Genomic DNA, 232031 nt, shown 5'->3' on the forward strand with positions numbered 1-232031 from the left:
TGTCAATCATACCTCAATAAATCTGTTAAACATTTTTAGATGGCTAGAATAAAATATATTCAAATGGTTATTTTTGGGTGGTAAATTTTGAAAGTTTTATTTTTTTTCTATATTCTTTTCTCTACTTTTAAAGTTTCCTCCAGTGAGCTTGTATGGTAGAAAATGAACATATATATATATTTTTTTTAAAAAAAGCAAACATTATACAGGGCTAAGACAACATGATTAACTTTACAGGAACACTGCAAGTTAAGTAGTCCTTTGTGGGCTCAAGTTAAGTAGTGGAACCCAATCACCATTTATAACGAGGCTGCTGTGAAAAAATGTACACTCCATTCCAAACATTGATTTTAAATTGAACTTCCAGAAGAGTTGTTTTTTTCTTTTTAGCTTTCTCAGCCACAGAATCTTTTGTTTCTAGTTTTGATCACAAGAGTTTCTTTTACTTTCTTGGGGTATTTTTTTCACAGCAGAGTAAAATGGTTCCTTAAAGACTGAAGCAATATTTGGTGGAGGAAATGTAGATGAGGACTGAGGCCAGAGAAGTTTTCTGTTTTCTCCACAATGAAAGGCTTTCCATATGATTATGGTCAGAAATAATGACTGTAAATGTTGCACCTTGTTACGGCACATGCCTGCCTCCTAGTTTATGTGGCCTGGCGACATAAGTGTTTGATGAACTGCCTTCTCTTCCCTAACATAGTCTCCATAAATCCCTAGGCCCCTCTAATGGCAAGGCTTGAGTCAGGCTCCTGTTACAGGGCACCTTCTGTCCCATCAGTAGTAGGCTCTATGGAGTCTGTCCTACTGCTCTCATCAGACCTGAACGAACACTCGTTTTTCAGCTAAGTTCTCACCCTGGGCTCTGTTTGGAGGCAATGATACACAAAACAAAAAGCAGGCTGAAAATTTCTAAATTGGTGGGACTCATGCCGATTCCTAGGGAGGGGGACAACAAACAAATCCAGCTGGACTTAGACTTACTAGAGCTTAAACAAAATTCTTCAGTTCCTTCAGAATAGGAAAGCTAAGAACACTAAGAAAGGTTTGCATGAGAGTTACAGTGGCTTTTCAGAATCACGAAGGTAAAACTACATTTCCCACTATTTATTGCCTTGGAAACACCTTAGTCTATTGAAAAAAGCTCAATCCAAATGACTTAACACTTTTTCTTTTACTACCCAAAATAGGCTCAGCTTTGTTTCCTTCCTGTAACACTCTTATGGCACTTGTAAAGTTGTGTTGACATTTCCTGCTTATCTCAAAGGCAAAACCTATTTCTTTATTCTGCGAATCTGTCCCAGCATCTAGCAGAATTCCTGACACATAGTAGGCATTCAAGAATGTATGTGACGTATGCATACTGTTTTATCAACAAATTCAATATCTACTGAAGTTTACATAAATACATTATTTGAAGATAATTGAGAGAACATTGTAGGAATAATCCAAGAGTTTTCTCATTATTTAATTTCACCCATGTTGTGGCTACTTTTTGACAAGTTGCTGAGTGTGCTAAAGGGAAGTACAGTACCACAGTTGCATCGAGTTGTGCAATTTCATCCTTCTGTTACCTTCTCTCCCCATGATACTTGATTCTCCCAGAAGTCTCCTGTCAGAAAATAATTTCTAAGTTATTGTACTCACTCAAGAAGGTTAAGGTTGTGTCACTCAGCATTTTAGTTCCAAGCAACAGAAACAAACGGTAACTAATTTAATTCAAAAAAAGGGACTTATTAAAGATATCAGTAGCTCATAGAATCTGGGGTCAGGCCCAGGAATCATCCAAGTGCAATGCCTCAAACGCCACAGTGAACACGCCGTGTGAAGACACCCCTGTCTCTGGCACTGGCCTAGAGGCTGCGGACTGCACAGCCGGCGTCTCTGAGGCAGACCTCGGCTCTGCCACCGATGCAGCTGCCACTGCTGCCTCAGAGACGGAGGGGAGCTACTGCCACTGAGGCCACCCTCACCGGAATGGTTCGTGAGTGGTCCTGCTCCTTCGTGTCACCGATTCCCAATTCTAAATCTAGGGCAGAAGCAAAACAGGTCCAGAGCCTTGCTGTGAAGGTGTTGAGACAGTGACTGTCTGGCATGTTTACTGTGGCAGTGGATGGTCTCGTCTCTGTCTCAGACGCCAGTCCTCTGTGAGGCTGTTTTATCATTACTCGCTCAAGGAATAGGAGATAGTAAAATACCTTTAATACACAGATGCTATGCACCACCATTGTCTTTGTGACAATGGCACAAAAGAAAATCAGCGAAACTTAAAATGTGTATAAAGGCAAGAAATCAATGGATGGATATTGGGGAGCCTGTGAATGCTCTCCAATTTTATTCAAAATTAAGTGTATTTCAAGGACACATATTGTGTGAATAAGCTCAAGAACTTAGATCTAGATTACAGTCTAAACCCATTACTTTGTAGACTAGACTAATTAACAGAGGCCCAGAGAGTAAGTGGCTTATTCAAGGATACACGGGGTGTCCTAACAGAGTAAAGATTAGAACCCATGCCTCAAAAATTTGTCCAAGAAACATCTTCCAAGTGCAAGGTATAGTTTAAAGTCACATATGTATCTATCTGTCTTAGAACAACAATATCAATTTGTACCAAATTATTATGTGTTTCATGTAAACATACAAGCCTGTTCCCAGGCTTCAATTTCAGTTTTGCTCGTTATTAGTTTGCTTGTATTGACATAAATCTTCCTTGCTTTTCTTACATCCCCTACCAGTGTCCTAGAAACTTCACCTGCAAGAAAGAGGGATGTGAATCAAGCCGCAGGGCAGAAGCCCCTCGATCAGGCACCCCTATCTACTCTAGCTAAGAGTGGGCTCCCGAAGGGCTCTTTCTAGTTGAGCCTGCATACACAGCTACATGAGTCTTTTTCACAGGGCTTTGCTGCCTGTGCTGAAATCACCCCATCCCTGCCAGCAAATGCACTGCCGCCAGTGAGATTGCTAATTACACTGTTCAGCCATTTGTCCAATAATCCAGGTGTTGAGAACTCAAATGTCTATAGAGATCAAACAAGTAACATGAACGAAGTTGTCCAAGATAAGACAAAGGAAGTAGTGGGAACTATATTAACTAGAGATAGCAGCTGGAGAAAAATAAAGTGAGATTTCTACCTCACTTTTTATACCAAAATAAACTGGGGGAACAGCCTCAATCAATTATATGTATAATTTGATCTCAATAACTCAAAGCAATGACTAAGCCTTTTAAAAGACCTAAGAAATGAAGATGTCCAAAAGTAGATAAAACCATGTTACATTTTCATATCCAGCTACATGTAAATGGATCGCCTGCCATATTTCAAGTAATGCAATAGAAGGGCAGGAAAAACTTTTCAGTACTTTGAAGCAGATAAAATAAATTTTAAAGCAATAAGGGGCTGACTTGATTGATTTATGAATTCGGCAGAACCATCATTAAGGTGTGGTGTCATGACTTCATTGAAATTTTATCTTAGTGAACACACAATAACGGTGGATCTTGCCATCGATGATATCTTAGAAATACAGCACATATATTTGCTTGTGCCTGTGCATAATATCTCTGGAAGGATACACAAGACCCTATAGGAGTGGTTGCCTCTGGGTTAGTAGAGTAGCACTGGGTGCTGGGGAGGGGTGGGTAGTCAATGTATTTAAACCACTTGGTATCTTTTGAATTTTGTATTAGATATGAGTATTAGCTCTTCAAAAACTTAATACAAAGAAAAAATTTTTTTAAAAGAAAATGGTATCTCTGTGCTAAAGTGAAATAAAACCCAAGATACAATGTTAAAAAATAAAATAAGTAAATATATAAAGTAGGCAGTACAACTTAGCTCTACAATTTTGCTCTGCAGGAATGCAGACCCAGTATTCTCAGATCTTCTAATTGTCTAAGGAAAGCTTGAAATTGCAATTTTGTGTGAAATTACCTAATTTTTAAGGTTGACAAGCAATACAAATTCTTCCAAACGTGATTAGGACAATAAAACTCATCTGCGAGTGGTGTAAGATCCATGGGCTGTCCCTTTGGGACATCCATGTTGTTCCTGATGGTGGCTCTGCTGCACACAGTGATGCAGGTTGTTCTGAGGCACCTTCCCAGAGTGGGGGTTGAAATCCAGCTCGATTCCCTTCTCACTGGGCTTGGCATGGGGCCTGGCACAGAGCTGCATGCTCCTGGAGAAAGGGCACAAAGGCGCCCTCTGTTCACCAAGCACTGCACCTAAGCCACCAAGTTTGCCCAAGTTTGAGGGCTCCTTTTTCCAATTCGAGCCAAGGTGATGGACAGATTAGTAGTGGTGGCTCTGTCTAATGGAGAAGAGAAAATCAATGATTAGTTTTTTTAGGATGAAAATTAAACTCAGGTCTGTTTTTTTTTTTTTTTTTTTCCTTGTTATAAATAGTCTTTCTTGCCCTCTTGGCTTATGAACTGTTTGAGGTGAAGAATTTGCTAGCTCAGATGGCTGCACATGACTCTGAAGTCCTATGACTGTCTTGGCTCTTTTGGAGTTGACCAAGACAGACATGGCAGATTGTCAAGGAGATAATTCTTTTTGTCTCGTTTAGTAAAAAAAAAAAAATATCTGACAAAGTTTTTGCATTTATTCCTCCTTTCTGTAGATGAATGCACAGCCCTTGGCTGTCACTAGTACCTGCTCACCTACCCACGATCCAATAGATTACACTGAAGCAAAAGAAAACGATTTAAATCAGTAAGGTTGTTTGTTGCCCTGAGAATTAATTGAGATAATGTACTTAAGGGGCTTAGCCTGGTCTCCAGCACATAGTAAACCCTTAGTAAATGGTCACATTAAAAAAATTAATTGAGACATAGGATTCTTATATGCAGTCCTAAAAGTATTCACACCTTATTGAGTTAGAAGTGAAACTTTTTTGCAGTAGGCTATCAAAGCCCTAGGCTGCCATCCTAGTTGCCCCCAAAACACTGGTCATTACAAGTTATGGATTCACTTAATTTTTGAGGCTTCAGTCTAAATGGCCCTTGTCAGTACTGGAAAGCAGGAGAAGAAATCAAGGAAAAATGAGAGACAGAAAAGTCACTCCTGCCCACTGGCTTTTTTCTCTCTATTTGAAATGTCAAGTCTACCTGAGGATTGCCCAGATTTCTAAGCAGCTAGCTGTTATGTGAATTGGAACCTTAGCTCTGATTTGGCACAAAGCAGCCCATAGATTTTTCTCACTCTGCCTGCCTCTGTTCCCTTTAGCATCGATAAGGTTAAAACCAATCCACAACATAGCACAATGGTTTCAAGTGTAGGTCTGTTTCTTCATATGAAAATAGCGATGATTAAAACGGTGATGATAATAGTAGTACCTACCTCAAAAGGTCATTTTAAGGATTAAATGAAGAATATCTCTAATGTGTTTAGCACAGTGCCTTGCACACAGAAGTGTTCAGTTAGTATTAGCTATTAGTAAGTATTGGGAAATAAGAACGTGAAACTTCATTTATTCATCATACACTTATTAAGCGCCTTCTCTCTCTCTCTCTCTCCCTCCCTCCCTCCCTCCCTCCCTCCCTCCCTCCCTCTCTCTCTCTCTCTCTCTCTCTCTCTCTCTCTCTCTCTCTCTCTCTCTCTCTCTCTGCCAGACACTGTACTAGAAGCACACTCAAAGACAAGGAAACTGGGCAGTTGAGTAGTTTATGGTCTCATAGGACAAAAATTTAGGATAGGACGAAAGACAGAGAACACAGTTGTAGCATGATGAACAGGCATCCAGAGATGATGGGAGTATGTGTGTCTGGCCTGTGGGAATTTTATGTTTTGCACAGTGCACTCGAATCTTGTTGTTACCTGTGCTGTAGCCTGAACTTTGCTTCCATATGGGGCCAAGTGGGATCAGTAGTTGAGTAATTTGGATGAAGCCATGACTCATAGAATGAAAAGAATCTTGAGCTTTCTTGATTTATTCCTTGCACCAGTCTTTAAGAAGGTCAGTGCTCAAATAACCCAAGTTACCCATGTTTTCTTTTATCGAAACTGGGCCTTTAGTAGAAGAGACTTACTGGTCTCCCTGGAGAGGCATCTGTTTTAAACAAGGCTACTTTTCTCTCTTTCCTCTTTCTACTTCTTTCTCTTATACCACAACTTTATTTTCCCACAGTAAATCAAACACATTTTCTCTTAATGAATGGAAATGAGTTGGGCAGAATTTCTGGATCACAGGTAACTCACTGCTCTTTCCATTCCTGCTGATATCTATCCTTGAGAGCAGTTTTTGGCGATATTCTGGTTTCTCATTGAAGGCAGCATTAGAATACCATTCTGCTGCATTCCTCAGGGAGAATCCTCAGTAAATCCCTTCATGAGAATTTATGGTTAAAGTTTAGTAGAACTGAAGGCACTTATCATTGTCTAAGAAGTTTTAGTAACTTGCATTACCTGGACTGGGATCTGGAGTATGACTCTCTTGCTTTTTACTATGAGTTCTATGACATAAGTAGGGCAGCATCTGCAAGAGTTGAGGGCCACAAGGTTAAGGGGGCCCAGACTCACCTGTCTTTACCTCAGTCAAGGAGCTCATTTTATTTCAGCAATTGGGTACTTCTCATGTGCCCAGTACTGGGCCAGGGCATGACTATTTGAAAGACCATACAGTTCCATAGGTCTGCAGATACCATTAACAGATGTATTCATTTGCTACACATAAATTATTGAGAATAAACTAGCTTGGAGCTGGAAGAGGCCTTAGGAATTCTCTAGTATTCAAGCAAAGGATTCCTTTTTACTAATCTCTAATATCTGAATATCTGACTATTCTACTTGAGCTTATATACCTTTTGGGAGGGGGAAATCACTCCTTCCAATGAACATTCTTCCACCTGCTAACCAGAGGTATTTTTTTTATATGAATTAAACAAAATATTAAAAATAAGGAAGCTAGAACATAGTATGCCCTCAACTAAATATTAATTTTTTTCTACTAGGTTGGAAAGTTCTTTCTTAAATTGATCTTAATACAACTCTGTCTTTCAGTCATATTGATTCACCCTTCACCTTCTGAGACAACAATGAGAAAAGAATACTTCCTCCTCTGCATGACCACCCTTTAAGGATTTGAAAATAGTTGACTTCAATTACACCTTCTCTAGCCTCAGTTTATCCTTCTCAGTGTCACTACCTCAGAGCAGCCCATGCTAATGAGTTCTGCTACAATAGACCTTCCTTTTCAGTTACTCTGTCAATCACCTTGTTCATTTTCTTTCCACAGTCTAAAATTGTCTTGCTCATTAATTTGCTTGTTTCTTTATTGTTCACTTTAATATAAGCTCTTCAGGGTCAGGGATCTTGTCTATCCTATTCGTTATGGAATCTCGTGTGCCTAGAACCATGACTAGCAAGCACTCAACAAATATGTGTTGGTTATTAGTTGAATGAGTCAGCGAACCAGCCTGAAACCATTTATTTCAACCATTCCTTGTAAGATTTTATTTTATTCAACTTATTTGGCCTAGGTAACCAAGTAGCTCTATACTAAAGGTGAAAATGAAAAATAAAGAACCTTAATTAGAGCAAGAAATGTCTACTAGCCATTTCCTTTTCCTACTCCTTTGAATACAGTGCAATACTGAGAGAAAAGAAAAGGCTGTTAGGACCTGGATTCTTACATGGCATCTGCTGGTATTTTTACCATGTGGCCTTGAAAAAGTCTCTCAATCTTTCTGAGCTTCAGTTGTCTCACCTAGAAAATCCAGAAGGCAGACTAATTGATCTCAAAGTTGCTTGGGCTCAGAAATTCTCTCAATGGAAGCATAAATGTCAAAAAAGAAGCCTCAGCATGGACCAAGAGCACTTAAGATCCAATAGCAAAGGGCCAGTGGCTCCTGAATTTGGATGTACATTTGAATCACCTAGGAAGCATTTAATTAAATCAATTTTATTGAGATATAATTTATATGTAATTAAATTGACATAATTTAAAGTGTACAGTTAGATATGTTTTGACAACTCCATGTACCTGTATAACTATCGCACTATTAAAAATATAAAACATTACCCTGGAAAGTTCTCTCATGAGCCTTTGCAGTTAATCCACATAATCCTTATGCAACCATCAACCTGATTTCTATCAACTAGATTTGTTGTGTTCATTCTAGAACTTCGTACGTGTATGTCCATATAGTGTTATGTCCATACATATATAAAATCATGCAATGTGTACTCTTTTGTGCCTGGCTTCTTTTGCTTAGAATATTATTGAGCTTTCGTCCATGTTGTTGATTATATCAGTAATTTGTTCTATTTACATAGTTGAATAATTGTCCACTTTAGAAATTTTAAATGTGGACTCTTGGACTTCACTGATGCTCTTGACATTAGGATCTCCGAAGCTAAAGTCCAGAAGTATGTGTGTTTAACTCATGTTAGAAGGAATTTGTTTGCAGAAGCTGGGTTTAGAAACTTTTTAATTAGGAGATTTCCCCCTCAAGTTCAAATAGTTCCCACAATGCAACTGTTTGTGGCTGAGAATAAATTGGTCACAGATTCCGCACAAATCTGAGACCTCTCATTTTTATAGGACTATCTCGTGGCCTTCCACAGCTCATGAAGTTCCTGGTGCCTGGAATAAATCCCAAAGAGTTGGCCCTGCAAATATTCTTCAGCTCAAAGGCACCTGTAAATTGAGTTATGAGTCTCAGTGTTCACAGGAAAGTCTATAATCTTAATCTATAAAAGCTCACTCCTGTTGCAGAGAACCAGAGGTACTTTGAGCAGCCTTCCATTTCAGCCCAGCTGCTGAAATTACTCATGACAGTTTTATGAGTTGTTTTACTATCGGGCAAAGTCTTTTTTTTTTCTTTTTTCTTTTTTCTTTTTCTATTTTCTTAGCAAATTAGGGAAGAATTCTTTGACCATAGTACACAAACGCCACCTTCAGGAAGGAACTATAACATTCTTGTTAAGCTACAGGGAACAGTTTCTTTTTCTTTATGAGAACTTTCAAAAGTCTTGGGATCAACATACAGTTTATGTTTTTATAAAACTTTATTCCAGATTTTTAAGAAATATATATTTTTAGAACAGTTTTAGAGCCACATAAAAATTGAGCAGAAAGTACAGATTTCCCATACATACCCCCTGCCCTCATATTTGCGCAGCATCCTGCATCAGAGTGAAAAGTTTGTTACAGTAGGTGAACCTACATCATAATCTCCCAAACTCCATAGTTTTCATTAGGTTTCACTCTTGGTGTTGCACATTCTATGGGTTTAAACAATTGTATAATGACATATTCACCATTATAGTATCACATGGAGTAGTGCTCCCCCCATTCATCCCTCTCTGCCTTCTAACCCCCTCCCATTATTAATTCTCTTACTCTATATAGTTTATAAAAAGTCACATAGTTAAATTATTACGTGGCCTTTTCAGGTTGACTTTTTTTGCTTAGTAATATGTAGTTAAGATTTCTTCGTGTCTTTTCATGGCTTGATAGCTCATTTTTGTTTTTTAGCACTAAATGATATTCCATTTTCTGAATGTACTACAGTTTATTCATCCATTTACCAACTGAAGGACGTCTTGGTCACTTTCAAGTTTTAGCAATTATGAATAATGCTATAATGCTACAAACATCAACTCCTTTGGGTAAATATCAAGAAGCATGATTGTTAGATCATATTATTAGAGTATGTTTAGTTTTGTGAGAAACCATCAAACTGTTTTTCAAAGAAGCCACACCATTTTGGATTCCCATTAACAATGAATGAGAGTTCCCGTTGCTCCACATTCTTGTCAGCATTTGGTATTGTCATTGTTTGGGATTTTGGCCATTTTAATAGGCACTTAGTGGTGTCTCTTTGTTATTTTAATTTTCAGTTCCCTAATGACATATAATGTAGAGCATCTTTTCATGTGCTTATTTGCCATCTGTGGATCTTCTTTGGTGAGGTGTCTGTTCAGGTCTTTGCTATTTTTTAAATGGGTCTTTCATTTCTTATTGTTGAGTTTTAAGAGTTGTGTATATTTTAATGAAGTCCAGCTTATCAATTATTTCTTTTGTGAACTGACTTTTGGTGTTGTATCTAAGAAGTCATCTAGATTTTTTCCTTTGTTATCTTCTAGGAGTTTTACAGTTTTGTATTTTACACTTAGATTTATGATTCATTATAAATTAATTTTTGTGAAGAATATAAGATCTAAGTCTACCTCCATTATTTTTTCTTTTTTGCATGTGGATTTCCACATGTCCCAGCCCTGTTTGTTGTGAAGATTATCTTTTTCTCATTATATTGTCTTTGCTGTTTTATAAAAGATCAGTTGATTATATTTATGTGGGTCTGTATTTGGGTTCTCTATTCTGTTCAATTGATCTCTCTCTCGCTCTCTCTCTCTCTCTCTCTCTCTCTCTCTCTCTCTCTCTTCCAATATCTCACTGTCTTGATTTCTGTAGCTTTGTAAGTCTTGAAGTTGAGTAGTGGTAATCTTCTGACTTTGTTATACAACATTCTGCATCTTTTACCTCTCCCCATACACTTTAAAATCAGTTTGCCAATATTGACATGATAACATACTGGGATTTTGATCAAATTGCTTCAAAATTACATTGGAAAGTACTGATGTCTTGACAATAGTGAGTCTTTCTATCTATAAACATGAAACATCTCTTTATTTATTTGGTTCTTCTTTGATTTCCTTTATTAGAGTTGTGGTTTTCTCATGTAGATCTTGTACATATTTTGTTACCTTTATATTTAAGTATTTTATTTCTTTGAGTGCTAATGTAAATAGTATTATATTTTAAAATTCAAATTCCACTTGTTAATTACTGGCAAATAGGAAAGCAATTGATTTTTGTATATTAACTTTGTATCTTACAATTATTCTATAATTGTCTATTAGTTCTAGAGTGTTTTTCTTGATTCTTTCAGATTTTCTGCATAGAAGATTATATTATCCATGAACAAAGATAGTTTTCTTTCCCAATTTTTATACATTTTATTACCTTTTCTTGTCTCATTGCATTAGCTAGGACTGCAAGAACAATGTGGCAAAGGAATGATGAGAGGGAACATCCTTGCCTTATTCCTGATCTTAATGGGAAAGCTTCTAGTTTCGCCATTAAGTATGATGTTACTGGTAGGTTTTTGTAGATGTTCATATAATTCTCACTTAAATCTATTAGATGTATCTTAAATATTTTGAAATATTACTAAAAAATGGAAGCACTGGGCACTCAGGAAACATTAAACTGTGAAAGCAGGTTCACCAAACATTAAAATCCAGAAAACCTGTGTTCCACTTCTGGTCATCTCATTTCTAATTTGGTCTCTTGGGTTGCAAAGGCATCTATCTGAAAATTAAAATTAATATGTTGACTTTTCTTTGGTTTGTCTTTTGTTAAATGAATTCTTTCATAACTGGCCATAATTAAATATTATGGATTCTACCACTATGGTCTACATTTTATTCACTCTTAGTTTCATCATCTTTTGTGTGGCAAATACTGTGACAACAACAACAACAATAATAGTAATGATGGTGATGATGATGATGATGATGATGATGATGATGATAATAATAATAATGGAGTGTAAGTCACAGTTTTCCCCTTCCAGGGACTTAGAGATCAACTAGGGAGTTTGACTCTTGAGAAGCATTAGAAACAACCAAGAGACAATGCAGCAGAATGCCATTAGTCATCAAAATGAGTAATGTTGGCTGTAGGTGCAAGAAGAGTCCAAGGTATGGCAGACCATGTGGATTTGAGGTATTGTGAAAGATCTTAGGGAGAAGGCCATAAGAAGTTGGTCCTCATTTCTTCTAGGTATCTCATCAGCGTGAACAATCGCTTGGAGGTAGGAATAAACATGACACAAGTAAGAACAGTGTAAGCAGAGTACAAAAAGAATTGTCGGGGCGGGGGCAGGGGCGGGGGCGGGGGTGGAGATGGGGGGGGGCGCGGCGGGTCATGGATGTGGAAGGAACAAACAGCACCAGGATTTAGTTTCACAGTTTATGTTGCTCATTATAAAGACTTGCAACTATCAGAAATAGGATAGAATGATTAAATGGTCCTCCTATCCCTCTTAGAGATGTTGTGATACAGCATGTCCTTTCTCTTCCCCTCTAAATTTTTAGAAGTCAGTGCGGAAACTAGCCTGGCTGGAACAGTGGGCTGCAGCATCGTAGGTAGGATGAAGGCATATGGAGGCGCTCATTAATAATGGATTATTATTTCTCAAGTCTCTCTTCTAAAAGTAAGGGGATGTTCTTCCAAAATATGAGAACCCTTTATTATCACTGTAAAGAATTGGTGCCACATTCGTAGACAAATGTCTAGTATGGCAAATATGAGCAACTCTGGATTTCCTGCTACTTTCCTTTGGGCCTCAGTTCTCCACTTCTCTGATAATTGGAAATTTCCTGCATGTATGGCTTATCATTATCAGGTTTTAGTGCTAGTGAGGAGCCTACATTGTGGGGCCGTGGGATATTAATGCTAGAGGTTGCCTCTACTAACACTTTGAGGAGTAAGATATATAATGCAAATGTTAATGGCCTTCCCTGGGGTCACAGGACACAGGAATATTGATCAACTCCCTAGTTCCTATTCTACTCTGGAGAAGTTTAAGAATTATAGTAGCAATCACAAAAGCTATATAAAGGTTTCAATGTCAACTTTCCAAAGGCAAGTATTGTGAGTTTCAAAAGAAAGGAGTATTTCTTTTTTTCTTCATAGGGCCGAACATTTATATAATTTCCCACTCTAAAAAATAATAGCATATGTATATGTTCTCTTGAAGACTTTTCTTGATTAATGTGTATTAAGGCTGCCATTCATTACTACATTTAACAAGTGTTTATTGAATACTCTGCAAGAAGCCCATGCTTGCGGATAGGGACACAGTGGTGAGCAAAACAGTTACTCGTTGCTTTCAAGGTACTTAGAATCTAGTAGGAAAGGCAAAAAATAAGCCATAGTAATGAAATGCAATGAGTGCTCACATAGGAAGAATACAAAGGGAACATATAGCAAAAGGACCTAAGCAAGTCAAATGAATAAATCAGAAATTAGCCAGGCAATGGGAAGAGGAAGAGAGCTTCAGGAATAGGGACAGCCTGGGCAGAAGACAGGTAATGCAAGAGCAGAGAGTGTGAGGGAGAGTGGTATATACCAAGACCAGCGGGAGAGGCAGAGGTCTAAGAATGATGGTCCCTGGAAGTCCTCTTGAGGAGTGTAGGTTTTATTAAAAGTTCAATGGGAAGCCCTTGAAGAATTTAAAGCAGAGGAGCAAAAAGTGCATATTAGAAAAAAGTGCCTAGTTCCCTGTACTGAAACAGAAATACAGACAAAGACTTGTTTATAAACGCTAAGCAGTGGTAACCCTCAAAATGTACCCCAAGTTCTGACACATATTCAAATAGTCACTTGTTAGCATTATGTCCCTTTTGGGTAAGGGTGAAATCAGGAAAGAAAACCCAAAGTAGGGCTGGTACTTTGGATTCTCTGGGATTCAGAGATTTTCATAAGCTAGGATGACTTAGGATAAGACTAGTACTTCAAAATAGTGGAGGAAACTGTTTTCATAGTTTCCAGATCAGAAAAGTTACAAGGAAATAGTCAAAATCTTGAGAGTAGCTATCTCTGATTGATTTGATTTTATAATTTATATTTTTCAATACTCTCCAAATTTCTTTATCATCTGAAGAAACATTATTTTTAACTTAGAGTATAATGATAAAGTTATTCTTTCTAAAGCCTTTCTCTTTTCCTTATCCTTTTATCATCCTTCCATCTTTACATATTCTGAAGATCATGGAGAGCATGTTCAGATTCATTATTCATTATTCAGGATCCTGGGACCCTGGAGAAAAAGTCCTGGGACTTCCAACTCACAGAGAAGTGATAAATTCCACGTCAGCATTGATTTTTTTAGCTGCTGCATTTCTTTTACTCTTTTCTTGCCTCAAGCAACATTAATAATGGATTTCATGTCTTCTTACAAATTTAATATTTGACCCCAACTGTCACTAAAGCAGGCTCATGTAACAAACACAACCTTCTTGCAGAAATCCTGTGTCCTTATATATCTTAGAAAACATACTTAGAGGTGGGGGGAGAGGTGGTGTCTGTCGTCCGATGTACAGTTTAATGGGACAACTTCGATGACTTAGAAAAGGACTCATGTGAGACTAGTGATGGACCAGAGAGGTTACACAACTTGACCAAGGTCATGTAGCTAGTTAGTTAATGAAAAATTTCCTCTTCCCAGAATATTGTTCTCACTCTGTCCCATTGCCTGCCCATTAATGGTGTCGGCCTGGGGAGAAGGTGATGGGAGGCGCGGTGACATGGCTGCGTAGTGAGCTCATAGCGGGGGCAAAGAGGATTAGGGAAGAGGAAGGGGAAAGGATGGAAATCAACAGGGGTGGAAAACAAGGGGTATGCTAACCTCAGGGCAAGGCTCAAAAAGCCCAGGCTAATCCAAATCAGGCAGGCAAGCCGTCTTTGATTGGTCCATCCGGTTGAGTTCTTCAAGCTGTGCTCCCTGAACTGTACCCAGCTGGCAGGATGAAAATCATTCAAAAAATATCCGGAAATTGGTACTCACCAGGGAGCATCTGTGAAAAATACTGGCCGCAAATGAGCTGGCAGGGGCCCAGTGACTGCCGGTCATCCTGCCACAGTGAGTTTGTCTGAAAGGGTTCCGGAGTTATTTCCCAGATGGGCTGCTCAGCTGCTGTTAAGTGGTCGAGACTTGTGTACTTTTTTGCAGTGTTTGTTGTAATGCAGATGTGTTCTTGAAAAACTGTGGGTAAATTAGTTTTATACCTGGAATCATAATTTCCAAATACACTCATGAATATTCCTGTGATAACTCTGTAAATTGAAGGATTTTTCATAAATAATTTTCCTCTTCGTAAATCTGGATTTCTTAATGCAGGATCCACCCAAGGTCAACATGGTGAAGAAATTCTAGGACACTAAGACATAATTCATGTTTTTGCATATTGTTTCTGGAAATGAGAGGCAGAGTTAGACCCTCTTCCCAGTAGCCTGAGATCCTGAGAATTGGCCTACCCTGTAGGAAATTTGTCCAGCTTCTGATACCAATGGCTCCTTAAGAAATCAAAGCTGGAAAAACCTAAGCCAACATTTTAGCTCCTCCTTTCCTGTCAGGTTATTCCCAACATCATTTAGTAATTTTTCATCTCCTAGATCCAAATGCCCTTCTCCCAAATGCTGATGTTCTCAGCAAGATATAGTGTAAATATTTTGGTTTGAGCTCAGAGTCCAGGTTCTTTGATCTCTTTTGAGAATGAGGCCACTTGCTGACACCTAGTGACTGTTTGCTATTTCCTCTGGTCTTTTTATCCACTGGGTAGGATCAAGCAGCTCACCAGAAAAGGGTGCTCTGAGTTTTAATGAAACAGTTGAAAGTAAGAGAATAAAATGTTTGCTTACCAGTGTATTAGTCAAGGTTCTCTAGACAGACAGAAACAATAAGGGTGTGTGTGGGTGTGTGGGTGTGTGTAGATAAATTGACTCATGTGATTGTGGAAGCTGAGAAGTCTCACAATCTACCACCTGCAGCTGGATAACCAAGAAACCCAATGGGATGGTGTAACTCAGTCCAAGTTCAAAGGCCTGAGAACCAGGGCAGCCAATGGTGTAAGTTTGGCTTGGATTTCAAAGGCCCAAGAACCAGGGCTGCTAATTTCCAAGGGCAGAAGACAAATCTTTCAGCTTAAGCAAAGACAGCAAATTCTCTCTTCCTCAGCCTTTTTGTTCTACTCAGGCCCTCAGCGTGTTGGATGGTGCCAACCTCATTGGACAGGGACATCTTTTTTACTCAGTGTACTAATTCAAATACCAATATCTTCCAGAAACACCCTCACACACCCAGAAATAATGTTTTATCAGCCTTATGGGCATCCCTAAGCCCAGACACATAAAATTAACCATTACATTGTCTAAGTCAAATACCTAAACTGTTCTGTTCATGAACTTCTACCCTCTTGGTGGCCTATCTGGTGGCTTCTATCTATTTTAAACACAGGAAAGACCCTATCTTGAAAAGGAAGAAAACATAATGCAATGTGTGTGTGTGTGTGTATACACATATATATGTATGTATGTATATGTATATATATATGTATTTATGTGTGTGTGTGTGTGTGTGTGTGTGTGTGTATGCCTTATTGTTGAATTGTACACCTGAAACTTACTGGATTTCATTGTCCAATGTCACCATAATAAAAATAAAATAAAAATAAAAAAAGAAAAAGAAGAAAACACAGTGATGGAAATGACTTCACAAAACCCCATTCTAGAGAAGCTGAAAATGCCCCAGATAGAACACACAATGCCTCTCAGAGCAGAATTCCTAAGAATTCAGAATAATATATTCCTTCAAAGACTTTTGTCTTGGGAGTTCCCGTGCCCTACACTTGACCTTTCAGTCCCACTAAGTAGAGGCTCTTGGGAGAAAGAATTGAGAGTCATGGTGAGGAGCCACTGGGCAGCTAAGAGGTGTGAAAGAGAAGGAACAATGGGAGAGGGGGTTTTAAATTTTGCTCAGTGATAGGATTTGAATCTCTTAATTTCTTTTAAAAATACAGGTAAAAAGTGGAATTTCATTTCATGGCTTTGGTTCCTGGACTGTGTTTTTAAAATTTATCTAATTATCATTTGATCTGTAAAGGATTTCAGGGTTTATTCAATTTAGATAAAAATATTCTTTCTTTTGGCAAAGAAGGTTGAGAATGGGGATGGAAGGTTATTTTGTACTTCAGAAATCCTTTAGAGACAAAATCAATCCACAAAGTTTTAGTGAAAACTCCATGTGAAATATGAGGTTTGGTGGAAGCCACTTTGTCCTTTGTCAACCCAGTCCTGAAATGGGTCCAGGCTAGGGATCCATTTTCCATTTGACCCATCAGCTGGTGCAGGGGCCCACTTACATTGTAGGCCAGCCCTGCCGACTACAGGATCCCATCTTTTTATTATGATTTTATATGTGATTACTGCTCAACTCACTTGGCAGATACCTTTGCTTTCCTTATATTATATAAATATTGACGATCCCACTTAACAGACATTTTTTATATACATGAACAGACTCCAGCTGCTATCCACCAACATAGATTGTAATAAAAGGGAACCACCATGTCACTGAGACATGGCCTTGCTTAGTCCGAGGCTCCCAAACTTAGCTATGTATTAGAATCATTGAGGAAGCGAGTACCCTTTAAGAAATAAGAATTCCAGGTATCATCCTAGGAATTCTGATCTAAGAACTCGGGTTGGCCCAGGAATTTGCCTTTTAATACAGACTTTCACTGGTTCTGATGCAAAGTACAGTTCCTGACTGTACTTTGAGAGAAACTGATAAAGGTACTTTCCACATAGTCCATCCAGGGGCATCTTGTGAGTCACCAGCCTCCCCTAGGCTTGCACCTGGTGATTACTAGCATAAGTGAACATTCACTGGGGAAGAAGCAAGGACCAAGGGATTTCACTGCCTTGCTTTGATGCCTGAAAGAGTGACATGAAAGCACCTATTTGGGTCTATTTTATTAGAAGACCAAGGGGTTTCTGGCTAGATAAAGCTATATACTCTTCATGGCACAAGATTCACATTGAAAGATTGCACACAAGTCTATGGCCATGCCACCCTGAACAAGCCTGATCCCATCTGATCTTGGAAGCTAAGCAGGGTCAGGCCTGGTTAGTACTTGGATGGGAGACCACCTAGGAAGAACAGGTGCAATAGGCGTAAAAAATAAAAAATAAGGGATTGTAAACTGACAAGGTCCTTGAAATCTGTGAGGTCAACCAAGGGTTGCCTTGCCAAAAAAGAAAAAGAAAAAAAGAAAAAAGAAAGATCACAAGTAGGTTTCCTTTCTTCTTCCTGCGGTTACTTGGGCATTATGGAAAAAGAACTTCTTGGTGACGGGGAGTTGTCTTCATAAGCAAAAGTCTGATCTTGTGGAAGGGGGATTACACTTTTCTCATGGGGCTCCAGAAAAGAACCAGGAAGAATAGAAGAAACCATAGGGAAGTAGAGTTTAGTTCAATAAAAGGACTTAACAATTAGGAATTTCAAAAATGAAGTGGGCTCCATTGCATATATATAGATTGTATACAGTTATGACCATTTTAAACTAATTTCTCAAGTCACAATCTACACTATGGGCAATGCCATTATTAATAACAATGTTTACAAATCTATATATTAAATAATCTTGATAATTTTAATTTTGGAGGGTCCAAGTAATTATCACATGTGTTGAATTTTTTCCTTGCGTTGTTGCCGAAGGGATCATGTTAGGAGTAACTGGATCTCTGCCACTGTGTTTCCATAGGTTTATGATTTTGCTTCATCCAGAGCTCATGTGAAACTCCATGCCGTGAGGGCAAGCTTAGTTAGAACTAGGTGATGTCATTCATGAAGTCACCTAACTGGGCACACGAAAACTGAAAATCCATCAGTAGCCCAAAAGCAGAAGGAGAAGAAGCGGCGGCCGTCAACCCACTGCTCCACGGAACTTCCTCCCCTCCCAGAGGACACCTCACATCCCCTGTGCGAACCCAGCCTCTGACTGACAGGCAGAATGAAGGCATCTGTGAAATACTGGTAACGTTTACCTTTTTTCAACGTTTGCTTTCCGTTAGATCTTCACATTGGAGCCCGCTCAGGCTTGGCAGCCAGTTCTCTAGTCCATTCTGTTCAAATGACTCACCCCACCCAGCTGACTCTGTTGAACAGTAGGAGGTCCTTTTCTTGATCAAAAACACAGTGGAGCTCAGGCATGTTGCTTCATTCCCGATGTAGCAGTGTTTCAATGAATAATTGAAAATGTGCTCTTCTTACTCCTTTTTTGATGGCAATTCAGTGTTCAGAAAATATCATAGTATAGAAATTAAAAAAAAAATCATGGTTTTGAAAATACATATTTTAGAGAACTATACACACACCTTACTTGTGTGTGTGTGCATGTGTGCATGCATGCACGCTTGTGCATGTGAGTAGTTGGATGGAGAGGAATGAGTTATTTCTCCACAATTTTAGGGTCTGGTTTATGAGAAAGAAAAAGAAAAGACAAGTTTTGTGTATTGATGAATGTATGATATTAAAACATTCTTTTGTAAAAAGAGAAACTCTTACCATTTAATTCTATACACAGAACTAAAAATCATCATTTTAGTAAAAGAAAGAAGTAGTTCTATATTTCTTTTATCCTCCTCTATCCCTTTGAGAATGCATCTAGGACAGGCATTCTTAGTATCTTCTGTGCCATAAATCCTTAGCTGTCTGGTGAAAGTATAAACATGTTCTCAAAATAACCTATAAAGGTATAAAATAAAATACACAATTTTGAAGGAAACCAATCATATTGAAATATTCAAAAATAAAAATATAAAAGGCAAATTATGAAATATTAATATATGTGCTTATTTACTAACACAAATAACAAGATCTGATAGCCTACTGTGATTTCAAAGTAATGATAAGTACAAAAAATACTTTGAGATATCTGCAATAACTAGAATATGATTAGAAAATATAATTTCTGCTGTCAACATCTCCATAATACTGTGTTAATTGCCTACATAATTGAAGAAAGTGCTAAATTTGAAATAGCAACTAATGGAAATAGAGATGTGAGATTTTTTCCTACCCAGTTTCACGTAGCTGAATCCTACGCAAGTTAGGAACTCCTAAATGAGGTTCCTAGGATCCATCTTGCTGTCCCTGAGGAGTATCCAGGCCTCTGAACACTGGACAAAGGGAACAACTTGTGAGTGTAATAGTCACATGCTTTCCAGGAGGTGTCAGACTTGCATTTCTGAAGATTGAAATCTGGTTGCTACTATAATCTCAGACTCGCACATCTCTCGACTCAACTTTTAAGGCAGGTAATCCACCAGACTGAGTCATTGAAACTTAGGCAAAAAATGCCGATTTCAAAGAGAAACAGAGTGCTTCAAGAAAGTAAATTCTACAAGGACTAAGAAAGTAGTCTGAATGAAAATTTTCTATGGCAAAAAAAAAAAAAAAAAAAAAAAATCTGAAGATGCAAGGAGTTATTTTCCTGTCTTTTCAACATGAAGACAGGATTCATGTTGTTAGCAAGGATTGGACATTGTGAAATTTCTGAAAATACATCACAGTTGGCTTTTGTTTGAAGATGAAGAATTTCTATCTGCACAGAGGCATCCATAAAGAGGAGGATTACAGAACAGAAGAGTTAGTGAAAACCCAACCTATAAACCAAGCTTTCTGGGTACAAAGCAGGGATTAGGCTACAGCTCTTTCTTTCATCTCAGTCATACGTACCGATAGAATTCTTCAGACTCTCCAAGCAAACAAAGAATTTGTTGGAAATCTAGTGCATTGAGTAAAAGGTGTTTCCTAGAAAAGTCATTGTCTATATAGGGACTTGTGGGCTTCTAACATAGCTAACACATATATGTTTAATTATTCAGTGGATTTTCTTATATGAATGATCCTTTACAAATAGATTCTGACTATTTATTGAATTTTGGGGAATTACTTCTCTTTCTCCCTGATTTTCATATTATAATTTGTTACTGATCTTCATTAGAAAATGATCTCTATAATAGTTTGCATTATTTTTCCAAATTATTTGCCCTCCCTAGAAGGGGCTATTATCAAGATTGGCCAAGTAACTTGCTTTTGTTAATAAAATATAAACAGAAATGACATATGTCAGGTCCAAGCAGAAGTTTTAATTGCCACCTAGTGGTTTTGCCATCTCTTTTTCTTTTTTTTTCTGCCTTAAGAATGATATGTTCCAGATCAGAATAGCATCTTCAGCTTGTTTTGCAGAAGAAAAAGACACGTGAAAAACAGTGGCAGCCTGCTGCAGCTGAAGTAATATAAGTAAGGAAAAAGGCTTTATTGTTTTAAGCTATTAATATTTGGAGATGGGTTGTTACACAGCAAAACAGTGTAATATAAACTCTAACTTTAATTTTCAGTTTTCTTCCTCTCTCTTCTGGCTCAAGTAGTTATCGATTTATAAGCAAATCAAAAATACAAATTTACTATGGGTGCTTCTGGTTAACAACCACTCCTAAAACAAGAAAGAAGGCAAAACCTTATCTTTATCGCCAATCCCTCTTCTTCTTCCCACCTCCTCCCTCTCCTCCCCTTACCCTTTTCCCCTTCCCATCTCCTTCGCCTTCTCTTTCTTCTCCTAAGTTCCATCTGTCAATGCCTGATTGGCTGTGGAATTTTTCTGGATTTTTGTCAAAGAAACTATTGTATTTGGGGATAAGTTGTTGGTTCCCAAACAGAACTTCTGAGGCTCTTGGACTGGTTCATCATAGCCTTATTCTTTTTTTTTTTTTTTTTTTTTTCTGGTGGAATAAGCATAGAATCTAGAGATAAACTCTTTTTTTTTTCCATAAAGAAACACATTTACATGGGCCATATGTTGTGGGTATTGAGGCAGCCTCTATTTCATATATTTCATCTCATTGGCCCCATGGTATACACATAAGTATAAAGTTTTTGCTTCCAAAAATGGTTGCCTTAAGAAAATGTGTGATTCTACTTACTTAAAGTTCAAAACAGGCAAAAGAAAACTACACTGTAAGTTGGGACAGCATTTGCCTTTTGGAGAAGAAATGGAGTGGTGGCTGGGAAGGGGCATGAGTGAGACTTTGAGTGGTAGTGTTCCGTTTCTTGTTCTGAGTGGGCAGATGAGTGTTCACTTTGTGATCATTCATTTATGTTTTGTGTATTTTTCTATATGATGCTTCACAATAAAAATGTTTTAAAATGCAATGACTGTAGCCATAGCCTACTCAAAACATATATGAAAATAAGAGCGACAAATTAATAAATTCTAACTTAGAAGGCCCATTTTGTACTGTAACAGGAAAAACACTTCCTCATTCATCCTGGCTTTCTTGAGCCAGGAACTAAGTGTAGTTCAATTTAGCACTTTTTTTAACCCAAAATTAAGTGTTCTTTCTTTTTTAAAAAAAAAAAAAATAGCTGATCGGGGAAAATTATATTAATTAGGTAATTTTACAAATAGGTAGTTATATATTACAATAAGTATGTATTATCTAATTAGGTAATTATGTAAATAATTAACTAAACTGCAATATGTACTAGGAAGAAGTACAAAGTACTAATGATATTATGCCTTATCTCTGCTATGCTGTTTTCAGCGAACAGAGGGGAAACACTCTATCATATACAACTCTCCAAAATGGAAGAGAAAAGCCAGCAATAATAAATTAGGTTAGTAGGTAGCATTCCAGAGACAAAGCCAGTAATGCCACATAAAGAGTATGCAAAAGGGAGAGATTCCCCACTTGCCTCTAGCTACTTCCTCCTCTGCTATCAGAAGTCATTTACTTCTGGGCAAAATCTCTGACACTTCAGGGCTCACTTTGATCTTCTTTGATCTTCTTACATCTTTCCTTTAACACAAGCCTATTTTAGCACAGCTTCAGACACATTCCCAGTGCCTTGGACAGTGACACACTTTTCTCTACAATTACTAAGAAACTGAGTATGAATTCCTCAGTATGAATTCAACCACCTCTGAGCTTTATGGCCAGATCTGCCAGGACCCTGGAATTCTCTGACTCAGACAGCTGGTCCTGGGGTCTCTGATTGTTGGAGGAGAGAAATGAAAGAGCATAGAGGGAGCTAGATTCTGCTTCTCACCTATCCACGTCAGCCAAGGGCATATTTCACAAATTCTCTATTCATAACCAAAGATTTTAAAAAATAAGAAAAGAACAGTTACGTAATTGATTTTGAATGAATTCATCTGGGCCTGTGCCAGACCATACAAAAAATTATATTTACCAGTCTCCCTTGCAATTATATATGGTCATGTGACTAAATTCTGGCCAATAGGATGAGGGTGGTTACAATTCTAACTTACAGGCCATACCCTTAAAGGGAAGGGACTCAGCCTTCCTCATCTCTCCTCTTTTTTCCATCCTGATGATTGGAATGTGGATGTGACAGCAGATCAACCTGAACCAGACATGGGAAACACCTTATGAATCGCAAAACAAGATAAAACGTGTCAGGGTTCTCGGTAACCTGGCAGAGCAGAGCTGCCCTACCAGCTCTGACTTTGCTATAAGAGAAAAATATTCTTTTTCTTCTTTTGGCCCTCATTTTTAGTCTCAGAAACATAAAGCCAAGCCTATTTCTCAACTACTGCAGAGGCCACCTAGTCCATTGGTTCTCAAAAAGACAGGTGAAATTTTGTCCCCTAGGAAACATTTGGCAATGTCTGGAGACATTTTTGATTGTCACATTTGGGGTGCAGAGGTTGCTGCTAACATCTAGGGAGTAGAGGCCAGGAATATTGCTAAACACCCTACAATACACAGGAGAGGGCCCTCCCCCAATAAGAAAGAATTATGCCACCAAAACTATCAGTGGTGCTGAGGTTGATAAGCCACAAATCACTTCAATTAGTAGTGAAAAAATCTAAGACACAGAGAGATTGAGCGACAGGCCTCGTTTCCACACAGGTTGTTGGGCTGGGCAGCTGCCTAGGTCTCCTGCTGCTAAGATTACTACTTTTTAATTTTTAACTATACCACTTTACCACACCCCAAACAAGACTCATTTTATTCTTTATTTTCCTTTATTTAATGAGACGATGAAAAGGGAGATTTAATGCTTAGCGGACTAAGGAAAAAGTCACACCTTTTTTTTTTTTTTTTTTTTTTTTTTTTTACCTAGAGTCAACTATATTTTCTCACCAAACTTTTATTAAACATCCATTTGGTGTAAGTTTCTAGGCTGGATGCCAGTTTTAAATCTAGTTGGGGAATTAAGGCATATACAAAAAGAAAGGACAAGCAATGCCATTGAGCACATAGCAGTGCCCAGAGAGGGGCCCCTGCAAACTGTGGGTAGAAAACGAGAGGAGAGAGATCATGGCGGGCTCTGGTGGGCAGACAGTTAGTGACAGAACCAGGTCTTCTGGACCTATGGGCTTCTGCCTGGTTGCAATGGGTTTTGGACATCAGAGTCTTGGCCCAGGTTGCAAAATTAGCTCTGCACAGCCCGTGGGCACAGGCTCCTCCCTTAAGAGTTTGTAATGGACATTTGTTATGTTGGACTGCTGAGCACCCCATCTCTCCCCTCTTATGGTAGCAGCAATCTATCTTTCCTTTGCAAAGCTTCTCTCCCCACCCACCTCTATATGATTCTGGTGGGGATGCCAATAAGAGTACTCTATTATATACATTCTAGCTGTCCCTCCAGATCCTCTCTCCACCCTACTCTGTGTCCTGGAAGCCTGACTGTAACTTGGGCTGAATAATGGTTCTACTGTCCCTGTCCCTAAGACAAAAAGTTTCCCTGCCCTGCCTATCTGCCTCCACCTCCAACACAAGAGCTGACCTGATAAACTCTTTCTCACTGAAGTAATAAGAGCTGCTCTGGTGAGAAGAAAAAAACAGAACAAAACAGCAACAAAAACCACTAATATCCTGAATGAATATCCACGTTCAAATCCCAGTTCTTCCACTGAGTCACTTAACCTCTCTGAGCTTTGGTTTTTTCCTCTGGAAATTTGAGACAAACAAAACCCCAGAAAATCCCTCCCTCAAAGGAAGGATTTCTAGTTCCTGGGTACTGCTGGTGGTGGGTTAATCCCCCCTCCCCCTTTTAGGGGAAGTCTAGGAAGGTCTTGAAAAGGTTGATATGCAGGTCCACTTACAATTCCAGACCACAGGTATTTCCTGTCATACAGATGATGAGCCTGATATGGTTTCAAGGAAAGCATGGAAGCTGATGGTGACAGAATCCGGAGCACTCACCCGGGGCCATTCTCCCTTTCTTGTGCAGAGCCAGCCTGCTCCGGCTATGTGTTGCTCACCCAGGGAAGGGCTCTCCTGAATGTGCTTCCAGAGAGGCCCCCATTGCTGTGCCCATGGAAGTTGGCCATGGGAAGCTCCCCTCCTCTGCCCCCACCAGGGAACAGGAAATCTTCCCTGCCAGGGAGCTCCAACTGCAGGGAGCCACGTTACACAGCAAAGATGCCTTTAGAGGCTGGGGGAGCACCGTGGCTGACGGATATAATCACCATTTGTGTTGTTGTAAATAAAAAGACTGAAAAGGTCCAGAAGATGTTTCGTGTAGTAATCGCCCAGAGAGAAAAGCAGAAACTCTTCACATACTTAAAGAAATCCCCCAAAGATCAAGACGGTGACACCGGCAGGACAAGCAGCTGTCTTCCAGCCTCTTCCTTTGTCGGTCTTTCCTCCTATGGCCAAATGTCTCCCACAGTTCTACCTCAGGTTGGCCTGTGGGTTAGCCTTAGACAGACCAGTCCCTCGCAGTTCCAGGTTGTTATTTTTTCCATTCCCAGCCACACTCGCGCCCCTGTGATTTAGCTGTCATCCTTCTCTGGGTCTGCATGCTTCTACAAGAAAGGTAGATACTCAGGCAGGCATGTCGATTCTTTTCATCTGCACTTATTTTGATATTTAAGATTTGCAATGTTTGTTTTACTGGTTCCACTTCACAAATAGGATTTAAATGTGCCATATTAGTATTTCTATTTCCCAAACATGATTTCCTAAGGGGTCATGCTGTTTCTCAATTTGCAGGTCATGACTACAGTGGGTAGCCATTCTATTTCTATCCTTTATGTGGTCGACGATACATTGTGAGTCCTAAAGCCAAACTTTGTAACTAGCTTCGTGACTTTGGGAATGTTACTTCTTTCCTCTGTGCTTCAATTTCATCATCTATAGTAAAAGAAAGGAGTTGGCTCAACTGCCGTCTTAGGTCCTCTTCTGTTTTAAAAAGTTGGACTTCTACCATTCTTTATAAACTCAAATGACCTGAATTACTATTTCTTTTGTTTATGTAAGTTGATATATATTTTATCACATTTTTCTAAATAACTGTTCACTAACTAGTATCACTAGTAATATCTTTCCAGTGGGAATATTAATAGGTCAGATAGTGGGAATAAGGCCATGTATAACAGGACATTGGCTATATAATAAATAAGCCAGGAGAGGGCCCTCTGGTGACTCCAAAGAATGCTGGAAGGAAACAAACATGACAGAGTATTGCAAAGGGTTTACAAAGAGGCCACACACACACACACACACACACACACACACACAGCTCTTCTCCATGTATAACCCCTTTGACATCCAAAATACAAGCAGTGGAAATTTCCAGCACAACTGACAGGCAGTTTCCAGGCATTAAGTCTCTGCTTCCTGAACTTTTGCAATGTTTTATGGTATTTGCAGTCTACCTATAAACTTGGCATTAGAAGTTGTAAATTTTCCACATCGTTTTGAAACCAAGTGCTCTATTTGCTTCATGTTGGAAAACTTTCTAATATTTAAGTTCTGTCGTCCATTTGTATTGAAACTATAATAAGTAGTAATTGGACAGATTTTTTAAAAATAACATTTTAAGAACCCAAATAAATAGTACCAAATAGCAAGTAAAAAAACAAAAAAGTGCCCTGTAGCTCTCACTATTGATATTAATTTAGAAATGAGAATGTTTATTTTTGAACCAATGAGCAGACTTGGACAAAACATTCCCGATTATTACTCATCCTGCTTCTACTCAGCCTGCTTCTCCAGTGGGAAATGAAGGCTCACTGAAGTTTCATTATGGCTTTTTTATTTCCCTCCTTCCAAGCAAATAGCATCTTGGGAGAGGAAGTGGTCTGAGCCTTGGTTCACAGAACTCTTAACTTCAATGGTTTAATAAGTATTTATTGAGAGCCTACTATTTGCTAGGCACCATCCTTAGCTATGCCAAGGTCATAAGATATATAGTTTTATGGTGGGGAAAAACATTTATAATTAGAGCAGGAATTACAGCTATGAACAGAATGTGATTGTATGGTAGAAATAGCAATAAGTGGTCAAGGTGAGGAAGAAACACATTTAAATGGGAGATCTCGATTGTTTTCAGGGGATATGTAAACTGGATTTTCAAGGATGAGAGGGACCTTAAAAATTAGGGTTGCATAGAGAACGTATTGCAAGTAGAAGAAACAGCATGAACAAATGCAGATGGATCATAGCTAGATTCCTGAGCCTACAATTGGGACATTCTTCTATGGGTTAGCCTCCTAAGTAGGTAAACAAGGCAGTAACATACAAAGCTATTAATATAGGTGCTGACATAGCCCTACCACAAGAGAAATTGCAGTGATTAGACAGTTCAATTCCAGGCTGCTGGATTCAGAGAGGATTTGTGAACTTCCCAAATAAAGGTGTTCACAGAATGGTGGGGCTAAGGGTAGAAGTTCCCTATTCCCATCAAAAGGCACAGTGATTACGGACACCACTCCTGTGTGTGGCAGGCAAAACCACAGAGCCATCCTAGATGATGAAATACCTTGGACTTCAGCATTGCACAGGCTGACCCAGGGGCAAACAGGTTGATAGTCCGCTTGATGTACCTGTATAGTAGACCAGGTATACCGGGTGTGGTATATTGTACTGCTGACAGCTATCCTGATTGATTAGGCCCAGGAAATATTAATTTTTAAATACTTTTAAAAAGGAAAGATCCCTTTTAAGGGGTCACGATACCTGGTGAAAAGGAATCCATACAATTAAATTTGTAGTTTGTTACTTGCAGTTAAAGAATTCCTTGGGAGTAAGAATAGGAATTGTCTTTGCTTACACGTGCCTTTAAGAAGTCTGGAATAATTTATAAGAACATAACAAAAGTCGTTACCCGATGGGGTGTAGGGAGGTGATGGTGTAGAGAGCGAAAACCAGGGAGATGGCAGGAAACAGGGTTGGGTGCATGCCTTTTCACGGATTATCTTTTACATTTTTATTCTTTTTTACCTGAATGAATGTGATATCTCTAAAAAAATAAAATAAAAAATAAAAATAAGTAAATAGACCAATACGAGAACTTTGAATAACTTTAACTCCATTTTGGAAAATGCCTAGATTATCTCTAGAAGGAAGACATTTAAGAAACTGATCATAGGGTCGCCTCTAGGGAGGACAGAGTGGCCAGGAGGCAGGAAAAGAAAGGCTTTCTCTTCACCTGATCACCTGTTCAATATTTTGAATTCTGTGCCACATGCATGTATTACCTGCTCGTGAATAAATAAATTGAAAAATGACAGTAACCCTAAACTAGAATGGCCATTCTACTCAAGTGAAGGGTTCGGAGCAGAAGGACCAAGCAAGGAGTACTCTGGACCTTGGCAAGCCTGTTCCTCATTATACTGGAAAGGCCTCAACTGGCCTGAAGAAATAGTGCCTCCTTCGAATGGCTGATGCCCAATCTTTGTAATTTGAGCTTGACTTATTTTAGAAATACTTCCCTTCCTGTTTCTCTAGAAAGGATAACATTTTGAGGTTTGATGACCATAGCCACCCAAGCACACATGTAAATGTCACAGTGGAAAAATTCCAAGGCAAACAGAAGTAACAACAAGAAATCCCCACTCCCCTACCTCAGGTTTATTTGTTTGTTTGTTTGTTTGTTTATTGAAGAAGAAAAAGTCTTAAAAAAGGATTGTATTGTATTCTTTTGTCTCTCAGTTTTCCAGATCTCCCTGACCCCCACATGAACATCTCGAAGCATTCCTGTGAAACAGTTTGTCAGTATGTCAGATCCTTTTCTGGATAGGATTTAAAAGCAGGATGAAAGAAACGGAAGTCAGGAGGCCCTGGGGATGGGGTGAGGAAGGGGCCATCCTGAGAGACAAAATACAAAAAGGGGAGGGATTTACCTTGGGCCAGATAAATTGTACTGTTCTGAGAACAGTATAATTAGGGGACAAGGTACATACAATCCTTTGGTTAATCAATAATGCAGGAAAAGCCTGTGCATGTTGCAGGGGGTGAGTGGGTAAGTTTGAGGGGGGTGTATTTGGGTGAAGGGGGTACTGTGTTTATTGGCAGGGAGGGAATGGTGTGGAGGAATGCTTCATACACCCAGAATGTCTCCTGTAAATAAGCCCCTGGCCTAGCAGGAAGGAAGTGGCTATCGCAGAATGAGCAGCGATCAAAGTTACCCCGGAACATCCTTGTGCCTGAGTTGAAGTTGACACTAACTTAAATATCTAAGAATCTTCTACGTGGTTTTCTCAAATGCTAGATGGTCTTATTCTTTAGTCCAAGAACTAAAGAATTTAGCTAAAAATAGTGAATGCTTCTAAAGACTGAGACTTTCTAGCTGGCAGAGAAGTGTATACTTTCAACAGAATATGCTGGGTTTCTCTTTAAATGACTTAATTTTACACCTGGGAATGAGAGGAAATGTGAAAATAAGCTTAAGTTAAGTGATATGCAATATTTATTTTGGACGACAAAGCTAGATAGCTCTAAAACAGTTTTTATCTTGAGTTTTGTGCATATGTATGGTTTTGTAATTTCTTTCTGTAGTACTGAATCAATCAGCAAATATGAAACCACAGCTTTCACCTGTCATGCATCCTAATGAGAAAGATCTAAAGGTTCTCTAGCTTCTGTTAAGTCAAGCATACTGCCCTTTCTTGCTTGCAGCATCTTCCATACCCTGGCCATGAATTTACTCAACCTCGTTTCCCATGATTCCACAGCAGCAACTCCTGCTTCAGTCTTGGTCTTCTCATAGTCTCCTAAAAACACACTTCTTTCCATCTCCCACTCACATCCTCTTCTTGCCTTCTGGCCTGTTCAGTTCCTTCCTTCAAGAACTAAGGCAAATCCTAATTTCCATGAAGACTACCTTAAGCAGTGAAGTCTTTATTCATCTCTCCTCTAAATAGCACACAATTTCTGTGGCACTTATGAGACTAAGCTGTCTCTTCTTCTAGGATTCTGACAGGTCTGTGTAGACAGGTGGGTTGGTCTATTTGTATCAAATAAAAAGATGTTGACCAAAAGAATGGGGCTGGAGCTTCCTCATAAAGATACGTACAGGTTAGAGTCAAGGTAAACAGACAAGCTTGGTGAAACCTTAGGCCTCAGAGGGAAGGAACAATGCTGGGTACCTCATAGTGCCTGCCATTCCCATTTGTCTTCTGGCCCAGCTCTACCTCCAGAACTCAGGGTTGAGTCTTAGGGAGGAGTGGCTATAAGTAAAGAGATGGTTTGTAGAAAATGTATTAAGACAATGGGGCACAAGTGACTTTTCTTTGGGATTCTATTTATACAAAAGGTAAAGAGAGGCATTCAAACCAAGCTTCTCATTTAGCATTCCAGTGCCGTGGTATTTTGAAGACAGCAGGCCACCTATGGGGGCACTTCCTTAGAGAGATAGTAGTACCTGCTGGCAGTTGTGTCAGTGCCCATAATGAAAGGTTGCCAGAGAAATGCAGGGTGCCCAGTTAAATGCGAATTTTAAGTAAAAAACATAACTTTTTAGTATATGTCATGCAACAATTGAGGCATAGTTACACAAAAAAATATCTGTTTAATAAGTTCAGATTTAACTAGGTGCCATATATTTTTATTTAGTGAATCTAGCAACCTGACTATACGGGACAATGATGCCTGAAAGAGGTAGAATGTCTGGTGGAATTCGACAGTACTTGGAGGAGGGAGTCCTGATGTGATAGGCAGTTGGCAGGCTTCCCTTTCTGAATGAAAAGACAAAGCATTGAGAAGAGAAAACCTTTCCACCCTTCCACTTGCTTCCTCTCTCTGCATCACTCACGATGTCTGTGATGACAGCCATTTAGAGGCCATGGGCTATAAGCAGGAGGATGAAAAGCCAAGACACTAAGAATGATGAAGCGAAAGGTTGGAAAGAGCCTGGGTCCTTTAGGACATGGTTGCACTCTACACCCAGAAGTTTAACCTCCCCTGAGGCACACATCTACACAGGGTTGGGTTGGTTCAATACCTGAATAACACTCAAGTTCTATTAGGAGGGCATGCCTGCTGACTAGTGTAACAACAGTGTTACTAACAATGTAAGTGGCGGCCACACAGATAAATAGTCCACCTATGAAAATTGTTTCTTTGAAGCCTCCATTATTGACCACAGAACCTGTTTTTAAATACACTCACAGAAATTAGAAGTCTAGGAAGAAAAAAAAGATAGGAAAGTATAGTGCCATATATGTGCCAGTGTTCCCCTGTCCTTTTGTTTGTTTAAACAGATTACCAATGTGTTTAGATGCCAAGCATAACAGACATGTTAAAAAAAAAAAAAAGGATTAAATGGGTTACCTAATTCCTATGAGATCCCCACCCAAATAGCCTGTCTTCATCCACATAGGGCCACTTGATCCCCTACTACTCCCCATCTCCTACTATGTGTATATCCCTGCCTCAGCCACCAGAATGTGTCCTTTTAGTAGTCAGAGAGAATTTAAGAATCTATAGCTTAATAGCCTAAGTGTCGTCAACCTTACCATTTATCAGTCATTCTCTGCACTCGCACTAAGCGTCAACATCTGACTGCCTACCTCGAGAGTTCTCATGCTGTGAGACATTTAATGCTTTGGTTGCTTGAGACACCGTTGGGTGCTCTCTACCCCTGCAGACGAAAGCATCGCTAACCGCGCTCATTGGGCGGGGCTCCCTGCGCCTGCGGCCGCGCGCTCCGGACCGCCGCGGGGACGCCGCCAGGACGCGTGCACACGCCCGCGCTGCGCGTCCCGACGCGATACGTCGCCGGCACCGCCCCCGCCTTGCGTCATGACTTCTGGGCGCCACAGCCGCCATCTTTCTCTCGCTGAAGTGCGGCGGCTGGGTGAAAGTCGCCGAGTGAGAGAGTGCGGAGAGTGTAGAGAGTGCCGCCGTTGCCATGCCGACCCCACCGCTGCGGGTGGCTGTGGTGTGCTCCAGCAACCAGAACCGGAGCATGGAGGCACACAATATCCTCAGCAAACGGGGGTTCAGTGTCCGGTCCTTTGGAACGGGAACTCACGTGAAGCTTCCAGGACCAGCACCCGACAAGCCAAATGTTTATGATTTCAAGACCACATATGAACAGATGTACAATGATCTCCTTAGGAAAGACAAAGAACTGTACACGCAGAATGGCATTTTGCATATGTTGGACAGAAATAAGCGAATCAAGCCTGGACCAGAAAGGTTCCAAGACTGCAAGGACCTGTTCGACCTGATTCTCACCTGCGAGGAGAGAGTGTATGACCAGGTGGTGGAAGATCTGAATTCCAGAGAGCAGGAGACCTGCCAGCCAGTGCACGTGATCAACGTGGACATCCAAGACAACCACGAAGAGGCCACCTTGGGGGCGTTCCTCATTTGTGAGCTCTGCCAGTGCATTCAGCACACGGAGGACATGGAGAATGAGATCGATGAGCTGCTGCAGGAATTCGAGGAGAAGAGCGGCAGGGCCTTCCTGCACACTGTCTGCTTCTACTGACCCAGCCTGGGCCTGGCGCGCCAGCTCCTCTGAGGGACATCTTTTTGAGCTAATTTTTGTTAATACTTTTCCTTCTTGATACTTGTTTTAAAGCTTCTGCTCGTGGACGATAGCAGTACCCAAATGAACTGTACATATGAAATGAGAAGATATACATAAATGCGAGATTAACAACAATCGCTTGTTTTTTTAATCTCACTTTTGCTTATGAGTGGGATATTTATTGTGAAGTTTTTTTTTTAACCAAAAAAGAAAAAAAAGGTTTATAGTACATTTTCCCCAATATTTCTGTGTCTTTCATTGTGCGTTCCTCTCCCCTGCCTGGCTGGAATGTACAAATTCCTGAATAAAACAATAGGCCGTATCTTTAAAAAAAAAAAAAAAAAAAAAAAGCATTCCTAACAGAGAGAGGCTGCCAGGACTTGTTCATGAGCACACTTCAGGCGCTCTTTATTGACCTTTAGAAATGTTTTGGGGCACCTTTACAGGAAAGTGGAGTCCTAAAATATGAGGCCATGAAGAAAGCGGACCAGACATGGGTTACACTTAGCATCTTTACTGAGAAGTTAATGATACTAAATGTGAGTGAGCAACAAGCCTCCATGTGGACTTCAGCTCCTGAGAACAATGAGACTTTCCTTTTAATTTTCCTCCCACTGCATGACTCAAGTCACATTTATTAATTGACTTCATTTAATTGATTTATGGAGACTACCCGACTTAAGCTAAACCAGGTAGGGAGGAGTTGGAAGGTGGTGTGGAGAAAAGAGAACACTGGGTTAGGAGAAGATGTAAGAACAGGGGTCCTGGAACAAGTCATTGGCACAGTATATTTCATGTATAGGGATACTATCACCTGAAAAGGATTAGTAAGAGTTTCATGACTAGGAGGAACAAATTGTACTGCTGGATGTATTGCTAGGCAGTTGGGGCTGGTGCAATCTTTGAATAGTTGAGGAACACAAGGACAGGCATGTCTTAGAGAAATGCATTAGTCAGCAGCCTGTTGGGCAGGTTAAAGTAAAGACATTGGAGGCAGTTAGAAAGCTCCTAAATAGAGGAATGTGTTAGGGTGGTGGTAGGGAAGCAGGAGAGAAAGAAGTGAATCGCAGAATTGACAGAAGGCACGATAAGAGAAATGCTAACATTTGCTTGGTGCCTACTCTGCCAGGCGCTTCACATACACTGACCCATTTAGTTCTTGTGGGGGAGACCGACCTATAACCATGTAACGATATTTAGAATGACAATAGTTCTAATGGAGGTGTATGAGAAAGCTATTGCCATATCCAGGAAAGAGGCACAGGTCCAACAAATGTCTTGAAAGATGAGTGGAAATTTAGCAGAAAGGGGGGAACGTTCCAGACAGGTGGATGGCATGTGTATAATAGGCACTTTTTGGCAGAATCTTTGCATGTGCTGCTTTCTGGAGAAGCCATCAGTACAAAAGAGTTATTCTAACAGTGAAATATTTGCAGGCCAGTGTAAGGAGGACTTGTTGGTGCCCTTAGATAGTACCATATAGTTAACTGCCAATTTGGCATTTTAGAAAAACTCCAGCTAGAGCCAGAAGTGAAAACAACTCCAGAGGTTCCAGCTGGAAGAAATGTGCTGTGAAGCAGTGATGTGAGAAGGTGATGTATTGAAGGTCTTTCCATGTCCTTCATCTCTCCATCCTTCCCAGGATCCTCCAGGGCCACCTGCCTCTCCCTCTGTCCTCATGCTTAACTGTTCTCCAGTCCATGCTGGGTCTATGTATATTCTGAAAACAAAGAGCTAAACAGCATCCTCTGTGTCCCTGCTCTATTTACTCTCAAGGTTGACCTTGCAGCCTCCTCCTCCTAAGTCTCCTTTCTGAATTTCACAGATTGCCCTTCTCATAACTACCTGTGGCTTTCTGACATTTGGTCTGGGACCCCTGGGGATGACCAGCAGAGACATCCTGCCCAAACCTGCCATCATTCAGGATGCTGTTTGCTTTCTTGTTTTTTCCACTGTCTTTGAAGATAAGCAGGAGACTTCAGATAACCCTAATATCAGGAGGGATCATCTCAGTATCAGAAAACAATGCTCCAGATGCAGGAGGGGTGAGCTGGCTACAGATAAACTCCCTCTCAGGTTCCTTTGCTTGACTGGTCAGAACCCTGCTCTGTAATACTTGGGGTGGTTGATGAGGCTCTTACGTCCACTTCTAAAATTTGTTCAAATAGTTAGCACGGGTTTCCATGTTAATACTCTGATTCTGCTGCCAATTCAAACCCATTCTCAGAGCATCACAAATGTTAACATTCTTTTCATATTGCCCTTACTTCAAATAATTCCTAAGGAATGTTCTCAAATGGCACGGGACTTGGGAGTCAGGACAGTCAGGAGTCTGCAAATCTGACGTTTGATTTGGATTCTGCTTCTCTCCATCATTCTGTACCCTTGAACAAGACACAAGATACCACTTTTCTGAGCCTGTTAAAGAGATGCAACAGAGTTCGCTCCCTCTTCTTAGTATTTCTATGAGAATCGGATGACATTACGTACACTATAAGTATAAAATATGACAGATGTACATTATATCACCAGGCAACACAGAGCAGCTAACAGCACAGACTGGAGTCAGATTGCCAGTTTTCACCCCTGGAAAATGAGGATACCGTTGTAGTCTGAAAGCTCGGAAATCCCCAAGCTCGGAACCCTAACGTTCTTTCATAAATGGGGCACCCACATGTATTTAGGGGCAAGGTTGACATGAGCGTTCAATGGTTTTTGTCTAGCCCACTTGCTGTAGAAATGTCAATGTGCTTGTTTACTGGGTACTGACCCAGTCCCTCTGGGAATCATTATGTAATATGCAATCTGTGCATCTTACCGTTTTTCTAAAATATAAAAAATTCTGAATGGGAAACACCTTTAGACTCAAAGACTTTAGATATAGGATTGTGGGCCTTTGGAACCAAATTCACAGGGCCTCCGTGAGAATTAAGTAGATTGATTCAGGTAAAGCTCTAAGCACATTCCCTGGCTCATAGTAGATGCACAATGAATGTTAGCTGCCATTTCTATTCCCTGTCACTGCAATCCTAAGTACCCTTGAACAATTTCCACCATTGCTCAAGACCCATTTCCCTATTTGTGCCTGTAACTATTAATGTCTAAAGTTCTGTGCATTCAACTACTCAGCACTTGACTCCCCTGAAGCTCTCTACCAAAATGCTTTCCCAGTTTGGAGTAGAGAAATGTTCCCTGGAGCCACCTCCTCTCTCCTCCCTCTGTCTTCTCAGCAATTAGTTGGTTTGCTGTAGGTGAAAGAGGCTGGAAGAGATATCCAGGACGTATCCCACCAGCTGGTTTCAGACTCCTAGCTCATCCTGACAAATTGCCTATGGGCTATGCACCTGGGATCCCAGGTGAGCTGTGGGCGCAGCTCTGTCCTCTTTAGAAAAGTTACTTCCACCTTCCTGGACCTCAATTTCTCATGGATAAAGCAGGACAGTCAGCCTAAATGATAGCTACCTGCCTCCTAGCTCCTTTAAATCCTATCTCCTGCAATGTTACCCTAGAGCTGTTATGTTTGCATGCTGGAGGATTACACCCTGATGCCCTTTCAGTAAGGTGACATGAGAGGGAAAATAAGGCTGCCTCTCTTCAGCTCTGAATATGGTCCATCCAACCTCAAGAGGTACCAAAAGCAGGGCACTGAAATTTTGTTACCACAGGAAGTTAAATCCTTTTTCCCTAACTCTTTGGGCACTGAAACTATCCTGGCTATAGGAACAAGCTCTGGGTCACCCTGTGGACAAGCTTAGAGATGAATTGGACAGTCTTAAGTACAAAGAGGTTCAGTCCGATAGTGAGAGATCTGGGCAAGGATGTCGTCCATTGATTAAAGTCAGAGGCTGAGCAGCACAGTGACCAGCACTGGAAATCCAGTCCACAGACAGAAGGACCCTGCTAGTGGTGAGGGGGAATGGGCGAGAAACAGGAAAAGGACTGCGAGGAGTGGCTAGGGCTCCGGGCAGAGCTCTAGTTCAGAGGTAGACTGAAATATGAAAGAGAGTGAGTGAAGAGAGAGAAAGGAAGACAGAAGCCTAGTACTGTGGACTGGATCACCCAAAGGTGGGGAGGAACCACCATGACCCTCAAAACTATGGCCCCCTGGCTCCAAGCAACGAATGCTGCCATGCTGTAGCAAGACACTGCTATGTGCCAGTCTTGTCTCTCCCCTATCCTTATGAAGAAGACACCGATTTTGTTTCAGAAACAATGTAATCGATTAAAAACACCAGTATCCCCGGAGTCCCAGGAATGTTTGGTAAGACATAAACAGAAATCCCTGGAAGGGTTGTAGGAAAACTCATTAAAGGGCTCGATTCAGCTGGCACATGCTTTTGCCCTTCAGCTTTCCCACCTCCCTTTTTTTTCTTGCCTGAAATAGACAGGATGTTGAAAGAGAAACAGCCATCTAGTGAGTGTGAAGCCCAAAACCACAAGCAAAGCTTAGAAAAACTGAAAAACCCCTAAGACCCTGATGGTACTGGGGGCCACAGGACTAGCCCTAGGCAGTACTGCAGCTTCCTGTCATGTGAGAAAAATAAAGTTTTGTTTGGTTAATTGACTGTGGCTGGTGTTCTGTTTTAGGCAAATCCATTTGTAACAGGTACACATATCTATGTTGCTGGATTGTTGTGAAGATTAGATGAAATACTTTAGGAGACTGAGGTAAAGCTAGCAGTCATAGCTGAGCACCCAGACCCTGCTTTGGGAAGTTGTCCTAATCTTAAGCCCCTGTAGGCAGTAGAGACTTAAGCCACTGATATGTACTTTTTGTCCCCAACTTGATTAACTCAGGACTTATGAGGTGAGGGTAATCCTGGGATCACACGGGGGATGTGTTGTTAAATTCAGTTGCAGGGAAGCAGTTTAGAAAAACCATGGGAAGCAAGGCAGAGAAAGACACGTGTGGTGGCCAATTGAAAATTCATGTGCAAATCTAGAAAAATTTTCTCTGCTTATGTCCTATGAATGGTGATTCTGTATCACCTTTTTCATATTCAGGAGGCATACTTCATTTATTCATTCATCAAACACTTCCTGGGTGCCCGTATTGCATTGGGAACTGTCTTAGGTTCTGGAGAGACAAAGGTGAATAAAATGCAGCCCTTGGCCTCAAGTATCTTCTCTGGATCCCAAATTATTTTAGGAAATGGGGCCAAAAGATAAAGGGTATATTTGGGTTAAATATGAGGAAAGAAACAGCTCTGTGTACTGAAATTTCTGTCATTTTGCATCTTCTTACTGATGCTGCAAAAATAATAAACACCAAGTTTTGGGAGGTGGGGAATATTTTTAATCTAGACAGAAGTGGAAAGTTACTGGTATGCTCAGAAGTAAGCTCAATAATTATGGGTTGAGGTTAGACAAACTAGGGAGAGTTCTTAATTTCTAGCATTTTCTTGGGCTATGAGTAAACACATAAATGGAAAATACCGAGATAGTGGAAATTTTATGTTATTTACCATTAGAAAGCCATTGGGTCTTCAGGTCTTCAGTGATACCAACTGCACCACACTCTGGCCAGCTGACTAAAAACATTGGACCAGCCTGCCATTTTCCAAATAGCTTCTCCTAACTAGAGAGATATTAAGGTATGCAGTACAGATCATGCTTCCGAGTGCATGAATCCTGACTCTGCTCCTTACCAGCTTGTGAGAAGCCAGGTTATTACTTGACATCGCCATGTCTCAGATACTTCATCAATAGAGGATTTAATAAGTTTTGCCAAATAAAGTTTTTATGAATATTAAAAATACTATGTTGTACAAAGTCTTGACACAGAATTAGAGCTCAGAGCACTTTAACTATGGGGAAAGCGAGGTCAGAAAGAGGTGAAAGTGAATGGGAATCTTTTCTCATAGGGCTCATCTGGGCTGGAGTGACTTTACCCTCAAACAGACTTCCTCATGTCATCTACGTCCAGACATGTCTCAAAAGACCCCAGAGCCAGTTCAACCTTTGTTCTCCCAAATTCTGTCCCAATTACCTTCAAGCTACTGGAGAATGTGGTGCTCTCCAATTATTGAAATAAATAGCTACATATAGTGGTGCCGAAATGTTCGTTGCTGAGGATGGACATGGGGGGCAATTCTGGACGGTCTGTGAAATAAGTCCAATGTCTCATGAATTTGCTCTGTGAGGCTAGCTTAGGGTTTTGACAGAAGTCCTCCCTATCTAAAGACATTAGTTTCTTCATCTCTAATGGAAGTGACTGTCCTGACCTCATGTGATAATGGGGGGAATTCAATCAAATGACAAGCATCTAGCATGATGACTGGGAGTAAGTAGGAAATCAATATTTCTCCGCCCTTCCCCCACGACCTTGCCCTAGTCTCATACTGCTCTCAACAGAAGAGTACTACTGTCAAAGTGCTAACACGTGCAGGAGAAATATGGAAATCCACCCTTACCAACTCACATTGTAATTGCAATTGGTTTATCAGTTCCTAGCTCAGTTCTTCTCAGCCCTAGTGCACATTAGAATTATGGCAGAATTTTAGAAATTATTAATATCTAGCTTCTACTCCCTCCCCTAAGAGAATCTGACTTAATTCATAGCTCCATAAAAGAATGAGCACCCCCTGGGTTTTAATTAGTTCCTCTGTAATTGAAAGCAGAAAGGTGGAGTAACTTACCACATGTTGCACAGCTTGAGAAGGCCCCAGGTCTACTGAAACTCAGCCAAGGGCTTTTATCCAAATAGATACTATCTTTAGTTAAAATATGATATTTTGTCCAGCATTGACTTTTTTGCATTAATTTTGAGTTTTAAAATATTGCATTGAATGTTATTTATTTTGATTACTGAGGGTTTTTACGTCCTTGAATTTTGCACTTGAGGCCAGAGCCAAACGAGAGCTTAAGAGCAAACCTCACTTCATTTTGCCTGTCTAGAAATTGCATCTAGAAAGGGAGATGAACTAGACATTCTGTCTTTTTCTTGGAAGATCATTCTAAGTCTCAATATGTTTTTGTGCTGTGTTTCCAGGAGTGTTGATGGCCAGTCACAAGGGTGAGGATGAGCTGCTGGTCTGTGGCAGAGCTGGACGTAAGCCCAGTAAATTTCTGAGGTTTCTTTACAAGAATCAGGTGAGACTAAATTTAAGACTGGTTTGATTTTCTCTGTGTCTCTTGCAGCTTAAGCAGCAGGTGAAATTCCTCCAGGAAGAAGTTTTTATTATTTAATTGCCACTAACTTAGAGTTAAGCTTTTGATTTTGGTTTAAATTTTCAGCCCATACTAATCTGAATTAGCAAATAAATGGGTGAAAATACAAGAACCATGCTCTCAGATATGGTTAGACCAAAAGATAATTGATTTGCCTGGAAGGAACTCCATGTTTCTCAGCTCAGGAAACAAGTGACAGTTTTGCTGAGGAAACGTTCATACAAGGTGGAGCTGGAAATCCAGGTGAAAAGTCTATTCCTGAGATGGTAAGACATACTGGTGCTTGAAGGCAGACTTATACTTGTCCAACTTCAACTGACTCAGGGAGTGTCTCCACTCGTCTCAAAGGATGTCACTGAACTTTCAATTTCTCTAAAATCTATTTAGTGTCTGCATGTGTCTATTTAAAGTTTTTCCTCATCGACAATATGTTGTTTTCATATGTTTAGAATACCTAAAATATGCTTTTTATGTGTTCTGCTTTGTGTTCATGTGTCTTTCAATTTAATAGAGCCGCGCTGTCCAATGGAGTAGCTATTAACATCATACAAATACTTAAATTTAAATTAATCAAAATTCAGTTCAAAACTTCAGTTCCCAAGTCACACTAGCCATATTTCAAGTGCCCAGTAGTCACATGTAGTGAATGGCAATCATTTTGGACAGCACAAATATAGAACTTTTCTGTTACTGCAAAAAGTTTTGTAGGAAAACTTTGGTGTATTGTGTGTATATTTTATTTTATTTATTTTTAATAAACTATTTATTATTATTTATGCCTGCAGGGCCTGGTCTTCCTAGGCCTCCCATCCAAGTACTAACCAGGCCTGGCCCTGCTTAGCTTCCAAGATCATACATGAGGCTTGTTCAGGGTGACATAGCCATAGACCTTGAACTGTGGCTCTACTGAGATATGAACCCAGGACTTTCTGCATGTAAAGCAGACATGCTAACCGCCACACTATGGAAACACATCCTAGAGTGTGTATATTTTAAACATTTGAATATAAAAAGAGACTTACAGGTGTTGAAGAGTAGTGTTGATGCAAACAAAGGTTTGAAAAGTGACACTGCTTAGGTTCTTTGTGATCCAAATGCAGTGTCACTGACTCCTCTCAGAGAAGAGAACGTGGTTTTTCCACCAGGGTTCTTGGGAGAGAGACCGATGGGGTAAATGTTTCCTTGATATTTTACAGCTGTGGAAGGCAATCGCTGAGTTTAGCTATCTGAGAATTTTCACAAAACAATCTGAAAAGACTAGACAAGGTGCCTGCCCTGAGGTATCAATCTCGGGGGCCACTCCTGGGACCTACCTTCCTGTGGGAAATTTCAATAGGGTTATTTGAGATCAGATTCCTCATTTCCATTAAAAGTCCTTTTGGATCTGTTCTCGAACCACTCCCCTTTGATGAACTACAGGATAACTTAATGCTAAAGTAACCAGCCAAGAAGTTTGTGCTCAGCAACCAGACTAGGCTTTTTTTTGAAAGACTCGGAGACTAAGTGATTTTGACATAATAGCACAAGATATGAGAGTGAAACTTGTTTTGTGATTATCAAAATGTTTCTGGTGTCAAGATGAAATTTCAAACACATATACTTGGTGGCCTAAGGAATGTGTAACATCTGCTTTAGCCATCATGAGCAAGAGGGACCTAGGTTCTTAGCTGAGAGGTATAAGGATATAGTCGTTCATAGATTTAAAAAAATCTCTATGTGCTAGATACTGGGAATAGAGCAGTAAACAAAATAAGCTTGATACTGCCTTACAGAGTACCACCTCAAATTATAACAACAACTTTATCAAGGTCAAGGATAATTTTAAACAACCAGAAATTAATTGACACCCAAGGGTCTCTTACAGGTAATGTCAGGAGTGTCTCCAACATATGGTAAAGATAAACTCTAGCTACATGTCTAAAGCAGGAAAGATATAGAACATATGAGTGTGTTTTATGTCAATTCGAGATTACCAAGAGAGCCCATAAATATCACTTAGGTCTATGCAAAAAGAAAGAGACAAAATGTTTCTGTATTCACATCCTGTAGGGGATAGTAATCACCATATGAAACTGTTATGTAGTAAACCACCAAGACTTGTATTTTGCTGCCTTTTCTTCAAGACCCTAAGTTAATATAGAACAGGGAAGATCTATCAACAACTGATTAAAGACCATGATGAAAGATCAAGTTTCCTCACATAACTAAGTATAATTTGATTTCCCATTTTTTATATGCAAAAGCATGCTTTAAGAAGACATTTTTTTTTTTTTTGTCCTGTCCTTCTGTTTTCATATATGGACAGAGCACTACCCCTTCCCACCCCCGCTGCCAAAAATGATGTCTTCTTAAAGCATTCTTTTGCATATAAAAAATGGGAAATGAAAATTTGCACATTAATTCTAAGAAGCATACCACACATTGCAAGAGATTGAAGAGTGACAGGGAGGAGAGGAACTGTGGATGGGACCAGGCATTGCTTTACAGGATCCTAAAATAAAGATCCTTATGGACATTGTTAATAAGCTTTTTCCAAAGAATCTGGCTTGCTAAATTGTAGAGGTTTATCTTCAGACCTGACCTGCATGGGCTACCAGGATGAGAAATAATCAACATCTGACCCTTTGATTTGAGAAAGTATACAAATAACAGAGCATTCTAACCTTGGTTCTTCTTTGATTATTAAAAATATTATTTAGTCCTTAAAGAAGTAATACTTTTGAAAATTTTTTCCATAGCAATTCTTGCCATTCTCTATAGTGTAAAATTTCCCCACAAGAATTACATCCACCGAGTTCAAGGAAAATGAATTGGCATCTCTTCCTCTGAAAAACAAGCTTTGGAGGCTAGTCAGTAATTGAGTTCAGCAAAATACCCACCATAGAGGCAAGAAAGGATCTCTCGATCTGCTATATACAGACACTAGGTCCTATGTAACCTTTGGGTAAACAGAGGACATGACCAATGAGCTTCAGCTCTGCAATGTGGTCAAAATGCTTTGCACAAACAGAAAAACACACTGGAGGTGTCGGAAGTCAGATCCTGCCTCTAATTAAACAAGCACAACTTCAAAGTTGTTCATGTAGATCAGCCATAAAAATGCCAAGAAAAATATTTCAGTGTTATTGTTCCATTTCACAAAGCCAAGAGTCCTAGGCTATCATAACATCCTAATGTTTTCAAACGTTAGCTGAGTATCAAATCCTTTTTGTGAACTACAATATATAAATGAAAAATGAAAAAATCAGGACTACTGTGGTTGAAGCTGGGTAAGAATGGGCCAAAATTACCTCCTTAGAATGCAAGATAGTTTAAAAAACTTCACTCTGGAAAAGTGGCCCACGACTCTGGCTGCGTAGTAGGATCACCTACTGACAAATTCTAATGTATTTAGGGATCCTGATTTAATTAGTCTAGGGAGAAGAGCTCTGGTATGGGATTTTAAAAAGTACTCCAGATGATTCTATTATGCAGTGAGGGTTAGGAACCACTACCTTAGAGAAAGACTATTTAAGGGAGGCTCTATTTTACTAAAGAAGATCCTACTTACAGTAAGACTGCCAAACCACAAGTTAGGGGATACTTGGCAGATGGTTAATCAAATATCTTAGTTAATGAGAGTTGACAAATTTACCAATGCAAATCTATTCTATATGGAATTAGAGTAAAATAATATACACGTTATAAAAGTCAGACCAAATATCTCATTCAGCCAACATTTATCTAGAAATCATTTCTGAAGTGTCTATTATTTGGCAGACTTGGAGGGATATATAAATTATTCTTGTCATCTTTGTTCCAAAAAACTGTATGTAAGTCTTCTGTGAAAGGCAGAATGTGTAATATAAAGCAAAATATAACAACCAGGAAGCACTGGAGGATATTAAACTATCTTGAGGTAATTGTCATTATAGTGGGTTAAAGATGGCCACAAATTCTAGCCACTCCTCCATCAAAAAGTAGCATCTATTTTCCTCTCCCTTTGCATCTGGGCTGGCCTTAAAACCATCTCTGAACAATAAATACAGCAGAAGTGATACTGTGCTAGTTGTAGGCCTAGGCTTTACGGCGTAGATTTTAAGAAACTTGGCAGCCTCTGTCTTTGCTCTCTTGTTGCCTTTATCCACCATGTAAAGTGGTCCAGCTACCTCGTTAGAAAGAACACATGGAGAGAGAGAGAGAGAGATGCCTGGCTGTTCGGCCATGTGAATAAAGTCCCGGTTGTGTGAAAAAAGTCATATAGAAATTTAGCCTTGAAACCATCATGTGAGGAAACCCAAGTTATCCATGTGGAGAAGCCATAGAGAACTAAGGCATGCTAGCCCATAGCCCCATCTCAGTTACCAGATGAATATAGTCACATGAGTAACAGGTGAGGCCAGAGGAAAAATCATTCAGTCAACCCAGAGAATCATGAGATAAAAATGTAAAGTTTTTAAGACACTAAGATTTAGGGTTGTTTGTTACATGGAAATATATAACTGACACAGAAATTGGGAACCAGAAGTGGGGTATGGCCAGGAAGAAAACCTAAAACATGTAGAATTGGTTTTGTACCAGGTAGCAGGTAGACGTCAAAAGGATGGCAAGAAGACTAGTAGTGGAGGTTGGAACAGCAGTGAAGTACTTGCTATTGGAAGCTGGAGAAAATAACATGCATATTGTTGGTAATGAATCGTTTGAAAGAAAATACATCAATGAATTTATGGAACTGGCTAAGGATATTATCAGGAAAAATGCTGAAAATGAAAGTTGGCTTCTTATAGCCAACTATGATAAAGTATAGGATGACAGAAATGAGTCAAAGAAAAGTCTATTCCTTTTTAAAACAAGTTAGAGGAAATATTTTCTGCCCTGGACTTGCTAGGTTGGAAAATTCCTAGCCTCTCCATGTGTCAAAAGATTCTCAAAGTAAGAAATGGCCTCATGGTAAAGATCATATCCACGAGCTGACAGTAAATCAGGGACCTGAGTAAAGATCAAATCAAGGTTGTATGACTTTGATTTGTGGTTGTGCAATACTTTGTTAAGACCTCAGAAAGATGTAAAAATCTTAGGAGGATTGCTCCATAGTATCCCACAGTCTACAGGAAAAAAGTGCCAGTCTTGAAGAAGTTTATGGTTGCGGCTTTTAGTTAAGAAAGTAAATTTGTGATTTGATGCATAAGGAAGATATAAAATTTTAAAGAGAATTGTGCTGGCAAAGGTCTCACCAATTTACACTAAAAGGGACAAGGGCAAAATAAAACGAGGCTATATAATTTAAAATTTATATAGGCAGAACCAGCCCCTCCCCCCAAAATCTTGAACCTTATCTTATGGCAAAGAAAAGAGTTCTCAGGGAACAGAGCCAAGATTCAGAGGGTAGAACCAAGAGCTATTAAAAATATTGGGCTTGGAAAAGACTGTGTGAGAGAAGAACTAGACCCTAATCAAGGGACATTCCCTGCACTCTAGTAGCTGTCTGTTACAACTTGTACCTATGTGGATTTTAAAATTACTATGGATCATACTTCTCTCTTCTCCTCTTTTTGAATGTGAGTGTCCATTACTGTTATTTTTTTCCCTGTCTCACTTTTGTATGTTGGGTGTTTTGGAAGGCAGGTGACTAATCTTTCTAATTCACAGATCTTTAGGTAGAGAGGGGCCACACTGTCTTCACCCAGGGAACTGCACCTTAGGAGCCTCATTCATATACAGACTTGATTTATATGACAAAATCCTGAATCTCAAGCCTGAAGTCTGATGCCATAATGGAAAGTAACTTTTTCAGATCTTGGGAAGGGACAGGTATATTTTGCATACAGGAGAAACATGAATAATTCAGAGCCATAGGTTATTAAATATGGCCACAAATTTTATGATTTTCTTCCATCAAAAGATGGAGGTTTTCCCCCCTCCCTTGAATCTGGGCTGGCTTTGCGAACTGCTTTGTTCAACATAATGTAGCTGAAGTGATGCTTGTCTATTTTAGTCTAAGCTAGACTTTCAGAAGCCTTTCCTTTATTAGTCTTGAGCCACCAAGTCAAAAAGTCCAGCTACCTTGCTGGAGAGACCACATGGTTAACTCTCCGCTAGTCCCATCATCTCAGCCAAAATGCCAAACTTGGAATGAAGTCATCTTAGAATGCTTCTTTAATACCACCATGTTGTGAGGAAGCCCAAGCTCCCATATAGAGGGGCCACATGGAGGAGAATGAAAGCATCACAGCTGACAGCCCTAGCCTGGCTGCCAACTGAATATAGTTGCTGTATTGATCTTAGATAAGACTAGAAGATCTGTTTATTCAACCCACAAAATTATAAGTTGAAGCAATAAATCATTGTCATTTAAGCCACCAAATTTTGTGAAGTATCTGTTTGTTCATTTAAATTTATTGGGATGACATTGGTTAATAAAATTCTACAGGTTTCAAGTGCACAGTTTTTAAGTGTACAATGCCATCTGTATATTGCATTATGTGTTCACTACCCAAAGTCAAATCTCCCTTCATCACCATTAATTTGACCCCCTTCACTCTTTCTGCCTATTCCACCCCCTTTCCCTCTGGTAACCACTATACTGTAGTCTGTGTCCATGAGTTTTGTTTTTTGTTTGTTACTTTCAGCTTTATATCCTGCATATGAATGAAATCATGTGGTTCTCAACTTATTTCCCTCTGACTTATTTCATTTAGCATGATGTTCTCAAAATCCATCCATGCTGTCACAAATGGCAGTATTTTATCTTTTCTTATGGCTTTGTAGGTTTGTTTTACAGATACAAATAACTGACAGCCATTGTGAGCTAAATATTCAGAACAATCTTCAGAGAGAGAGTTCTAGCTGGAAGTTCAGTTAAACTAGCCATTTTTTGTATTCACAGTTTTTTAAAACTGTATCTCAGGTTGACATTAACAAAACAATCCTAGGATGCTTGAGAATAAGTAAACCAGAGAGTAATGTAGCCTAGGGAGAAGATCTTGATTCTGTCTTTTCTGTAATTATGTCTAGATGGGCAAAGTGCTGGGGAAATTCATTGTGTAGATATTTATCAAGTACCTTCCATGAGTGTTCAAATAATCTAAGAAGAAAAACCTTATCACCAGTTCCCAAGGAAAGATGGAGTTTGAACACCTAAATAATCTAAGTATTAACCAATTTCAGAACTTAATTAGTTCTGAACATTAGATAGGTGTTCCTTCTTCTACTCTCTGGAAGAGATTATATAGGATTGATGTTAAGTTTTTATTAGAAATCTAGTAGAATTCTTCAATAAAACCATTTGGACCTGGAGACGTTTTTTGTTGGGGCTTTGAAATTATAAATTCAATTTCCTTAATATTTATAGGACTATTCTAATTACATCTTTCATGATGGGTGAATTGTGGTAATTTTAATGCTTTTTATTCAAGAAATTGGTGCATTTCATCCAAGTTGTCCAATTTGTGTGTAGGATTGTTCATAGTATTCCCTTATCCTTTTGATGTCTGTAGTGATATTTCCTACTTCATTTTTTGTATTAATAATTCGTCTTCTCTTTTTGTTAGTCTTGCTTGAGTTTGTCAAGTTTATTGGTCTTTTTAAAACACCAACTTTATGATTCATTGATTTTCTCTATTGTTTTTGTTTTTAATTTTATTGATTTCTGTTCTTTATTATTTCCTTCCTTCTGCTTATTCTGGAATTCTTTTGCCCTTATTTATCTAGTTTCTTGAAGCTTTTTAGTTTATGAGAAAATACTACTTCAGTTTCCCATATATATTTGTGTGTCACTAAATATATCTATATATGTATATTTACATATATAGAGAGAGAGCTGTATACTTTCTAATAGCTGTGTACTTTCATATAGGACATAAAAAATACTTACCTCATACTTTTGTAAAGCTATCAAAGTGCATCTGGAAATAATAAGAAAACTCACAAAATATATGTGGATTCCAAAAAAAAAAAGTCATTGAATAATCTGTAGTAGCTGATATATCTCCAGTGTACTTAGGCCAATCAAGATGAATTATAGCAGTAACGGGAGCAGATCATCAATGTTTTTTCCTGCTGCTCTAAAATTTTCCCCTAAGTGGCAACCTAGCAGTGGAAAATCCCCAGCATGGAGGTTCATAGAGGAAGTGTGGCAAACTTGTGCTGGTCACTAAATTTATCTTTCAGTGGTGTGTTTCCATTAGTAAATTCTCAGAACGACAAAGAATCTGTGAAAAGGCTCAGGTTAGCAGCCAAGCTACATAAAGAACAAAGTGTAGTTCAAAGAGATGATTGGCATATCTTCTTTGCATTGGTGTTCATTTTAAATTACTCAGTATATTCTTAAGAGACAAGCAATAGATCATCCAGTTGAATTTTTAAATCATACAATTATTTTTAGAGATGTACAGACTCCAAGAGGAAATGGACCCAGGGTGATTAAGTGATTTGGCCAAAGTCACTGAGCCAGTTCCCAGCAGAGCCTGAACTCAGACAGCCCAAATCTGTTTTGCCATTTAGTTAACAAATACTTATTGATGCCTACAGTATGTCAGAAATTCTCCTAGGTGCTTGGATGCAAAAGAGGCAAAAATTCTTGACCTCATAGAGCTTGCAGAGGGAGGAAATAAGAAACAATTAATGAATTAACAAAATGAGTTGGATAGTTTGTTAGGTGGTGACACATGCTGTAAAAAAAAAAAAAAAAGGTAGAACAGAGCAAGAGGAGCTGGGAGTGCTGGCAGGGGAAACAACTGAATGCAATTCTGTCTAAATAGGGTCAAGGCAGGCCTCGTTGAAAACACGTGAAGGAGGCACGACGTTAGCCACGGGAGAGAGCATTTCAGCAGAGGGTAGAGCCAGTGCAAAGGACGTAAAGCAAGAGAGGGTCTAGGATAGTTTCTGAGATGCGCCTGCCATGTTTGAGGAATCGAAGTCATCTATTATATCATCTTCAATGTGTCCTCTAATAATCATGGAACTATAGGTGCTTAGAACTGGGAGAGCCTAAAATTTGTGCAATACAGTCTTGGCCTCAGAGAGAGAAGGGAAAAGCCTTGGGCACCTGGCTGAATGTTGGTGCTGGGAGGTTCTGGCTCCAGCTACTTGTATCCTTGTCTGTTGAGAGCTTGAAATTATGGTACACTTGTGACCTTTTGTACAGTTTTGGACATGGACACTCCAACAGGAATGTACTTTCTTCCCTTCAGCCCAGGAATCCATCTCCAGTCTCCTATGCACTGACTCTTCACCAGGCTATATATGTCTAGGTAGCAAGACAGTTTCTGTACCCACCAAATTCCAGAGCTCATGCTGAGCCCATGGAAAACTCACACACCTTTGCCTCACTACACAGTGGGGACTTGGGCTGTCCTCAGATACTTTCTCCCTGTCTCTCACCTGTAACATGATGCCTTTCTGTGCATCATTGACTGTCCAACAGCGCTCCAGATGAGAAACACAAACCAACTCTATTTCCCAGAATGGTTCATTCAGAACTCACTGGGTAGATTCTCTTGGCGCCTCTAACTCAAGGTTGAGCAGGTCCGGTGTCTGGCTTTTCAAAGAACACTGGGACGCCGCATAAACTCTCACTGCTCCAAAGAGTGCAGGCCTCACCTCTTCCAGACCCTTTGAATATATCCTTGTGGCAAAGGTCACAAACCTGATCTTCTGGTTTGCTCAAATCAGTTTTATCCAACACCTACCAAGGTCTGCACTGAGCCTGGCTATCAATAATTTAGTTTCTTTGCTCTTATCAGTCATGATAAAATGGTACAGTTGGGGAGTGATGACAACAAAGGTAAAAGACCCCGACTTTGGCATCCCGAGTCATGCCATATGTCAATACTTAGTATGCCCCTCCACTGCACACACCTGCATTCTCCCTTTCCTCAGGACAGATGACCACTATACTTACTATGATCATAGGCTCATGATAGTTATAAACTGGATAAAAGAAGATTTTAGAGATAACTTAGTCCAATTCTCTTAATTTGCAGATAAGGAATTTGAAGTTTATATGCATACAAATATGAAAAATTTACTTCTTCCCATAGCTTGTTCCTTTGTGCTAGACATTCTGGAGGATTTTAAGCAGAAGGAAATAGATGCCAACTATTTCAATACAAACTGCAAAGATAATTAGAATTACAGTCTGAAATATTTTAAGCTGTGGTTTTAAACTAATTATTTTCACATTCCTGAAAATAAACCTTAAATTCAAGAATTTTTCTGTTATATTTCCTTTTAAGTAAAATCTTAATTTGGCTGATAGGAATAAAAAAAAGGACTTGGGAAACCAGACAGCCCCTAAAGATACCTCTGCCCTTCTATTTGGGGAGGCCTAGAAAAGGGATGGTATAGTCTGTTAGTAAGGGGCATGATGGTTAACTTTACATATTGACTTGGCTAGGCTCTGGTACCCAGATATTTGGTTAAATATCAATCTAGATGTTGCTGCAAAGGTAAATAAATATTGCTCTGAGGGGCCCCTTGTAGATCAGGATTTCCCAAATTGCAGGTCATGAAATTTATTTAGTGGGACTTAACTAAAAGGAGGATGAGGAGGAAGAGAAAAGGACAGGAAGAGGAGACGGAGGAAGATGAAAAATGGAAAATAATATAATAGGAGATATCAGGGTGAAACTTTTGTTTCAGTTACATTTTTCTTACTCTTGGTTGCAGTCAAAAAAATTTGCAGCTACTGTTACTGAGTATGCAATTAACATGTGTTTTAAGAGACTTCATGCCTAACTGTACAATGCTGATCATAGCAAGCTTACATATAGCAAACCTGCTTCCATGTGCATTTAGCATCTTTATTCTCTGTGTCTTGCCTGCCTCTTCTTCCCAGCCTTCAGATACATATCTCCTGCTTTATATATTCTGCTTAATTCTGCTGCTCCCTCTCCATTCTATTTCCTTGAGGTGACTACCATTTAGAACCCAGCAGCCTCCTAAAAAATGGCTTCAATTTCCTCCTAACTCCCAAAATGCACTCTTGAAAGATATTCTTAATGCCAAATTTAACCTTTCCAGCAAAATTCTTTATCACTTGATAGAAGTGTATGTTTTCATTGGCCATGCCCTCCTTGAAACCCTTTCTTCCCTGCTTTCTGATATACTTTCTTGATTGTCTTTCTCCATTTCATTGATCAACTCAGCTTCCTTCTGTCCCCTTAAACTAGGCAAATATCTATAGAACCCAGCCATCTGCCCTATGCTGTCTTCTCTTGCTGTCTCTGTCTCTTCCTCTCTTTCCCTCTCCCTCTTCTCAGCTTAAGTCTCTCTCATAGACACCATTATCATCACCTTTATGCTAATAATTCTATTTTATTTCCAGCTCTGTTCTCTCACATTTATCCTGTACTTCACTCTTGGGAGCCTTCTATTCAGCATATCTGAAATGAGATGAATCACTTTCCCACTCAAAAATGGTTTTCCCTCCCAATTTATCTAGCTCTGTGAAAGAGTCCATCTCTTCGAGTGATTCAGGCAGGCATTATTGAAGCCACCTTTGCTTCTTTGTTCTATTTGTCCTTCACACTGTCCTAAATGAATATTTCCATGCCATGAGGCATGGAGCAGCTTCCACCTGTGACTTGTTCTGCCCACTAGTAGAAAGGTCATGGACCTTCCATTCCACTTCTTTCTCAGCTAGGTTAAAGCTGAATTCCTGGGGTTTATTTCTTTGAAAACAAACAAACGAACAAACAAACAAACATCAGTTTTTATTCTTTTCAATATTTATTTTCAAAATTTAAAACAATGCTGTATTAAACATGTAAATTATTACTTTCTATTTATGAAACTATTAGGCAATACATCTAAAGAGTCATGAAAATATGTCTACCATTTGACATAATAATCAAAATTCTAAGAAAAGAAAATGCTAGAATCTGAAGATGTTCATTATAGATCTACAGAAACATAGAAAGCAACTTAGTAGTTAAGCAATAGAAGAATGACTTGGTAAATCACATTTTAAGAAGTGATCAATTTCATTAGATATGATATAGCCATTAATAATAATTGCAAAAATTAAGTAGCAACCTGGAAACACACAGAAAAAAATATATAAATTGTGTTTCTGCTATGATTATAGTTAAACTAAAATTAGATATATATTTTGCCAAGAAGTGAAATGTTGAAAAATAATTTATTTTAAGATGATAGAATCTGAATAATTTTTTAAATTTTATTTTCATTTTTTATTTATTTCAAAAAGTGTTGTTTAGGCAGTGGCTTTTTAACTTTTTTAACTATGACTCATCGTGAAAAATACATTTTATATTCCCAATTAGTGTACATGCCTGCACACACACGCACACGCACACACACTCCACACGAAACACTGCTACACTTATCATTCTCAGCCTTTTTCCTCCTTAGAGATACACAAATTAATGGTGCCTCTCATAATTAAGGGTTTCAGATTTGATAAAATATGGCAACAAATAAGTTTCATGAAACAATTACCATATGTGACATATTGTACTATTTTCTCTTCTGTTCTATTTTGTATCTTTTTAAATTTTTTTAATGCTGGAAGCAACTCCCTAAATGCTGGAAGCAACTCCCTAAATGGAGTTTTACAACTCACTAATGTAGAAATTGGCAAACTGGTCATGAGCTAAAAATGGTTTTTAAATACTTGGAAAAGAGGAAAAGAATAATGTTTCATGATATGCAGTGATTAAAAGAAATTCAGATTTCAGTGTCATAAATTTTTTTGGAACTCAGCCACCTAATTGTTTATATATTGTCTATGACTCTTTTACACAGCAGAGGCAGATTTCAGTAGTTGTAACAAAGACCATATGGCCACAAAGCTGGAATATTTACCATGTGACCCTTTACAAAAAAAGTTTGCAGGCCCTGAACTGATGGATGGCATTTCACTATTTAAAACACTTCTCATGTAGTAGCAGGAGTGCAGAGACAGAAGATGGAATCTAAATTCTGGCTCCATTGTCCATTATTGTTACTACCTTTACATTTGTAAATGGATAAAATGCACCCCCTGATAGTGCCAGTGTGAGTTTTGTGTGATCATTTATCTCAAATGCTTGGCCCAATGCAGGTCCTTGACAAGCATAGTCTCCTCCAACCCCCCCCCCCCCAACCACCACCACTGCCTTTCTTTTCCTTTTGTATTTTGCTTAAGCCATGACTCCCACTCTTCCCCATCAAGGTTGGTGATAATTATTATCATGCCACCAACCCCTTCCCTGGGGTGTCTTGAGGGCAAAGTCCAAAGTGGTCTTCCACAAGTGTGAAATTTTTGCTGTTTCATATTTTATCCTAAAAATTCTGGCAGAAGGGATGTCCTCCTATTCCATGCTTGTTTCAATATAGATGTAATTTTTAATTAAACAAAATGGATACTCCTGAAAAATTTACAATTCTTGTCTTGGGGCTTAGCAAACATCTTTGCTCAGTGCCATTTATCTGTATTTCCCAGTTTGAGAAGCACAGGTTTATGCCATAAGATTTGTTGTTGTTGTTTTAAGATCTTCCTTTTCTGGAGCTCACCTTTGTCATTTAGCTGTAGTTAAATAGGAGTAAAGAGAAGCTCTTTTTAAAGGAGACTATTTGATATTTGAGTTAGGCCTCAGAATGGAAGGTGCAAGTACCTAGGGAGAATCATTAAAACCTAAGATCGGTCCTGTGCCTGCAGGTGCAAAGCTGATTTTTTTTTTTTTTTTTTTTTTTTTTTTTTTTTTTTTTTTTAGTGTTTCCTGAAGCAGCTAGGATTAGCTGGACTTGTACTCAGCAGATGAAGCTCACAAGAGACTCAGGCCAGAGGCTAATTTAATAATTTGCAAAGGGAAATTATCAAGCACACTGGAACAATATCATTGCTTTTTCTCCCTACAGGTAAAGTTATATAGAAAGCCAAATCATAGCCGGAAGCCTGCTTGCTGAGCATGGAAATGGAGGAGTAGCTGAATGATCTTAATGGCTATTATCTCAAACTCAAAAGGCTTGACATATACATATCCGGGTAGGTGACTACCAAGCAAACCATAATACTCATGCTCATCAGTCAGAGTTTCCTGTACCTAGTGTAAAAGTTAGCTGATGTAGTCTTAATCTTGTTCTTTTTTTCTTTTCTCGATTCCATGCCAATCTCCCCCTTTCCTATCATACACATTTCTGTTTACTCATGCTTTCTTCAGATGTTAAAACCATTGAGTATCCTACAGTGGCATTTTTCAAAGAGTATCCCATAGAATGACAAACGAGCTTGGAAAATTTGGGGTTAAGTGAAGTTAAACTGTTTATTCTGCAGAACCTTTCAGAGTCTTTGTGTATTAATGTACATCATGAAGCTCTAAGAAGGAAATCTACTATGTGGCATGTCTCAAACTTATATACATATATATTATATAGTGATGAAAGATTTGAAACATAAATTGCCTAAAGAAAGGATTACCCATATTCCCACCATCCTAATTTAACAATGTGCAAAAAAAAAAAAAAATCTAAGGACTTATTTTGTATGCTCTTAGAGTTTTTCCTCAATAAATACATTTTTTTAAAAATCTTACTTCATTTATTTATTTTAAAAAATAATTAAAATACAAAATACTTAGTCTTCATTGTTTTGACATTTATATCTTGCTTTTAAATCATCAATTTAGAATTAACTTCCAAAAGATTGTCTAATCCTTTCCCATAAATATGGTGTCTAATCCATCTGAACATATGATCACCTGCCACTGTATTCAAAGACATTTCCAGGAGACAGAAGACATGGTTTACTGCCATCAGCTATTCTGTCTCGTGTCTGTCAATCTCCTCCCCACCAACAGTGGTTACCTTCCTTCCTACCTTCCTTCCAGCAGTATTTGGGGAAAGGGGAGTATGTTTCCAACCTACATCTAAGTAGGTCAGCGCAGCTTCTTCGTTGTTTTCTGGCTCCTACCCACAGCTCCTAGGGTCATCCTGAGCCTCTGTTTATTTCACTGTTGGTCTCTGCCTGGAGTTCTGGGATGCAGAGCCAACTGACTTCACAGGGCCAGGGGTGGGGTGGGAGGGGGGTGGACGGTGTTTCAGTTGGAGGAGGTTTCATTCCGTTATTGTTATGCAATACAATTTTACTGGATGTTTAAAGAAAGGAAGAGAAACTTCAGTTCAGCACAAAACAGGAAACTATTTGAAATTTTCGTTTTTATGATATTATTCTAATAAAACCAGTGATTCCTCTATCATTGGGAACTTCTCAAGCCAGGCCTGCTGCTACATTGTTGGGAACCACCTCTCCTTTTCTCTCTCTCTCTAGATGCCAGCGCAACATCCCCAAATTGCTATCACTTCTGGTGCAGAACAGTTTTATCCATCTAACCCAGCAGTTCTCAACTAGGGAAAACTTTGCCTTCCTATTCTCAGGGGTCAGTTGTCAATGTCTGGAGACATTTTTTGATTGTCATGACTGAGCAAAGTTCTTTTGGCATCTAGTGGGGAGAGGCCAGGATGCTGCTAAACATCCGAAAGTGTACAGGAAGGACAACCTCCCATAACACAGAGTTATTCAGCCTAAAATGTCAGTAATGCAGACATTGAGAACCCCTGCTCTAACCCACCCAAACCAAACTGGGATCAGGGCCTAAGTCTGCAAATCCAGAATCTGATTAAGATGTTCTGCTAAACAATGGGCTCTTCACTCTAAGATTCTACCCTATCAATATAAAAAATCATCAAACATTTCTTTAACATCTTATTATTCAACTTTTGAGTAGAGTTACTAACCCTACCAATTTTTTTTTTCAAAGTAAGAGGAGCAGTAGAAAAATTTACACGTTTGTGAAGAAAAAGTGTCTTAAGGTTAGGGGTATTTTGTTCCAGTTACAATTATGTCTGCATTGCTTTTCTTCTGTGTAAGCATAAACACCCCTTTTTCTGAAGCCTTACTAATGGAGACACTGAGTTGAGCATTCTATCGGTGGCAGAAAACCACAGGCCGTGCCCATGCCTGGGTGACTCTGCAGCTGCAGAAGGCAGGAGATTAGTGCTGTGGTTAGAAAATGGCTTATTTTTGTAGTTTATTTCACTTGAGTATTGTGCATATTTCATCATAATGCTTGCCTTATTATATTATAATTTCCCAGGTACCTATTTGATTCTAAAACTCCCTTCTCCACTTCCCAAATCCTGCACAGTGCTTGGCCCATAAAGGACCTTCCACAATTGTCTGCTGAATAAATGCATGAATAAGTTGCTCAGTAGAATCAGGCAGAAGTGAAGTAACAATACAAGTGTAGGCTGAGGGATATAAGAAGGGTTAGCGTTAATTATACAAATGTGAAAAAGATGCATCGTTAAAGCTCCAGTCACATGAATGGAAAGTTTTGCAGTACTAATTCCTTAAGAGTGTAATTTTGAAAAGGGTTTCCATGTCATTTAGTTCCTCTGATCTCATTTCCTAAGAGAAGCAACACAGTAATTTTAAAAAGTTTGTATACATACGAATGCATTTGAATTGTGTATGCTGTTGAAATGTTTGCTGCTGAAAAAATGTTTGCTGCCAAAAAAATATTTGCTGCTGTAGTGAGCATGTTTGAATTGTATTTGGGAACTGTCAGAATCTCAAACTTAAGTGTGTATCAGAAATACATGAGGAGCCCCAACCCTACAGATTTTGAACAGTATGGTGTGAAGCCCCTCAAATTGGAATTTTTAAAGAAACACATCTGTTACTCTGATGTAGTTCATTTTGGAACATAGTCTTTGTTGCAGTAGCTCATAAACTAAGACATGCCTCGGAGCTATTGGAAGCGTCTTTTAAAAGAAACAACAACAGCAATAATGCACATTCCTGGACCTCAGCCTAGTGATGTTCATTCCCATTCAACAGCATAACGCAACTCTTAGGCGGAGTGTGGCTGGAATTCCTTAAATTCTATCAGCTGTGGTGTAAATTAAGTCACATTCTGGACAGGAGAGGGGATAACTCCGTGCACAGGTTAATTTAAGTGGCCCAGCTTAGGGAAAAGTGGGGCTGCAGAGAAGTAGAATTAATTAAAATACGATGTGAAGACAGTTGGAGACTTCAGCACTGTAAGTGCCTTTAAGGGCTGGCTTTGTAGAGAGGTTGCTATCACTGTTTGTTAATTTTAGCTCATTTTATTTCAAAACACAAGGTTTTACCTGGGCTTAATAAAATGGTTTATTCATATGTCTTCTATGTTCAAAAGTCATCAATGAAATCGAATGATAGGGGTGGGGTGTGAAGAATAAGAGAAAGGAGGAAAGTTTTTCTCCAGTAACTAGGCAAGGATAGTAGGAAGGAAAGGAAAGCATGATTAAAGCAAGTCCACCTAGAGGATGACAGCAAGAGCCCAGGATGTCCGTGTTGTGGTCTCCACCTCCCATGAGGTGCAAACCGCTAAGGAAGATGAGATACCTGCCTCAAGAGTTGATCTGCAAGGCTCCTAAGAGACCTGGATCCTTCCACTTTGCAAGGTTCCCCAAGATATGAAACAAGTGAACAAGGACCATTTCCTAATCTACAGTTCATTATTTATACCTGCACTTCACACTCCTCATCTAGCCTAAACTGCGAAGATCAGGGACTTTACTCTGTTCACCACTATCTCCTCAATTTTTTTCCATTTATTTATTTATTCATTCATCCATTCATTTTTAATTGAAGAAATGATTTTAACTTTTCCCCCATATACCTCCCCCTCCCTCTCTCCTCAATTTTTTTAATTGCCCAAAGATTTAGTTCTTGATGTTTTGAATAAAAGAACATGTAAATAAACACCAAGTACAGCATCTCAGGATCTCACAGGCAGAAAGAAAAATGTTGTCCCAAGCAACAGGCAGTCAGTTCTCAGAGGGACAGCTGGAAAAATAGTAAAAAGACCGTAGTCTTCTAGTAAGCTTTGTTTTTTGCGTTTTTGGTACAAACTTAATTTGATAAAACCGAATTCTTGTAATTATAGGTAAATTATATAAATGCATGAATTAGTTTAAATGAACAAAAGTGGTGATATATACTAAGGTCAAAGGAATAGCAAATTGCTTTATTAGAATGTCTTCATGTCTTTGAATTTGGACAAGGTAGATATCAAAGTAATATTATCTGAAAAGTGAACTTCATGAAACACAAGACAAAAAGTGATGATTCATCCATATACTTCATCTTCTTCTTACAAAAAAAAAAAAAGATAAATATGTAAGGTGATGGATGTGTTAATTAACTCGATGGGAGAAATCCTTTATATGTGTGTGTGTGTGTGTGTGTGTCTGTGTATATATATATATACACACAATCAAATTATCATGTTGTACATTTTACATATCTTATAATTTTACTTATTAATTATACCTCAAAAAAGCTGGAAATAAATACTTCAGTTTTGGAGAATATTATTTCTCCTAGAACGGGTTTTTAAGACTTCTTTGAAAAAAGTATGTGGGAAGCCTTTTCAAGTGAAATCAGAATTTATTTGGTCAAAAATATTTGTAAGGGATGAAGACACTATTTATATATCCTGTTTCCTTGAGTGCTAAAAATTAACTACTTAATTTTTTTTTATTCATTTCTGTATTAGCACTTAAAGAAAGATTAAGAAAAAGGTATAACCCCATCTCAAGAAGAAGGCAGTGTGTATTTCAAGCCATGTAAAATTCCTGCTCTATCTTACAGTCTTTCTTAGTTTATTATTTAGTATCCAATTCATTGTATTTTGCCAGTATTTTGGTTCTAAATTATGTCTTTTCTTATGTGTTGCATGCCACTGCATCAGCTCCAGCTCCTGGTGACTCTGTGAATGAGTGATGTCCCTGCTCAGTTCCTATAGACTCATGCCTGTGGCTTCTTTTATGGAGTCATTCTGTCTCATATTTGATCTTCCTCTTTTCCTGCTACCCTTTATTTTTTTCCCAACATTATTGTCTTTTCCAACCTGCCTTCTTATGATGTACCCAATGTAGGACAGCTTCAGTTTTGTCATTCTTGCCTCCAGCAATGTTTCAGGCTTCATTTGCACTAGCTAGAACTCCCTTACTTGTTCATCTTCCTAGCAGTCCATGGTCTCTGCAGATCTCTCCTCCAACACCACAGTTCAAATGAATATTTCTTTTCTATAAGCCTTTCATACTGTCCAACTTTTGCATAGATTGGGAATAGGAGGGTGAAGATAATCTTAGATTTGGTCTCTAATGACACATCTTTGATGTTGTTGATTTTTTCTAATCCTTCCATTGTTGCCTTTCTGAGCCTCAGCCTTTTATTGATTTCTTGGCTGCAGTCTCTATTTCAATTGATAACTGAACTAAGGTAAGCAACTTTAACAGATAATGAAGACATGTCTTTTCCTAATGACTTGCTTTTTTAAAAGACTTGTTTTGCAAAATTGAAATTAAGTTTAAAATAATAAAAAAATTGAGTTGTTTTCTTGTTACTAAATTTTGAGAGTTCCTTATTATATTCTGGATACAAGTCCTTTGTCAGATATATTATTTATAATAATATTAGTAATGTTATTTATAAAATATTTTAAATATTTTCTTCCAGTCTGTAGTTTGTCTTTTTTATTTTCTTGACAGTATCTTTTGAGGAGCAGAAGTTTTTAATCTTGACATAATTCAATATATCAAAATTTTCTTTTATGCCTGTGAGTCATATCATATCATACCATTCATTTTATGTCTCATGCTTATGAGCTGATTATATCCTATCTATCCAATCTTTGCCTAAACTGAGAGCACAAAGATTTTTTTCCTATTTTTTCCTCTAGAAATATTATAGTTTGGAGCTTTACGTGTAGTTCTATGATCCATTTTGAGTTATTTTTTGTATATGATGGGAGGTATAGATCTAAGTTCAATTTTTTTGCCCATAGATATTCTAATGTTCTAGTACCATTTGTTAAAAAGCCTATCATTTTCCCCAGTGAATTGCCTTTGCACCTTTGTCAAAATTTGGTTGTGTATATATGTATTGGTCTATTTGGGGATTCTTTCTTTTCCGCTGTTTTTTTGTTTTTTGTTTTTTGTGTTTTTTTGTCTATCTTAGTGCCAATATCTCACTATCTTGATGATTACTGTAACTTTATAATAAGTCTTAATACCAAATAATTTTGTTCTTTCTCAAAATTATTTTGGCTAGTCTAGGTTCTATGCATTTCCATATGAATTTTAGAATCAGTTTGTCAATTTCTATTAAAAACCTGCTGAAATTTTTATTGCGTTTGTGTTAAATTGACAGACCCATTTGGAAAGAATTGAGATCTTAACAATACTGAGTCTTTTAACCCAGTGTATAGCTCCATCAATTTAGGACTTTAATGTTTCTAAGCAACGTTTTGTCATCTTCAGTATTTAAGTGCTTTACATATTTTGCCAGATTTATCTCTAAGTATTTCATATTTCTGGATGCTGTTATAAATAGTATTGCCTTATTTCCATTTCTGATTGTTTGTTACTACAATATAGAAATAAAATTTAATTTATTAATTTTATAATCTGCCACTTAGATAAACTCATTTTTTTGTTCAAGTGTTTATTTTATAGATTTCAACAGATTTTCCACATGATGTCATCTGAGTAAAAAAATAGTATACTGAAATCTTTTCAATATGGATGAATTTTATTCCTTTTGCTTGCCTAGAATATTTAATACAATATTGAATAAAACTATAAGGATGGACACCTTTTCTTGTTCTTGATCTTAGAGGGAAATCGTTTCTTCTCTCACCAGTAAGTATGATGTTTGAGGTAGGCTTTTCATTAATGTGCTTTATAGGGTTGAGGAAATGTCTTCTATTTTTAATTTACTGAGAGTTTTTAATCAATATAAATGAAAGTTAGATTTTATCAAATGCTTTTTATGAGTCTTTTGGGATGATCATGTGGTTTTTCTTCTTCTTTAGTTGGTTACTATGTTGAATTATAATGATAAAACAACCTTATTTCCCTAGGATAAATCCAAATAGATCATGATGTATTACATTTCTTACATATTTTTGGATTTGATTTGCAATTTTTTGTTTAGAATTTTTGCATCTATTTTCATGGGAAATATCGTTCTATCATTTTGTTTTCTTGTAATGTCTTTGTCTGGTTTTGGAATAAAGGTAATGCTGACTTCATAGAATGATATGAAAAGTAATCCTTTCTATTTAGTCTTCTGTAAGAGTTTGTGTCAAATTGGTATTATATTTTTCCTTAAATGTTTAGTTTAAATCGCCAGCAAAGCTATCTAAGACTTGTGTGTGTGTATGTGTGTGTGTGTGTGTGTGTGTGTGTGTGTGTAAGGTGTTTAACTCCAATTTCAATTTATTTTATAAATATGGAGATATTCAAGCCATCTATATCTTCTAAGTGAGCTTAGGTGGTTTATGTAGTTCAAGAAATTTGCCAATTACATATAAATTGTTGGATTTTTCATATGAAGTTGTTCATAACATTTTCCTATTATTATTATTTTAATGTCTATATAATCTGTAGTGATGTCACCTTTCTCATTATTAATATTGGTAATTTGTATTTTCTCTCTTTTTTTCCTGAATAATCCACTTAAAGGTTTATAAATATTATTAATTCTCTCAAACAACTAGCTTTTAGTTTCATTGATTTTTCTTTTCTCTTTTGATTTCTATTTTATTGATTTCTGCTCTGATATTTTTTCTTCTATATACTTAGGGTTTCATTTTCTCTTTTTAAAATAATACCTCCGGGTGGATTATTTATTTTGCCTTCATGTTTGAAAGATATTTCTGCTTGAACTAGAATTTTATCTCTCTATCACCCAGAGAGCATAGTCACTGGTTTCGAGTAATTTGATTGTGAAGTGTCTTGGTATAGTTTTCTTAATCTTTCTTATGGTTGACTTTGTGGGTTTACAATTTTCATCAAACTAGAAAATTTGGGGTATTACTTTTTAAATTATTTTTTCTGTCTTCCCCGACTCATCTTTTTTGGTGACTCAAATTATACATATATTAGTTTACTTGAAATTGTCCAATGGTTCAGTGTTGCCCAGCTCATTTTTTTAAATTTTCATTTCTCTCTATGCTACATTTTGGATAGGATAGTGTCCATCATTTTGTCTGAAAGTTTACTTTTTTTTTTTAAAATCTCCAATGTTTAATCTGCTGCTAATACCATCCAGTGTATTTTTTTTTTTTAATCTCATGGTGTTTATCATCTCTTAATGTCCTATTTGGGTCCATGTTTTATATCTTTCATGTCTCTTTAACTTTTTAAACATATGAAATACAATTATAATCACTGTTTCAATATTCTTGTCTACTTATTCTAAAATCTATTTAGTTCTGAGTTTATTTTGATTGTTTAATTATTTCCCTTATTCTAGGTTGTATTTTTCCTTATCCCTAGTAAAATTTTGCATGCTTGTTAATTTTTATTGGATGTCAATCACTGAATTTTACCTTGTTCTGTGTTTTATATTTCTATAAATACTCTTGCACTTTTTTGCTGAGACACAATTATCTTACATGAAAATGGTTTGATTTTTCCAGGTCTTGTTTTTTGTGGATTATTAGGTAAGATTATAACAGTCCTCAGTATCGGGCTAATTATCCCCTTCTACCAAGACAACACCATTTCAAATATTCTGTCCAGTGCCCTGTGAACCATGAGGTTTTCCAGTGTGATTTCTGGGTTCAAGCACTATTCTGATTCTGTGATTCCTCTCCCCCTTCCTGGTTATTCTGTCCCTGGTCTCAGGAAGTTTCTTCATATACATGTGCTAGTCAGCACTCAGCTGAAAATTCAAGAGAAACAATGCAAATCTTCAGGCATCTCTGCCCTGTGAAGCTCTCTCTTTCCCATTACCCTTTTCTATGAAATCTGTCCATCTTATTCATGAGACTTTCAGTTCCATCTTAAACCAGGGAATTATCCAAGCTCACCTGGGTTCCCTCTTTCCTGCACTACAGACTGGAATCTCTCTTAAGACAACAAGTTGGGGTAATTGTAGGGCTCTCTTCATTTGTCTCCTTTCTTTGAGGAATCATTGTTCTTCATTGCATCATGTCTAGTGTCTTGAAATCCATTGTTTTATATATTTTCTTCACTTCTTGATTATTTAAGGTGGGAGGGCAAATCTGGTTCCATTATTATATGTTGGCCAGAAATGTAATTCAGTTCCTGACATATTTATTTGGAGAAGGATAATGGATACTATTCATCGTCAGGAAAGAAAGAGAAAGAGAGAAGGAGAGAGGGGTGAGAGAGAGAGAGGGAGGGGGAGGGAGGGAGGGAGAGGAGAGAAGGAGTGAAGGAGAGAGGAAAAGAAAAGAAAAAAGAGAGAAAGAAAGAAAGAAAATATTTGGTTTTAAATAAATCTAGAAAGATGTTAGGAGGCAGCAAAAATTTTTGACTGTGAGGAAAAAAGAATAATGTAGAGTTTTTTAAATGAATTTAAATTTATTTCATTTAAATGGTAGTTCCTTATGGTGAAATGATATACTTGCAACTTTTTGTGTGTGAAAAAGACTTTCATTTGATTTTTTTTACTTTGCAAAATAAAAATTGGTAACTCTTCAACTTAAAAAAAAAACTGGCCCATCAAATTCTAAAGTCTGGGAAAGAATGACAAATTTTAGGATTAAGAGCAGGTGAACTCCAGGGGGCTGAGAAATACTTGATTTCTGAGGTGACAGATAAAAACCTGTGAGCTCTTTGAAGGTTGGGATTGTATCTTTTATTAATTATTTTATTTCCAGTTTTCAGCACATAGTTGGTGCTCAATACATGTTTATTAAATGAATGGATTTGGTGCTGTAAACCAAGGACTGCTGCTCTGATAGGCCAAGGAATTTTCCAGTGCAGCTTTCTGCTTAATTGATGTGCTTCATTAAAGTAGAAATGGTGCCGACTAATTGGCTTGGACACAGGCTAATTTCCCCAGGTTACTGATGTGGCTCTCACACATCTATCCATAGAGGACCTGAAGCAAAGGACCTAATGAGTGGGCAGGATATTAGACCAGTACAACACAGACATGGAGAGAAGAAAGTGCAGCATCAACTGAATCTGTGAACACAGGATCTGGGAACACAGACACAAAATCGGCAAAGAATTGACCAGGAAGACACATGCCCTGTGTGTTACAACCCTGGCTTCTCATTAAAATCATTTCAATTGCTCTATTTGAAATTCTAGAATTTAAAATTCATGAAATTGCCAGTGTAAAGGACATGAATTGGATTATAGCGTGTGAATTAAAATTGGTAACTCTTTCAACTTAAAAAAAAAACAAAACTGGCCTGTCATTCTACGGTCTGGAAAAGAATTATCCACTATTTCCAACAGGTAACCCGATAGCTGAGGAATAAGTGCAATATTCCTTAAATGTGAATACATGTATCTCTAGTTGCAGCATGCATAAAGCTTGATTCCTGTCCTTTACACTGGCAATAATTTCATGGACTTTAAATTCTGGAACTGCAAATAGTTTTATTTTATAGAAATATTTAATAAGATTCCATTTTAAAAATTAATACAAACTAAAACATGAAGAGAAAGAAGAAAATGGAAAGTCGGCACTATGAGGGAACAGATATTTAATTATAAGAGAATCTTCTGCATTTGCAATATTTGAGAGGAAGGATTTACAAGTTAATTACTTTGCCTTGTTTCTCCCTGAAGTCTTTTTACTGAATGTGCTGCTAAAATCTCCCCCACCTCCCAAGCAGCCTCAGCAGAAGCACAGCCCACAAATCTTCAGGACTTTGGACAAACTGCCTTTTGTTTAGAGGATCTAAGGGAATGGAGAAGCCTGAAAGTGTCAGTCAGAGAGCAAATGTTTAGTGTTGTGGGTTGTTCAGTGCCAGCTCTGATGTCAGCTCTCAAGTGGCAGCAGCACCCTGTGTTCTTTGGCAAATGCATCCGTTGGCAATATGCAGAGCCCTCTAAAGCATGGGGTCCAGGTCAGGGGCCCTCTTGTCTGGGACTAAGGCTGGTACTGGGTCCCTTTGCTTCTCATGAAAGAGGGTTTGCTTAACAAGTTTTCGGCCATCTTATGGGACCACAGAGGCCACCAGAAACTTAGACTTCCTTTTACGACTACCTTGACTCCATAGGAGACTGAGAGGTGATTTGTGGCCTCTGCTGACTTCTGCTCCCTTTCTGATAGCCTCTGCCTGTGCCCTGGAAGGTTTTCTTATTCCTCTCCTCCCTCTAGCCTGTGGTTACTCTCCTCAGTTTGTCTGAATCAAAGTTTCTAGCTTGTTTTAAGGAGGCTTCCATGTCTATGCTCATAGTTTATGAACCATCAAGGTTATGGATGCCTTTGATAACATTTAGTGCTATCCAGAAGAAATATAATGTGAACCACAAATACAAACCAAATATATAATTTTATATTTTCTAACAGCCATATTAAGAGTATAGAGAAGCAGGTGACATCAATTTTAATAATATATTGTATATAATATATAATATATAATGACATATTTATAATGTAATATATTTAATGTAATAATATATTTTATTTAACTTAAATATCCAATATACTATTTTAATATTTAATCAATATTAAAAGATTAATGAGGATAAACTTTCCATAAAAGATTAAATAGCTTGTCTTTCTTCATCCTTGTCTTAAAAAGCATTTTAAAAAGCTGTTAGGTTCTTAAAAGTTGAAAATAATTTTATGTTGAGAATCAGAATAAAAGAATGAGTAAGGGCTCCTTCAATCTTCACTTTTTTGTTGTTCTTTTTAGACACTTGGAAATTTTCTCACAGTGTGTTTGTGAAAATTCAGGCAGAAATGTCTGTCTAAATAAATCTATTTCTCTAGAAATAACTGATTTGGCCCCATAAATCCTTTTGGATATTTTCTCCCAAAATAAGATTGTAATGTGGTAATCTTTTCAGTGTAAGAAAGCATACAATTTCTAAGAAATTTAAGAATCGATATTTTAGAGGTACCCCAAGCCCCAGACATCTTTTTGCAGGGACGCTCTCCATAAATAATTTGAGTCACCCCAAATTTGTGTGTCAGCACCATTCTGGCAGCCCAATCTTACGTGTCCTCGTTGGACAGTGGCGGCATCCATCTGCTCAGCTACCCTTCTGGTCTGTGTCTAGAAGCTCCTGGAGGCATCTGATTGAGCCCTTATGCAAGGTGGAGAGCACAGGAAGTTTCTGCTCTGGGCAAAGGATACCATGCCTGGAGGGCATTGCCATCCTGTCAATCACAGACACTGGAAGAGGCTTAGAAAAATTTAAGAAAGGCACTCCCAAGCTTGGGCCCCCCCTGGCCAGGTCTGAATGAAGTACTATGCTAGCTGCCATAAACCTAGTTAAATAAGTGCCCATTTGTGTGCGTCAGGGTGGATGGATAAAGATAAAGGAGGACTGGCAGCAGCACTGCTGATCTTGTTTTAAAAAATAACCCTTTGGTTTTTTTATACATCGTTCACTCCAACAATGTTTATCATGTGCCATTGACCAGGCTTTGCAGTAGTTGTTGAGGTGAGCAGTGGTGAGTAAGTGTGCTCTCAAGGAGTTTACAGTCTAGAGAGTGTTTCTCAATTCTAGCTATTAATTAGAATTATTTTGGGGAGCTTTTGAAAAATACTTGTTCCCAAGCTCCGCCTTAAACCAATATATTCAAATGTCCTGGGGCTGGGGCCCAAGCATCAGAATGCTTTCAGATTCCCCAGATGATTCTAATGTGCAGCCAGGGTTGAGAACTGCTGACTTAGTGGGTAAAAAATGACACAGACTGAATGTTTCCTGTTTCTGTTCTTCGTGGAATCTGATCTATCCCAGCAGATCCCGAATCCCTTTAAGGACTTGGACAGGCTTTGTTACAGGACTGTGTGCTCGGTGAGTTCTTTCTGCTACTGGAGGTGTACAATGGCTCTTATGTGCCGTTGTGAAACCATCCAAGGATGGTTCAACAGCTGGCTGCGGTGGACAAGGCTTTACATCATATTGGGGGCTGGAGGACATCAATTCTTTCATGACTTTCATGACATGTTTTGGCCTAGAGCATACAACTTGTTGACTGCAAAGCCGGTGAGTCAGCTTTCCAAACCACACATAAGTTTTGAGAATGTAATACCTCACCTGAAGCAATTATGAAACCAATTTTCTGCTACTTTTTGCTAGACAATTTAGGCATCTTAAGTTTCTGCCAGCTTTTAGAATTTAGTGAATAAATCTCTTTAAACTACAAAATGTTTGCCTACTTCAAAACTCTAAACGAAGCTTATATGGGGGAAACCATATATTTTTTACTTATTAGTTTTTAGACAGTTTTTACTTATACACTTCGTTATTTCATAATCCTAATTCCCTTAAATAAAAATGTGATTTCCTATACCAAGCATGGCTGGCTCTCTGAAATGGACTGCAGATAATTCCACTTGATATCTGCTGTGTTTGTAATTTATTGGTGCTGCCAAATATGGACTAAATAAATTGTGTTTGTCACTCCCAGTGGGGTTCTCCTCACACGTTCAGGCTGGGCAGCTAGCTCCATCTTTCCATCATATTTATTTAACATCTTTTGTGTTTTGTGCAGTTGTAAATAGTGCTTTATTTAGAACTTTATAAATCATAAAAATGACATAATTTTAAACATGCAATTAAGAACCAAAAAATTGAATCAGAAAAAGAGAAAGCAAAAATATCTGTTTTGGGGCATCACCATCATTTCTACCATTCTTTTTCATTTTTCCTCTTTTTTTTTTTTTTTTTTTCCGAGGACGAGAGTGGAGATGGTTTCTAATGAAGCTCTCTCACGCAACTGGAAAATTCCCACGGCCGAAAGGCTGGCTGTCTGTCAGCCACAGAGCTGACAAAGGTTTCCTGGCACTGAGAGAAAATGGGAATGTGAGGAAAGTCAGGAATAATGAGCCCTGCTTGTTTCCCGCTTGATGTTATGCAGGATTTTTAAAAGATGCCGTCAAAGAAAAATTCTACAAAGAGTCCTGAGCTCTGCTGTTGACGTAAATGTCAGCATCTTGGCTCAGATAGGACCCCGTGTGTGATTTCGTGGATTCATTCTTCCAACGAAACGCACTGCCACCTGAGGTGTGCCGAATGAGACAATTTTCCCTGTCCACAGAGAACCCTCATATCCTCTTGTTGAGGTCCTTGCCTCAAATTAGATGGATCAGAACCTTGATTTTTATCGATTTTACCCAAGAATGCTCACTCTGTAATAGAGTCGACTCATCCTAAACAAATCACAACAGTATAAATCGGAATACGTTTGAGCAGGCATAACACCCTTGTCTGCTCCTTTCCTACTCACCACCCAGTATCTCCACTTCCATCATGGGTCCTCTCCAACTCACTAGATATGTAGGCATAAATATAAATATAAATATAAATATAAATATAAATATAAAATACACACATATTTGTTCTAAGTATATACATATACTTACATATTTAAGTATATGTACATAAGTGTGTGTATATATATATATGTATGCTAAGTATAAGTATATATGTTAGTGGGAAGAAATGTATTTATTCTAAATTAGTACTTGCTATGCATGGAAAGACAGTAACATCTCAACATCTAAATGGCTTGTGCCCAGAATTGTGCTAGATGCAGTTGTCTCATCCAACGTAGAGCACATGTTAATCTTGTAAGATAGGTATTATTGTACTCATTTTGCGTCATGCAGAAACAGAGGCTGGACATAGTAAGTTGCTCAAGGCCATACAGCTAGCAAGGGGCGAAGCCCAGGTTCCAGTAGGCCTGCCTGATTTCAGAGCTCTTCCAATTCAATGATTTTGATCTCATTTAAATGATATCGAAATCTATCTTTGCTGCAAAGCATTGCATTCTTTCTGTTTATTCCAGATGTCATCCGCTTATTTAAGACAATCTAATTTACCTTTCTCAAACAATATTTCAAAGGAATTTGAATGCAATTTTTTCCCATTTGGTTTCTTAGCCAGGGATGGAGCAAAAATTGTCCCAGTTTGGGGAACAATCTGCGAGGATCTAAGCATGCCACAAGTGCTTTTTTTCATCATGATCCCATTGAGAAAAAAGAAAGAAACCTAGACATTCTTTTCTTCCTCCTCTTTATTTCTCTATCTTCTTTCCTTCTTTTCCTTTTTTGTCTTTCTTCCTTTCTTCCCTTTATTCTTAATTTAAAAGCACCATTTATTAGGCCCAGTGTATGCATGTCTTAGTGAGAAGAAACATATGTATGCAGATAATTATTAGGAAATATGATATATACAACAATAAAAATATATTCAAATTATATTTATAGCCCAGAAAAGAGTGTGATTAACTCTATCCTGTAGAGGATGAGACCAGGAAATCTTTCACAGAAGATGCTTGATAAAAGTGTTGAAGAATGAATAGGCAAGAGAAGATGATTTGAGGCGAGAGCGGATTCTGAAAAGCCCAGGTGTGTGTTTGTTGGCTGCAGGTTCCTATACAAGTGACCACCATATACAACATTAGGAAGAGGAATGGAGGTATGGAAAGGTCAGGGCTGAACAAGTATTATATTGATATTGGCAAAGTGTGTGCTGATTCCAAATACACTGCATCCTGCTGCTCTCAATATTGTTATAGTAACAAGTGAGGCAGCTGTAGGATGGCACCCAGCCAGTCCATGCTGATGACATGAAGTACTAAATGCTTAATTTTTTATCAGGACCATTTCTGTTTGTTATAAAAGCCACTCAACATGGTACAAATTAGAGCAAGATTGTGTTACAAGGCATTGATTTTCTCACAAATATTCGGTGCAAGGTTAATGGCATCTTTATGATGAGTCGGATCAATCCATGATGATGGAGGTGAGGTCCACCTTCCCTGAAGCCTGGCTACACAAGATCAGAGTTCTGTCAACAAAGAAAGAGAAGGAAATGGTTGCTGGGCAGGCAGGCACTCCACAATGTCTGCTACAGAGAATAAGAATATGAAGGGAATATCTGATTGACCTGTGCAGTTAATACAAATGAGGCATCTGGTACTTATGAAGAAGCACTGCATGTTCTCTCTTCTTTAGCAACATACACGTTATTATAGGTTACGTATAATGCTTTGCAGAGAACTTTCTAATAGTTTGTTTTGCTTTATTGTATCTTTACCTATAATCTTCAAAACAGAGCTTTATAAATATTGGTGCTATTAAATCTATTCCTCATCTGCAAGATGCAGAAAATTTAAGTTCGCATTAATTCATTTAATATTAAGAATACCTGCAGAAGGCAAACAATTTGTTTTCTGGTAAAGGTAGTCTTTTTTAAAAAAATTGAAAATGGTAAATAAAAATGCTTCCTTTGGAACAACAAAATGGAAACCACTAGGGTTCCTAGACGACCTCAGGAAGAGGCACCCACCCAATCTGGACCACTTGCTCATCTCTGAATTATTATGCAAGAAAGAAAGAAATTTCTATCTCTTTGGAGGCATTTTATTTTAGAATTTATGTATTATAGCAGCCTCTCCTAGCTTGCAAACTTGTTACCTTTTCTTTTTTAAGGGAGGGCCAAAATCTTCCAATTTTGTCATAAGAACCTGAAATTTAGAATTTTATGTAAAATCTACAAGTCTTTTTTTTTCCCTTAAGGTTTACTATTAATGCAGCATTATGTGAAGCTCTGTTCGGGCCAGAATCACATATCAGTGCATCAGCCCTCCCCCTTCGGCATTGCTTCTTGTTCCTGACACGTCTTTGCTGTGGGACCCGATGCTTCTATGTCTGTGCCTCATATTTTCCCTCCACGACAGGCACAGCGACGTTTGCAGGGAGGCAGAGAGAGGATCCCTGGTCAACATTTGAAAAGAGGTATGAAAGATAGGATATAAACTCTCCATGTCAGTTATTGGCTTCTTTATAAAAAGACTAATTTCTCACGTGGAAGTATAACAGAGCATCCAACTCTTCAAATCAAGAATGTAGTAGTAGATCATGGCCGATGGAAAGACATCCTACAGATAGAGAAAGGCTCAGTGGAGTAGTCGAGTTAATATGTGTAAGGACTTAGAACAGTACTGGTAAACATAAATGCACACAAAGTTGGACACGAGTATTACACAACTTGCCCAAGATCACAGCCAATAAGCAGAGGAGTAGATGGACCTCCTAGACTGACCTTCAGTGTTTCAACTTGTTCACACATTTTTGTCTGCCTTTTTGGTCTGAATTCTTGAAATTTTTTTTTATTTCACCTTCTATATAACTAATTCTATCTTTAATCACATTCGCTACTTAGTTCAATTTTTTAGTGATTTTTTTTTTTAAATTTGGCAATCATATTTTTTATTTTTCAATAATTTTTCTGGTGCCCTGGTAGCTCATTTTTCCATGACAACCTGTTCTTACGTTATGGATGTAACATCTTTTCTATCTAGGAGGACACTAATTAAAAAAAAAATTTTTTTTTAACTTTCTTTGGTTTCCTGCATTATTTCTATTTCTCCAGGGTCCTCCAATATGTTTGTTCATCTTGGTCATTTTCCTTTCTTTGGTTGGCCTTCCTGAAGTAACTGATGATTTTTCATTGGCTATTAATATTTATGAATAAAAATTTAGGTCAATTTGTTTAAGGAGTTACCATGATTTTCCTCTGCAACTTGTGTAGGTCTTTCTCCCTAGCAGGCTTCTCCTAAGGATTGACTGCAAGCTTCGTATAGGTGCACTGGTTGTGCTGACAGACTTAATTTTGGGGTTCAGGGATATAGAGCAGACAGGCAGTCTGAAGACTTTCAGTTACCTCAAAGGAGGACTTGACTTTGGCCATGAAAGGTGTTCCATACTTCTCTCCAGAGTGGGTCTACTTTCCTATCCAGTCTCTCCCCATGTGACTGCCCATCCCAGAGGTGGGAGGGAAAGGGTGGTCCTAGGGCACTTACAACTCTATTTCTCCTTCTGGTCCCTGTTTAAAAGACTTTTCCATGCAGATAACTCACATTCTTAAAAGATAATTATCAGGATTTATCCTGTGGAAAAATGTTCCTGTTCCACATGTAGTTTTTTCATTAATACATGATGATTGACCATGTTACTCATATTTATTGACTCCAGGCTCCTTCTCTTACTATGGTTTATATCACTCTTATTGTTCAGAGTCCATCTCTTTTTTTATATTTTGGTAAGTCCTCATGATTTCTCACCCAATGATGGCACATACATAAAGATAACTTTCTAAAGTACATCATTTCTACTTTTTATTTATTTCTTTGTATAACTTTACGTATCATTTGAATGGATTTGGAAGCGTGTGCTCAGATTATTTTGATTAGTCTTTTCTATAAGTAATTTTAAAACATCTTTTCTCTATTGTCTTCTTAAAGTTTCTATTTAGAATCAACTATCAAGACAGACTTACTTTGAAAAGCTGACAATGAAGTATATGTTTGCTAATATAGCTGATATGTGTAATATACAGAAAAAAAGGAGCAGAAAAACACACCAGTAGTTTTACTAATTGTGCCCAAAACATTTAAATCTAGATTTCAGAGTTCCTAGGAGAGTTTCCCACTAAATGAGAAACGATTTAAAGAAGGTTGATTCTTTCTTGGTTTACCCTGTATACCACTCTTCTATGGTTATCCCACTGGAACCCTGAGACAATGAGAAAGATCCTATATTCTGATCCCTCTATCTTCTTCAAGCCCCTCACTCTGAGTCCTCATGGAGCAAGGAGGGAGTGGCTTCAATAGCTCGGGTACTGACGCAGCTGTTCAGGGAGCTCCCATGCTGTTGCAGGATTTCCTACTGCAGCTCACTAGGCGCTCTTGTTATCTGAAGCTGAATATCAATGCCTAAGCACCAATACCTAATCCTCAAATGCCAGGAAGATAAGGGATGTGTGTGTGTGTGTTTGTGTGTGTGTGTGTGTGTGCGTGCGCGCACACGTGCACCCACGCGTGCATTCACAGATTTGTGGGTTGGGAGGCAAAAAGTAGTTATAGTTCTGCAAGAGGAAGTAAGTTGATATTGACTATTGTGGGCAGGTCTCTGAAGTCATATATGTGGAATTACAAAGGGCTTATAGATATTTTCTTCTTTAATGCAGCATTTGGATTGAAAATTCTCTTCCATCCTTGAAAATACAACCTGTTATGAACTGAATGCTTGTGTTGCCCCCAAATTCATATGTCGGAACCCTACCCCTCAATGTGATGGTGTTAGAAGGTGGGGACTTGGAGAGGTGATAAAGTCATGAGGAGGGAGCCCTCAGGAGTGAAAATTGTGCTCTTATAAAAGGGACTCCAGAGAGCTCGCTCACCTCTGCCCACTGTGTGAGGGAGGACACAGTGAGAAGTCAGCAACCCGGAAGGGGCCCCTCACCAGAACCCCACCATGCTGGCACCCTGATCTCAGGCTTCCAGCCTCCAGCACTGTAAGAAATAGATTTCTGCTGTTTATAAGCTGCCAGTCTATCCTACTTCGTTATAGCAGCCCAAAATAAGACAGGGCTTAATTGTATTTTTTAGAAATCTGTTATGGAAGGGAATATCTATACAGTTTAGAAGCAATAAGTAAAATTACTGTTTGGTTCTCTTTAAAAACGAGCGTGTCACCTTTGCATCAGGTTCATCTTTTCGGCTCTGCCACAGAGGTCTCTGATGACCACGCCCCCAGCCTGCAGCAGGTGTTCGAGAATGTGCGTGGGCCGCTTGGTTTGTTTATAAATGGTGTTAATGCATTGCCCCACAACTACGTTATGCATGTTAACATTCCCTGTATTTCTATATATTTGATAATATATGAAGTAAAAGATAAAATAGCAAGAGAAATTTGAAGTTTCTCTCCTCATCTTAATAAGTTTAGTATGTTGCCTATTCGTTATAGTCTTTCAATTTGATTCATTGAAAATAAATTTATTTTAAAACTTTTTATGGAAATTAAAAATATGTATATGGAAAAGTAGACATGAATACATAATAAATCCCATGTACTCATCACTCAGGTTTAATAATTATCAATATATGGCAAATCTTATTTCATCTCTACTCCCCATATGTTCCTCACCCAAATTATTTTGAAGCATCTTCCAGATATAGAATAATTTTATTTTTAATATAGCAAACATTATATTATATTTTAATTAATTAACATAAAAGAAAATGAGTGAAAGAAGAAAGAGGGAGAGATAGAAAAAAAGGAAGAAAGGAATGAGGGAAGGAAGAAGGCAGGAAATACTGAGGGAAGGATGGTATAAGGGAGAGGTAGAGGAAGGAACATAGTTTGGTTGATTTTATTCATGTAAATATAAATTCAACTCAAGTAACAAAAGTTTGATCTGATGTAAGTCGATTTGCTTTATTTCGGAAATGATTCCAGTTAATAAGTATTTACCTTCAAAGAGTTCGGTTCTATTGCAGACCCATTGACTCCAATGTCTGTGTACTTCAAACACTTCCAGATGGAATTCGGACTCTTGAGGACCATTTGATCCTACCCAGATGGTGGACCTTATGGGACCAGAACCACTGTACTCTGGGTTTCCTTGCCATTTAAAACAAACAAAATAAAACTCAACATTTTTCTGACCTTTGGTTTTATTTTTTCTTGTTTTCACTTTGGCTAAGAGGCTTCAATAAAAATAGAAAAATGTAAAGCTACAGAGATTAAATACCAGCACACAACAATAATCAAATTTCACCCACAGAAGAATAATCAGGTAACTTTCCTACATCCTCAGATACAGATAATCATTTCCTGAGATCAAAATTACAAGACCCCGTTCTTGTGGGCATTGGATGAAAAGACATGAGGTTTATCTTGTGCTGAGGCCAAGGCTATTTTAGGAACTGACCTTGGATGCTGCTACCTCCAGAGGGAGCCCTGCAGCAGCCAAATCTGAGACTCATCTGCAAAAGGGCCAAAATTTGTTTGAACTGCCAAGGCAATGTTTATGGAGTGAGGCAATATTTCTCCTAAAGAAGACCAAAATGTTGGTATCCAATGTATTAAACATCAATGGTAGCAATTTCAGATAGCAAGCCCCTTTGATTCTGGGCCAATGTAGCCTCCTAAATCCATGGATAAGGACAAGTGTTCAAGCAAGACAGTCTTTAATGTAGCCAATTACATCTCCTATGCTGTACAAGTAACAATTGTAGGAATCCAGCCAACTGTGCTACCTGGGAAACTCTTCGAGCTAAAACATGCAGACACTTGGGGTAACACAACTCTAGACAACCACAAAAGCCCACCTTGATTGTGCTTCATGACATACATGTTACATGAGCTACGTAAGCCACTATGAGATCCTGCGACTCAGCATTCTCATCCATAAAGTCTTTTGTCAAGAAAGAATAACTTAAGAAAAAATCTCCTACAACATAAAGGAGCATGGGATTCGTTATTTAAAATCAGTAGAAAATCTAAAGTCTTAACACTAGTTTATCAGTCTGGAGCTACAATGACCATTGAATAATTCCTGAGTGTTTTGTGGACCACAGTGAGACTTGGGCCAAGGCCTTTTAGTTTTCAGGTTTTCATTCTGTTGAGGGTCTTTTATCCTTTTCCTTAAGGATAAGAGTGATAAATGTAATACTGCTGTTTTTTATTTGTAATCTTTGTCATTCAAGGCAGTCCGAAGACCTTCGAAGAGTAGATATACTTGTAGACTAGATATCATAAATGCTTTTGAAACAAGGCAGGTTATTACTTAAACAAAAAACTTAACTTGTGGACTAATGTAAAATGCATATGTTCCTGCTTTTAAACATGTTCAACTGAATAAAGAAAACCCTTCTGTAAACGTAGTACCATTTATATTATTCAACTAAGCATTATGCTTTCTGAGCAATAAATTCTAAACATAAAATACCAATTTTTCCAGTATGCGCCCTAAAAACACCAACGGATAAGATTGATTATCTGTGACATCCCAGAGAGAATACAGGAGAGCAGAAAAAACTTAGACCAAGGAAGCCAGGGGCATTTTTTTGGCATCACAGAGATATGATAAGGGAAGACGCTTGACTTTTATAGGATTCTAATTCATTTTTAATCAAATTCCAAGTAAAAATGCCAAATATTATTCGCCTGTTTCTTGACCCAACCAGACTTCACTTTCTGCATTCCTACTTCTTGCTTTTTTATTTACAAACGAAAAGCAAAGTATCATATGCCCATTGTGAATTACTCACTTGATGGTGTTTCTGAAAAGTAAGGGCTATGGCTTATTATAGTTGATACTTACTATGGCCGATAAATCTAATGTCATTTTATATGCTCTGCTATCATGCTGCTTTCATCTACACTGGCTTATTTCCCATGGAAACTGGTGAGTCAAGACAGAGAATCCTCCCAGAGCAGAAGTGTAAGTCAACATGCAGTGTAAGACCCCAGGAGTCCCTCTGATTCAAGTGTTCAATCACAAGAACATTCTCCAGGCATGATTTGATGATGTGCAACCACGGGACACAGAGGAACCAGGCAGCAAGCCTTTCCTGCCCGCCCCCCACCGCTTTACTTTAGTAGTAGTGCTCCCAACATTTAGGGAGCACTTGTTTGGGTCCATCACCCCTCAGGGAAGACATAATGAATGAAATAGTAGAGCAAACCAGAACTGTTTAAGCAGATTATGCTTGTTTACTTTGACAAGAAAATTTGAAAAATATATAGATTCCATCTTAAAAAAAAAAAAAAGTCAAAATCAGAGAAACAGAGAGTGGAATGGTGGTTACCAGGGATTGGAGGGTAGGGGAATTAGGGAGTTATTGGTCAAAGAGTACAAACTTCCAGTTATAAGGTCAACAAGTTTGGGGGATCTAATGCTTAAGATGGTGATTATAGCTAATAATAGTCTGTGATATATATGTGAATGTTGTTAAGACAGTAGATCTTAAACATCCTCACCACAAAAAAGAAATGGTAATTATGCAACAGGATGGAGGTGGTAGCTAATGCTGTGATGGTGATACATAAATGTATATAACACATAAAGGTACAATACATAATTGTATAAAATCAACATGTTGCACATCTTAAATTTATATAGTGTTATGTATCAATTATGTATCAATAAAGCTGGGGGAAGTTAAGTTAAAAAAAAAAAAGAAAAGAAAAAAGTATTTTCTACCAGACCCTAGACCTCAGACTCGGCAATTGGGACTCAGGGATCTCTATCTTTATGATGTTCCTAGGATAATTATGGTACTCAATCAAGGGCCTAGATTTTCAAGTATCCTCCCAAATCCTATTTAGAATTTTATTTTTAAATCTCTTTCTTTCTCCTCAGGCTCTAGCCAAAGACAAAGCAGAATAATTATTCCTTTCCCAGGTCTTCATATGCAGAGAATGAATGTTGAATAATATCTCTCATTGCTTACCAAGCATCTTTCATTTTACAAATGAAGGCACACACCCACGAGATGTTGAGTACAAGATGTTCTAGGTCACACCGTACACTAACGGGAACGCTAGGGCTAAAAAGCTGGATGTTTTAGCCTCTATGGTCTATACCATTCCTTTTCCTCTCTTTTTAAAACCAATTTTACATCTATGCATGAGTAAGAAAAATGGAGGCATCTAGGGGGCTTTTTTGAAAAATCAGGCACGAATTAAGGTAAATGTAGATATTAACCCCCAAGCAACATATTCTTTCAGAAAGGAACCTACAGAATGAAAAGGACTTAAGAGACATATTAACCAAATACAGTGTGTGGACCTTTGGACCTTGATTTAAATAAAATTAAGAAAAAAAAATACAGATATCAGGAAAATAAGACTACCACCTGGATATTTAATTATATTGAAGAATCATGTTTAATTATTAAAGAGATGACAATTTTTATCATGGTCCTATTTTTCGAAGTCCTTGAATTTTAGAAATACATATGGAAATGTTTACGAATGCAACGATGTCTGGACTGCTTCAAATCCAATGGTGAAATGAGAGGGGAGAGTGGCCCTGATGAAACGCGATTGTCCATGAGTTGATAGTGATTGAATCTCAGTGATGGGTGCATAAGACTTATTATGCTATTCCATCTAATTACTCGTATACATACTTTAAATTTCTCATAAAACATTTTTTTAAAAAATCCATTTCTCTTAAGGGCTAGCTTACAGTTTTGTGGGTCATTTGATTTACTTACGTAATAATATACTCATTAACGAGGTCCACAACTGGATAGACTATTGATATCTTTATGTAACTCAGGAAGAAAATGCCTCAGCCTTCCACCAGGATCATTGTGAAGCATGAGATAAATACCAGTCATTTGAAGCAGAAACTACAGTTCTCTAATAACAGAAATCTCTTTAAAATAACTAAATACTTCTATAACCTGTTATACTGTGAGGGACCTAAAATTGAGATAGACTATAATAAATAATAAAAATAATAAAAGCAGTTTAGTAAGTCATAAGAATTACGAAAGTGCATTCACATATTTCATGAGATCTCATAGCTCAAAATATGCTTGGAGAATTGTTCATCGCCTCAAAGTAAAATGAGGATGTCTGCCCAGTTCTGTCCAGGAGGTAACTTTCTAGTTAGGGTGTCAAGTTTCCAAGTATGCATAGGAAGCTGCAGGGTCCAGATGTTATGGCTAAACAGCTCTGCCTTTCTCCTTTCTCCTTACCCTCTACCTCCTTTCTGAATCTACAAAGGGGAGCATTTACCAGCATTCATTAGGACTTTAGAGGCAGCAAGCTCCCAAGTTAAATGAAATGTGTTTAGGGATTATTTTTAAACATTAATGAATATGCTATTATTTCAAAGAAAAATGAACTATTTCTAATATTTCAATGAAACATAATTTTGCAGCATAGGAAAACACTGGAAATAGCTTTGTCTTATGACCTAGAAACAGCAATAGAGAACATAAGAGGATACGGAGATAGATCTCTGGAAAGATAATGTTTTGTGTGTTTATTTTTCTTCTAGAACGCCAAATAGTTACCTTGGCAGGCAGGCTGCTCTGTAACTGGGAAGACTGGAAGGTGTTTACAGCAACTGAAACTTCTACAGTACATTTCCATGAGCTCATTACCAGTTCCAGTTGTACAGCAGTATAAACCCCTGCTTTGAGCTCTTAATTACAAAGTAGCAGAAATCAGATCTGTGATTACTGTAACATTATGACATCTTTTTAGATCCCTGCTTTGGTCACTGTTACTCAAAGCAACTCGAATGCCATTTTTTGCCTGCCTCTTTTTGCTAATCGCCCAGCCCACTGGGCTCCTCCTCCTTCCAGCCTCCCTTAAGAACTATTACTTTCACTTGTCACCGAGGGTACCACAGACCAGGCTTAGAAATCACTTGATTTAACTCAGCGGCACCTTGTTTTCCTTGTGTACGTATTACTCTAGCAGTCTTATATAAATACTTGAGGCATGAGATTTCATGACAGCAGGAGTCAAAAAATGCCCGAACCGTAATCTGTTAGAAATAGTTACTTTGTAGGATTTTACACTATAAGGGGGAAATAGCATACTTCGAGCTATGAAATGTGCTTTGAAATGAAAGAAAAATTAAGTTGTGTTTTTATCCAAATGAATTGGCATCTTTAAATGTAGGGGAAGTTATATTGGTAAATATTTATTTCAAGAATCATGATTAGGAAATACTTGGAAGGTTATTAGAGAAGTAACTGTTTTACACACAAGGACAGGATCTGCAGTACCTCTGTGGTTCTGGGTGTCTTATGAAGACTGTTTTAGGTGACTGGCCAAGAGAAGGAAATGCCCTAGTGCTACTGGAGCCACAGCCATACTACCAGTACCATGTCTACTGTGCTCAGAGAAGGCAACAGCCACCTGTTCCACGGTTTGCACACCTGTAGCCTGAAGCTTCCAGAGGGCCAGCAACAGCAAGGTGAGTCAGTCAGGCTAAAGAGTTGTGTGTTCTGTGACCTCCTGGTCATTTGCATTTCTGGAAGAATGGTGGGGTAGGGAAGTATCTGGAGAATCTCTGGTTGTAAAATGCTTTGCAATTTTCCATTTTAAAATAGACGTAATAGTGATGCATAAGGGTAGGTTAACTTGGATTCACTACTGATTTTTAAAGGACTATAGAAGACCCTTAAGAATGCATATTCCTTGAAGTTGTCGTTCTGGAACTGATGTGCTTAAACTTCTAGCCACTGTCACTTTTTTAGATTATGCTAAATTTTGTGGAATTCAAAACACTCATCCTGGCAAGGCTGAATCAGCTGCAGGGGGAATTTGCTGAGAGAAGCTTTAAGTTAGCCTGGAACTCTCTCCCCTGTCCAACCACTAATGGTGCAATTTTAGACTTAAAGTTTAAGCTTAATTTTGTGTGAGTCTCTGGCTCATTCACTTGTGGGCAAAATAAATACACTCGTTCCCTTTTATAGTCTAAGAACAGCTGGAAACAGGCAGGGAAAAGTGTCCTCATGCAGACTAAGGTATCTACCTTGCAGCCATTTTCACCATCAGTCTTCTTAAATTTTCAAGTCTGCTACTCAGCCAGCTGCATCGATTAGTGCCAGATGGAAGACATGCATAGACAAGATGATCCCTCCAATCCATTCTGCCGGGAACAGCAAAGGACACTAATCGAAAAGGCTAGATGCTGTCACAGATGACATTATCACCCTCCAGAGGTTAAAGATTTACTCCAGACATTTCTAACTTCTCCTCAATAACCTGTGATGGATCTGTCCGTGTACATACGAATCTAGGATATAAGCTCTTTATTATTTTTCCATAGACACTGTGTTATATTTCAGTGGCATGGAGAGTGTTGGCTAAAGGGCTGAAAACTTCTATTTCCAAAGTGGCATCTGTGTACTTACATGTGTGTGAATGTGTCAGGCCACCTCCCTGCATCTGGACTTAATGCTGTACAAGGCTTAGCATAGTGTGGATAAAAAATACTTCATATTAAATGAAAACAGAAGATTTTTGAGGCCATTCTGTATCATGAAGGCTTATATAAATTATTTTGAACTAACCTTTGAATCTAAAGTCCTGGAATGTACCAGGATTTAATCATAGCACTATAAAACATTCCTGTTCCTCTGTTAGTAGACAATCCTAAATCATCATAGGTTCTTGTTTGCTGCTCATTTGGTTTGAAATGTTTAAAGCTACCCCCCAACCAATTGCAGATGTAATATTTGTTATACAAAATTTGCTGGGGGGAGCATAAAAAAGATAGTAAAAATCACCTGTAAAAATTACCACCTAAAGATAGTTGCTTTACATAACATTGAATGTAAAGTCCTTTAGCCTTTTCTTCTATGCACATATACAAATAATTCTTTTGCTTGATTTTTAAACAAAAACAGACTTACTTTTTACATAGTGTTTTGTAAACTGTTTTTTAACTTAATGATAGATTGTGAACAAATTTCCATGTCATGTATGTGTCTACAACCTTATTTTTAACAGTTGTATACTATTCCTTCATGTGTATGCAGCAAAATTTCTTCAGGCATTTTCCTACTGTTGGATATTTCACTGATTTCTAGTGTTTTGCTATTACAAACAATACTGTGTTTGTTCATTTTATTTGTTTGTTTGTTTGTTTAGCCAAATGGCCCTCTAATTCACAGTGTAGGGATATATATTCTTAGTAATACTGGATATTATTTTAAAATTATTTTCCACTGTTATAAGTAGAAAATAGTATCCCATTGTTGTTTTAACTTAAGGCAGGCCGTGTTGATGGCCTCTCCATTACTGGCCTCTCCACATCCAGAGCAGCCTGGAAATATCATTATGATGACATACTTCCCAAAATACCAGCAAGACTAAAAGTCTGGTCTCCTTTCTCAGACTGACGTTTTTGCCTAGAATGTTTTAAAAGCAGCCATATTCTTTCCACAGCCAAGCCTCAAAATATCTGCCCACATAAACCACAATATATAGAGTTGCGAAGCATACTAATGCAATCCAGACTAACCACTGACTGCTACAAGAAATGTCAATCTGAGTTGACAAGAGACACTGAGCAGTGTTTGCTATGCTCCTAAATAGCATTCCGGTTACTGTCCTAGAGTTGAAAAGTATTCATTCAGTGCAGTGGCCCGGATTTTTTCCTCCAAGCTATATTTGTACCTTGCCGTTATGCAAAGTTCAGCAAAGGTCCAAGGAAGGAAAGTCATTAGTTTCAGAGGGTGAGGTCTGGCTGTAGGTTTATTCACTGGGACATTCTGGGTTCATGACTTCAGCCTACTCTCATCCAGACCAAGGTCCCACCTCTTCTATTTAACATAGAGACCATCATTCATTAACATTTAATTCTTTGGAGGGCATGCCTTTCTAACACTTTCTAATCCTCCAGGCTTTATGTCATCTCTGAGGTGTTTAACTCTTTCTACATAGTCACTCACAAAATGTACTTTTTGGGTGATCACATTAGAGAGAAATCACTTATTCATCAGCAATTATCTGTACCGTGACTATGCAAAGCACCATGCCAGATGCTGGACACATATATTGAACTAAGCCAATTAAGCCATGGTTTGTAGTCCACGTGGAGTTATATCCTATGGCAACAAATGCTATACCAGTGCCAAACGGAAGTCCAGTAGGCTTCCCTCCCTACTTGTTGCTATTTTGTAGCTGCTTCTATGACATTTTAAATCTATTTACCTATAATATTGACCTGAAACCACATGTCTAAACATTAATTTATACGTCTATAGAGCCTCAACAAAGTTTGGTGCACATTACATGAACTAGGCAGACTTAGCCATCCTTATGTTTTATAATGCTTTAAAATTCACGAAGTGATTTCAAATACATTATCTCATTTAATTCTCACAATAACCAGGTAAGGTAGTATATTAATCAAAGTTTTTCAGAGAAACAGAATTGATAGGGTGTGTGTGTGTGTGTGTGTGTGTGTGTGTGTGTGTGTGTAGAGAGAGAGAGAGAGAGAGAGAGAGAGAGAGAGAGAGAGAGAGGGAGAGGCTGGCAATTTCAGTTCCACTATGTGGGCCAGCAGGTTGGGGATTCAGGTGAAGAGATGACCGGTGTTGCAGTACAAATCCACAGGTGGTCTGCTGGCGGAATCCTCTCTTGCTCAAGACAGGTTATTCTTTTGTTCTAGTCAGACCTTCAACTTTGGTTAAGATCCACCAACATAGTGGAGGGCAATCTGCTTTACTCAGAGTCCACAAATATAAATGTCAATCACCTTCATAGAAACATCTAGAATAATGTTTGACCAAGTATTTGGCACTATGGTGCAGCCAAGTTGACACATAAATTTGACCATTACAGGTAAGCATCATTATCCTCATTTTTAAAGATATAAAAACTGGGAATCCTCAAGGTCAAGTGATTTTCCAAGGTTAAGTGATTATTAAGGGTTACTTTCAATGCACTTGCTGCTATATATAGCCATCTCATAAAATCCATGATTCCTAGTATTATAATGTTTAAATTTTTTATTGATCCATATCAGAAAATCTTTTCTGCAGATACTCAAGATGTATTAGATTTCCTTGTAATTTTGTGTGTTCTAATACCAAATCTCTAACACCAACTGGATGTGCCTCAATTCAACTCAATTCTGACACTACCTAGAGTTAGTGAAGACTCTAGAAGTTGAGGGTTCAGTGTCCCAAGACTACCTCACTTGAAACACCAGCCACAAATTTCAGGTGTCTCCAGGGTGCCTCTACTTCTGCCTGGATAGTTACAAATCGAAGGCCTCCCACGACCCTCTCATGTTTGATAATTCGCTGGAAAAACTCACAGAACTCAGGAAAGCTCTGTACTTACAGTCACTGTTTTATTATAAAGGATGCAAACGAACAGCCAAATGAAGAGGTACAAAGGCCAAGGTCTAGAAGGGTCTCTCATGGAGGAGCTTCCGTTCCCACAAAATCAGGGCGCACCCCTCTTCCGGTGTATCAGTTAATTCACCAGCCAGTTAGTTCCACTAAGCTCCACATCCAGAGTTCTTATAAGAAATGTAATTAAACATGATTGATTAAATCATGGGCCATGACTAACCACAATCTCCAGTCCCTCTCTCCTCCCCAGAGGTTAGAGGTGGGAAGCAGGGCTAGAAGTTTACCCTCTAAATATGTGCCTGGTCTTTTTGGTGTGGCCAGCTCTTCCCTTGAAACTATGTAGGAGCCCACCTTGAGGCTACTAATTAGCATAACAAAGACACATCCATCAGTCAGGAAGTTCAAAGTGTTTTTGAAGTTCTATGCAAGAAATAGGGGACAAAGACCAGAAGTATTCTGTATTATATCACATTTTGGGCATGAATTTCTGGTTGTGTTCTATTTTTAATACCAAGGCAATTTCCTGCAAGTCAAGAAACTTGCAAGCCCAGAATCACAGGTGAATGCCTTCAACCATATATTTTATTTTTACTGAATACATACTAACTACTGGATACTGTATTAGATACTAGAAATGCAAAGATGATTTCCTCCCAAGTCTTTTTTTTTTTTCATCTTGTTTTTCTCCCTTCAGCAATTCGGTAATAAGAACTAAGCTAATAATACTTTTTCAACTTTTTGGGTGAAAGTACAAGTGATTTGATTTCATAATGTTCTGACTTTGTTGCATTCATCTGATGATCTTCGTATTTTAGACATACTCCTCTTGAGGGTTTTGGAGGGCACTAAATCTAGCTGAGAAGTTAGGTAAACATAAACATAAAAGCTAAGCGTGCCATTTACTGTGCCACCAAATTTGCTCTGAATCTAAACCACAGAAATCAAATTACATGTACATTGTTGTGAATGTACTATTTTCCTTAAATATAGTCTGTGAACATTCATGAATGTACTTAATTTAAAACTCCTAAAGAATTTAAGTACTGGGGAGGAAGACACAGCTCTGAGAAAGGAAATCCAATAGTGTTATACAGCTTCATAAGGTCCTTTATCAGAAGAGATAACATGAAAACAATATACATATTATGCTTCTTAAAATAGATTTGTATTAGCTTTTTTGTGATTCTAAAGAAGTGATACTGCACAGACAACATGACATTTTTTGGGGTGATACATAATTAAATGGACTAAGATGAAAGGAAGTAGACTTACACATATTTCTGTTTTTCTTCCACCAAAAGGGAGCCCCAAAGGGAGCCTCAAGTAACTGTTGTTCTATCTGCAAAGCCATTACTGGTGCAGATAGGTAGAAATAAATGTAGACAATTTAAAAATAATTTTAAAAGGGGAGAACTCATTTTATTAAACTTTATCATGTTCGAGCTCCCACCCCATCTAGGAATCTTTTTCACAATAAGCCTTCCTAGTAGATGGCACATATGTGAGGATTTGGAAAATATATATAATGGCTTAAATTTCATTTTCCTACCCCCTACATATTAGAATGGCTACTAACAACAATAACAACAACAAAATAGAAAATAACAAGTGCTGGCAAGAATGTGTAGAAATTAAAATTTTTATGCACTGTTGATGAGAATGTAAAAATAGTGCATTGGCTATACTGCAGTTCCTTAAAAACTAAAAGTAGAATTACTGTATGATCCAGCAATTCTACTTCTGGGTATATACCCAAAAGAAGTGAGAGCATGTACTCAGATACTTATACACCAATGCTCATAGCAGCACTATTCACAATAGCAGAAGGTAGAAGCAACTCATGTGTCTATCGACAAGTGAATGGATAAACTAAATGTGGTATTACATACAATGGAATATTATTTAGCCTTAACAAGAAAGTAAATTCTGACACATGCTGTAACATGGATGAATCTTGAGGATGTTATGCTAAATCAAACACAAAAATACTGTATGATTCTACCAATATGAGCTATCTGGAGTAGTCATTCACAGACAGGAAGCAGATGGTAAATTATTGTTTAATGGTACAGAATTTCAGTTTTGCTAAATGAAGAGCTCTGAAGATTGACAGCACAGCGGTGTGACTGCAATTAACACTACTAAACTGTACATTTAAAAATAATTAAGATGGCAAATTTTATGCTACATGTATTTTACCGCTCATGGCAAATTTTATGCTACATGTATTTTACCACTCATTTTTTTAAAGCCATGGCTGCCCAAGCCACCATTTGTACATTTCTGAAGTTGGACTTAAAAAAACAAACAACAACAACAACAAAAACCCTTCATTTTTCCTATACTCACTTGTGTAAAAACTAAAAGGATTTGAAATAGGAGGGAACGCCTTCAATTTGATAAAGAACATTTACAATAAAATCACTTAATGAAAGACTTAACACTTTCCTAATAAGATCAGGAAGAAAACAAGGATGTCCACTATAATCATTTCTATTCAACATTATGGAATAGGACTCGAGGCCGTAGCCAGTGTATCTAGTTAAGAAAAAGAAATAAAAGACTTGCATATTGCAAGGGAAGTAGCAAACGTCTCTTTATTTACAGATCATTGATAGTCAGTGTAGAAAAATGCTGAGAAATCTACTAAAAAAATACTAGAAATAAATTTGTTTACCAAGGTTACAGGATAATAGCATACAAAGTCACTATACAAAAAACAATTGTATTTCTATATATTAGCAAAGAATAATTGGAAATTGAAATTTTAAAGTGCTCTTAATAGAAAAAAAGAAAAATACTTATGGATTAACTTAACATAATATGTGCAAGACATGTACACTTAAATAAATTTTGCAGAGAGACGCTAATGAAGATTGAACTAAATACATGGATAGGAAAGCTCAATATTATGAAAATGTCAATTCTCCTCAAATTGATCTAGACACTCAAAGCCATCCCAGTCAAAATCCCAGGAGACTTCTTTTTAAAATTGACAAGCCAATTTGAAATTTATAAAGGAAATTCAAAAGACCTAGAATAGCTAAGTCAATCTTGAAAAAGAACAAAGTTGACAACTTGCACTTAGATTTCAATCTATAATAAAGAATGAGTAAGACACATACCAGCACTACAGATTATGAGGTTCTATTTGTTTAATAAGATCCCACTTCATTTTAAGGAGCTTCATATTCAAGTATGGATTCAAGTTTGGTGTTATTTGCTAATTTTTGCTTTGAAAATTGAATAAGCTTAAATTAAGAATAGGATGTTTTGATAGTGGAATGAAGCAACTAAGTGTCTTTAAAGAGACTTGCAGAAAACAACTAACTATGAATTTAATGAGAAAAAAATATAGAAAACAAATCTTCAAAAAACACCATAATAAATGTGTCAAACTTCTTTCTTTGTGAATATTTTTCACATTTTAAGGCTTAAACTCACAATATTGGTATTGTCCATTACCTTGTTCATAGCAGGCAATTAATGCTTCCTAAACAAATCACTACTTTCTCTCCCAAAAGTTTGTCCAAATGATTGATCTCCTTGCATCCCTGAATGCTAGTCCTTCCAAGACCAAATAGTACAATTGATTTTACATATTAGAAAACTGAAACCAGAGGAGAGACATAATCTACTCAAAGTTGGTAGTTAGTGCAGAAATCTAGGACTATACTCACTACTTCTAACTCAGAATTATATGACATAAGGCCATCATTAAAAGTATTTAAAATGGTTTAAAAAATTAAAACTAGAGAAACTTGAGTTTTACCTTATTTTTAAAAATACTCATAAAAGAGTTTTCTTGGTGCGCGATAATCCTAATATTAATCATGTGGAGAAAATGATGAATACATAGGGAGGAGAAAGGAGAAATGGGAAGAGTGGAGGAAGAGAAATTAGTGGAGGGAGGCAAGGAAGGTGGGCGTTAGTGAGAAATATGGAGCCAACCGGAAGCAAAGAAAGGAGGAGGAGGCAAGTGAGGAAAAGCCGACTTCAAAAAGAAGGTCCAAAATGTGGTATATACATACAGTAGAATATTATTCAGCCTTAACAAAGAATGAAATTCTGATGCATTCTACAACATGGATGAAACTTGAAGACGTTATGCTAAGTGAAATAAGTCAGACACAAAAAGATAAATATTGTGCGATTCCACTTATATGAGGGACCTAGAATAGTCAGATCACAGAGTCAGAAAGTAGAATGGTAGTTACCAAGGGCTGCAGTGGGAGTGGGATGGGGAGTTAGTGTTCAGTGGGTTTCAGTTTGGGATGATGAAAAAGTTCTCGAGATGGATGGTGGTAATTGTTAACACATCAGTGTGAATATACTTAATGTCACCGAACCATACATTAAAATGGTAAATTTTATGTGAGGTATATTTTTCCACAATAATAAAAAAAAAAACCACACTTTAAAAAAGACATCACATAATTATAGTATCTTTTCTAATCCTTTCATCTTGACTTGTCATAATACTTCAATGATCATGAATGCCTGAAGGAAAGAAAAATGAATAAATATAAAAGATTGTTCTTAGTTTTCCTGAGAATTTTTCAAGTCATATAAATTTATAAAAAGTGAAAGTTTTTCTCTTGTTATTGTCTTTAGCATGATGAACAAAATATTTCTTGTAATATTTACAAATTACTACCTGGCCATTACTTCTCCCAAACTAGTTCTAAATCAATGCAATAGCTGACTATGCAGAACCAGCTACCGCAGGCATCACAGTCTTCCTGCTCCATTTCTGTCCCCTGAAGACCAACAGGGCCTTTTTGTGGAGATGGATGCTAGTCTGCCAGGTTTCTGCGAGTTGCCAAGAGGAGAAGGAAATCCAGGCCTCCTGGGCTGGTGTAGCGCCGTGGGCGGCAACTCTTTCCCTTTCTTCCTGCCTACACCTCGAGGTCTTGTTCTCAATGGGAAAACATCCATTTATCCCTGCGGAAATGAGAAAACAAGGAGCTTTTTCTTCTGCTTGCTCAAAGGCTTAGGACAAATGGGAATAAGTTTAAGAAAACAAGACTCAAAATTGGGAGAAGTTGCAATCAAGCTTCTCCATGTGACCTGTGTCCTTGGAATCCACGAAGAAATTTAAAAGTAATGTGTTTCTTAGAGTAATCAGGGGAAGAACGCTTCAATAAATAGATAGATAGATAGAAAGATAGATAGATAGATAGATAGAAAGATAGATAGATAGATAATATTGTGCTTCTTTACTGAAGAGGAAGAGCTTAAATTTATTTGAATTCAATATATGAAGCGATATTTCAGCCATATTAACTTATGAATAGTCTTTGTGAAAAGTGATTTCATTCTTACTAATATGACATTTTGTGTCAAAGTCACCTTTAATTTTAACGGTACAAAAAACACTAGAGAATTATTTAAAATTAACCCTAAGAGATACCATTTTAAACCTGTGTATGTGCCTGCTCAATATTTTATCTCCAACATGCCATGAAACCTAGCCTATATATCTATTCCCTCCTCCTTTAGCAAAATGGAGAGACCCATTTCTAACATATGGAAGCATTTCACACTATAAGTTATTCTGAGGGGAAAATATGCGATTTATAAATGCTGTCAAATGAAATATGTATTTCCAAATGGTACTGAGCTGACCGAGCACATCTCAGGACATGTCCTGCATCTTTATTACCCCATGAGCATCAATGAAGAAACAGCATAGACAGAGCACAAATAACTCTCTCTGGCATTATCAATCCACAGGTCCCACATTTGCTGCTAGTAAGCATATTCAAGTGATCAAAGATCGCAAATAACTATCACAAAAGCATACGATAGTTTTGTTTATAGATAAATCTAATTACACCTTCAAATTATGGAGAAATGGGTATGCTTTGTCGTAAGTAATACATTCTTCTTAGTTATTTTGCCAGTGGCTAAAAAACTTTTTGCATGGAGATTTTAAATTGCTAGATTCACCACACCATTGGCCTGCCGACTTTCTCAAATAAGCCTCTTTAGAGTCAGAACAAAAACAGAAAACAGCAAGAATAAACATCTCATAGTGTTTACAGGTGACAAAACAAAAGCCTGGGATCACATCTCAACCAGACTTGTGCAGCAGAGCTATCTTAGCCTGGGTGGATCACCACTTCAGAAGAGAAGAAGCTGTAAAATCGTCATTTAACCAACAATGGAAACCAGGAAGGAGTCTTTCCTACAGAAAAAAACGTGAGATTTGAAGTCAGCTCTCTTATGTTTTAGTCCCAGACCTTGGTCACATCGTATAATTTTAGAGCCTTAGTTCTCTTATGATACAAGAGTTTAATAACCTACCTCTTGAGGATCATATCATGTAAAAAGAGCTGCAGCTCACTGAGCATTTTTTATGTGCCAGGTATGTGCTTAGCGCTTTACCTAATTACCTTGCTTAATCCTTACAAGAGCTCTGTGAAATATATCTTTTATTCCCATTTTATAGAGGAAACCTGGGCTCAAAGGGATCAAATGACCTGCCCTAACTCATAGTTAGTAAATTGAGGAGTTGGAATTTGAATCTAAATCTGTTTTTTTTTTTTTTTAACCAAAGTTTAGTTTTTCAAAACCATACATTCTGGCTCTTACTAGTCATTTATTTAGTTACTGGACTAATATATTTAAATGTTTTATATTAGGTAAAGTATGATGTAAGTATAAGTTTTTATATTAAGCCCATACATAAAAGAAGCATCAAGGGAGATTGCCGAGGTCTAACGTTTCATACAACCTCTTCAGGTCATGTTAAGTTAAACATTTCAAAAGGCAAAAAGATGAACATTAGTCATGACGTACATCATACATAACCATGTCATGTGGTAGCTACTGTCTTTATGAGGTAAGAACAAAGAAATAATTCAAAGAATATTATTTTGACACTAGAATAGTAGTAAAATTTAATGGAGTATGTTGTGATGTCTGCTGGAAAAGTCACAGGTCAACTTGATTGCAACAATGTAAAGCACATTGCACATGATGACCATATCATTGGGATCAATTACAGAACACTCTCAAAAATATAAAACTAGTTTCTTCCATCACCACTGCGTTTTGATGGACAGTGATGTTTCCAGGTGTTCTATACCAAATGATTTAATGAAAGTTTTTTTTTTTGAATCTGCGAACTTCTCTATTTATAAAGATAGTAGTGAAGTAAATAACTTTAAGAAATGAGAAGAATTTTTCTTCAATTAAATTATTGCTGCTGCAAATCTCCAGATTCTAAAATGCAAATGAAATGAAGTCACTAGCTATAGCCCTCTGCCACACATGACTGGATGATAAATTAAGCAGCACAATTTGGAGTTGAGGTTGATATGAGAGGGCATTCGACACAAAACTTTTCAGGGTTTGGTCCTACCTCCAAAAGTATTGCAAGGTCTACATTTGACACAATCTCTGAATCTTCTTGCTTCTTGCTCACATCAGATTATTATCTCTATGCCTCGTTTTTTCAAAATTGGTCTGTGTCTACATCTAGACCAATGTACAAACCAGTGGAGAAAAGAGTCTAGAGTCTTTGCAATTTAAAATGAACAGATCCCTTGAAAATTATCAGTAGGAGAAAGCAGATGAGTTCAGAAAACGGGATGGATTAGACAAATTTCTGGGTGATGATGGTTGTATTCAGTGAATTGAGAGATAGTTTTGTCATCTCCAATTTTCTATTCTGAAATTATTCCATTCTGAATATGAGTCATTTCTTTATCTGCATGGTATTGATGAGAAGAGGAGTAACTTTTCTTCTTTTATTCTAATGATTCTTTTTGTCTCTAGTGTATGCTTCTCATAATGAATCAAAACTAGAAATGCCGAATTTGAGTTGCCAGTTTATAACTTCATTTCTAACAAAAACAGAACAGTTTGAAAAGTTTAGAATTGAATTGAAAAGGGCGAGTGTTTTCCCCTTTTATTTCAAATACTGTATTTATAGTACATGAAACTGTTTGTGACTTCAGCAGGTTTGACCAGGGCGGGAGTAGTTCCAGCAGGGTCGAGAGTAGTTCCAGCGGGGTCCATTCATCTTGTGTCTCAAGCTGAGCTAATGCTTTGTGAGTCATCCTAGAAACTTCCTGTAAACTGCCTTTGTTTCCTTCTCCTGTCCTGGTTGTTTTATCTTCGAGTTAGTACAAAGTATCTCATAAAATATAATCAAGATTGTTCCTTCACAGTTAATAATGTCATTCTTTCTGTAATGACACACTTTTTAATATATTGGTGAATAATTTGTTTATTTCATTCTTTTGCATTTTTTACAGCGTTCTTACATACACGGTTAGAGACAAGCACAGAATGTCTCATGCTTGTGGTTCCCTCATGAATTGGTCCAGACTTCTTTTACTTCTAGGTTACAACTTGCCCTTTCTTAAACCTGTTTTAGAATATTTTCATATAGTTTTAAGTTTTCGTTTGGTTGGTTTTTTAAAATCAAGATTGTGATTCAAATACTGTGTCTCCTCTTCCTGGGGTTCTAGAGATTGTCACCTGATATGATTTGTCTATATTTTTTTTCTACAGCAAATATCTTTTTGTTTTTACATTTGAGACCAGATGTTTTTAAATTTTTGTCGAAGACTATTAGTGCTATGACAAATGTTTTTTATGTAGTTTATGCTTTCAGGCTAAATTTTTGCTTTGCAGAAATAAACATTTTAATTAACATTTAACTAATCTAGAGTAGACATTTTCTTAAAAATTTTTTTCAGGAGGAAAAGTCAGATTTCAGACATATTATTAAAACAGAAAATAAACATTTGCATTAGAGAAGAAATCATTAATTGGTTCAAGCAGAATATCTGAATGACTGATTTCATATCAATAGTTATATTTCAATATCCTTACTACAGGCATTTATTTTTCAGTCTTTACAATACCCCTTGACTTCACCTTACATCAAATCATAACAATCATAGTATGTGGTTTGCATAGTAATTATTTTCTTATTTATTGTCAGGTTACTCAGAACACCTGGAGGTTTAGTCAGTGACTCCAAAAGTCTCTCCTGCCATCTTCCTAAATTTGGTCTCAATTCGACAGAAACCTGGAGGTGCTGAGAGGACTGTTTCTCAAATATATATACCAATCACCTGGGGATCACGTAAAAGGCAGATTCTGATTCAGCTCCACGTCAGATCATCAGACATTAGGTTCTCACAGGAGCACCAGTCCCTGGTGCCAAAAAGGTTGGGGACTGGTGCTTTAAAAGACATACACAGAAAGGGATGAAAAAGCTGAGGCTTAGAGCAATATTTTTCTTAAACACACACACACACACACACACGTGCACACACACAGCTCTGGGGCTATGACTTCAGAGTTTCGAAGCTCGTGCTTTGACCGGTCAGAGAGCTGGACACAAGTACAGAAGGGTGAAGAGGATAAGGGTGTAAAGGACAGCATTAGAGCATTGGAGCCTGGGGTGAGACAGTACATAAGGAGAAAAAATTAGAGAAGGGGATGTGGCAGAGAGACATGGATAGGTCCAGAAAGAGAGAGGAAACTGCGGGGCCTGCCAGGGCTGCGGTCCAAGTGGTTGATCCCAGGCCTGGTGGCAATTAGAGGTGACCCATTTGGCAGCACCTGCCCCTCTGCAGCAGGGTCTTTGTTACCCTCTTTCCTGCCAGGAGTGTTTCCACAACTCTTTTGGCCCTGGCTAGAGCAGCCTGGTTCTACCCGGTGTGGAGGCCTCGGGCTTCACCTTCTCTAAACTACCAAGGCAGCAAGAAGCTGTCAGCAGGGCTCCCGGTGGGAGAAGCTGTGTATCTGAAACCTGGGGCCTCTAGAAGCTGCTCCTACTGGGCCTCTGAGCCAAAGGCACTGTGTCCTCAGTCTCTTTCTCCTCTTCTGGATCTCCTTTGGGCTTAGCAGATCCTTTCGAATGTCCTCCTCTGAAATGATTCATCACGAAAATCCTTCAGTTATGTTTCTAGGTGAAATAGGTTTGTTTGTCAGAGACAGAACGCCAATTAAACATACAGAAATAAAGGGTAGGGACAAGGCCTTACAACCCACCCAGAAGTTGGGGGAATGGGGTGGAAATTATGGTACGTGTGAGAATAGGGGGAAAAAAGTTCATATTTACTGTTAACACTATCATAGCACCTTAGAATCCTGAAGGAAAAACTCTTGCATATATGCATAATTTTCTAGCCAAATTCTTGTCTGGAGACTTAGAAGAGTATTTTAAATAAAGGTGAAGGACAAGAACATAAAATGCCTCTCTAAAGTTTAGAAGGAATTATAAAGAGCAGATCTTCAGTTATTCAAGGGGAGCATCCATTGCATTCTGAACTCAGTGAATCTATCTTGCTCATACCTTTATTTCCATATATTTCTATGCAAAGAAGAGTTAGTCCCAAGAAATAAGATATACTGCCTGACCAGCTGTATAACTTAATAAGAAATCTATTCCTGGCAAGGAGCATGACATTCGTCCTTTAATTATGAGTGTCCGACACTATGGAAAAGGAATTATTTTTAAGTTTAATTTTTATTCATTTTAAAGTTATTCATATTCATGTAGTTTAAGGGTTCAAATGGTTGTACAAGATTTTCTGGAAAAAATAGCTGTCTCCTCTTTGCCCCTTCCTTTGCTCCTTCTTTTCTCGGTCCCCAAAGGCCATGGCATCCAACTCTCATAGCTTTCTTTAGATATTAACCTTCATATCTCCAAATATCAGGCTCTTAGTGCTATTTCTTTATGTTTAGGCATTACTGATTTGCCACTATAGAATTTATGTCCCTTCCACAGATTTCTCTACCCTACAAAACTACCGCCAAACACATGCATGCTTCCTATTCCCCCATCTTTCTAAAGTCATTGTATCTTAAATTCGATTAGATCAATACCCAGTATTGACATCATTGCAACTATGTGGAACTATTGTCATTGCTCCACTTAAAATTTATAATTACTTTTCTTTCTTGCCTATCTTTTTTGTTTTCCCCAGATTTAATAAGTGTGTCATATTTTTGTTTTGTTTTCTTAGTTCTCAGTGTATTTATTACCAGTCAACTCCCAAACTCTCTCTTCCAATCATCTAAATATCTTTTCAAAAAATTTGACCACTCAAGATATTCAATTAGTTTTGGTCCCATCTGTTTGGAGCCTTCCTTCCTGGAGTCTCCCCAGGGACTGCCCCCAACGTGATCTGGTTGCTGTCTGTGATGAGAGTGCTGCTGTCATCCTGGGGTACATCCTCCCCATCATCCTGGGGTACACCTTTCTCATCATCCTGGGGTATACCCTCCCTATCATCCCGAGCCTGCCTTTGTCTCGCTTGAGTAGGTTCCTCCATTTCTTGGATCCTGGGTGTACTGGCTCTTTTGCTAGGGCATCTCCTTCAGAAGCATCCTGAATATGGGTGCATGTGAGCTACGTATTTTGAGATCTTGCAGTCTGGACATTTTTTTTTTTATCATGTCTTCATACTTAATCAATGGTTTATATTAGTATATAATTCCAGGCTAGAAATCATTTTCACTCAGAATGTTAAAGCATTACTCCTTTTATTTCTAATTTCCAGTGTTGTTGTTGAGATAGATACCTAGTACATGTTGATACCTGACCCTTAGTATATGAAATTTTTACTCCCTTCATGATGCTCTTAGTACCTTTTCTTTGTCTGCAGTGTTCTAAGATTTCATGATGTGTCCTGGTAGGGGTGTATTTTTGTATATGGTCCTGAGTATTGGATGAGTATTCTTTCAGGCTGGAAATTTATGTCCTTTGATTTGGGAAAATTTTAATCATCTATTTGTTGATCATTTCATCCCCCCCCCCCCCCCGTTTTCTGTATTCTGTCTTTCTAGTGCTCCTGTTAGTCGAGTGTTGAAGTGACTCTTGGACTGATCATTTAGATTTTCTTACGTTTTTCTCATATTTCCCTTATCTGCTCTTTTGCTCCACTTTCTGGTCTACTTACTCAACTTTATTTTCTAAATTTTCAATTGATTTTTTAAAATCAGTATTGATTCTTTTGATTCTACTATTGTATTTTAAAGTCTAATTTCTAAAAGCTTACTTCTGTTCTGCAGTTCTTTTTTAAAAAAACAGCATTCCACTTTTGCTTCACGGATGTTTCATCTTTATGGAGAATGCACCTTTGTGGTCTTTTTCATGCGATTTACTCTTCTGTTTACTCATTTAATGCCTGTGTTTTATGTCTGGTGATCCTTGATGGCCTGCTTATATTTAAGAAAGGGGCGCTCATTAAAAGCTGGTAGCTATGTGTACATAATCTGGGGAATCATCATCTGGCTTGACCACTCACTGGGGAATTCCTTTGTCAATGTCTTTAGATTTTCGAAAATTTCGTTGCTATTATTTCTCTTCAGTTGTCCTTGTCTTTGTAATGACTTCCCTACCTCCACTCCCACTTACCCCCCCCCCGCCCCCGCAAAACCCCAACTCTTTATTATTATTTCATTGTGATTTCTGATTCAGGAGGGAGAAGTATATATGTATGGTCAATCAATTTTGACAAAGTTGCAAAAATATAAGTGCCATTATTTTTATATTGCCTTTTTCTCAGCACAGTGCTGAATTATACATCTTGTACATTTAGAACATGACATTTTACAGGTAAAGTTTATATGATATATGTCAGTATGACAGGTGGGAGTTAAGATCAATAATTTTGTAGGAGGGAGCCTGGGTTTAGTTAAAGGCTTTGCCACTTACTAGTGACCTGGTTTTAAGCAAGTCACTTAGAGCCTTAGTTTCCTCACTGTAAGAAAGTATCTGTAACTGTGGTAGAAACCATATTTGACCTACAAAAAGGGTAAAATTAAATTAGATAAGATGATGAATAAAAGCATTTGGCCTATATGTACCTCCATGGTGGAGCGGAATTACAGTGAACTGAGAGATTTAATTATATTAATAGCACTTTGTGCCCTTTCTTGTATATAACAGGTATTTAATAATATTTGTGAGATGAATGAATGCGTTCTCTTTAAGTAAAGTATTTCAGAAAACAATGGATTGCAGAATTTATTAAATGCTACATGAACCTCAAAACAGGAAAAATTAATCTTCATTTTTAAGTTTCTCCTCCCCATTCCCATGCCTGCATTCCTTTTAACAAAAGACTATATTTTAAACTTTTAATTATTTCATTTGCCTCAAAAATTACAGATGCAAGGCTAACAGAGAAACAAAGAACAACCTCGTCAGCTCTTTTCTAGAATTTAGACTGGCCTCGTAACTGTTTCCTCTGTCTCAGTCCTTCCCCGCTCTCATCTGTTTTCTACACAGCAGGCAGAGTGATCTTCGAAAATAAAATGCATATCAGAGTGCGTGACTCCACTGCTGGAGATCTCTTATTGGTTTCTCATTTTTCTTGGAATAAAAACAAAACTCTTTGGCACGACCTACAAGGCTTTGCAAAGTTCCAGCCTCATCTTCTTGGACCACAAGCCTTCTCTCCGTTACCTTACAAAGTGTCACATACATAATCACCCCTCAGTACATATTTGTTGAATAAATTGATTAATTAATAAATATATTAGAATAAAGGATACATTCAAAAATATATAATTTCAAGGACCTTGCTTTTATTTTCAATTTTTTTTTACTGGGTCAGATAAGAAAACTGATATGAACCCCATGGCTTAATAAATGCTTATTTTGGCTCTGTCTTTGGGGCCAAGAGAATTGCTTGGGAGAGGAGGAGAGAACATAGAGGTATGGAGATTGTCTGCTTTCTGACTAATGTGCTGGACAGTGTCAGAGCGAGAAGGTGGCTGCATCGAGGCTAATAATCTACTTTCAATCAGACAAAGAATACCTAGGTCATAGCACAGTGGCTGGTACACACAAAAAAGATGTTTAATCAATATTTGTTGAATTAATGAATATAAATGGCCTTCCTACTTTACCATATGCCTTCCAAGCTGCAAGTAATCCTTTGTAATTTCCTCCTTAAAGCTGTCATTGAAGATTGCTTTTGCCCATGTTTAGCTGAATGTTTTAATAGAGGGAAGATCATAGCATTTGTCTAGGGTTAGGTCAACTCATGATATTTTAAGAATGACTATCCTAAGTCTAGTTCATAAGATGCCCATTTATTATTCTAACTCATAAGTATTCCCTGCATGTTTACAAAGACTATTTCCTTTCAAAGGAAAGAGATCTCATTTCTTAAATCTAATGTAGTTTCTGGAAAAGGAGCTTATTCAAGATAGTACAAAGAACTGAGCTGCAGTTTTATATGGATAGGATTGCCAATATGTTATTGAGCATTTTCTGCTGGGGCTCAGTTGGCTCCAAGGGCAGACAGCACAGTAAGCACTTGCATAAAAAGTGAATAGTTAGCCTCACTGGACTGAAAGAAGGTACTCGGGTTCACATGGCCCCAGGAGCTTAGCAAAGGGTGGTCTGGCAGAGTTTATGACACTCTTTTATGGGATAAGATTTTGGAGAACCTCTTTCTGGCATATAAAAAATGTAATTATCCTATAGTTCCTTGAAATTCTTCAGCTAAAGCTTGGGTTTTTTTTGTTGTTGTTGTTTTTTGTTTTTTGTTTTTTAGCCTAGGGATGGCAAATTACCTCAGCTTGTATGCAAGGATGAAAAGTATTGGTAATGGCTACTGAAAACCTATAATGAGAGAAGTTCCGAGGTCATATTTGGGCTCATCAAGAAAGTATTGTTATAATTTAGCAATGTCAGTTATGAGATTTGGAATGAAGATTTGTGGCATGCCACATGTTTAATAAGGCATTTCGAGGGGTTCATTTTACTATAATTTAAGTAATTGGGGTCTAAAAATCCCTTTAATCTTCACATAAACTTTGTGAGGTAAGTACTGTTCTAATCTTTTTTTCTTTTTTCAGATGAGGAGACTCTGTGCAGGCATATTAGGTTTCCTAAAGTATAAAGCCAATTAGTGGTGAAACTTACATTTGCTAACATGCCTACCTAAATCCAGAGCCCAAGCTCTTAAGAACTGTAAAATTTTCCCTAAGAATTATGGAGTGCTGATATTTAAAGCTATTATCACTTACTTGTACCCTAGAGTGAATGAGTTTCTTTCTATTGTCCTACCTGACATAAGAAAATATAAAAGATTAATAAGGCCGCCAGGGCTGAAGACAAACTATAGCTACTTTATAACACTAAGACTGATTCTTAGTCCAAATATTGAACACATAGCTCAGTATATGAATCAAGGAAGTATGAACTATTTCTGGACTATTTTTAAGCACAGAATACATCTATACCATTTATACCTTGAGATCGGATCCAAGTGGAAGTTTTATTCTCAGATGAGATTTTTCACCCCTTGAAACATTTTATTCTAAAAAGTAAAGATGTCCTGATGAGATTCTAAAGGAAGGTAGGTACATTTCATTTTCCTTAAACACAAACAAGATGATTTCTATTTATGGAAATATATTACTGAAACTTTAATGGGATGATTTCTATTTATGGAAATATATTACTACAACTGTCCCCAAGTAGCTATTTCTGTTAAAGTTATTTGTAAATATGCATTTCATAGTATCCATATAGAACAGTTTGGATTTTAACCAAAGGCAGGGAAAAATACAAAACAAAACAAAAAATCTTTAAATATTTTTAGATCATGTTAGAAATGTCAGAATATGATTTCATATCTTGCTCTTTCTTTCTTTCTTTCTTTCTTTCTTTCTTTCTTTCTTTCTTTCTTTCTTTCTTTCTTTCCTTTCAATCTTTCTTTCATTCTTTCTTTCCAGAAAAATATGTCATTGCTCAACCAATATTTGTTTTTGAAAAAAGAGAAGAAACCGTTAAGGTAAGTTCAAGCTACTTTTCTTTTCTTGGTTTTTACTTCAACAAAGAAAATTGTATTTCAAGAAGCTAGCTATACTAAATGATATCACTGCTGAATAAGTTTATTTTCTCGTTCGAAGCAGAGTAGTGCCTCCAGAATATTTATATGGTAGGGATTTACTGACAGCAATTTGGCTGAAATGGGAAGCCAGTGGCCTTATCGTAAAGCTATGTCATTTTTATTAAAATTATACATTTTTTGGAGTGACTTGGAAAGGGGCAGGACTAAAAGAGATAAGGAGGGCTAAGCCTCCTCATGGGTCTCCACCACCAACCTGGCATAAACCTGGGTATAAAATAAGTTGCAAGCTGCAATATTTATTTGGTTTTAAAAGGGATCTTAAGGACCCTATCTGCTTTTTTCAACATCATACTGAAATCACCTGCTTTGAAAGACAAATGATAAGATTAACTGACTTAATTAAGCCCTTATTGAAAAATCGGATTCCTAGACCCCACCCCAGGCCAACTGCTTCGGCATCCTGAGAGTTGATGTTTCAGAATCTTCATTTTAAACACGTTCCCACAAGGGATTCTGAAGTCACTGAAATATAAAACTGCTTTATTAAACTTGGCTTTTTCTTAAGTACATGCCTAGTGAGTAAAGGTGAGCAGCTTTGTCTCAGCCTAACTGAACAGACCTGGCTTTCGAGAATTCTCTTATAAAGTGACAGGGTGAAAATCTGATGTAAAAACAGCAAACACTCGGCTCTCATTGGCTGCTTTTTTTCTTTCCAGAGACCTGCAGAAGAAACCTTGTATGAAGCAGCAGAACGTGGTATGGTTTACATCTTGTATTTCAAAATCAATCTTTATCCAAAGAAAATAAGCAGGCACAAACATTTTGGCACATGGCACAGACTACATAAAACTTAATGGTTTTTCTTGTGTTTAAACATGAAAGTATTATGTACTCACACATAATAAGAGGGTACAGATGTTGTATTATAAAGTTGAACATCTGACATTTATATAATGTTATTAGTCAATGGTATCCTAATAAATTTAATTAATAAAGGTTTTAACAGAAAAATATAGATTAAACTACATTAGAACTCAAAATGAAGAACATTTTATTAAAACACGAGGACTTTATTATTCAAAACGAAGAAAGACAGAGGACTAATCCAGGTTAGAGTTGACTAAGGACTTGGGACAATCAAATGTTATACATGATCTTGGATTGAATACAGGACTGGGGAGAAGAATGCTATAAGAGACAGTATTGGTCAACGGACAAATTTATGGCTGATAGGTTAGTTAAGAGTGTTGTATGTTATGTTAATTTTCCTGAAGTCGATCATCTTACTGGGATGATATGAGAGATGTTCTTATTCTTAGAAAATAAACATTGACATATTTAGGTATAAGGTGGCATAATGCACACAGCTTAATCTGAAATGATTCAGAAAAATGTGTCGATAGAGAATAATAAATCAAATGAGGCAAAATGTTAACTGGTGAATCTGTGTAAAGGGTATATGAGAATACTTTGTACTATTTTTCCAATTTTTCTGTAAGTTTGAAAATATTTTTAAATTAAAATAAAATTGAGAAAAAAAGAGAAAAACAAAATGTGGGAGCAGATTGGCTTCTGTTTTGAAAGATGACATGCGGTTCTCTGAGAAGTGATGTTAGCAACTCTGAAATCCCATGATTCTCCACTGCTTGTGTCACGACATACCAAAAACATTCTCTGTATGATCTCAGAATACATATGAAATTTCCTGCGGAAGCCGCTCACTTCTGGTATTTTCATACGAGGATGACAAGCCTATCAATTTATAATCACTCAGCTATGAACTCCCGTATTTAAAATTGTGCTTCAGGAGTTAACACGTTATCAAGTGATAATTTATGAGACAAAAGGAAATTCTATTTATCCCCCTGTATCATTAGTTGAGGATAATTTGTTGTTGCAAGCAATTTTACCCTCCTTCACATTGAATTTCTTACAGAATGTAATGGCTTTTCAAGAAAGCGCATACGGTCTTCATCTTTTACTTTGCATACTACAGGTTCTCCATCCCCAGGAGGTAGGTATACTCTTGACCACTGAAGAAGATTCACTGTTATGTTTACTCTGAGTGTGAAACTTTTAAGAAACTTTTCAAATGGATAATGTTTAAAAGTCTACCCTTTGCATCGTGTTTATAATATATTGTTATATGAAAACAGCAAACTATAAAATGGCTTGTATAGTGAGTCACTATTTTAAAAATGAATTTATCAACATTGGTAAAAGATTGAAAGGACAAAAGCCGCATTGTTAGCAATAGTTATTTTAGGTAGCGATTTGTTCTCACACCTCCCCTCACCACTTTGTATTCTATTGTGTTTCCAAAGTTCCTGCAGTAAGTATGTATTAGCTTTGTAATTAAGGAAAACTAAGTAATCATCTGTTTATATATAGATATCTGCCTTTCAGAAAAACATTTTGTTCTAAGAACTTTATCATATAGCACTGTATCCTGAGTCAATCAGTAACTTAGCCTGCTTTTCTTCTACACGCAAAGCACTCTGCTGATCCTTTGATAATCGACCGCATTGCCCTCTGCCTTGCAATACAGCTGTGTATGGACATGGCGGTCTCCTCCACTGTCCTTCTTTGAGGTCATCTTCATGCACGACAGTGTCTTACACACAGCGAGCACTCAAAACTTTACTAAACTGAATGGGAATTCATTCATAATGCTCACCGAAGGCATTCTTTATTTTTACTGATAAAAATATATTATTTTTCTAAATTAGTGATACAGAAAATTTTTGAAACAGCAAGAATCCAAATTAAAAGAAACACAAAAACCCACTTCCTTATTGACTTCAGTTTTCAATCCTCTTTTAGTGTTAAACTTGTACCAGAAGTGAATGAGATTGTCATCCTCCCAAACTTCCCTCCTTCTGGGCCAGGCAATAGTTTCTAGGACCTCAGACCTGACATTCTGACTTTTCAAAATCCATTCTCATAAATGGTGATTGCCCTTCCTCAGCTACTATAAAATGTAGACATTTAAGTGGCAAATAAAATAGAGGTCTTAGCAAAGTGTGCATGGAAGAACACCTTATGAACTGCACAAATACAAAGAGTGTATTTGTTTATTTTTGGTAGGAAGTTTGAACTTGATGATTTTTTTTTAGGATTTCATGTTTATGATAGCAATATGTTATATAAAGCAGCCCTATAAAATAACTTGCTTTATTTTACTTATTATTGTCCACCTATATGTTTTATAATATGTATAGTATTCAAAATCTGACACCAACATTTATAATATATTATAATATTTTGAAGAAGCAATTCTTATTCTCTTCTCATCTCCATTAATCACACACTCAAAGGTTGTTGTTTCTACAATTTGCAACAAAGAGGTGATTTCCGAAATACATACTAATTCTATACTTGCAAGTGCCACCACCACAGTCTTACCCCACTAACACACTGCATAGAAAAATAACCTAGGATAAAAATAACCTATTATCTTTACTTCTCTCTTCAGGTGTCATTAGAATGGGAACAGGAGCAGAATTTGCTAACAGTTTTATAACATATATTAATGCACTCAGAGGGTCCGTTACCAATTTTGCTTTCATAATCTGTAGAATTTGTCTCAGTACTCTACTTCATGATTGTAAAGACTGCTTATTATGTTAGTGCCCTAATTTTCACCTACATTTCTAAGAGTAGACAGAATTACATAGCAAAACTCGGCTTGCCGTCCCGCTGCGTTAGCAGCACCAAGTGCTCTTGTGCGCACTGCCTCCCGCTGTTAGTGCCAACAGTGACATCTACTGGTGAGTTCAGTATGAGACTGTCCAAATCCAAGTTCCGTAGCAACCGACGCATTGTCATAGCTTTAAAATTTTCTAAATATGTTTGCTTACAGTGAAGAAACACAATGTTTTCATGACACCAACTCTTGTTCAAAGGGATGTTGACATGAGCGGTGCAGAACAAGGTATGTAGTTTTTTACAAACACCTCAGAAATTACATTTTACCATCTATATTTTAATCTCAATATGCGTGTGGGAGGTATGGTGGTAGGGCTGAGTGACAAAACATGAAGGGATATATTTGGTAAGCCAAGTCCCAGGGTCAAAATAAATAGTTACTGGGTAAAAGCTAGGCTGAAACTAAGTAGTAGGCAATTTGCTGGCTATTTTGACTTTGGTTAGGTAACATTAACCCCTCATTAATGATGACTTTAGAAAATAAGTATTAATTAGTCAAAAATGTGGAAGAAGAAGCATTTCGCTAAAGATATATTGACTCTTTAATTCTGTTCTCTTCAGGTCCTGTGAAACATTCTGAACATGTTCTAAGACCTGCTACTTTGCAGCCACCTCAAACTCAAAGGTGTGAAAAAGTAAGGAAAACATTTGAACACCATGCATTAGAACAGTGCAAGACTGCAGAGAAAGCAAAAAACAAGGTAAGAAAGCCTCCTATGACAGGACCAAGCTCAATGCCCCATCCTTCTTCGAGTAGATTGTTGTGGGCCCCACACTCAGCATTACGGGCTCTCTGAGCTTTGCGCTGGTGCAGAATCAGCTGCCAAGCTGGAGGAACACCTGGACCAGGTAGCAAAAAACCTTCAGTGACCTTATTAAACGTGCCCTCTTAAATCAGAGAGTTGTTCCCAGGAACGAGTCTTGTGGTCTCTCTGAAGCTGTGAAGCTGAGTCTGGTATAGTGGGAACTCTTGAGGTCTTGTTCCAGGGCACTGATCCTATGTGAGAACAGAGGGGACCATGAGGTAGCAGGGGCTGGGAGTCAGAAGTCAAAGAAGTGACAGGGATTTTCTGCACCCCTGCTGGTCGACACTCAAGTGTGGCTTTGCTAGTTTAGGTCATACCAGAGACCCACTCCAGACCCATCTTCCTGGATAACAGGAGCAGGGAACTACCCGCACGGTGTACTTGGAAGGGCTTGGGATGCCTCTTAAAAATTCTCTCTTCAGCCGTTGCGGGTGCTGAATCACTCACAGTGGCCCTTTCTAAGGAGATACTCATTTCGCTCAGGCCATGTCGATATGGGTTCGAGGTATTCTGTCACTATAGTTCTAGCTATGTCTTCCAGGAGCAGACACTTGCGAGAAATGAGACACAAGATTGTTAGGTTGGAATTGGAGACTTAATTCCATCAGCCACTTATTCCCAGCTAAACTATTGAGGATTGGTCACCTAGTTTAGTTTTGGTTTCCATATTGAACATAAGGATGGCAACATATAGAGTGTTAAAAATACCAATGATTTCATCAATTCAATGAAAAACAAAATCAGGTTGGTACCGATCCTACCCCTGCCACTATCTATGTTTTCATTCTTGGAAAAAGCACCCAATCTTCTCTTATTACTGAAGTGAGGGAGTTTAGGTCAGTCACATTTGCAACATTTTTATATTCTAAAATCTTTGTCTTTGTAAGATATGATTTCATGAAACCTATTGTAAATTTTAAAAATCATTTTATCATTTATGCATGGCTTATAATGTGATTTTTAAGTAAAAGATGCTTTAAATGTTAAATCAGTATATTATTAAAACTTCTTTTAAATATAATATAGTAGTCATCACCATATTACTTAAATTCTTTTATCTATTTAAGAAGTGATGTTTGTTTAATTTTTTTAAGTTTATAAGAAAAAGTATGATGTGTTGACTAATTTCTAAAATCTTATTATATTGTATTTGATTTTGGAACAGCATGTATTATAAATTATAGATTAAAATTTTACTATATGTTACAATATCAAAAGTAGATAAATATTTCCTCTTTGGCATGATTTTTTGAAATCTTCATTGCATATTTTAAAAATAAAATGTAATATATTTCTTGCATTTCTTTCCTAAATGATTAAGCATAAGAGAACTTTTCAGACTATTGTTTGTAATCATTTCTTTTTGAATAACTTATTCAGGGTATGAATAGAACTTATTCCTAATTAGCGAAGCCTAATGGGATATGCCCACCATTGAATTTTCTGTTTAATAAAACTAAATGCTATGTAAGAATTCTGACAAAATAAATCTAATTTGTAGGTCTAGTGAAAATTATCTCCAGGTGAATTTTATAGGACCATTATTTTTATGTTCCTTAACAGCATAATCAGAACAATTTTTACTCATCCTATCATCAATCAATGGTCACTTATTTTGTATAATTTAAACAGTATATGCCTAATAAAAAATATCTTAAGCAATGTAAGAGTAAAAACTACCCTTTTGGGTGAGAGATAATCCCCTGAGTGACCGAGTCATGAGCATGTATTCTGATTTTTGCTAACCGGTGACACATACTCTCTTGATACATATTTCTCAGCTCAAAAATTCTGTTATAAAGGGGGAAATACTCAAAATTATTTCCATTGGTTGATATAAAATTAAAGTTGAAACAGACCCCATCTATATTTAAAGACATGAACTTCCTGCATTTTTGCATATCTCTGGAGAGGGAAGGGAGGTATCCACAAAACACTGGAGACACTAGATTGGATCATTTATAGGGTTCCTTCCAGCTCTAAAGTTGTCTGCTCCTTCATTTATACATTAAATGCAGTTGTGTAAATACACGCATACACACACATACACATACACAAATCAAAGTCATTGATTAAGTTACCAGTCAAAAGTTTCTAGATGAAGAGATGGTTTCCTCTTACATTGGGTGGTGGTGATGGTGAAGCTCTTAGGGTGTTTCCAGGGATTAAAAAGTCCTGCAAGATAGATTCATTAGTCTGGAAATGAGAATTAACACACTTAGTTAAAAAAGGTAAAAGTAACAAAAAGACTGACGTTTCTGAATATTTTGACTAAGTATACAATCTTTGGCGTCGGACCCAGGCTCAAATGTCAGCCCCATTCCTGGCTCCCCAGGCCTAGCCAAGTTATTTAAACTTGTTAGGTCAGTTTACTCGTCTATACAACGTGGATGATGGATGAACAAAGGATATAGATTTGTTGTGAGGAAAAAATGAGGTAATGTACATATAATGCTTAGGGCAGTACTTGAACATAGTAAATTTTCAGTACATTTAACTATAATTACTGTTTTCTTGCCTGATGTTCCTTTAGTAAGCAACTTAAATAAACTCTTTGATGGATTTTTCTTTCAGATTTCTGAGAGGATCTCCTGTTTGCTAAGTGAAAATTTACCAAGTGCCAGAATTTCAGCCCAGCTCTCTACTAATCAGAATGTTTTGGGAACTATATCAGTGGGGTGAGTTAATGATGGGTAAAAAAATTGTGCTGTCTTTTCATTCTTGTTTATTTTTATCATATAACCATTCACGGAAAATAATATTCTGATATTGTAGAGGTGAAGTGCCTAGATTTATATTTGAAAGAAGATTTTATAAAGAACACAAGTTTAAAATGCTTTTCAAAATGCCAGTAATATTTAAAATCATCATATTAATATTGGATTATTTCCATTGTCTCTTTGACTTGGATAAGAACATTTCAAATGGATATAGCTAAATTATGATTTAGTTAGGCATTAATTATCTGGCTGCTAGATTATCCTTTTCTCCCCTTTCTCTGGCATTCTTTTTTCCCTTCTTTTAAATTATTTCTGTCATTATTTATTATTCATCGGCATAGGTTAGATGGACAACAAAGAAATCAGTATAAACATACAAAATGAAAGTTAATATTTACTAGTATCATCAGTGATGAAGGTATGTTTGATCTGAGAGAAGATTAAGACTAGCCACGGACATAACTGAACTCACGTGATTAGGGCCTGTGCCGGTACCGAAGCACTCACGTGCTGTGCACACTGGGGACACCGTGAGGACTCTGGAGTACATCTAGCTACAGATAGAGGGTTACATATTTTTTAGTTTCTCGTCATGCAAAACACTTTTAACATAAAAAAAAAAAAGTTTCTAGAAGGAAAAAAAAAAAACAAATTAAACCAAAGGACACTCAAGTATAACTGATAGATTGACTTAGCTTTTGCCCTGGAGGTCACTGGTCGCTGAAAGCATTGGTCACTTCAGGAAGAGGAAAGTAGAGATTAAAGATTGGAGAGTCTTTGCTGGAAGAGCAAGAAGATAAGGGCTGGGAAGTCCTCCTGGTTGATTACACAGCTTGTACAGTGATGGGGACAGGACTTATTTGGACTGATCTCAGCCTGTATTGTAACAGCTGTCAAATACTTCAAAAATATATTCCTGAAAGCACCTATCTCAATTTTTTCTTCATTTCTCATTAATTTCAGATAAACAAAAGTTAGCAGTAGATATTTTTATATAAATCTATTAAAACATCTGATAATTCCATGTGCTAAGGTTTAAAATGGCTTTATCCACCAATTTAAAATAGCAAATGCTTATTTCTTTTCCTTAGATGTCAACCAAATGAAGATAAGTATTCTTTTAAAAGCTGCAGTTCTGATTTCATTTTTGGAGAAAACATGGTAGAAAGAGTTTTGGTAAGATTTTTGGCAAATGTTTCTATTATTATACAGGGAGCTGTCACTTCAAATTTCTGGAGACGAATTAATTAAAACAATGTTAAATTGGATTATACTCTGTAACTCTGGGCTCAAAAGCACGTTTTCTTTCTTTAACTGGAAAAATTCTCCTGGGAAGCTAGTTCTAGTTGTTAGAATAATAGACAGCAACTCACAGAGGAAGAGAATTGTATAATTATAACATTATTACTGGTAAGAAATATTAAATAGTTCTTGACTTGTGTTAAACCAAAGGTACCCAAGGAAATTCAAGAATTATCTGTAATAGATAAGCTCAACTGATAATGATATTTTAATATAGTTTTTCAATACCATTCTTTGTAACAAGGTGTATTTAAAATTACTTGTTAATTTTTTCTCATGAATCACAACCCTCTCCTTCAAGCTCTTAGATTGAAAAACATTATTATAACTCTTGGGGTGGGGTAGGGGGTGGCTACTTTACTTCCCTCGGGGAATATACTTGCCAAGTGGAAACCCCTGACTATTATTATCATCATCTTTGTTCAATACTGAGCATCCTCCTGCATAGGGCATTTGTTGCTCTGCCCTACTTAGGGCACATTTTTAAAATAGCATCATCTACAATGGGAAATTATACAGCAAAGTGAAAATTGTGGAGCAAATGTGCCTATGGTTTCATCCTGTCCAACACCTCTTTATACCCTTTCTAGCTTTTACCCAGGCCAGAACCTTGGCTGAGATAGGTCAAGGTAGTAGCTGGCTTGCCTTATGGCTATTAGTTACAATAAATGACCCCAAGGAGGCTGTAGAGATTTTAAAACACATGAAAGGGCTCAGAATAACAAAAAGAACAACTCATGAGGTCAGTTTATGCCAAGATTTTTAGGGCTTCCACAAATTAGTCACTTTTAAGACCTAAATTATTCCATACCTGCATCAGGCTAAACCTCAATTCCAAGAGTATTATCATAGCCTTTTTAATTTAGAGGCACCATTCTGTCACTCCCAAAATGAAGGTCAACTCCTGTAGTCCTAGAGCTGTTGACCCATGCTTTGCACCTGAACCAGGATTGGCCAACTTCCACAGTGATGTTCCAAGCAATATACTTAGGCACATTTGCTCCATAATACTTATTCCTCGGTTTGAAACTAAATTAGTCACAGCTTCTATAAGATGTCACCAACAAAAATAAAATAGTTTCTAGTCCTCAGAGGATCAACCTTAACATTCAACTCAATTTGACAATCATATTGTGTTCTTATGATATATAAAGCATTGGCATTAGTATCAAGTTTGGCTGTATATTAGAATCATCTGTTGAGCCATTAAAGTATTTCTTATACCTAGAAACCTCTGCAAACCAATCAGATTGTAATCTCTGTGGGTGAGCCTGGGTGTCCTCACGTGATGCTAATATACAGCCAGGCTTGAAAACCACATGGGTCAGAGGTTATGCAAAGTGAAAGGAGAAAATGCTCTAGGATGCTTGTAATCTAGTAAAGGGAGACAGAGAGATACCTATGCAAATAAACTACAGTTAGGATTATAGATTTAATTTGAGAAGGTGTCCATGCACATTTCCTATGGGCACTTTAAATTTTATTTACTATAGAACCAGAGCTTCCTATCACTTTAAGTTGATAACATCACTAAGATAGCAGGAACAACAGAGATAACTTGTGTTTGTCCTCTAGCTAATCCTATAATCCTGTGGCCTTGTGACTGGGAACAAGGATATCCTCCTGACTTGTTAGCTGACCATGTGCTTTTAGAGTTAGTCATTAAACTTTCTATGCCTTGGTTTCTATTTTCCTAAAATGGAAATAAGTATACCCATCTATACCAATTTTAACAGAATATCTTGATGTCCGGTTAACTAATGTGAAAGAATTTTAGGTTTATAAGGGAAAAAATGTAAAGCTAAGTTCTGAAGTATCATTCCACTTTTCCCCATTTCGCAGGAGACAATAGTATCTTGGAGGAGAAAATAAGATTTTCTACGAAGATGATTTCTGAGACAGCTTAGTGGGTTCTCTGGATAAATTTAATATTATTATTATTATTATTATTACCATTATTTTAAATGAAGTAGAAAGAGTGAATCGCTGGGAATACTGGGATACCTTAAAACAGAGATGACAGTTGCACCTCCTTCCCAGGCCTCAGGTTAGCCTGGTGGTAGCAGGGCCTGGTGTTAGTGTGAAATAGCCGCTATCTCCTTTGGGGCCTCTTCACTTCCGCATTGTCCCTAGAACTAATCCCACCTGATGTAGGCTGGTGGTAAGTGGACTATGCTTCCTGAGGATCAGAACCAAGGTCTTCAAATGATAGGGAGGAAATTACCTGTTTGGCACATAGGGAGCCCCTCAAAACAGAGCAGTTGGGTTTCTTTGCCCCCATGTTGAAACAGAAGAACAAAAGTATCTTTTGGCTTACTGCAAATGTATGAGAAAAAATTAAATAATATGCCTTTCCCTCCCACCTAGGATACTCAGAAAACCCAGCCACAACTTGAAAATGATTCCAATGCCAAGGAAAAACCATTCAAATCCACTTTAAAATTTCCTATCAACTCTCCAAACTCAAGTAAGAATTATTTCATTTGTAAAACATTTGATACAACTAGTTTATTTCCTGTTTTCCCATGTCATTTGTTTAGTATCTTTAAAGTAAAAAACAAAAAACCGAAAAAACAGTAGTCCAGTATTTTAACATTTATTGGTAAAGATTAAAGCATATAAATATTGTTACATGACATAGAAGGTTTTTAAAATTTTTGAGTAAATGATATGAAGAATCATTACAGAGATTAACCTAAACTCAAACACTGTGGCTTTTTGGAAACATTTATTGTTATAAAAAGCTAAGGAGATCTGTATGTTAATAGTGGCAACAAAGAACAAAGTGGAGAAAATGGGGCCTTTTATGTGTGTGTGTGTGTTTTTTTCTCTCTATTTATTCTCTTAGGACCAGACTCTATTAAAAAGATATCTCTAATTGAATCAGCTGCTGCTTTCTCTTCTAAATCATCACAGAAGTGCTTGCTGGAGAAAATTGATGTAATAACAGGGGAGGAAGCAGAATATAATGTGTTAAAGGTTTGTATATCATGTATTGCTCTTTCGGGTAGCACTTACATACATAGAAGAAAGTTATCATCACCAGGCCATTTGAAAAAAATAAAGGCAGAAATATAGTTTTCAAGAAAACTAAGCTGCTTAAGTAAAAATGTTGGACACTTACAAAGATTAAACCAATATTTTTTTGGATTCTTACATGTGTACATGTAATTTGCAGGAAAATGGGTTGTTGGTCCATTCACATTAGTCCCTTAGGAAGAAGACAGCTCAGGACCTTTTCTTAAAGTAACTTTGACCTGTATTTTATACTTTTCAACCTGCTTTTATAATCAGTGCTATTATCATACGATTTAAAAATTCTACTTACACTGCAGGTTTTAAAATGCTGTTAAGATGAACTGATTTTAGTTCTAAATAGTAAAAGAAATTTGTTTTCTTTCTGAAACTTTTTAAGTTCTGAATTTTATATAAATTAAGAATTTCACATATGTAGCAAACAGTATCACACATGGGATTTTAATGTTGAGTGATCTAGATTTCGGCATGGGCATCTGAAAGGTAATTACTACAACTTAATCATTTTTCAACAAGGCACAGATTTCTCTGTCTTCCTACATCTGTTCTTCCTCAAACTCTCTTCTTTCCTTGTCTCCTCCCCCATGATCTACTGATACTTTTACTATAAAAGTGTCTCAAAGTTTAACTCTCAGATCAGATTAACCCTAGATTTATTGAAGTAATCACCAGGGTGAGGCCCTGGTGTACTATATTTTTAACTAGTAATCTAGGTGATTACTGAACACAATAATATTTGAGAACCATTGATAAACATTCAATTACAGTAGGGTACTCTGGTATCACTTCCTAGTTCTTACGCCATGGACTTTGAAATTTTTTAAGCATACAAATAGTTCCATGATTTCTTTACTTTCAAATAAATTATAGTTCAAATAATGTTAAATTTAAAAGTTGGCGTATATATAGGTATACTATTAAGTGAAAAAGCCAGATACTGAAAGTATGTATGACAGTCTACCCTTTATAGAAAAAAAAGGGGGAGGGGGAACATATGTATGTATCGGCAGGTATATACATACAAATATCTTTGGAAAGATTAACAAAATATTAGCAACAGTGGTTACAATTGCAGGGGGTGGAAATTAGCAGGCGGGAAACTAGGGTTGGGAAGGAACTTCTCACTTTTTTACAGCTTTTTGCTTTTTGATATTTGAACTATTCAAAATTCATGTTTTTAAAAGTTAAATAAAATTTAAAAGCTGATGTACAAATCCTTAACAAAGGTTATTCTTTCCTATGTTACAACATAGGAAAGAATTTGCTTTGAAAAAAAATGTTCTATATATTTGACATTTTAAAAAATTGTCTTTCAGATCAACTGCAAGCTTTTTATATTCAACAAAACAACACAGTCCTGGATTGAACGGGGCAGAGGAGCTTTGAGACTGAATGATACAGCAAGTAGTGACTGTGGAACATTCCAGTCAAGACTAAGTAAGGAGTTATTTTGTAAAGCAAGACACTTTCTCAGGGTAAAGTTTCAAATATAGGGGCATATCCTTTTCTGGAGATGTCTTATAAAATATGTCGATAAATCAGGCTATTGAAAACAGAATTATTTCTAATGTACTATAGGAACCTCCTGTAGTAGGCTCCAACATTAGACTACCGGATTCCAGTTCTGTCTTCTCACTAACTGGTCACCTTTGACAAGTTACTCTGTCATAGCTGTATCAATTTAAAATGGGCATAAGATTAGTCTATGACCTACTAAGCGGTTGTGAGTATTCAGTGAGATAATGCAAGTAGAGCACCTATGACAGAGCCCAGCACACACCTAAATAGTTATCTCATTATTATTTAAAAGAATATGATGCAAATTACTTTAAAAGTAAAAATAGTTTTTCTGAAAGAGAATATTTGCCCTATAATTTACCCTTGCCATTCTAAACATAGTGTGTGGGTTGAAATGCAGGGTCAGTTTCCAAGGAAATAAATGTGTGTGGTTATTGAATCCTGCAGACAGAGTGATGGTTAGAATTGTCAGTCAAATTAAAAGACTCAGGAGGTTTTGGGCATCCAAAAAGACACACTGCCCTTTGTTCAGAGATCCAAACAAGGAATGAACCCAGGCGGAGTTCTGAGTGGAGTAGATAGGTTTGGTTTATTGGTCAATGTTGGGTGGTCAGAGCTGTGGAGGAGACCACAGATAGAAGTTGGATCTAGGTATAAGGACATTTGTTGAGCTTCAGATGTCAAGGTCAAGGAATGGGTAAGGAATAGAATTCAGTGTCTTCAGTCTGTAACTGGCAAACAGGTTTCTAAACAACCCAACCAAGCATTATTTCTAAGGCAGATGCTAGTTGTTTTCTACTCTGGTTTAATTCCACTCCTTCTGCTGTCTGCCAAAAACAAAACCAAAAAACAAACACACACACACACACACACACACACACACACACCAACTTTTCTTTTTATTGTACAGGTAATACATGTTCATTATGAGAGACAAAATATGGATTAATAAAAATAAAAAAATTAATATCACTCATAGGCTTATCTTCCTGTGATAGCCTCTGTTAACAGAATATATTCTTCTGGACTTTGTTTTCTAGGTATATAAATGTATACATATATTGAAAATTTGTGATTCATGGTGTTTATATTGGTTTACAAGCTATTTTTTTCTTTATATAGTAGACCATGATCACCTTTCTTCATCAATAATTATCTTTCTTCAGTATTCTTAATGAGTTTATAACATCTTCAATAGTTATCCCATCATTTATTTAACTAATTCCATTTTCTGAATGCTTAAAGTTTTTATTTCAGTTTTCTCTATTTTAAACAATTCTTTGATAAGTTCTTCAGACTACTAGGTCCTTAAAGGAGTTCTAAAATTTTAATTGTTTTTGATATTATAGTACAAAAGTATAATTACAGTATTTTAAGCTATGAAAAAAAGTCCTTTGACATTGTAAAGCCCAGTTTAAAAACCAAGTTATAATCTAGTCAAATAACAACTTGATAGTGAAAAAACAGTCTGAAAAACAACTAAAAGATTTACTTTGCTTTCAAAAATGGCCAATTCCTTTGGAAGGTTAAGGAATCAACTGTTGTACAGTTTGATATATTCACTTTCCTATTTTAGTTATGCGCAATCAAGGCAGCCTGAGGCTGATTCTCAATAGCAAACTCTGGGCTCAAATGGAGGTTCAAAGAGCAAACCACAAAAATTTACGAATAATGGCAACCGATTTAGAAGACTATAGCATCAAAGTGTTTTTAATTCAGGTAAGTAAAAAATTTCAGTGATCAAGGATTATCCACCCTATTATATTTACAGGTCTCTGCAATTACTAATTTATTTTATTTCTATTTTGTTACAATAGCCTGTATCATTGGCTAAAAAGTTAGCCATTCATTTTTGTTGTTTATAGTCTAACATAAGACCTAAATTTTATATGAAATTTAGAGATTAACACCAAAATCTATAGTAACCAACTGGTACTTTCCCCAAAACATTTGTATTGCTATATTCTATCAAAACTTTACATCCTTCTTTATTATTGAAGTTATGTCAACAATTTTACTGTTACCAAAGGGATTATTGTCAAGATTGGCTCCTAAGATGCTGGCAGAATCCACAGCCTGATGCTTATACTGAATGCTGAAATTGAGAAGGCTTTGAGATCACTGGAATCAATGAGAAATGGAAAAACACAGGGCTAGCTAGGTAAAAGAACCAATCCAACAGCAAATTCCAATTCTAGACATGAGTCAATCTCCAAGGTAACAGGATGGAAGCACAGCTTTAGCTGTCCCCTGCAGAACGAATGCTTGACCTTAAATACAAGACATCCAGGCACAAGAGAGAGAGAGCTGGCAGAAATCAGGACAGAAAAAAGGCTGGGTTTCCTCTGTGGGCTGAGACCCAGAAGACTGGAGGAAACTGAGCATCCAAGTGACTCAGGCAGAAGCTGACAATACAAGTAAATTAGCTTCCATCTAGTAATAGATAAAAAGTTGGCAAATGACCATTGATGAAAAACCAAAGGTTCTATTAACTACCAATATGTGCACTGTTAGGTGTAAGTGATGTTGAGAATTAAGATGTTAGAGTGAGGTGATGCACAAATCCAGTTTACCATTTAGAGAGGTAATGCTTGATTATCTGCTAGGCCAGATGCCCCTAGCTTTGAACGAGTCAAGTAGCCTGCCTGAGACTGAGACTAAGATTGAGACTGTTACCTATAATTAGATTCTGCTGCTCAATATCTGACCCATGCTTTTTAATTTGTAGGATTTTTTTTTTTAGAGATAAGCAAACAAAATGCAAATAAAAATCACCCAAAATTCCACTCCCAGAGATGGTCACCTTTAACATTTTGGTATTATACTATATTTTAATATATGTGTGTGTGTATACATACATATGTACCATACTATATATACTGTATGATCTTTAAGCAAGTTATTTAACCTTCCTTAACCTGATTTTACTCATCTGACAAATAAAGATGATAACAATACACTTTATAAAGTGGTTAAAAAAAGAAAATTTAAAAAGACAAAAATAGTAAAAAACACCAGAAAAAGAGAAAACAAAATAAAGGAGTTAAGAACATTAGATAGCTAATATTTGATCGTGAATACACATATGTAACCTTTTCACTTATCAATGAAAATGAGTGTTTTCGTGTCATTAAATAATAGTTCATCCTTTAAAAATTCTTTTAACAGGTGAAAAAAATTCTGTTCTGTTATGCGCTATAATTTATTACATTAATCCAACTTTGTTAAATACTTAGGTAATTTACTGTTTCATAATTTCTTAAATTTTTTAAGGAGGCCGTGAGAAACTCTAGTATACATACATGTTCTTTTTTTCTTGGAAAAAGGTTTTGACTTGTGTTGACAAATTTCTCTCCAGAAAGACTGAACCAATTTTCATTCGTATCAGTATTTTCTTATGGTACTTCCTAAGAATTATAATTTATTAAAGCAAATTTGTTATTCGAAAAATATATCATTGCTCTTTTGTTTTTAACTTCTTGTTCTGAGTTTCTTAAATGAAAACATCTGAATGAATTTGGCAAAAAGAAATAAATATATTAACTAGTGAAAGGTATATTTAAAATTTAATGTAAGAAAGTCAAAGTAGCAGAATAGTATTTATATTTCAATTACGAATACTCTTTCAATATTTGTTACTAATTAACTTACTAAAGAAAAATTACACCTTGGACATGATATAATATTAAATTAGTTTAGTCAACAAATGTTTACTCAATAACTACTCTGTAATATCTAATGCAATATGAGAAACAAAAATATTTTATTGTATTTATATTTTAGTTTTTTCCCCACAGGTATTTAAGGCAACTTAACACCATGCATATGAAAAAATGTAATTTAAGTTGGCATACAGTTGGTTCAACCTTGAGTTGTTGGCTTTTAACTGTTTGATGGCTCCCTGGAGGGTTAGCAAAAAGAAAATTTTCCCAGATTTTCTTGGAAATTATGATAAGATTAAAAAATGTAAACTACTGCCATGTAACCTTAAAGAGTACAGACTTAGATTACAAAAAAGTTGGATTCAGGTCCCAGCCAATTTGCTGTGTAAATTTAGATAAGTCATTGTACCTTTCTGAGCCATAATTTCCTCATAGGTAAAAAGAAGAGGGAAACAAGTATATGTTGAATACCTATGCTATGTGCTTTTGTTAATACGAACGGAATACATAAAACCACAGTTTTATCACATGGATTGAATTAAATAATCGCAGTCAATATTATACCAACGGTATTGTTACCATGATCTTTTATATTAATAGAAACCGTAAAAATAGTATAAAAAGTATTGAAAGAAGGACTTATGATGTAATACCATATCATAGACTGCTCTAATGAATTCTCCTTTTCCACAGAGCTGTGTGGCTTACAGGGAAAGTGATGTAAGAAAAGTGATGTAAAGGAAATAGAAGTTTTTTTGCCCCCTAACCCTATAATTTTCTACAGTGTAAAATAGTGGAAGAAGGAAGGTCTTTTACAAACTGAAATTCAAACAGAAATTTTAAATCACAGAATTTTACTTTATCAGTTTAAAATGCACAAATTGGGACCTCTTATAAAATCATCCACTTTAGGATTTAGTTTGGTTCAAGATAAATTGACTTTTTACCCAGCAGATTTTAGAGTTATTTCCATTCTAGAATTATGCCATATAATTCCTTCCTTATTAATAGTGAAAGATTAAAAACTCATAAAATGTAGCTATTATTAACTTATTTATATTCCTAACTACTTAGTTTTTCTTGTGCAGGCCAGCCCCAAAGATACAGGATATCTGTATGCAGCAATACATCATCGCCTTGTTGCACTCCGAAGCTTCGATAAGCAGAAAGACGTAAATCAAGCTGAAAGCCAGTCAGAAACAGTCCTCCAGCAATTAAACTGTGACAGCTGTGATGAGGATGAGGATGACTTCATTGAAGTCACTAAAAATAGATCAGGTAAATAACTTTTTTTTTGTTAGGTCAGAAGTTTAAGAAAAATAATCTTAGGCACAATCCTAACCTCCGAAATAAAGTTTTTAAAAGTGGAACTGATATGTTTAAAGTGGGTTGGGTGGAGTTAGAGCCCTAGCTGTTTGAATCTAAGGAGTGGGTTTGAAAATATGTCTTCTATATGTGGCCTTCATTAGGATTTTACCAAAACTCAGCCTCATTATGATGCCTGCATATAAATTGCATAAAAGACCATATTTGCAGTTTAAAATATTACATTGCTACCCTGAAACTAACCATTTATTCATATTTCTTTTCACTTGTTCTCATTCTCCTATTATTGGCTATAGTAAGAGAAATTATAAATACTTGTGATGAAGCCACCAGGCAAATCTGGCTTGAAACACGGAAAACCCTGTTTATTCTCCTTTCGGAATCTTTATTTTCAGAGACTTCCTTTGCCTGGGGCAGAAAGTATTATATCTTTTACTGGGTCAGGATTTGTGAATTGAGCAAGGCTGAAGTGGATCCAGTAGCGAACAGGCTTCTAGGTTTCAGTGCTTATCCTGATAAGCGAATTTAAAATAAAAGTTCATTATTATTTTCGGAGAAAAACATTGTCAAGGAAATAATAAGCACAGCTTTGTTATATAGATGTAGCTATTCTAATAAAGTCATCCAGATATTTTCATTAATATTTTCATTTACCCATAAATTCTGCTCTATGGAGAACTAGGTAATATAGTGTGTTAGCAAGCAATTTTCCAATTTTAAATTATTTTAAATCTCAAAGTTTTAATCATACATAATTAAAAAGCCCATCAAAGACCATGAGCAGAACTTCATGAAATATCTTCCTTTGCCTAATACTACAAATGTAATCAGGAGGAAAAATGCACAAAACATTCACGTCAGGATCGTAAACTGCTTGACTCAGTGAATGAGAGAACTAAGTAAATATTATTTTCCTTGTTATTATTAAACAAATGGCTTATTATTCTTTGAAATGTATATTATCTTTTATATTATTATGTTTATATCATCAACAATAAAATAGGATCTATTAGAAAATGAGTTGGTATCCATTAAAAATGTTAACTTGAAAGAAGGTTTAAATGGCAAAATTCTCATTAACAAATGACCTGTATATAGAATCTGTATTTTATGATATTCCATCTTAGGAAAGAGTAATATGCAACTACCTTTGTACAAGATGAGAAACGATGAAAATAATGCACAGTAAATGGCAGTCATATGATCATCTTCCCCTTCCCTTGCCATTTTTCCCCTCTTTCATTTAGCGCCTTCTCCAGGAGGTGTTGCATACAAATGCTAAATGTTATTAAAGTAATAAAAAGTCTAATTTTTTAAACATTGTTGCCCATGAATTAAGAAAGGGTTTAATGATCTGAAAATGTTTAATGATCTTAAGATTAGGAACATTTCTAAATGTTGCTTATAAAAATATAAATTCTATATATTTCATTTCTTCACCAGTAAGCATATCCATGAATATTCATATTCAGTTGTATTCAGTATTAAATCTAATCTGAATATACCATTGTATAACAAAGTATTTTAAATCTATATCACAGATCCTTCCCGGTGGACTCACAGACAGTCGGTTGCCTGTTCATGAGTGCTACCTACTATAAACATGACATCTGCAAAAAGATTGATCACCCTACTGAAAATGCTAAACCATCCTAACTAAACGAGAAGATCCTATTCATTCCTTGAAGAGTTTTTATTAAAAAGTTCATGAAATATAATTTGTTGGAATTAAAATTTTTCTCTCACGTAGTCTAATAATTCTGAGGTTTTACATTTTAATTATTGTGGAGAAAGTGAAGAATTTAAGAAACATGTGGACTTTGGAAATTCAAAATTTATTATTTTTGAAGAAGTTAATTTAGAATAGGATTTGATAACTAATTTGGACTATTCATCACATTGATGGATATAAAAGTTATTTGATAAATATCTAATTGAAATATTTATTTTTCAATCATACATTGGCCATAAAACCAATATTTTACAAAATTTTCAGTCATCTCTTTGAAAACCACTATAACTGCCTAATAACATTTCATTTAATTGTGTTTTCTTCTGGGAAATGTGTATTTTTATTTAGCCTTGGATTTCCTTCCTTTAAAGAGAGTATTTGTTCTTGGACTTGTAGCCATTGTACCTTGTATATTCTTGACTCACAGTCAGTATCTAATAGTTGTTGAAGGAGTGAACAAAAATACATTACCTATGTACCAAAACACTAAATATACAAAAAGTAAAATATGTTAACTTGTTCTTTGCTTTATTTACAAAATTAAATTATTAATATTTGAGGTGTGACTATATAGAGACTTTTTTTTTTAAATCATATAGCTAAATGATTTTTTTCTACATGCCATTATCATGGTAGACTACAGTAAGTTCAACAATCACACAACAGACTTTGATGCTCTTTTGATTTTTGTTTCAGAAACAATGAATTACACTAGAAAATTAGTCTCAGTACTGACTAGCTATGTTTCATTTTTTAGTCCAGTTTGATCACTTATGGCTTCAAAATGACTTTTGATCATGAGCCCTAAACGATTCCTGTTAGAGGCATCTTAGTGTGCTTGGGCCACCATAACAAAATATCACAGACTGTGTGGCTTAAACAACAGAAATGTATTTCTTACAGTTGGAGGCTGGGAAGTCCAAATTCAAGGTGCTGGCAAGGTAGGTTTAATTATGAGGCCTCTTCTCTTTGTTTGTGGGGGAACCACCATCTCACTGCATGCTCACATGACCTCTTCTTTGTGAGAGCGTGGAGGGAGAGAGCGCGAGAACAAGCTCTCTGGTGTCTCTTTTTATAATCTCATTATATCAGGGCCCCACCACCATACCTTCATCTAACTCTAATTACCTACCAAAGCCCCATCTCCAGATACCATCACGTTGGGTATTAGGGCTTCAACATATGAATTTTGCAAGAATATAAACATTCAATTCATAACAAGGGGACAAGAGTCACAATTCCAAAATGATTTCTGAAAATATTTTGATATTCGAAAACTATGGCATTGGAAGTTATTATAATATCTGGTAAATGTTTAGCCTAATAAAGACATGAATGTTTTAAAAAATTAGACAATTGCCGAAACTTTTAAATTTCTGCTAATCTAGTGGATATAAGACTATTTCGCTATATCTTAATTTGTATTTTTTCTGATTCCTAATAAGGTAGCGTATCTTTCAGATGTTTATTCACTCCTTGTGTTTCTTCTAAGAAATTCCTGTTCACAATCTTTGCAAAGATAATCATGTCATTTTCTCCTTTTAGTGGCTTCTTCGCATACATAAGATACGAGCCAAGTTCCTAAGCATGGCTATAATACTTTCCATCTCTTTTGCTCTGTCTACCTCTCTAGCCTCACCTCCCACTGTTGCCTGCCTCTCTCTAAATTCTCTAGGAATACAGAACTGCTATTTCGTTACTCCATATCTTGTGAAATTCCTTTCTCATTGTTGCTGAGTCTGGCTAATATCTATTCATTCTTTAAGGTTAGGCTCATGACATTTCCAGAAAGATTTCTCTAACTCCTCTTAAGCTGTTAAGACTGATTCCTCCACATTCCTATAGCATTCTGTATGTAACTTTATAATTACATAAACTTTGTTACTTTAGGGAGAAGACTACCTTTTATTTATCATTTTATCTTCCAGTGTTTGACTCATAGTAGGCAATCAAATATAATTTGATCTCGAATGACATGTGTTGTGTATATAAGGCTCAACAGGAAGATAGAAATAAGGGTTTGAAGCTCACTCAGGAAACAGTTTGGGCTAAAGATACTGGTAGTAGCTAAAGTCATGGAAAGGGAAAGGGGCTAATATTTGCTAAGTGTATACTTTGTAATGGGCACATGGACATATATTTACAACTTTACAAGGTAGCTATTACACTTCATACAGGAATAAGTAGAACAAAAAAGGTTAAGTAACTAGTCCAAGGTTGACAAAGTAATAAATGGTGAAGCTGGGTTTGAATCAAAGTCTTTTTAAATCTAAAGTGCAAATACTGGATGAACTCATGCAGAAGAGTGAAGGGGAGGACAGAGAGAGAGAGAGAGTGCACACGAGAGTAAGCATGAGAGAAGAGAAGAAAAAGGAGGGGGGGGAAGGGAAGAGAGGGATAGATCCTGAAGGGATAGATCCTGAAGACAAGCTTAGAAAGAACCCAAAAAGGGAACAGAGAGATGGGAGGGATACTATCAGGGATTTGGTGTGTTGGAAGCCGTAGTAAAAAAAAAATCAAGAGGTAATGATAACCATTTCAAATGCTGCATAAAGATCAAATTATTTAAGGACTGAATAATGTCTTCTGAGTTTATAATCAGATTTTTGGTCACTTTGGAAATAGTAGTATGGAGTGAAATGGTTGGGAGAAATGATTACAACTGGTTTGGGAATGAACAGGAGGCAGAAATGCGGCAATGATGAATAGATTACTCTTTCAAAAATCTTAGCTTTAAAGGGAAGACAGACAACATGCAAAATGTTAGGACTTAGAAAGTTGGTTTACATTTTTTTCAGATGTCATAAATATGAGCATGTTTAAATAATAGGAAAAACTAGTAGAAAGGGAGAATTAAAGATATATTAAAGAGGATAAGTTGCCTTCAATATGCTCAACATTCCTAAGCTAGATCAATAGTCATGAAACACTTTTAAGATTCCTCTTACCAGTTAAAAGCCCACAAAACGCTAACTACTACCTACAGAATAAAGTCCAAATACTAACGGTCTTAACCCCTCACACTTGCCTCACTTTTTCAACCTTATCTCACCATCTGGAAATGCTCCCCTTGCCCAGACTTCTCCACCTCCTCAGAGACTACACACCCTCTTTCCTCCCTTTGAGCTGTTTTTTGGTGATCAACAAGGGCCACGACCAGTCCCACAGGGCCCCATGCTTCGATGGGGCCAGTGCTCTGCATACTGCTTTGTTGTCTTGCAATTCTTAACAACCTCTGAACAAAGGGCTTCGCACGTTCTTTTAATACCAGGCCCTGCAAATTATGCAGCCACTCGTGGGTCAGTACCCTCAGACCCTAGCTCAGCGTTATAAATATCCGCCATCCAATATGCGTTGGTTGAATGAACGAACAAAGCAACTAGTCCCATGAGCAATAATGAAAAGGTCTAGACTTATGTGGTCTAGACTCATGTGCAATAATGGAAAAGGACAGTACCCCAACAGGGAAATGTGCAACACATGCCTTCCCGCCAGGTGCTCAAAACCCCACCCACAGTTCCGGCGCCGCCTCAGATCGGTTCCAGCTGGATTCTTTCCGGCAGCTCGAACACCAAATAGAATCCCAACGCTTCCGCTGGCTGCAGCCAATTCCCGCAGCTCTTCGGGTTCCGAAACCGCAGCGGGCTCTGATTGGCGGACAGAGTCGGGCGGGGGCTGATTGGCTGACAGAGTTGCGGGCGGGAGAACGCCCGCTTGGAAGGGGGTGGAGCGAGAGGCTGTCCCCCGGGCGGCGAAGCGGCCACTGCGCAGGCGTCGATGGAAACGGATACACACCCAAACAAAACCCACCACCCTGAGGCCTCCGGCTCTTCTCCGCCCACCTTTACCTCCGGTGGGCGCTCCCCTCTCCCAATCGCCCGGCTTTCCCCGCCCCCGTCAACGCCTGGGCACGTCCCCCTCGCGGCGCGGGCCACGCAGGGCCCTGTACTTAACCTCTGGCCAGCGGGCGCGAAGTTAGAGGCCGGGACGGCGCGCGCGGCGCGGGTACCTGGCGGCCAGGAGCGGGAGCGGGAGCCCGGGCCTGCAACGTCCGCCGGGCGGACGATGACTTGCTACCGAGGCTTCCTGCTGCGCAGCTGTCGTCGCGTGGCGGGCGGCCGGGCGGCGGCGCTGAGGGGCCCGGGCGCGGGAGGCCCGGCCGTGCGGCCGCGGCTCGGCGGTGACGGCGGCGGCCGGCGGCACCTGGGGCAGGGTCAGTCGCGCGAGCTGGCGGGCTGTGGCAGCCGCCCCGACGGCGGCTTCCGCCCGTCCCGGGTGGTGGTGGTGGCCAAAACCACCCGGTACGAGTTCGAGCAGCAGCGGTACCGTTACGCGGAGCTCTCGGAGGAGGACCTGAAGCAGCTGGTGGGTCTCGGCGGCCTCGCGGTTGTGTTTGGGCTCGGCCCGGCCGCGGGACGACCCTCCTTGCTGAGGCGCCCTAGATGCTCTGCCCGCCCCGCTCGCCGTCCCCTTCTCGCTCTGGTTTCGCTCGTAGGGCCTCCCCCCACCCCTTTGTGTGTGCGAGAGAGAGAAAATGAGGAGGGAGGAGGTCTGTAGTGTTCGTGCAGAGACCCCCGAGGCAGGGACGTCTGGAGGAAGCCTTGGGTGGGGGAAGAGAGGTACCACAGTCGGTTTAGGGATTTATTTCTGCCCTCGCCACCCCTATCCCCTTGTTGGGAATAACTGCTCCAGGAAAGGTGGGCCGGTGACTGAAGTCTGGGAACGGCTCCCCAGGCCACCCGAGAAAGGGGCGCGCCTCTGCAGGCAGGGCGAAGGTACCGCGGACACACCCCCTTTTACTCTGCAGAGCTGAGTCCTGGGACACTCCAGAAAGCCGGCCTGGGCGAGCCTTTTCCATGCAGGAACAAAGTAGTCAGACAAAGTTCTAGCAAGCACACGTGTCTTTGGTGCTGGGAAGAGCAAAGGAGGAATTTGTGTTATTAAGTAGAAAGGTCACGATAAAGGGAGACAAACTTGATAATTATGAAATAAAGAGCCTACGTCTATAATGTAGCAGTACCTCTACAGTAGACATTTGATATATGTACTTATTAATATTTTTGCAAGGCATATAAATCTATCCAAGGAAGAAATCCTGAATATTATCCCCCTTCCCTCTCTTTTTGAAATTTGTGCTCTCATCTCATCTGCCAACTTTAGGAAAAGGAGATACTACCATGAACAATATGTCCAGAAAAATCTCCATTGGAAATCTCTAATTGTTGACACTGCAACAAAGGGCTTTGGAATTAATTGTAACCATAATTTTGTAGAATTCTATGCAAGAGCAGACAGCCTAGTCTAAACTGGTTTGTAATTTTCAATTTCTTTTTGGTAATATTTTATAGAGGTATCCAAATAAAGTTGTAAATCATTTTTGCTTAAGTACTGAATCTGTTTTCAGAGTTAAACTTTTTGATTCTTTAATGAGTTAATTGAAGAGAGGCCCTGCATTCATCTGATGGTACTGCTAGGTACAGATTTGTTTTTGCCTTTCTCTAAAGGTTTGAAGGTAGCAATTTATAGAAAAAAAGTCGCCTTATTTAAAGAGTAAAACAGTTTTAGCAGGAGTTTGGAGTAAAGTGTGTTAGGGTGTGAAATTTGAGGTGAGTCAGGGAATAATGTCAAGCAGGTGTTTCTCTTCTGGGAAAGGTATATCCCATGGTTGTACTTCACATTTTGTAAGATCTGCTTTCTAGAAACTCAAATGCCATATGCCCATGAATGTGTTCTTTTACAACTTTATGGAAGCCTCTCAGCAGTGTAAAATAGTGCACTTGATTGGAATGTTCAGAGTGTAGGGGTCAGGAGTTTGGAGTTCTAGGCTCAGGTTCTGTATGCTTAACTTCCATCCTTTGAGTCTTAATTTCTCTGGGCCTCATGGGTGAAAACAATGATTTTTGTGTGGTACTTTTATTTTTCAAAACGCTTTCACCTAAGTTTCAGTATGTGGAATTCTAGGGTTGGACTGCAGAGTCTCCAAGGCCCCAGCAGGGCTGGCATTTTGAAACTGGGTAGTTTTATTAAGGCCTCAAGAAAATGGGTGGCATCTAAATTAGATTAATTAATTCTTAGGCCTCCTAATGAGATTGACACTAATCAGAACTTTTAACATGTAGTCAAATCAGTAAGTCTAAAAATTGAACTGCCTAGTGGACTCAGTATCCGAAGAGAAATCTCTAACAGGTAAATATTTGTCTATCACTAGGTAATGCTGTTCAGGATAAGAAAACTTGAAAGTAAAACTTCTGGGCTACAGAACATAGTTTCGAAATAGTTGTTGTCCTTCCAATTAAACTTTATTGGGTTAGTTCGTTACTGATTTGAGTTTTACCATTTATATTAAGGCCAGTATTCAAAATGAAGTAGTAGCATTAAGTACTCCAGACCAGAGATCAGGAACAGGCTGAATAATACTAGGCCATGTGAAGTTGTCCTAAAATAAGATTCTGTATTAGGAATGGGCAGATAATTAATATTTTTGCTATTCGTGTTGGAGGTAAAAGATACTAAGGTATAAGAATCATGTGAATTGGGTATAAAAGAAAGTGGGTTAGTGCTTACTGTAGTCTTTGCACCATGGCTGCTTTGTCTGTAGTGTCATGGTAACCTGAAGTTTATCAGAAGGTTCTCTTTTTCGGTGGCGGTTGTGGTGGTTTTGTTGCAAATAGATCTCTGTTAGGTTGTTTGTTAAAATGCAAATGGAAAATAAGGGATAGAGTGCAGGTATAATTTTATATCGTGAAGCCTCATGGTTTTTTAACTTTGTAGAAACGTAAACAAATGGAGGAAACACTTAGTTGATAAAGAATGTACAAAATAGGTTTATATCTTTCAAACTGTCAGAGTTTGACTTTAAGTTACTTTCTTATTGGTTACATTGCTTAGTGTTTAAATCTTGATTTTTTTTTTTTTTTTTTTTTTTTTTTTTGCATAACTGATGAATGACTTCTCTTGTGAATGGAAAATTCCTAGTCAAGGACTTTACCTCTATGGCTAGTGATTGTGCAAGGACTAATTAAACTGTTACAATTTACTCATAAGAGATGTAGCTTTTGGCAAATGTGGGACTTTATTAACAGGGTTCAAGAGACTCTTAGAAGTTTAGGTGAATCAAAGCGGATTGGAAAGGTTTTGACATCATAAACATGCCTTATTAGCCAAAAAGAAGGTTTTATTTAAAAATATTTTGACACATACCAAATAAGAAATGATCGGTTTCTACCTTCCTCTCCCCTAACTCCAAGCCTTATAACCCCAGATGCAACCCCTTTTAATGGTTTCTATTTATAGTTTAAAAAAAATTATTTTCAGAACAGGATAGAATAATTTTATTTAGCAGTCCCTCTGTCATAGGATTAAACTCTTCCTTGTTCTTAGCAGATTCGGAAGCTGTAGTTCTTTGGATGTTGTTTCCCTTACTCTGCATAGCTTAGATTGTAGTTCTTGGGCAGGTGATACTTTTGCCATGTGGTGTGCGATGAGTGTAGTGTTTGCAATGCAAATATTTATCAAATTAAAGAACATGATCTGGAGTACTCCCAGAGCTTTCTAACGGAAACCTCACTCTGCTCAAATCTTGTAGACACAGGCACCAGAGTGGCCTATCTAAAGTGAACATCTGGCAATTTTGCTCTTCTGTAAAAGCTCTCATAACCTGTAGAATCACCTAGGAAATTAGTTAACATGCAGATGCCTGAACCTTAGCTCCCCCGTGAGATTCTGATTCACTTGGTGGAGAACTCCCAGACTCTGCCTTTTTGATAACCACACCCTTAAGACTGCTAACTAAGCATTTTTTTAAACAAGCCTTCCAGGTTTGCAAGTGATCTCTGGATCACACTTTGAGAAATACTACTGTAGGTGAACCTTCATGATCCTTAGTGCCAAACAAGGCCTTTCATGAACTAGCGTTTCTCAACCTGGTGGATTTCATTTCTGATTATTATTCTGTTTCCTTCCAGAAATAATTTATACATACAAATCAGCACAGTGACGTTTTCTTTGTCCTATCCCTTTTTGCTCAAAGATAACATTCATTTAAGCTATTCTGCGTCATGTTCTTTCTTTAGTAGTATGTGAAGTATTTCATTGTGTGCAGATGCTGTAATTTATTAAAATACATTCTGTAAAGAATAATATTTGTGCTAATTCCTACATGTGTGAATCAAGCTCTAAGATAAATACTGAAAAGTAACCTTCATCCTCTAGCCAATTTCCGTTTTTCCTTGAGATCGGGTTCAGACATTACTCTCACTCTCACAGGAAGCCATTATTGGTAATCTTGTGCTCCTTTCTGGCCACCAAGGTTCTGTTAGGTATTCTTCACTGTCTCTTCATAATACTTATGTTTTTGAGCTTGCCACTTTAGAGTATTTGTGAATGTTTTCTTCTCTAGGCTCGAAGACAAGGACTATAAAGTGTAACTATAAGTAGTCCTTGGGAATACAGAGAAGGGAGAAAATAGTTTGGGGAAGGGCAGGAATGAAGGGCGGAAAAGAAGATCTTTAAATAATTTGTTTTTAACTATTAAGTAGACCTTTTAATAATCTTAAAGTTTAGGTCTTTAGTTATGAAATATTTCTACTACATAGAGAAATTTCAGCAAGTTGACACCTGTTTATCAAACTACCTAGATGTAACATATTTATTTTGCCATATTTACTTCAGATATTTTAAAAAGAAATGTGGTTATAACTAAAGCCCCATTTTTCCAGTTTTCCCCTTCCCTGTCTCCTCAGAGGTAACCACTAGCATAAAGTTGTTATATATACTTTTCATATGCATACGTTATATATTTATTGATAAGACTGTCCATAAAGTGTATATTGTTTTGTGTGTATAAAAAGTTACATCAATAATATATTTTTAAAAATAATGTGCCTAGTCTACAGAAATTTGCTTTTCTTCATTATAGATATTAAAACTTATCTATGTTGATTTGTATTCATTTTAACTGTTGTATAGTATTCCACTGTTTACATAATTAGGTTTCCAATTTTTTCAGTTTCATAAAATGCTGCAATTAGAAGTACAAATAGTTTTTCCATAAGCATCGATTGACTTCCTGATTTCCCATGTCCTTATCATTACTTGGTAGACTTTAATATTTTTGCCAATGTGATGAGAGTGAAATGGTATCTTTTAATTTTAGGATATTTGAATTGAATATTGAAGGAAGAGAAATAATTTATATGTGGAGAGAAGACAGTACTAGCAAGATAGTGGGAAAGTTCATCTTCTGCCAACAAAGAGAACTCAGATGTTTTTGACTGTAAGCCACAGTCAAAAATTTTACATGATGACTTAGTACATATACTCATATTTGAAATAAAAGATAACATGAAACAATTTAGTTTTGTTACATGTAGTATAGTTTATTTTCTCTTTAATAATGCTGATTGTGATCATTAGATTTATGTGGCAACATTGTAATGGTTGTTTGAAAATCATTGCTCAAGAGTAAGTATATTATTAACTTTAAACAAGTTGGCTGGACCTTATAAAGGGTGTGATGTGAAGGAGTTGCTTTTATCTTGTGGTGGTTTTCAATTTGTAGCAGCAGAATACAACCCTCTCTCAGCCCTACTCTTTTCCTACAGGGGTGAAGTGATAGGGTCAATTTTTTTGAATCTTTAGTATCTGGGAGAAGTATGACAACAGGCTTCTGGTAGTGGTTAGTACGGGGATATTTACAGTACCCAAATAGGATTTGTCTTATTCCCCAGTACATGTTCTATATTGTCCAAACCAAAAATTGGTATAGGATAAAAATCTGGACCAGGAATTGAAATATGAGGACCAGTTACTCTTAAGTTTTATTTATAGCAGTCGTTAGAAGCAGTAAATTTGATGAGATTATTCTAATACATTGTACATTTGAATTTTTCCTCATTGTCCTTAGTTTCAGTACCCCCATTTAACGCATTTGATTGATCACAACTAATGTTTAAATGAACACAATAGGCACTCATATTTGAATAAATTTAAAATTTTAGAGCTTAATTTCTAGCTGTGTAAAGTATTCACTCTCAGAGTGGCCTCATGAGTTGTAATTATTATGAAAAAATAATATAGCATAGTAACTAATCTGCTAGAAAATCAGGGCTTGATATTGAGCGTATTATTTCAAATCTTGTTAGATATCCAGAGAAAGACGTCAAATACCAGTTGGCTACATTTATTGGGAGCCCAGCCCTAAAGATAGACTAGGGTTAGGGATAGCAATTGGGAGCCTTTGGCATTAGGTTAGGGATAGCAATTGGGAGCCATCAGCATAGTGATCTGTTTTAATGAAAGCATTAAACTAGAATAAGGAAAGAGTAGGGAAGAAAAGCATTGTGTTCCATTTTCATTGAGAGGCATTTAGTGCAGTTTAGTTAATTGGCAGTTGGATCATGATTCCAATAATCTGAATGTTAATGCTATGTTCACTCATATTCAGAAGTACTAAAAATAGTTTTTCAAACCTGGCTTATGTCGATTTGTTGATTAAATGAAAGATTATCTAATTATTTGTCACTGCTATCCTTTAAAAAAAATTCTTGTCATTGGTTTGCTGTGTCTAGATGTAATGAGACTAATGTCTAGGCATTATTAAACTGTATCTTTGTGAGTTACCATCTATGTATTATTTTCAAATAGCTAAATAGGTCAGTCTTCAGCTACTCTTTTTAGGAGCATGCATTTCCTTTTAGATTAATATGCTAAGGACAAAACCATTTAGAAACTCTTAATCCATTCTATGGTCATGCTACCCTGAACAAGCCCGATCTCGTCTCATCTCGGAAGCTAAGCAGGGTCGGGCCTGGTTAGTTCTTGGATGGGAGACCACCTAGGAAGACCAGGTGCTGTAGGCATAAAAAATTTAAAAATAGGGATTGTAAACTGACAAGGTCCTTGAAATCTGTGAGGTCAACCAACGGTAGCCTCGCCTAAAAAGAAAAAAAAAAAAAAGAAGAAACTCTTAACCCAGTACTCGTAAACAGAAGATTGGGAAGATAAGTATTAAAACTTTAGCACAAATTATCCCAGGGCAAAGATTATATGTAATTAAAATTCTCTTTTTGTGTGCATCTTCTGTGTTGTATTACTTTTATAACTTTCTTTAAAAAGTACTTATTATTTAAAATGCTATCTAAAAATTGTTTTTACTTTATAATTTGGTAAGTAATCATTTAAAACAAAACATTTAAGATTTTATTTTGGACAAGTACTTGAAAAACTGATTTTTGTATCACGAAGAGGCAAGAGGCAAGATATAAGGGAATTTGGAGAAGGAAAGAAAATATCATGCCTTTTAATTTTAGCATTTACTCTAGTGGACAAATTTCCTACTTAATTAGATGGACATTCATTCAGGATATTTCTAAACTTCCCTCCCAACATTTTACTTTATGGATTATTCAGATGACACTTTAAAAGGGGAATATTAAAGGTAAGATAGTGACATTATAAAATGTCACTTAAATAGACTAGGAAGGACAATTCTTGAAGGATATATTTCTTTAAAAGTTGTCCATTCTGAGGTAGCTAACTAGTCATTTGTTTGGATTGCATAGGGTAAATACCAAATAGAGTTCATAAATCTAACACAAGAGAGCTGCAAATCCAAGTGGAACAAAGGTCAGCTAACTGCCTTTTATAATAGTTTATCTTTGGCATTCAAGTAGCCATATGCAATGTGTTAAAAATCCACGTAAATAAACATTCAAGCTGTAAAACATGAAAATTAAGAGATTCTGTTGACTACATGATTCAGGAAACAATGCGGTATTTGGTATTAAAACCAGTTATGATTTTCTGAAATCAGACTTTCTAGTAAAGTTTAAGTGTTAAAGTTTCACAGGTCATCATTAAAATGTGCCTTCAAAAAAAAAAAGCCCATCGTATTTTATATATGGCTTTTTAAAGAAATATGTTACAATATCTAATATACATCATGTAATAAGACAAAATTTGTTTTATTTTTATGTAGCTTGCATTGAAAGGCTCTAGCTACAATGGACTGCTTGAACGACATCATATTCACACCAAAAATGTAGAGCATATTTTAGATAGTTTACGGTAAGTCTCTGGGATTGGATTTTGGTTGGGCTTTTGTATTTAGAAAGTCCAATTTTTCTTTTTACTAGCGGCTAATCGTTAGATTTTAAATAAAGATTGCCATTAAAACTCATTTTAAGAAAATTACATTGTGGTTAATGGACTTGATATTTTATGTTTCTAAGGAAATTGTTGTATTGAAAATTTCAGATATTTTGAGTTATTATTTGGTCTGCCTGAGAAGTGTCTTTCTACAAAGAGTTAGTTTTGTACACAACAGGCTTCAACTTTTGTGTAATGTTTTCTTTAACAGAATACTCCACTATACGGATGTTCATTATAATTTTCAAATGTCTGAAAATCACCCTTATAGGAACTTCAGTTAATTTAGGACTAAATGTAGTCAGTAAGTTTATGTGTATACAAGAGAATCAGTGTGACAACATTGCAAATTAAAAAGTGTTTTAGTCACTTTTAGTGTCTGGCACTCAATATTTGTTGGATTTTAAATAATAGTATTATAATAAAAAATTGTCTCTCAAGGTGTTAGTCTTCTAGGCCATTTTTGTATTAATGAATTTTAGCATCAGAAGTAGAGAGCATGAAATTCTCATCGATATTATTATATGTCAGCAGCTATAAAAGATGTTTTTAAAGAATACTCATGCCTCCTGACTTAATAATTGGCTGTTGTAATTAAAAGAAAAAGAAGCTTAACCATACAAAGCTAAACATAAATTTGTTTATAAAACAAAATTGTTTATATCTCCATTGTAGTAATGTGCTTCTCAGAAAACATACTCCTTTATATTATTAGTGGAAATTTGATATAACCTTTACTTTTTATTTTAGGAATGAGGGAATCGAGGTTCGTCTAGTAAAGAGGAGAGAATATGATGAAGAAACTGTTCGATGGGCAGATGCTGTGATAGCTGCAGGAGGTAATAATTTTACAGAGGCAAAGATGTTGGAGTACAGAGATGATGTTTAATGCTCATCTTTCCAAATACTCTATGGTCAAGCTATAGTGAAGCCTTCAGAATCTTGCCAGGAGACAAATTTTGGGGTTTTTAGGATCAGATTTCAAAAGATCTGCTTTACATGACATTTTGCTTTTTTAGTGAATGATGTTACTGTGAGGTTCCTTGCATTTATTTCTCTGTGTCTATTTAAAGTATACATTTAACTTCAAATATTCAAAGGATTAATTGTAACTGCATTTTGGTTTATTATGCAAGTCTTAAACAAAGTTGAAGTTATTTAAGAATTTAATGAAATTAGATAAATTCCATTCCTCTGTGGCCCCAGTATACTTACACTTATTATTTTTTTTTTCTGAGCTTTATTATTAAGTTAGCGAACACTCTCTAAAGCTTTAAATTGACAGCATTTGTTGGAGAGAAAAATCCAAAGTTGGACACTGTTGATATATTCTCTTTAAAATAATTTATGAATTTGGACTGACATTATGAGAGAAGGAAAGAGAATTGGCTAAATAGAAGTGACAGGATTAGAGCAATAGTTCCCGGCTAGGGTATCCTACTGGCATCTAGTGGGTAGAAGCCAGCGATACTGCTAACCATCTTATAATGCACAAGACAGCCCCTACAATAAAGAATTATCTGGTCTAAAATGTCAGTCTTGCCACTGTTGCAAAATCCTACATTACAATGGAGTTATAATACAAAAGGATAGTAGGTAGAAAGAAAGTGGATTAGACTGTGGCAGTTAGCAGAGTGGGGTGAGGGTGTGATTGTGAAAATAAAAGTTCCGGTGTTTAAAATCAGTTTGTTAATAAGTCTGATTCTGTCTTCTGACCTTTAGGTGATGGCACAATGCTTCTGGCAGCAAGTAAAGTCTTGGACAGACTTAAACCAGTTATTGGAGTAAACACTGATCCAGAACGGTAAGGAAAAACATGTTCTCTTTATGTGTTTCACTTTTATATACAAACGTTTATGCTTTGCTTTGCTGAGTATCTGTTGATAATAAATATTAAAGTTTAGAAGCTCTTCTTTATTTTCTCTACCATAGTTATATTGCTGTGCTCTGTCGCTACAGGGAGTTTATCACAGTGCACGGTGTTTAAGAAGAAGCATCATTTTTCCTGGCTATCATAAACCATTAGAACCATGTTCAAAAACACTTCAGTGATGAAATTTAGGCGTATAAAATTGATCTCTATCTCTAGTAGAGTTCTTTTTATGTAGTTTTTTTTCAAGGATTTAGCTATTGTTTTCAGCTTAGGCATAAGAAATATATATACATTTAGCAGGCATTGGTGGTAAAAAATTTTGATATGGGATGGGCAAGTCCTCACATCTGACTTCCCAGTAGTTTGGAAGTAGTATCTATGGCAGAGTAGACCTGACCCTTAACCCAGATGAGTATTGGCCACCTGTGGTACTGCTGTGAAGAGGGATGAGTTAATAATGTTTCATCTTCCGTCCTTCTTAAGGCTCTCATCTATATTTCTGGATATGCCTCCACTGATTTTTTGGTGACTTCATTGACTTATTAAACAGACCAAACCCTATTCACATTTTTTTTTGTCTTTTCTTCACCTTCACTTACATTTACCCTCATTCTATTTTAGCTACCCACAGCCACGACCATACTTGGCTGGTCTAGAATCGAATCTCCCCATCTCTCAAATCTTAATTCCACCCTGACCACAGCCTGCTACCCTAACAGCAGTCTTATTCCCTCAATTCTGCTAAATCTGCTCTTTGACTTTTAGGGCAGTGACTCCCTTTGTTTTCTTAACAATTCTCCCTTCATCACTTTCTTGCAATGAATGATTAATTAAATGATCTTAGGGAGCAGGGTTAGGACCCCAACCTAGCTGAATGAATGTTCCCTGAACATAAGTAATTGAGATCATCGGTTTCTTGAGTGCCTTCAATGTTGATGTTTATATATTTTAGAACTTCTTAATGGCATATTTTTTATATCATTAAAGTAAGAGATTCTTAACTTTAATGATCACATTTTATACAGTTTATTAAAATATATTTTCTTTTAAAAATATGACTTGATACTTAAAAGCTTGTGGGGATTTTGAAACTGGTAAGTAGACCATGTTGCTTCTCTAATTTATTCCTAAATAATAGGTTTTAGAAATCCTTTGGTTTCTCTTTTTGCCTTTAGGCAGAAATGTATTAAGCCTCCTACATCTTTCAGTAATTCAGGTTGCCCAACTTCTTTTTCTTAAGCACTGTGGTGCCTCACAACCCTTAAATAAGCCCCGAATTTAACATTCAGCTTGAGTTTCTTCTTCTCTGTATTAGGTATCAAATGCTGCATAAACAAATCACCCCAAAACTTAGATGCTTAAAACAGTAATAATCACTAATGATCTCTCATGGTGTCTCTGTCAGGAATTCGGAGGCAGCTTGGCTGGGTGGGTCCAGCTTGGGTTCTCTCAGGAGGTTATGGTCAGATGTCAGCTTGGGCTGCAGGCATCAGAAGGCTGGACCTTTGCTGGGGGATCCACTTCTAAGATGGCTGACTCATATGGACTGATCTAAATTGAGTATATAATTTGTTTGTCTCTTCCCTTTTCTGTATTTACTGTACTAAACCTGATAAATATGACATTTGAATGCTTAATAATCAGAGTGGGAGAGAGGGCATATGGCAGCCAGCCTCTAAGGTTGTAGTCTCCTAGTAGTTACACCTTTATGTGGTTCCCTAAATCCTTCTATTTTCAATCAGGGCTGGCCTACATGACCAATAGAATATGGTAGAACAGTGTGTGAATTCCAAGGCTCAGTTATAAATGGTATTACAGCTTCTGTATTGGTGTCTCAGATTGCTCATTCTAATGTGCAATCTGATGTGAGATACCTAAGGAGCTCTGGGGAGAGGATCACATGGTGAGGAACAGAGAGGCCTCTTGCCAATAGCTAGTACCAGTTTGCCAGCCGTGCGAGTGAGCCTCATTGAAAGCGAATCTTCCAGGCCAAGTTATTTTCAGATGCTTGCAGTCTTAGCTAATAAATCCGACTGACCTCGTGAGAGATTCTTTTCTCTATAGAGTGTTTTAGACTTGCAATTGACCTCAGTAGGTATTGTTCTATAAAATGACTGTTGATACTTTTTATACTTAGCATTATATAAAGTATTGCAGTGAATATAAAGTTTTTTAACCTCAATGTTGACCCTCTCAGATAAAGAAATTGACTACTAGTCACGATTTTGTAAAAACTTTTTCTGCTCTTCACACTTGTAAGTAAACACACTTGTAATTATTATCAAGAGTTTGCTTTGTTAAACCTGCTCTCACCTTTCATTCAAGATTGAAGCATTCTACAAATGATGATGACTGAGCTTCCTGGATACCTTTCCTCACATTAGGTTCCATAGTCTTTCATCATCTTATAGCAACCTATAGACAGCCTTAACACTTTGTAATCTGCAATTTAAAAAAAAAAACAAAACTTGTCATCTACATCAAGCTGTTAACTCCTTGAAGGAGTTCTTTCTGATATGCTTTTTTTTTGAATAAATGAAGGATTACATTGGATTAAGCTTTCTGTGTCCACTTCTGGTCACGTAGAATATTTTAAACAACATTTGAAAGGGATTTATGGTTCAAGACACTTTCACATAAATAGTTTGATTCCTCGCAATAACCTTTTGAGATTGGTAGTTTTCTCACCCTTTTAGAGATGAGGAAGCTGATGTTAAAATGACTTGCCCAAAGTTAATAGTTAAATAAAAGTAGAACGCAAACACAGCTGTGCCATTAGATAATTTTGCAGGATAGCCAATCACTGGTAAATTTGCCATTATTTTTTAGTTTAACTATAATGTGGAAACTAAGTAGTATTGTGTATTGTGGCAGTGAAGCTGGATTTAAACTATATTTGGTCTTTTTGTTCTTGTTGAAAGTGCATACAATTTTGTCACAAAAAAATGAAGTATAGACCTTTTTAAAATTTCATGCTTGATTTTTGTAGTTTAGTGATACCTTTTGAACTGTTTTTTTTTTCTTCCTCCCTATACAAATCCATTTTAAAGGTCTGAGGGTCATTTATGTCTCCCTGTTCGATATACACATTCCTTCCCAGAAGCCTTACAGAAGTTCTATTGTGGTGAGTTCAGGTAGGAATTTCTTACTATTGTTATATAAATATCTTAATAAATGTGTGTCATTAAATATGTTGTTAAACAGAACAAATTAGATATTTGGTTTAGTCAATACTTATAACAGTAGCCATAAAAAGTAATGCATTAGCTGAGTCACAAACACATCTAACTTACCTTCTTCTAATTCAGTTGGAACTATGTGGAAAAACCCTGACAAGTGTCACTTGGTCTATAATGTAATTTGCAAGTAGAGGTTTTTATCCTTCAGTGAGATAGAGCCGTGTCTCTGCTTTCTTAACCTTGTTGCAGGTTCTTAGCAGTTTAGTAGAAAGATAGTTTAAACTGTTGGCTAATTCTCTGAGATTTTATATTTTTTATCCTCATCTTCTCCCATCCAGAATGACTGAGGGTTAAATTTGCTCTAGCCATGCTGAGATTCTCAATAGTTCTGTGTTATGTATTGTTTGTTAAACAGTAGGGATTTTTTTTTTCATATTTCTTTCATTAATTTGTGCATTGGTCAGACTACCTTGAGAAGAGAAGTGTAGAGGGAAGAGCTGAGGTAGGGTTGGCCAATTACATTAGAGAGAGCCACGTTAGATTACTATTTATTACGTGATTTGGACTAGATTTTATAGTTTGAGGAAACTTTTCTGAATATTTGGGAAATTGTATTAAATATTATTGACTTCTGGAATCATTTTATTAATAATGATTCTGTTTCTAGTCATTTCAGAAATTTGGCACCCCTACAAATGACTACTTTTTATAGCTAGCAAGTAGGAGTATATTTTTGTATACTTTTCTAGAAGTATCTATCCTACTGGTTTTTTGATAAATCAGTTTTTGGTTTTGGAATCAACTAAACCTGATTCTTTTTTTCTTTTACCAAAAATGTCATTTAAGTTTAGGTATAATCTTACATGTGGTAATATTTGTTATTGATCTCTTCTTGCTTTTATTATAAAAAAGATCATTACAAAATTTTAGGGGAAGGACTTTTATCTAATCCAACCACCTTAACATTACTATTTTAATTTCAGAATGCTTCCTTTTTTGTACATGTTATACTTTTCGATGAGCAAAACATATTACATCTAGCTTAGTATTTTAGATTAAATGGATATGATGAAGAATTTGACTTTAATTCAAGTTATTTAGGAGATTTTGAATACATACCTTAGATCTTTTCATTATAATTGACGTTATAATCTGTCTTTGATTGGAACCTGTGGGTTTTAGGTGTTTCTAGTATAATTCACAGCCTAATTAGTTTTTTAATATAAATTTCTAATTTGGTGAAATTGTAATGTCTAATCTTTAGTTTATTTTCTCTTGACATAACTTGCTTTTCCTTTATTCTTCTAAGGTGGTTATGGAGGCAGCGAATCAGGTTGTACCTTGAAGGGACTGGCATAAACCCTGTTCCTGTGGACCTTCACGAACAGCAACTAAGTTTGAACCAACATAGCAGAGCCTTCAACATTGAAAGAGTTCATGATGAACGTAGGTGGATTGGGAATTAGTTGTGTTTGGGGGCAGTATTTAACTAACAGTTCCTTTGATCTCCAATTTCTGGAAGTAATATTTTGTAATTAACTTGTGGGTTTTAGTGCCACCAATAACATTTAAGATAGTACAGCAGACTATTTCAAGTGTAAAACTTGTTATGATTAGATAGTGAAATAAGAAGTATAGCATATATCTAGAAGAAATGTTTTCTAGGACAGGTTTGAAAACTAGTTGATTAGGGAAGGATTATAAAATGTCCAAGTGGATAGTTGATATTTAAGGAAGGATTCTTGGCCTTAACCTTTGAAATGTCATAAAGGAAAAAGAAAGGAGTAGAAATAAAATGAGCTAATCTGTGGACCATTTCATAATAATTATATGTTTATATAGTTATATTTAAACATTTATCATATTTTTGATTAAAACATTTTTGTTGGGAAATTTTGCATCGCAGCCTTAAGATTTGTGTTTCAAATATTTGTGTAGGCTGTTTGGAGAATATTACCATAAAGTGATAGGCAGCTTTTTTGTTATAGGTAGTTAAGGGGAATTCTCATTTTCGAGCTTATTTGTGGATTATAATTTAACTGTTTTTTCCTACATTTCTCAGTAACTGTTTAGACTTTCAAGATGCAAGAAGATCCCAAGAGATATCCTAAATATCTAGATTTTTTTTCTCCTATGTTTCTTTTGAAAGACTGCAGTAACTATTAAGATTTTAAAATCTTAGCTAGAAATTTTACTTTATCATTCATCAGCAGTCTTACAGGAAAGATGTAGGTTGCTATTCAGAGATTCATTGCTCAGACTCCTATCTCAGATTCACTGTTTTTAGTTTATAAAAGAACATATATTGAAACAAAATTATAAGTGAATTTCATAACATCCAGAGTGTTCATATCTGATTCATGGTAGTTTTAGAAAAAGAACAGAATATATTCAAAATTTAAAAAATAATACAAGAAAATTTCTCAAAACTTAGGTAGGTGCTAGTGTTTGAATTGAAAGGACCCACAATCTATTTAGCATAAGGTAAAAGGTCCCACACTGAGATACGTCAGAATGATAGCGATAAAACAACGCTCCTGCAACCTTCCAGAGAGGAAACGAGTGGTAGTGGTGGTGACTGTGGTCAGAGTTGGTTATTTTATATATAAAGAATCTGGAATCTGAAACTTCAGATTTTGTAATAGTAATCCTGGAAAGTGCTATACTTATAATTATTAATATTGCTTATATTGTTAACAGTTATATAATATTTACCATGTTTAAGTATTATTTTAGAGGGTTTTTTTTTTAATAGCTTTGTTTTCTGAGACAAAATTGAGGAAGATTTCAAGGTTTAGCTCATTTCCTTTTTAAATTCTCAAGATGGCAGGAAATAACATTTCTTGGTAAGCCACCGTTTGTGATTTTCAAATATAGGAGTAGGTTTGAGATTATAAATGCACCATCATGTTTGATCCCTTATTTAGTTTGCTAATTTAGAAAAAAAGATTACAGAGGGGCAAAAGACTAGTTTTAAAACTTTTCAGCTTAAGAAAGGGATGATGCAACTTTAAACAAATAGTTTTCCATCTTAGGTAGTATAATCCATTCTTACTAGACTGTATTTGTGTACAGGTTAATGAAGAAATCTATATTTTAATTACCTGTATACCTTCAAGGGAAGGTAGGGCTAATTTATTTATTACTTTAAAACACTTTTTATCACATAAACTAGTAACTTTATTTTCAAGGCTGATAGTATTAATATGAATAAGTGAATGGATTGATAACCAGTCCTGGAATTTCAGGGGCTTAATGTAATGAAGGTTTAGTTCTAGCTCACCTCACTTTCCAGCAGGTGTTCAAGCAGCTTCCAAACGGTGGCTGCTACCATCTTCTTAGGCCTGAGTCTTCTGTTGGATCCTATGTAGCTTGTGGGTAGAAGACGACAGGGAAAACATGGAGAATCTTGATGGAAGTTTTAGGAGCTAGGCCTTTTCACTACTTTTACTCATATGGGAATTGGCTGTTATTACAGCCGTGGGTATACCCAATACAGGTAGACCTGGAAACGTAGTCTAGTGACACTGTGAGAGAAGTGCAGTGTGTAGCATAGCAGTGTCTTCCCCTAGGACAGTAGAACAATTCTATATTTAAGACTACAAATTATAATTAATTTCGTAATCTATTCTTTTGGATAGAAAATTGTTAATTAGTGTTTTTATTTTTATTTTTTTCATGTCCTATTGAAACAAGTTGTAAATGAACAGTTTCATGATTAGGTAATGTTTGGTAGGCAATTAGCTTCAAAGAACATAAGCAGAATTAAGGTGATGAATGAGACTCGAAGTGGTTTTATGTATTATCTTCTTCCTTTGACAAAGGATTTCAAGTCAGATTCAGCAAGCACAAGACAATAAAAGTATAATATGGAAAAGAAAATTAGGATGATGAAAAATGGTCTTAGAGGTAGAAAGTTAAGACTATATAAAAGAAAAATATGGTTACAGTTTGATGGTGAGAATTCAGATTTACTAGTTAGTAATATTTAGTGAGTGCCTACTTTTAAGCATTTGTAGAAAATCTATGGAGAAATGTCAAATAAATTCTGTTAGCAATTACCTTATGTAGAGAAAAATAATTTAAACAATACATTTTAACTTTTATATTTATGAAACTATCAGGTATGAGAGTGTATATCTATCTAGTACCAAACTAAGACTTTCAAAAGTTAGCAGGTCTTACTGTCTTAAGTGCACTTGAATTTGATTAAACACATCACATTTTTATATGCTTTTTGTGTACAGTGTCTTTTACTGTATTATGAGATTGAGCTGATAATGTTAACCTATTCTATAATTTAGCCAAATAACAGGTTTTCAAAGGGTGCTTGGCATTGTAATAACAATTTGTTTTATTTGCCAGAATAGTTGGGCCCTCTTTTGGCAGTTATAACCCAAAATAAATGAAATAAATGTAGTCACTGTTAAAGAAACAGAAGACTGTAATAATCAGCTAGCAACTCAGAGGAGACTATTAGATCAGTGGTTGTATTGGGGCAATGTTAAAAAATTTATTAGTGTATTAAATGTCTAATGTATATTAGCTATCTATTGCCGTATAACAAAGTACCCCAAAATTTAGCATCTTAAAACAAATATTTATAATTTCATAGATATTATGAAGGTCAAGAATCCAGGAGCAGTTTAGCTTGTTAGTAATGGTTTAGGGTTTCTCAGGAGGTGACAGTCAAGCTGTGAGCTGGGACCACTAGCACCTGAAACATGACCAGGACTATAAGATCTTTTTCCCAGCTCACCACATAGCTAGCTGTTGGCAGGAAGCTTCAGTTCCTTACCATGTTGGCCTCTCCATTGGACTGCTCGTGAAATATCTTCCCCCCAAAGCAAGTGATCTGAGAGAGTGACTAAGGCGGAAACTGGGGTGTCTTTAACCAAATCTCAGAAGTGATGCATCACTTCTGCCATACATTGGTCACATAGACCAATTCTGGTAGGATGTGAGATAGTGAATTACAAAAGGATGTGAATACCAGGAGGCAGGAATCCCAGGGGACCTTCTTGTAATTAAACTTTGACAATTGGGGTGAACTGTTAAGCTTGACTTAGAAGAAAGTGTGGAAGAGACAGAAAAGGGAATTTGTCCCACAGCTTGTCCAGTGGTAGATTCTTGGGTGCAGTGAATATGCTATTGGTGACATTGAGAAGATAGGGTTGGCATTTCCAGTTGGATACTGATAAAAGATAAAAAGTAAAAGAAACCATTTGAGAGTGACAGTCGCAGCTTTGATCCAGAAAGCAGTTGGAATCCTTTGGAGGATTTTGTGTGGAATGATGTTTAATTGTTAAGGAGGATTGCTTAAGCTGTGCCTTGTAGAGTGAAAAAAAGAAAAGACATTTTTTAGGAGTCATGAAAGGAGATAGGGCAGTGTACCTCCAATGCTGCTATTGCTAAACATGCTCTTGAGATTTTCTATTTAAAAAAATAGATCTGATCTCAAACTGATTTAGTTTCCAACATGAGCCATTCATGCAATTTGCTGCTTAAATCCAAAATGGCTTTCCTCTGGAAGTACTTGATCATTTGCACCTCTGCAGCTTCCTGAGTAAAACTAAGTTAAATGTGACAAGTATCTTATGAGATAGATAAATATATTTTGTTACTCTTGAAAAATTGTTTCAAAAAGAGTTAAAGTTTATTTTGAAGAGACAGAGGCTTCATTACAGCCACAGTGTTAGGTGACTTTGAGGTTTATATTTTGAATACTTTTAAAGATATTTGATTTATATGTTAATGATGTTATAGATTCTATTAAAACAAAAATGAATATTTTAATGTTTTATAAAATTTATATCATTTCTAAAATTTTAAGAGCTATCTTGGATTTTTTTCTTCATTACCTACAGGGTCTGAAGCTTCAGGACCCCAGCTTTTGCCAGTGAGGGCACTAAATGAAGTCTTCATTGGGGAAAGCCTATCATCCAGGTACATTTAAACCTGTGATCTTGAGTTTGGAATTTAATGTTGTAGTAGTTTTTAGATATTTATTCAATTTCTACAACATAAAATATATAGTATTTAATTAATAGTATGTAAGTAATAGAACTTAATTATTTAATGAAATACTTCCAAAACCTTCATACATGTTAATACATATTAAGGGGAAAGAAAGTTCTGTGATCAAAAGTTTGTGAAACCTTACTTCTTTACTGAAGTATTTTCCAGAGCCTTTACTCTCTCATATAGGTGCTTTATAAATGTTTAGAAAAATGATATACTTACTAGGAATACGTTTGCTGTTGACATAAAACTTTTATAGACAGTCCATAGTAAAACTTCCCTACAAAATGTCTTAATAATGTCCTTTAAATCTGATTTGTTTGTTTGCTGGTTTTTATCCAGGATTCAATTAAGGATTATGCATTGCATTTGGCCATCTTGACCCTTTTGAATTAAAAATAGATCCTTAGCTTCATTCCTGTTTTGACATTCATATTAATATTTTTTAATCATCTAAGCCAGTTGGTTTGCAGAATATCCTTCATTTTAGATTTGTGTGATTTTTTTTTTTTTCTGTGTGATAAGATTCAGACTAAATATTTTTGGCAGGAATGCTATATAAATGAAAATTGCACCCTTCTTAGTGCAGTATCATAAGGCAAATAAATGTATTCACAGTTTAAGATTTGTAACCATTCTTAGCAAAAAGTTAATGAAATTTTTTTATTAAGAGTGTTAAATAATAATATGTTTTATTACCGATGAAATCTTGTTTTGTGGGTGTTGAATATAACTTAGGCTTAAGTTGTCAGCAGAATTTTTTCTGCAACACTTTTTTTGTGTAACATTAGTTGCCAGTTATAAAATGACTGCCATTATACAAAGCTAATTTAACGCTTGGTAGTACTTTAGAACTTGCCTTGTCATTTTCATATATGTCAGTAAATTCAGGCTTGAGGGTTAGAGATGAGTCTATATCCCACTATCCTGCTGCTAGAACCATGTGACTTTTGAAGGCCTAACAGTTGATTTCCTAATTTACCGAGAGTTCCATATATTCTGAAATTCTGTTTAAGTCATATCTTTTAATAAGAAGTTTAATTATGGACAGAAAAGTTTGTCTTAATTAAGAGAGATCCATGTTTTAGCTAATGACTTGACTTAGATAGTACTGAAAAGAATGAAGCCTGATTCAGCAGAATGATTTGAACAATCTTTCTGAGTAGTCATAATTATTTTAATTAATGTATTTTAAAGTTTGTAAAATAAAACTATATCGTGCCCTGCTGCAGTGTGTGAGTCACTAGGGATGTAAAGATGAATAAGAAAAAGGTAGGGGTATCTTAATTTTTTTCAGAGTGGTAAAATATGTAATTAGAAAATTATTAAAAGTAAAATTTATTCAGAGAAAAAAGTGTTCTTTAAATAATAAATTGTAAAAATATTTATTTTAACACAGTAAGACATGCTGTATACGAAGTTTTTTCTTTTGCTATATATCAACTTTGAAACAATATGAGTACTTTTATGTGATAGAAGGAAGAAATGTAACTAGTTAGTGATCTTATTGCTAAAGACATGACAGAAGAGAGCAACTTTAAATGAGATTGGAGAAAGTTTATATTGAGATAAATAGATGACAAAGGTAAAAATGTTTTGTGAATTTATGCTTACTCTAGGAAAGCCATTTGATGGCTTATTTTATTGTTTGTATATTTTAAAGGTTGTTACTTCTGAGAGCTTTCACTAGCATTGCTTTATAATTTCTACTTACTAAAAAATTAACTTATAAAAGGAGGAAAATCGAGATAAGTCGATAGACTTTGGAAATTCAGTGAAGTCTCATTGGGAGATTTGAGATTGAATGCTTTCAGTTTCTGTGGCAGGAATGAATGATGTGGTTGGTTGGTTGATCTAAATAATATCTGATGCTGCTTCTCTTTGTGTTCTTTGATGCCTCACCTTATATCTTTAACTAAGATAAGGACAGCAATGGGTGGCTTCTGATACTATTGAAAAAAGTTTCACTATTGAAGGTATTAGAACTTACTTTTAAAGATTCTAGTACATAGACCCTTAGGCAGAAAGGAAAAGAACATTTATTGGAGGCCCGTAATGTGTCAGGCACTGTGTATATTGTGTATGTTATCGCATTTAATGCTCATAGCAACCCTGTGAGAAAGGTAGTTGTAGTTTGTCAGTGAAAAAAAAATCGAGATTGAGATTTGTAGAGTTCAAGTAACTTGCTCAAGGTCTTATAATTAGTTAGCATTAGAACTGTCACGTAAACCCAGTATTTCTGATTCTAGATTCTGTGTTGAGGCTTCACTATGCCCTGAAAACTTAAGTGACTTGCTTGGAAAATATAGAGTGCAGCAATATTATTCCCACCTCATTTACAATGTTCTTAGATTGAAGAACATTTAAAAGCCCAATTTTTTTTTCTTTGTTCTAACCTAGAATGTCTTATTCTTGGGCTGTAGCAGTGGACAATTTAAGAAGAAGTATACCCATTCTAAAGGGACTGTGAGTTTTATTGCTGCCTTAAAAAAAATAATTTTCCTGAAACAAAAATTCTATAAGTTGACTAATTTTGATAAACCTGCATGAGAGAATGACACTAAATTTGCTTATCGATTTGGGCTCAGCATCTCTCGCCTGGCTATACTTTTCTTCCTTTCCACTTCTGCTTCACTTCTGTCCCTGCTTACCTCTAACCTCTTGTTCCTGTGTGATTCTGGCATAATAGCAGCCATTCCTATGGATTCGATTGGCTTGTCTGTGTATAATAAACTTCTAATGTGACTAAAATTCCTAATTTTCTGAGAAGACATAACAAAGCTATGAAATGGATTAAATGTGAATATTAAGCCTGCTGTCTTTTATTTTTATGAAGAATGCTGACTTCAGAGAAAAAATGAGAAGGAGTGTATCGTGTAAGACCTTCACAGATTCAGAGCTTGGCAAGAGAAATTGAAAGGGTTAGAATAAGAGATAAATTATCCATTGAGTGTTTGTGTTTGCAAGTATGCTAATAATTGTCATTATTTTGAAAAGCTGCATTTCATTAAGGGCTATTTTAACTTTTATTTACTGGAGAAAACCAGTGTTGATCAGTGACACTATTATTTTAAGATAATAGTTTACAAAATAGGCTTTTGCATGTTTCAAAAGTCCTGTGAATAATTGCAAATCATTTATACATTGATGCAGTTAAAGAATAGTATTATTTTGCTCTGTCAGAAAATCCACTTGATTTCATTTTATGAAATACTCTAAGAATATAAATCTTCAAAGAAATTACAGTTTTTGTTTTATTTCTGGTTTTGTCCATTTGGTACTGGTTGAGAATTTTCTTTAGAACTTTATTATTTGTTAACTTACTGTTAATTCAAAAGGCATATGATGTAACATAACGTATGTAACTTAGGAAACAAAAGTTTACCAGAAACTATTGGTAACTCGAAGGATTAGATACAGACTGAGATATATCAAATGCACACTAGCTACAAAGAATGAAACTTTCCTAAGGATGGTATTTTCTTTTTGAATTCTGAAATAAGGTTCTGTATGTTAGATTTCATAAAAGCAGCAGCAGCAATGCTAGGTAAAAAGTTAAAAGAAGCCCCTCTTAGATGTATTAAAGTATTGATAGAAAGGAGTATGTAGGTCAGAGAGGGAGGCAGACGTGTAGAACTTTTAACTTTTTCACTTAATCAGTATTAGAATAAGCACCATGATGTATGTGTGCCTACTAAGGTATGTCTAAGTCAGGCTGGCCTACAGATTTCATCAGTTTAGAAACAGACTATGTTTGTTGTGAGCCACAAGTTCAGCAAATTCAGTTTTATATTTTCAATTCATAGGGCTTCCTACTATGAGATTTCAATCGATGATGGTCCATGGGAAAAACAGAAGAGTTCAGGACTCAATTTGTGTACTGGAACAGGATCAAAGGCCTGGTGAGTAATTTGAGATGTTGCTTATCAATTTTTGTGAAATATTTTAAGTAATGTAATTTATTTGTTAACTTCACATCAGCATACCTAAGGTCTCTGATATGTGAGAGGTAGCCTAGTATTGTCATGTTGGTTGGTCAGTTTCTGCTTCACTCATGGATTGAGTTCAGCAGTCTTGCCTTGATGTCTTAGATTACAGCTGCAGCCTAAATTTGGTCATTATTTAGCCTGCTGCACACAGTTTGTAAAGAGAAAAAAGAAAATGAAAAATGTTTTAGGTACTATATATATTTTTAAGTGAAGAATATTTTAAATAATAGTAAAGGAATGAAAACAAAGTACAATACAAAAAACATATGCTGAAGGTTTTGTGCATTAAAAGCCTAACCAGAGATAACCTAGGGCTTCCAGTATGTTGTTTACCATGTAATCTCTTTCTGGGTGGTCTCTTTTGTGTCTTTATACACATATGCAAATGCCTTCCAGACTTAAATCTGTAGCAGTCTTCACTCCTGGGTATAAACTCATATTCTAAAATTAACTAGTAAATAGAATATTAGTAGCATTTCAAATTCAGTGCATTTGAAACTGCGTTTATTGTCCTTAGTTTTCTGCCTGTGTTCCTTGCATTGCCTAGCAGTATCACTGCCCTGAGTTCATACTCTAGAGACAGGGTATAACTCTTCCAAATCTTACTCTTACCTTTGAGTCTCCCTGTTCTTCCCCTCTACACATACCAGTCTCTAAATCCAGTCAGTTGTATTTCTGAAGTCCTTGCCCCTGCCCTTTTCAGCTGCTACTGCTATTTCTTTGGGCCAAGCACCCATCTTTTTAGTGAATATTTTTTGCAACTCGCCCTTTATTCTTCAGGCTGTCATCTGTACTGCCAACAGAGTAAGATTTCTAAAACATAGATAAAATATGACTTTCATCGACTCCTGACTATGTTCAGATTGCCCAGTCTGTCATATAATGACCAAAGGTACCTTGCCAGCCTATTGCTGCTGTACCCTAACCCATCAGCACACTGGAGACACGGCAGGCTACTTGCAATTCTCAGCACAAACCATGTTCTCTCTGCTTTTTGTTTTTGCTCACTGCATCTTCTTTCTGCATTGAATGTTTGAACACTCTCCACTTTCCATCTGCTGGCTGAAAATTCCAGTCTTCAAATGTCATTCTCTGTAGGGATATTAGTTCCCTTTATAACCATAATTACTCTCTCTTTTGTCCTTCCCCAGCAATTTTTTTTTTCATTGCACTGTTATAGCACTTACCGTATTACTAGTTATCTAATAACTAATACCCAGCTAGTTTGAGCAATGTGAGGCATTTAGAATGGTGAGTAGTGGGTTTTTTTTTCCTGTTTAATTTTTTGTGTGCAAAGCATAGTACCTTTTACGTATTCATGAAGATATTTTTTGAATGACTACATGCTCACAAATATGTCTAAAATAGTGTTCTTAACTTTAGATAGTTTTCCTCTAAAGAGGGGAAGTGCTCCAGTGGGTTCAGACAGGAAAGATTCTCAAGAACTCACAGGCCATGATAAGGCATGCACAAGACGTGTCTCGGTTGTGGCCCTGAGGGGAGGCGAGAGGCATTCAGAGGACTCAAGATAAAGGAGGGCCAGTTCCTTGGCAGGATTTAGTAGAACAGAAGGTGAGGAAACCAGTGGTCTAAACTTGCGACAAAATGGAGTTTCATTTCCTATTTCCTGCATTACTTTTTAAAACTTTTTATTGTGGAAAATTTCAGTTATATACAAGAGTAGGCAAAAATAGTATGATGAATCTCCATGTGCCTATTAGCTAGATGGACTAGTTATCAACTCATGCCTGGTTTTGTTTCCTCTGCCCTACGATCTCCTTTCATCCCATATTATTTTGAAGTAATTTTCAGACAGATCAGTTCATTCATAAATACTCACAAATGTAAGATCTTTAAAAAAAAGAAAAAACCCTAGTTTTAGCAAAAAGCTTTAGCCAAATAAATGAATTTTTGGAAAAAACTGAGAAGTACTATTTAAAAAAATTGGTAATATCTTGCTTTCCTAGGGCCATTGAGAAGAGCTACATTTCTAAAATGACTTCTGTAATAATTATTTGAAACAATAAAATCAATAGTTAACCATATAATATGCTATAAAAGTATTTGTAATCATGTCACAAATTGAAACATTATAATTAACAGCTTTAATTTATCATAGCATCTTTTCTGCTCAACATGGTGTTACTTGTTGAAAATAGGATTATTAGAAATAGTTCTACATATCCTTCCCCTTTTCTTCTCTCAGCATTCTCATCTTTTAAAAATGGGCAAAATGGTATAATTGAAGAGTACTGGCCTGAAAGTTAAAAGACCTGGTTAAACCACTGATTAGCTTTGTCATCTTGTACAAGTTTCCTTTTCTGCAAAATGAGAACAGATAAAATAGTAAGACCACTTTATTTTCTGAACTTCTGTGATTTTGTAAGTTATATTTTATACATTATAATACAAACTCAGTTATTTAGTCCCTGCTACTTTGAATATACTGTGCTAGGTACTTTTTATACTTTGACTATAATCCTTATAGAAATCCTGCAAGAAAGTAGTAGTATACCTGTTTTGTAAAGGAAGAAATTGAGGCGTAGCAAGAACAAATAATTAGGCCGAGGTCACACAACTAGTAAGTGTCAGAACCTGGAGATAAATGTGCTTGACTACAAATCCAATGCCTTTTTCATTGCCAGCTTTTATATGGAGAGGGAGAGCTATCTAGAGGTCCCACAGTTGAAAGATGAGTCTCTAGGTTGTACTGAAGAATTATCAAGGTAAACTTGTTGATCTTAGTGAAATAGTACTTATGCTAAGGCTTTGACTTCTACCTTGGGGTGTGGGTGTGTGTGTCTGTGTGTGTGTAATTTTGATAGTTTTAGTTTTCAACCTTTCAATAGTGAGAAGAGCACAAAGAATAAGAGCCATTATGTTGTAAAGTACTACCCCCTCCCCTGCCACATACCTTATAGTTGAGTCCTGTGTCGATGTTGCATTTGAAAAAGGATGACTTAGATTAGAACTTATCTTTTGTGTGTTTTTTAGTAATCTCTCAGTGTCTCCTGTGCTCTGGTTTAGAACTCTCTCTCACTAACTACACCCTGCAACCTTGGTTACTCAGTCTCTTTTCTTCTCTACTCAGCCCTATGCAGCTCACTTGCTTCTAACATGTTCTACCCTCCTCACTCTTATTACTGGTAATTCTTCCACAAGAAATTTATTTTACTTTAATTCCAATTCAGAAGATTTAGTTTGGATTGGTTTGTGGTATCCCTAGTAATAGGAATATTAGAGCAAGTCTTCTAAGACTTTTGTTCTTAAGTTAAATCTTAACAACAACAAGGAGATATTAGTTACAAAAATCATTTGCTCTTTATATATTTTAATTCAGTGGAACACTAAAAAACATAGCTCATTTTATATGACTTTGATTTAAAACAATTCTAAAGCAGTATCTTTTAATAATGTGGATATTCCCAAGGAGTAGACTATAACTTATACATATCCCTTGCATTTGAGATTTTCAGTGTGGAGTTCTTGCCATGTAGTGCTCTAAGTGCTTTATGTTTTATAGTGTGTGATAGAAATAATAATGAAATAGGTGTTGTGAACATCATACTCAACAATAAGAGTCAGGACACTTAAAGTATTTTGCTTTATTACCAGATAGTAGGTGTGAGCAAAAGTACAAAGGCAAGAATGAGCTTGGTGTGGTAGAAATGTGAAATTGGAGGGCAAATAATGGTGAAAAATAGGCAAGGGCCACATTTTAGATTTTTTTAGCATAGGGATTCGATTTGTGAACGACCCATTTTTTAATGTAAAAATTCATGTATCTGCATTTTTGTAAAGAGCATGTTTAAAATGTTTTCTCATTTCTCAAAATGTGAAGAATATAAGGTTAGAATGGTATGTGGAGTATTTCTAACTTCCCTCACCATTATCCCTGCCTCCTACCTTAAAAAAGTTAAGAGCCACTGAATTAGGTTAGAGTTGTGTGACTCATTAGATTATTCCTTTTTATTAGGATTATCTACTGATGCCATGTGAGAAGAGTTATGAGGCAGTAGAATAATTCAAAATTTCCTGGAAGAATTTAAAAAAAATCTTTCCTTAATCATCTTTATAGATACCAGGAGAAAGCTGCTTTTAAAAGTTATTCATGTTTGTGTTAACATTTGTTTTTAAGTGGTTAAATAAGGCATCACACTGGGAAAAGATTTCACACCTTTAAGGGAACCTTAAATACTTGTACATATTAAAAAATGTTAAATAGTACAAAAGGGAATATAATGAAAAGCTAGTCTCTTTAATTTCATGTCTCTAGTACTAACCTACAGACACAATCACCATATATGTATAATTGTTTTTAATGCAAATAAAACAGGGAGATAATATACTATATAATGCCTTTGGTTTTTTAACTTAACATGTTAGTTATCTCTTCATATCAGCATATGTAGCTCTATTTTATTTATTTATTTATTTATTTATTTATTTATTTATTTATTTATTTATTTATTTATTTAATCCCCCCACCCCCACCACCACCACACCTACAGCACCTAGTCTTCCTAGGTGGTCTCCCATCCAGGTACTAACCAGGCCTGACCGTGCTTCCAAATCAGTCAGGATGGGGTGTGTTCAGGGTAGCATGGCCTAGACTGTTTTTATTCTTTTTAATATCTGTGTAGTGCTCTGCTGAGTACCTATAATTTATCTAGCTTCATGCGGATATATATGAGCTGTTTTGCTATTGGGAATAATGCTTCAGTAAATATTCTTGTACATTTCTTTATTATATGTGCAAGTATATTGTACGATAAAATACTAGATTGAAGAACATGTTCATTTTAAATATTAATAGCACAGAAGTGCTCTCCAGCTGCAACTTTTATAATCCCATCAGTGTATGAGAATACTTTTCCCGTACCCATGCTAATACATTGTTTTTAATTCTTGCAAATATGAGAAAAAGCTTGTTTTACTTTGTATTTCCTTAGGTATTAGTAAGATTGAACATTTTTTTTTCATATTGACCTGTGAACTATTTGCCCATGTACTTTGCCCAGTTTTTGAAACTGGGTGAGGTAGCTGTTGTCTTATGGTTGTTTTTTTCCCTCATAGTTTCTAAGAGTTCTTTGTATATTAAGTAGAATATTCCTTTTTCATTTTTAGTATGTTTTTAGAATTAAAACAAAGAATTTATGTGTTTGTTTCTAGGTCATTCAATATTAACAGGGTTGCAACTCAGGCTGTGGAAGATGTTTTAAGTATTGGTGAGTACTATAATAACATTTATTATAAATATAATATACTCTATAATGTATGTTTTCTTATGTTTGCTGTTTATGATATAAAACATTTAATCAATATTTTCCCTCTTTCAATAGCAAAACGGCAAGGAAATTTAAGTCTTCCATTGAACAGAGAATTGGTAGAGAAAGGTCAGTGACAAATTATAATTACTAACAGTTTCACTTAAGTTCTTTATTGATTTTGCAGATGTTATTATGAAGTAGATTTGTCTAATTAGCAAAGCACAGCACTTTTTGACTCAAACATGCTCTTAATATCTCTTTAAATATATTTAAACAATAAAGTTTAAAACTGGACTTTTATGATCTTTGTCAACTATGAAATATAACCTCTATATCAAAAAAAAATTAACTGCAAAAACATGTCTTAGGGAATAGGAAAATACAGAAAAATACCTCTGTGGCAAATGGGAAATGCACACCTGAAGTCAGTGTGCCGTTAATATCCTCTGAATGAAAAAGAATTCACTAAGCTGCGAATGCTTATCTCCACATTCACTAAAACGTTCTCTTCAACCTGCTCCTTCCTGCTTTTGTCCAGTTACGTCAGAGGTCCTTTAAGAGGACTAGCACTGCTGGGAAGAAGGATACTGATCAGGGAATCGAAGATCTGAGTTCCAGTCTCAGAACAAACAGTCACTCATTGTGAAACTATAGACAAGATTGTGATTCTCTGCTCCTCTACCCCCTCAGCTGTAAAATGAGGGAGGGGAGAGAATGTAGATCACTGGTGAATAGGAATTTTTCATATTCTTTAAATTTTATTTTAAAAAATACTTAAATTCTTAAACCGGAAAACATATTCAATTTGCATGTGACATTTTAACACATTAAACCTACACTCATATACCAGTATCATTTTTGTACAGACCTCAAACTAAAGCTTTTCTTACTGTCTAATTGAAGAGTATCCTAAGATTTTAAGGTAAATTATTTTCAAAAAATAACAAAAAACCCCAAAGTTGTTTATAGTTGCATCAACCTACCTTTGTAAACATTTTTTAAACATATACAGCTAAAAGAAAATATAGACACAAAGTTCAATCAACACATGTAAGATTGCAACTGTCATCCATCCATAAACACAAACACTTGAATTTGAATTATCAGAATAACTTAATTCTCACTGGTTGCCTTTAAAATGATTTAACAATACATTTAGCAACATGTAATAAAGTATTTTAACAGTGTCAGTTTATTTAACTATGTATTTTGGATTTCTACTTAAGAATTCCTTTGTTGGGGGGATGGTGTTTGCCTTTAAAATAGTTTGAAAACAACTAAATCTCTGAACTCCCTTTCATTTCTCTAAAATGGACTCTTCTCCCTCTTAATTGAAGGCCTAAAAGATCATTTTTATCATGGCTTACGAGCTAGCATTAGGATTAAATCTATCAAAGAAAGGAAAATTAGGTATTTATAGTAACTGATTCTTCATTATGTAATTTAACTTATAATATATATAGACCAACCGAAATGTATATTAGGTATATAAATTAAAGGGCATATATAAAATAAAGTGTTTGATTCTCCCCTTAATAAACTGAATGACTGTTATTACATTGACGTTTGACTGTCTTCAGAAGCAATAGTGAATTCCAATGCTGCGGTCACTGTTACAGTTCTGGAACTAACTTTCTTCAGAGCTAAGATATGTTTTGTGTGTGTGTTCCCAGAGAAGCAAATTTTTATTTTTGAAAGTGAACTAGATTTTTTTTTAAAGAACCAAATAATTCAAGTGAAATTTTGGTAAATAAAGTCTCGTAATGTCTTTTAACATGCTACTCAACTAAATGTTCTTTCAAGCCTGATTTCTTTGTACAGTTGACTTTAACCAGTTTGTGCTCCGCATGCCAACTCTCATATGCTTCTTTGTTAGAAGGCAGATCCCAAAGATTTCCAAAACTATCTTGAATGATGACATTGTCAATAGAGAAAGTATATTGTTCTGTCATTGTTTGAGACTGCGTTTTCAATCAAGACTATTACCTTTTAATTATACTTATGAACTCTTTGACATGGTATTTTGGAAAAGAACTTGGCAGGGGAAAATAGGTAACTCAAGTTTTCATTTTCTAGTGCCATAAACTAGTTCTTCTATTTTTGTTTAATAGCTTTGTAGTTTTTTTTTTCTCTTCCTGTTTTCCTAAATGTACCTATTTCTTCTGTCTTGTGGGTGATGTAGACTTCTGTGGGTTAATATGGGAACTTAATCTTCATTTACAAGTTTATTTTTTTTTAATGGAATGTTGAGTTCCAAGAAACTTGCTACCAAACAGTCTTTGAAATAGAACTGCTTTTAAATTGAGGATAATTCATTTTGCACTTCTCAAGTGATCATCTTTTATCGAAAGTGCTAATATTTGGTTTTTCTTTCTTCATAGTAACAAATGAATATAATGAGTCACTGCTCTACAGCCCAGAAGAACCAAAAATACTTTTCAGTATTAGAGAACCAATAGCAAACAGAGTTTTCTCAAGCAGTCGTCAGCGTTGTTTCACCTCAAAGTAAGCTTTCGAAGTCTGTTTTTCATCCCTTGTAATCATAAAGTACTCTTGGTTTTAAAAGCATTCGATTTTGTTCAAACAATCTTGTGGGAGAAACAGAACCTGTGGAACTGAGGTATTATGCTAACCTGGCTAAAATGGCATTTTCATTTAAACTTAATGTCTAATTTTGGAGAAACTAAATTTAAATGAATAGAAGAGTCATAGTTAATTGGGCAATGAGGACTTATTAAATGTATTAAGACCACAATAAGATCAAATTATTATTTTAAAAGAAATTGACTAGAAAGCAACTTTTTTTTTCATATGCTGTGTAATAAAAGCAGGAAAAATATTTATATAAAACCTAAATTTTGTAACAGCAAACCTTTAGAGTAGGAGTTATATCTTTTCCCTCCCACATCTATTGAATTTGCTTCAGTTTTTTTTTTTTTTTTTTGAGGGGGGACTGTATACATAAATGGATATAATCTTATTTTGTAAAGGTTGCCCAGTTTTCCAAACTAACAAGAATCTTATTATAATCATGAAAAAAATGTCATGTTGCATGGCAAACGAAGAACAGTTTGATTAGAAATGGCTACTTATAGAGTACATATTTTCTTTTTTTAAATCCATAAATGTTTTTATTCCAAGAAGGACACTAAAAAGGAAACTCATCTTACTTAAAAATCACTTTACTCAGTTGAGAGTTAATTTTGATTAATCAATGAATTTATATTTAAGACTCATTTAAATTTTTGCTTATATAAATAGAATAGCCTCATGAATTGATGGTTGGAAAGTATTTCTTAAGCATGTCAGTGAAAACACTTAAACAACGAAAGCTGTTAAACTTTTCATAAGTTGAATACATTAGAATTAAGAACTTCTGTTAATGAAGACACCAGTAATAAAATAAAAAGGCAAGCCACAGAGCAGGATATCTGCAGTACCTATATCCAGCAATGAACTCATACCCAGAATATATAATATACAAAAATTCCTATAAAACAGTAAGAAAAAGACAGGCAACCCAATAGAAAATGGCTAACAGGTTTAGGCACTCCACAGAAGAGGATATCCAAATGGCTGATTAGCATATGAAAAATGTCCTTTACCTTATTATTCACTTGGGAAATGCAAATTAAAACTACATAATACAATACTAATACTTTACATAGCTACCAGAGTGGCTAAAATACCAGTTGTTGACACAGTGGACCAACTGCAACTTTATATACTACTATTAGGAATAGTTGGAAAATTTTTGATAATCACCAAAGCTGAATATAGCCTATGCAGTGACTAAGAATTCCACTCCTAGGTGTATATCCAACAGAGAAAGGTCTACACCAACAGAAATGTGTGCACTGAAAGAGGTGCTCAAGAATATTTACAGCAGTACTGCTCCCAATAGGTAAAAACCTAGAAGCCCATGAATAGAAGAGATACATAAATTTTGCTATTTTTATACAGTGGAAAGGTTTTTATACAGCAATGAAAAATGAACACACTATTACTGCATGTAATAAGGATGAATTTCATTAACATATTATTGAGCAAAAGAAGCCAGACATAAGCACACATACTGTATTTTTCTATTTATATAAAGTTCAAGAACCAATAAAGCTATTACTACTATAGTGATTGAAATTAGGATAGCGGTTGTGTTTGGGATGGAGGGGGCCTGATTTGAGTGAGGATTCCTGCTTTGGGTGATGATTATGCAAGTGTGTCTGTTAAACTGCACCCTAATAATTTGTGCCTCCTCTGTGTTATACTTAAGTAAAATTTTCATATGAAAATATTTTTGCTCAGTACTTAAGATGCTTGTAATGGCAGTAACTCCATGTTCAGTCACATGAAAAAGCCCATGAGTTCCCTCAAATCTGAACTTGTTCACTTGGATGTCTGGGTGAATGGAGCTATCTTGAACATTTAAATTTTGAGATATTGATAATGTATCCACATATTTACATAGTTACTCGTTCTCTCACACAAGAGAGCAACCTGATTTTTAAAATCAAGGCTTAATGATCTTCCAGTTTAGGTAAAAATTAAGGGTTTTAAAGAAAATAATATTTAGGGTTAAGAAAACAATATTAATAAGATGTTGCTTTCTGCTTAGGGTTTGCGTTCGTTCTCGTTGTTGGGATGCCTGTATGGTTGTGGATGGAGGAACTTCTTTTGAGTTTAATGATGGAGCAATTGCTTCAATGATGATCAATAAAGAAGATGAGCTTCAAACTGTGCTTCTAGAACAATGAAGGATTTTCTTGGATGACAAATTTTGATTACCAGAACAATACTTTTACTAAAGAAACAGAATACTGGTCATAAAGCTACATTATCGTTGGTTGTCGTTGAGACTGGTTGGTTGGCCCTTGGCTGCAAGAGGACTAATATAGTGAGATTTGCATTATTCTTTTTGAATTCTGATGGAAAAGAAGTTCACTAAGAAAATGGGTGGACTGAACTCTTTAGAATTGATACCAGTGAAATTTCTATATTACTTAACAATTGGTATCCAAGAGTGTTGATATCTTTTTAAACTTAGGGAGGTAGGTTCAAATAAAGGATTAAATGTTTAGGATTTGAAATTTAACTGTACAACTTTTTTGCCTTTCCTCCTAACTTTGTGGAAATGGTCAGAACACACACACATCATTTGATTAGTGTATACTTTTTTATAGCACCTAAAATCAAGATTTAAAAAAAATTTTAATGGAGAATTTTGATAAATCTTGACATTGACCTAATTGAAGTAGGTAAGTGGGTTTTTATATGTGCTAAGAATTTTCTAATTCTAGAACACAATGTTGTTATCACTATTATTTTAAAAAATGATGAACTTGTAAAATTATAGTTTTCTTTTAATTGACTTTCAGGTTAATTTTGACAATTGCTGGATGAAATACATATAACTGGACAAAAATCATGATGCTATTACAAATATTTTAGGTCACAGATGATTTTTTTAAAAAATGATTTGAGTCTAATAGATTTCTTCCATATTTAAAACTAACATGGATTCAAAGACTAAAAGGATGAGCTGATTAAACATACTATTAGCAGTTTGGTCAAACCATTAAAAAATATTTTCATCTAGTGTTCAGGAGTATTGTCAGAAAAAAATGGATTATTTAATAAATTTATGTAAAACACTTTAGTTTTGGAATTGCTCTACTTTATAATATTGCCATTTTCGCCTAGCTCATATTATAAGTTTTACACATTAGCTTTGGAGGCAAAGATGTTATTGCTTTTCTTTTCCCTGCAACTGAGTTCCTTTATTTTGGAAGGAAATTATTTTTATCTAATTCTTGATCTATATATATGTCATCTTAGAATTTTCACAAAAGCAACCATTGGTATTTTCATGCCATTTATTCAAATTTGTATGTTTTTTTCACTTGCTGTTAAAAATTTTTGTCCAATCATTGAAATATTTATTGAACACCCATTCTATTCCATGTACTCTATCAAGTGCTGGATATTTGATCAGTGAAACACAGTATCCTGATAAAACTCGAGTCTAGTGAGCTCAGAAGTAAACTCTGTAAAAGCTAGTATGTGTAATCGCATTGAGTGCTCTTAGTTTTGCCAATATTTAACATGTTCTTGTCAAATTTTTTTTATATTAATGTTACTATTGAAAGGTAATCTAGGTTTTGATGTATATCCAGATACAGTAAAAATAAGTTTTCCCAGAGCTGGATCTTGTTTCTGGTTTGATTTAAAAAATGATATACTTAAGATATACTTTATAAAGAAGTGAAATTCCACACTGTAAGACTCCCTTAGTAGGTTTAAAATGCCTTCTTGACAAAAATGCCAACTCTATCTTTAAGATCAAGATTTCATTGTTCATAATAGTACCGTAGATCTGTTAATATGTAACATATTAAGTAACCTGCTATGTAAAATTGTTCATAAGCTATATTTTAAAGGTTTAAAAAATACTTAATGTGTTTCATTTGCAGTATAACTTTTAATATTTCTGCTGTGTGGTGGGGATTTGAAGAGACAATGAGGCAAAAGATGTTTGGAATAGCAAAACTGTTTTTATGAATTAACCTCTAATGGCAACTATATATGTGAATAAAATTAAAACAATTATTATCTATTCTTTTTAATTTCATTTATTTCCTTAATTCTTATAAGGTCATTTGAAAACCAGAATTTCCCAAAATGTTTGAAAAATCTTTTCCCCCACTGCTATGTGTTATTCTGTGCCCTCTTCATTTCATTCACTGCTAATCTTTGACACAGAACCAGGATTTGTTATATAATCAGAGGGTAAAGTGTTCACCTTGTATATAGACTCTTCAGATAATTTTGACTTAATATTTTTGATGCCCCATGTATATTTATATTCATGAGCCCAGTAAAGCAAATCCTGGGAAGAGCAGTGGTAACAAAAGAGGAGGTGGTCTTTTTGCTTGTTCTAGGGTTAGTGAATCCAGTGGAAAGAGGTTTCTTTCTAGTTTTTCCAGTCCCTTTCTGTGCTCTGCACTTTCCCCTGTGCTGTTGTTCAAACAGTATCCTCCACAGTGCAGACCTTTAGTAAATATTGGACTGTAAATGAGTTCATGAGGATAGAACGAACACAGTATTGTCACTTTATCCAGAAATAAAAATTCTGTACCTGGCCAGAGTGCCTCTCATTTCTCTGCACTTTGTGGCTAGGGTACAGAAGAGTCAATGGCTAGAGGCAGATGTTAACATCATGAAAAGAATGATGACCAGATGTTATGTGTCTCTTGATGGAAGAACATAATACCTATCAGGTATCTCCTTGCTTAAAAAAAAAAAAAAGAAAAGCCTCTCGATCATGGCATTATTGAAGTTCTGGACCAGATACTTTTTTGTTGTAGGAAACGATCGTTATTTATTGTAGAGCAGTTAACAGCATCCTTAGTCAACCTCTACCTGCTAGGTACCAATAGCACCTCTCCACTTTTGACAACCAAAAATGTCTTCAGAGGTTACCAAATGTCTCTTGGGGTACAAGCTCACCCTTGGTCCAGAGCTGTTTGCTAACAGATCGAACTGCCAGTTTATGGAAATAGGAGACAGATTAACCTGCTAAACATCACTCCAGGGATTACATCATCAAAATCCAGAATGTGGAACACAGGATAAACAAATGACCTAGTTTCCTCAATAAATAAAAAGGGGGAACCTAAAGATTAAGAGTCTTAAGAGAATGTCAGTCAGTCCTAGCCAGAGCAATTAGGCAAGAAAAAAAGCATTCAAATAGGAAAGGAAGTAAAACTCACTATTTTGCAGATGACATGTTACATATATAAAACTCAAGACTCTATCCACCAAAAAAACTGCTAGAATGAGTTCAGAAAGTGTCAGGATACAAAATCAATACATTGGAATCTGTTGCATTTCTACATACTAATAACAAACATCAAAAGAAAAATTTTAAAAATCCCATTTATATGTATATCAAAAAGAATAAAATACCTAAAAATAAATTTAATGAGGTCAAAGACCTGTATGCCGAAAACTAAGACACCAATGAAAGATACTAAATTAGACAAATAAATGGGAAGATACTCTGTGCTCTTGGATTGGAAGAATATTGTTAAAATGTCCATGCTACTCAAGGCAATCTGCAAATTTAGTGCAATCTCTACCAAAACTCCAATGGCATTCTTCACAGAAATAGTACAAACAGTCCTACAGTTTGAATGGAACCACAAAAGACCCTAAATAGCCAAAGCAATCTTGAGAAAGAACAAAGCTGGAGGCATCATGCTCCCTAATTTCAAACTATATTACCATGCTATAGTAATTAAAACTGTATGATACTGGCATAAAAAGACACGTGGCTCAATGGAACAAAATAGAGAACCCAGAAAGAAATCCATGCATATATGATCAATTAATTTATGACAGTGGAGCTGAGAATACATAATAGGAAAAGGACAGTCTCTTTAATAAATGGTGTTGAGCAAACTGGACCACAATCTTACACTATACACAAATATTAACTCAAAATGGATTAAAGACTTGAATGTTAAGACCTGAAACCATAAAACTAGAAGAAAAAACTAAGTTCCTTGATACTGGTCATGACACCAAAAACAAAGGCAACAAAAGTAAAAATAAACAAGTGGGACCATCAAACTACAAAAGCCGCACAGCAAAGGAAACCATCAATCTACCGATGGGCGAAAATATTTGCAAATCATATATCTGATAAAGGATTAATATCCAAAATATATAAAGAACCCACAACTCAATAGCACCCCTCTCCCCCAAAAAAGAAAAAACCCAATCTGATTAAAAAATAGGTAGAAGGTATTAATATATACCACCTTTATCCATTCTTCCGCCAATGGATATTCAGGTTGTTTCCATATCTCAGTGATTGTAAATGATGCTATAGTAAACATGGGGTGCATATACCTTTTCGTTATTTTTGTTACACAACACAATACACACATACACACACACACACACACACACACACACACACACACACAGAAAATGGAATTATTATTCAACCACAAAAAATTAAATCTTATCATTTGTGACAACATGGATGGACCCTGAGGGCATTAAGTGAAATAAGTCAGAATGCCTTCTAATTTTAATGATAGTACTTAAGAGAAAAAAAGGAATACAACTTAGCTGAAATATTCATTTTTATAAAAATGTGTTTTATTTTAAAACAAGTCTATAAAAGTATAAATCACATACAAAAATACAGATTACTCTGAACATGTGAGCAAAATAGCTTATGGCTGGACTTGAGTTTGGAAGTACTGCATGTCTGAGGGCATCCGGAAGTCAGAGTCCGACTGGATGCTACCTCCAGCCCTTGTCACTAATCTGTAAACAATAATTTCAAGTAGTCTTTAGCACTCTTTACTACGAAATTGAAACATAATCATTTCCGGTATAACTACTTTAAATGTTCTTCCTTAGGTCTACATAGATAAGGGCACTTTATACCATTGTCTCTTAACGTTTGAAAAATCTGATTAAAAAAACAACGTTAATAGAAATGATGGGTTTTGGCCTTTTCCATTTTGAACATATAGAGAGATCATCAATTTAAATAAAAGATTAGTGTTTTGTCTTTTTTTTTAAAAGTAAAATTTAATTATTTTGCTTTTATGTGCCATTAAAAAAATGACTGATGTTATCAAAAGGTTCAAGACCCGAGTCTTACCTTTTATGTAGGTGCAAGTTGTGCTTACTGCTCTGAAACTGTGGAACACACACCTGCTTCTGGTGTGTATTTGTGGTTGAGAGGAACATGCAGTTCTTCTCAGAGAACTTCAGGTCCAGTAACCTTATAAAGTGGGTAGTTTCAAACAACTTTTGTGGGAGACACTTTAAAAAAGGACAGTTTCAAATACTTGATTCCAGAGTAATACAAAAATAACTTTAAGAACCTCAGCAATAAGGAAAATGGCAGGCAACTTCCATTCAGCATTCCAGCCAACATTTCAAGAACAGAGATGTGTTACTACTAACTTTCTAAAACAAAGCAAGGCATTTTAAAAGCTAAAGAACCCAAGTTAATATAATTTGATCATAAAGTTAGAAAGACCACAATTGTATCTCCTCAGCTAACTTAGAATTCTGGAAAATCGGTACCTTAAAGGATACTTCATTAATGTGATTTAGAGGATACTTCAGGTTAACCTGTCACAGAAAACTGCCTCCTGAGCCTTCAAATTCTGTATCAACTCTGTACCTCTGGTTGGTTGTGTTTTTTTTATTAAGTTTTAAGGTGAATTACTCAGGGCTATTTGTTTCCATGAACCTAACTGCAAATCTAAAGGCAAAGTTGAAAGGTGTATTTTTTTTCCTATCCCCCAAAGAGACTGCCTCAAATCTACCATCCTATGATTCTTAATATTCAGCTCACAATACAAATAGCTTATTACTCTTCCAATCTATGTCTTATAAAGCAATACTAGAAAATTAAATAGAAGAGTTAAGTGACCATATAGACCATGAAAATGATTTGCTGGTGATTTTTAAGCTTGATTCTAAACAGATTTAAGAAGAAGGGTACTGGAAGAGATGGCTCAAATTTTGCTCCTTAAGGTATCTTGAAATTACAAGCTCATTTTCCTGAAATTTCATAAGGCCTACAATTTAGGCTCTTAAGGGCATAGCAGTGACGGAAGCTTTTAGTCATTTAAAAAAGTAACACTTCATAGTTTTCTCTCTTAAAGGGTTCTCTAACATACTTGCAGAATGAAGGTGAAGGGAAAACCAAGAATAAAAATAGCTGAGTGCTCCAGCATTTGGGCTTCCTGCCTATTTGCCCTGTTCCCCCCCAAAAAAGAAGACACCATCCCACAATAAATACTTCATAGACAACTGGGCTTTTGGAGTGTCAGTCGGCATTTGATGCCCCATATCTCCGGGTTGCTTTTGAGGCCAATGGTAGGCCTGGCAATGGCGGTAAAATGAGAGCAATTAATCTGCAGATGAGGGAGGGCTTCCTTTAACAGCTGAAGGGTGCTGTCTGGCACGATTCCAAATACTTGTAGTGTTTTTAGTGTGGGAATTTCTCCAAGTTCACTGGAAAGGAATAGAGAGAGACTTTCAGAGAAGCAGTATCTATGGAAACTGTTCCACTAGAGTTGCATGACCCAATTTTGACAATGCAAACTGAACACATAACTTGCAATCAGTGATTTAAGAAAAGAGCAAAGGTGAATCAAACTACGAAGTACAGGCCACAGTTTGGGCAATAAGGCCTGAGGAAACATGCCAGTGCATTTTGTTGAATTTCTAATGACCTAAAAACCCCAAGGTTTATTTAAAATCCAACCACAGTTGCCTCCTTTCTCCATTCTTGATGTATACTGAGAGGCCTCAGTGTGTTAGGAGGAGAAGGCAGCAAGCTAGCGATGGTAAACGTTTTACTGTGGCATCAGTTGGAAACCACCAAAGGTTACATGCAATTTAAGGGCATGGGCTTGACCTCAGTCTCCTCCTCTCAAAAGGAGGTGTCAGCGAGGTCAACAACTTCTTAATAACGGTTAACAGTCCACAAGTCCATTCTATGTGGTGGAACCTAACAGTGGCTTCACTAAGATATTTTAGGCACAGTTATGTAGTTGGGTAATTGTGGAGAAAAGGGGAGTCAATGGCCATCTTACCTCTCTACATGTGACCACTTTTTTCTGACACATATAAGCTAATATTCTTAGGTGTTTCACATTGGGTGGAATATAATTCTGTCAGCAGTGAAATTCTGGTTCACAAAGAAAGGGAGCACATTTACCCAAATTAAATACTTTTTGGGTAAATTTTCTTTCTTCTTAACCCCGATCTTGTGTGCTTAGAAATTTATCTCTCTGATCTGTATTTGTTCCAGATTGGGACATACAGTACAAAGTCTCAGGAAAGGGAACATTTAGTTTGGAATTTTAACAAAATCTCACTGCAGATCAATGAACATATCAATGACCTAGAGTCAGAAGCATCCTTGATATTTTCACATTGCCAGTAATTCCTTAAAAATTAAACCTTCCTTATAATAACTGTTACCTTGCCTCCAATTTTTCTTCCTTCCAGCTTATTTTATTTATCCGTGTCCAAGGCACCTTCCTAAAGCCTAGCCCAGATTACATCACCCCCTGCCTGAAAACCTTTTACGCTCTCTTCATGTTTGTGGAATTCAAACTGTTCAGTGGCCTTAAGACCTTCCATGCCTAACCTGCTCGTCCAGTCTTCCTATTATTCCTCTAAGTATAGTTATTCTACGTTCAACAAAGTGTCTTAAGCACCAAAATATTTAATATTTGTTAGCCGAATACAATGTGAAGGGTAATTTTGAAAGTAAAAGTACGATCCAAATTAAGTAAGTATGCTTGGGTTCCTAAGAGGACAGTGAGACCTGGAGGTCACAATAGACCTACAAGAAAATCAGGAAGAACAGATCGTTGTTCTTAAAGTAAACTGATCTCTGGAATATAGAAACTGGAGCATAAACAAAGGTCACAATACACAGACGAGTTATACTTATTACTTAGGATGACCGCAATCCTTGCCCAACCTTGAATCCTCTTACATGAAATTTGTAATAACCATGAGAATTTTGGTTCTGGGATATCCAAATTAGCCAAATCCTAAATCATTCTGCAGTGGACAGCATTTAAAAGAGGAAACTGGGTGGGAGTAAGAGAAGGAGATACAGCAGATAGCAGAAGAGGAAACGTTCTTGCAACAGCCTTGAGAACGAGCTTTGGTGAGGAAGGAAATGAGCTCAGACGCTGAGAAGATATGCAGGTGCTGTATTTGAGGAAGGAGTGAGCTGTGCAAAATGAGATGAAGGATGAAGGGCAATTCCCAAGCGGAAAAACCAGAAAGTCTTAAGAAAAACAAAAAGCCACGGTATGTATCACCCACAATGCAGCAGAACACATTTGGAAGCATCTCTTTGAAAATATAATGGGAAAGATGGGAGAGCGAACTAAGGGAAGGCAAATAGAAAGGAACAGGTTAAGAGGTATGATCTCTAAATTAAGAAGTATAAAATGACAATAACGTCTTAAATATTTTGTTTAGTTTTAGTCAACAGAAGATATTTATAAATCCTTACACAGGTTCACTCCTTGCCTCATCTACATAATCCTATTTTCTTTTAAAAATCTTAAATCCCTCAACTTCCACAAGAGTTTTTTATTCAGTCTCTCCTAGTCTCAGACCGGTTTACTATCTCCAGTTTGAGTTTCTTAATTAAATGAGAAATATGGAATAGTTAGAAGAAAGTTTAGACTTAGGGAATCAGACCAATCAAGGAGTAAGGGAAAAAACACAATGAGAGTGTGTCCTGAGGAGGAAACACCTACAGTTTCCCCAGCATTTTAAAGCGTTATTGTCACAGAAGAAAGACACTCAAATTTTATTCTCCTACTTCTGAGATCATGAAAATTCTTCAGTAGGAAAGGGCTCTTTGGAAATTATTGCTGAAGATTCCAGAATTCTACTATGCATCAAATAGAACAGCTGCCAGAATGACTGAATTAAGAGGGAAAGACATTTCATCTTGAGCAACTTTTAAGCATAGAGTACTAGCAAACTCATCTGAATCGATTCACAAGTTAAACCAGTGTGCTATTTTACATAATACCTACAGAAACAGGTTCTTTCACCTTAAAGGTCAAGGACAGCAACTTTCTTCTTTCTCCTCTCACTCTATTCTGGTGGTCTGACTTGTAACTAAGCTTCTGATGCTCCTGTTTCTCTTATTTCAACATATGATTTAAAAAATAAGTCATAACAATGCAGTGAGGGTTCACATGGTGGTTGGTTGCAACTTCAGGCCTTTGCCCTTAACCATCAATTCACATTGCCTATGGGTATCACTAAGCAAGTGTTATTATCCCACTGGATAAAAAAGTTAAAATGTGAGGGCTCACTACCTCCCCTTAGCCTCTGCTCAAGAAAAAGCATTTCGTGATTACTTGTAGCTTCTTTCTCTCTGCAGAGAAAGCAGAAAAGTAAGACACATGGATAGATTCTCTCGAGAAAAGTAACCCAATAAAGAAATGATCTCTGCACTCCCAGGGGGCTGTGCAGGCGGTGAGGCTGAAGCCCAGGCAGCAAAGACAGGAAAGAGCGGGTGCCAGTGAAACCTTTCTGGGTAGATGCTCGAGTCTCCTGGGAGTTTTGAATGCTAGAAGGGGCAGGAGATTTTAGTAAGAGTTCCATATATATACGTTTAGACTCTCACATCTTAGAGCCATGAAAATAAACACTGGCATCCCTTTTAGGCAACGCTTTTTCAAATGAGATGCCAGCTCAGACCCTGAGCCCCAAGGCTAATTAATTAATTAAAAATATAAGTGCTGTACTCCCTAACTCTACTAATTAACCCTATATAGCTGAAGTATCTGATTTATTCATTAATTCTTAAAACTAACTTACAAAGACCCAAATTAATAATTTGAGGACTACATAAGACCTTTGTTTGAATTCAATTATCTTCCTTTGGACAGTGAACTAACTACATGAGGTCAGCAGCCTCATTTGGGGCATAATGGCTGGAATAAGCAAAAAGGACACCTGACCAAGACCAAGACACTGACTCCTTGTGGTTTTCAGTAAACTTGCTAGACATTTACACTTGACATAAGGAAGAATTTTCCAGTCCTCTGGGATGAAAGAAAGGAAACCTTTTCAGAAATAAAGAGATGATATTCCCGTGATGACTTGGGTATAGCTCTTCGGGAAACAAAAATGGATTGGATTCTTTTTTTCTTTGCACGCTCTTGATTTTATGGAAGTTGCTGAGCAGGTACGAACTTAACCCTTGTAAAAGCCACCAGATTAGAGAGACTATTCTGTACTTGTCCGGGAGACCTCGGATCTAGACCAGGCTCAGCATTAAACTCACTATACAGCTTTGGGTAAGTTAGTTACTTCACTGGTTTGAACCTCAATCTCCCCCAGACCCTTTCAAAGACAACATCAGATTCTTACAATATTTACCACTTCTTCCCATTCCTTGACCTTTCGGGACAGACATCACTAGAAGGTTAAAAAACTTTTCCCGCAAGCCCAGAGGCTTTCAGAATCAGGAGCTGATTTGAAAAAAGTCAGGGGGTGGGGTGGGGGGAACCCACAGTGGGCCTGCCTCCCCAGTTCTACTCTGAGCTCCACAGACATAAAGTCCTTCTTTTGCAAGTCCTCCACAGATACCAGAATAGTATTCTCATATTTAAACCTGCTCACAACTAAATAATAAATGTTTATTCAGTCAACTCACTTTACCAGACATTTTTAAGCAAAAGATTTTCCTTGGTTTTTCTATTTTGCTGGTCTTTCCTAACCAGTTTGTGGTACACTAATATTGCTGTTTAAACACCTGCTATAAATATTTATACCCCGTGACATCTCTTTAGGTCCTTGCTTTCTACTATCTTTAAAAAACAAAAATACTTACAGTAAGGTTTCGGGTATGATATCATAGCATCGACTGAGTGATAGGTGTTGGAGGTAGTTGAGCTGGTAAAATTCTGGAAAGCAGTCATGCTTTAGCATGATGCTATCGCTGTAACAGAGCAGAGGAAAAGATTCAAAACCTATCCAGCAATTCCAGGGGCAGGAAAAAAACAGTCTACTATTTAGTTCCTGCAATTCAACATATTAAGATCCTTTCCTCAATCAACGAGCCATCATGATTGTTCGCTTTTTTTTCTAAATGAAAACAATACCTTAAGTCTAGATGGACAAGATTGGGGCATCTTCCAACTAGGGTAGAGACATCTAGAAATAAAAAAAAAAAGTCACTATTAAATGAGAAACAAGACAAGGAAATCTGCTATCAATATTTTCATTTACCATTGTGTTGTAAGTTCAGAGCGATTCAGTTAGAGTTGCACGGTATTAAAAAGAAAAACAAAATTATCATATGAGCATATAAGATTTTCTACCCTGAAAATCCTAGAGAATCACCTGAAAACAAATGGAAATAGAGAACTGTGTAAAATGACTGGTTAACAACAATTCATAGCTTATCTAGGTATCAGCCATAACTGGATGGGAAAAATTTTTGAAATCCTATTCACCACAGCAGAAAAGCAAAACCAAAAACCACTATATATAGTCATGCGCCCGCATGACAATGTTTCAATGACAGACCACATCTATGATGGCGAAACTGTAAAATTATAATGGAGCTGAAAAGTTTCTGTCACCTGGTGACATTGTAGCTGTCACAGTCCAGCACAAAGCATTATTCACAGTGTATGTGGTGATACCTATGTAAACACACCTACCAGTCATATCAAAGTATAGCACAATTATGTATAGTATGTAATACTTGACAATGATAATAAATAGCTAAGTTACTGGCTTAAGTACTTACGACACTTTTAATCATGATTTTAGAGTGTACTCTTCCTACTTACAAAAAAAGTGCTGTAACACAGTATGCTGTGAGATGCTGGCGGCAGCCCCGTACACCCTGTGTTTACCACGGCTCCTGATTACACCGTTTTCTCTTGTGTTTGATTCTGGTTTCTCACACTGTTTTGTACAGTAGCGTACTCGACAGGCTTATAGCCTAGGAGCAGCAGGCTATACCGCAAGTAGTAAGTAGCCTGTACCATCTAGGTTTGTGTAAGTACAGTCCATGATGTTTACACAATGACAAAAATTGCCTAATGACACATTTCTCAGATGTATCCCAGTTGTTACCATGACCAGAAAATATTTATTTCTGCAACTTAATATAATCAAATAAATTCCACACATATTAAAAAGTTCTAAGTGTAAAAATATGGATCTTGAGACAAGTGAGGAGTTTATAACTGTAAAAGAAAAAGGGAACTGATAATTTACTACATAAAACGACCATGTTAAAATAAAACGAGTCACAAGCAGGATCAAAGAAACATCAGAAAACTGGGAATACGTGTTTACAGCATGCTTTCAACAGTGGTCTTATTATTATGTAAAGAATAAAAAGATAAATAATAGAAAATGGGCAAAGAACAAGAACAGACCCTTTGCAAAATCTAGAGATAATATGCAGCCATCAAATTAAAAAATTCTATTATAATACCTAGAATTGGTGAAATATAATAAAGCTGGTCTCCCCATATACTTCAAGTAGATATTTAATTTTATGCAGCCTTTCAGGAAAGCTAACGGATTTTCTTTTTAGTGTAAACTGGTTTTTAAGAAAAGAAGTATTCAGAGCATTATACACTTTGTTTTTTGGCTCAGTGATTCCACTTTTAGAAAAACAGATGTGCATGAAGATATTTTTTGTAGCAACAGCTATTAGTAGCCCCTCCCCTAATTAGCTTAATACTAATTCAGAATACAATACTAATAGTAGTTTATTAAAAAGCCTTTAGGTAACATTTCATGACCTGAATAAATACTCAGGATATACTGTATAGTGAAAACAAAATATATACAACGCATTATAATCTCCATTGAGTTAAAATACGTGCACGCACTCATATTTACACACAAATTTACACACAGCCAGAAGGGGTGGGGGGAAGGCTGGAAGGAAATACACCCAAACATTAACTGCGATACCCAGTTGGCAGTGGGATTATAGATAACTTTCCAGAATTCCGAAGTCACACGTACTACCTTGTAATCAGGAAATGTGAATCGATTAATGTTTTTTTTTTTTTTTTTAAGCAGACAACTTCATTAATGTCTGAGAGTTTTTTCTTACGGCTGCATTTGCAGCCCTGCTCCCCCTTGCCACTGATTCCTACACGTGCATTTTCAATGGCCGCAGCACGCCCACTGGGATATGGGATCGGCACCCCCACTTTATGCCTCAGACCAAATACTTCCTTTCTCCTCTGACCCTGCTCCTTTCCTAAAGTCTTTTCCATCTCAGTAAGTAGTAACTTCGCTGATCCAGCTGCTTGGGCCAAAACCCTGGGACTCAAGCTCCATTGTTTCTCTTACATCCCACATCCCATCTATTACTGAATCTTGTTTCATCAGCTTTCAAGATGTGCCCCAAATCTGATCATGTCTTACCACCCGAAATGTCACCGTCCTAGTCTCCTACAGCTTTTCCCTTCACAGCACCTGAATGAGACTCAAAATGTGAGTCAGATTATATCACTCCCTGTTCACGATACCTTAATGTTTTCCACCTCACTCAGAAAAATATTCGAGCAAAGCTTTTGCCTTGGATTACAAAGCCCTTGGCTACCTCACCCCCTACCGGTGTCCTCCTTGCTCCCTGTCACACACTGGCTCCTCTTTCAAGGCCTTTGTACATGCTGGTCCTTGGTTCTAGAATGTTCTTCCCTCACATATCTATACAGCTCACTCTTTGACTCATTCAGGTCTCTGCTCCAGCGTCACTTCTCAGACTGGCTCTCTCCTTGATTCCATCTGAAAACAGCCCCCTTCCTGTTACACTCGACCTGATTTTTCTGCTTTATTTTTTCCTCCTTGTATTTTCACCTGCTTTCACAACATGTGGTGCTTTGTTGATTGTCTGGCTTCCCAACTAGAATGTAAGCTCACAGTGTGACTTTGTTTGTTTAGTTCAAGGCCACATACCCATTTCTGGAACAGGGCTTCGTGCATTGTATGTACTCAGTTAACATTTGTTTAATAAATGACTAAAGAATGAAGAAAGTACACAATACAATTTTGAGTGACTCATCCAGCCAACAAACTAGCCATCAACAAAATCCAAAATCAGATGCTATCTTCTGTTGGTACCACCTGGGAAAGAATGAAACCTTGGAGGCTAAAGTGGTTAGTCTCCATCTCCAGCCCTCATTTACGCCCTGTCCTCCCTTGGTGGGGAGGGATAGTTAGTTAGCTATCACTGACAAGAGTCCCTCTTCCCTGTCCACTTCACCACAAACTAGAGATCTGCTTTCGCTAGAAGGATCTTAGAAACTACCTAATCTAACCTGTCGTTTTAAAGGAGAGAGAATTTCAGCTGGAGAAGCCAAGGCCAAATCCAAGACCTAAGGCTTCCTTCAGAGCTTATCTATTGTCCCCCAGGAAGATTGTGTTGGGTGGGTAGGGGTGTCAATAATAGCCAACGATCACTGAATTCTCACTCTGTGCCGAGAACAGTTTAGCATGCTGCATGTGTATATAATCATTTATTCCTTTTAATGAGTCTAAGAGGGAGTTATCTCCATTTTATTACTGAGTAAATGGAGGAAGAGAAAGTTTATCAACTTGTTTAAGGATACCCAGTAAATGGCAGGGTGGGTACTTGAACTCGGGCAGTCTAGTACCAGTCTAGGAGGCGAAATGAAATCCATATTATCTGTATAATGAGATAGCGTGCCCCTGTTAAGACATGAATTAAAAAATCTGATTCCCACTGTATAATTAAAAAAACTAACATTTCAACTTATACTCCGCATCTCTGTCCAGCAGGACTTTATTACCTAATTATTCCTGCTAAAACTCAGTAAATAGGCTTAGCTGTTGTTTCTTGGGGGAACAAAGAGAAGAGTTTTAAGCCAAACTAAGGCAAAATTAACAGCAGTTTGCCTCCAGCAGTTTTTCAAACTTGAAATGAACCTCGGTTCATTTCAGAAAAACTCTCAGTAAAGAGATGGGGAATTCAGATAAGGGCAGGAAATATAAATAGGGCACGGCCTTCTCATCTCTTGGGGATGAACCGGGAAGAACTAGGGGCAGGATTTAATGTCAAGAAGATGCTCGCTGCTGGGAGTTTAAAATCCTCCGAGGGCAAGAACCAGCCAAAGCTGGAGAATGAAACTTAATCCTCAATCCAGCAATTCCACTTTTGAGTGGAATTTGAAATCACTCAAAGATCTGTCTCTGTCCATGGCAAAACTGTCAATCGAAGGGGAAAAAATGGAGATTCTAAATGTCCAATACGAGATCAGCTGAATAAATCATTATTCAATCATTAAAAATGATTCCACATCTATTGGCTGGAATTTCACATAGCCACTAAAAATGACGTGGTGTCACTAATGAAAATGGGGTTATCTGGGGGAGGGGGAGGGGGGCAGGGAAGCATATGACAAAGCATTCTATGCATTGTGCCCCTTTGTAAAGTAAAAAAAGGCTGGCAAGATGCTGGGGAGATGACTGATGATTTGTTTTCTGTGTTTATCCACATTTTATATTTTTTGGAGAATGACTATATAATAATACTATAATCAAATTTAAAACTGTGCCTCAAGGGAAAATATGTAGAACCAAAATAGTTTTTGTGGAGGGGAGAAGTAAGAAAGACAATCGCTGCTTCTACAAATCTCTAGAGTTAGCATTCCCCTGGTCCGAAAACACGGGCACCTGGACATGAACACCAGCAAAGGACTCAAACCCCTGACGGCTCATGAGCCCCTACCTCTCATTTTCTATATCCTGATGTAGACCAGGTTCAAGAGGACGTGTCATGCCCTGGCGAAGTAGCTTTCAAATACTACTTAATTTCTACGAAGGTAACATTCTACAAAGGTGTGATTCAGCTGGTTTAAAGTACGACACACTGTAATAAACGCAACATTTATACTCAGGTGAGCTAACACCGACGCCGGGACAGGGTTAAGGTACGTTGCGAGCGTAACTGGGTTCTGTGCAGCATGGTCTGAGATCATAAGGCGAAGCTGTTAAAAATCTTGCCATGTGACAACACTAACCTTTGCAAATCACTGAAGGTGGAGGACCCCGAAGGCTGTAACAACCATTGCGCATTCCCCCTGACTTCAGATGCCCATGTCCATCCAAACAAGCTCATGATCCTTAGACTGGATCCAAGAGCTGTGTGAACTTACAAACGGGCTTTATAACAGGGATTTTCGACCTTGGCGCTGTTGACATTTTTTTTGACTGCATTATTTTTTTGTGTGTTATTCCGCTGTTCTGTGCATTCTTGATTTCTACCCACTAGAATGCCAGAAGCACCCCCGCAGCCGTGACAATCAAAAATATCTCCAGACCTCACCCAATGGGAACCACTGATTGATACTAATCAAACACTGCACTTACCCATTTCCACGTTGGAGTTTTGCCTAATAATTTAGTTTATTAAAAGAACGTCTGCTTAAAAAGTAATTGTTTGGAAGTATAAAGGTCTCCACTTCTAGGTCCTGGATTCGAATCTTGACGCTGCCTGACTAGCTGTTTGCCTTTACCTAACCCTTCTAATCAGCTGCTAGCTCATCTGAAACATGGGAGTAAGAACACAGGCCCTGGATTAAATGAGACAACTTAGGGCACACAGCACTTAGATGTTCAGTAAATCAAACCTACTATTACCATCGAGGCCCCAGGGGCCCGGAGCTCTTACCTGATCTCTGGAGATTCTTCCGGTAGCCACTAAGATTCAGCTGGGTGATAGTCTCCGACACGTGCGCGACAGCCACCTGCACATGCTTTTCAGTGAAGTCAAAGCACCAGGAGAGGTTCAGCTCATCCAGTCTACACACCAGAGAGGCAATAAAGTGAAAGCATAAAACCATCACACGGGAATGAGTTCTCTAGGCAGCACTGCCTCAAGCGGCAAAGCAAACACAAAGCCATAGATTCCTTCCTATTTTATGCATAGAACCTCTGCTGCCCTAAGCAGCTACCTTTGCTCACCTGAACCCGCCTTCTCCTCTCCAGACACCCTCCTCTGTGCTGTTTGCCTCAGGCAGTCAGTCAGTCAGTCAGTCAGGGGATCTGAGCCAAGACCTGGGTGAATGCTGCCCCCTTGTGGAAATAAAGGGGAGCACACACCCCTCCCTTCCTCAGGGCTCAAACCTCATTCCAGAACAGGAAGTAGAAATTCCAGCCTCTTTTTCTGAACCACCCAGGTTGTTAGCAAACAACTACACACACACTGAACAACGATATGATATGCTTAAAGAACTGATTCCTGATAAAGAGACGCTTATGTTGCAAAGAGCTACTTCGTCTTATTTGGCCTCTGCTTAAATGAGCAAATGAGGGATTCAAAGAAAATGTCTAACCATCAAACCACACACACCCTATTCACGGCATTCCTGAAAAAACAAACGCAGCTTTGATAACATTCTTATCTAAAGGCAATCTATTGGCATCAGAGCATTAAGGAGTCATAGTTACAATGCTATGAGATATATGTGGAGACAAAGGGACATTAAAAAGCAAGTACACACCCACCAAACATAACGGTACCGTGCAGTCTGTGAACCGAGCCGCCCTCTCACTGGCAATAAGTGTACCTCTGTAGTTTTTATATACTAACATTAGGACACAATATAAAAGGTGCTTTTAATGCAATCATCCAAATTCATGGTGCATATTTACTTGCAATGCACCAAATTTAATTAAAAACTATTAAGACTACAGCTATTATAGGGGAAAAAAATCTGATTTTATGTCAGGTATAATCAATTTCTCTCAACTACACTCTTGATAAACATACTACCTTTATTTTAACAGTGACACTGAAAAGAAATCACTACACAAGTATCCTTTGCAAACTTAATTGATTTGGTTCTTGCATTTGGACAAAAAGTTTAGAGGGCAAAGGATATTATTGCATTACCTAAATCAAGAGCTCGGAGTTAGAAATAGCTTAAGAAACCTCCCAATTCTATTCAGATGTGAGGCATAACTGTACATTTGTAAACAAAAGCTTTAAAAAAGTCTCAAATTTTTCCCACCTGGAACAGCTGCTCAGCAAAGTCTTCAGGGCAGATTCAGAGAATCCAGAGCACCCAGAAAGGTTTAGTCGCACTAAATTTGAATTCTGTGCAAGATCACTGGAAAAGGAGAAAAAAGTCAGCAGAATACCACTAAGACACTCTTATTCGATCAACAAGCATTCTGAGGATAGCAGGCTAGCGAAGTAGTAAGCTGACCGGCCTTCAAGTCAGAAGTGAGTTTAAACTCATGTCTTACTATCTGTATGAACGGAGCTGGATGCTCTGCCTTAGTTTACTCATCTGTGAAATGGTAATATCGGTACCTTATTTTGTAGGGTTGTTAAAATTAAATGTTATAATTTAATAAAGGGCTTAGCATAGTGCCTGGCATGAAGTACACAAGAAACATGCACCAATGTCCTTTTTAAATTTTAAAAAAGCACTGGAATACACATATTTCCATTTTATCTATAAATGGAATTAACTTGTGAGCGCGCTTCTACTTAAAAAGTTATTACCAGGTTCTTTCAATTAATGTCTCTCAAATTTGCCTTCTCTACATTCCCAAATGTCTCGTGTTATTGAAACTCAGTGATTAAGAGCAAAAGTTCTGGAATCATACAATATTGCCAGGTTCAAATCTTGGTTCTGCCACCTAGTAACTGTGTGACCTTGGACATGTTATTCAGCCTGTGCCTCAGTTTCCATCTGTAAAAAGGGAACAATAAGAACATATTTCATGGGGTTGCAAGAATTATATGGGAATACCTTTAAGAAATTTAGTAATCTGGCACAAAGGAAGTACTCAATAAATGTTAGCTGCTATTATTATTCTATTTTTCTCATCTGGTTTCCTCATTTCTCATCCGGATGAACACAATGTCCTAATCCAGTTTCCTCTATGTCCGATTGACCTTCCAAGGTGCCAACCGAGTTAATTTTCTAAATTTCAACTCTGCCATGTTCCTTCCATTCTCAGAACCACTGTCCTCACCCCACACTTCCTACAGCGCAGTCCGAACATCTCACAGCGTGGCAGGGGCCCATTATGACCCGGTCCTTGACTGTCCTCATCTCTTATCACTGCCCTCACTGAGCCCTAGGCTCCAGCAATCCCCAGCTACTCACAAGTTTAGAACCACGCAGGCGGCTGTACCTAGACTGTTTGCTTCGCCCTATTGCGTGGAGATCTAACCGGCATTTCTTCAATACTCAGCTTAAGAGTCACCTCCTCTGAGAAGGTGGCCCTCCCTAAATTTCATTAGGTCTCTGCATGTTGCCACATATTTGCCAACATATTTAACAAACACACTGCACTGTAATTATCTGTCTCCCCCATGAATGAGGCGGGGCCATGCCTCTGTTCATCCTTGCATCTCTAGAACCAAGCACAAGGCCTGGCACGAGTATACTTTGGTTGCCTAGATGAGTCCTGGAAAGTCTGCAGAAGCTGAAACACTGCACTGGGTGTTTTCTGAGTCCCTCTGGACAGGGACAGAAGGGCACCCAAATTATACTCAGGAAACAAAACTAACACGTAAAAACAACTACCTTTGTGACATGCCCCTGGCTGCCACTCACTTGACAATGGGGTCCGAAAGCTGGAGGCCTTCCAGGCTTAGATTCTGCAACTTGGAGCACAGACACAGAATGCCATGGAGGGTAGACAGATCGATGACTGAGTTCGACAGGTCCATGTGCTGTACACGAAAAGGACTGAACACAGAAGAGGCTCTGTAAGGAGGCTCACAGGGCGTAACCGGATCAGATCCCGCCCTTCCTCCTTCCCAAATGCGCAGCCAATCACAAACAAGACACTAAGTGCACGGTTCGAGCATTCACTATTATTTTGGTCATAAAACACATTGCTCGTAGCTAATTCCCATCCTCATTCATTTTAAAATTCAAGAGGATTTTTGCCAAGATGCTGCCGCCAATATAGTCTGATTAGAAATTAATTAGTGGGCATCAGGAGAATGAGCTGGATGTGTGTGACGAGGAGGTTATGCTTACGATGACTCCTGGTGAGGACGAGGTGGATGGCAGTGGCGTTTACTAAAACAGAGGAGATAACGAAATAGCAAGTTGTAAATTGGGGCTAAGTTCAATGTTAGATATGCTAATATTGAGGTACTTGGAGGAAATACAGGTGTGGAGGTCTCTGGATCACCCGAAGTCTTTAGGTAACCCAGAAGTAACCCTGTTAGTGTGTCTCTGAAGCCTGTGCCATGTTTCAACATAAAGGCCCCACGGCAAAGTAGGCGATTCATGTTCCACGCTGCACTGATGACCAGTCACAGGCAACAGAAGGCTGGACGTACAAAAAAATAAAGTTTTGCTCCGTTTTTCTCAAGATTTAGAAAGAGTCTTTCTGGGTATTGTTCTTTTTTACCTGAAATGTTCAACTAATGGTTGGTCCACGAATGATCGTGGGCAGCAGAAGGCAATCACCCCTCGAGACAGCAACCGCCCGATCACGTCTGGGTGCAGGTTTTTACCTGTGAGGTCTAAGGTCTGCCATAGAGATTCGTCGAACCTGGAAGAGAGGATGGTGCTTGGTTAGGTACCTCGGCGGTGCTGGACAGCAGAGGCTCCAGACACCGTTAGCAACAAGGAAGACACGGCCAACAAACCGACTTGAAGCGAATTCTGTAAAAACCTTTGTTTCTTTAAGTCGGCTGTAAATTAGCTATGAGTATTTCTTTATACATGTTTCTAATTTAGATGGTTCCATGCTGTCATTAGCAATGCAATGGTCTGGACTCAGAGAATAAAATTCCGGCATTCAATTCAATTTGATGGCTTTAACAATGTTTGTTGAAATTGCCTAACTGATCACTGACTAGGCGCGTAGGTTCAGAATGGCCCACATGGTCCCACTTGCCATTTCTTACCATGAACAGTTTACCACGATTACCCTAAATAACATAACAACTAAAAGGAGAAAGTGAGCACTATTTTTTAATGACTTATGGCTACTGGACATCTACTAGGAAAAAGTCATAGTCTAGCTGTTTCACATTCCCTTTTAAGCTTTAAAAAATATATCTGTAGATACATGCAGAGAAATTTATGTATATATATGAGAAAGGAAAAGGAAAGAGTATTACTTAGATTTTAGATAAGTGTTTCTAAAGCAAAAAGAAGGTACCAAAGTGTACTGAACACACAATAAAGGAGCTTTAATGTCCACAGATTAATTCAGTTGAACAGAAAAGGAAACATAAGATCAAGCACAGGGGGGAACATTTTAAATGCCTACGAGAATTTTCTTTTTTAATACTGCTTGAAATAAGCAGACCACTGGCAACGGCTTTAAAATAATTCCGGAGAAAGAAATTGCCAATGTGGCATTTGACCTCTACTATTGAGAAGGCAGGACGGCAGTGCCTGGCACACAACAGGTACTTAAAAAACTGTCGCCCATTACTTTGACGACATCCGAGATGAAGATTAATAGATTCTGCATAAAGAGGACAGCTGGCAGAAAAAGAAAATCAAAATGCGGATGCTTGGCCGAGGATGAGTGACAGTCAGCCGCCACCTGCTCCCATGCTGCCGGCATGCAAACCTCTCGGGGGCTCTTCTCCTGTAAAAAGCAACGTGCCCTATATCCAGCCCACCTCTGAATGGACGGGAAGGGGCTGCTGCGGCCTCACAATGAGATTCCTAGAAATGAGGAGGGAGGAGCAAGACAGATGGCCGGAGGCTGGAAGGGGAGGAGAAGGGGTGAAGATGGAAAAAAAAAAAAATGTTCAAACGGAAAAACAAAGGCTTTCCCCCTGCTTCTGGCCTGTTACTGCCTTTCTAGCTGACCAAGGCTTTCCACGTACAGCTCACCATCCACACCCGAAAGGTGCGGCCCAGAAAACCAACAGAACGCCAACAACTGTTCACGGCCACGTGCCGAACACTTGCGAGAGCCAGGCACCGCGCCGGTGGCATCTTCGGATCTCGTCCTCCTAACTGTCCCGTCCTGTAGGTACCGTTATCCCCATGTTATCTGAGGGAGATGAGGCTCAGAGGCGTCAAGCACCTCACTCAGGCCACGCGGAGCCGCGGTGGCAGGCGCCGGGTTCACACGCAACGTGTCGCCGCAGCCCGTCCTCTCCCCCACTGCGCCTCACGCACCCTGGGACCCCCTGCACTCTGCGTGCACAGTCGGCGCCAAAGAGACGTGAGCCACAGCGAATACGGGGAAAAGAGGTTTTCAGAGAGGGGCTAAGTTGTCACCTCCTGGCAACCCCTCCCTTCCACTCTGAGATGACAGTCATTATTAATAAAACCGTGAAGCTACTTAGTTTGCTTTGTACTACTATATTTTTCTTGGTTCTTAGTTTCCCCAGACCCAAATGAATGAAAAAATAACCCTCCTCTCCCCCACCTCCCCTGCAAACACCATGTCGGGTGAGAAATACTTACGCCAGGTGATACCACCTCTTACAGACGCTGGAGACCTTGAGCAGCTCAGGGAGGCACAGACAGGAAAAGACCCCTAAGAGCAGCTCGTCGGGAAGGGAGTCCCACGAAACACCTTTGCGAGAGAGAGAAAAGTTTTCTCTTACCCTGTCAAGTCTTATCAACTCTTTTCATGTGCTTGAAGGATACACGACATTTAGCTTATGACAGGCATTGAACACAAATTGAATTCCTCATCCAGTAACTGTTTTTCTGTTCACCCACCGTCTACGTAGCCCAAAGAAAGCACCACGCTTTTCCAGCAAAAGAGAAAATGTTAAACCAAGAATACTTTTCATAACATTCTTCTTTCAGCTCCCGTCAGTCTTCGGCAAGGACTATATGAAGGATGGTTCAGAGGCGGTCCCCACCCATCCTCAGGCGCCGCACGATGCCTAAGATGCCGTGATGCTTCTGATCAAGGAATGCCTCCTTTCGTTCTGAAGTGGTTTCAGTGGAGGATTTGTCAAGTAGGGACCTTACTTAAAAGGCAAATGAACCTTCTTCCTTCTTTCAGGTTTACAGAAAGCACTCAAAAGTCAATTTACCTAAAAGCGTAAAGGTACTCTCATTTATTAATTCAACAAACACGTACTGAGCACCTACTGTGGTGCCCGGGTCAGTTTAGGTTGAGCAATAAACGAGGCAGACAAAATATTCATGGAGTTTATATTCCAGTAGGAGGAAACGTGAGCACTCAAACACAAAAACGAGTGAATTAAAATAGACCATCATACATAAGAAAATTATTAAATCACATAATATGTTAAAATTGATTCGTGTTATACAGAAAAATTAAGCAGGGTAAAGGAGAGGATGGGGCGTAGGGGGCGGGTGTTCCCAGTCTGAACAGAAGGGCGGGAAAGGCCTCCCAGAGATGGCGATCACTGAGCAGACGCTTGAACACAGCGAGGCAGCCAGCCCCGTTGAGTCTCTGCGGGCTGCTCTACGGACAGGGAACAGCATGTGTGTTCTGAGGAACGGCAAGGAGTCCAGTGCAGAAAAACGCAGGTAGGGGGAGGAAGAGAATGAGGTCATGCAGTGCTTTCTAAGTCAGGATGAGGCAGGTCTTCGACTTTGACTCTGAATGTGCTCAAGAGCCCCTAGAGAAATAACAGGATCTGGAGCTCGGGTTTCAGAAGGATCACTGGAGCGGCTGTGTTCACAACAGACTGGAGGGAGAAAAAGGTGGGTACGAGAAGAGCAGTCTTCTTAGTCTCATAAAAGCAATCTCTACATAGCTATCTGACAAGAATTAAATGTCTACATATGAATATGTAGAATGAAGCACAAGATCAGGACAATGATCAAGAGGGAAACGAGTAGGAACCAAATAAACACCGAAAGGGTGGGTGGTTGGATTAGCTGGATAACTTGCCTTCCCAGTCTCTAATTCCAACAGATCTTCTACACCAATTCTAGGGCTATCTTCTCTCCATTGTAATGGTTAATTTTATGTGTTAACTAGGCTGGGTCAAGGGATGTGAAGATAGCTGGTTAAACACTATTCTGGGTGTGTCTGTGAGGGTATTTGGGAAGAGATTAACTTTTCAATCAGGAGAAAGAGGAAAACAGACTGCCTCCCCCAAAGTGGGTGGGTCTCATCCAATCCAGGGGCTGATTAAAACAAAACTCTGATTAAGGGAAAATTGGTTCTCTCCCTTCCCAGAGGAGCGGCTGCGCCTCCTCCAGCCTGCAGACCTGGGGCTGGAAGGCACACCATCAGCTCTCACGGTCTTCAGGCTTTTGGATTGCAGATTCAGGGCCTTCTCAGTCTCAAAAGTCACTTCCTCAGAGGAGCATTCCCAGCTCATCAGCATAGTGCCTACCACCCCTCAGTCCAGATCTGCATACCCTGCATCTAGCTCAACGCTTGGCACAAAACAGACATTGAAAAAGTCTTTGCTAAATCCATTATACTGTTTACTCTCCCTTCACGCCAACTATGAATGTGCTAAATCTGTGTTTATGTGAGCTGGTTAACCAGTTAACTATTATATAATCAGTGCCTAGGTCAGAGCCTCGCGATGAATATTAAAAAGTGCTCACTCAGTTGGTATTTCACAGAGGAATGACTGCCGGCCGAGAGAAGAATGCTGACTTTATTTTATATGAAGGCATCACTCTTGGCCTCTTAGGACACCAGTTTCCTCATTTGGAAAATGGCGAGGCTTGCCTATGGCTCCAATTCAGCAAACATTCCTGGGTGCCTAATTAATGCACTAATGCTGGAAGCTGGGTGTAAGCCACGGTCCCCACCCAACGGCCTCAATGGGAGATGAACTAATAAACAAAAACATAAGCTAACATTTTAAACTGTCATTTACTGAAAGCCCTAAAAGTCTCAGGCATGTATTAAACCATGCTGACTCTAGTCTTAGCAGCGACTCTGTGTACTAAGCAGTATTACCCCACTTTATATTTGAGGAAACTTGTCTCAGCGAGGGTAAAGAACCTCGCCAAGGTGATAGCAAGCATTAGGTGGCAGAGCCCAAGTGGCAAACGTGGTTCTGTTCTGCATGTTGCAAAGCCCGTATCCCAAAGTGAGGGCACAGGGCCACAAGACGTGGGTGTCTGAAGCCTGGCCAAGTGGCAGAAGGCACGGCAGGTGGGGATATAACATCTGCGAAGGGCGGCATGGTACCGTTGGCTTTCGGGGAGAAGAGGCTGAAGACAAAAGACCAGGGCACGAAGGAAATGTCCTTTGTCAGCACAGGAGCAGGTTTTGAGGTGAGGGAAGGGACGTCAGAAGATGCAACTGTGACAAAAGGAACAAGGTCACACAACGAGCTGGTGGCAGAGTGGGAATTCAAACCCAGGTCTGACTCCAAATTGTGCCTCCTTTCTACCCTAGGATGCTCTGAGATTCTACGTTCTCCCTGTTTTGAGTAGGTGATGATCTTTAAGTCTGGGAAAGGAGAGCATTAAACCTGACTTGCTATGGAAAAAAAGAAATCAATCAGGGCTGGGAGGGAAGGGTGAAGGGAGAGGGTGCAAAACAAAGATGCCGATAGCTACCAACGTGTCAGCTGCCAGAAGGAAGGAGCGATGGCCAAGAAAATGCACAGCCTCAGCCAGCAGCCTGATACCTGGGGCTCTACTCAGTTGACCACAGGGCGACAGTGACTCTAGGGCCCCTGGGTAGGGGTGCCGCAGCCTGAAACTGGCTGCTGTCCAAGCAGATGGGGCAGAAGTCTGTCTTCGCATAGCTGCTCTGGCGGATGGTATCCAAGGCTTGTGATGCGCTTAATCTAATTTTACTTGCCATATTTCTCAAAACATCAACCATCTGTTTCCTGGATTCCTGACGACACTGCTGCCTGGTCTGTTTGCCTAGAGCAGATGAGAAAGTCCAGAACAGGTTTTCCTCCCTTTGCCTCTTCTAAACCCCTGGGGCTGTGCACCAGCCCGCACAGGAAGGGAAATAATTGTCCAGCCTTAGGCCTCCGGTCTTCAACTACATGGAAGCAGTGAAATATACTTCTGAGCCATGAAAGGGAAAAGCGGCTGGACTCACAAACCTGCTAGTCGCCACCCTCGGCCACCGCCATTTTCACTCATTCCTCGGGTGCAAAGCCAGCTGTCCACTCCCATCACCGCATCACTGCCCGCACCCCGTACACTCCTCTGGAAACGGCGGCTTAGGGGAGAGCTTTCTATGCCTTCGATCTTTCCAGGACAGACAGCCCCTCTGACTTGCCTTATTATTTCTTGGAACATCACCTATTCTCAAATTTAACCTAAAACTGCAAAGTAATCTTAATTATAAACAAAACTTTGACTCTTAAAATTGCTCTTTAAGCATACATAAACAAATTATACTTGAAGGGTAAGCAAGCCTGCTGCTCACGCCTACCGTTTTTTGTGTATTTTTTTTTAACGGTGGGGGCTCACTTCATGTTTGCTTTTGCTAGCTTGTTTTAAGTAGTAACAACCCATGCTTCCTTTCTGTGAAGCTACAAACAGATTCTGCCATCCAGGATGAGTTTTCCTTCCTTTTCCCACAAATCATAAAGAGAAAGCACTAGACCCTGACAGCTCTTTGTTTCTTGTTTTTCTTTTCTCTTCCCTTTTTTTTTTTTTTTTTTTTTTGCTAATAGGCAAAACAGAGCAAAACAAAAGCAGGTCCTCTATGGCCCCCTCAGCTCCACCACCATAGATTTCTGGGGGAGTCTTGCTCACCCCTAAGGCATGGGAGGAGCAATGGAAAAACCATGGAAGTTGGGATTTGGAGAATAAAGTTCAGTATATAGGCCCTATGAGAGCAGGGTCTTTGCCTGTTAGGTTCATTGCTTGTAATCCTCATCTCTAGGATGACACTCAATAAATCTTTACTGAATGAATAAATGAATGAATGAATGAAAGCTACAGAGCAAAGAAACATGCTTAGAAGAGTCTCGAAAGGCTCTAACAGAGCAGAGTTTTGGGAGCTGCGGGTAGAGATTCATTGGTGAGTCATGAAATTAAGTTTGACTAGCACTGCTCTGAAAGAATAGGAAATAGTATGGGGAAATACAGTTTCGTGATATTTGTTTCAGATACACCCAGGATTGTAATGTAAACTATATTGCTTATTGGTTAAAAAAAAAATTGGAGGAAATGTGTTTGCCTGAGGGTATTAAAGCAGATTCCCAGGCTCAAGACAAGACTTCTTGGATCAGAAACTCAGGAATTTTGCACTTTGAACAAGTTCCCTTGGGGATATCAGTAATCTCTAAACTTTGGAGTCTCCAGTCTGGGAACCAGTGTAGCGTCTCGAATTTCAAGCAGTTTAATAGCCATGGAAGAGCCGATCCACGAATTAGTTCAATAGCATTTTCATGGCCATCTTCTGTCTGGAGGCGGAAGTGGGGAAGAAGGGGGATCAGGACTGGCATTTAACGACCATGGATAAAATGCAGTTGTCCTCCTTCTGCCCACTAATGACCTCACTATTGGCCATTTCTTCCCAACTCCTTCCACACACTCATCTCAAAGGCCAATCCGACCTGTTCTGGTATGGGTTGGTCGTGTAGTTTTTATCTTCCAAAATAAATAAATAAAGTGAATTTAGTTGCCAGATGTGTACCTGGCTTGGGGCCTGTAGGGAGAGACTGCTGGGTGAACATGCAAGAAAAACTCAGCCCAGGGCCACTGTCATCAGATCTCTATGAAAAGCAGGTGTGGCCTGTTCTACCCTAATCCTGGCAGAGCTGTGAGCCACCTGTCTGAACAACTGCACACAAAACTTCCTGGAATGACGATCCAGTACACTGGAGGCCCTGGCTTCCGCAGGCCCACTAGACATCCTCTACAACAGCTGTCCCTCATCCTGCATCACTGAATCCACCTCTCCCTCCCCCCACCAGCTAACCAGTCCACATCATGTGTAATTCCACACTATCGGCTTCCGTCCCTGCCTCTCTCCTAGGTATTAACCAACATAAAAACAAAGCTTACTACTTCTCTTCTCACACATCTCTTGTCACTTCACATATATGTATTTGAAGTTAATTTCAACAATCTGATCTCTGATTGGACCACTCCCAGATCCTTCTTTCTTTTCTCAGAGCCTCCGCTTTTGATGAGTAGGAGGAGGAAAACTGTCCACATCCAGTGGTGGTTTTACCTTCGGAAGCCTTCTGTACCTGGGAAGCTTCAGGTCACTTTGGCACAGGTGGTTCCCTCCCTCTGGCCTCCTATAGCACTCACTGCCTGAACTACATACACATCAGCTGCTAGCTGCCATCTTTTGCTATGAGCTTCTCTTATCGCGTATTGTTTTTTCTCCTCAACTTGACTTGTAATTGCCCAGAAGACAGTAACCATCCCTTAATCTTAACTAGTTTCCGCACTGCTTTGCTGCAAAAATGTCTTTTTTTTTATTTACAACTGTGTGTGTGAATGTAGAGGGACATACAGCAGTTACACTCCATGTTAAATGCTATCAGCGCTGGACAAATTAATCAATATCTATTAATTTAGCAGGAAGTATCTTTTCACCACATTTGGTTGGTTAAGCATCAAATTGCTAGTGCTGCTTTCCAGATACAAAGTAAAGCAGTGATATTAAATTTTGAAGGAAAAAAACCCTACACTAACGGGGTCGAACTAACAGTATTAATGCAAAAAGTATAAGTGAAGTAGCCTCCCAAATGGATGTAAGAAATTCTGTTAACCCAATTAACTGGGTCTACTTACTGCTATGTTCAGGCAGCAGTTAAGGACCTTATATGCAATCTTTCATTTAATCTTCACAGCGAGTTATGAAGTGGGCATTATTTCTCCATTTCACAAAGAAACTAAGGCACTGAGAACTCAAATAACTTTCCAAGGCTGATAAACTAGGGATTCAAACCCAGATTTGTTTTATTTTACTACAATCTTTTACTATCTTTTTAATTAATCCAATGCTTGATGTAGATTTCCAGACCATAACTTGAGGGTTCTCTTTCCCAAGTAAAGGATCAAAAACCAAAATAAATAAATAAATAAATAAATAAATAAATAAATAAATAAATAAAGATTTTTTTTTTTTTTAAAGCAAATTAAGCAAGTGAGCAAGCAATCCAGCCTTCTGCAAAGAAAGTCAGATGGGAGAATTTAGGAATATACTTATTTACCTTGGCTCTGCAAAACTTCATCTTTATTTCTTTAATCTGTCTCGTCTCCAACATTACTCACCCAATTCCAATTTAGACTGATTATTCTTTAACCATTTCAATAGCCTCCTAATTCTGCTGGTTCCATTGACAGAATCTATCAACTATCAGTGTGAGAATCTATTTTGAATCTGGCCACTCCCATACCTCTTAACAAGTCTCTAAGCTTCTACTCTCAACCCCCTATGGTTTAGTCTCCACACATCAGTGTGTCATTTTAAAAAGTCACGTCACAACTCTGCTCAATATCACCTCTAGCCTGATAACCCACTACTCTCCCCTTTGCTCATTCCATTCTTGGAATATGTCTTTCTTGTTGCGTGAATAAATATGATATGCTTCCCCCCAGGGTCTCTGCACTGGCTGTTCCCTCTGTTTATGCTCTCATCTCCAAGATATTTGCAAGCACATTCCTTTGCTTCCTTTATTGCCTTTGCTTAAAGCTCACTTTCCAAGTGAGGCTTTCCCTTAATACCCTGTTTAAAATTGCAATCCCCATCTTCCGACCTGAGGAATTCCAATCCTTCTTGGCTTTTTCAATTTTTGTTTTTTTTTTTGCCAAAGCACCTACCACATTCTAACATACTATATGTGTGTGTGTGTGCGTGTGTGTGTGCACACACACACACATGCGCACACACACACATATATATACATACACACACACACACCATATTTATTATGTTTATTGTGTCTTCTCTAGAACAGAAGCTTCATGAGGGTGGGAACGTTTGTTTTGCTCATTGCTATATTCTCAGCACCTAGAATAATGCCAAGCACATGGTATGTGCTCAGCAGATACTTGCTGAATTGTCTTAAATGACTTACTCAGAAGAAAAACTGATAACCCCTGGTCAATGAAACACACTATGTTTACCCAACACCTTTGAGTATCCTTATGGTTCTGATCCACTTTGGGAAGCACTCATTCACCTACTTCAGAAGACTGGGAATGGAAAGCTATGAAGAGGGGAATGATGTGCTGAGTTCTTCATTTCAGTCAGTCCACTATAGCTCCAGGGGATGGATCCGGGGAGGACAGGCTAGAATGATAAGCCCATTCAAATGTTTGGGAAAGAAATGATGAGAGCTTGAGAAATATTTAGGAGACAGAGGGAAAGATTCAATCTTTGGTTGGATGTTGGGGGATGGTGAGACTACGACTGACCCTCAGGTTTTTGGGTTGGGTGACTGAACAGATAATGCTGGCAGTAATGGAGACAGAGCATACCAGAAGAATCTCATTTGGAAGTGGACCTGAAGAGATTAAATCTTAACATTCCACTTAGTTTAACATTCACTTTAGCAGTCCTTTGACAAATAACTAACGTCATTATGGCAAAATGCTCACCCAGGACTACAGAAGAAAGAGCAAGAAAACAAACAAAAAGAGTCCTACAAGATTATTGCTGTGTTCCCATTTATTAGTGGTACTTAGCTGGCCTTTGGGCAGGCAGATTCCCTTCTACGGAAAAAGGCAGGAATATCTTCTAATTGGTTAAAATTTCACATAAGTTAAAAATTAATTGTCCACCAGAAGAGATATAGCTATTAAGATTCCTACTGACTTCATTGACAATTCCATTTCTTTGAGAAATAACTTCAGAATGAGGCATTTTTAAAAAGACCCCATCCTAAAGATTCCAGAATAAAGTTTTACCAGCAGAATAGTTCGACAACCTCTTCCGTGACCCACAAGTTTTACCCTGATACCTTACCTGGAAAGTTCTCTCGATTTAGCTTGGGTCTGCGGGCAATCACAAAGTCCTTGTCATTCCCTTTGCTCTTAAGCCGTTTTCGTGGGGGGCTCTGCGGGTGGCTCAGGTTTGAGAGCAGTTCCTGGGGGATGTTCTCACTGTCCACCTCCTCCTTCTCCAGGGTGGAGACCCCCATGCCCGACAGCAGTTCAGAAGTCTTGCTAGAATCCCATCCCCAAGTAAAGCTGGTGGTAACGTTGCTACTCTGGTCGGGAATCTCCTGGAGGTGTTTCCTGCAGAAATGCACAATAGCCCCAGTTCCTTTCAGAAACACACCCATAAGTAATTGGTAGGCCTAAAGGAAATTGCAAGTTATGCAATGTAGAAAACGTTCACAGCAGCTAACAGAACTGCATATTTTGTGTCGGCGGCAACTTCCCAAGAATTAAAGATAAAATAATTGAACAAATGGAAAAGGCCTTTTGATTTACGATCACGCAGAAGGCCTGAAAAATTTCTTAAAGTGGAGAGAATAGACCAGAAGGAAGGTAATCATACAGCAATTCAAAACAGTAGCAGAAAAGCCCAATAAGGAAAGTCAAATGAAATCACATTCTGATCACCGCGCTAAAGCATCCATCCATTCACACTTTCCTAAAAAGGGGCTATGCCATTCGCATAAAAGCATTAGTAATATTAGCGAGAAGCAATATTCGTGGCCTAAATGAATTTAGACGGTCCATTCATATCCTGCCCCTTTTTGTAGTCGGTTTAACCTGTGCATGGCGTCCACAGGTTCTGGAGTTTTAAATGCGTGCATTAATTGCAGAGCTGCCCGCCTCCCGGATTCCCGCTTTGGCGCGCGGCGGTCCAAGGCTTGCGGCTCCGGCAACCAGCAGCGAGACCCGCCAACTCTAGCAACGTTCCATCCACGCCGCGCGCGCAGAGCTCTTCTACTTAATCTCCGCGGCTGCCGTCTGCGGCCCCGCTGCCTGCTGGGAATTGTAGTTTCTGCCCTGCCCCGCAGTTCGGCTGGCTCGCCACTATTTCCTTTGCAGATCCGCCAGCCTTCAAGATACCCATAACTCCCCGCGCCTGCGGGGCTAGACAGCCCACAGGGTAGGCGGGGAAGCGGAAGTGGGAGGTGCTCAGGGTGACTGGAACATGTCAGCCGCTTGACGGGGACCGGGTTTTCCTTTCCCGGGAACCCGCAGGCCTTTTGGTGACCACCACCACCGCCGTAGCCTCAGAGCGTGAGTCCCAGACTCTGGACGGCCGTGGCGGACGAGGAGTTTCCGGGTCATTTCAGATGCTATCCGGCGTGATCGGACGGTGAGCCCGAGGGGGAGAGCGCGAAGCACTTTGGGGTCTGGGGTCTTGGGCTGAGCGCTGGCGAAGATAGAGAGGATTCCTAGAACTCCGAGCGGCTGCCGCCGCGATCCCCACTTCCCCAGCAGCTGAGTGGAGGCGGTGGCCCCGCCAGCCGGCCAGGTGCGAGGCTGCGAATCGCGGGCGTCATACCTGTTCTCTCCTGTGTCCAGAAGCTGCGGCCCTTATAGGGGTGCGTGATGTGGAACATTTCCTCATATGTAAAATAGGTGCTACGACAACGACGCTCATCTCACAGGCTTGGAAGGAGGGTCAAATCAGATAATGCGTGTGAAGGCGTTTTGTGAATTCAAGAGCAGTTTGAACGAGAGGCTGTGGCTTAATTTTAGGGGAGCAGGAGACCACAGGGCTTCCTTTGTGCAGTGGGAAAGCTTCGCATCTCCTTCTAGCCTTGACAAGTCTTGTAAATGCTAACACCAGGACAAGTAAGGTGCCTCTGTGTTTGCAAAGGGCTTTACAGTGCAACGCTAGAGCCACCAGCAAAGCCATTCTGTTGCTTTCGTTCTACCGCCTGCGTCGCCTCCTAAAAGGGAGCTGCGTTTAGCCTGAGTAGAGTTTGGAGGCGGTTAGAGCTGAGAGTGTGCCATATTCCAGGTAGGATGACCATGCGAAATCCATTGTGCAAGCTATACTATGACTGTGACCCTGGGCAGACAGTGGAAGAGAAGGGAATAAATTCCAATCCTAATGAAAATAGAGAAGATTTATAAGGTTCACAAGTATGCAGGCAGCGTCATCACAAAAACTACATCAGTATGGTCTATGACAAACCGTATTTCTTTAAATGATTCACTGTGTACTGGAATTAAACCTTCCTTGCCCACATATGTGTTTGTTTCAGGCTTGATGCTTAGCTTGAAAAGAAAATACCACCTCTTGACAGAGAAAGGTATTCATGAACCTTTAGTTTGTTCTTGAAAGTAGGTGAAATTGGTGTAAAAAAGGCACCTGGCCACAAATTGATTTGAATTGAAACTAGGCTAAGAATAACTAGGGTAAATGTTCAGAATTCATTAAACTAATGTTATATGGAAAATGTTATTAAATGCAATATTTTGATTTTTTACAGAGACTTACCTTTATGTTACTTAGGCTAAAGGGAAACCAGTTGCCTTAGTTTGAAATCTGCATCCTTTCTCTTAAAATTGCAAGTCATTAGAGAATTTATTTTTAACAGAAAAAGTTATAGTCTCCTTTAGGAAAGTGAACAGATGGAGCTTATAAGCTAATGGAGGAGAAAGAATAAACAAGAAAAAAACCATTTAAAATGCCATGAAGAGAATAAACAAAGTTTTGACATATTAAGTAATTGAGAGAGGCTACTTTAGCTATAGATCCTATAGATAGGAAAGTCTTAATACATGGGGTATTTCTAAATTTAAAGATGAGAAATATTCTCGTGCTAGGATTCAGCTATTAGTTGCCTGAGAACTAGGGAACATATTTAGTTCTCAGAATACTTGAATTATCCGAATTGGTGGACATGAGGTCCTGTATAGGATTTTAGAGAGAAACTGTCAACTATGAAAATCGGTCTTCAGATTCTGGAATAGATGTATCACTAATAGTTTGTCTTAGTAATAGAAAAACTTGAGCTTGCTGAATTGTGAATACTTTTTTCCTGCATTCCTTCTAATCATGGCTGTTAATATAGTAAATAAAAGTTTAAATTGGTACACCGATTCTGTTTAATATAAGGAATTGTGTCCATTGAAGACTTGAGATTACTAGCTATGTAGAAATTGATGTCTGGTGTTTTCATGAACTGCATTATGATTGCAACTGATGTGGATTGTTTCATTTTTCTGATTAATTATATTCATTTAATCTTACTCAGCACACCCTATGTCCCATTTTAATGAGAGAGGTATACTTTATTTCTAGAAGTGGAATTACTGGATCAGTATCTAGGACAAAAGAACTATAATTTTTTTAAATATCTACAAATGACATTAGAGTGAGTAATTTCTGGTACTCTTTGGAAAATTCAAAATACGCAGTGACTTTGTAAACTGGGAAAACGTTTATCATAAAAAGGGAGAAGGATGTAGTTACAAAATGGTTAATATTTTCAGGGCCCAGAAGGAGCCAAAAAGGACTGGAAATTACATTTGACTATAAGCTTTATCTATATTCAGTAGTATATTAGTGTTCTTGAAAATCAAACATGACGAAAGAGATTCAGTTTAAATAGAAGGGCGATGTGCTTTTTTCTTCTTTCATTCTATCATAGCATGGGATAAATCTTGATACCTTTAGTTTTTATTTATAAATTTTATAATGTTATTCAGCTTAGGGGAGCAAAAGACTAAGAAAGATTCCTTCTCAATTCTGATTTTCTGTTTTCTTCTTTTCCATGTAGATTAGAGTGATACATTACCCTTAAGCAATGGCTGTCTTACCTACAATGTAAAAAGGCTTACTTAAATTTTATATTAATCTTAACTTTCTTCGCAATCTACATTGATATATCTAAGGGCATAATTAATAGGAAAATATTTGTAATTTGTTCATTATGAAACCTGAACAAAAAAATGATTTAAACAGTTTAAATTGTGTTAAGAAAGAATGTCTGTACTGTAGAAGAGACTGCATAATATCTTAATTATGAGCTAGGCTCTGTAGTCAAGATGTCTGGGTTTGAATCTCAGCTCTAACCGATTGTGTGCCCTTTTCTCCTTTATTAAACAAGGATACTAATAGTCCTTTCTTACTAGGTTAGGAGGCTTAATCTGATAAAGCATACTAGCACATGCTTGGAATCTAGTAAATTCACACTAAATGTTAGCTATTTCTTTTTTTTTTTAATTATATTTTTATTAGGAAGGATTCTAAGGATTGTTCTCTAATTACCAAAATAAATCTGACAGTCTCTTCACCTGAAATCTTTAAGAATCTGTTAAAATTCTAGTTGTTCTCTTCTTTCCTGCTTACATGGTGGCAACCTGTCCTTGCCAAAGGTGCAACTTTTTATGTGTCCATCTTTCTTCAGAAAGGCTTTTCACACCGGAATTCAGTTCACCTGGTTGGTTTGCCAGCTCAGCTCATTTTTGAAAATGGCTTCAAAAAATGCTATGACTTTTTCTGCATTTTTAAAGTGGAAGTGAAATTTACTGTGGTATTCTGTCTATATCCTAAGCTGAGTTCTCTCTATGCCTGAAATCTTTAAACATGAGAATATTGATAGTCTTTGGAAATATAAATTTTGATTGGGGGTAGAACATTGTTGCCTTTCATCACTCATATCTAGTTCTGATTCTTTTTCATTAGTAGGATCTTCAGTTGTCTCCTACTTTTACTATTTCACATAGCTAAGTAAGGATACAGATTTTAAGTTAACACAGTCCGATTCTGATGAATCATTAGGCTCTGCATGGAAATTTTTCATTCAGTTGTAGAATCTTAGGTTTTGATAACATTTTTGGTTGTTCAATTGCTACCAACCTTCTCTCCTTCCCCCCTTTCCCCCTTCCCCTTTTCCTTCCTTCCTTCTTTCTATCCATCCATCCATCCATCCATTTCTTATCTCTTTCTCTTTTTTCTTATCTCTTTCTCTTTTTTAAGTGCTTCAAATTCCAAATTCTTAGCCTCTAAATTCTCTTAAAGTGTGTTTAGCCTGAAAACTCATCAGCCATAAGTACTTAGGAAACAGTAACCCAAGTCAGTAACAACATGCTAATTATGGAAGGCATTTGAAAATATATTCTGTGATATCCTGATGATTGATAAAAGACCGAGTTGGATTTTAAATGTTTAAGACTTCAGAACTGGTATTTTGAAAGGTAGAACATGCCTGCATATAAGGTGCTTAAACTTGATTGAATGAATGAAAAAGCGTTTTGATTTTGAGTAAAATCTACTTTTGCTGCTGTTGTGGTAATGCTAACCTGCGATAGCTTTAAGTCTCTTTATCATTTTTAATCACATGGGACTGAATTTTGATTTGCCTTCAGGTTTTAGCAATTTTTTTAAATTTTCGTCATTAGCGTAAAAACATTATTTTAATATTTAAGGAATACTATTAGGACCATTGTTGTGGTCTGAGGCATATTTTGACTTTTGCCTTTGAGTATATTTTCGCACAGTGCACATGTTCACAGTTCAGCAAATGATCCATTTTGATCCACCTGCATTTCGATCATATGCCTAGAAGAATGGCATTGTCTTTCTATATGAGAGTGGTGTGTCAAATATATCGTTTTGATATGGCTCTAAGAGGTGTTCTGTCTCTTTACAATGGTTAGATAAAGGGGTGTTTGGGCTACCACACAGGCCTGGGGAGGTAATCCCAGTTCATCAGGTGAGGCAAGGGGAGCAGTTTCTGTGAGCATAGATCAGTTTTTGTTCTATAGGGATGAGGGTGAGCCCCAGCTGTGGTAACCACAGAGAATGAGGAGCAAAAGCAATGGGTATCCATTCATAGTTTTGGGGGGGACAGACCATAGGGTAAAGCTAGGCTTTGTGACCACTGGGGTAACTAGCTGTCTTTTAGAAGCCCATGATATGAGGGAGGTAGAGATTAGCAACAAGCATTTATTGAAGACCTACTCTGGAACTCCTACTTGGTGTTTTACTTTTATATCTCATTTGATCTTCATAGCAACTTTTGTCAGGTGGTTATCCTCATTTAACAGCTTACTTTGTATAAAGTTACACAATTGTTAAATAGAGTTGGTATTTGGAACCCAGGTTTACCATGGTATAATAAAACATCTGTATTTTTAAAAAGTTGTAATTTTCATTACTTAACACCACAGGAAAAAATTTTTTCTAGTTGCTGTGTGTTTTACCTTTATATTACTACATTGATTTTTAAATAATTTTTAAATTACAAAATAATACATGCTCATTATTAAAAATTAGAAGCACACACACAAGAAAGCACAAAGAAAATGGAAGTCACCTCTTTATTCTTTGTGACAACCACTGTTAGCATTTTGGTGTATACTTGTCCATGCATATTTGTGTGTTTCTTACATATACTTCTTCAGATCCCACCCATGTCCCTTTTGACATATCTAACATGTCTCTCTGGATCTCACCTTTCTTCTGGCCTGGTGGAATTTGGTGGGCTCCTTTAATCACTCTCTGCACTGGAGTGTTTCTGTTAGGTAGTTCTTGACTCAGGCATGGGTCTCTGCTCCCATCAGTCATTGTTCGATTAACAGCATTAGTGATTTATGAAACCCTTGGCTGCTTTTCTCAAAAAGGAAATGGACAACAGTGAGAATAGTGGATATATTTAAAACTTCCTGGACCATTTAATACAAATATTTAAATTGTTTCTGCGTTTTCATGTTTAAATAATGCTGCTGTGAAAAATAATACTGTAGGTAACGTTTTGTTCCCATTTTGGTTTTTCTTTATTTGGAGAGGAATTGCTAGGACAATGGGTATGTACCTTTTTTAAGGTCTTTGATACATATTGCCAAATTGTTGCCCTCACTGGCAGTGAGTTTTTTTATAAGCTTAACTTGAGATGTTCAATCTTTATTTTTATTAGATTTTAATTTACAGTTATTTTATGAATTTAATATACAAATAACTAAATCAGAGAAGAAAAGAAGGCATCCACAGCTTTAAACAGAAAATTATTTAGGTGAAATAACCAAAACAGGCTATAGGAATTCATATGGAAACTTGGAAAGTGCTATTATTCTGGACTGCAAAAAAAAAAAAAAAAAAAGCGCTATCATTCTGCTATCACTTGAATTTAGGTACAAGGTTAAAGATTATGGACTTTAAAACTATTGTTTTCTCCTATCAGGTTAGGGAAACCCCAGTTTTCATTTCCAACTTCATGGGACCCATATGCCTAACCCTGTATCATAACAACACAATAGGAGTTCAGTTTTAACAGAAATAGATGATGTAGTAAACAGACTAATAGACCCCTATGCCTTAATTCCTGGAACCAATAAATATGCCTTAATTCTTGGAGCCAATAAATATGCCTTAATTCTTGGAGCTAATAAATATAACTAGCTTATCCAGATGACCTAGTGAGATTAGATGAGCCCTTAAAAGCAGAGCTTTCCCCCAGCTAAAGGCGGAAGAGAGTCGGATTCCAAGAATGAGAAGGATTTGACAAGCCATTCATTTCAGGCTCTGAGATACACCAGGCCACAGGCAAAGACTGGAAAGAGGCCTCTAGAGCTAAGGGCAAATGCCAGCTGACAGCCAGCAAGGAAATGAGAATCTCTGTCCTATAACCATAACAAACCGAATTTTGCCAATAGATTGAATGAACTTAGAAATGTATTCTTCCCCAGAATCTCCAGAGAGGAACACAAACCTGCTGACACCTTGATTTCAATTTTGAGAACTCATTTCAGCCACACCGTGCCTAAACTTCCGACCCACAGAAACTATGAGGTATCTGACCCATATAAACTATGAAATATGGATGGTGTTGTTTACAGTAGTTGTTTACAGCAGCAGTAGAAGACTAATACAGTGAGTATGGGTGGAGATGTAACAAATCATTTCTTTATTACTAGAAGAAAGGATCCATAATTCTGTTCACTTATCTACAACATTTAAAGTACTGGCCATGAATCATACTGAAAAATTGATAGCTATAGTAAAAAATATTATTAGCTACTAGTAAGTTTATAACTGATTTTGTTATTTGCTTATGCCCATAATCTTACACCCATTATTGATATCTCTATATATTTCATTGTTGTCTTATTTTTTATGCATAATATGTAAAAATGTGTAAATCTAGTTTTTAAATTAATGTTTTGGCAATTTCCAAATGTTATTAAATAATCTTAACAAATATCATTTCTTATATTCAGTAATATTTCATCATTTGGTTCTGCCATACTTTTGCATTTTCTTGGTAATCCCTAATAGTCTTTTTCTATGATTGTCATATTCCTTACACTGGACAATTTCAGGCAAATAAGTCAAACTATAAAGGAATTTTCATATAATAATTATGTTAAGTTCACATTGAATGATATTTTTTTAAAGCTGGATCCTGAAGCTCGTCACAGTTTTTATCAGTACATTCTACAATGAGCTATTGCTTACCCACTTAATCTATTCTTGGCTCTAAAATAATCTGTCTCTTCCTCTCTCTCTTTTAGAGAATTTTAAGTAATGAGTTATGGATGACTTGAAAACTTTATTTTATAAAATATTTAATTTCCTAGGATCTAGTTAATAGTATATTTGTAAAAGCTCCAAATGACACTGGATTTAAACTGTTCACATCTAGTATTTTTATTTTGTAATATTTTTAGAACTAGTGCAATTTTTGTTAAGATAATTTTTTTCCAGAGGATATAATATACATGAAATTTTAAGATATGCTTTAAAAAATAAGATAAGGAATTATCCTTTTCATCTTATTCATAGTCCATCATAAAGCCTGAAATTTATTAATAAATATTTAGGAAATTCCCATGAGGTTATTTCCTGTGTTAATACTGCATTTTTATTTATTTATTTATTTATTTTTTAGTTTACAGATATGATTCAGTCCTGTACATGAATTACTTTGGTTGGTCACAGTGAACATTCAATAATGAGTGGTGCAGCTTTGGGACTCGAGATTGTTTTTGTCTTTTTTCTGGCATTATTTCTACTTCATCGATATGGAGACTTTAAGAAACAGCATAGACTTGTGATTGTTGGAACACTGCTAGCTTGGTATCTCTGCTTCCTTATTGTCTTTATACTGCCTCTGGATGTTAGTACGGTAAGAGATGATACGGATTTTCACAATTTAAAGGACATCTGTAATCATAAAACATGTTTGAGATATGTTCATTCTTAAGACAGCTGAATTATGTAAGGTTATATTTATATTTTGAATTTAAAATTTACTATATGAACTTGATTATTAAAAAGCATAGCCAGGAATATAATTTGGGATGAATAGGTTGATATACTCCAATATCCTTTAAGTACTTGGTAACCTTTTGATATTTGTTATTAAACCACGCATTCGTTGCTTTAGACGATATACAACCGGTGCAAGCATGCTGCTGCAAACTCAAGCCCTCCTGAGAATAGCAACATTACAGGATTGTCTGCACCTGCTACCCCAGTTACAAGGTATTTTTTTTTTAATACTGTGGAAGAAAAATTGTTTTAAAACTCATTCTTTACCATCGAGATTTTATAAGTGTAAAAATTTATCCTCATGCTTTTCCCCTCTTTTCCCTACCTCCATCCTATCCTAAAAATCCTAGAAGATTTTTAGTTACCTTGTATTCTGTTTAAATTTAAATCTTAAGTAAATTTTAAATATTTATTGATTATAAGGCCTTCCGTAGATGCTAATGAGAAACTTGGCGAAGTCCTGGTTTTGTAGTCCTGGCTCTACCCCTTACTAAGAATGTGACTTCCCAAAGCTATTTTAATTCTCAGCCTCTCTCTAATCTAAAAAAATGAGGCATGCATTTTCTCTTTTGCCTAATACACAGAGTTATAATAAAGAATAAGGAATTCTGTCTGTAGGATATGTTTTTCATGTTGCACATCTTTCGAAGTCATAATTTTAGACTAAGAATGAATAAAGTTCAAATTACCAAAAGGTTATATTGAATTCATATCAAACTTCCAAGTGAAAAACTAATAAATGTTGACTGTAGGTTTTTCCAAGGCTTTAAGTAGTATTTGCGAACTTCTTTATGTAGCTTTTATTTTGTTTTTTAAAATCTAACATGAATAAGGGTAAATTTAAAATGTAGATGTTTCTCCCTTTTTAAGTACCATTAAAAATTGGATATCGATCAGCAGCAATTATGGATTATTAGAAGCCCTTGGACTGAAGGATATACTTATAGTCTAGGGAAGAATCTATGGTCAGATACACATATCTTCAGGAAGTTCAAACAGAATTATATATAGATGCTGGCATCTATCGTCATAGGAGCTATGGTGACTGATTAGTTAGCGTTCCAGTTTCCAGGAATTATTTACCTAATGTCTTTCTCCTCCCCACCTCCCTTGCCCAAAATAACCAACCCCACAAATAGAGTGCGTATATATTTTAGAAGTAATCATCAGTTTTAAAGGTAGTCTTATCAGAGATTTGATATCATTATACATTTGCTTTTAAAGACTGTTGCATTATTGGTCTATTAGGTGAACATTGTGTCCTCAAAACTGTTTTGTTCTCTTTGCATGTGTTTTTTTTAGTTGACAGTGAGCTTTAAATTTAAGTTTTGTATGTAATTTTCCAAGTTAGAGTCAATAATTTAAAATTTGAATATAAACTGCTATTTACAAATTAATTATATAATTCATATAAGTAGTCATTTATTATTGATTTGCTTTAAATTGTCATTAAACAGCCCGCATCCGTGTTTCAAGCCATGGAGTTACATTCCTGATGGAATCATGCCAATTTTCTGGAGGGTAGTATATTGGACGTCACAATTTTTGACATGGTAAGTGGTAGTGAAGGATGGAATTTTTTCAATTTTGGCTAAAGTAAAAAAAAAAAAAAGTGATTATTTTTTTCAACAAACTTTTATATTTTAGCACTTACTCAAGTGTTACTTATTTTTTTCCTTTAAATCTATATTCTCTCCCTTTCTGCTTATTCAGGTCTCTCCTATCTTAAAAGAAAAGAAATGAAAAGAAACAGACAAGAAAAAGAAGATAGGAAAAATATTTTCCTTGTCTCCTCCCGTTACTGCTTTCTCTCTTGACTTTCCAGCCCCATTAGTATGTGAGACTGTTCTTCCTAAGGTCATCATTATATCCTGGTTTTCTCGCTATCTGCTTAGCCCAATCTTTTGGATTTCCTTCATGGGCTCCATTTCTGTGGCCCATTTCCTAAATGCTAGTGTTCTCGAGGGTCCCAGGTTTGGTCATTATATCATCTGACTCTCCCTGCAGAGGTTTAATTATAGCCATGGTTTCATTGAGCTGTGATGTATTCCAATTTTTTTTTTCCATCCACTGTAGCTTTGTATTTCTCCTGTGCTCCAGACTCACATTTTATCTAGTACCTACTGAGATCTTCAGATATTCTGCAACTAAGGCAACCAAGCTCTTAAACTTCAAATAATCTGCAACTAAGGCAAATAAGCTCTAAAACGGGAGGTCTTGAACATTGCAACAGAAAATTCACGCAGCAGCATAGTGCCCCTGTAAATTCATGTTCATTGAACTCAGCTAGGCCCTCAACATTACAAGACTTTTCCTCTTCATTTCTGTAGTCTACTTGCTCTTCATTCTCTACAACAAATCTTTCTAATCACTTCAGACCTCTGCAGTTCCCTCTGTGGCTCACTCTCAGATTCTCTCTCTCCTTCCCTCCCTCTTTCTCATCCTAGAAACATTACCTTCTCACCTTAAACATCCTTACTTTCTACCTCACAGTGAAAACAGAAGTCATCAGATGGTAGCTTTGTCTGTTTCTCACCAACAAACCTGTCTACCTACCATTCTTTCTTCTTTCCTCACCAAGAATGAAAGAGTCACTCTTAAAATTAATCCCTATTCCTGAAATATGGACCCATCCCCTTCACTTCCTGTTATGTATATACTTAGCTACATTCGTGCAGTGCATTGCACAATTCTCTCATCTTTTAACACACACACACACAGTTCTTTCAATTTACAGCCCTTTCTAGCTTTCCATATTCTACCTTAGTGATCTATTTCTAATCACATCTTAAATTTTTTTTGGGGGGGAGACTTTTTTTATGGAAGTATAAATAAAAGTCCATAGATTGCATTTAGTTTGACTTTTTTTAGTGAATACACTCATATAACTAGCACTCAGATGATGATAATAAACATTATCAATGTCCCCGGAAGTGTCCCTCATACCCCTCTCCCAGCCATTACCCTCCCCAGAGGAACCATGATTCTGAATTTTCACTGCCATTGATTAGTTTTGCCTGTTTTTTAACTATAAACATGGAATTATACAATATGTACTTTTTTAGTCTCTCTCTTTGTGTGTGTGTGTGTATACATTTGGAAGATTCTTCTATGTTGTGTTATATGTATCAGTATTGTTTTCTGTTTTGTTTCTGTAAAATATTTCACTTTAAACACCATAGTTTATCCTACCCCATCAGACTTCTTAAATGAATTGTCTGTATTAAGTGTCTTCATTTACTCACTGCTTACTCTTTCCTCAATCCAATGAACTCTGTTTTCTAACCTCACTTCTCTACTCCACTTTTCTTTTCTCTCTCCACTTTCAAACACTTTCTTCTGGTTTTTTCTCTAGACATACCCCTTAGTTATCTTCCATACATTTATACCATTCTATATCATTCTTCTTTGCTGGCCTCTCCTCCTCCTGTTTCCTCTACCTCTCCTTTAGAAATAAATATTTTTCAAAGGTCAGTCTCATTTCTTTACTTCTTGTTTTATATATGCACCCATCCAGATCTCATTCATCTACTGATGTTATTTCAGTACCATTGATATGATGATGACTCCCAATCTATCTGTATTTTTGAACCTCTCTCTTGAACTCTGAAGCTGTATAGTCAACTACTTCCTGTGCAGCTCTTTTAGAATGTCTTAGGTACTTCAGAATCAGTATGTTAACAACCAGTCTTCTCTCCTTCTGCTTTTTACCACACCACCACCCCTTACCCTCTCCCAAGTAGTTCAATTTTGTTCCCCCTATGTCCATTCTCCATGCAGAAGCCCTGTCAGTCTCTAGAAAACTAAATTTGATCATGTCTCCATTCTTTTAAAAAAAATAATGATTCCTCATTCTTTGGATGCAATCCAAATTCTTCATAAAGGTTTTAAAGTCCTTCTTTTAGACTCATCATAAGTCTCTCATACTGTTATAGTCTCTGCTGGTCATTGCAGCCTTCCTAAGAATGTGCTTTGTTCCCCCCCAAATTTAATATTACAAAATGTTCAATCTATTACAATTTATTTGGTATTAGTAATCAAAATCATATTTGTTTGTGAAAAGAATTATACATTAATATTGAGGTTCATGTATTTCTGGTATTTTGAGATTATACAGACATATCAAGTGTGTTTTTTAATCATATTTTTTCCAACTGTTTAGGATTCTTTTACCTTTTATGCAGTCGTATGCAAGATCAGGAGGGTTTTCCATAACTGGAAAGATCAAAACTGCACTGATTGAGAATGCAATCTATTATGGCACCTATTTGCTGATTTTTGGAGCATTTTTAATTTATGTAGCTGTAAACCCACATTTGCACTTAGAATGGTAAGAAAAATTGTCTTAACATTGCTTCCGTGTATATTTCCATTTTTAAAAATTAATTTTTATTTCATATAGGTAAATAGACATTTCATTGAGACATATCAAGTTATAGTTTATTATAGAGTCCCCCAAAAGAATATCTGGATAACACATATTACTGGGAAGGAAAATATGGAATAACATCTTTAATTTTAGCTATTAGACAAAAGACTAATGCTTTGTCTAATTGCTATATGTTAAAAGTATTAACTCATGATTTTTTATGGGCTTTCAAATTTTGTATATGACAAAATATCTAGTTTTCTTTTTCATGGGCACTTGTGAATTTTTTCTTTTGTTCTGACTATAGTTTGAGGGCATATTTCTCTTTAATATTAGATTTAGACATGGTAATAAAATGGAAGTCTGTATTATACTTGTGATCTGTAATATATGTGAAGAGCTAGACCTGAAAAATTTAGGAATAAGGATAGCAGTGGTGATCCTCCCTGTTGCATTCCTGAGATTTGCATAGGTCTGCCTCCAAACAAGCTAAAATTTTTTCAGGCTTTTCTTGGTTAATATTGAACAAGAAAGATCGTAATGAAAAATATGTTTTCTTCAGGATAATTTTTCGCATGAACTATCTTGGATTTTAATATTAACTATAATAGAAGCAGTGTTTCCTGTGTTAAAGTCTGTTTCTGCAGTCTAGTTTTTTCACATAAAATTTTAGCTATCCTTTACGGTGGTTGATATATGAAAAACCATTTAACACAGTTTCATTTCACATTTTTGTGGGGAAAATTTACCTATCAGTTGTCGGCTTATGTTTGTTTGTTTTTTTTTCTCTTAGGAACCAACTTCAGACAATTGGAATAGCTGCTGCAAATACATGGGGTCTATTTCTTCTTGTGTTATTGTTAGGGTATGGTTTGGTAGAAATTCCTCGGTCGTACTGGAATGGAGCAAAAAGAGGTTATCTACTTATGAAAACTTATTTTAAGGCAGCCAAGTTGATGACAGAGAAAGCAGATGCAGAAGAGACTCTAGAAGATATCATGGAGGTAAGCAAGTTTAAACCTTACAGTCAACAGCACGTTGTGTGTGTCTCCTCTCAAATACACTTTTGATTTGTTGTTTTTGTTGTTTGCACGTTGATGTGCTTTAGGCTGAAAATTTGGTAATGTGCAATCCTTAAGAATGTCTCATCCACTAGGATGACTTCATATTGGCAGCTCAGCTTTATGAGATGTCATCTCCATCATCTAACTGACAAAGATTCAGGGAGAATATATTCAGCAGTGCAGGGTTATGCTCGTTGTCTTTGGGAAACTTCTCATAGTGCCCTCTTTTACTCTTTAAAGTCTCCCAAGTTAGATGATAAATTATATGGTTACCTTAACATAGTGGAAGTGAAAATTAGCAATAGGAGGACACTTCTTCCTGAAAGCTTAACCCAAAGCAATCCCACCAAATCTGGAAACCTCTTTAGAGAACACTATTTAAGGGAATTTGTATCAGTAACTTTTGTTTCCTATCTGTAATCTTAATAAGGCATTTCATTTTACTCATAAAATGCAGATGACTTGAACTAACTTCACAAAGTTGTTGAAAGTATAAATTTCAGTAATATACAACAAATTATAAAATTTTACTGTTGAATAATTATTTGGTTATTGATTTAAAAAGCAATTATTGTAGTCACCTCACATTTTGCTCTTCTGGGAAAATACCATTCTAATGGTGTTACTCACTCTCTAACTTAAAACCTGATGTTGAAAGTTTTTCATTTATGTTAGAATAAACTCCAAAATGTTTTAATGTGGCCTGTCGAAAAACAGTTTGCTCTCCACCTTTATCTCTAGCCTCTGTCTTCCTCATACTGGTCACCTTTGGTTCCTCACACTTTATAATGGTGATAATAGCAAACAAGTATATAGACTTATTTACTAGTGACTTTCTAAGAACTTTTTATATATTAATATATTATCATAATAGCCTTAGGAAGGAGATTCTTTAAATCTTCATTTTACAAATAAAAAAAAAAAAAACAACAAGGCATAGAGAGGTTAAGTTTCTCATATTCATACAACTAGTAAGCAATAGAGCCAGGTAGTCTGACTTTAGTTCATGCTTTAACAGGGATTGGCAAGCTTTCTGTAAAAAGCCAGATAGTAAATATTTTAGGCTTTGTATGCCACATGGTCTTCCTTGTAACTCCTCTGTCACTGTAGCATGAAAGCAGTCACAGACAGTATATAAATGAATGACCAAGGACATGTTCCAAATAAGAACATGTGGCTGGATTTGATCTGGTGAGCCAAGCCCTACTATAACCATTACATTCATTGCTTCTCTTTTCTGTCTTTGAGCATGCGATTCCCAAACTCGGAATGCTCTTTTCTCCACTCTCTTTAGCTAATTCCTATTTTATTTTCCGGTCTCAACATAAGTGGAGAATTCTTCAGGGAAGCCTTCTGTATTAGTTTCCTAGTGCTGCCATAACAAAGTACCACAAACTGGGTGGTTTAGACAACAGAAATGTGTTGTCTCACAGTCCTGAAGGCTAAAAGGCCAAGATCAAGATGTCAGCAGGGTTGGTTCCTTAAAGAACTCTAGGGAAAATCTCTACCATGACTCTCAACCTCTGGTGGTTTGCCGGCAGTCTTCGGTGTTCTTTGGCTTGTTAGTACTTTGCCTTCATATCCACATGGTATTCTCCCTGTATGCCTATCTGTGTCCAAATTTCCCCTTTTCATAAGAACAGAGTCTTAGTAGATTAGGGGCCCACCCTACTCCAGTATGACCTTATCTTAATTTAACTAATTATATTTGCAATAGTCCTATTTTCAAATAAGATCACATTTTGAAGTACTGGGGGTTGGGATACCCATCATATAAATTTTGGAGGAGACACAGTTTAACCCATAACCCCTTCTCTGGTCTTCCAGACTCAGACGCTCAGCAACCATTTTTAAGTTAGTAAATAAATGAACAAAAGAATATATACTGTGAATGAAAATTTTTATGTTGACTTTTCAGTATTTATTCCCTATGACATGCAAGAACTGTAGCAGAAAACATTGATTCAAAATGCAGGAGTATATCTCATATAAATAGTGATCTATTTCATTTTCTCAGGCAGATAATGGATATTACATTTTTCAAAAGAAGATAATTCTTATTTGATAACTTTTATATTTGGAATTTTTTTTTTTTACATAATAGTCTACATTTTTATCTCGATTTTGACTTTGACTTTAGTGAGATAGTCCTAGTGTTTCTCCATTAAATGTGACAAGGACCTTTTTTTTAAAGTTTTTTTTTTTATTAAATTTATTGGGGTGACATTGGATAATAAAATTATACAGGTTTCAAGTGTACAATTCGATAATACACCATCCGTATATTGCATTGTGTGTTTACCACCCAAAGTCCATCATCATATATTTGACCTCATTTATCCTTATCTACCTCCCCACCCCTTTCCCTCTGGTAATCACGAAACTGTTGTCTGTGTCTGTGAGGTATTTTTGGTTTGTCTTGTTCATTTGTTACTTTCAGTTTTATATCCCACATATGAGTCAAATTATATAGTTCTCAACTTTTCCTGTCTGACTTATTTCATTTAGCATGATAATCTCAAGATCTATCCATGTTGTCATAAATGGCAGTATTTCATCTTATGGCTGAGTAATATTTCGTTGTATATATGTACCACATCTTTATCCAATCATCTATCGAGAATTTTTTTGAAAAAATATTTGAAAATTTCGATTTGATAATAAAATAATTAAAAAGATAATTTAAATTGATAGTGTTCCCCTCAAAAGTTGGTATCAGATTTAGTCATTTCAGATTTGAGGAATGTGAATTTTACCAGCTCATTCAATATTCCTTCAACAAATGTAAATCCAATTTATTACTTGAGATCTGGATTTTGCAAGGAGGAATCTTCAGTGTCTGCATAAAGATAGATTTGTTTTTGTTGTGAGTAAGAGGCCTCTACTTAGGAATAGTATGTGGACAGTTAGGATTGGCATTGATGCTTTCTTTGCTATTTTAGTATAGGTTTAAGTTGCGAGAGATTTAAAAAGTTTTAGCTAGGAGAAAATTTTCCATGTAAATAAGAAACCACTTTTTTTTATTGAATGTATTTGATATGTAACATCATGTAAATTTAAGGTATATAAAATGTTAATTTGATACATTTATATATTGTAAGAAACTATTCTTCTTAATGGATGTTTTCAAAATAGCACCAGGTCCTCATAGATAGCCTAACTCCAGCCCCTTCTCCAGCCCTTTAAAAATGCATAATTTTTCAGATGTGAATTTTTTTGTCTCTATATTTCAAGGGAACTTGGGATCTTTTCTGTTTTTCTGAATATCTGAAAATTTATAAACTTGAAAAGAAAATTTTTTCATTATTTAATATTTTGTCTTCTTCTCATAAAGTGCTATGTAGAACTGGCCATTTAGATACTAACTACCTGGAGTGGAGAACTGTACAGTCCTTTACAGTTTAGGGTAAATGTGATATGAATTATACAAAGGAGATGCCCTAGTATAACCTAGAGGTTTCAGTTATGAATAGTGATCAGAGGAAGAGGTGAAATATGACCTGAGTCTTGAAGGATGGGTGAATTTTTTATAATTGGCAGCATTCCAGTCAGATATCAGGAGGTTTTAAATCAAATTAACTGAGCATAAAGTTTACGTTGGAAAGATAAAACTTGTAAGATTTGAAAGATAGGTTGTAGACAGAAAGCAGGGCCTTGAATGTCAGACTGACAATTCCAGATTATATTCAAAAGCAGTGAGGAATCATTGACACCTTGCAAGCAGAGAAGTGACATGATTCTGTGGTGTAGGATGATCAGTCTGATGGAGGTGTGCAGAATAAAGCATGGAGCAAAAATATGAATAATTTACTTTGAGAGAAAACTTCTGAAACTACATTGGCTTTGAATACATCTTTTAACCGACCACAAAATTCAGTCACCTTTTTTGGTGGGGAGAAGGGTGGTAGTTAACTATTATATTTTTCAGCTCTCCATAGGATCTTCCAAATGCAATTTTATAAAAACCAGTTTAGTGTTTTTGTGCTTCTCTCTGAAGTGAATGTTTACATCTGTGTATCTGTTACTTTTCTTTGAAGCACGAGTAAAACTTATAAGCCATCAGACCATTCAAAAGGTATCTGCTAGATGGTCTAGGAAGTCACCTCTGCCTTTTGTCATTTTTCGAGGTAGAGGAGTTTGGAGAGGGGCAATCAGCCATTTATTTCTACTGAAAATTACCTTTTATCCCAACTTGATGGATGTTGTCTGGCTTGCCTAGTAAAGAATTAATTACGTACAGTAATGTCAGAGCTCAAAGTTGTTTTATATGAAGAAAATAAGCTAAAATTTCAAATACTTTCCACACTTCATAAAAATTAGGAACTTTTAAAGGAAACTTAATTTTAATACAGATATAGCAAATATCAATAGTTAGCTGTTTCAATACTAATTTTGGTTTAATATGGCTAAAGAAAGTAAAGGAAAATATGATATTTCAGGTATAGTGTATAACCAGACTGTATAGTTCATATTCAAAGTTGTACTGGCAAGCCAATAAAACTTTAAAGCAGCTTAGTAATGGAAAATTGTAATGTTTCAAACACCTTCGAAAAACCCAATTCTTATCTTGTTACTACTCCATGGTTAGGCCTCACTCAGTGGTCACACAATAAACTTCATAAGGACTTCCGGATGCTGTGCTCTTACTCCTTCAGCCTGGGCAAGTACTTCTCGGGCCCTTACTCTTTTTCCTGTGCTCACGCTGGACTTCTTTTAGTTCTTCGGAAGTCCTTGTTCACTTCTGCTTGAAGGCTTTTATACATGCTGTCCCTCTAACTACAATATTCTTGGCCCTTTGATGGGCTGACACCTCATGTTTATCTCATTTTTATAATCAGTTCATCATAAAGTCTCCCACACTAATTTATATAGCATTTTCCTCACCATTTCTCTCTGAATAATGTGTTTTTCTCATTAAGCTAAGCTCCTTCACAGGAGCAATGTCTTTTGGTACAGCGTATTCATAGGGTCTGCATATTTACAGTTTTGACAGATATTGCTAAATTACCTTCCACATTTTACTACTTTCTGTGGGGACATATTTCCCCACAATCTTACGTCATTACATCATACCAATTTTTTACAATTTTGTAAGAATTGTTCTCAATTTGTAATCGATTTTAGCGAGCTTTAATATCTTTTCAGACATTTATTGGCTGGTTGTTATTTCTTCTGTGTTTTTCCATTTTCCTGTTGACTTGCAAGAGTGCTCCATATATTAAGGATAATGATTTTTTGTGATACAAGTTACACATATTTTTTCATAACTTTGTCTACATGCCAGATGGTTTCCTGGCCTCCAGTTTTGTATACCCTAAGGCCATTCTCAACCCTATAATCAGAATTTTTTTGTTTAATATTCTGGTCAGTTCTGTCTTCCTTCCCAGCCTTTGAACACGTCATTTATTTTGTCTAGAACAGTGGTTCCAACATTTAAAAAATTTCATTAATATTATAGAATATTGATTTTTTTAGAACTACTGCTTCTCATGATTCTTCTCCCTAACCCCTTTATACTTTTGTACTCATTCAATAGCTTATTTAATTATTTCATCACAAGACACTAATCTTAGAGACCTATAATACCGTGTCTTCCCACCCTACCTTACACATAGCACAGTGCTGGCCTATAGCATGCTTTTGGTAAACATATGGAATGACTCATTAGTTGTGATGTCTGTGGAGTATTCTTTCATTGGAAAGGAGCAGGTGCTTTGTGACACTGATAACCTGTTCTGCTTGCTCTGGTTTCTTCACTGTATTTTAGGTTATGACATAATTCAGCTTGATGAGCAAGGTAAAGGAACACAGTCCTTTTCCTTTAGGATCACAAAGTTTGTCTGATCCTTCATGACTTTTCTATGATGCTATTCATCCTTGTGTACTAAGTAAGCAAATGATAAGGGAGTAAATCTAGAAAGTAATTAAAAGTGTGAGGGTATAGATATAGCTATTATATAACTTTGTACATACATATTTTACTTGTGTTCATGAGACCTTTTATTCAATGAATGATACTTCATGTATATGCTAAGTAATTTGGGTTGACATTAAACTTGTGAGAATATATGTATTTATACAGTACTTAGAGCATTCTTATTTGAAATATCTGATCTATAGAAGTAGAAATATTTTCATTTCTATTACTGTTTTTATAGGAGGTTCGTAAAGTGAATGAAAGCATCAAGTATAACCACCCATTGAGAAAATGTGTTGATACAATACTTAAAAAGGTAATTAAATCATATTCTCATCTATTTCCCTTCAAAATATAAATTTCTATAATATTATAATAAAAGCATTAGAAAAGTATGAGAACAGCCTATGACTGAAGTCTTCTCAACTCCTTTCCATTTTTATGGACATATTGACCATAAACAGATAGTAATATGTGTATAGAATTGGTTCCTTTGTTATTACAAGTTTAACATTGATTATTGGCAATATTTTTCATCAAAGTATGCGTATAGAAGTTATATTAAGTAATGTATAGTGATTGCCATGACACAATGATGGAGACGGACCTTTACAGTTTGTAAAAGTGTCATTAAATATAGTCAGGAAAGGCATATATCCTGCAAAAAAATAAACGAGAGTCTTAATCTATTTCAGTCAGCTTCCTATATGTCATTTACTTGTAAAATGAATGACATTATGAGATATATAACACACATTTAATAAGAAGCCATACAATTAATATTTTGATGTACTGTTATTGAATTAGGAATATTCATATATTTCCAAAAATGATTATTCCAAAAATAAGTTCACCAATATCTTTTCTGCAACTGTGGAACCACTAAACTGTCGTCTCTTTTCCTATATTTTAAATCTTTTATACTGATTAGTAACTAGTGTTCCTTTTGGCTAAGACGATAGTCATGAGAATCAATTCTCTAATCATTGATCTCATGTTTACTACCTTTCAAGATCTATTCAAGGAAACTAACTTGCCCAAGTTCATATAGATAAGAAATGATTAATAGTAGGGCAGATGACTCTAAATCATGTATTTGTTTCTCTGTACTATTCTTTTCCAAAATTCAACAACTTGTATTTGGTATGATCCTTTATCATTATTTAGCTAGGAAAATAATTGACAATTTTCATCAGGCAGATGCTTACCTAGAATAATCCACTCAAAAACTAGTTAGTTGCTTCATGTAGGTAAGCTCCCTCCCTACCTGGCCTGAGCTAGTATATCTGAACACAAAGACAAATATTAATAGGGGGAAGAAGAAATTCAATACATCTTTTAAAACATTTTGAAAAAATGCCAGCAAGTAAAATTTCAACTATTTAGAGATGACAATAATGGAAGATATTTTTGAGAAAATTAGAAATGTCCAAGTATGTAATATTTTTAATAAAAATAAAGTTTTTATATTTTTGCAAACCTACTTGTTCCTTTTAGTGTCCTACAGAGTATCAGGAAAAAATGGGTAGGAACATGGATGATTATGAAGATTTTGATGAAAAGCGTAATACCTACCCAAGTGAAAAAAGTCTGGTGAAACTACATAAACAGGTAATTATTAGTTATAGCTAAGTTATTTACTGATGTTTTAGTTAGAAGTATAATTACTTTCTACGAAAAATTCTGAGTGAAATGTTTTAACTTTGTATTTCTTGACATGGGCATTATTGGCATTTGGAGAGGGAGAATTATTCACTGAACATAAACTGTTGCGTATACTACAGAGTATTAACATCCTTGGCCCCACTCAGCCAGTGCCACTAGCACTTCCCCATTGTTGTGACAACCAAAACATGCTCCTTCGTGGGGAGTCGAAGTACTGTTGGATCAGAACACTGACAGGTACACCTCTTGTTCTCTTTTTTAGGTGATTTATTCAGTTCAGAGGCACCGTCGAACTCAAGTACAATGGCAAATTCTTTTGGAACAAGCATTTTATCTAGAAGATGTAGCAAAAAATGAAACTAGTGCTACTCATCAGTTTGTTCACACCTTTCAATCTCCGGAGCCAGAAAATAGATTTATTCAATATTTTTATAACCCTACAGTTGGTATGTAATTTGATATACATTTCAGAGTTTAATGATAGTAATTTTCTGAAGTATGCAGAGTTGAATTGTATTTGTTTATTTAACATATTATTTGGTAATATTATGTATCTAATAAATTCCTTCCCCCCAAATTATTTTACTTGTCATATAACACATATATATTAGTTTCCACTGTTACTTCACAGATAATCAAAATTCTATGCAAAAATATATGCAATATGTTAAGCATATTTTGTATACATAATATATACTTAAAATAATTATAATTTTAAGCAATTTTATGTCACAAGCTTGGATCTCTCCTTCAGTCTTGACATATTTCCCCAAGAAGTCTTATTTATTTATATGTATTAGTCTTATTTACAAAACCTACACTCAATAGTCATAATTATCCTGTTCTCCTTTATGACTATTTGACACTTTCTTCAGTGTTATTCAAATTTAATATAAAGAAATTAATGAAAATATCAGTGTCAGAGTATTAAAACTTCTGTTTACCTCATGTATGCAAATAAATGGCTCTGTTCACTTGATTCTCTTTTTCATGTTTGGTCTTGAGTATGAAGACATAATGGTCATAACAAATACTGGAAAACTTTAATGAAGATTTTTTCTAATTAAATGAGGGAATTATGTGATACCTGTTTTCGGTGGGTGCTTGGTATATGTCATTAAACAAAAAAGAAAAATTTCTGCCTTTGTGGAGTGAAAAACAGGCAGCATACACATAAAAATATAAATAAGATGCCTAATAGGTAGTTGGCTTTAGAAATTGGAGTTCAGAGGAGAAATCTGGTCTGTAGATATAAATTAGGGCATCATCAGTGGATGGGTAGGCCATGGGCCAGGACAAAATCAATAAAGAAGTGATTGGGATGGAGAAGTGCTCATCTGAGGACCAAGCCAGAGACAGTCCAGAATTTAACCATCAAGTTGATGAGGAGGAACCAGCAGAACAAACTAGAAAAGGAATGGCCAATGAAATAGGAAAACCAAGACAGTTAAGTGTTTCGAGGAAAAGGGTATATAAAATACCTTTTCAAATGTTGCAGGTAGGTTGGTTATCATAAATATTAAGACTTGACATTAGCTTTCAGAGAAGTGAGGTTGGAGTAAGAGTAAAAAAAAAAGTATGAAGTTTAAGAGAAATAAGGAGAGCAGGTAGAAGCATTAAGAATAGACAACTCTCAAAATTTTTTCCTTATTAAAGAGAATAGAGACAAGAAGTAGTAGGAGATGGCAAAGTCAAGAGAAATTATAGCGAGTCATGTACGAATGATATCTTAGAGGAAATTTGATGAGATAGAAGAGATGGCTGGAACAGTGTTTGGATATAGGAGAGATGAAATTGGGAATAGTGAACAATGAAGCGAAAGACCTTAGATTAAGAGATAAGGCCCAAATGTACTTGAGCAGGTGAGAAGATGTAGTGGTGGAAATTTGGGGAACTTCTATTTTCTCAATGAAGTGCTGAGAGTAAGTATAAAGGAAGAGATTTTGGAGATTCGAAGAAAGAAAAGTTGCAAAATAGTTACTTAGGAGGTTATGCATGGGAGAAAATTAGTGGATTATAGTAGGCAAATAAGGCAGTGCTCAGAGACCTCTTGAAGCTAGTGATTAAGAATTTCAAGTGAGACTAGTCAACAAGTTGTGTGTCTTACTCCTGCAATTTACAGCTCGTGAGTGCAGACTCGGGATAGCCAAGAAGTTGGTAGCCAGTGTGTGGTTCAGTTTAACCAAGTACAGGGAAGCAAGAGGAAGCAAAAGAATTGGGATGTTAAAGAGTGATTATTCACAAAGTCCATGGAATCTGAGCTGGTAAAGAAAGTGATAAAGGACATCAGGGTGTTAAGTGGCAATAAAAAAGAAGTAGAATAAATGGATTGTTGGTCCAGGTAGAGGTAGTCATTAGAGTTGGAATACTATTTGAAGGTGTTGCTAGATGAGATTATAAATTAGGGTTGAGATTATGAGTAAGGGCTGGAGTTATTGGCGGTGGAAGGTTTAGGGAATGAGCAGTTGAGATAGGATGGAGGACAGAATCATTGGAAGAGAGGAGGGCTAGGAAATGGAAGGCGAGAGTTTTGAAAGGAGTATCACCTATGTGGATATTGAAATCATCAAGGGATTAATTATGCTGAGAGTATAATTGAAAAGATTTAGAGTGAGCCAGGAATTTAGCAATGAATGAAGTGAAATAATATAGCCTTTCTTCTTCTTTTTTTTTTTTTTGCTTTTATTTTTACCTCAAGTCAGACTTAACAAAAAGTTGCCAGAATAGTAGAAAGAATTCCCCGATTCTCCAGTGTTAACATTTGACCATATTCATTTTCTTTACCTTTCTCTCTGCGTATATATTTTTCCTTAATCTTTTCAAAATTGAATCCAGATGTGATGCCTCTTTACTCCTGTTTCAGTGTGTATTTTCTAAAAATAGAGACATTTTGTTACATAACCAACTGTGATGATCAAAATCAGGAAATTAGCATCAATACAATCTGTTATCTAAAGACCTTATTCAGATGCTAATTGTCTCAATAATATTCTTCATAAAAAATTCCAGATCACCCATTTTATTCAGCTGTCATGTATCCTTAGTCTCCTTTAATCGAATAATTTCTAAGTCTCCATTTGTGTTTTATGACATAGATGTTTTTGGACGGTACAGGCCAGTTTCTTTTGTTTGTTTAGTTTTGAGTGTCCTTGAATTTGAGTTGATATTTTCTCATAATTAGATGCAGGTTCTGTGTTTTTGGCAGGGGTACTGTAGCAGTGATGTGTTCTCAATGCATCATAGCAGGAGGCACATGGTATGTTTGTCCCATTACTGGTGATCGTTTGATTAGGATGATGTCTCCCTGGTTCCTTCACTGTAAAATTACTATTTTTCTCTTTGCAATTACATATCTTGTATGGAGATATTTTGAAGCATTGTAAATACACTGTTATTCCTTTATGGTTTTTCTAATCATTTTTTTCTTTTATCTTCCAGAATGGTACTGGGAATGTCTTTTGCGACCATGGTTTTATAGAATACTCGCTGTGGTTTTGTCCATCTTCTCTGTGATTGTTGTGTGGTCAGAGTGCACATTCTTTAGCACTACACCTGTCTTATCCCTTTTTGCAGTCTTTATACAGCTGGCTGAAAAAACATACAATTATATTTATATCGAGGTCAGTTTATTTTGTATCTGTCATAAATAAATGTCAGTTCATGGTATAATTCTTAACTGCTGTACCTTTTCTCCATATATTTCTTCTAGTAATAATGAAAGCAGTGAAGTTTCTCACAGTGTTATTATTCAAACTTCCAAAAATGAGCCTTATCAATTTACCCAGACCATACAAACCAAGAGCTGTATTTAAGGAGAGATGAGAAGATGCAAAATAGTGCAAAATACTTTTATGAGAATTCTTTAATCCTCTTTATGCCAGTGAAGCTACCTAACTTATAGTCTTCATATGAAGAGTTGCCAAGGGAATGAGAGAATAGACTCACTTCAGGAGGTAGATTTGCAACTTAGGGATAGGATGTAGAACTGGTTGAGGTGTAGATTTTTTTTCATAATCTCATTATCTTAAATATTTAAAAAAACTCTTTAAATTTTAGAATGTCAATAAACGTTAGCTGGAAATAAAGGATAATGTTTATGATAGTACATAAAGTGCTAAAACTTGTCTATTTTTTTAAATTTTTTTATTTAAATTAATTTCAGTATACAGTACATTGGTTAGATATCTATATAGTTCTTAAAACGATCCCCCAATTGCTCCCTCCCTCCCCTGACCTTCCACCTAGCCATTTTATTAATACTAAATACATTCCCTATGCTGAGCTCCCCATCTCTGTGACCAACTCTCAACTACTGATTTGTACTTCTTTAACCCTTCACCCCATTCCCCAGCTCCTAACCCTCCTCCCCTCTGGCCGTCACCAAATTGTCCATTATATAAAATCCATTAGTGTTAATCTACTTTTTTTTTTTTTTCAGATTGCTTGCTTCCTTTCCATCTTCTTCCTAAGTATCTGTGTTTATTCTACTGTGTTCAGGATTCGTGTATTTAACTATTATTACTTGGCTTCACATCACCAGACTGATGCTTACAGCCTTCTTTTCAGTGGCATGTAAGTAGATGGTGTTTAGAAACAAGGGAAATGTCTCCTTTGTATGTATTCTTATGGATTTTGCTTTCATTTCTTGTTTGTGGATCTTCCAACAACACCTGTCTTTTCCTGGGCTAATCGATTGGGTTTAAATATTAATTAGTTTTTTGTTGCTTGCTAGATAAATCCTGCTTGAAGTTTTGGGTTAAAATACCTATGCTAGATTAGAAAGGAAAAGTAAGACATAGTGAGCCTGGATTTACCAATTAGAGATTTAATAAATAGGTTAGTAAAAATAGGAACATTTGAGAGTTTAGAGACTAAGTAAGACCTAGAGGGTATTACAAGATTCAGTGGCCTCAAACAGAATTGTAGAAGACTGAGAAAACCAAAAGGAATAATTTTTGCTAAGAGCTTTATCAAGAGTTTTGAGAGATGGCTCCAGCTTGGGCTAGGTTGTATAATTGATTATTTGTCCATATTGTAAAATTAGTCATATTAGATATTTATAAAGGCTGGACTTAGGGAGGTTCACAGAAGAATCACTATATGAAGCATCTCTAAGACTTTTTCTTTTTTTTTTTTTTTTTTTACCTTTGTTCCCAAATAGTTATAGATTTACAAGAATTTTCAAATACAATACAGAGTCCTGTTAACCTTCACCAAGCTAGCTTCCCCCAATGGAGACATTTTATATATCTCTCGTACAATATCAAAACCGGGAAATTTACATTGATATGTTACTATTGACTACAGACCTTTTTTAATTCTCACCATTTTTTATCCTTTATTTGTGTGTATGTCTGTCTAGGTTCCTATAATGATCACCACGATCAAGACACACAGCTGTCCCATCACCACAAAAGCATTCCTCATATTACCTCTCTATTCACACCCTCCTTTCATTTTCTTCTTCCCCTATTCTTCAGCTCTGTAGATCTGTAAGATTCTCTATCTGGACAAAACTGAGCTCTAACAATTCTTTATACCTCTGGTTATCAGAGTGATATACCTTGATGATAAAACTTCAGATCTTTTATGTAACGAGGGCAATTCCCCTTGAGAATGTTACCATCCTTATCGTGTGCTGCTGAGACAGATTGCACAGATGGTAGGCTTGAAAGAGGTACATAGAAAGGCATTTCACAAATTCTTGGGATAAAGCAGTGGCAGCCACCAAAGCTGGCAGCCTGAGACTGGAGTTTTGCCTTGTAGATGTTGATGCTTTTAAGAAAGATGTGATTAATAGGATTTTCAGAATGTCACCCAAGTAATAAGGGAGGTTCACATTAATAATTCAAAATATATGTGATACAGATAGGTGAAAATAATAGTTACAATAATGTGAAATGTTCCTGATAAATTTCAATATAATATAAAATGTATTTTGCTGCTTTATTTTTTATATATTCTGTTTATAAATGCTAATTGCAGGTTATTTTGCCGTTTGACTCCTCCTTTATGTCTTAATTTCTTGGGTTTGACACATATGGATTCATCCATCTCTCACCAGAATACGCAGCCAACTGCTTATACATCTGTAAGTATGGTCAGAAAACAGAGTTCTTTAGATTCATTGTCTACGTGGGATGTTATTATTGTGAAATTTCTTTTTAAAAAAAGTTCTATAGCATTATTTGGATCTTGTTTTTTAATAACCAAACTGTTTTTTAAAGGTTGTATGTGTAATTACTAATGACTAGATAAAAGTGACTTTGCTTTCTTTTACTATAAAAAAAGTTTCTTGGTTCACATAGGTGATCCAGTTGAATAGTATCAATAGACCTAACTTATACTAAAATTAACTTTTATATCTTTAGTCAATGTATATAATTTTCAGTAGTATTTATAAAATATTAATTTTCTTTAAGAGAAAACCTTAGTAAATAAGCAGATTTAAGATTTTTGTTAAAGGTATACAACATAATGATTTGATATATTTATGTATGTCGAAATGATTAACACAATAAGTTTAGTTAGCATTCATCACTTCAAAGTTTTAGTTTTCTTCTTGTGATGAGAACTTAAAAATCACCTTATATAGTCCTTTATTTTTACTTTTTGAAAAGTCCGAATTTATTGATATAACAGGTTATGCATGAATTTTCTAATGATGGAAAAGAATGAAAAATATAGAACTGTAATGATTTAACTTACTTTTTTCTTGCTCCTCAGATTATGGGTTCCATGAAAGTTTTATCCTTTATTGCAGATGGATTCTATATATATTATCCTATGTTGGTGGTAATTCTCTGCATTGCTACTTATTTTAGGTAAGAAACGTAATGTCGCTTATTTTTCCACATACTCTTAGCCCAATTTGGATATTCTTTCTTCTTGAATTCTTTTAAATATTCACTGGTTGGGTTCTGGTTGTTTCTTTTATTATGGCTTTGGGGATGCTGGGGATAGTGTAAAGGGATTGCTTGATCTCTGAAGATATTTTCAAGAAGAGTTATTCTATTACAACTATTTAGGCTGCAAAGTAATAGGGTTAATTATAGAATATTAACTCTAAGTCCTGGCCTTTGCCACTGACACTCAGCATAGCTTGTAAGACACTCCCATGCCCAGCTTCTAGCCAGTAACATAAATTTAGTCTTCAGGCTTTTCCCACAATCATTGCTGGGTTTCTGGGTGCTTCAGACCATAACCAGCACAAAAGGTCCTGTGAGGAACAATTGTAATCAGACAGTGCAGATAAGGCTGGAAAGCACATGGGCTCCTGTTCTTACAGGATTAGGAAAAGTGGTAGAATCTTGGCAGACATAACACTCAAAAGGAGTTAAAGGACAGTGTGCTTGTCTTTGAGAACCCTGTTTTCCCTACTTTTCATGTCAGATGCTCTTCTACCCACATCCTGTACTCTGTCTACCCTCTTCACAGTTGACTGCTCCATGATATACCAAAAAAAACACTTAAAAAATATATTTTATTGATGTTAATCACTTTGCTTTTCTAATGAAAATAAGTTTCTTCTAGCCACTTTAAATATAACTCTTCCAACACCATTGTATAGTTATTATCAATAGTATGCATGTACTCACATTAGGATATCAAGTAAACATACAAGTATTGTTTGAAATAAATTCTCCATTTTATTTTTAAAAACATCTATATTTTCTCATAAGGGAGATAAAAGATTAAAATTTAAAATAAAGCTGTTAATATGAAATAATAGTAAATTTATTGAGTTTTCTTCTATAAGGTAGAAAAGATTTAGGTTTATACTGTGAAAATTATGTATTAAAGGAAGAGAACAATCATCTTTTGGATGTCCAAAACTAAGTTTTGATTTATGCTTATTCACTTAAAAAATTTATAAACTATTAATGGCACATTAAAAACTTATGTATAAGTTATATCTTCTCATGTTAGTAATTCTTTTGGTAAGATTAGCATCTCTTACCTTATTAGATTGTTAATATGGATCAAGTAATAGATGGGTGGGATAGTGCTTTGTCAACTATAAAATCTTAAGCACAAGGATTTATCATGTCTAAAAGGAAAATTGTTAAACTTAAAAATAATTCCGTAAAAGGATTATTTTAGAGTTAATTAAGATAAACTTTGAGTGCCAGTTTGTCTTTAAGAAAAAAAATGGTTGTATTTCTCAATCTTCACATTATCTCTTAAAATGGATATTCTCTTAATGGAAGTATATAAAGCAATGCTTTGCTGACATTGCAATGGTAACTTGACTTTTATTGATCCATTTTCTTTTGAAATGCTCCCATATTTAGTCTAAATAATTCCCATAATACTAGCAATACAGCCATACTTAGAGCTAATTTTCAGAATTAAACACCTAGCGAATGTAAGGCTGTTTCCTGATACTTTACATAAAGCTAAGACCTTCTCAGAGACAGTTATCTAGTTTGAGGCTTCCATCCTGGGGTATAGTATTTTCACAAGGATACGAAGATGGTAAGGTAATATTTAAAGTCACAGAAGTAGCAGTACTAGTATTTGAATGTACGAAAAGAATAAATTGCTTCTGTATTATAGCTATTGTTTTGAATCCTGGCATAATAATTTTCTGAAGGTATGCTAATGACCTAACTTAATTGGTTTCTCGAGAAACCTGGGTGTGGTACATACCCTAGTCAGTGGAGTATTGGGCATATAAACTTCTTAGAAACAAGTACTTCTTAAAGACAAATGTAACTATGTAACTTGCTCTGATAAATAATAATACTACGTAGGCTTCTTTGGGGGTAGCAACAGTAAAGAACAGTTTATCTAAATATTTATAATGAGAAATAATGCTTATCTTTTTGAAAATCTCCTTTTATTAGTTTGGGAACTCGTTGTTTGAATCTACTTGGTTTCCAGCAGTTTATGGGAGATAATGATATGACATCAGACTTGGTTGATGAAGGAAAAGAATTAATTAGACGTGGTAAGATTTGTCTTTTAAAATAAATGAAGACAAAGTGCTAAGATTCAAAATACAAAATTAATATTTGTATAGTTTATAAGTTTTAATTTATTTAAAGAAATTACAAATTGATGTTTTTTTAGCTGAAAACCTACATAAGGCCTTCATAGCAAAAATAATTTGAAAACATAAATGATTGTCTCATCTTTCTTTAGGAAATTCTGTAGCAGAAATTATTTAGTATGTGTATATACTAAGTGGAGTTATTTTAATGTTCACTTGAAACTGATATACCAAGTTTAATATAACTCTAAAACTCATTAACTGAAAGAATCATCAGTTTAATACTGCATAGAAAATCATTCAAGCCAAGGCTGGTTTTTAGAATGTGATGGAGAATTATTGACAACCTGTTAGAATCCATGGCACTCTGCTAGAATCTAATCTCAAAATGGATTCCAATTTCCTGATGTTTGAGTGATGGTAAGATAAGGGGAAAAGAAACACAGAACTTGAATTTGGGATCATTGATTTTTAGATACTCCCTGTACTTGGATCTGGGCTTTTGTGTGATACTTAGTTAAATGTAAGCCAAAATGTGGTGTGGCTCTACAATAAGCTGGTATAGCCTTCGTAGCTCTCATAGAAAGGTGGTGTCTAGTTAATGTAATAGTTCTACTGCTTTTGCATTAATGTGACCTCGTACGGACTATCATATCCAGTCCTGGGTAAGATTTTCATGAGTAAGACTAATAAATCAGCAGGTATTTAGAGGGCAGCCAGAATTATAAGTCTGTAGATCATGTCTCATGAGAAAAAAACAAAAAACTGAGTATATAGTCAGGAGAGAATAAGGGTAAAGATAATTATACAGAAAGAGGTATGAACGTTATTTAGAAGATAGGACATAAAGGAAATTTCAAGTCACCGTGAGGAAGAACTTTTTCCTCACCACAGCTGTTCAGACAGAGCCTTTAAATGGCCATCTCCAACAACAGTAGAGAAATTAGGTGATCTCTGGAGTTAGGTGATCTCTGAGGCTTTTTCCAACAATAACCTATTACCTTTGACTTTATAGTAATTTAAAGGAAATTGGTCATAGCCTGGTACCTTTACTTCAGTTACTCTACATCTAATTAAACCATGTTATACCAAATTTGAGACCACTTTTCTGTCTCTAGAGAAGAGAAAAAGGCAAAGGCAAGAAGAAGGTGAAAATCGAAGAAGAGTAAGTATAGTACTTATTAAATTGCTGTAACCTAAAGATAAATGAAATATAAGAATCTTACCGATTAGAATAATTGGCTGAAGACCAAAGAATAGTGGGGAAAAACATAGGACATATTTTTAAAGAAAGGTAATTTTAATAGTTCAGGCGTAAATGCTCGGTGTCTTGTCAGACATTTTAAAAAGTCATTAGTAATAAATGACTTCATGTCCAACATCTAGCAGTGTCTTGCCCAAGGTAGGTGCTCAGTAAACAATTCATGTAATCTTACTATGAAAGTGATTTTGATTGCTTTTAATTATACTTTTTTATGACATTAATTTTATTCTTCTTTAATTTTTCTTCACTCTTCTGTTCAGTGAGGTGAACTAACTTCTTCCTAGAGAATGAAAGGGCAAAAAATGAGAAAAATCTAGTCAAAATTACCACAAGTTTCCAACACCTGGGTGTATCTATACTGGAGAACCGAAGACTCAGGAGACTAGATAATAGTAGTCTTCATGTATTTTAATGTGTGTTGTGTAAAGAGAGACTTGTTCTTCATTTCAGAGGCATAACTAGAACCAAAGAGTAGAAGTTACTGAAGAGACAGTTCACCTCTCTATGAAAAATTCCCACAGTTCACCAAAATTGCAATGAGGTGATAATGCATAGAAATTTTCCATGTCATCTAGTAAGAGAGCCAAAAAGCATCTGCATAGCTATTTTAGAATGAAACCCTGCATGACATGGGAATTTAATTAGGTGACCTCTAATATTCCTTTCAATTCTAAGAATTTAATGAGCAGAATCCTAGTTAATATAATTTTAGTGAAGTTAAGACTATACACAATGCCATGTGAGTAATTATCTAATTTTCTTTGTATAAACCTTTAATTTCACTATCAAAAATGAGTCTAGAGGTATCTAATAATTTTAGTTAATTTGGGTAGAAGAAAGTTTTGTTAACATCTCATTGATTATTATGAGTTCTCACAACTTTTACATGGTCCAGTTAAGCTTATTGTAGTTGTAAGATTGTTTTGACATTTTAGATAGAAGAATTGAATATCTTAAAATAACCGTAAAAGTTGTTTGAATACTGTTAAAATCATGTAGAAATGAGAAAAATTATTAAGCTATGATTTTTAAAAACACTATACTAGTTATGCTGATTATCTGATGAAAAAGAATTACATTACTCTACATATATAATCCGTTGATACTGATGAATTATTTTCTCCCTGTGAGTTCTTTTGTTATATATTCACCTGTGTTTCCTTCCTAGGAATGGAAAGAACGTTATGGGCACAATAGAGAAGACTCCACTAGAAATAGAAATGTTCATATTGACCCAAAAGAATCAGACTTCTCAGATATAAATACCAATCGATGTAAGTAGCTTATTGTCTTGAAATTTTTTTCTTATGCTTGCATAGAGGCTGAGAATTAGAATACCCATTCAGAAATACCTTTATAGAATTAAAATGTGGTTCTGCAGTGACTTTCTTTTATTCATTCTTTATTGTATCAGAAGTAAGGAAATGCAGATGTGCATTCTGATAGGAGAAGAAGCCATCTGAGATATCAAACATATAGTTGTAATTGTACTACCCTAAATAATAGTCCTTAGCCTAGGCATATTCTAGGCAAGTAGTGATTTCTACTATTTACTTAGATGTCTTTCTTTACTTTTCTATTAATAGATTTAGGCCGTTCAGTCATTTTTATAATAATTTACTGACTAACCCTTCTATATCACATACTTTCCCAGATATTCAGGGATATAGAGAGCATAAATTTCTATTCTTGGGATGCTTATAATTTAGTGAAGGACTGATACCAGGCAGGAGACATTTTTCAGTGGTTTGGGTTAGGAAACCTCCCCACATTTTTAATCCTGCCATCTGCCCAGGGAACGATGACAACAACCTGTTTTTGTGCAGGACTCAGCACTGAGTAGAAGGCAGAGGTCGTCTGTCTGGGGGAGATGCAGGAATGCTAAGAGAGTAGAAGGGTGCACACCTGATGTTGAGAGAACTCAGCTTAGGGGATGGAAAAGCAGTAATTTATTGGGAAAAGAGTTCCATGATAAATACTTAACTGGGTATTTAGGAATAAATAGTACTTAGCAGGTGAAAGTGTTTTAGGCAGAAGGCAGAATGAGTGATATGAGATGACCTTTGGGGAAATGCCAGTTTTTCTCCATGATTAGAGCCTAAAGTATGAGGAGCCTGAGAAGAGGGGAGGCTATAGGTATAGTTGGGAAACATATATTATTATGCCCAGATGTTTAAAATTTATCCCAAAGATAAGATTTCAAACTGGAAAGAAGCATGCACAGATTTTTGATTTAGAAAAATTTTGATAGCCACATAGAGCTGATTTCCAGAGAAGTGAGACACAGAAACCAATTGAGTGTCTGTTTTGGTAATGCAGTCAAGAAACTTTGACAGCCTAAAATGAGTGGTGACCCTGGAGATAAAGAAGAAAGGATGAATTTGAATGACACTTAAGGTGGAAAAAATAGGAGAGAGCTAAAGATTAGTTAAAACGAGGAAATGGAGGATTTTATAAAAATATTTGGAAGTTTGGTTATCATAGAATAGGAGTTAACAGAATGGGAAGATCTGGGAGTGTGGTAGAATTTTAAGAGAAGAGGAGACACAAAGCCTTGGGATGGTGAGTTAGATAGAACCTGGCATGAGGTAGGCAACCAATATTTGCTGAATGAATGAGGTAAAAGGCGAAGAGTATAGTTCAAGATGATAAAAATGTAAGATATGATGGAATTGGTTTGCCTTGTTTCCGAAAAGAACTGTATCATAAAGTTGTTCTGAACCTATTGAACTTCTTGGAACCACATTGTAAAAATTTAGATTGTTTATGAAGAAAAACTCCCACAAGAGGAAGGGAGAGTTAATGCTTTAGATCTGGGCTGACCAGGATGATGACTATTAGCCACATACGGTGTCTGAGCATTTGCAGTGTGGCTGGTGTTCCAAGTTGAAATGATAATATTTTGGATATATTGGGTTAAATTAAATATATTAAAATTAATTTCAGCCATATCTTTTTACTTTTTTAATGTAGTTACTAGAAAATTTAAAAGTATATATAGGGCTTTCGTTTTATTTCTGTTGGACATTGCTGCCCTAAACTCCTGCCTGACGGATAAAAGATTCAGACCTTTGTTAGAGAGCTGGAGTTGAGCACACCTTAAAGAAAATCCTAGCCAAGAAATGAGATGCAGCAGCCCTGGATTCATTATGAAACCAACTGAAACTTGATTTTAATTATGAAAAATTTCACTGTTATGATATCATAGTTAAATATTAATTCTGATTCAAATTAAGTTTTTGCACTATGGCTGCCTCCGAGCTTGGACTAGTACAAGAGAAAACTTTTCTTTGTTATTTTCTATTATACATTTGTCATTTTAATATGATTTTAAGGAACCACGTAGTTATCTTTTCTTAATACTGTCTTCATAATCAAAATTCAGATCCTTTATAATCTTGACTTTTCTTTCTAAAAATCCATAGACTGGGACCCATAAAGACAATAGAAAAGTTAACATATTTTTTTGTTAACATATTTTTTTCTTCCTTTACAGCAGCATCCAAATATACCAGAGCTAATAATAGGACTGAAAGGGACCGAATAGAACTCCTACAAGATGCAGAACCTTTGGATTTTAATGCAGAAGCATTTACTGATGATCCTCTTGAATCTGAATCAGGAAGGTAAGTTCCAGCTGTGTCATTTCGGCTCTGGTATTCCTCTGAAATTTTGATAACACACTGACTTGATGAAACAAATAAATGTAAGGAAAGCGTTCATCTTTACTACTAATAAAAAGCATGTTAAGCAACATTCGATACCTTTTTATACCTTCTGATGCTTTTCTGTTTTTAAAATGATATCATCCAGTGGTAGGATTTGAAACTTACATCTTAATAAACTAGTAGTGGTATAATAAGCAAGAAGAATTGAAAATGATAGTAGAAATCTTAATGTCTCTTTTTGACAGACACTCTCACTTTTGTAATTTATCATATTTAGCAATAGCCACATAGCTATGACTGGGTGTCAGACACTATTCTGAGCACTTTAACAATGATACTGTATTTTATGGTTATAAATACAACTGAATTTGAATCCAGAGAGGCTCACTAATTTACCTGGAGTCATACAGTTTGTAAATGGCAAAATCGGGCATTCAGATCTCAGGATTCTGGCTACAGAGTCTGTGCTTTTAGCTATTATGCTGTGTAGACTTAATTAAGCAAAAGCAAAATGTCATATGCATGAAGATATTTGCTATAGTATTGCCTTTAAATATCAACAACAACAAAATAAAATAGTCTCTTTGTATTCAGCAATCAAGAGTGGTTGTTAAACCTTTTAAGTTTCATGATATGTTTTCCATCTTTCCATCCCTTTTACTCCTCTTCCCTTGTCGTACATGTATTCCAGGCTCTGAACAGTTAGTTGTTGGTTAATTTATAATTAAAGTCAATCCCTTTGGGAAAATGTTCTTGGAGAAGAAATTTCTGCTTTCAGCTACTGAATAGTTCTGACAGTGCTTACAAATAATGTAGCCACTTCCTTTTAATGTGTCCTTGTTTTTCTCTCCTCCTTTATTATTTTTGATGCCTCAGATCATTTCTTTATCCACCTTTCAGGTATCAGCCTGGTGGACGATACCTCTCAATGTCTCGCAGCAGAATATTTGATGATGTATAAACCCTGAAAGAATTTGTGGAATAACTAACCAAAATCAGCACATCAGTTCAGTCTTTATGAACATCTATATATCCTGTCTTTTTGAACATCTGTATATCCTGGAATTTACACTACTCTCAGTGAAGTGTCAGGATAAAAAAGACACTTAAAATTAATCACATCTTAGTAATAATGTTTATTATTCATTGAATAGAATCTTATCTTTTCTATTAGGATTTATTTCCTACCATTTCTGAAGTGTTTGCCTTAGAAGTACAGTGGAAGGATTTAATTTGTGGTAAAGATCAGTATGTATGTTGAGAAGACATAGTTCAATTTGTTTCAGATTTTTTTTCAGGAAAGTTGTTTTAAGGGTCCAAGGAAGCCATAAGTCAAACTAAATAATATTATTTTGATTTTATTATTTTGGTTTTACTATTCTGATTTACCTTTTTGCTCTTTCTAAGGAATATGTTTATCCTGTATGTCCCCCAAAAATTGGAGACCTGAAATAATAACCATAGTTACAAAACCCATGTCTTAAAACAAGGCTTACTTACCAGATAAAGCTGAATGTAGAAAGCTTTTTCAAGTCTGTATGCATCTTAGTGAAGTTCTCACATGTATAATTAAGATACTTCAACCGATAGTGTTAATATCTTTAGCATGTGTGCTATAATCGGATGATGTATTATTCTTTCAGTCTTTGGTAGTAACTGGAAATTGTTTTATGTTTTTGATATTGCTTTGTAAAGATTTTCATTTCAGAGAGAAGTGTTCACCTTTACCGTTTAGCATGTCGATCTTTCCATTTAAGGAGAATTTTAAGCATTAATGGTGAATCATGTTTTATTTTTTTGAATAACCAAAGAGTCCCACAAAATTTTCTGATTTTTAAAGGTGTCTGTCTATGCTTTTTAAAAAGGAACATCTAGTTTTTCAAAAGTAAAAAGTGAATCCATTTACTGTTATTACTAACACTTAAATTGTGGTTTATAGATAACGAAAACTACAGGCATACCTTGAAGATATTGCGGGTTTGGTTCCAGGCCACCGCAATAAAGTGAGTATCACAATAAAGTGAGTCATAATCTTTTTGCTAGTAGAGGGTCTTGCCTTCAGTTTGTAAAAAGCATTCACATCTGTGGGGCGCAGTAAAGTGAAACACAATAAATTAAGATATGCATGGATATTAGAATGGAAACGTGTAATAATTGTTAGTTAAACATGCTGCGTATTTTAAATTGATTTTTTTAAGTTTTGTGTTTAAGCAAGAGTTAGGGTATTACATTTTAAATCACAAGTGTTTTATTACACAGTGAATATAGTTGAGCAAAACATGCTTGCAGGGAGTTTTTTTTATGTCTCTCTGAAATGTTTGCAAGTCTTAGAGGATCCATGCAATGGATTCACCCAATGGCGATTATACTTGAGCATGTAATTTTTACTAGTGTTTACTTTCACTCGTAAGTATCCCAGTTTGAAGATGAATTATCTATTCACCCTTACAATATGATTATATGTTTCTTGAGGGTAGTCTTTCCCTGAATTGTAATATAAAATTTTTGATTCTCCTTTTTAGTGTTATCATGTAAATTTTTTAAAGACACAGTTCTGTTCAGATACTGAAAGTAATAGTGTATCATCCTAATTATCAGTTTTTATGGTTTTTGAAATTAGATCCCCTTTAAAATAATTATCAATGGATAGATTTTACTCTCAATCGAAGATCATATAGAATGTTCATTTGAGAACACACACACACACACACACATACACAAGGACAGCCTTTTATTATAAAGTGTGGTTAGAGAGCAATAGGCCAGGAACAAAGATAATTTATTACTGCTTGTAACTTCATAATTGACCATCGAATACCATGGGTAAATCAAGTAACCTTTTAGTGCCTCAGTTTCTTCATTTGTGAAATGAAGATGATACTTGCTATTTACTTACCTATCTACCTCACAAAGCTATTGTGAGGATGTTGAGTTGACGTTTATATACTGAAGTTTAAAAAGAGAATAAAATTGGTTGTTAGCTGTACTGTTTTTCCCAGTGTTATTTAAAGATGTTGGATGGGGAAATGATCACCCACAAAGGGGTCTATTTCTTATTATTACAGAGAATCTTACAAGTCCCCAAAGCAAAAACTCTTTGGGGAATAATTCATCAAAAGTCCTGTGAAAATAGTATTGTTTTATTATTTAGTCTTTGGATTTACTTTGGAATATTTTCCTTAAGTATGATGTTGTTTCTCATCAGGTTTTGTCATGAAACTCAGATGCCATTGTAGAAATAGAAGTAGAAAAAGAGAAGAAATTTTCAAATTACTTTTATAAATTATAATCCCCTAAAATAAATTGATAGGAATGTATAAAGGAATGTACTACTTTCCTTTATTATTAAATTTTTTATGATTATAATAATCAAAGCATTATACTTCACAAACAGTAGATTCCCTTTATAACTTTTGAGTTACTTCCAAAAAATATTTGGTTGTTTAAGTGACCCAGAGTATTCAACTTTTTAAGCAGCCTTATCTTACAGGATTTTTTATGTGATCATATGGGAAGGTTACCTGGCTGGATGAATTTGAGTTCATAAAGTAATGGTTTAATCCTTGAAGACTAAGAGTTTGTTGCTGGGGAACTAAATTACTATTTATTAACCCATCTTGTATAAAAAACTGTAGTAAGAACAAAAGTGTCTTTTTTGAGAAGCTTATTAAAATGTAGTGACATCTACTGTAAAACATTACTACTAAATTAATACACTTTACATACAAAGTACATTTCCTGAAGAGTTACTTCTGGCAGTTAGCTTTTGATGTCTTTCTTACATGATAATAAATATCCAATTAAAATTTCTAAGTTATTTTTCTAAGTAATTGTTAGGTAAGGGTATTCAGTAAGCCAATAATTCAAAATTGCAGAAAGTAATAATTAATAATTTATTATTTTCATGAATTACCTATAAGTTACTAATTAATTTTTGTTACTACATTTATAATCAGTTATCAATAGAGCATTTTTTTGTAAAAATCATTAAGATAAGAAAAAAGGTATAAGCTAATTATTAGAATTTGTTCTCTCACTATATGAATACCAAGGTTTCGGAATAATTTCATCACACAAGAGGCCCTCGTTTCACAAGAGTGGTAATAGCTAAATCAGAACATTCAAGAGGTTTCCGTCTACAAAAAAACAGATCAGAGAATTTGACAATCCAGACCTTCAAAAAGAAAAAATTGGTTTTTGGACTCTACTATTTAATTAGATTATCAGTTCTTAAATTTATACCTTTTGCATACCAAAATGAAATTAAATGTGGATGGGAAAGGCAATGTATGTTTTCTTAAGTATATTTTAGCATATTAATGAAGGGATTTCATTTATGTACAGTAGCAAACCTTACTTTTTTATACCTTCAACAGATTTAGGGAATGTTCTTGATGGTGTGTTGATTACCATTTTAAAGGAAAAAATAAACTTTCCATATGTGATTCCATAGGGTAGTGGTTAGCATGTCTGCTTTACATTCAGAAAGTCCTGGGTTTGTGCCCCAGTGGAGCCACTGTCCATGGTCTATGGCCATGACACCCCGAACAACCCCAATGTCTGATCTTGGAAGCTAAGTAGAGTCAGGCCTGGTTAGTACTTGGATGGAGGGCCACCTAGAAAGACCAGGTGCCATAGGCATAAATAATAATAATAATAAAAGAAACTTCCATAATTATAATTCACACTGTTCAGTAATGTGAGTTTTACACTTGTGATTTGAGTGAACCATACCTGAAAAATCACAAGGATAAATATATTTACACTAAGAGGCAAAATATGTCCCTGAAAATTTTTAACATACTTGAATTCTAACCATTAAATTCTAAATGTTAGGAAGCAAATGGATTTAGAGATTTATTTTTCCCTTCCTCATTCCTTTATACCTTCCTTCCTTTCTGAGGTCTGTCTTTATAGTATGTCTTTTAATGTGTTGACAGATTTTTCTTCTGTTTGTTTTGAGTACACAATCGTTTTTGATGATCAGTACAGTCGAAAGGAACTAGTTCTGACTACAGATCCCACTACCTGAATAGCAGTATCGCACCTATAGTAAAACAGCTTTTGCTAGACAACTAAGCAACATCTGAATGTAAATGCGATGTATACTGCTGCTCAGTGTGTTGTCTTTTATGTCACCAAAGAGGACCCTTCTGTAAAATGAATTATCGTCTGTAATGTTTTGGCATAAAAATCGGTTTCCAAAAGTAGTGATTATTAAAAAACAAAACATTAAGAAACTTGAGACCTTGTTTTATGCAAAGGAATTCATAAATAATATACACATTGTTAAAATTTTTATTAGGAGTGGTTGGAACAACAATAAGAGGGTGATAGGAACGCCCACTGTGTAGAGAACTTCCTTCCCACTGACTGACTTTTTCTTGCTCAGAGACCTGGAAGACCAGCCAGTATTGTTCCCTGTCCCACTTCCTAGGGGCCTGCCCTGTGAGCCATCTCTCCAGCAGAGCAGCCCGTAGCTTTGCCCCATCCCCAATCCCACTGCAATGATCACGAGCCCTCACTTCTGATTCCTTCCATGCTTAGCCTGGTGTTCAAAAGTTTTACTCTCATTCTTAAAATTTTGTTCATTGAGGTTGATGGAAGCCTTCTTGTAATTTAAGTTTGTTAATAAGCAGGAATATTGGCATGTTCCTCTTCTTGTTGATATCTTAAAGGTCATTTGTTTTTAACCCACTCTCTGGGGAGAATTAACTTTTTCCCCTGAAAATCTTTTCTTTTATGATCCCAAGTTATTTTTACTAGAAGAGATTTTTACTGTACTTAGTACAGAAAAAAGTGGCTTACTATGGCAGATATATGTAGCGTAAAGTCATAATTTATTAATCTGACTATACAAAACCATTTGAGTTGATAATATTGACATAAATTTGATCAACCTAGTCACTTAGAGCTGTATGTCTTAAAAGAATGCTGGCTGACATCTTCCCTACTTAGTACACCAAGTTGTAGGGCAGAGACTATTTATTTTTTAAAAGTGATCCAATGGATTTGTTTTTGTCCATATTTTGAAAACAGCTTGAAGGATTTTTCTCATTTTAGAAGGTAGAGAATCTGTGGGCCTGTCTTAAATTACTGTAACCTAATATATATTTATAAATTATAGCATTGAAAAAGCTCTAAGATTGATGTTGTAACTTCCTGGTATTTAATTTTTATACAATGTTTTTGTAAGTAATTAATTGTAGTATTGCTTTTAAGTAATTTTTTCTTAGAGCAATACTTTAAAGTTCAGTAGTCCAGTGTAAATTTGAAATATTCTTACATCTCTTCGGTATCTTTTTATATGTACCAGTATCCAAGCAAAGTATACCAAAAGGCTAATTACTGTGTTGCATTAATAAAGTATGTGCTGTTGATCTATTTCAGTGGATTGGGTGAAATAGAAGATAAGTCTTTTCAAATGCATATCTGATCATAATTTTTCAAAATGTTCATTATGTTCATTTTTGGTGCATGATGCCAAATTTATCTTTAATTAGTCATTATTCCCTGATATATAATGACAAGTGTTTTTTTATCTGGTCAATGGGTTATGGATTTACCAGTTTTTGCAGATTCTCAACATTTTCAAATATGTATATGGAAAAAGCTGCAAAGTGCCACATATAAGTAAATTAGCATCTTCGGCCTTCTCTATCAATAATGTTCTCTCAAGTTTGGTTTTGACAAACTCTTGGACTTGCAATTGCTCTGTAGTATTTTAATTTATTGTGATGTAATGAATTTTTTTTGAACTGTTTATTTGATTAGCTATTAAAATAGAGAAAATTATGTAGCTTTGCATGAAATAAAGTACATTTCTACAAGTTACTAAGAATTTTGCTCATTATTTATGCAATTTATGTCATACATCTTTGAGTTTAAACTTAAACTCATTCTTTATTCCTTACAAATTTATTAGCAGATAATATAAAAGAAATGCTTTAAGATAATTAAATACATGAGCTTTAGATTCCCTATTTATCTTATGTTTTAGCTAAAATAAGTAGTTGTTATAAAAATTAGAGCAGAAATCACTGAAATCGAAAACAGGAAAACAATAAGGAAAATCAACAAAACCAAAAGTGGAGTGTTTAAAAAGATCAATGAAATTGATCAAACCCTAGCCAGGCTGACCAAGAAAACAGAGTTGCTTTCCTATATTCAGTTGTTCCAAAAGAATAACTGAAATTCAAAATAAAAAACGACACCATTTATATTAGTCCTAGCTGATACAATAGACCAGAAAAGGAAGTAAAAGATATACAGATTTGGAAGGAAGAATAAAACTGTCTTTGTTTGCACGTGACATAATTGTTAATGTAGAAAATCCAAAAGAATCACCAAAAAAAATAATCCTAGAATTAATAAGCGGTTAAAGCAAGTTTGTAAGATGCAAAGTTAATATGCAAAAGTCAATCACTTTCCCATATGCTAGCAGTGGACAAGTGGAATTCGAAATTAAAAACACAATACCATTTATATTAACACCCCCCAAAATGAAAAACTTAGGTATAAATTTGACAAAAAAAAAGAAATACAAGATCTGTATGAGGACAACCACAAAATGCTGATGAAAGAAATCAAAGAACTAAATAAATGGAGAGAGAGTCCATGTTCCCAGATAGGAAGACTCAATATTGTCAAGATGTCAGTTTTAAGATCCCGAGTGTGTGTTTTCTCAGTCACTTTAATATTTTAAGCGATTTCTGCTTTCGTTGACACACAGTTGCTTCCTCAAGCAGGTCCCACCTCCTGCTTATTCAGTCCCTACCAAGTGGTTTTGGCAGTGGCCCCAGGTTCATCTGACAGGGGCCACCAGCATGGGGAGTGTGGAGGGTGCCCACACAGCAGGCCAGGTTCCCCAGGGAAGGGCATGAACGTATTTTGTGTCTCGTAAGCCCAGGCTCCTGTGGGAACAAGCCAAAGATTTTCAGGGGAACCATATGTTCCCGAGTCGGATCTAAGGTCCAAGCATGCTCAAAGATGTGTTGGTACTCTGACATCCCGAATTCCTGTGCGTACGTTCCATGCTCCGTACATTGGCAACTTGACAGTCATTTCCCCAGTTTCCAAGAGCATTTAACAGGGCTCGAATGCATAAGGTAGCACTATTTTCTAATAACACAAGCATTTGAGCATTGTTTTCTCAACATCCCTTCTCGTGAATGCTAGACTTTTTTTCTTTTCTATTCTAATCAGATTTTGTTTTGCAACCCCTTTCATATGAAAATTCAGCAGGAAAGTACTTATTTCTTGCCAGTTATCTATCTACAAAAACAACCTTTGATTTATAGTTTTAAAAATTAACCCTCAAAGTTCTCTTCATAACTCCCTTGACATTTTGGGTTCTGTTAAATTTCTTATCCTTTTTTTGTGTTTTCTGTTTGTTTTTACTTTTGCATTTAAGACCATTATATTTGATTTCATTTTGCTCAGTTCTTCCCAATTTGATGTGTAGATTCAGTATAATCCCAATAAGTTATTTTGTGGCTATAAACAAAATGATTCTAAAGGTTACACGGAGAGGCAAAAGACCCAGAAGAGCCAACACAATATTGAAGGAGAAGAACAACGTCAGAGGACTGACACTACCCAACTTCAAGACTTAGTATAAAGCCACAGTAATCAAGACATTGTAGGATTGGTGACAAATAGGTCAATGGGACAGAAGAGAGCCCAGAAATAGACCAACATAAATATAGTCAATTGATCTTTAACAAAAGAATACAGGCAATTGAATGGAGAAAAGAGTCTTCAATAAATGATGCTAGAACAACAACTGGACAACCACATGACAGAATAAGCCTGTACACAGACTTTATACCTTTCACAAAAATTAACTTGAAATGGATCCTAAATCTAAAACTTGAACACAAGAAATAGAAAACTTTGAGAAGATAACATAGATGAAAACAAGGGGAATTGGACTTGGCAAAGGGTATATATATATATATATATATATATATATATATATATATATATCATACAAATGTATGTATATGTGCAGCAAGAGACATCCATGTACAAGAACGTTCATAGCATTATTCATAATAGCCTTAATTGAAACAGAACAGATTTACTTATCAAACATGGTAGATAAATGTATGAATAACTAAATGAAAAGGAACTAATTACAGC

The 232031-nt window shown here is 36.7% G+C and overlaps 5 protein-coding genes and 2 pseudogenes across 17 annotated transcripts; 6 read left to right on the forward strand and 1 right to left on the reverse strand.

Moving 5' to 3' along the window:
* The first annotated feature begins 17633 nt into the window (after window positions 1-17633).
* On the forward strand, window positions 17634-17752 carry LOC118607242 (annotated as a pseudogene).
* Window positions 17753-18358: 606 nt separating this feature from the next.
* On the forward strand, window positions 18359-119341 carry RANBP3L (RAN binding protein 3 like). 5 transcript variants are annotated; one of them, XM_036225521.1, is made up of 17 exons: window positions 18359-18613; window positions 39369-39469; window positions 79123-79276; window positions 98904-98962; window positions 99739-99778; window positions 100959-101036; window positions 102681-102792; window positions 102885-102956; window positions 103292-103431; window positions 106111-106214; window positions 107348-107432; window positions 109926-110025; window positions 110407-110537; window positions 111911-112031; window positions 113689-113831; window positions 116863-117052; window positions 118642-119341. In XM_036225521.1, the coding sequence occupies exons 4-17, from the start codon at window positions 98910-98912 to the stop codon at window positions 118683-118685; spliced, it is 1413 nt and encodes a 470-aa protein (XP_036081414.1). In that variant the 5' UTR covers window positions 18359-18613; window positions 39369-39469; window positions 79123-79276; window positions 98904-98909; the 3' UTR covers window positions 118686-119341. The 5 variants fall into 5 exon arrangements, with proteins under 5 accessions (XP_036081414.1, XP_036081416.1, XP_036081415.1 ...); XM_036225523.1 differs by lacking the exon at window positions 102681-102792 and adding an exon at window positions 53390-53516 and having other exon boundaries at window positions 18363-18613; window positions 118642-118910; XM_036225522.1 differs by lacking the exons at window positions 18359-18613; window positions 39369-39469; window positions 102681-102792 and adding an exon at window positions 70221-70278 and having other exon boundaries at window positions 118642-118910.
* On the forward strand, window positions 31665-33742 carry LOC107509714 (RNA polymerase II subunit A C-terminal domain phosphatase SSU72-like). The gene has a single exon (XM_036225524.1). The coding sequence runs from the start codon at window positions 31751-31753 to the stop codon at window positions 32333-32335; it is 585 nt and encodes a 194-aa protein (XP_036081417.1). The 5' UTR covers window positions 31665-31750; the 3' UTR covers window positions 32336-33742.
* A 3223-nt stretch (window positions 119342-122564) lies between the features above and the next one.
* Window positions 122565-157924, forward strand: NADK2 (NAD kinase 2, mitochondrial). Of its 3 annotated transcripts, none has more exons than XM_016142460.2 (13): window positions 122565-122685; window positions 130810-130898; window positions 131730-131818; window positions 132702-132783; window positions 135903-135986; window positions 137341-137477; window positions 141899-141977; window positions 144453-144518; window positions 145859-145954; window positions 151214-151269; window positions 151384-151437; window positions 153693-153816; window positions 155927-157924. In XM_016142460.2, exons 4-13 carry the CDS (start codon window positions 132713-132715, stop codon window positions 156063-156065), a joined length of 906 nt encoding a protein of 301 aa, XP_015997946.1. In that variant the 5' UTR covers window positions 122565-122685; window positions 130810-130898; window positions 131730-131818; window positions 132702-132712; the 3' UTR covers window positions 156066-157924. The 3 variants fall into 3 exon arrangements, with proteins under 3 accessions (XP_015997946.1, XP_015997944.1, XP_015997945.1); XM_016142458.2 differs by lacking the exon at window positions 122565-122685 and adding an exon at window positions 122732-123197; XM_016142459.2 differs by lacking the exons at window positions 122565-122685; window positions 144453-144518 and adding an exon at window positions 122734-123197.
* Window positions 129573-129691, forward strand: LOC118607357 (annotated as a pseudogene).
* A 2533-nt stretch (window positions 157925-160457) lies between the features above and the next one.
* SKP2 (S-phase kinase associated protein 2) lies at window positions 160458-187650 on the reverse strand. The gene is made up of 10 exons (XM_016142457.2): window positions 187476-187650; window positions 186721-186992; window positions 178326-178437; window positions 176296-176439; window positions 175485-175619; window positions 173922-174020; window positions 172580-172710; window positions 167010-167061; window positions 166739-166846; window positions 160458-162363 (listed from the first exon to the last, which is right to left on the reverse strand). Exons 1-10 carry the CDS (start codon window positions 187517-187519, stop codon window positions 162150-162152), a joined length of 1311 nt encoding a protein of 436 aa, XP_015997943.1. The 5' UTR covers window positions 187520-187650; the 3' UTR covers window positions 160458-162149.
* Window positions 187651-187891: 241 nt separating this feature from the next.
* Window positions 187892-225873, forward strand: LMBRD2 (LMBR1 domain containing 2). 7 transcript variants are annotated; one of them, XM_036225368.1, is made up of 19 exons: window positions 187892-188031; window positions 194361-194544; window positions 195563-195799; window positions 196061-196158; window positions 197403-197498; window positions 200108-200275; window positions 201108-201318; window positions 207537-207611; window positions 208793-208906; window positions 209223-209406; window positions 212399-212580; window positions 213399-213532; window positions 214946-215051; window positions 215687-215784; window positions 217810-217913; window positions 219074-219120; window positions 220388-220493; window positions 222716-222845; window positions 223764-225873. In XM_036225368.1, the coding sequence occupies exons 3-19, from the start codon at window positions 195626-195628 to the stop codon at window positions 223846-223848; spliced, it is 2112 nt and encodes a 703-aa protein (XP_036081261.1). In that variant the 5' UTR covers window positions 187892-188031; window positions 194361-194544; window positions 195563-195625; the 3' UTR covers window positions 223849-225873. The 7 variants fall into 7 exon arrangements, with proteins under 7 accessions (XP_036081261.1, XP_036081260.1, XP_015997937.1 ...); XM_036225367.1 differs by having other exon boundaries at window positions 194361-194463; XM_016142451.2 differs by having other exon boundaries at window positions 194361-194463; window positions 223788-225873.
* The last annotated feature ends 6158 nt before the right edge of the window (window positions 225874-232031 follow it).

The sequence above is a fragment of the Rousettus aegyptiacus genome, unplaced genomic scaffold (genome assembly GCF_014176215.1).
Source record: "Rousettus aegyptiacus isolate mRouAeg1 unplaced genomic scaffold, mRouAeg1.p scaffold_m13_p_8, whole genome shotgun sequence".
NCBI classification, from domain to species: domain Eukaryota; kingdom Metazoa; phylum Chordata; class Mammalia; order Chiroptera; family Pteropodidae; genus Rousettus; species Rousettus aegyptiacus.

Excerpts from the sequence above, each read along its gene's own strand:
- LOC107509714 (XM_036225524.1), top strand. The coding sequence starts at position 31,751 with ATGCCGACCCCACCGCTGCGGGTGGCTGTGGTGTGCTCCAGCAACCAG.
- LMBRD2 (XM_036225368.1), top strand. The coding sequence starts at position 195,626 with ATGAGTGGTGCAGCTTTGGGACTCGAGATTGTTTTTGTCTTTTTTCTG. Across the intron at positions 196,159-197,402 it reads CCTGCTACCCCAGTTACAAG|CCCGCATCCGTGTTTCAAGC; the intron begins GTATTTTTTTTT and ends GTCATTAAACAG. Across the intron at positions 215,785-217,809 it reads TGCATTGCTACTTATTTTAG|TTTGGGAACTCGTTGTTTGA; the intron begins GTAAGAAACGTA and ends TCCTTTTATTAG.
- RANBP3L (XM_036225521.1), top strand. The coding sequence starts at position 98,910 with ATGTCATTGCTCAACCAATATTTGTTTTTGAAAAAAGAGAAGAAACCG. Across the intron at positions 102,957-103,291 it reads CATGAGCGGTGCAGAACAAG|GTCCTGTGAAACATTCTGAA; the intron begins GTATGTAGTTTT and ends TGTTCTCTTCAG. Across the intron at positions 113,832-116,862 it reads TCAAAGTGTTTTTAATTCAG|GCCAGCCCCAAAGATACAGG; the intron begins GTAAGTAAAAAA and ends TTTCTTGTGCAG.
- SKP2 (XM_016142457.2), bottom strand. The coding sequence starts at position 187,519 with ATGCACGCATTTAAAACTCCAGAACCTGTGGACGCCATGCACAG. Across the intron at positions 186,993-187,475 it reads CCTGTGGACGCCATGCACAG|GAAACACCTCCAGGAGATTC; the intron begins GTTAAACCGACT and ends GCATTTCTGCAG. Across the intron at positions 178,438-186,720 it reads AAATCGAGAGAACTTTCCAG|GTGTTTCGTGGGACTCCCTT; the intron begins GTAAGGTATCAG and ends TCTCTCGCAAAG.
- NADK2 (XM_016142458.2), top strand. The coding sequence starts at position 122,898 with ATGACTTGCTACCGAGGCTTCCTGCTGCGCAGCTGTCGTCGCGTGGCG. Across the intron at positions 131,819-132,701 it reads TGCTGTGATAGCTGCAGGAG|GTGATGGCACAATGCTTCTG; the intron begins GTAATAATTTTA and ends TCTGACCTTTAG. Across the intron at positions 141,978-144,452 it reads GGGGAAAGCCTATCATCCAG|AATGTCTTATTCTTGGGCTG; the intron begins GTACATTTAAAC and ends GTTCTAACCTAG.